The sequence below is a fragment of the Galleria mellonella genome, unplaced genomic scaffold (genome assembly GCF_026898425.1).
Source record: "Galleria mellonella isolate WM207_F2 unplaced genomic scaffold, CSIRO_AGI_GalMel_v1 utg746, whole genome shotgun sequence".
NCBI classification, from domain to species: domain Eukaryota; kingdom Metazoa; phylum Arthropoda; class Insecta; order Lepidoptera; family Pyralidae; genus Galleria; species Galleria mellonella.
The window spans coordinates 2,478,803-2,753,578 of NW_026442148.1; the positions used below are offsets into that span (position 1 = coordinate 2,478,803).

At 38.9% G+C, this 274,776-nt stretch overlaps 16 protein-coding genes, 1 long non-coding RNA gene and 1 other non-coding gene across 24 annotated transcripts in view; 8 read left to right on the plus strand and 10 right to left on the minus strand.

The window, feature by feature from the left end:
- LOC113510226 (talin-1) overlaps positions 1-20,632 on the minus strand; it is a 135,915-nt gene extending 115,283 nt beyond the window's left edge. Inside the window, 1 exon segment of the mRNA XM_052901070.1 lies at positions 20,356-20,632. The gene's annotated coding sequence lies outside the window, so the exon portion shown is untranslated.
- LOC128202081 (craniofacial development protein 2-like) lies at positions 14,133-31,014 on the plus strand. The gene is made up of 2 exons (XM_052901071.1): positions 14,133-15,009; positions 30,896-31,014. Exons 1-2 carry the CDS (start codon positions 14,133-14,135, stop codon positions 31,012-31,014), a joined length of 996 nt encoding a protein of 331 aa, XP_052757031.1.
- A 3,405-nt stretch (positions 31,015-34,419) lies between these two features.
- LOC113520950 (retinol dehydrogenase 11-like) lies at positions 34,420-35,295 on the minus strand. Its single transcript, XM_052901072.1, has one exon. It carries the CDS (start codon positions 35,293-35,295, stop codon positions 34,420-34,422), a length of 876 nt encoding a protein of 291 aa, XP_052757032.1.
- Positions 35,296-38,297: 3,002 nt separating this feature from the next.
- Positions 38,298-39,336, minus strand: LOC113511383 (trypsin epsilon-like). Its single transcript, XM_026895009.3, has one exon. The coding sequence runs from the start codon at positions 39,191-39,193 to the stop codon at positions 38,342-38,344; it is 852 nt and encodes a 283-aa protein (XP_026750810.2). The 5' UTR covers positions 39,194-39,336; the 3' UTR covers positions 38,298-38,341.
- Positions 39,337-56,271: 16,935 nt separating this feature from the next.
- LOC116413729 (uncharacterized) lies at positions 56,272-61,881 on the minus strand. The gene is made up of 6 exons (XM_052901162.1): positions 61,662-61,881; positions 60,631-60,747; positions 59,342-59,967; positions 59,027-59,178; positions 58,121-58,307; positions 56,272-56,735 (listed from the first exon to the last, which is right to left on the minus strand). Exons 1-6 carry the CDS (start codon positions 61,783-61,785, stop codon positions 56,544-56,546), a joined length of 1,398 nt encoding a protein of 465 aa, XP_052757122.1. The 5' UTR covers positions 61,786-61,881; the 3' UTR covers positions 56,272-56,543.
- Positions 61,882-65,220: 3,339 nt separating this feature from the next.
- On the minus strand, positions 65,221-76,281 carry LOC128202097 (aldo-keto reductase AKR2E4-like). The gene is made up of 8 exons (XM_052901166.1): positions 76,147-76,281; positions 74,657-74,752; positions 74,144-74,257; positions 71,444-71,515; positions 70,707-70,823; positions 69,053-69,220; positions 67,289-67,492; positions 65,221-65,887 (listed from the first exon to the last, which is right to left on the minus strand). Exons 1-8 carry the CDS (start codon positions 76,192-76,194, stop codon positions 65,699-65,701), a joined length of 1,008 nt encoding a protein of 335 aa, XP_052757126.1. The 5' UTR covers positions 76,195-76,281; the 3' UTR covers positions 65,221-65,698.
- A 2,997-nt stretch (positions 76,282-79,278) lies between these two features.
- LOC113514035 (aldo-keto reductase AKR2E4-like) lies at positions 79,279-95,716 on the minus strand. The gene is made up of 8 exons (XM_052901165.1): positions 95,565-95,716; positions 93,130-93,228; positions 91,449-91,559; positions 85,927-85,998; positions 84,894-85,010; positions 82,251-82,418; positions 80,121-80,324; positions 79,279-79,552 (listed from the first exon to the last, which is right to left on the minus strand). The coding sequence occupies exons 1-8, from the start codon at positions 95,613-95,615 to the stop codon at positions 79,358-79,360; spliced, it is 1,017 nt and encodes a 338-aa protein (XP_052757125.1). The 5' UTR covers positions 95,616-95,716; the 3' UTR covers positions 79,279-79,357.
- LOC128202095 (uncharacterized) lies at positions 87,610-90,685 on the plus strand. The gene is made up of 3 exons (XM_052901158.1): positions 87,610-87,903; positions 88,317-88,437; positions 88,525-90,685. The coding sequence occupies exons 2-3, from the start codon at positions 88,324-88,326 to the stop codon at positions 89,989-89,991; spliced, it is 1,581 nt and encodes a 526-aa protein (XP_052757118.1). The 5' UTR covers positions 87,610-87,903; positions 88,317-88,323; the 3' UTR covers positions 89,992-90,685.
- Positions 95,717-100,002: 4,286 nt separating the features above from the next.
- On the plus strand, positions 100,003-106,646 carry LOC113510498 (aldo-keto reductase AKR2E4-like). Its single transcript, XM_052901167.1, has 7 exons — positions 100,003-100,159; positions 101,792-101,881; positions 102,454-102,630; positions 103,138-103,254; positions 104,214-104,381; positions 104,922-105,125; positions 106,254-106,646. Exons 1-7 carry the CDS (start codon positions 100,112-100,114, stop codon positions 106,440-106,442), a joined length of 993 nt encoding a protein of 330 aa, XP_052757127.1. The 5' UTR covers positions 100,003-100,111; the 3' UTR covers positions 106,443-106,646.
- Positions 106,647-108,261: 1,615 nt separating this feature from the next.
- On the plus strand, positions 108,262-126,091 carry LOC116413093 (protein ERGIC-53). The gene is made up of 12 exons (XM_052901159.1): positions 108,262-108,475; positions 113,519-113,673; positions 116,776-116,948; positions 117,957-118,072; positions 118,529-118,690; positions 119,367-119,479; positions 120,222-120,350; positions 121,455-121,562; positions 122,216-122,301; positions 122,731-122,883; positions 123,752-123,883; positions 124,862-126,091. The coding sequence occupies exons 1-12, from the start codon at positions 108,313-108,315 to the stop codon at positions 124,896-124,898; spliced, it is 1,527 nt and encodes a 508-aa protein (XP_052757119.1). The 5' UTR covers positions 108,262-108,312; the 3' UTR covers positions 124,899-126,091.
- Positions 126,092-127,313: 1,222 nt separating this feature from the next.
- LOC128202096 (uncharacterized) lies at positions 127,314-139,928 on the plus strand. Its single transcript, XM_052901161.1, has 8 exons — positions 127,314-127,709; positions 129,431-129,519; positions 129,827-130,224; positions 131,068-131,131; positions 133,323-133,405; positions 134,320-134,413; positions 134,846-134,964; positions 136,496-139,928. The coding sequence occupies exons 1-8, from the start codon at positions 127,558-127,560 to the stop codon at positions 136,916-136,918; spliced, it is 1,422 nt and encodes a 473-aa protein (XP_052757121.1). The 5' UTR covers positions 127,314-127,557; the 3' UTR covers positions 136,919-139,928.
- Positions 139,929-142,494: 2,566 nt separating this feature from the next.
- Positions 142,495-177,154, minus strand: LOC113514612 (uncharacterized). Of its 3 annotated transcripts, XM_052901157.1 has the most exons (22): positions 176,748-177,154; positions 173,811-174,011; positions 173,166-173,325; positions 168,776-168,989; positions 159,433-159,524; positions 159,031-159,158; positions 156,864-156,959; positions 156,112-156,191; positions 155,501-155,637; positions 154,750-154,920; positions 154,299-154,368; positions 154,022-154,187; positions 153,609-153,663; positions 152,994-153,279; positions 152,720-152,800; positions 151,723-151,872; positions 151,351-151,404; positions 151,244-151,305; positions 149,915-150,096; positions 149,392-149,513; positions 148,561-148,715; positions 142,495-146,926 (listed from the first exon to the last, which is right to left on the minus strand). In XM_052901157.1, exons 1-22 carry the CDS (start codon positions 177,067-177,069, stop codon positions 146,554-146,556), a joined length of 3,357 nt encoding a protein of 1,118 aa, XP_052757117.1. In that variant the 5' UTR covers positions 177,070-177,154; the 3' UTR covers positions 142,495-146,553. The 3 variants fall into 3 exon arrangements, with proteins under 3 accessions (XP_052757117.1, XP_052757116.1, XP_052757115.1); XM_052901156.1 differs by lacking the exon at positions 168,776-168,989 and adding an exon at positions 165,134-165,341 and having other exon boundaries at positions 151,244-151,404; XM_052901155.1 differs by having other exon boundaries at positions 151,244-151,404.
- A 1,343-nt stretch (positions 177,155-178,497) lies between these two features.
- LOC113523134 (vacuolar protein sorting-associated protein 53 homolog) lies at positions 178,498-194,974 on the minus strand. Its single transcript, XM_052901170.1, has 14 exons — positions 194,761-194,974; positions 192,547-192,753; positions 191,374-191,592; positions 190,381-190,504; positions 188,569-188,687; positions 187,974-188,141; positions 186,321-186,444; positions 185,869-185,942; positions 184,715-184,858; positions 183,738-183,939; positions 183,030-183,171; positions 182,437-182,617; positions 180,317-180,647; positions 178,498-179,034 (listed from the first exon to the last, which is right to left on the minus strand). The coding sequence occupies exons 1-14, from the start codon at positions 194,884-194,886 to the stop codon at positions 178,757-178,759; spliced, it is 2,439 nt and encodes an 812-aa protein (XP_052757130.1). The 5' UTR covers positions 194,887-194,974; the 3' UTR covers positions 178,498-178,756.
- Positions 194,975-196,809: 1,835 nt separating this feature from the next.
- On the plus strand, positions 196,810-243,438 carry LOC113523133 (uncharacterized). 4 transcript variants are annotated; one of them, XM_031914421.2, is made up of 13 exons: positions 196,810-197,079; positions 220,626-220,691; positions 228,409-228,576; positions 229,643-229,715; positions 231,022-231,087; positions 231,923-232,033; positions 233,156-233,209; positions 234,480-234,578; positions 235,921-235,983; positions 238,403-238,548; positions 239,556-239,691; positions 240,601-240,683; positions 241,638-243,438. In XM_031914421.2, exons 1-13 carry the CDS (start codon positions 197,000-197,002, stop codon positions 241,669-241,671), a joined length of 1,179 nt encoding a protein of 392 aa, XP_031770281.2. In that variant the 5' UTR covers positions 196,810-196,999; the 3' UTR covers positions 241,672-243,438. The 4 variants fall into 4 exon arrangements, with proteins under 4 accessions (XP_031770281.2, XP_031770282.2, XP_052757123.1 ...); XM_031914422.2 differs by lacking the exon at positions 235,921-235,983; XM_052901163.1 differs by lacking the exon at positions 233,156-233,209.
- A 4,762-nt stretch (positions 243,439-248,200) lies between these two features.
- LOC128202082 (uncharacterized) lies at positions 248,201-255,943 on the plus strand. The gene is made up of 7 exons (XM_052901073.1): positions 248,201-248,364; positions 251,946-252,110; positions 252,550-252,847; positions 253,135-253,317; positions 254,091-254,287; positions 255,022-255,112; positions 255,740-255,943. Exons 1-7 carry the CDS (start codon positions 248,201-248,203, stop codon positions 255,929-255,931), a joined length of 1,290 nt encoding a protein of 429 aa, XP_052757033.1. The 3' UTR covers positions 255,932-255,943.
- On the minus strand, positions 249,798-249,869 carry Trnaa-cgc (transfer RNA alanine (anticodon CGC)). Its single transcript has one exon. It is a non-coding gene; the product is annotated as a tRNA-Ala (tRNA).
- Positions 255,944-257,530: 1,587 nt separating the features above from the next.
- LOC128202098 (uncharacterized) lies at positions 257,531-262,073 on the plus strand. The gene is made up of 4 exons (XR_008253609.1): positions 257,531-257,755; positions 259,212-259,387; positions 260,757-260,887; positions 261,951-262,073. It is a non-coding gene; the product is annotated as an uncharacterized LOC128202098 (long non-coding RNA).
- A 55-nt stretch (positions 262,074-262,128) lies between these two features.
- On the minus strand, positions 262,129-264,898 carry LOC113518007 (40S ribosomal protein S21). 2 transcript variants are annotated; one of them, XM_052901168.1, is made up of 4 exons: positions 264,805-264,898; positions 264,658-264,716; positions 262,868-263,059; positions 262,129-262,204 (listed from the first exon to the last, which is right to left on the minus strand). In XM_052901168.1, the coding sequence occupies exons 2-4, from the start codon at positions 264,705-264,707 to the stop codon at positions 262,195-262,197; spliced, it is 252 nt and encodes an 83-aa protein (XP_052757128.1). In that variant the 5' UTR covers positions 264,708-264,716; positions 264,805-264,898; the 3' UTR covers positions 262,129-262,194. The 2 variants fall into 2 exon arrangements, with proteins under 2 accessions (XP_052757128.1, XP_052757129.1); XM_052901169.1 differs by lacking the exon at positions 262,129-262,204 and having other exon boundaries at positions 262,864-263,059.
- Positions 264,899-274,776: the final 9,878 nt, after the last annotated feature.

Consider the following 274,776-nt stretch of genomic DNA (forward strand, 5'->3'; position numbering starts at 1 on the left):
TATATGCCTACTAAATACACAAATAAACTCCAATGTGTACGTATATATTTAAAAATATGCACTATATTGGTATAGCCACTTCATTGCAACTTATCTTCTGCGGCCGCCACGCACACGTGTACACATACTTGTATGCACATACATACATACAACACATTCAGTCCGTGCGTTCATTACTGTTGCCCAACACCATCTCGTAAGTGTGTAATGAGTTCACCTTTGTTGGTAACCTAATTCAGCGACTGTTTGGAAATTTTCAAAAGCAATTTTGCGTGTGTATATTTTCTTGTGCACGTTACGAGATAACAAGGCAAATTCTGAATCGATTTCGATGATTCTTTTCTCCATCGAGATAGGGTTTACTCCCGTGTCGATCCTGTTAAGCCTTCTTTGCATACTGATGGAAATTTCCATCACAACATTGAATGCCCAAAAATTATATAAAACAACAATTTTACTTTAAATAGATCGTGTCTGGATACTTTTTTAATGTCCATTGTAGAAAAAAACATAGCTATCAAATTTATTTTTTAACCATTCTTCCTTCAATTTAAACACGAATTTATTTCACTAATAAAAAAATCATGCAAAGAGTTTTTTTTGATGGGTGAAAATGGTATGGTAACCCCGCCAGCGCTAACGAGATACGCTGGCGGAGCACCAGTGAAGGGTGATAGATGAGAATCAAAACAGGCCAGTTAGCGCATCATGATGAATTCATCAGGAATTAACCATGATAGTTTCCAGGTTGAACCGCGAGGAGGTCGACCTGGCTGGGTATATTGCTAGCAATGGGATTCTCAGTCTCCATTACTAACAATCCCTTTACCCCCTGCAAGGAAGGGTTAAGATCTCAAAACGGTGAAAAAAGTTTGTATGATAGAAAACGTTTGAAAAATTATATGAAAAAGGAAAATAATTGGTTTAAAAAATTTCCATATAAAAAAAAAGTGAGTGAGAAGGAAGATCTGGTCAATTTCTTCCACAGTACACCCGAGCAGACCAGGGCGGGTAACTTGTTTATAACACGAATCTCGTTTTTTACCATTGAGTATATTATCGTTAAATAGCGGGGGGAGACTTTGCATGAAGGTCGCCTGTTTGGGTACATCTGTCCCATTCGTGTTTCTACGTGAATCAATTGTTTTTTTTAATGGATGATAGTGAAATAACCCCGCCTGCGCTATTGGTATATGCTGGCGGGGCACCAGTGACAGACGATTGGTGAGGATGGAAAAACAGGTCAATTAGCCCATCGGATTGTTAATAATAGGATCTAGCTGAGCCATTGCTAGTAATACACCCTATCAGGTCGACCTCTACGCGGCCCCTCTAGAAACCGTCGTGGTTAATTCTAGTGGAATTCGTCACGATGAGCTAACTGACCTGCTTTCATCGTCACCTATCATCCCTTACTGCCAGTAAGGGATGATAGTGACGCTGGCGGGGACCACTTTCAGTAAGTTACTGGTGCCCCGCCATATATACCGACACGCAGACGGGGTCACCATTCCATTATCACCCATTAAAAAAAACACCTTAGTTCTTAGGAATAGCAATGTATAAAAAGTAACATAGGCGACTAACTTATACTTTATTACGCCCACGGTACTGTTCATGTCTATAGGCGACGGCTACCACTCTCCATCAAGTGGGCCGTCAGCTTGTTTGCAATACTAAATTGCATAAAAAAATCGTAAAAAAGAACCTCAAAGTATACAAACGACGAGATAACCGTCTATCTATATCTTCACGCCGATCGCGGGGTAAACAGAGAACCATAAAGTGCACCAGGTGTCCCAATCACCAGCACGGGCGGCGATTAACTTTCACCGGCTGCTATCCGCGTGGGAGCCGGGCCGGGCCGTCCCACCGGCCGGATATGCTGCAATCCGCGACACTTAAAAATTCACCACGTCACATTTCGACTGATATTATACTATGATTGGAACAAATATTTATTTATATAGATAGATTTATTTACCAGAACTTTGTTTTTACAGATATTCATTTATTGTGAAGTACAAATGTTCGCCTTATAGTCTAAAGCGTGCTAATTCATTATTGGCTAGGTACAAGTTCTTGTACTTGACGTTACATCGATTATTCCATTCGATTAATAATAATAAAATCAAAAGGGTATGTTAGAAAATCAATCAATAACAATACATTATACATACCAGAGGGAGACTTTGTACAAAAGTTGATTTCTTAGGCACCTCTGTCCCATTCGCATTTCAACCGCGAAGCAATTGTGTTTGCATGGCTGTGTTTCGGTTTGAAGGGTGGGATATGGCGTGAATTTACTGGGTACAGAGGAATAACACCTGAGTCCTCAGGAATGGCAACGCATGGGGGGTATCATAGGCGAAACAGTATACTCTGTTATGTCCATAGTACTGCTCATGTCTATCCTGTCGGTTACCACTGTCCATCAGGTGGGCCGTCAGCTTGTTTGCCATTCTAAGTTGTATAAAAAATAAATTAGATTCCATTCAATGTCAGTGCTATTTAATAATAAAGTACAAATTATATATATATATATATATATATATATATATATATATATATATATATATATGTATATATATATATATATATATATATATATATATATATATATATATATATATATATATATATATATATATATATATGCCTGGAAGAGATCGCTCTTAGCGATAAGGCCGCCCATTGTTCTCTCACTGTGATTATTTCTTGTAATTGTTTATATCTATAATAAGTTTACTATTGTAATCTTATGGAGGGAACAATAAAGAGTATCTATCTATCCACATATACATACATTCACAATAGTCAATGATCCTGTATTATTTATAAAAAAAATTAAGAAGAGAAGAACGCCTGCTCACCAACAATCCAGGAAACTGTAGAACACCACGCCTCACCTTACGAAGATGTGCCCTAATGAGGATACTGTAGTTTCTTGGAAAACCCATTTAAATTAATTTTATTTATTTATTTATTCATTAGTATAAATATGTGTACATGGCGGACTTAATGCTGAAAGCATTCTCTCCCAGTCAACCATAGGCAAGTGTCAGAATACTCGAATGCGGTACTAGTAATTATTGATATACATACATACTAAAATTACATATATACACGAATAAATATATATGAATAACAAATATACTTACACATATATGATATATACTATATTATACACGAAATTGAGAATAATATAAAGCACTTACTGCTCCTTAAAATTGTTCAATTTCTTTCCATACTCCAATAATTATGTTAAAGTAAATGTTTGTTAAATTATTAAAGTAAATACATTTAATAGGCATGTTCATTAATATAGTATTACATTTTATGATTGACATACATGTCACAATACGACATGCTGTTAGTGTCTCTTTATTATTACTATTATACTTGTCTTTTAAATATCTCAGCTTCTAGCGCTGGTAGATATACTATACTACACTTACGGGCAAGTGACCAAGTGAGTGCAGTGTGTATGTTTGTATGGAAGGTTACGCTTGTGTATGACGGGTGGCTACTTCATCCTCATCTATATCTAAGAATTGTCTGACTATCCTTCCATATATATATATATATATATATATATATATATATATATATATATATATATATATATATATATATATATATATATATATATATCTAGAACCCATAAAAAGAAAACAAAGAAATATTTATTTAGTGCTTAATTTCACATTAAAAATATACACACATAATAATAAAAACATTTAACAATAAACAAAAAATAATAAAAGGAATAAGCAGTAAAATGGCGTCACTCAGGCCATACGCCATGTTCGTACCATGTTTTTCATACGGTATGTTTTACATAATTTTAAACTAGATGGCGGTGTATGATACTTTCAGAAGTATTCATTATTATATAGGCTTTCCGAATTCGGTTAATAAATGAGCCGACGGCAAGCTGGTCCCCGTCCAAATACGGACAACTTATGCAATTATTATAAATACAATATGACGCACATGTGAACGAATTGTGTCATTGTGTGTAATCACATTGAATGAGGCAAGCGAATGTATTATATTAGGGGGACCGGGCAGTTTCTTAAAGTGTTTAACGAGAATAAATTCAACATTGAATGACGAGATATTTTTTTTATACAACTTAGAATGGCAAACAAGCTGACGACCCACCTGATGGAAAGTGGTAACCGTCGCCTATAGACATGAGCAGTACCGTGAACATAACAGAGTATACTGTTTCGCCCATGATACCCCCCATGCGTTGCCATTCCTGAGAACTCAGGTGTTATTCCTCTGTACCCAGTAAATTCACGCCATATCCCACCCTTCAAACTGAAACACAGCCATGCAAACACAACTGCTTAACGGTAGAAACACGAATGGGACAGAGGTACCCAAGCAATCGACTTTTGTACAGATTCTCTCCCTATAAAAAAATAAATAAAAAACAAAGAAAAATCTAGCTGTGCGTAACTGGGGCAGGTCGCTAATTGAGAATATTAGGATTACGAACGCAAAATCACGAGTCTAGAATTTGCTCCGTGGCAAATTGTTTTTTGCTTTTTAACGAAAACAGATTCAATCGTATTAAAATTTACATGACACACACACGGAAGTAAATTTTGTATATTAAAAAATGGATTGCGAATATCGGTTCAGAATTGGCGAACATAATCGGGTCACAAAAAAATTACAACGAATTGAACACCTTTTAGCCAAGTTTTAAGTTCTTAAAAAATTGTTAAACTAAACGCTTTATCGTTTGTTCAAATGCAATCTATCTATACTTATAATAAATCTGTAGAGAGGTCATTTCTGTACGTGAAATATATTTCTACCCATGTCTATAGGCGACGGTTACCACTTTCCATCAGGTGGGCCGTCAGTTTGTTGGCCATTCTAAGTTGTATAAAAAAAAAAACATCTACTTATTCGCTCATAACATTACACTATTTACATTTTCTGTTATTCCTGCCCGCGGTGGACTGGTAGATAACACCATATTGTGGTTAAGGCCATATTTACACCGTCTACGTGTAAATTCAATAATATATTTGTTTTCCTTTTACACGCATTTCTCTTGAACGAATGAATGTTTGGATGACGCGCGCGGGCCGTGACGTCACTACACGTGAGTACGGTCTCGAACACCGTGAATCATGGGCTCCCATGAATCAGTGCCGTCACAAATACTCATAGTATGGGAGAATAATTATTAGAATAATAATTTGCGCAGATATTTTCCCTCTGACAAAGTCATTCTCATAATTTGTTACGCATCGATAGGATTTCCTTGCGTGTCGGTCCCATATTTTGACATTTTATATAAGTAATTATTTCTTACAAATATTAAATTACTAACGTTTACTCGTTACTTTGCCCGCGTGGCCGCCATATTTTTACTGACAGGGATAAAAAGCCTATATATATATCCTTCTTCATCCTAAATAGGCGTTTATATCAAATTTAATAGTGACTGGTTTTTTTTTTTAAATGGATGATAATGGAATGGTAACTCCACCCGCGCTATCGGTATACACCGGCGGGGCACCAGTGAAGAATGATAGGTGAAGATGAAGCAGGTCAGTTAGCCCATCGTGACGAATTCAACATGAATTGTTCACGATGGTTTCAGTGGGAACCACGTGGAAGTCGACCTAATAAGGTATATTGCTAGCAATGGGGCTGTCAAACTCCATTACTAACAATCCTTTTCCCCACTTAGTGACTGGTTTAGGCGTCAAGACGATAAGAAATACGTAAGAGGATTGTAAACAAATAAATTCACATTTATAATATTAGTAAGGATTTCATGATGTCCGACTGTTATTTATTGCTCTTCTATCGAGTTCAACATTCACCACGCTACACATACACACACACTGGTCAAAGTTAGTATACAACAGCCAAACTTTCACCGTCTATTGACGGAATTTGGGAAACAGGAGTAAAACTTGTTAAATATCACTTAAACAATTTTATCAGGTATTCTCGTTGAACGTAGTTCTGACTTGTGACTGAACGACAATCTCGGACACTATATGCATGGACTCTTATCTTACACTTATCATCCCGTTGTGAGGAATGGATGAACTTTATACACTTTGGCTCGAGACAATATTTTGTAGCTACTTCTTCTACCAATTTAGATTTTACTTATAAGCCTGACTGAGGCGATGTGCGGATATGGATGACGATGATGCACCAGTGAGAGATGATAGGTGAAGAAGAAAGCAGAACATTTTGGCTTAATGCGATGAATTCAGCAAGAATTAACCATGATGAGATTTCCTGAGGGACCGCGTGGAGGAAGGCTTTGTACAAAAGTCGATTGCTCGGGTACCTCTGTTCCATTCGTGTTTCAACCGTAAAGCAGTTGTGTTTGCATGGCTGTGTTTCGGTTTGAAGGGTGGGATATGGCGTGAATTTACTGGGTACGGAGGAATAACACCTGAGTTCTCATTAATGGCAACGCATGGGGGTATTATGGGCGAAACAGTATACTCTGTTATGTCCATGGTACTGCTCATGTGTATAGGCGACGGTTACCACTTTCCATCAGGTGGACCGTCAACTTGTTTACCACTCTAAGTTGTATAAAAAAAATCTGATATAATCTAAAAACCTAATACATATATCTATTTAGTAGCCATGGACCACTAGTACCTATTACTAACAAGACCCCCTCCCACTTCTCAACAGTAGCTCACCAGATAACAGGCAAGGTCACTGATGAGGTGTAAAAACCGCATCAAGTGCAAAAAGTCGAGATGTTATGACTCAGAATATTGGTAGAATTGAAATCGGTTTCTTAGAATTTATAACACTGGCCTGGTATTTTATAATAAAGACCTTGTCCTACACTCGGTGCGTAATAGTATGACGGGTCACTAAAACGTAATTTATGGAGGTTCACCGCATATGAGAAAAGCATCCAATGTGAAAAAATATAAGTTTGGATCATACATTATATTGGCCGTGTGGTCCCGGCATAAAATAGGCCACTCTTTCCTTTTCCGTGGGTGTCGTAAGAGGCGACTAAGGGAGGGCGAGGGATGGGCAGCAGCGCATCTTTTAAAACATTTCCAAAGACTAATTGCAGTTGTCAAGTGTATCAACTTCTCTAGCTACTATGGCGCTGTTCGTGTTTTTTTTTATACAACTTAGAATGGCAAACAAGCTGACGGCCCACTTGATGGAAAGTGGTAACCGTCGCCTATACACATAAGCGGTACCATGGACATAACAAAATATACTGTTTCGCCCATGATACTCGTTATTCCTCTGTACCCTGTAAATTCACGCCATATCGCACCCTTCAAACCGACACACAGCCATGCAAACACAACTGCTTCACGGTTGAAACACGAATGGGACAGAGGTGGACAAGCAATCGACTTTTGTACAAAGTCTCCCTCTGGTCTGTTTAAAGATAGATAGATAGATAAATAGTTTATCTGCATTACTTACAGCACACAAACAACAATAGACATAAATGTAAAGTGAAAAAAGATAAAGATACTTGTGCAAAAAAAAAAAAAACAAAATGCATAATATTAGTAACAATTTTTTCAATCAAATAAATATTTCTTTTTTTTATACCACTAAGGTGGCAAACAAGCATACGGCCCACCTGATGGTAAGTTTTAATTTTATTTCATAAACTTTATTGACCAATAAGACGTGGTACAAAAGGCAAACTCAATGCTATAGGCATTCTTTACCAGTCAACCTTTAGGACGGGGGGGAAAAGGGGTTGTTAACAATGGAGTTTGAAGCCCCATTGCTAACAATATGCCCTATCAGGTCGACCTCCACGTGGTTCCCCCTGGAAACCATCGTGAACAATTCTCGTTGAATTCGTTACGATGGGCCAACTGACTTGCATTCATCCTCACCTATCATCTTTCACTGGTACCTCGCCAGTGTATACCGATAGCGCGGGTGGGGTTACCATACCATTATCACCCATAAAAAAAAAACCTTTAGGACGTGCTGTGCAGTAGATTCCATTAAGTGAACTGTCAACTTGTTTGCCATTTTCAATCTATTCTTATGGGGAGCAATATAATGGTGACTATGGTAATGGGTCGTAATGGGTTGCTTTAATAAACATTAACATAAAATCTCAATTGTGACCAATAAACATGATTCATCGATGAACAAGCTAGGCAAGCTATTTTTATTAGAATAGATAATATAGGTATAGGAAGAGGAAATTAATGATTATAATGATTTATAATCATTTATTGTGAATCATTCAGTCAGGCCTAGAAATCAAGTCCATTTTATACTGTAAAAAATCATTGGCGTATTAAGGGAGAGGGGGGGAGTAGACGTATCCATACCAAAACCTTCTGATGTCCACGCCAAGATCAGAAATAGAACTTTCAGATGTAAGCACAGAAATTTCTAAGACATAAACCATATGCACTCTCTTTAAGGGTCAGATTTTTTCCTCGCTGAAAAATAATTTTAAATATGTCATTAAAAGAAAAATGACTGAAGAACTTAATGGGCAAGGGATGAGTAGCAACGTCTCTCTTAAAACATCACCAAAGCGTTACTGCGATTGCTAACCCGCCTGTATATCGTGGCAACTACTTGCAACCCCCCCGGGGGGAAAGTTACTGTTAGTAATGGAGACTGAGACTCCCATTGCTAGCAATATACCCAACCAGGTCGACCTCCACGCGGTTCCATCTGGAAACTATCATGGTTAATTCCTGATGAATTCATCATGATGGGCTAACTGGCCTGTTTTCATTCTCATCTATCACCCTTCACTGGTGCTCTGCCGGCGTATCCCGTTGGCGCGGGCGGGGCGGGTATTACCATACCATTTTCACCCATCAAAAAAAAAACTTGCAAACCCCCCCCACCCCCCCATGCGGGAGGGTTATGTTCAGCAGTGGACAGTTAATGGCCGATTCGATATTGAATAAGAATAAAAAAAAAAAACAACAATAATTAGGTATACACCAAGAAACAATGAGACGTTTTGAATTTAGAACTCCAATTGAAGAATTACAAATTGCATTCGAATTTTAAATATCAGGTCAAGGTATCTGACAGAACACACGGAATCTATTGTATGGTAACTAGAGCAATGATGCATAGAAGGAAAAACAAATGGCTGAATAAATCTGTATATAGACTTCCTACCTATTATTGTACTATACTATTTTTTTATACAACTTAGAATGGCAAACAAGCTGACGGCTCACCTGATGGAAAGTGATAACCGTCGCATATAGACATGTACAGTAGCATGGACATAACAGAGTATACTGTTTCTTCCATGATACCACCCATGCGTTGCCATTCCTGAGGACTCAGGTGTTATTCCTCTGTACCCTGTCCACACCATTCAAACCGAAACCTATTAGTTTAAATAATACAAACAATAAAACGAAAAAACGCTATGAGAATCGTCTCAATTTTCAAACGATCAAGACAAGAGCAACGCATGGAGAAGTATCACGGGTGAAACATTATACTCTGTTATGTCCATGGTACTGCTCATGTGTATAGGCGACGGTTACCACTTCCCATCAGGTGGGCCGCCAGCTTGTTTGCCATTCTAAGTTGCATAAAAAAAAACTATCAGTAGTAATTTTTGTATATTATGTATTTTTTTTAATGGGTGATAATGGAATGGTTACCCCACCCGCGCTATCGGTGTACACCGGCGGGGCACCAGTGAAGGATGATAGGTGAGGATGAAGCAGGTCAGTTAGCCCATCGTGACGAATTCAACTAGAATTGTTCACGATGGTTTCCAGGGGGAACCACGTGGAGGTCGACCTGATAGGGCATATTGCTAGCAATGTCGAACTCCATCGCTAACAATCCCTTTCCCCCCTGTATATTGTGTATTGTCTAATGTAGTAAGTAATTGGAAATTAAATAAATATACCTATATAAATTTAATAGTTAATATTTGCATGCCATTTGATGTGGCGACACATAACGGCCATCTTGTAAACTTGACAAATGCGACATCTTATCTACAATGTTTCTGGCAAAGAAATTTTAAATATCAAAAATGCAGTCGTACCCAGTAATTGGCCAAATCGACTGGCACAATATTTCAGCAATCAATTGGCGACCGGGCCGGCCGGGTCGACGACCTCGTGCCGCGCCGTGAAGCTGGGTTGCCTACATTGTAGACTGTAGTACTTGTCTTATGATTCATCTCCAGGCGGGGATTATGGTAAGACTAGATCCTACCCGCGACTTCGCCCGCGTGACCGGGATACAAAGTATTCAAGTCATATAAAAAGATCCGGGGAGGGGGGAAGTATTGTTAGTAATACGGACTACCAGCCCCCCGGAGGGAAAGAGATCGTTAGCAATGGAGTTTGACAGCTGCATTGCTAGCAATATGCCTTATAAGGTCGACCTCCACGTGGTTCCCCCTGGAAACCATTGTGAACAATTCTTGTTGAATTCGCCACAACGGGCTAACTGACCTGCTTCATCTACACCTATCATCCTTCACTGGTGCCCCGCCGGTGTATACCGATAGCGCGGGTGGGCTACCATTGGCGCCAGATAGCCAATTCATCAAGAATTAACTATGATAGTTTCCAGGTTGAACCGCGAGGAGGTCGACGTGGTTGGGTATATTGCTAGCAATGGGATTCTCACTCTCCATTACAAACAATCCCCTTAACTCTGTCAGTTATAAACCAATTACGAAAAATCATGTTTTTATCAGAAAAGATATAAGTATACACTTTTAAATTGGTTCCATTGAAATTTCATCAAAATCGGCTCAGCAAATTTTAGTTTTTAAACCAAAATAACTGGTTCTACTGTAATCGAAGTAAGTTTCTTTTTTATAACTCAGTCTTTAATTATTAATTAAAACAAAATGTATTTATTTGTAAATATTATCATTTTATTAAAGTCAAATACAGACATACAAAGCAAGGTCGAGTAGAAAAAAAAAACAGGTAAATGATGCAAACGTACTACGATTTGACCTTATAACGTATGACTACAGGGGCGCCGTACTTAAACTAGAAGCTTACAGCGAATTACATAAGCGGCAGCGTTACCGCGCTCAGGGAGCACTTTACCGTCTCATTCACTTAAGAAAATTCTGTCGCTCGTGTTTATACTGATATTTTAAAGAAGAAAGACTTGTTTGTTTCATTATCTCATCATTTGAGCTGTTAACTGTCCACTGCTGGGGGGAGAAGGGATTGTTAGTAATGGGGATTAGCAACCTCATTGCTAGCAATAAACCCTATTAGGTCGACCTTCACGCGGTTCGCCCTGGAAACCATCATGATTGATTCGTTGTTGAATTTGTCAGGATGGGCTAACTGACCTGCTTCATTCTCACCTGTCATCCCTCACTGGTGCCCCGCCAGTGTATACCGATAGCGCAGGCGGGGTTGCTATTCCATTATCATTCATTAAAAATAAAATAAAAAATAAAAAAAAAAACCGTCCACTGCTGAACATAGGCCTCGCCCTTGGCTGCTATGCTCTTATTTGCTACTCTTGGCAGGCCGATTGGCCGAATTATTCACTAAGTCAATATTTTTAGAAAACATGGAGAAACTGTTGCACTCCGGGAGGTCGGGAGGTTCACCATTATTACCGGAGTGTCTCGAGCAATCGGGGAGGGTTGGCAACCCTAACTATATAGTTTTCGAAAATTCTATTTACCCATCCTTTTTTTAATGGATGAAAATGAAATGATGGCCCCGCCGTATTATCGGTATACACTGGCGGGGCACCAGCGAGTCATGATTGGTGAATATAAAAAGACAGGTTAACTGACCCATCGTGACGAATTCAACGATAAATTAGTCACGACGGTCTCCAGGGACAACCGTGTGGAGGTCGACTTGTTAGGGTATATTGATAGCAATGGAGACTAATCTCCCCATTACTAACAATCTCTTCCCCCCCGTCTACTCATATTAGACCCGGCTGCATCGCTAGTTAAATAATAAGGACGGAAGATATGCCAGAAAGCCAGACTGTTCACTCGCTACCAGCCCCGCTTCAGCTTATGGTTTGGACGCCGTCATTACATCACCGTTGGATTTAAATCCAGTGTCCGTGCAGCAGTGCGGCTCATGAGGTCGACTTCACTGATACAGAGGTTAGCTATCACAATAATTGAATGTGTAAACACTAATATTTTTTTTTATGGGCGAAGATGGAATGGTAACCCTGTCTACGCTATCGGTATACGCTGGCGGGGTACCAATGAAAGGTGATAGGTGAGGGTGTAAAGGCAGGTCAGTTAGCCTAGCAATAACAGCTCTATCTCCACGCGGTTCCCCCTGGAAACTATCGTGACTAATTTATCGTTGAATTCGTCACGATGGACTAACTGCAGGTCAGTTAGTCTGCCTCTGGGGGGAAAGGGATTATTAGTAATGGGGTCTAATAGCCCCATTAATAGCAATATACCCCCTCAGGTCGACCTCCAAACGGATCCCCCTGGAAACCAACATGGTTAATTCTTGTCGAATCCATCATGGTGGGCTAACTGGCCTGCATTCATTCTCACCTATCATCTACCACTGGTGCCTCGTCGGTGTACACCAATAGCGCGGGCGAGGTTACCATTCCATTTACGCCCATTAAAAAAAAACAGACCTGCCTTTTCATTCTCACCTATCACCTCTCACTGGTACCTCGCCAGTGTACACAGATAGCGCAGATGGGGGGGGTTATTTTCATCCATAAAAAAGGGGGGAAAGGGATTGTTAGCAATGGAGTTTGACAGCCCGATTGCTAGCAATATGCCTTATTAGGTCGTCCTCCACGTGGTTCCCCCTGGAAACCATCGTGAACAATTCTTGTTGAATTCGTCACGATGGGCTAACTGGCCTGCTTCATCCTCATCTATCATCCATCACTGGTGCCCCGCCGGTGTATACCGATAGCGCGGGTGGGGTTACCATTCCATTATCACCCATAAAAAAAAATCCATAAAAAAAAAACTCCATCCGGCCCATCTACAGAATTGTTAATAATAAGGGATTCAGTCTCATTGCTAACGATACACCCTTACAGGTCGACCTCCAGAAGGTCTCTTTTGAGAATCATCATAGTTAATTCGTGGTGAATTTGTAACGATGGGTCAACTGACTTGACTTCATCATCACACCTCACCTATCATCGCTGGCATGCCGCCAGTATAAACCGATAGCGTAGGCGGAGTTACTATACCTCTTTCATTAAAAAATCTGAAGCGAAAACATCAATTACACACGATATATTTTTTTTTAATGAATGATATTGGAATGGTAACCTGCGCTAACGGTATACGCTGGCGGGGCACCAGTGAAGGGTGATAGGTGAGGATGAAAAGGCAGGTCAGTTAGCCCATCGTGATAAATACACTTTGAATACAGCACGATGGTTTCCACGGGGGACGATATATTTGCAATGTTGACGATGACAGTCGTTTCGCAGTCATCAAGGACGGCAGGAGAATCATTAGTTAAATATGACCTATATACTATCCCAAAGCTAACTTCCGTAACATTTATGTATAACGTGACGTATGGCTAAAAATAGCTGGACTGGATGTTGCTAGATGAAGTAGGACGCGGCGAACAGGAAGCGGCCTACGGGGTCAGTGAAACATGGCGCCTAACTATTAACCAGTCGATATTTATATATATTCTTTATTGCATTTGTAAATCACAGTGTTGATGCATTTATAAATATTGTGAGCGAGGGTGGACTTGTCTCTGACAGAGATCTCTTCCAGTCAACCCGATACAGTTGGGAAGCGTTTCGTCAGCGGGCAGCTGAAGTGCTACAACTATTAATATTTAGTGTACATAAACAAATATACAGTTAAATAAAACATTAAAATATATAATAAAATATTACCTATATATATATATATATATGGGATGTCCTCTCTATTAATCTGTCCGATTGTGGAGTAAGGGCATACGGGTACGCAACCCCGGCCTCCATAGCTACTACAGTTACAAAACCTATGTCCTCTCCGTAGCTGTAGTATCCCCCATTTTTCCTATAGTTCCTTTCCACTTATCACCTCCTTTCCTTATAACCTATTCCTTTCCCAATGTAACCTATTTCCTTTCCCTATCCGATGTTAAGAAGAGCAGTTCTTTTTCAAAATGATAAGAGAAATTAAAACGCAACTACCCCAGGAGGGTACCGGCACTGCCGGAGAATCCGTCCCTGAGTGCAACTCAGGCAGTCCCATCGTATCTGGGGGGGACAAATTTCTCATCGACGGCGATGCGTTATGCCACGGGTCACGTCATGTCTCCCCTGTTTCCCCAAATGGCAAAAAGAGGGCAAAGGAATGCCAAATTGCAACGATGAATGTTTGTGGAGGTATGGATAGTAAAATAGACGAAGTATGTGAGATGATGAGTGAAAGAAGAATTGATGTATTAGGAGTAAGTGAAACAAAAAAGAAAGGCTGCTCTATTACTACTTATGACCGATATACTGGGTACTGGTCTGGAGTTAATGACTCTGAAAGAAGCAGCCAAGGAGTGGGAGTTATTTTGTCAGAGAGAATGAATGCATCTGTTAAAGAATTTGAATTTGTAAGTCCTAGACTCCTCTGGATACGACTGAAAGTTGGTTTGACCCGTATTTTTCTCCTTTGCGCTTATGCCCCGGGTATGTCCAAGCCACCAAAGGTCAGAGAGGATTTCTGGGATAGTGTAAGAGAGATTATGACTAAATGTAAGGAGAATGAAAGAATTATTTTGATAGGTGATTTTAATGGCTGGGTGGGAATCCGTCGCGATGGATATGAAAGGAATTTAGGAATGTTTGGAGATAAAAGAGTGAATGAAAATGGTGAAAGTTTATTAGAAGTATGCCTGGAGAGAAATCTGGTGGTGACTAATACTTTGTTTAGTCACAAACTGATTCATATGTATACATGGCAAAGGCAAACTGAGAGAAGTATGATTGATTTTGTAATTGTGGATGAACGATTGAGAGCGAAAGTGAAGGATACAAGAGTCTATCGTGGTACGAATGTCGGAACCGATCACTTTTTGGTGATATCGAGAATAGGTGGCTTATTCAATAAATGGCGACATCGTCCACGTGTTCGTATGTCAGAAATAGAAAGAGTAAGAGTAGAGAGACTGACAGAAGAACAGGTTCGAAATCAGTATCAAGAAAGATTGAATGAAAGATTTAGAGAGCTACTGAAGAAAGATAACTATGAGATAGAAGAATTTTGGAAGGAATTTAAATGCGGAATCTTTGATATAGCTACTCAAGTTTGTGGTGTAAGTAAGAGGAAGGATGTTAAGATGAGAATGAATGTATGGTGGGATGGCGAAGTGAAAGAAATGGTGGCTCTAAAGAAAAAGGCATGGATGGATTTGTTAGCTACCAGAGCTAATAAGAGAATGCAAGGTAATGTAAGTGACATTGAAAAAATTGCAAAAGAGAAGTATGATGTAATGAAAAAGAAAGTTAAAGAATTAGTAAGCAAAAAGAAAGAGGAATGTAAGGATGAGTATGAAAGGAAATTCTCTAGAAATTTTCGAGCTAATCAAAAGCTTTTCTGGCATTTAGTTCGAACAGCTAGAGGTAAAAAGAGAGATCCGAAAATGGGCGTGATAAGGGATATGGATGGTAATGTTATCACGGAACAAAAGGAAGTCTTAGATCATTGGAAGAGATATTTTGAAAGTTTATTTGAACGTGGAAGTGAAAGAAATAATGTTGAAAATGAAATAATGGACGAAGAAGTTGACAGTGAAAGTGATATAAGTATGGATGAAGTAATGAATGCAATGAAGATTATGAAATTTGGTAAAGCAGCGGGATTCGATAGAATATCTGCCGAAATGCTTAAAGAAGGTGGAGAAATCATTGTAGACCTGCTGTGTCTGCTGTTCAATAAATGTTGGCGGTCCGGTTGTGTTCCAGGTGACTGGAGCAAAGCTGTTATTGTGCCACTATATAAAGGCAGCGGGTCACAGCAGGAGTGCAAAAATTTCCGCGGAATAAGCCTTCTTAGTGTTGTAGGCAAATTGTATGCTAGGATTTTGATTAAAAGAGTGATGAATGAGACGGAAAGTAAAATTTGGGATGTGCAAGCAGGGTTTCGAAAGGGTATGGGATGTACGGATCAAGTCTTTTCCTTAAGGTGCATAACAGAGAAAACCTTAGCTCAACATCAGAAGGTTTTCTGCGCCTTCATTGACCTTGAAAAGGCTTATGATAGAGTGGAGAGGAATGAACTGTGGTCAACACTGGCAATGTATGGGGTGAGCAGCCATTTGATACGGGCATTCAAATCTTTATATAAGGATTCAAATGCCTGTGTCAGAATAAATGGAGTCTATACAGACTGGTTTGGCATTGAACGCGGTGTTAGACAGGGCTGTGTAGCGTCTCCTTGGCTGTTCAACCTATTTATGGACAGTTGCTTGACCGATTTGAAAGGATCTAATTGTGGATTCAGGATGAATGAGTCTCTGTTTAAGACTCTTTTATACGCCGACGACCAAGTACTTTTTGCATCGTCGGAGTATGAATTACAACAAATGGTGACTATAATGAATGAAGCGTATGCAAGAAAAGGTATGAAAATAAATGCGAAGAAGACGAAGGTAATGGTTTTTGAGAGGAATGAAAGTTTAACGGCATGCCAGATTATGATAGGAGATGAAAAAGTAGAGCAAGTGAGTGAGTTTCTATATTTAGGTTCTTTGTTTACGAGGGATGGGAAGTGTGACAGAGATATTGAGAGGAGAGTAAAAGCGGGAAACAGTGTTAACGGTGCACTGCTCTCGATTATGTCAAGTAAAAATGTATCGAGCAAAGCTCGCCTTGCTATAATTCAAGGAGTACTGACACCAACACTCATGTATGGAAGCGAATCGTGGGTATGGCAGAAGAAGCATGAAAGTAAGATAAATGCTGTACAGATGAGAGCTTTGAGAAGTATGTGTGGTATTACTTTAAAAGATAGAGTAAGAAACAGTGTGGTTAGAGAGAAGTGTGGACTGAAAGACGATGTAGTGACAAAAATTGAAAAAGGAATGTTGCGTTGGTTTGGTCATTTGGAGAGGATGGATGAAAGAAGAATTACGAAAGAGATTTATCGAGCAAGAATGAATGGAGATGTCGGTAGGGGCCGCCCTAGACGGACGTATGTCGACCAAATAGGCGACGTGCTGAAGAAGGGCCAAATTAAAAGTACCCGTAACCGACGAGCGTGTATGACAAGATTGATGAATGTGGAAGAAGCGAAAGAGGTTTGTTTGAATCGAAGCATTTGGCGTTCCATTGTTTCTGCCTACCCTAATGGGAGACAGGCGTGACAGATATGTATGTATGTATATATATATCCAAAAACAGGTTTTCAATCCAATTCAATTAGACCCCAGATATTGCAATAGAAATACAGTGAACGTTCTATATAAGCAACTCATTTGAACCAGTTTTAATAAAAAAAAATCTTATTGGGAAAAGTTGTTTATAGGGGAAAAAAAGAAGTACAAAAATACTTACTGTCTGAAAAATATTAAGAGTAGAATAAATAAATTTGAGTAGAATAAATAAAATATAAAGAATGTTGTTTATAGAGAGCATTTACTGTAGTTGAAAAAATGTATTTTCTTTTACTAGGGGGTCCAAAATGGATAGACATTTCAAAATTGGGGGAAAGGTATTGTCATCAATATACCTAAGCAGGTTGACCTCCACACAGTTCCCTATAGAAACCATAATGATTCATTTTTAATAAATTCATCATGGCGGGTCAACTGACCTGCTTCATCCTCACCTATCACCTCTCACTGGTGCCCCGCCGGTGTATACCGATAGCGCGGGTCCTCCACCCCTTACCATTCCATTATCATCCATAAAAGGGCTTCATTTGTGTATTTTAAAACTGATTTTTATAATAATCTGAGCCATTGTTACATTACATTGTTTTGCTCTCTGCCATCACTGTGCTAATTATTTTCTTGTTTTTTTTTTTTTGATGGATGAAAATGATATGGTAACCCCGCCTGCGCTAATGGGATACACCGATTGAGCACCAATGAAGGGTGATAGATGAGAATGAAAACAGGCCAGTTAGCCCATCGTGATGAATTCATCAGGAATTAACCATGATAGTTTCCAGGGGGAACCGCGAGGAGGTCGACCTGGTTGGGTATATTGCTAGCAATGGGATTCTCAGTCTCTATTACTAACAATCCCTTTCCCCCTGTTCTTATTGTGTTAATAAGCCATTGTAGTAGGGGTGAGTAATATATAGTAATATCTATATACTGGTCCAATGATGAATAAGTCTATTATAAAAACAATTATATTAATAAATATGTATCCCACTGATATGGATGATTACCTTTTTCTGCCATCAATTAAATATACCTACAAAGAAACACATTGTTCTTGGACTAGTTTATTCAAGAATACTTCAATTGGTTGTACTATTTTTATCAATATGAAGTTTGTGGGGGGAAAGGGATTGTTAGTAATGAGATTCTCCCTGAAAACTATAGTGGTTAATTCTTGTTCAATTGGTCACTGTGGGCCAACTGACCTGCCTTCATCCTCACTTGTCACCCTTCATTGGTGCCCCGCTAGCATATACCGATATCGCAGGTAGGGTTACAATTCCATCATCACCCATTAAAAAAAAAAAATTAAATTTGTAAAGACAGTATATGAGGGTTATAGGCCTAACTAAAGGTCCAGCAGTGGACGGATAATGGCTGAAACGATGACAATGTACTTTGTGATAATTACTTAATTCATTCACATTTTTATGGCAAACTTTTATTTGAAAAACCCAACACTTGAATTTCTCACCCTTCCTTCTCGTCTGAAATTACATTCTGAGCTGAGTGGTAAATCATGAAAAAAAAAACTATTAAAAAAATACTCATAATTAAAATATACTTGAATAAAAAATACTTTTATTTTATTTATTTTAATAAAAATAAATATTATCTAATATATCAATCAGTTGCCTTCATTTTAAAGTTATCATTACATTTGAAGTTATCATAAAATTTGAGGGATCATAATTATAAAAAAAAAAACAAAACTTTGATTGATTGATCTTTAGAAAAAAACATAGAATAACAATCAAACAATAATACTTGCTTTTTTAAATTTTATTAAATAGTTGGTAAGGTAATGTACATATATAGGTAAGGAACCCTGGAAGAGCAGTTTCCTAACACAGGTACTTAATTATACTTAAAAGGAGACTATAGCTCATAATTTTAAAATACATAAAGGATAAAGATTGTTATTATTAGTTATTGCAGTAATAAAGTTTAACATTTTATTCATAAATATGTATTTTCATATATATTTTGGCAATTTCAAAAATCACTTGTATTTTATGAGTATAACAATATTGATCATTCTTTTTGCAAGATTTCAGTATATTTAATAGGTAGCTCCATGTTTATAATATAGGTATTACTTGATACATATATATAGTTTATTAAATGTTAGATAACCGTAAGTATAAACTTAAGTAGGTACTTATAATAAACTAGTAATTATTCAGATATGCCATTAGCGAGATATTAATAAATTATGCAATTAAAATATTATAAAACCACAAAGCAGGAAGTAAACATTTTATACAGTTTGTGCCTAATTAGATAACTTTATAATGTTCGAGTTTTAGGTTCATATTTAAAGATTTCACGACTTGAACGCTAACTGATATCGAAGAAGCTCGTACAAAAAAAAAATCAACAGTATCAAATCAACTGTTCTTTACTAAAAATCTATTTAAAATTTGTGATGTCACTTCGACTGATGTAGGCGCAGCACAACCAAGGCCGCAAAATTTAACACATTAACATTTTAATCTAATAAACCCATTAAATCTGTAGTTAACAGATAAAAGAAGACATTAAAGTAGAAAGCATTCAGTGCATAGGTATATCTACATACAGCTAAATTAAGGAATATTTTTTTTTCAAGACTAAATTCTGAGAAGTAGTGTCAACAATAACATACAGCCAAATATTTCTAATAAGAATTAATTCAAACTTGAATGATATAACTACTAAAAAGTAATACTTGGTGTAGAACACGTATATCGATGGAATTAGGTTACAGACGGACAGCGATCGATATATTTATATGAAATCCTGAAAAGCTCCAGCCACAAGATGGCGGGAATATAACCCGACCGGAATGAGGTGAACGGGAGCATTAGGAAATGCAACAATACTGACGCAACCTAAATTTGGCTGGGTTATACGTCTGATCGCACAGATGTAAGATTTCCCATTTCCTGGCAGTTTCTTGTAAAGTTCACAGGTTTGCGAATAATGTATATGATAGAATGTGTCGTTAAGATATTTAACTTACCGTTTTTTTTCTCCGTCAGTGGTTAAAACATCACAAAACACTTATTTTTTTACACAAGCACTCACACGCCCATACAGTATGTAACAACATCACGAGTACTACTGCGCCATCTGGTGCGTTACCAATTAAACTGCATTAATCACCTGAGACTACATTCACACCAGTTTAAGTAAATTTTAATTTAGTGATTTAGTTCAATAATTGGCTAAGATTGTTTAAATTTGCTTTGCTAAACAGGAAAACTGAATGAATTGCACAATTAAAGTCCAAATTTAGGAATAGACACTGTTAAAACAAGGTTACGTTGACAGAGTGAGAGAGTGGACAGTATTGATTTTTCGTCCAGCTGATTCACAGACGAGTTTCGATTCGCATAGCGCAATCGAGTTGAAAAACACAAGTTTGACTCATAGTTATTTCTGTTCTATTTCGGAGTACTATAAATTCATTGTTAAACGTTGACCGTAAGGTATGCTGTGTTGGTGCTACCATTTTAGGATAGTTGCTTAGGTGGCGAGTTGTTTTCTTCGGAACTGTCGTAAGTTGCGTTGGCTATAGACAAGGTTTTCGCGTAGGCTCAGACGCTCAAATATATTTATGTACATGCATAACTACAGAAAGCTAATCATTAGTTTCAAGCAGCGTCCGACCTACTTCTGATTGTGTCAAACATTTATATTATAGGTGCAATAATGATATGTTCTTAGCTATAATTGGTATCCACTAGTCGTTTACGAAGGATTTAGTCCAACCAAATAGGATCGATATCTATGTACTAAGTCCAGTATTCAATTCATTTTTTTTTTGTTACAAGAAAATATGTGTGCGGTTTAAAATTTGTATGGGAAGAGAGCAAAACAACAGGCAGCAACATTTTAAAACAATCATTAAATTCGGTGCAAAATTGGTGACGATACTGTGACACGCCTATCTATTTAGTATGAATTAGAACTAAAATCTGAACCTTACCTGTTTTGAGTCGAAACATTACTTTTGAATCCATATATAGACTCTAAAATGCATGCCCTTAATCTTATCAATTGCATAAAGAATTATGAAAATCGATACACAATTGACATAAATAATGCGTATTAAAAAAAAACACATACACTCACATTTGAATTAAGAACTATTTCTTTTTTAAAATTACTTAGAAATCAATAGATAATTTTAAAATGCTTACAAACTAAACCCGCCATAAACTAAAATTTCATCCCAACCATCTGGACGAGTGGCGGTCCTCCACCGTGCGTTTTTCAAGGCACTCTCTTCCACGCACAACCACTCTTTGGAATCAACTTCCAGCAGCAGTATTTCCGAACTGTGAAAATGGAATGGTACCCCCACCTGCGCTATCGGTATACGCTAGCGGGATACCAATGAGAAATAAAAGGTGAAGCTGAAAGCTATCGTTACGAATTAACAATAATTAACTACAATAATTTCTCAGCGGGAATCACGTGACGATCGACCTATTAATAATCCCTTTTCCCTCGGAGTGTGAAGATCTTTTTTTTATGGGTGATAATGGAATGGTTACCCCACCCGCGCTATCGGTATACACCGACGAGGCACCAGTGAAGGATGATAGGTGAGGATGAAGCAGGTCAGTTAGCCCATCGTCACGAATTCAACAAGAATTGTTCACGATGGTTTCCAGGGGGAACCACGTGGAGGTCGACCTGATAGAGCATATTGGTAGCAATGGGGCTGTCAAACTCCATTGCTAACAATCCCTTTCCCCCCAGAGTGTGGAGATCGACCTAATACAGTATATTTATTGGCGAAGCAGTTGGACAAACTTACTGACAATCCCCATTCCCTCTCTTTTCGACAAGGTTAGACATAATGGCATGCTGGCTAGTAGATACGAGTACCTAGTTTTTTTTTATACCACTGAGGTGGCAAACAAGCATACGGCCCACCTGATGGTAAGCGGTTACCGTAGCCTATGAACGCCTGCAATACCAGGTGCATTACGCGCGCGTTGCTGACCCTAAAGAAGTTAGTTAAGTTAATCTAGTTACATGGGATTGGACTATCAATGTACAAAAGGTGTCATTGAATTCAGACACGTCTCTTGCCATCCCTCTAAAGTCTACTTAAAGAACTTATTAAGTTATCCACTTAAAGTCCACAAAAGAACTAACCAGCTAGGAACTGGCTCTGACGCTCAAATTTTTTAATAACTTAATTGAACTAAAGTGCACATCAAGGTTACTTAGCCTCTAGGGAGGAAAGTAGGCAGTAACAAATGAAACGGGCCGATTTTTCAAACATTATTTCTTAAAAACGCCTACTAAAAAAATTATAGCAAAATAATTTGTAGAAACAACTACTTCTGTTACAGATACCTACGTATTTTTAATATTAATGTCTTAGACTAGGGGGAAAAGGATTGTTAACAATGGAGTTTGACAGCCCCATTGCTAGTAATATACCTTATTAGGTCGACCTCCACGTGGTTCCCCCTGGAAACCATCGTGAACAATTCTTGTTGAATTCGTCACGATGGGCTAACTAACCTGCTTCATCCTCATCTATCATCCTTCACTGGTGCCCCGCCGGTGTATACCGAAAGCGCGGGCGGGATTACCATTCCATTATCACCCATTAAAAAAAAATTAATGTCTTAGACTAATTATCATTTTCCTAACCTTATCCCAATTATTATTTGGGGTCGCGGTGATATGTTTTTCTCTTCCATTCTCCTCTATTTGCAGTCATTTCCTCATTTACTACCATTTTGACCAAATCAAATTTCATACAATCCATCCATATCTCTTTAAGTCTCCCTCTTTTTAATGGGTGATAAAGGAATGGTAACCCCACCCGCGCAATCGGTATACACCGGCGGGGCACCAGTAAAGGATGATAGGTGAGGATGAAGCAGGTCAGTTAGCTCATCATGACGAATTCAACAAGAATTGTTCAAGATGGTTTCCAGGGGGAACCACGTGGAGGTTGATCTAATAAGGGCATATTGCTAGCAATGGGGCTGTCAAACTCCATTGCTAACAATCTTTTTCTTTGCTTGCTTTTTCGCTAATGAATTTGTTCATTAACGTAAAAAATATTAAATCACCAGATATCGCCGCAACCGCAACTTCGTCTGTGTAAACGGGACACGTATATTGATTTACATGTTGCAATTTTTTTTTTATCAGAATTGAATAAGTGTATAAAATAGCATAGATGAAAATTAAATAAAAATCGTATATTATATGATAGATTTTGACGATAATCTACCGCAAATCAAAATTGAATCGGTAAGACTGAATCGCGACTCGACTAGTTGAAAAGAAATATAACAAGATATTTTACGATTAATATCGAATAAAAGGTTTCGAAACAATATTATAAAAATAATTAAATTACATTACCAGAGGGAAACTTTGTACAAAAGTCGATTGCTTGGGTACCTCTGTCCCATTTGTGTTTCAATCGTGAAGCAGCTGTGTTTGCATGGCTGTGTTTCGGTTTGAAGGGTGGGATATGGCGTGAATTTACTGGGTACAGAGGAATAACACCTGAGTCCTCAGGAATGGTTGAAAAGTATCATGGGCGAAACAGAATATTCTGTTATGTCCATGATTAATATCGAATAAACGGTTTCAAAACAATATTATAAAAATAATTAAAAAAAAAAACATTTACAAAATCGTAATAAATTCGGACTCGATTGTACCAATTTAGATAGTAGATTATAAGGACAAACTTCAGAGCAAATCTATGGGATTTTATTCACCTGCTTAGACACCATATTAGGAATCCTTACAATCCAGCAGAAGAGCATGCATTGACGGATATAGAAAGAAGGAAGTGAGACTCACCGACTGGGCTAATAATTCTATATTCTTTATTGTACACACAAAAGCTTATTGAAATGTAAAAACAAACATAATAGTGGCACAAAGGCGAGCTTATCTCTAATAGAGATTTCTTCCAGCGAACTCAATATGAGAAAACTGACAGTTAATTAGTAGTTACAGTCACACGTGTGTACCAAGCGACTTAAATGTTATAGTTAAAATAAATAAATAAAAATATATATAAGTAAATACATATAAATAGATAGATATATATTATATATAATACACAGATATAATAAGTACGTACATCAGCATTGTGAGAGGTGATAATTCTTCAGACGGGGTTTTAAAATCCCAATGCATGGGCTATTTTTTTTTGATGGGTGAAAATGGTATGGTAACCCCGCCTGCGTTAACGGGATACGCTGGCGGAGCACCAGTGAAGAGTGATAGATGAGAATGAAAACAGGCCAGTTAGCCCATCATGATGAATTCATCAGGAATTAACCATGATAGTTTCCAGGGGGAACCGCGTAGAGGTCGACCTGGTTTGGTATATTGCTAGCAATGGGATTCTCAGTCTCCATTACTAACAATGCCTTTCCCCTCCGCTTGTGCTATTTCTAATTTCATGAGGAAGTGTGGTCCATAATCTAATCTAATAATGCCTCTGTAACGCTTCAGAAATGTTCGCACAAGCGCGGATTAATTGTTTCCATGCCATCACTCGTAAGAAAGTTACGTCCACAGTGAAAATAATGTGGAAGAGTGATAACACCGTTCTTAAAATGATAGCTGAGGATGTGGATGCACCTGTGATAGGGCATTTGGTCAGGACGATGGCTGAAACACAAAACAACCACGCCCTGGATGCACCTGTGATAGGGCATTTCGTGAGCACGATGCTAAAACACAAAATAACCACGCCCTGTTTTGTCGCCGTCCTGACCGAATGCCTCTCATTATTAAATTTATTAAATTATAACCTTTTCCACTAACATAAATATTAAGTTTACTTCTAACAAAATAGATTTTGTTGTCTGGAACGGAATGAATTTAAAATTTGAAAAACCTTTTTGTAATTCGGTTGACTATTACCGAAATAACGCCATCTGTTGGGGAGTAGAGGAAATCGATATTTATATGTATAAATATAAAAATAAAGGTGAATCAAAGGTAATGAATTAGTATTATTGATTATCTCCAATTACACAACTGAAAGTATTTTTTATTAATGATATGGAACATATTTTAAGACCAACCAAGAGAAGTTTTTTTTTTTTTTTTTACAACACAGGGGGCAAACGAGCATGCGGCTCACCTGATGGTAAGTGACTACCGCCGCCCATGGTCACCCACAACACCTACGGCATTGCAGGTGTGCTGCCGGCCTTTTAAAAAGGAATATGCTCTTTTCTTGAAGGTTATGTTGTCGTATCGGTTCGGAAATACTGCTGCTGGAAGTTGATTCCAAAGAGTGGTTGTGCGTGGAAGAAAGTGCCTTGAAAAACGCACGGTGGAGGACCGCCACTCGTCCAGATGGTTGGGATGAAATTTTAGTTTATGGCGGGTTGTACGATGGTGAAAATCTGCAGCAGGTATCAATCCGAACAATTCTTCAGAGCACTCCCCATGATAAATTCGGTAGAAGATGCACAGAGATGCAACATCTCTACGCAGTTTCAGTGGGTCGAGCCGGACAGTAAGACGCCGATCGTCAACAATTCGAGCTGCCCGACTTTGAATGCGGTCTAACGGAAGGAGTTGGTACTGTGGCGCTCCTGCCCACAGGTGAGAACAGTATTCCATGTGTGGCCTCACTTGAGCTTTATACAGTTTCAGGCGGTTTTCTGGCGTGAAATACCGTCTCACCCTATTGAGCACCCCCAACTTTTTGGAAGCTATCTTAGCTTTTTCCTCCAGATGACCGCAAAACTGGACGTCGCTAGATATATCGACGCCAAGAATCCCCAGACTCGACTTATTATCAAGGGAAGTGCCCTGAAAGTGAGGTGATACGACAAACGGTGTCTTTTTTGCGGTGAACGCGCAGACTTGTGTCTTCTTAGGGTTAAAGTGAACAAGATTGCGTTCACCCCAGATCGAAACTTTATCGAGTGAAGTTTCGATTTCAGACACAAGTCTGTTCCGGAGCTCATCGGTATGTGCCCGCGAGATCTTTGCATGACCGGTGTATAATGCATCTCCTGTACTGTCGTCCGCATAACAATGAATATCACTGATCTGTAACATATCATTGATATGCAGAAGAAACAGTGTCGGAGATAGTACACAGCCTTGCGGGACACCAGCATTCACAGGTTTTAAGTCAGAGCATGCTCCGTCGACTACGACCTTAATGCTACGTTCCTTAAGAAAGCTGGCGACCCAACTGCACAATCTCGCAGGCAACCCAAACGAAGGTAGTTTTGAGATTAGTGCCCTATGCCACACCCGATCAAAGGCTTTCGCAATATCCAGACTAACAGCTAAGGCCTCTCCCTTATTCTCGATTGCCACTGCCCATCGGTGTGTTAAATAAACTAAAAGATCACCAGCCGAGCGTCCCCGTCGAAAGCCGTACTGGCGGTCTGAGATCAGCTGGCGATCCTCTAGGTACCGGAGCAGTTGATGGTTAATAACTGATTCCATGACTTTCGAGAATAAGGAAGTGATAGCTATGGGCCTATAGTTAGCTGGATCTGAGCGGTCTCCTTTTTTAGGGATCGGATGCACCAGAGCAGTCTTCCAAAACTTTGGGACTGCAAAGCAAACGAGTGTCATTAGGGGCAGCATAGTGTGTGTACTGTACTTTTTTTTGGTGTCAATTCTTGTTATGGAACGATATTTTAAATTATGATTGTCAGTATATTATACGAAAAAAAATTAAAAGTTGTTTGTTGATAACTTAAAATGGTCGGATAGACCGATTTGGCTAAATTCCTCTAGGTACATGCCCGTAATAATACGAATATGTAGTATTAAAAAAAATTGGGACAAGTCAGGATCTGTTCTATGCGTGGTAGCGTCAACTAGTTTTAAAAATAAAACATAATTCGAAATAAGAACTCCGTGTTGTGTTCTTATCTCGTAGTGTTGTTACAGAATTACTTACTGTCATATAACAGATAAATATCTAAATATCTCTCCCCCGCGAAACTATGATAAATTGCGTGAGCAGCTACGTCCGTCTCTCTTTCACATTCGACTTTCTCGGGATTAGACAAGGACGGAATTACAGTTATGAATAATTTTATTACACAAGCTAGGGGTGCGAATGTTTTGAGCAATCGCGTGGATTGTGCTATCACTTAGATTGGTATTTTTTTTTTACATAGCGAGGGGACAAAATGCTTCAAAGTTTAGATTAAAATGTATTTGTTCGTAAACTGAGATAATTTAATTTGTTTGTGTCGGTAGTTTTTAGAATTTATGGTTTAAAGATTTGTTTTAGTTTTCGTAGTAATTTCCAGATTGGTGGCGCGGCTGGCTCTTTTGTATAGATGATAATGGAAAGTTAACTCTACTGAGCAGTTCTTTTCAAATGAACCGCTGAGTCACCTCTTATGGCCACCATGCGTCATCAACAGGGAGTTCTCACCCTACAGCTAGAACCTATGTAATCATGTACAGTGTGATTTTGAGGAGTTTTCTTCCATGAAGTCTCAAGCTGTGAAACTAGGTTTTACTAATACTTCAATGGCGGAATTATTCAATTTTTTTTTATGTTTGTTACTCTATACTTCCGTCAGTTGTAAACCTTGATTTGGATTTTTTTTTTTTTTATTTGAAAAGATATACATATTGGTCCTATAGAAAAAAATTATCGAAATGAGGTGAGCAGTTCAGTTTTTAGATTAAAAAAACTGGTTTTGTCACAGATGGCGTGAATTTACAGGGTACAGAGGAATAACAGCCGAGTCCTCAGGAATGACAACGAAGGGGGGTATCATGGGCGAAACAGTATACTCTGTTTTGTCTATGGTACTGCTTATGTCTATAGGCGACGGTTACCACTTTCCATCAGGTGGACCGTCAGCAAAAAAAAAGGTTAAGTCGATTTTTTGTGGGATAAAATCTTTAATTGTGTGAAAGAGTGATAAACATTGATCCAACTTTATCATAGACTTGGTATAACGTACTTACGTTTCTCTAAGAGCCTTACAAACTTTCGCTTTAATAATAGTAGGATTTTACTAAGAATCCAAGTTTTTTTTAATGGATTAAAATAGCATTGTAACCCCGCCTGTGCTATCGATATACACTGGCGGGGTACTAATAAGGGATGATAGGTGAGGATGAAAAGGCAGGTCAGTTACCCCATCGTGGTGACCTTAACGATAAATTAGTCACGATAGTATTCAAGGGGAACCGCGTGGAGGTCGACCTGATGCTATCAATGTACCCTATATTGATAGCAATGGAAACTAAGCTCCCCATTACTAACAATCCCATCCTCTCTATGAATCCAGGTTAGGTAACCGCTTACCATCACACTTTAGTACTAAATATGAAAAACATATAAAGACTTTACAATACAATACAATACATATTCTAACATAAATTTAAACCAAGTTAGGCAGAAAATTATTACATTAAATATTCCATATTTTACAATCTAAATTTTCAACGTAACTTTTTTTATTGATCGATCAAATTTCCCGCCTAAAACTATAACATAGTGATTACTTACTCTGTGGCAAAAATTTAAAACCTTACAGATAGAGTAATTCATTTTTTAAAAAACATCGCTCTATCTGTGGCCATCGAATATACACGGAGATTACTCCCTAAAAGTCAGTAAATTATAATAAATATCCGAGATACGGTGCAGTTGGAGAATGCCGGAGTATGGGCCATTAATTTTATCACGTCGATGCTACGACGTATCGGCCGTGCTGAGGGGTTTGCTGCGCTCCCCCGCTGCTTGCAGTTTCCTGATCGAATACAGATATCCAAGATGTAGTATAGATACATATAAATCGTAATGTCTGACAGTTCATTGCTCTTATCATAGAATCTCTACATGTCCGCTTTATACAGTACCCATTCATCTTATTTTTCCCAATATTCTATACTTAAAAGTTATTTAAAAGAGAATTCTTAGGAATTTAGTGAGTGAGTTTCAATTTTTTATTCTGCATAGTTATATGTACTTATTATATTAAAATTTATTAATAATAATAATAATAAATTTATTTACTCAAATATGGGTATTACAGATGTTACATTAATAGGTTATTACGCCTCCATATTTTACCATAAATGGCGTGCAAATCTTCTATTTTATTTACAATAATTTTATTTACTAAGATTTTGGGTATAAAACATCTGATCTTATAAATTAAAAGTACCTTACAAAATCTACTTAGGTCAAGCGTACAAATATTGAAAATAAAAATTACAATGATTTAGTTTTAAAACTTTTTGTAGCATTTAAACATTACGAAATAATATAATAATAAAATAACATTAATTAAAATATTAAGGATAATACAATTAAATTTATTCAGTCGATTAGTTTAAATAGTAAAAATAAATAAAAATTGGATATCAGACGGTTAACAATAAAAATGAGATGTACTAATAAAATTTTAAATTTTAAATTATTGTTGATTTTCAACCGACTTCCGAAAAAGGAGGTGCTCAATTTGATTGTATTTTTGTTTGTTTGTTACCTCAGAATCCGTCATTTATAAACCGATTTGGAAGTTTTATTTTAAGTCGCTTAATAATACAGTATGTACGATGAGATGTTTCATGCGTTAATTTTAATTATAATTGTGAGTTTACATGTAAATTTTACCATTGGGGGGGGGGGGGGAGCGAGCCAGGAGTTGCTACGACGACGAGTAGTAGGACGACCAGACCACGACAACACCACGCCGGCATACACAGACCAACAGTGTATGCCGGCTGCAAATCCAGCGACCCGGAGGTCGTCGCCTCCGGAGTAGAAGCCGGAGTAAAAGGGTACGTCCCGAGGCCCCTACCTCGCCCGCCCACACATTATTTGGCGGGCAAGGAGAAGACCCTGTTGTTGTAGAACGACCCCCACTAGATAGAGCAATGCATTGCAGGGAGTCAGCGGATGCAGGTGGCGCAGGACCGTTCCTTATGGCAGTCTATGGGGGAGGCTTATGTCCAGCAGTGGACGCATAATGGCTGAAATGATGATGATGTAAGATTTGCTTAGACAGATTTTGTTTTGTTATTTGCTTCGTTTTGAAAAATGTCAGCTGTAATCTTCACAAAACCATATCGAATATAAAAATCGTCGATAATCGTGTAATATCGTCACCAAAAAAAAAAAAAATCCGGATGAATCGAGGACCTTCTTTTTTAAAGTCATTAAATACACATACAATTGTGCATCAACTTTTTTACAAACTCAATATTTATGTAAAGAAAATAACAGCTGAGTTTCTTGGCTGCTCTTCTCAACTGAAATTGCATTCCAAAACTGTAGAATCAATAACGCCGGATCAGAGATTAATGCTCTACAAATCGCAAATCCGGCCCCACATGGAGTATTGCTGTCACTTATGGGCCGGAACACCTAAATACCAGCTTGAACCTCTCGATTCGTTGCAACGACCATAATAAAAATATGATAATAACAAAATAACTATTTAAAAATGCTTATAACTAAGTTTACATTAATAAAAAATAAATTTATTTATTATTTTTATGTGGTAGATATGTTGTTATTGTCATTCCAACTTCAGTGCACGACCCTTTCCGATTTCCGATACGGTTTCGAGCAAAAGGTTGTACCGTCACGCGTCACCGGCGGTCGGTGATCGGCGGCCGTTCGGCGAGGTTCGGCGCGACGCACGACGCGTGACCGCGAAAATCTGTACAAATAGCTTCACTAAATCCCTTACTAGCAGGGGTTGTTGCAGATGTAGAGTTTTACTGGAATGTTCCAGCATTATCAGCAAACTGCGTGTGGTCCCCGCATAGAACGGGCCACCCCTTTCTTTCCTGTGGACGTCGTAAGAGGCGACTAAGGGATGACACAGGATGGGCAGCAGCGTCCCTCTTAAAACATTATCAAAACCTAACTGCGGTTGTCGACCCGCCTTCCAAGCGTGGCAACTAACAAAACTCCCCTTTTAATTTTTTTTTTATACCTCTGACGAGACATTTACATACAACATAGACAAACAGGGTTTTTTATGGGTGAAAATGGCATGGTAACCCCGCCTGTGCTATCAGCGTACGCTGGCGGGGCACCAGTGAGGGATGACAGGTGAAACTGAAAAAGCAGGTCAGTTTTTTTTTTATAATGGGTGATAATGGAATGGTAACCCCGCCTGCGCTATCGGTATACACCGACGGGGCACCAGTAAAAAATGATAAGGTGAGGATGAAGCAGGTCAGTTAGCCTATCATGAAGAATTCAACAAGAATTAGTCACGATAGTTTCCAGTGGAAAACACGTGGAGGTCGACCGGATAGGGTATATTACTAGCAATGTGACAGGTAGCCTACATTACTAACAATCCCTCCCCCCACCGCGTGGAGGTTGACCCGATAGGGTCTATTGATAGCAATGGGGACTAACCTCCCTATTACTGGGGGGAAAGGAATTGTTAGTAATGGGAACTGAGAATCCCATTGCTAGCAATATACCCAACCAGGTCGACCTCCTCGCGGTTCCATCTGGAAACTATCATGGCTAATTCCTGATGAATTAATTCATCATGATGGGCTAACTGGCCTGTTTTCATTCTCATCTATCACCCTTCATTGGTGCTCCGCCAGCGTATCCCGTTAGCACAGGCGGGGTTACCATACCATTTTCACCCATCAAAAAAAAAAACCTCCCTATTACTAACAATCCCGTCCCCCCAGAAATACAGGGTTAGGACAAGAACCAACAGCATTCTGAAAGTAATAGGCGAGAAATATAACTCGCCTATCGTTACGCATTTCATTCAGATGCTGTTCTAGTCGGTTGGCTCACAACAGAGTGAACTGCTTTAATTAAATGTTCACTTTAATTGCTTTTCTTTTTTTACTAACATAGTTTGTAAGGAAATTGTTACTAATAAAATGGTAGATAGATAGATAATTTATTTACATTACTTACAGCACACAAATTACAATAAAAACATACACATGATACACAGTAAAAGAGATAAAAGAATGAAAAACAAAAAAAGCAACAAAAAGAAAAAACAAAAAGCAAAATATATAAAATAACAATTTCCTTTTATTCCCTTCATGTGTGTGCCACAGTAATACAAAATGGTCACAACTCAGTTTATTGCTTTGCCCTCAAAAGAGCAAAACACTGATATTCTGTTGTGGCCAAGAGTCAGTCGCGAAATTCCTCATTTATGGACCAAATTGTAGTTTGAATAAATTTTTTTCATACAACTTAGAATGGCAAACAAGCTGACGGCCCACCTGATGAAAAGTGGTAGCCGTCGCCTATAGACATGAGCAGTACCATGGACATAACAGAGTATACTGTTTCGCCCATGATACCCCCCCATGCGTTGCCATTCCTGAGGACTCAGGTGTTTTTCCTGTGAACCCAGTAAATTCACGCCATATCCCTCCCTTCAAACCGAAACACAGCCATGCAAACACAACTGCTTCACGGTTGAAACACGAATAGGACAGAGGTACGCAAGCAATCGACTTTTGTACAAAGTCACCCTCTAGTATTTATATTAATATAATAAAGTATTTATATTATTATAGTGGCGGGGATTAGATAATATTATTTAATAAATATTTCACGTCTGTTTGTCCGTCCGTATGTTGTAGTAAACGGTCACTTCCAATTGTTATTTATATCTACGTGAACGCATCTCTCCCAAAATCACACTCATACACTTAAACGGATAAGACTGTTTGTCAATATTTGTCACCGGGTCGCGGTCAGAGTCAGAACGGACGAAATCTCTTACATACATCTAAGTGTATATACAGTGACATTCTTCTAATTGGATCATATTATACCAGAGGGTGACTTTGTACAAAAGTCGATTGCTTGAGTACTTCTGTCCCATTCGTGTTTCTATCGTGAAGCAGTTGTGTTTGCATGGCTGTGTTTCTATTTGAAGGGTGGGATATGGCGTGAATTTACTGGTTACGGAGGGATAACACCCGAGTCCTCAGGAATGGCAACGCTTGGGAGGTATCATGGGCGAAACAGTATACTCTGTTATGTCCACGGTACTGCTCATGCCTATAGGCGACGGTTACCACTGTCCATCAGGTGGTCTGTCAGCTTGTTTGCCATTCTAAGTTGTATAAAAAAAAAACTTTTGGTACTTCAGGTTATATTATATTTATATTATGTTTCACGGTTAAAACACGAGTAAGACAGAGGTACTTCTGTACAGTCTGCCTCTGTTGGAGAGAAGGGATTATTAGTAATGGGAACTACTAGCCCCATTGCTAACAACATACCCTGTCAAGTCCACCTCCACGTGGTCCCCCTTCGAAACAACCATGCTGAATTCTAGGTGTATTAATTACGATGGGCTAACTGGCCTGCGTTTTCATCCTCACCTATCATCCCTTACTGGTGCCCCGCCAGCGTATACCGTTACCGTACCAGAGATTCATCGTGGCATCGATTAAAAAATTTTATTGAACTCCCTTTAAACTTAACTTTGCTGGTTACTCTGTTTTAATCCTAGAATATTATATTTGCTCTTCTACAGTTAATTATTTGTTATAGTTTATTTTATGTATTTATTAATGTATATATATATATTTATTTATTTTACATACTTTGTGTGTGTTTATATTAGTCTTATTATACGTTTATAATATATGAATATATTATTACTTTATATTTCCTTAATTTATTAACGCATCGTCTACTTATTTCTCTGTTCGCCCAATACTTGACTGATATAGAACACCGTCCGGTGTTAAGTCCGCCAAATGTACGTAGAATTTCTTTGTGCACTAAACTTTTTTTTTTATACTACTGAGGTAGCAAACAAGCATACGGCCCACCTGATGGTAAGCGGTTACCGTAGCCTATGAACGCCTGCAATACCAGAGGTATTACGCGCGCGTTGCCGACCCTGAAGAAACCTTTTTACCCCCCTTTTGAAGAACCCCATGCTGTAGTCGTTTGGGAAAACCTCGGCACGGAGCTCATTCCATAACCTGAGTGTTCGTGGGAGAAAAAATTCCTGGAACCGCGTAAAACGCGGTTTTAGAGATGTTTATAAATAAATAACTTTAAATAAATAAATAACTCCCACTAATAATTTTACTTCTTACAATCTACATTGTCATCATATTTAACCATCTTAACGGATAGATCAAATAGCTGCCTCCCGAGTGCCCCTTTCACTCTCCAAGACATGGTACTTTGAGCGCAATCCACAAAATATTTACCAGTCACTTCCGCCCCTTCGTCAGTCACCGACAGATGTATAGTCGTCTGGGCACCTTCCACCGCACTCCTGTAGCAAAACCAGCACAAAAACCTGAAGCATATCCCATAAAGTGCGTTCACATTCCGGACTATACCGGTATCTACAATCCCAGGGTGAACAGCGTTGACCACAACTCCAGTTCCTTTCAAACGCCTCGCTAAATCCACAGTAAACAGTACGTTACAGAGCTTGCTGGTCATGTAACAATTTATATCAGTATTATACTTCTCATTTATAGTCCCCAAATTGATATTTGCCAGTAAATGCATTATAGAACTCGTGTTTATTATACGACTCGGCTGTTTCTTTAGTAAAGGTAGCAGAAGCAACGTGAGAAGAAATGGCCCGAAATGGTTGACTTGCAGGGCTTCAATTATCCCATCTTCCGTGTAATTATCTGAGTTACTGGTTACTCCAGCATTGTTTATCAGAACGTCTAACCTATCTTCTGTCTTTTTAACATCTTCGCAGAATTCTCTCACGGATTTCAATGACGCTAGATTTAGCAGCTTAAAGATGACTTTGTGGTTGGACGTTTCGGATATAATTCTGTCCCGGGCAAGATTGCCTTTCTCTTCACACCTGCAGGCGAGTATAACACGAGCTCCTTTCGCCGATAGTGCTTTTGCGACCTCGAATCCAATTCCTGTATTTCCTCCTGTAACTATTACAACCTTGCCTGCCATCGAAACATCTGTGACGCACATTTTTACATTAAGACGAAGGTATATCCGAAACAATAGAAGTATTGTTATGAAAATTATTATCAATACAAAACTCATGTTAATATAAACAATATAAAACCTAAAAATTGTTTCCTTGCAAGCAAATGTATGTAATCTTTTCGTTCACACCGATACTTTAAAACAAGTAAATGCAGTTATGTTCTTGTTTGGCTTATAATATGGAGAGAGGTCACCGGGTGGGGATATAGGCCGTGTATTTTATATTTTAAGGTCCATTAGTGAAATTAAAATATTAAAATGTCGAGTAAAACCTTGATTTAAAGTGCGGTTCAGCCGTCCGGTTTCGCAACAAGTAGTTTTTTGCTTCACAGAGAAATAAACGACAGCTTTATTTGTTGCAAATTTAAAATGAAATCAACACGAGAGTAAAGACTATCGTTTGAAAGTTGAATTTTGAAAATCCGTCCGGTATTGGCAATGTAATAGCGTAATATACCAGTACCTACGTGCACTATATACGATAATTGAAAATTATGTTCCACAAACAACAAAGCTAACTTCAACTGTAACAAACCAGTTATTATGATTTCAGAACTAAACTACTCAATGGATTTTGATAAAATTTCTACGGGACTAATCTGTAAGTATATCCTTTTAGATAAAAAAAGAATTTTCGAAATCGGTTTACAACTGACGGAGTTATGAGGTTTTTTTTTTAATGGGTGATAATGGAATGGTAACCCCGCCCGCGCTATTGGTATACGCTGGCGGGGCACCAGTGAGGGATGAAAGGTGAGTACAAAAGCAGGTCAGTTAGTCCATCGTGACGAATTGCACTAGAATTAACCACGATGGTTACCAGTGGGAACCGCGTGGAGATCGGCCTGTATTACTAGCAATGGGTCAGTTAGATCCCATTACTAACAATCTATTTCCTCCCAGAAATTATGAGGTAACAAACATAAAAGAAATACATCTAGACGAGTGGAGGTCCTCCACCGTGAGTTTTTCAAGACACTTTCTTCCATTCACAACCACTCTTTGGAATCAACTTCCAGCAGGAGTATTTCCGTACCGATACGACAACATAACCTTCAAGAAAAGAGCATATTCCTTTTTAAAAGGCCGGCAGCACACCTGCAACGCCTTTGGCGTTGTGGGCGATCATGGGCGGCGGTAGTCACTTACTATCAGGTGGGCCGCATGCTCGTTTGCCCCCTGTGTTGTAAAAAAAATACAGTCGACTTGAGAAGCTCCTATTATTATTGTATTATTAATAATATTAATATAAAAAAATGTTTAAGTTGAAAATAAAATTTTCTTTATCCAAAGAGGCTTGTTTACAAGCTCTTTTAAATCGTCATCCTTTATAATTTTACTGTTATGGAGGGTTACACCAGAGGGAGACTTTGTACAAAGTCGTTTGCTTAGATACCTCTGTCCCATTCGTGTTTCAACCGTGAAGCAGTTGTTTGCATGGGTGTTTCGGTTTGAAGGGTGGGATATGGCTGTGAATTTACAGGGTACAGAGGAATAACACCTGAGTCCTCAGGAATGGCAACGCATGGGGGGTATCATGGGCGAAACAGTATACTCTGTTATGTCCATGGTACTGCTCATGTCTATAGGCGACGGTGCTACTTTCCATCAGGTGGGCCGTCAGATTGTTTGCGATTCTATGTTGCATAAAAAAAAAGGTTCGGCGTATTATTATCAGCTAAGAAGACCTCCAATACAAAGTGAATGAGATTTGAGTGTACATTTTGAAGGTTATATCATAATAAGACCAGTCAACATGTAGTTGTCCGGATCCTACGCTGACCTAGGCCCATTTCTTATTGCAAAAGCTGTTTATTACGTTTTTGACATTACTCTACACTAATATATATAGATAATATAAAGAGGAAATATTTGTATTTTTGTGTGTATGTATGTTTGTAATGAATAAACTCAAAAACTACTTTGCCGATTTCAAAAATTCTTTCACCATTAGAAAGCTACATTCAATCTGAGTAACATAGGCTATATTTATTGCTAGAAAAGATTAGGGATCCCTACTAGAACTTTAGTAACGTAACTGAAGGTGTAAAAAATGCTATAAAATATGTTTGGTCGCGTGCGCTGCGGAAGCTATTGGTGATAAAACAAAAGTATGTTCTACAATATTGAAGAAAATATCAATGACTACAAAAAACGTCGCGATACTATATGTCCAACTATTATCGTTATGTTACAATAACCACTTTTTAAAATGTTGTAAAAATGTCATTCCGTGCGAAGCCGGATTTTTTTCGAATAAATATATATATATTCATATATATATATATATATATATATATATATATATATATAATAATTAATTAAAAAAAAATGCTTGACTAGGAAAAATAACTGGCAACTTACTACAATTTATTACGTACTAAAAATTTAGCAACTGTTTTTTCTTTTATGTGTGAAAACGGAATAGTAACTTCGCCTGCGCTATCGGTATACGCTGGCGAGGCACCAGTGTGAGACGATATCACCTATTATGAATGATGAAAACAGGTCAATCAGTACACCCCCCCCCCCCCCCTATGGAAGAAATCTATAATTATCACCGTCACAATCAGAATTTGAATTAACACAATCGGACGCTAGCAAATGATAAAAAAAAATATATTGTAAAATTGAGCGGAAAGATTTTCATAGTGAAGCAAGTGAAATAAAAGCTTGTAAATCTTATGATTCTAACTATATATATATATATATATATATATATATATATATATATATATATATATATATATATATATATACATATATATATATATACATATAGAGACAGGCGTGACAGATATGTATGTACTCGGTTAACCAATATAATATATAATATTTATATATATTATATTGGTTAACCGAGTTTTTGCAATGGATCGTTCATTTAGCAATGCATGTCTAAATTATTAACATCACAATGCGTTTATTGGCTGCATTTACTGTTGTTCGTTTTAGATTCTATTAATTTTTCAAGCTATGTTTTGCAGGATACAGTATATCATTCTAAATAGTAATATATATATATACATCATCCATAATTAGTGGTGTGTGTAGACCTCAAAATCCAGTTAGTGAAGTACGAGACGTTAGTAAATATAGCCAGTTTCACATCACAATCCCTCGGCTTCACCGCCAGCACCCCCACCACTTTGTCTCCAGTGAAAATCGGTCCAAACTCGTGGACGAAGCAATCCTCGTACTCCGTCATATCGACACATAGCAGCGACTCGTCTAGCTCCATTCCGTAACTCTCAAAACATCTGTCGTTCGTCGCTAGGGACACGTCGAATTGGCCAATGTCATTTGTCAGATACATTCTCTTATCCATTGTAGATACAGTCTTCCAAACGCTCGCTTCCACGTCAGTAACAAGTTTGTCGTTTATCACCGCTGATTTCATCGTGAAAGGATAGGAGTCTACATTCAATTTTGCAACGGCTATATCGTATTTTGGGGTCAGATTGCTACTGTTAAATTTCTCGTGTAATCGCCAGATTAAGATGGGATACGTATGGATATAATTCCTTGTGAAATCATGGTATAAGAGTACGCGGTGAGTCGCGCCCGGTTTCCTACAGTGGGCCGAGGTGACGATCCACTTCACTAGTATGACACTAGCGAAACAGGCAAAGGACCAAGTGGACGACGAGTTTCTGGTCACGGCAGCTACGTACGGAAACCTCTCGGCGATTGACAGAGAATAATTGTTTTCCAACGCAATAATACCCATTGATTTCGCCAAACTGTGAATCCTACCTCCGCGCAAGTAGTCCCTCTTTTTCTCTTCAACGTTGATCTCCGTCGCGAACTTGACCATCACACATACAGCCATGATTGCGATCACGATGATACCTGATAGAATAATGCAGGCTGGCTTCATTTAAAACGTTTAATATTCGATTGTATTCTTCGATTGACAACCACTTCGGAGATGTGGTATCTAACAGGGCGGAGTTTTTTTTTTTTCAATAGAAAAATGGCGGGAAAACTTCTGTTCTGTTTACTTTTATTTCAAAATCTCAATTAATTAATATAAATAAAAATATGTACTTCTATGTTTACAGTCCTCGTTCTAAGCTCGGAATAGTGACATTTGAAATGTCAATTTTGACATTTTATTTTTTAATTAATCTCATCTTTGATAAAGTTCTGTGTTCTAATTTCACAATGTAATATATATTGTCTCTGCATTATGTATTATATGAATTTATACATTTAATACTTTAAAAACCAGTAGCATAATGTGGTTATTTTTATTACTGATTAAAGATTATGTCCGACAGAAAAACCGATTTCAAATGTGACAAAACCAGTTTTTTTGGTCTAAAAATTAAACTGTTGAATCTATTTTGATAAAATTTCTATAGAAGCAATCTGTAAATATATCCTTTTAAGTAATATGCACGACGCACCTTTTTAGTTTCTTTTTTAATTTTATTAAAAAGATGTTTTGTTTATAATTTGAAGTCTGTGTGTCAGTTTTAATTTTGTTTCGTTCGCTTTTTTGCTCCGTTGGTTTGCTTTGTATATTTTTTATATAATTATATTATTTTTCTAGAACACCGTGTTTCCATACCAGCATACAGTCCTTTCGCCCACAGATAAAAAATAATTTCTCAATGCGGTTTAGAATGACAGAGTTATGTGGTAACAAACATAAAAAAAAATGTAACCGTATCAAGAACCTCCTTCTTTTTCATGTCGATTAAAAGAGAAATAACCACCAATTAATTAATCAATATATACATACATACATATCTGTCACGCCTGTCTCCCATTAGGGTAGGCAGAAACAATGGAACGCCAAATGCTTCGATTCAAACAAACCTCTTTCGCTTCTTCCGTATTCATCAATCTTTTCATACACGCTCGCCGGTTACGGGAACTTTTAATTCGGCCCTTCTTCAGCACGTCGCCTATTTGGTCAACATACGTCCGTCTAGGGCGGCCCCTACCGACATCTCCATTTATTCTTACTCGATAAATCTCTTGCGTAATTCTTCTTTCTTTAATTAATCAATTCCTCTTATTAAATAGAAACTCTTTTGTGTAGTCGCTACGATATAATAGTCACACCTACACAGGAATTAGAGATTTCATATTTATAAGATCGCCCTTTTTACGTCGCATATTAAAAACAGCTACATCCACCACGGCTCACAGATTAATGTACTGAACGTACCCACAAGACATAATAATAACGACCCTATGTTAATAGAGATCAGCATTGTGTAAGTACATTAAAAAGACACAATACAATCGGTCAATTTCGACACACTTCCGTTCCGGTTGCGTACAAAACGCGCGGATAGTAAAAACCTCAAATACAGCTTCTGATGGGGTGGTAAGCATACGGCACGCCTTTTAAATATTCTGTATTCGACTACTATACTATTCCTCGCCCTCCCTTAGTCTTACGACTATAAATAAATAAATAAATAAATAAAAAACTACCATACCATTATCATCTATTAAAGAGAAAAAAAAAATGTGTAATTGTATATATATATATATATATATATATATATATATATATATATATATATATATATATATATATATATATATATATATATATATATATATATATATATATATATATAATAAATGTAAATTATGTAGTTCCAAAAATAAACTGAATCCTAAAAATCATAGGTGTGTAAAGAACTAAAGATGCTCGTTACTTAAACGACTGAAATCACGCGAGCAAATCCGCGAAACAAAACTAGCAACAGAAACCAATACTTCGTCACAATAAACAAGTGTCCGATATCTTGGTAACTACATCTAAATCCCCAGAGCAAACTTTCTTTCGACATCCGATCTGATATCGTGTGTAGACACTAAATGGACTCGCGGCCAACTTTACCTAATTAATGGGTCCATAAATTGGCCAGCGAGGGTGGGAGTGGGGGCAGTGACCCGAGCTGCTCTCAGCGAGCGCAAGTGGCCGAGAAAATTAGAGATAACGCGATATAGGAAAGATATTTGCTCTGTACTGCTTGATAATTTTCTAACTATTAGACATTAGAAGGCGACTTTGTACAAAAATCGTTTGCTTGGCCACCTCTGTCCCACTCGTGTTTCTACCGTGACGCATTTGTGTTTGCATGGCTGTGTTTCAGTTTGAAGGATGGGATATGGTGTGAATTTACTGGGTACAGAGGAATAACACCTGAGTCCTCAGGAATGGCAACGCATGGGAGGTATCATGGGCGAAACAGTATACTCTGTTATGTCCATGGTACTACTCATGGTGTATAGGCGACGGTTACCACTTTCCATCAGGTGGGCCGTCAGCTTGTTTGCCATTCTAAGTTGTATAAAAAAAATGAAGTTTCTACCAACCGGCGTGATATATCTAAATATATTAAATACTTTTAGACATCGTTGATGCACTATTCATAGAAAGAACTCTTTAAGGTATTTTTTAAGACATATGCTGACCTACTATCACTCCTTTCTTTACAAAATAAAACAAAAATAAAAAAAAAACATTAAATATCACTTAATTCATGTTGACTTTTTAGCTTCGGAACAGTCCTAACTCGCCGACAGAAGCGAGGGACGCGGCGCGTTCACAAATTCGTATTTATGTTAGTTTTCATTCGATTACTGCTCACTCCGCGACTCGGCCGCCGTAATGATACGCAATCGGATAAGTGCTTTTTGTTAAATGACTCGAATAATTGAATTATAAAACTATAGTAGGCCATGTTGTTAACAGTCTGTAACCATAGTTTTCCATACAACATAAAATGGCAAATAAGTATAAATGAAAAACTTTAAAACCGGTAAGTTAAGATGTTAAATCCCTTTATTTATTCCCTTAATATCACTGCCATATCCCACTCTTCAACACAACCATGCAAGCTTCATTATAAAAACATAATAAAGTACCCAAGTACATGATTAAAAAAAAGTCTCTGCATAATGTCTACCCAAAGGATTAGGCGAATTAAGAGCTATTCTTTGTTTTTTTTTTTAAGTTGATTAAAAAGTTACACTACAAAAAAACAGATTCCTACAAAAACATAAAACGTAAATGCTGAGTCTCGCAACGTAGTCGCTTCGCTACAATAATTAAATTGTTTCACAAAAAAAGAAACAACTTCAACTGTGTCAAAATAAGTTATCCTGATTTAAAAACTAATCTACTGAACCGATTTTGATGAAATTTCTATAGGATCCATCTGTAAGTATATCCTTTTAGATAAAAAAAATAATTTCCCAAATCGGTTTACAACTGACGGAGTTAAGAGGTGACAAACTTAAAAAAAAAATACAATCCAATTGATAACCTTTTATATGAAGTTAAGTTAATTATTTTAGTGTCTATGGAGACACCAGCGGGTCTACCATGAAATGAAATTCCGAAATTTCGGACTCAATTTCGTGTTTTTTTTTATACCAAAATCGGACCAATAAATGGAGTTTAACATTTCGTTCGTCATACATCCTATCATAAAAGTCCAAAGGAACAATATTTTAACATTTTTAATATTTCCAAACGGCATGTATTATTGTAATTTTAATATCAAATTTCGGGGGGAAAGGGATTGTTAGTAATGGAGACTGAGAATCCCATTGCTAGCAATGTACCCAACCAGGTCGACCTCCTCGCGGTTCCCCCTGGAAACTATCATGATTAATTCCTGATGAATTCATCATGATGGGCTAACTGGCCTGTTTTCATTCTCATCTATCACCCTTCACTGGTGCTCCGCCGGCGTATCCCGTTAGCGCGGGCGGGGTTACCATTCCATTTTCACCCATCAAAAAAAAAAACATAAAATTTCTGTTTCGTTTGGCTCCGAAATTTCGGAAAACATTTCATGGTAGGCCCTCTGTTCAACAACTTTGTTCTAAATTGTAATGTAATCAATTAGATGGATAGGTAGATAATTTATTTGCATTACTTACTTACAGCACACAAATTACAACATATATATAAATGTACATAAAAAGCGAGATAAGAGAAATGATTAAAAAAATAAATCCAAGTACAATTTTTTCTTTTGTGCATGTGCCATAACAATACAAAATGGTCACAACTCAGTTTATTGCTTCACACTCAAAAGAGCAAAGCACTGATATTCTGTTGCGGCCAAAGGGAATAGGGTAACAATGAAATAATACTACCAGATTATCCATACAGTAAACAGACAGATATGACAGTCTATCTAGCAGACAAATGGAACGTAGAGGTAACTTGCTGGAATACGAGTATGTAACTTTTGCCTCTCAATTAAATTTCTTTTTTTAAATTAATTTTGAAACTGGACTTGGTGTTTAATTTATTTACCTATCAACATTTACAGTTACCGTAGCAATTAGACTTTCTTATTTCTATTATAATTATAATAAATTGGCAATTACCTGGCAACATATTCTATTATTACATTCCACAAGGATTGCTTAGTCTGTCATGGGAAAAGATTCTTGAATTACTAAGAGCTTGATTACACAGTGGTCAAACATCTTTACTAGAGGGAGACTGTACAAAAGTCGTTTGCTTGACCACCTCTGTCCCATTCGTGTTTCAACCGTGAAGTTATGTTTGCATGGCTATGTTTCGGTTTGATATGGCGTGAATTTACAGGGTACAGAGGAATAACACCTGAGTCCTCAGGAATGGCAACGAATGGGGGTATCATGGGCGAAACAGTATACTCTGTTATGTCCATGGTACTGCTCATGTCTATAGGCGACAGTTACCACTTTGCCGTTCTAAGTTGTACAAAAAAAAAAGCCATGGTTTATTTCTATGTTTATGATGCAATAAAGAGTCAAATAAATTAACAAATAAAATATGAAATGTGAAATTTCGACTTGGTTGCAATTTTATTACATGTAAATAGGTATAGTCCACAATAAATCAAAGCGCACTTGTCCACCCCTAGCATCAGGGTTGCCGGCTCATTGAACACCCCTTATTTTACATACCGAGTGAGTTTAGGAGATTTCTTCATGTCGGCAACGAGGTGAGCGTATCTATGTTTTATTTATTTATTCACTTTATATTGCGCCGATTAAAGAGTCATGCATGGTAAATAGCATAATATAAAAATCCCATGTTCAAATGTCCGTTCACGCTAATCTCGGAAACAGGTTAACCAATTTTGACGAAGTTTTGTAAAATTATGTATTGTTCTCTACAATTTGAGAGATAGGACAATTTTTAAATACACAATCGCTACTTGACGCGATGTGAAAGCCTTTACAGGTGAATAGTACGTTATTTTTTGGGATAAAATCTACTTTATATATATATATATATATATATATATATATATATATATATATATATATATATATATATATAACACGTCCTATTAAAAAAATATACAGACGAATTGAGAATTTCCTCCTTTTAGAAATCGCATAAAAATTGCAAGCGTGCAATATTTTCCGCGAGAGATACAGATCGTGCCGCTTCCTCGAACTTCCGCCGATGACGTCACTACCGGCGGCCGGAGAGGCTGCGGGGTGACCATAAATCTCTTCGGAGATATTCTAAGAAAACATAGCTGTGCTCGCTGCTTCGCCCGCGTCATCGGGACATATCGATTATTGGGATAGAAAGTGGCCTATTCTTTTTCATACTAAATACTGCGTCTATTTTTTTATGGTTGGAAAATAGAAAGGTAACCCCGCCTGCGCTATCGGTGTACGCTCATGGGGCACCAGTGAAGGATGAAGGACGAGGATGAAGTCAGTTCAGTTGGACAATCTTAACCAATGTACCTAGGGGGGAAAGGGATTGTTAGTAATGGAGACTGAGAATCCAATTGCTAGCAATATACCCAACCAGGTCGACCTCCTCGCGGTTCCCTCTGGAAACTATCATGGTTAATTCCTGATGAATTCATCATGATGGGCTAACTGGCCTGTTTTCATTCTCGTCTATCACCCTTCACTGGTGCTCCGCCAGCGTATCCCGTTAGCGCAAGCGGGGTTACCATACCATTTTCACCCAAAAAAATTAAAAAACAATGTACCTAAATGACTGACTAGACCACTGTCTACAAAATAGACTAAAAAATAAGGGGGATGGGATTGTTTAGTAATGGTCTGACGGCCCCATTGCTAGCAATATACCCTGTCAGGTCGATTTCTCCGCGGAGCACCCTGGAAACTATAAAGTTGAATTCCGGGTGTATTCATTACGATGGACTATTTGAACTGCCTTTTCAACTTTACCTGTCATCCCTCATTGATGCTACGCCAGCGTATAACAGTAGCGCGTGCGGAGTTACCATTCCATTATCACCCATTAAAAAAAAATTTAGTAAGATAAGATTAATACACGTAAAATAAACCGAAATACAAGATGGCCGCCACGCGCTGTCTTCAATCAATTTGTTACCGAAACGCGCCATTGTGCCGCGCTCGTAAACTTTTATTGTTGCGAGTCTGTGTTGCCAGTATTATTAATATTTATATAGAAAAATCTGCAGCCGCTGGCAACTCCGGCAAGTCATTGTAATGACAGATCGTTCTCCAACAAAAGGAAGTATATTGAGACGGAAATTTATGATGTTGTATTCTGTTATTGTTGCGGCCTCGATGAATTAGCGTTATTTATGTAAGTTATTAAAATGTTTGTCTGTTTATTTTTATATAACTAGGGTGGCAATCAAGAATACGCTCCGTCTTATATTAAGCAATCATTGCAGTGTAGATTGTCTACGATAACATGGCACGTCCCTCCAAAATCCAAAGAAATAAAAATGTTTGAGTAAAAACATTTACAAGGACCAAGGAATATAATACTCTTTGGCTGGGGGGAAAGGCATTGTTAGCAATGGAGTTTGACAGCCCCATTGCTAGCAACATACCCTATTAGGTCGACCTCCACGTGGTTCCCCCTGGAAACCATCGTGAACAGTTCTTGTTGAATTCGTCACGATGGGCTAACTGACCTGCTTCATCCTAATCTATCATCCTTCACTGGTGCCTCGTCGGTGTATACCGATAGCGCGGGTGGGGTTACCATTTCATTTGTCACCCATAAAAAAATACTCTCTGGCCAATTTGCTATTGAAGAAGTTCTATCACAGACAGAATCAGAACATTATGTATGTATATGATCACATACACTGAAGTAGAAAGTTGGAGGGGCGTGCCATGTTAACGTAGAAACATGACTCACTACTTCCTATGCCACTGAGTTAGGTTTTTTTAATGGATGATAATGGAATGGTAACCCCGCCTGCGCTATCGGTATACACTGGCGGGGCACCAGTGAAGGTTGATAGGTGAGGATAAAAAGGCAGGTCAGTTAGTCCATCGTGACGAATTCAACGATAAATTAGTCTTTTTTTTTTTTTTTTTACAACACAGGGGGCAAACGAGCATGCGGCTCACCTGATGGTAAGTGACTACCGCCGCCAGTCACGATAGTTTCTAGGGGGAACCACGTGGAGAACGACCTGATATAGAATATTGCTAGCAATGGGGCTACTAATACCCATTACTAACAATCCCTTTCCCCCCTACTGTATTAGGTTGACTGGAATACGTCTCTTTAAGAGATAAGTTCACCTTATTTATTTAATTTCATTTCCATTTATTTATTCGTGTTTCAACCGTGAAGCAGTTGTGTTTGCATGGCTGTGTTTCGGTTTGAAGGGTGCGATATGGCGTGAATTTACAGGGTACAGAGGAATAACACCCGAATCCTCAGGAATGGCAACGCATGGGGCGTATTACGGGCAAAACAGTATACTCTGTTATGTCCACGGTACTGCTCATGTCTATAGGCGACGGTTACCACTTTCCATCAGGTGGGCCGTCAGCTTGTTTGCCATTCTAAGTTGTATAAAAAAAAACTTTGCTTACATTGTTTCTAATTGTTATTATTAATGTATGTTTTAAAGCAATAAAGAATATAGAATTATAATGATTCTAAAGTATAATTGGTCGCGTACAGTGCAAACAACACTGTACGTGAGACTTTGGAATGAGCTCCCTGCTGAGGTTTTCCCAAGAGCCTACAGCATGGAGTTCTTCAAAAGGGGGTAAAGAGGTTTCTTCAGGGTCGGCAACGCGCGCGTAATACCTCTGGTATTGCGGGCGTTCATAGGCTACGGTAACCACTTACCATCAGGTGGGCCGTATGCTTGTTTGCCACCTCAGTGGTATAAAAAAAAAGATATGGGGCTCTTAAAAAGGGTTTATTAAGGTATCTTCAGGGTCTGCAACGCGGACGTGACACCCCCAGTGTTGCAGGCGTCCATAGGCTACAGTGACCGTTTACAATCAGACAAGCTGTATGCTTGTTTGCTACCTTCGTGGTGTCAAAAGAAACTGGGCATTTTCTGTTTACGATTTTAGGCTAACGGGTAGAAACCCCATCGATTGCAATAATAATTATTAGGATGTTGCCATAATCGCCACAAAAATATACTAAATTAAAAACCTCCTTTTGGAAATTGTTTAAAGAAGAAAAAAACGTACAAGTCACGCTCGGCACTTAGAGAAAACAACAGTATTGTCTATGGTTGGGGCGGCGTCGCCAGAATTGACGACAATTAAAATATTGTTAATGGTTAAAATAACAAATGTTATGTGTCCCCGAGGGGTGGTCGATTGCTGGGGTCTGGGCTGAGAGGGTCTGCCTCGGTGCTCTAATTATGGATGTTGCATTCGACACTGTACCGAGGAAAATAATTTCTACTTTTCAACCTACTTTAAAAACAAAGGAGTACTCGATTCAGTTGTATATTTTTGTATATGCTTGTTACCTCATAACCTCGTCTGTGTTTCGGTTTGAAGGGTGGGATATAGTGTGAATTCACTGGGTACAGAGTAATAACACCTGAGTCCTTAGGAATGGCAACGCATGGGGGGTATCATGGGCGTAACGATATACTCTGTTATGTTACCACTTTCCATCAGATGGATCGTCAGCTTGTTTGTATTCTAAGTTGTTTAAAAAAAAATTTCGGGGACGAACGAAATAGAAATTTGATTTATTTATTTATTTGATGTTAAAATTACATAATACATGCCGCTTAAAATTATTAAAAATATTAAAATATCGTTGTTCTGGACTATTAGGATAGGATTTATGATGAACGAAACGTTAAGCTCCAATTACTGGGTCGATTTAGGTACGAACAAAAATACGGAATTGAGCCCGAAAATTTGGAATTTCATTTCATGGTAGGCCCCCTGATTTGTTACAGTTGAAGTCTCTTTCTTTTGTGAGACACTCTTTTCTTAATTATATTATTCCTTAATTTAATGTTCTATAAAAAGTTTCAGAAAACAGTCTGTAAACATATTAACAGTTTTTTTTATACAACGTAGAATGGCAAACAAGCTGACGGCCCACCTGATGGAAAGTGGTAACCGTCGCCTATAGACATGAGCAGTACCGTGGACATAACAGAGTATACTGTTTCGTCCATGATACCCCCCCATACGTTGCCATTCCTGAGGACTCAGGTGTTATTCCTCTGTACCCAGTGAATTCACGCCATATCCCACCCTTCAAACCGAAACACAGCCATGCAAACACAACTGCTTCGCGGTTGAAACACGAATGGGACAGAGGTACTCAAGGAATCGACTTTTGTACAAAGTCTCCCTCTGGTAAATAATCTGGTATAAATGTACACAAACAGGGTTAAATCTATTGGCATTAAAGCGAAATCACAAAATTATGCGAGCGATCATATCTCCGACCCTTTTAATTTTTTACAAGTTTATTAAGACATTCAGCCATTACATTTTGTTTTATGTTCACAGATCGACGTTAACAAAGCCCGCTAATTGGTGACCGCCATTTTGTTTTGCAAATGCCATTTCACAGACTTGAGATGGCCGACAGCGGGGAGTAGTAAGATTGGGGCTGCAAATCTAACGACTTTGTAAGATATACAAAGTCGTTAGATTAAGTACGTTATACTGTATCTATGATTAATTGTTGTATTACTATTATATCAACCGTTAACTGACCACTGCTAAACATAGGTGGTTTGGGGCAAAGGGATTGTTAGTAATGGAGACTGAGAATCCCATTGCTAGCCATATACCCAACCAGGTCGACCTCCTCGCGATTCCCCCTGGAAACTATCAACTTCAAAAAGAAGATTTTTAATCCGATTGTATTGTATTGTAAAATCTTTATTGTACTTATTCATATTGAACACTGATAAACGATTTAATATACAATGGCGGACTTATCCCGTAAAGGGATCTCTTACAGTCAACCTTTGAGAAGCTGAAACAAAACTGTAGAATGTACAAGGGTAATAAATGTTTTTTTTTTATAACACAGGGGGCAAACGAGTATGCGGCTCACCTGATGGTAAGTGACTACCGCCGCCCATGATCACCCACAACACCTACGGCATTGCAGGTGTGCTGCCGGCCTTTTAAAAAGGAATATGCTCTTTTCTTGAAGGTTATGTTGTCGTATCGGTTCGGAAATACCGCTGCTGGAAGTTAATTCCAAAAAGTGGTTGTGCGTGGGAGAAAGTGCCTTGAAAAACGCACAGTGGAGGACCGCCACTCGTCCAGATGGTTGGGATGAAATTTTAGTTTATGCACAACTAAAAATAAATTAAATGCCATAGGCATATTATATCTATATGTTATATTTACCGAACTGTGACCATTTATGTCGAGCAAGTCGGAAGAAAAATTGTATAAAATTCGCTTATCTCGCGCGCACTGACTAAATAGTTGCTTATAATGAAAAACAATGTTCTACGTTTTTAAAGTACTCATTGAGATCTACAAATAAGTCCGCGATAGCATATGTCTAACTATTACGGTTAGGTCACAATAATCCTTTTTCTTTCTAAAATTACGAATAACACACGCTGGTCGCCGTCTGGGTGGTATTTTCACACTCCAGTATTAATCCTTATCCAAATAAATCTATCGAGTTATTTCCAAAAATTGCATATTGCGATAACCAAGATCCACGCGGGCGAAGCCGCGGGCGAGAGCTAGTTAACTAAATAATACCCAGTAAAAAAATTTAATATATCTTATATATAAAATTCTCGTGTCACGGTGTTTGTTACCAAACTCCTCCGAAACGACTTTACCGATTTTTATGAAATTTTGTGTGCATATTGGGTAGGTCTGAGAATCGGCCTAAATCTATTTTTCATATCCTTCAATGATAAGGGTGACCTACCCTCAAATATATATTTTTTAGTTTTTTTGTAAATTTTTTTATTTTTATTTTACTATGACTAAGCATTGAAAAATACATACAGCTCCAAATTTTTACCCTTTTACGATCAACCCCTGTTTTTTAATAGCGATTTTTATATTCCGAAAAAGGGTTGCAAGATGGTAATCGAAAATAATTATTGAAGTACGATATATTTTCATGTATAGTTCTAGAAATAATGTATATGGTAAAACAACGTTTGCCGAGTCAGCTAGTAATACAATAAAAACAGCTGTATATACCTACATATGTAAATAATAAAAGTAAATGAATAATAAATATAATATTAATACATAAATAAATAAAAACTTACACACGTAAATACATATTGTATTTTTTTTCTTTTTTTTATATATTTCTTCCCACATAACGTCGACAGTAATAAATTGATTTAGAAAAATTTCTTTTTATCAAAAAAGATATACTCACAGAATGGTCCTGTAAAAACTTCATCAACATCGGTCCAGTTTAGTTTTTAAAACAAAATAACTGATTTTGCCATATCTAAAGTCAGTGTTTTGTGTGAAACATAGTTTTAATTTCGCGGCAAAATATAGGTTTTTGATGGGTGAAAATGGTATGGTAACCCCTCCTGCGCTAACGGAATAAGCTGGCGGAGCACCAGTGAAGGGTGATAGATGAGAATGAAAACAGGCCAGTTAGCACATCACGATGAATTCATCAGCAATTAACCATGATAGTTTCCAGGGGGAACCGCGATTAGGTCGACCTGGTTGGGTATATTGCTGGCAATGGGATTCTCAGTCTCCATTACTAACAATCCCTTTTCCCCCCGGCAAAATATGGGTACATGTGAAAACAACAAGTCACCCGGCCCCGCTCGCCGCTCACCGCCTGTATAAATCATGCTCATCTGAACTACTATACGTTATCGTTCTCGTGTCTACCCCATATCCGTCCGTGGATACGTGGCTGCCGACAAATGTGGGGTTTGGATATTTTAAATTCATAGTTTCGTTTTCATAATGTCTGTATTTGTTTTTTCAAATTACCTGTAACAAAGATAATTTAGGATTGTGCTTCAGAAGGAAAAATTGACTTCAATCGTAGCAAAACTAGTTACGAGTTTCGTTTGAAAAAGAGCTAAACTACTGAGCCGTAGTTAATTAAATTTCTACGAGTTTAATTTGTTCAATTTAGTATTGTTTAATTTAGTATGGTTTAATTTGTTTAAATTAGTATTGTTTAATTTAGTATTGTTTAATTTGTTTAATTTAGTATTGTTTAATTTGTTTAGTATTGTTTAATTTGTTTAGATTAGTATTGTTTGATTTGTTTAAATTAGCATTGTTTAATTTGTTTAATTTAGTATTGTTTAATTTGTTTAGATTAGTATTGTTTAATTTGTTTAAATTAGTATTGTTTAATTTAGTATTGTTTAATTTGTTTAATTTAGTATTGTTTAATTTGTTTAAATTAGTATTGTTTAATTTAGTGTTGTTTAATTTGTTTAATTTAGTTTTAATCAATTTTGTCTTTCCTTCACTTGTATTATATTGTTATATTGCCAAGTTGGCCCGTTTTTGAGGCTCAATGCTCTATCTATACAATCTAAGTGTACAATATAGACTTAGTATAAGATACTATGTAAATCTAAAGTGTAGAATACAGTCTATCCGCTACGGGCGTACAATATCAAGCCATTTTATGGTCTTAGGGATAACTCTTGAAATAAATTCCAATAAATAAATAAATTTAGATAAATTGAGATATTCACCAGAGGGAGACTTTGTACAAAAGTCGATTGCTTGGGTACCTCTGTTCCATTCGTGCTTCTACCGTGAAGCAGTTGTGTTCGCATGGCTGTGTTTTGGTTTGAAGGGTGGGATATGGCGTGAATTTACTGGGTACAGAGGAATAACACCTGAGTCCTCAGGAATGGCAACGCATTGGGGGGTATCATGGGCGAAACAGTATACTCTGTTATGTCCACGGTACTGCTCATGTCTATAGGCGACGGTTACCACTTTCCATCAGGTGGGCCGTCAGCTTGTTTGCCATTCTAAATTATATAAAAACAAATTTTCAAAAAAATAAAAAGAAATATTTTGGGGTGGGTGACCCTTATCATTGAGGGGTATGAAAAATAGATGTTGGCCGATACTCAGACCTACCACACCTAATATGCACACAAAATTTCATAAAAATCGGTAAAGCCGTTTCGGAAAAGTTTGGTAACAAACACCGCGACACGAGAATTTTATATATTAGATATACATAAAAAGTGAGATAACATTTCAAATTGTACATCGTGAAGTGTTGAAGCAAAACCACGCAATTTCGAATTCTGCGTGGAGATTAAGTCGCGGTCGCTACGACGATAGGGGGCGCGCAGATATAAAGCGAGTGAGTATAATATTCGTCATGAACGAGCAGGGGCGGCCGGGCGGCGGCACTTAGTTGATTGTATGATTAATCCTGTGGGATAACTCGAATTGGGAGTGCAGTTGTTTGTTAAACAAGTAAAACAAGATCATATTCCTTTTTTTTATACAACTTAGTATGGCGAACAAGCTGACGGCCCACCTTATGGAAAGTGGTAACAGTCGCCTATAGACATGAGCAGTACCATGGATATAACAGAGTATTCTGTTTCGCCCATGATACCCCCATGCGCTGCCATTCCTGAGGATTTAGGTGTTATTCCTCTGTACCCTGTAAATTCACGCCATATCCCACTCTTCAAACCGAAACAAAACCATGCAAACACAACTGCTTCACGGTTGAAACACGAATGGGACAGAGGTTCTCAAGCAATCGACTTTTGTACAGTCTCCCTCTGGTGAATCGCTTATCTCTTTTACTGTGTATTATGTGTATGTTTTTATTATAATTTGTGTGCTGTAAGTAATGTAAATAAATTATCTATCTATCTACATATCGTACTATTAAAAAAAATACATACTAAGTGAGAATCTTCGTTTTTTTTTTAAATTCCGTTGAAACTAAGAAATCATCTTTATTCGGATATAGTTATTAACGAGGTCTTGTTAATCGACACTTTTATGATGCTATTGCTGGGTTCGAAATGTTGTTATTTGCTGAGAAGTAAGAATGGGTAATATATAGAAATATGTATATATTGTAGTTACAATATTAATACATATATTGGCCCGATAACAGATATACAAATCGGTTACTACCTCTGTCCCATTCGTGTTTCAACCGTGAAGCAGTTGTGTTTGCATGGCTGTGTTTCGGTTTGAAGGGTGGGATATGGCGTGAATTTACTGGGTACAGAGGAATAACACCTGAGTCCTCAGGAATGGCAACGCATGGGGGGTATCATGGGCGAAACAGTATACTCTGTTATGTCCATGGTACTGCTCATGTCTATAGGCGACGGTTACCACTTTCCATCAGGTGGGCCGTCAGCTTGTTTGCCTTTCTAAGCTGTATAAAAAAAAATATATAATATGGCAATAAAGAACCCGCTCGTAATGAATATATATATATATTTGTCTAGTATGGGCGATATCGAAATGGATGTTCGCGCGTTTCCTTAATTTTATATATTTTAAATAATATTATTATAAATTTATTCTTATTAATAATGATTTATATGCTAGTTCAATAATAATAATCGGTAACTAGTGCTAAATTCATTCCCCTTGATCCTATCCTATCCAACCACCGTCATCGTCTTTACCTCCGAGTTACAACAACCAATGAGGACGCCGGAAGATTATAAGAAACTTCAGAGCTGTCTTCAATCTTAACCGTCAATGTGACCTCCGCAATCAACGAGCAACTACGTATAAAAAATATTAATAACATTGTTGTGCTGTATATGTGGTTGCCGCTTTCATAATTTGAAGTGCTGTGTTTGTAGACAATATTGTGTGTGTACATTGGTGATAAAGTGACGGAAGGAATCAAGGCTCCCGCACAGGACATCATAATAATAGTCCACGACGAGATGGTGAGTCCTTATATCCTTTTCGTTATTCCTACCACACCTAGATATGTCTCCTGTAAAACCGACCAATGGATGGTCATCAATATCCATAGAAACCCAATATATAGATATCAGATATTAATGTTAATGTAAAAAGAAAAATTGACTTTATTCAATCTAATAATATTTTAAACAAATTCACGACCAACCCAATACCTAATATTACAATAGGCCTAATGACAAACGGTTTCATATATACACAAATATCGAAGTAGGTATACACTGCGGGGGCGGTGCCCGCCAATCACGGTGGCGGCAAACAGGTGGGCGCGAAAACCGCCATCTTGTTTCTTAAAATTTTCAGAGGGGACGCGTAGGGTGGAAATTTTGCTTGAAATACGTACCTTACATAGCTTTCTAACTAGACATATTTATTTAATTTACATATACAACGTTGTATATAAAAATAGCTTTCCGGCCGGTGCTTCGTACGCTTAGATTTCATAAGTAAATCAATGGAATTGACCACTTTTATATGGCGTGACTAGATCAAACATACAGTAAAGTTTTAGACCTTCAGGAACAATTCAGAACTTGCCATGCCCGAGTCCTCAGGAGTGGCAACGCATGGGGGGGTATCATGGGCGAAACAGTATACTATGTTATGTCCATGGTACTGCTCATGTCTATAGGCGACGGTTGCCACTTTCCATCAGGTGAGCCATCAGCTTGTTTACCATTCTAAGTCGAATAAAAAACTAATTAAGAACTGACAGAGTTATGAGGTAACAAACATAAAAGTATACAACTGAATTGAGACCCTATTTCTTATTTAAGATAGTTGAAAATGGATTCAAAATGGACGAACTCAAAGCCACTTTCGGAAGTCGTTTATACACAAAAAAAATGCAGATGAATTGAGAATATGGGAAAGAGAATTCTTAATATTTTTTATTGCAACATAGTACCTATCGCCGCGTGGTCCCAGCATAGAATAGGCCATTGCTTCCTTTCCCGTGGGCGTCGTAACAGACAACTAATGAAAGCGAGGGATGGGCAGCAGCGTCCCTCTTAAAACATTGAAACCTAATTGCGGTTGCCAATCCGCCTACCGAGTTTGGCAAATCCCACCAAAGAGGGGGGAAAGGGATTGTTAGTAATGGAGTTTGATAGCCCCATTGCTATCAATAATATTAGGTCGACCTTCACGTGGTTCCCCCTGGAAACCATCGTGACTAATTCTAATTGAATTCGTCACGATGGGCTAACTGACCTACCTTCTTCCTCACCTATCATCCCGCACTGGTGCCCCGCCAGTGTATACCGATAGCGCAGACGGGATTACCATACCATTATAATCCATTAAAAAAACCGCCTGCCGTGTTTGGCAACTACTGGCAAAACCCCCCAAGGGGAAGGCTTAGACTCAGCAGTGGACAGTTAAAGGCTGATATATTATAATAATGACGATGATAGTACCTATAGCAAACTGACGGCCTACCTGATGATGGCCCTTCCTGGAAAATAATTTTAAATACGCCAATTACAGAATATACTGATATCTACAGTATATCTACCACATATGTCGCTATTTATAAAGACTAAGTCTATTATGTAACGTTAACGCCATATCTCATCTCTTAAATTAATTTTAATGAAAGGTCGCGAGCTACCAGGGCATTTAATGGCAGGGCTGTTATGTCCATGGTACTGCTCATGTCTATAGGCGACGGTTACCACTTTCCATCAGGTGGGCCGTCAGCTTGTTTGCCATTCTAATTTGTATAAAAAAAAATTAAATTGAATAGAAATTTTGAGTATATAGACATACACACTTTATTTAAGATATACACTTCAACTTACGCAAAAACCAATCAATATAGCTTTTAAAAGAAACCCAAAACATAGATTTTACGGTGTTCATACAAGATCAAAATGTTTTTGTAGATATGCACAAAAAGTATTCATTAGCCAGAATTTATCGAGTCTAACAATATTTCCTAATTCCAAAATGATATTTAAAATTTCGAAATGAATCCATTTTGAAATCTGTAGAACCGAAAGCGAAAGCTTTTTAAAAACAAAAAAAAAATATGTCCCCCTTTCCGCTTGTCAGGTCAAAACTCCCGCCAAAACTGAATATGACATTACGAAAATGGCCGCCGCCCATGACCGCTTATACATCGCATTATTACACCAATTTCCAGTACAAACGCAAGCATGGAAACGTGCGTATAGAGATATGCCTCTTGAAAATGGTACCAGCGAAGCCATTGGACTAATTAGACATCCATTGTCTACGTCCTGAAATTGGAAAACAACGATCAAGAGCAAGCAAAACTTCATATTTAGTCCACACATACAACATTTCTATTAAAGTTAGTCAAAATATTTGTTTATATAAGTGATATTTAGACACTTCTTTCAGAATTGTGGCCTGATCAATATGAAAACATTCATATTTTTAAGTGTATTTACTGGAATTACTAAATTGATTTAAAAAATCTAATACAAGTTTCCTCAAACTACCCAAATACAGATCGCGTACTGCGCGGTTTCAGAGATGTTTCCTCCCATGAATACTCAGATTGTGGAATGAGCTCCCTGCTGAGGTTTTCACAAGAGACTACAGCCTTTCCCAAAGCCTTTCTTAAAAAGGGGGGTAGAGGTTTCTTCAGGGTCGGCAACACACGCGTAATATCTCTGGTATTGCAGGTGTTCATAGGCTACGGTAACTACTTAACATCAGGTGGCCCGTATGCTTGTTTACCACCTCAGTGGTATAAAAAAAATACAGATATTTATTGAAGCTTCTGTTAAAAGATTCAACAAATTCACTTCTGTTGAAAGTCTTAGGAATCCTAGACATTAGATTGAAAATGCCGTTCGCACATTGACTCGTTCCGAAAGGATTTAAAGACTAAGTGGTTTCCAAATACTTCACAGACTAACTTCATCATCATCATCTCAGTGGTTATCTGTCCGCTGCTGAACCTTCGCCATATAGATCGCCATAAGGAATGGTCCTAAGCCACTTGCATCCACTAACTACCTGCAATGTAATTGAGATCGTCACTCCATCTAGTGGGTGTCTTCCTAAACTGTGTTTGCGCATATGGGATCACCACTAAGAACCTTTCTTCCCATCGATTGCCGATTTTTCGAGCTATGTACTCTGTCTATTGCCACTTCAGCTTGCTTATGCTTCGGGCTATATCGGTGACTTTGATTCTTTTGCAGAGATTCTTAGATTCTGTCAGATAAAAAAAAAGATACCCTGTCCATATTTCGCCGAGTAATTTGAAGCTTTTGCATACAAGCAACTGTGTAGGATTATGTTTCGATTCTATAGGACATCACTAGCAACACGTATTGGTTTAAGACCTTCGTCTTACTTGTTCTAACCATTTATTGTATTCTAATAATTATTTCTAAATCTAAGTCTCTGATATCAAGAGTTATTAGGCCGCTTGCGTTATACACGAAAGCTTTTGACGCTGCTTACTGTATAACGGCTTTACGTACGCTCCGGAACACAGACCAAGTGACAATCATTTTTAAATGATTGAATTTTTTATTAATTAATGAAATTTAAAGTATAAAATGTAGAGATTTAGACTGAGAATCGATTTTGGCATCTCAGTTCACAGTCAAGTAATTTCCAACTGAGCTCATGGATGACGGCATACCTTTAAAGCCATTTCGAGCTTCGCCATCCGCTTGCTACCAAAGTGTTTGCCCATGACAGCATGTCTTCTGTTCCTGCAAGTGCGCTGAGTGTAAATCCCACTCAGGTCCACCCACCGGACCGAGCAGCCGCCCGTGAAGCGACCGAACACTGAACTCGGCTCCAAAGGGCTTGTAACATATTTGTCTCTAAAATTTGAGATGATTTTTTAAATAACAAGAATGGGAATCAAGAGTACAGTTCGCTTAATGCTAAACGGTATCAACTTGCCATACGTCACCGTTCAAACTGGAAGAAAGCAAGCGAATCAGCTCACGGCTGTAACTAGATTGATAGATTGCCAAAAGCAAGTTTGAGAATTTTTCAGATCACAACCTAATACGTGGGGTGAAAGAGTTTATTACAAATGTTCTAACAGTCCAATTGCTACCAATATCAGATTAGCCCTATCAGATCGAACTTCACGCCATTCCCCCTGGAAACTATTGTGGATAATTCTTGTTGAATTATTCACTATGGGCCAACTGACCTGCTTTCATCCTCACCTATCATCTGTTACTAGAGGGGTACCAGCCAGCGTATATCGATAGCGCAGACGGGGATACCATTCTATTTTTACCCATTAAAAAAAATGAGCTTACGTAAACTGACTGACTGTTAAATTTCTCCTATTAAGTTGCTTTGTGAAATTATATATATTAATTATAATAACTTAATCCTCAGAAATGGGAAACATCTTTCATGTTTCCCTAATATACTACGGGTATTACATAATACTCTGATATCCGGATATCCATGACGCTTTTAGTATTTAAATTCTTCCTCTATCTACATTATCTTCATATTATATTTATCCTTACGTATCCCCGTACCAAGATAGAATTAAACAAAGGGAGGAATAACTAACACATTCAAATAACGACAATATTTTCTGTATCGAGCGATATGACCTCTCGCTTTAGGATCCACTGGTACCAGTGGCAAGAAGTCACCAGCAAAAGCGTCAGCGCAATACGCATTTTGTGGAACCGCTGGCACTTCCAGACCACAAACAAAGCACTGCAAAAATAGAAAACATATTAAAGCTGGCAATACACTTGAGTGTTTCTATTTATTCTTTATTAACTATATTAAAAAAATCTATCGTTACTGTCTTCACGTTAAGTCCCTTGACCTTGACATCTGAAAACGAAGTGACCATTCCCAGAAAAAATACACAAACCTTTGCTACAATTGAAGCATTCTCGATGTCTTGATCCGAAGTCGGGGTTGTGATTTCTTCTGTTGTCGTAGGAACCTTGCACGTTGGTATATTATACTTTTGCAGTGTCTCGTTGAATAATCTCGTCAAATTAGACTCATAATCGTACGTCAAATTGGATACGATTTCTAAAAGGGCCGGTATATCAAAAGCCGGCCCGGCAATTGTTGTCGTTGTGGTCGTAATGTTTGTCAAAGACACCAGACGCCTTCTTTTTATAGTTGCCGTTTTATCGTTGTCATATCCTTCTCTTGCTTTTGCTAGAAATAATTCAGAAGTATCAAAAGATGTAACGGCACCAAGCAATGCACCAGTTCCAGAAGATTTTGATACTGAAACATTCTCTTCTCTAGTTATCGGCTTATATCTTACAATATTTCGTTCAACATTGTTACTTAGTTCGTCTAATAACTCGTCGTATATTTTCTTGTTGGACTCTTCAAATTTTGTTAATCCAGTATACGGAATATCCTTTGTAGCTACGTTTTCGTAAACTATATCTGTGTTTTGGATATCCGACAAAGTTTCAGCAAATGTTGTGATTTGGCTGTCAATTTTCCGATCAGCTAGAATCTGCTTTAGAGCTCCTGAAAATTAATGTTTCCTTTTATTATCCCTTCCTACATTCATTTAATCAGTGATCTAATAAAGATTAAATAAAATGACTAGTTTTTTTTACATTTAAAGATCTTTGTAAAGTAACGAAGAGTAAATAGGTTACATACAATGCTGGAGTATAATGCAAGTACATTTTATCTTTTTTATATAACTTCGAATGGCAAATAAGCAGCCGACCTACATCATAGATGATAACGATTTGATATCGTTTAGAAAGGTAGTAACTGTTGCATATAGACATGAACTGCTGTTCCTTGTGCTACATGCATATCACCTTAGATGGGGGCAGAGCGGTTGGATAATGCCCGGGTTCGCCAAGATTCCATAGTATAAAAAGAGAAAAAGGCGTGGAAGAGTTTTAAGAGAGAAATTAAAATTTGAAGTAAAGTTGTTCTTCAAAAAAGGGGTAAAGAGGTTTCTTCAGGGTTGGCACGTGTGCGAAATAACGCTGGTATTGCAGATATTCATAGGCTACGGTAGCCGTGAACCATGTATGCTTGTTTGCCACCTAAGTAGTATAAAACAAAAACCCAATGACTATTATTTCAACGTCAGAGGAGAGAGAGTAAGCAAAAAAAATTTAATTCTAGTGAATTTGTGATAAAGGTGAACTATTATCATTAAATCTTTACCCTTGACGTCCTTTATTTGACCTGAGCTCATAGTGCGAGTTGGATGATTGTCTCTATACCTTCTCATCCTTGTATGGAAGTCAGCAGCAACAGTTACTGCTGTCCCCGAGACGAAAGCTGGTATTATCAACATAATTTAAAAATACTCTTTACAAATTATCTTAACAACTGTAAGCCTGTATTCTTCTGGGATAATTAGGCATTTTTCTTTTCATTATGGCTAACAGTGAAATGATAACCCCATGCTTTTGTTCGAGTATATGCTGGCAATATATCAGTGGCAGTAAGCAAAGATAAATGAGAATAAATACAAGTCGATTGGCTTATCATGGACGGTCTCCAGATGAGCTCATGTGAAGATCAACCTAATAGTTGTGATTTTACGCTGTCTATATACTGTATCAATCCTTTCGCTTCCAGCAGAATCCTTAATTCGAATTTCCATAACTGAAATGATGTTACATCATCTAAAATAGTGACTCGGTGGATTTCTTCTGCTGTTGCGACGGCCATTTTCAAATTGAAATTTTTACTTTTACTTTTACTTTCTACCTAGGTATTTAATATATTTTTTATTTCTTACTATATTTTATTTATTTTACGCGCAGAAACGCAAAAACTAGCCCATAACATGTGATTTTACGAAATAATACAATAAAGAATTATTTCCGTATCAACGTATATTCGAATTTCTTTTTCAATAGAATGTTTTGGGAAATATAGCTGCTTATTTATGCTATTAACGATCCCTTCTCTCCCAAAACTAAGGTGGTATACATCCGTACGCTGTAATTTCATTGCTATATACCCATCATTAACTGAAGCATAGCCGTGCCAGTACAGCTGAGTAACAAGGTAACTTGTACGAAGTTTTCCACTAGGATTTTTTATCAAGTGGACTGAGGGCTTATTTTCTAAAGACAAGTGGAAGATATTTACGTGCATAGTGCGACGGTTGCCACTTTCCATTAGGTAAGACGTCAATTTGTCGTTCTAAATATTATAAAAGAGGAAGCAGTTAGTCAACGCACCTTCCTCTTCATAATGATCGTCGAAGTCGTCGTCGCTACCGCCACCGTCTTCACGGTATTGCTCGTACGGTACAGCATGTTCAATCGTAAAGGACGCAACCGCGAGTAGAATCAACAGGGACATTTGAACATGAAAAGGGAAGGGATTTGTAAACACTTTAAATTTTTAAAACATTACAACTTTGATTAAGAATATATCTCTTAACCCAAGTATTGTAATAAACAGCATATCAAAACTGACAGAATTATGACAGGACGTTAATAAGTGATTCGACGATAAAGAGTATGGTTAATTTATTTTTAACCAGAATGAACAAATAAATAAATATATTCTCGACTGTAATTGCCAATGGCAACACTCAAAAAGGGCCACAATTCGCCGAGCATGTTAAAATCCAAAGTGGCAGGGGACGAGCCTACCGCCGTTACTCGAATATATTGGGCTTTATATTAAGTACCTATCATTCTCATCAACATCATCATATCGGCCCTTAACTGCTCACTGCCGATCATAAGCATCCCCCATAAGGGATATTTTGCTAATAATTGCCATACTTAGCAAGCTGGTTGGCAAGTGGCAACTGCAGTTAAGATTTAGTGATGTTTTAAGAGGGACGCTGTAGCCAATCCCTCGAGCATTAAGTTCCCTTAGTCGTCTTATATTCTCGTTCTACAATTTCACTTGCATATGCATGACAATGACAAACAATGTCGTAACAAGAAATTGATCGAGGGGAAAGGGATTGTTCGTAATGGAGACTGAGAATCCTATTGCTAGCAATATACCCAACCAGGTCGACCTCCTCGCGATTTTCCCTGGAAACTATCATAGTTAATTCCTGATGAATTCATCATGATGGGCTAACTGGCCTGTTTTCATTCTCATCTATCAGCCTTCACTGGTGCTCCGCCAGCGTATCCCGTTAGCGCAGGTGGGGGTTACCATACCATTTTCATTCTTCAAAAAAAAACCCAGAAATTGATCCAGAATCTACCTACATACATGCACATAAAGATTTGAATAAATTTTGTATTTTATCGAATTATTTAAAAAAAAAGGGAATTTAAAATTATTTGAAAATATTTTTTTACGATAATTTTTATAATCTTGCTTAAAAATATGTTCCAATAAGTAATAACATTTTGATAAAACCCCAAAACAAATGAAATGCTAACATAATTTGCGAAGCACTTTCGCTGCCACATAAACGTAAGAGCCCCAATCCATTGCAAAAGTTAGTCTTAGCTATAACAGTAAATTAGCCGGTATAATAGGCCAAAGGCGGAAGCTGGCTGTACGAATTATGTTCCTTTGCCTCCAAATCTATGCGACAAAATGGCGCCGGCCTGTCTGGCGCCAAAATCTTCGTGACCGAGCGACTTGAGAAAATCCTATAAGCGTATTACTGTTCAGCCAAATATCGCCTTTACAACTTAAACTTTAAAGTGTTTTATCCTCTGCTACGATTATGCAATTTCAGTATTGACTTTTCAATATAAAGTCATGCGTTTTATTCCACCACTGGATGCTTCATCCAATGGGATTATGTACTTATATCTCAAAAGTTAAAGTTCTTTTTTGTTCGTTTTTCATGGAATTCGTTATCGACTGATACATTTTTCGTTGGCGAAGCGTTGTCTGGGTGGCGCCAAGCCGCTTAAACAACATTTGAAGGGATTTTGAACTTTATTCTTCCTTGATAATATGGTCGACATCTTTAGTTGTCTTAGAGGGCAACCCCTGAAGATTTGAAAAGTTACATTCAGTTTCTATATATACACAAATATCTATATTACAGTTGTTTTATTTCTCACTACGTTGCATTCTTATTTCTTAAGACATAGGGGTGTAAATTGAATATCACTATATTTATTAAACATGATATCCATCATATAACCTCATACAATTAATTGTCCTAACTATCTGCCCTCTCATTCATAAACATTAAAACCTAAAAATTAATTTAACTATTACAGTTTTGTCAATTTCATTCAAATTAAGAATTTAGCGTAAAAGAAAGAGACAAAACAGTTCAATAGCTAAAATAGGTTTAAGTAAGGCGACCAACTGTACTCATTTACTGAGTTTTGTACTCTTTTTTCGCAAGCCGTACTCTTTTCAAATGCTGTAAATTACATTACTCGACTCGTAATCTTTTTGTTTTTAAATTAACTGTCGAATTTTAAAATTATTAACTTATTTCATTTATTTTAATATTTATTATATAAGTAGATTGCTTAGATTATATACATAGAGCATCGAACCTCAAAAACGGCTCAACTGTTTGTCAGCCAACTGTCAAATTATCTGACTCGTTTGTTGTATCAGTGTTCTATATACTTACGCACACAATGTATCTTGACCTGTCTATATTTAATTATTTAATAAATAAAATGAGTGTGAACGCATTAAAAAGATGCAGAATTTATGAGACAAAATAAATATAGAAGTTATAAAGGAATCACTCGTAACTATTTATCACTGTAAAATTGTATGAAAAAATTGAGCCGCTTCTCTCGAAGCATTTGTATAGGATAAGCATAGGTATTATATTTATGTTTTTATATGTAATATTATAATATATATTAATACTTCATTTAACTGTTTATTTGTAGTTTTATATATTGATATTTTTCGAACAGCACTCGTGCTCTTCAGCTGCCGACTAACTGCATGCTTCCCAACTGTATCGGGTTGACTGGAAGAGATCTTTGTCAGAAATAAGTCCACCCTTGCTTAGAAATAATTTATAAATGTATTATCTAAATAATTTGCAAGTGCAGAATATATATATATATATATATATATAATAAAAATAGTAGCTAATCTTCGAATGTTGACAGTCGCATGCGTATTAATGATGGCGGAATTAAACAACCAACCAGTGATATCGACTACTGCAAAACAATACCTGTTTTAGTAAAACATTTTCTTTTTTTGTAACTAGTGGTCTGCCCCGCCTCGACTTCGGTGAAATGGTAGATTACCTACAATTTTTTACCAATTAATATTTTTATATTAGCTTTAATACTGCTAAAGTCTTTATTTTTTTATTCTTATATTCCTTTATTTCTGTATCTAGTGTCCATAATAATCTTGCCATGCCTTTCCTTACTAATGTATGTCCAGTTGTGACTAATTGTTATTTAAACATTTAAATATTATATATGTGTGTATACGTGTATGTGTACGTATTGTGTATGTATCTACCACGTCTAACAACTGTTGAGTTCTCCATTGTATGTATTACCATAAACTGTGTCATGCAAGGGACGAGTCCTGGCGACTTGTGATACGGGTTCTTCGATAATCCATTTGTTTATGGAACATTTTTCTTGATTGTCTTTAAAAAAATAGATTTATTAAAAGACTAGCGACCCGTCCCGGCGTCGCACGGGTGGACATTTTAAACATTACCCTTCACTGCTCTGCTCCTATTGATCGTAGCGTGATGAAAAGTATACTATCATCTGCCCAGGAGTATGAAGAATAATTGTACCAAGTTCCGCTCTCTACAGATTTATTATAAGTATAGATTAATAATAAAAAAATGCCTCGTTTATCTTCTATTGATTTATTATCATGTTCATTCACATCAATCAATTAGTCGATCAATCATAGGCCATGGTGTCCTACTGCACGAAGATCTCCTTGATCTGCTTCTACCATATCTCGCACGATCGCCGACTAAACCAGTTTACGTGGAACTGATCAAGATCTGATGATTACATACATAATAAAAAATATAACTGAATCTAATTGATGCAACTCTACAAGTAAAAAATGTTACTAACGTCATGAGTCATTTCCAGCAAGTACGACCCCTGACCAACTTCGGTGCAATTTCCAACTACACTTTCAACTTCTAGTTCCCAGAACTGACAACCCCGAAATATTGAAGGGAGCATTTTATTAAATACTTTGTGTTAACATCAGCATTTCTGAAACCAAAATTGAAGAACTAAAAGTGAAAAATTGTTCACCGAAATTAATAAGAAGTCTCCCTTGCTAAAAAACACCCTATTGATTTAAATTTTTAATTCTTCTCAAACGGATAATAAGGGTGCTGCTGCCACAACTTCAGCTCGACGCTCCTGTATCCTCTGTCGTAGCTCTTCAGGAGGTCCCTCTCGGCCTGGCTCAGCTCGAAGTCGAAGATGTCGATGTTCTGCCGGAGACGCGCCATGGTGGTCGACTTTGGTATCGGTATCACGCCCAATTCCACCTGAGAATCATTAATTATACCATTTTTTTTCTCTTTATTTAGGTCAACAAACAGTCGTCCTAATAACAATATATATATATATATATATATATATATATATATATATATATATATATATATATATAAATTATTTTTGTGTCACCAACGACATTGGCCACCTATTACCAGAAAACAAAATAAATAAAATGGCTGTGTGCAACTACTTGTACAAGATCAAACATATGAACATACATGAATGACAGAAACGTAATGAAGTGCACTTCTTTACGTTTCTTTCTTTTTCTTTCTTCCACTCACAATCAAAGAACTTTCAAATCGCTACTATCATTATTTACCAGCTAAAAATAAATAAATACGACACCAACAACAAATTATCATTCCTTAACCTCAAGTAGACCACAAGTCGTAAAACTAAAGGCCAAATCTTTTTGTAATATGGATAAAACCATATTGCGCCGACCCCGAATAATAATTGGGATAAGGAAGATGGTGAACCCAAGTAGACGCCTGATAAGTCTCCCGAACACACCAATAAGTTTCGATTTAATATCAACGGACCATGAAGGTTTCAAACACGTCTTTCAAAATCACGCTCGGGATTTAACGCGGTTGCAGGTAAACAGTACCTACTACATGTTTGATTTTTATTGGTGACGGTTTTCGAAATTGGTTGCTCTACGTAGTGGTCTCCGAGAGGATTGAAGTAAATGACGTTAATAGCTGTGATAGGTTTACATAGCTTGGCCGTTTAAAGAGGCGCTTATACCTTTTTTTAACGGCCATGCTTGGAAAATAATCATAATACACCAATGGAACACGTCATTTGTCATCACTTCAGCTATTACCAGTTCACTGCTAAACATAGGCCTCCCCATAGATTGTCATAAGGAACGGTTCTGACCCACCTGCATCCACTGACTACCTTTTTTTTTATACAACTTAGAATGGCAAACAAGCTGACATTCCACTTGATGGAAAGTGGTAACCGTCGTATACACATGAGCAGTACCATGGACATAACAGAGTGTACTGTTTCGCCCATGATACCCCCCATGCGTTGCCTTTCCTGAGGACTCAGGTGTTATTCCTCCGTACCCAGTAAATTGACGCCATATCCAACCCTTCAAACCGAAACACAGCTATGCAAACAACTGCTTTACGGTTGAAACACGAATGGGACCTGCAATACATTAGATTCCATCTAGTCGAGGGTAGTCCTAGACTGCGTTTGTCTGTACGGGGTTGTCATTCAAGGACCCTTCTTCTTCATCAGTTGTCGCTTCTCCAAGCTATGTGACGAGCCCATTGCCGCTTCAGCTTGCTTATCCTTCGGGCTGTGTCGATTACTTTGGTTCTTTTGCGAATAATGGTTATGGAAATAAGGCATGTTAATTCACTTACCAGATACCTTAAAGCGACCTGAGGAACGCTCTTGTTGTACTTTTTGGCGATTTCCACTAAAGCCGGGTCGTTGAACCGCGGCGGGGGCGCGTTGGGGCCGGCCCTGTTCGGGAACAAAGAGCCAAATGGTGTGTAGCCAGTGACTGAGATATTCTTTTCCTTGCAGTACTCGCGGAGCGCCGGTTGCTGGAGGTTCAGGTTGACCTACAGGCAAAGGTTTACTCTGCATTATGAATGTGACGTAAAGCAAGAGGATTCAGCAGCGAAAAACAAAATAAAATAATAATATAAAAGGGCATATAGTAGTGGTATTAATATATCTACAATGGGAAAGGCAAAGGAACTAAGCTATGCAGAGGAATAACACCTGAGTCCTCAGGAATGGCAACGCATGACGAGTATCATGGGTGAAACAGTATACTCCGTTATGTCCATAGTACTGCTCATGTCTATAGGCGAAGGTTACCACTTTCCATCAGGTGGGCCGTCAGCTTGTTTGCCATTCCAAGTTGTATAAAAAAAATACACCCTGATTTTCAGTATATAAAAGGACACCACTGCTTTGTTTTTTTTTTCCTATTTAAAAATAATGCGATCGATTATGACGCGTCATTCCTCTAGACTTATTTTTAAAATTAACATTTCAATTTGATAATACAGCGAAACCTTCATCATCATCATCACATCAGCCGTTCACTGTCCACTGCTGAACATAGGCTTTGTACTTTATACTTACCATGCTTGGCAGGCGGGTTGGCAACTGCAGTTAGGTTTTGGTAATGTTTTATAAGGGACGTTGCTGCCATGCTGCTGCTCGAGCATTAAATTCCCTTAGCCATCTCTTGAACACCCACGGGAGAGGAGGAAGTGGCGCATTCTAAGCCGGATCCACACGGCAGAAATCTTTATGCTTTCAACCAACATGTATTGGGGGAGAAGGGATTGTTAGTAATGCGGATTATCAGTTCATTGCTAATAATATACCCTAACAGGTCGACCTCCCCGTGGTCTCCCCTAGAAACCATCGTGCTGAATTCCAAGTGTATTCGTCACGATGGGCTAACTGACCTGCCTTTTCATCCTCACCTATCATCTATCACTGGTGCCCCGCCAGCGCATACCGTTAGCGCAGGCCGGGTTACCATTCCATTATCATTCATTAAAAAAATAACCAACATGTATCAATTTCTAATAGATTTACTTCGAAATTACTATAAATTTAGTTTGTTACGGTTCATAAAACAGTAATTCTACAAAATAAAAATATTAAATTTTAAAATTAATTTAGAGAAATCACCCTTCAGAATCGATCTCAATGTTTTCTAGGTTTTTTTTTGATGGGTGAAAATGGTATGGTAACCCCGCCTGCGCTAACGGGATACGCTGGCGGAGCACCAGTGAAGGGTGATAGGTGAGAATGAAAACAGGCCAGTTAGCACATCATGATGAATTCATCAGGAATTAACCATGATATTTTGCAGGGAGAACCGCGTGGAGGTCGACCTGGCTGGGTATATTGCTAGCAATGGGATTCTCAGTCTCCATTACTAACAATCCCTTTCCCCCCATGTTTTCTAGGTTAACAATTTTTTTTTTATAGCACGAAACTGGCAAAGATCATACAGCCCGTCTGCTGGTAAACGGTCACTGTAGCCCATAGACGCCTGCAGACACTAGGGGTGTCACGTGCGCGTTGCATACCCTGTAGAAACCTTATAATATCCTGTTTGAAGAACCCCATAATATTATAGGATTGAAACATACCTCGATTTGTAGTGAAGCGGGTACAACTTTGCTGCTCGTCACCAGCCGATCCAATTGCTCCTTATTGAAGTTGGACACCCCGATGGACTTCGCCAGTCCCAAGTCCCGGGCTTCGATCATGCCCTGCCAGGTGTCCAGGTAGTCTATGTTGTTGAAGGTCATGTTGGTCTGTACACATTTATTTATTTATTTAATGGAACACCAACATCATACTGCATTATAACACATACAACAAACATTAAATACAATACAATATTGATGCACATGCCTGTTATAGGTATTCACAGCATTTATTGTATACCATATGTTATATACCAGAGGGAAACTGTACAAAAATCGATTGCTTGGATACCTCTGTCCCATTCGTGTTTCTACCGTGAAACAGTTGTGTTTGCATGGCTGTGTTTCGGTTTGAAGAGTGGGATATGGCATGAATTTACTGGGTACAGAGCAATAATACCCGAGTCCTCAGGAATGGCAACGCATGGGGGGTATCATGGGCGAAACAGTATACTCTGTTGTATCCATGGTACTGCTCATGTCTATAGGCAACGGTTACCACTTTCCATCAGGTGGACCGTTAGCTTGTTTGCCATTCTAAGTTGGATAAAAAAAAAGTTCATATAATTTTTCTTAATAGTAGTCAATCCTTAGTACCAAATGTGCTAGCATTTGCACCTGAGGACTCAGGTGTTATTCCTCTGTACCCAATAAATTCTTCTAAGAAAGGCTATGGACTTCCCCAAAATAACACCTAACTCACTATTTAAGATTAAGTTCAGCAAAAAAAATAACACAACAAACGTTGATTTAAAATCTACTGGACCAATTTTCGAAAAAATATTCCTGGGACCCACACGGCAGAGAGGTCGCGGCATAGAATAGGCCACCCCTTCCTTTCCCGTGGGTGTCGTAAGAGGCCACTAAGGGAATTAACGGTCGAGGGAAGAGCAGCAGCGTTCCTCTTAAAACATCTCTAAAATCATAAATCCTTTCTCTAAAATACTAAACTCCCCTTGTGGGGAAGGCTTATGTTCAGCAGTGGACAGTATACTATTACTGTGACGGCGGTGTCATGATGCTGGTATTTTGTCTTTATATAAATACATTAATCTAAAAGTTTTTTCCACTATTGATGTTAGCCATAGGCTTTTATAGGTTCACCGCACGCATGCAAAGTAAATGCAAAGGACACTTTAAGCCCGCAGAGAGAAGCGACAGAAGATCACCTCGTGAAGGGTTACGGGGTATACCCAAAGGCATCTGAGTGGCTCAGACGTCAGATTTTTTATGCGTGAAAATAAAATGGTAAACCTACCTATGCTATTGATGTATGGTGGCGGGGAGCCAATTAGGGACAATAGGTGAGGATAAAAGCAAGCTGGTTAGCTAATTTGCGATAAATTCCACAAAAATTATCAATGGTCTCTAGGTGGAACCACGTGAAGTTATATACCCGATAAATTACTACTAGCAATGAAGTTGTTAGACCCCAATCTCTTTTCCCTCTATGGCTTAGGTTTAAGGGTGCCTAAGTAGTTCAAATCTCAGTTTCGACCGCACTTCGTCCGTATGTACTTACGTCGTCCCTCTTCAAGGGACTGGATGTGGTTCTAGTCGGGGTGAGGAGGTCTGGAAGTTTTTAATTACTCACAGAGTGTCCAAGAGGCCAATGTATGAGGAAGAGATCCACATAATCCAAACCCATCTTCCTCAACGACTCCCGCAGTGCGGGCACTACCTCGTTTCTGGCGTGGGCGTCATTCCATAACTGAAATAGGTAGAAATGAAACGGAATTACAGTGTCGAGTCGCGGATTGAAAATCTGTACATCACGCAATCACAAAAGGTATCTTTAATTTTTATGCAATTTAAAATAGCAAACAAGCTGATAGCCCGCTTGATGGATAGAGGTAACCGTCGCCTACAGACATGAACAACACCATGGACATAACAGAGTATACCGCCTGTACAATGAATTGTGCTCAGAGGAATTGTTCAATATGATGCCCACAGCCACTTTCTACCATCGTACGGCTCGCCATCAACAGGGAGTTCATCCTCATGTCCTACAGCCTCAATGGTCGCGTACTGCGCGGTTTTAGAGATGTTTCCTCCCACGAACACACAGGTTGTGGAATGAGCCTAGGTTTTCCCAACTTTTGACCGGGATTAACAATGGCCAACATTTTTCCCTTATAGGTATTAAACTTATTGTTGTTACTGTATGTTTTAGTGAAATAAAGAATATATATATTAAAGCGCCGGGAAATATCAAACAAACAAACTCACTATCACATTTATATTGTTGCCGAGCTGATGTATGGTTCTCTCTGCTCTCTACCTACTCTTGAAAGGAAGGACGTGGCCTGGACATAGATAAGTACTCACCTTAGTGGCAATAAATAAATCTTCCCTCTTCACCACACCGCTGTCGATTTTATTTTTGATAGCCCGACCGATCTGTAATGCAATAAACATTTGCTAACTTCTTCTTGCTTACTAAAATTGATATACATACATACATATCAGTCTCGCCTGTCTCCATTTAGGGTAGGCAGAAACAATGGAACGCCAAATGCTTCGATTCAAACAGACCTCTTTCGCTTCCTCCACATTCATCAATGTTTTCATACACGCTCGCCGGTTACGGGTACTTTTAGTTTGGCCCTGTTTTATTATGTATTCCATAATTATCATACTTAAAATTTTAAATTTTAACATTCAAGCTATGAAGGATAAATGAAAAAATTCGAAATTTCATTATTCAATTGCAATAAATGAAAAATAATAATTGTGTTAAAAAATATATACGTTTATTCACAATATTTGTAACAGACGGACAAAATATATCACCCGAGAAAAGAAAGGAGGATGACCTACAAAAAGAAATGAGATTCCATCAAAAACTGTCAAATGTAAAAAAGGCCAAGCCTCGCAACACCAGCCTCGCAACATCAGCTTGTTTGCCATTCTAAGTTGTATAAAAAACACAGATCTGCCACTACAAAAAGTTGTGAGATCTTGTATAAAACCAAGTCAGTTGTTCTAGTCAGTATCTATGGAGACACCTGTTCAACAACTTTGTTCTCAATTGTAATGTAATCAATTACTTGTTAACATTTACAGTGATCGTAACAATTAGACATCTTTGTTTCTACAATAATTATAATGACTTGGCAATTGCACGCAATCATAATTATAAATTAATAATTTAATACAAAATCTACTGCTTCGATTACAATGTAAATCTAAATCTTATGTAATTAAGAATAAAGTATTTTATTAATATAAAAGGACAGTAAAAACTAAGGTAAAGACGTCACTATGAATATGTATTAAAATTATATACATTAAAATACATATAAATTGTTTATTTATAAAAAAAAACAACAACAAATATTGGATAGTTTGTACATAACAGTTTGAGATGGGAATATCTTTCTGTTTTATATTTATTAAAGCGTGATTTTTTTCAGTAGTCGGGTTTTGGTTTGTGAACTTTTGTATAAAATAATTTTTTATACGCCATCTATTGTTGAGTAGAATCAACATTGTATATTGACAATAGATGGCTCTGAAAGAAATATTTTAATTCTTATATGTATAGTAATAAAATCGCCGTGTGTGCCCCGACATAAAATGAGTTATCCCTTCCTTTTCATGGGTGTCTTAAGAGGCGATTAAGGGAGGGGGAGGGATGGGCAGCGGCGTTCCTTTTAAAATATCTCAAAAATCCTAACTAACGGCGGTAACGCGCCTGCCAAGCGTGGCAACTACTGGCAAAACTCCCCTTATGGGGAAGGCTTATGTCCAGCAGTGGACAGTCAACGACCGGAATAATGATAGTAATATAATACGAAATCATATTATTAATATATTATAGCCGCGTGATCCATTTGGATACCCTACAAACCATCATGGTTAATTCCAGGTCAATTCATCACGACTTGACTTTATCTTCACTTATCATCCCTAACTGGTGCCCCGATAGCGTAGGCGGGATTACAATTCCGTTATCATCCCATTAAAAAAAAATATTTAAATATCCTTGCACGTAGGTCACACATCTGTTACATGTAGGTACTGTCCGTGACATTAAACCTAATTACAGATGACACAGCCGTTAATGTGTGCCGTAATTATGTCCGATTGATAATAAGTATATTTAATCATACGTCTTGTCAATCAATCATTATAATTGTATAAACAATATGATATAATTATTGATTTAATACATATGATAAAATCGTCTACGATCACTTTGTTTTTTTTTATACAACTTAGAATGGCAAACAAGCTGACGGTCCACCTGATGGAAAGTGGTAACCATCGCCTATAGACATGAGCAGTACCATAAACATAACAGAGTATACTCTTTCGCCCATGATAACCCTCCACGCGTTGCCATTCCTGAGGACTCAGGCGTTCAACTTCAACTTCAACGTGGCAAAATGTATTTTAATTTCAAAACTACTAGATCGATTTTGGTAAAAATTCTATGAAACCAATCTGTAAGCATATCCCTACAAATAAAAAAAAATTTTTCAAATCACCTTAGAACTTAGTTAAGGAGGTAAGAAACATAAAAAAGTAAAACCGATTTGAAAACTCCCATCTTTTTGAAGTCAGTTGAAAATGGAATAGTAACCCGCCTGCGATGTCGGTATACGCCGGCAGGACACCAAATGAGAGCTTTTTTTGATGGGTGATAATGGTACTGTAACCTCGTCTGCGCTATCGGTATACACTAGCGGGGCACCAGTGATAGATGACTGATGAGGATGAAAACAGGTCAGTTAGCCCATCCTGACGAATTCAACTAGAATTAGCCACGATGGTTTCCAGGGGGAACCACTTGGAGGTCGACCTAATAGGGCATATTGCTAGCAATGGGACTATTTGACCCCATTACTAACAATCCCTTTCCCCCCACCAAATGAGACTTGGTAAGTGAGGATGAAAACAGATCAGTTGGCGCACTGTGATGAATTCATCAAGATTTAACCACGACGCATAAAGATTACCACGATTGGAAACCCATAAATTAATAGGTGAGTAAATTAATATGGGATTAATTGACTGGCATACCTGCTCTTCGGTGTCGTAAATGCTGGCGGTGTCGATATGCCTGTAGCCCGCGTCGATGGCCCACTCCACCGCCTTCTGAACACTGTCATCTACGACCGGCTCCAGGGATTGTCCCTGAAACACATTTGATCTTACTAACTTCTATTTATTTACTAGCTGATCCATATTTTTTTTTATACAACTTAGAATGGCAAACAAGCTGACGGCCCACCTGATGGAAAGTGGTAACCGTCGCCTATAGACATGAGCAGTACCATGGACAAAACAGAGTGTACTGTTTCGCCCATGATACCCCCCACGCGTTGCCATTCCTGAGGATTCAGGTGTTATTCCTCTGTACCCTGTAAATTCACTGTCATATCCCACCCTTCAAACCGAAACACAGCTATGCAAACACAACTGCTTCACGTTTGAAACACGAATGGAACAGAGGTGCTCAAGCAAACGAGTAAGATACAGTTAGATTTAAATACGTTTGTTACAGACGTCGAGACAATTCTCTGTGATACTCACTCCCTTGGCGATACCGAGCCATGTTCCGAAACCAATGCTTGGTATTTCTCGGCCGTCATTGAGTTTTATTTTTGGTATACCACTGCACCAGGCGTTCTGCGAAATAAAATCTTTTTTAACGGATGTATAGAATGGTAGTTCCGCCTGCGTTATCGGTGTACGCTAGAAGGGCATCAGTGAGGGAGGATAGGTGAGGATAAAGCAAGTAATTCTGTCTAATGGAATAAATTCGAGACGTTTTCCATACATACATAAACAAATAAATAGCAATAATAATTACAGTCACAGTATCCATACAAATGTAGAATTATCTCTTACATAGTTATAATAATTTAATAAGAGTAACTGTTGAGTTTCTTGCGGGGTCTCCTCAACAGATAACAGCCTTCTGAACCCAGCAGCAGATTTATAAAAAACAAAAACACATTGTAAAAAGAGCTACGCTGTAAGCAAGTCTTTTTGAGTAAAGATCACTTCTGTCTTTCGGTCTGTTAGACCCAACATCAACAGTGTAAATAGAACATCATTTATACTATGAGCTTCATATATTTTTTATGCCCTTAGTGCCATCAGTTTATTTGCCATTTAAAAAAGAAGCCTTTAAAAGATCCGAGGATCTGCTTACTCCATGAAGGAGTTGATACAAAAATGGATTTACTCTAAATCACCTGACAATTTATTCTAAATCACCTGATGGAAAGTGGTAACCGTCGCCTGTTGCCATAAACAGCACTGAGGGAATCACAGAATACATTGGTATCCCAAAGAACTAAAGTGTTATGCATCCGTACTGTGTAATATCACTGGCATTCAAGCTCATCTGCTTCACAGCGGAAACAGAAAGTGTAGGTGTAATAAATGAAATAAACAAATATATATATTTATAAAGAATTTGATTTAGTATTATTCAATTCTAAGATAGAATCCGCAAGACGTGTGCTGAGTCAGTGGTTCTTTGGTGGTTCATCTTTGACCGTGTGAGTTCAACTTTTTATTTTGCATAACTGCCTACTTACAATGTTTGTATCTATATCTTCAAGTCTAATTTATTTATAAAAAATACACCAACAATTTGTTTACAATAATTAAACAGACTATGTATATGTGTATAGTGTATGTTATAAGTAAGTAATGAATAATGACTATTTAAAAATGCTTAAATCTAAGTTTACTTGGACAAAAACATTTCTTTCTTTCTTTCTTAGCTTAAGGCTAGATGGACATATCAATTACAGGCGTATACAGCTTTTAAAGTGAAGACTCAATTATTAATCTTTATTATTAATAAGCTTAGTAAACTGCACTAAAGAATTACCAAAGATATTGATTGTAAGTATTAGCGATGTCATGTCCATTGGTTAAATCTTGTTTTTATTTGTGAACACCTGTAATTTGCTTTTCGTCTTCACTTTTGTTTTTTCTAATTGAATTTTTCAGCTGTTGGTTTTTCTTTAACAAAAATATATATATATTCAAATCAAACAACTTACATGTATAAATGCCAAAGCGTAGAGAATTATAATATTAGCAATGGCCATATCGCTGTATGTGTGCCCTGGGTGAAGATCCCACGTCGACTGCGCCTTAGATCAGATGTTCTTACGTCAAGTTCATTGCAGATCATATCGCCAGATAGTGAAATAGGTATAATTATTGTTTGATAAAATCACCTACATAGAATAGGCCACCCCTTCCTTTCCTGTAGGTGTCGTAAGAGGCGACTAAGGAACGGCGAGAGAATCCGCCTGCCAAGCGTGGCAACTACTGGCAAAACCCTCCAAAGGGGAGGCATAATGATGATGATTCAAAATGATGCTAATCGAATTAGTAAATAATATAGTTGGACTTATCTATCTATCCTATTTAAGAGCTGCTCTCTCGTCGATAGAGCTCTTGCCACTCACTACGATTGTCAGCGAGTCTCTCCACCTCTTGATACGACACGACACCAACTCCTTCCTTGATCTGCCTGATGTAACTATGCCTCGGTCTCCCTCTCCCCCTCCTTCCTTCTATCTTACCTTCTATTATACTGTTCATAAGTTCGTCGTGTCGTATCAAGTGTCCCAACATTTTTCCTCTTCTGTTCTCAATAGTTCTAATAATTTGTCTTTTTTCCTTAACCCTAAACAGGACCTCCTCATTGCTAATTCAGTTGGATTTAATTAAAACCAAAATAGATATTTATCGCAAAATCGCATTTGTTGTAAAATCGCAGACGAGCTAACGGTTCACCTGATGGAAAGTGGTAACCGTCGCCAATAGATATAGCAGAGTATACTGTAATAATCTAAGAATGGTTTTTTATCATTCACCAAAAACGACTTGTATTATTTTGACGCGCCATCTAGTGATAGAATTTATTGAAGTAATTTGTTCTTCACACTTTATTTCGCAACTTGCTTAACACGCATTTCCATAAATTTTGGAAATGGCATGTGAGTCGAATTGAAATTGGAAGACGAAAGAAGTTCCCGAGGATGCTAGTCCTTAGTGAATGATAATGAAATAGTAACCCCACCTGTGTTAGCGGTATACACTAGCGGGGCACCAGTGAGAGGTGATAGATGGGAGAAAACCATGAAACCAGATTAGTTAGTCCGTTGTGTCAGATTCAACAAGAATTAAACACGATGGTTTCCACGTGGAACCGTATGGAGATCAACCTGACAGGGTATATTTCTGATAATAGAGATTAACCGCCCTATTACTAACAACCCCTCTCCCCCCTCCCAAGGATGGTAGCACTCTTACAAAGGTCGCTGCTCCGCCATCTTAAAAAAAATTGTACTATCATCGAATTTGCTTGTTCCCAGAATACTAAGTAATGAAAAAAAAATCACTCGTGAATTCAGCAGTGAAATTCGACTTTTGCTTTACAGAACAGCACTACATTGGAGGCGTCGTGCGTGTTGCGTCTGCGTGCGTGCGTGCGTGCGAACCTCTGCAAATAGGGGGTAAGAGATTATTAATAATTGAGTCTAGCTGCCCCGTTGCTTACAATACACCCTATCAGATCGACCTCCACGCGGTTCTTCTAGAAACTATCATGGTTAATTCTGATGGAATTCATCACGATGGACTAACTGGCCCGCTTTTATCATTACCTATGATTCCTCACTGCTACCTCGCCAGTGTATACCGATAGCGCGGGCGGGGTTACGATTCCATTATCCCCTATTACAAAAAAACCTCTGCAGATAGGGGAAAAGGGAATGTTAGTAATTGGGTCTAACAGCCCCAATATACCCTATCGTAACAATATATCACGTCAACTTGGTTAATTCTTTATGAATTTCGTCACTATGGGCCAACTGACCTGTTTCATCCTCATCTATCATCCCTCACTGGTGCTCCGCCAGCGCATACCGATAGCGCAGGCGGAGTTGACAATTTCATTACCACCCTTTTAAAAGTTAAACGCTCTGCAAATTGTCTATTCTTTGACAAAGATCTAAATCTAATTACATTGATTTATTCTAAACAGTCCTATACTAGTACTTACTTCCGACTTTATTCGCATATGGAGTTAGCTAAACCGTTGCAGCTTTCCAACTAACTTTTACCCGCAAATTTCGAGACCAAGATATGTTCATTGTTTGGAATTTGTTTTTATAATGGATGATAATGGAATGGTAACCCCGCCTGCGCTAACGGTATACGCTGGCGGAGCACCAGTGAGGGATGATAGATAAGGATGAAGGGGCAGGTCAGTTAGTCCATCGTGATGAATACACCTGGAATTCAACACGATGGTTTCCAGGAGGGACCACGTGGAGATAGACCTGATAGGGTATGCTGCTAGCATCGGAACTGTTAGAATAAAAATATAGGAGATAATATGGAAGAGAACAGCCCTATAGTTGGTAATACACCCAATTCACGAACTCAACGGTCCCCTTGGAAACAGGTTTAAGTATTTTTTGAGTTTATCCAGGGATAATCTCAAAAAATACTTAACCGATTCTAGAAACATATACCTATAGGCTACATTATCGGTGACAAATATGGGCTATATTTTATTTAAAAAAAAAACTAAACTCGCGCAAATCCGGGGAGGGTCACTAGTCTACGATAATTACTTACTATTTTATGTCAAGTTGTATATAAGAGATTGCTTTCAGCAATTGGACCGCGTCTTTAACCAACTTCAAAAAGAAGGAAGTTCTCTATTCGATTATATTTCTTTTTTATGTTTGTCACCTCATAACTCCGTCAGTTGTAAACCGATTTGGAAAATTCTTTTTTATCTGGAGAAAATATATACTTACACACAGATTTTATTTTCAAAATAAATTTAGTACTTTGTTTTTTTAATCAAAACAACTAGTTTTACCACAATTGAAAACGGTTTTTATATGTAATCAGTCAATCAGCAGCGATCTATTAATTTGCTTGTAGATGCCTCGTTTAGAGATGAAACACGCGTCGCGGCACTTGCGTAGACCGAATAACGGTCGGAGTCTACTAATAATAATAGTAGCATGTTAATCTTTAAATTCTGGACGTCGCCCGCATACTAAAGATAGCGGAATTGAACAAAATTAATTTACTAATCAACTAACTAGATTTACATTTAGGAATGGATGGATAATGGATGGGTGGAAATAATGCTCATGAAAGATTTTGTTATGTTATAATTTCATTAAAACTTGGTTAAATCATTGAGTTCTAAACATTGAAACACTGTTAACTGTCTGCTCAGTGTTGTCTCTTCTCAAACGGGTAGTACGGATGGTCGATCCAGTGCAGCACCGGGATGGTCCTGTAGCCACGGTCGTAACTCTTCAACAGGTCTCGCTCCTGCTGAGTCAGGGAGAAGTCGAACACCGCCACGTTCTGTTCTATGCGGGACCTGGTCGTCGATTTTGGTATCGGCACGACTCCTAACTCCACCTGGGGGGAAAGAGATTGTTAGTAATGGGGTCTGATAACCTTAATATACTCCGAAAAGTCAATCTCCATAAGGTTCTTCATGGAAACCATTGCGGGCTAATTCCTGTTGTATTCGTCACAATGGGCTGACTGACTTGCTTTAATCCTCACCTATCATCTCTCAGTGGTGCCCCGCCAGTTGTAGACGGAGTTACCTTGCCATTACCGTCGACGGATAAATTTCTGTCTGTCACTTACGTACAGGAACACCTAGATACCAGCTTAAATCCTTCGATTCGGTGGACGCTAACGAGATGACCGAAATGTGTGTGGGGACACATTTTGGTCATCTCGTGAGCCAGGTCGAGATATTTACTCTTTTTCTCGGTTTCGACTTTCACGAGGTTCTCGTTATGCGGTATGGTGACATCCACCAAAAACACCCTCGAGAGTGCCCGATTCATTATCTCGATATCAGGTTTGTTCACAAGAACTGTCCTGTCCATGATGATGGATCGGTCCTAGTAGAGTCTGACGCTGTCGCTTTCAAGGACCGGCAGGGGCTCGTACTTATTATTATTATACTCACCAGATATCTGAGGGCGATCTGGGGGACGGTCTTGTTGTATTTGTTGGCGATGTTAACGAGAGCAGGGTCGTCGACGCGCGGCGGGGGAGCGTCGTCCTGGGCCTTGCTCGGGAACAGAGATCCGAACGGCGTGTAGCCGGTCACCGTGATGTTCTGGCGACGGCAGTACTCAAGCAGCGATGGCTGCTGTAGGTTCAGGTTGATCTGGAATGCACATTATTTATTTATTTACTAACTTTTGCCAGCGACATCGCTCGCGTATTATACCCGATTTCATGTTCAATAAAGTTTCACGTGTCTAACTTCTAAACTGCCGAAATTCCATGCAAACTACCCCCGTTAAGTATCAAACCCTGTTTTGCCGCCTGCGCTAACGGGATACGCTGGCGGAGCACCAGTGAAGAGTGATAGATGAGAATGAAAACAGGCCAGTTAGCACATCATGATGAATTTATCAGAAATTAACCATGGTAGTTTTCAGGGGGAACCGCGAGGAGGTCGACCAGGTTGAGTATATTGCTAGCAATGGGATTTTTAGTCTCCATCACTAACAACCCCTTTCCCCCCGTCCCCCTTAGGTGTTGAATTTTCAAAATTACTTTCTTAATGTATTTTTCTTCAATATAATGAACTTACATGTAAAATTTCAAGATTCTACATCAAACGGCTTCTTCTGTACGTTGATATATGGGTCAATCAATCAGCATCCTCTTTTATGTAACATACATAAAAGAGGATGCTGACTGACTGACCAATACTCAATTTATTATATGACTCTCATGTCATTATGATGAAATCAATCATTTATTGCATTTTCATGTTGTAAAAATGTAAATCTTAAACATTAGAGGTACAGCATCAACATGAACCCTGGAAGGACTTGATGAGTCGCACCGTAATGTTGAATAGCCTATAAAATCCTTCACAAGAAAGAAGCTTATGGAGTACAAAAATATTTTTTCAAATCCGACCGCTTGTTGCAGTGATTGTCGCTTCCACACAAACAAAATCTTCCCCTTTATCATGTAAGTCATAGAAAATATTAACAACCTTTCAAGGGAACGAATATGAACATTTTTCCTAAATAAATATGAATTGAAAATAAGAAATTGGAATGAAAACCAGTCTAAAGGGGCATAATCTAATAAATGGCCATCTATTGTCTAGTAGAAACAACACTATTGCCGTTAGTTTGCGCCATCTATTGTTTAGTAGAGATAATAGTCTATTTGACAATAGATGGCACTGAAACGACAATTTGATCTTTTAACTACACTTTCACTACAGAAAAATATTAATTTATAATTAATTAAAAAACAAAATCCGTAGCCTATATACTGTAAAAATGTCATCTTATTCGGTTTAGTCTTATGAGAAAGATTAATACACAAATGGAGAAAAATTTAAAAAGAATCATTTTTTATCTACTATTGCATGTATTATGTACTTTTTGTGTGCGCTATCGGTATATGGTACATTGGCGATGTAAAAAATTATAAAACAAAAACTGTAAATCATATGGTTGCCTTCTTTCTTCTTATGCAAATATAATTAGTAAAAAGAGAACGAAAGACACACCATCAGTTGCTATTTTTCTCAATTCACAGCAGGCTACTGTATAGTCAATGTTTGATACGTCAATTATTAGTCAATGACAAATTTTACATTACTAGATTATATATTGGACACAGTTTATGTAGAAAGAATGCAAGCGGGTTGTATCTGAATTTGGTAGGGTTATACGGCCGTGTAACGTTTTCTGTTTGTTGTTGGTTTCCGCCACCCACGGTTTGGAGGAAAGGATTGAGGAAAAAAAGAAGGGAACGTTAGAAATGTGTAAAGGAAATTAGTAAATGAGAGAAACAAGGGATAAATCTATGATAGAAAGGAAAAAATATATATAAAGAATTATTAATAAATTAACTACAGAGAGTATCTGTCTGTCTATCTATCTTTTTTTTTTTTTTTTACAACACAGGGGGCAAACGAGCATGCGGCTCACCTGATGGTAAGTGACTACCGCCGCCCATGGTCACCCACAACACCAGCGGCATTGCAGGTGTGCTGCCGGCCTTTTAAAAAGGAATATACTCTTTTCTTGAAGGTTATGTTGCCTGTCTGCCTGCATACCTCGACCTGGAGCACGGCCGGCGTGACGTGCGTGCGCGCGGCCAGGCTGTCGAGCTGCTGCTCGTTGAAGTTGGACACGCCGATGGACCGCGCGAGCCCCTGGTCGCGCGCCTCCACCAGGCCCTGCCACGTCTGCGCGTTGTCCGTGGTGTCGAATGAACCGTTCGCCTGCAACACAGGGTCGTTTGACATTTCTTATAATTCTCAACTAAGACTCAACAGACTCGTCAGCGTCGTACCAGCCGCTAACTGTAAGCTGCTGAACATATCCCCCTGTTGGAGGTTTTCCAATACTTGCAACGCTTGACGGGCAGGTTGGTAACTGCAATTAGACTTATCGTGACGTTTAAAGAGCGACGCTGCTGCCCATCCCTCGACCATATGCCTGTGGATGTGTGCATGAGTGTGTGTATGTGTGTGCGTGCGTATGTATGCGTGTGTGTGTATGTGTGATTGTGGGTGTGTGTGCGTGTGTGTATGTTTGGTGTGTGTATGTGTGTGTGCGTGTGTGAGTGTATGCGTGTGTACGTTTGCATGTGTGTGTGTGTGTGTGCGTGTGCGTGTTTGTGTGTGTGTGTGTGTGTGTGTGTGTGAGTGTGCGTGTGCGTGTGTGTATGTATGTGTGGGTCTGTGTGTTCTACGGTGAATTTCACACTTTGTATTCATCACGATGAGCCAATTGACCTCGCCTTTCATCATCCTCATCAGTCATCTATCACTGGTGCCCCGCCAGTGTATACCGATAGAGCAGGCGAGGTCACCGTTTCATTTTCATCCATAATACGCAAGTCATGTTGTCAAATTGTGCCACAGTTACCTACCGGCCGCTATCTACAAGTATTGGTACCAATTAGTTTTTATTATTTGACACCCACACGTCCGTAATCAAAACTATAAATGAAATAAAATCGGTTAAGTGCGAACTGAACTCACACGCCGTGGGTTCCGTACAAAAATATATAGATAGATAGATATACAATTTATATCTATATATAAGATAGATAAATGAATACATATGCGAAAAAAAGCAAAATACAAAAAAAATAACATTTTTCTCCTTTCATACGTATGCCATAGTAATACATAATGGTCGAAACTCAGTTTATTGCTTTGCTTTAGGTAAAGAGGTCGCTTGAGAGTCGGCAATACGCACGTAACACCTCTAGTGTTGCAGGCGTACATAGGCTACAGTGAGCGTTCACCATCAGACAAGCTGTATGCTTGTTTGCGACCTCAGTGGTATAAATAATAGTTGCTGAGAGGGGGAAAGGGATTGTTAGTAATGGAGACTAAGAATCCCATTGCTAGCAATATACCCAACCAGGTCGACGTCCACGCGGTTCCCCCTGGAAACTATCATGGTTAATTCCTGATGAATTCATCACGATGGGCTAACTGGCCTGTTTTCATTCTCATCTATCACCCTTCACTGGTGCTCCGCCAGCGTATACCGTTAGCGCAGGCGGGGTTACCATTCCTTTTTCACTCATAAATATAGTTGCCGAGACATAACGCTGTGACGAACAAACGGTTTCAGTACGGAACCCTAATAACACTTGGCATATCATTCGGAGGTGTATGGGTGTTACATAACCGCGGTTGACCCGGCCAACGTTACAGCGCCCCCTACCGCCACCTACCGCGTCCACTTATCGGAATATGAACTACACTATCTCTCAAGTTGGAGTAAACAATACATAGTCACCGAATCCATTAAAATCGATTGAGCAGTTTCGGAGATCCGCATGAACGAACATCGCGACATGGGATTTTTATAGTATTTTTTATTATACAACATAGAATGGTAAACAAGCTGACGGCCCACCTGATGAAAAGTGGTAACCATCGCATATAGACATGAGCAGTACCATGGACTTAACAGAGTATACTGTTTCGCCCATGATACCCCCATGCGTTGCGATTCTTGAGAAATCAAGTGTTATTCCTCTGTACCCTGTAAATTCACGTCATATCCCACCCTTCAAACCGAAACACAGCCATGCAAACACAACTGCTTCACGGTTGAAACACGAATGGGACAGAGGTGCCCAAGCAAACGACTTTTGTACAAAGTCTCCCTCTACTATATTTTACCCGCGACTTCGTTCGCATGACCGGAATATGTTTACTGACCGGATTAAATACCTAAAAATACAACCAACTTTACAAAAAGAGGGTCTTACCTCGTCTTTTTAAAGTCAATTGAAAAGACAACTACCAGAGGGAGACTTTGTACAAAAGTCGATTGCTTGGGTACCTCTGTCCCATTCGTGTTTCAACCGCGAAGCAGCTGTGTTTGCATGGCTGTGTTTCGGTTTGAAGGGTGGGATATGGCGTGAATTTACAGGGTACAGAGGAATAACACCCGAGTCCTCAGGAATGACAACGCATGGGGGGTATTATGGGTGGAACAGTATACTCTATTATGTCCATGGTACTACTCATGTATATACGCGACGGTTACCACTTTCCATCAGGTGGGCCGTCAGCTTGTTTGCCATTTTAAGTTGTATAAAAAAAAAGACAGACTGTAAGTAAATAAATATAAAATGGAGGACTCTGTATAAAAAAAAAAAAAATTACAGTAACATGAAAAAAAGGCAAATTGTCAAAGAATATTGTGAAATAGTGATATCAACTTACCAACAGTCCGACAGGCCAGTGTATCAAGTACAGATCAATATAATCCAAGTTGAGCCGTTTCAATGATTCCCTGAGCGCGGGCACCACGTCTTCCTTCGCGTGGCGTGTGTTCCACAGCTGGAAATGAGTGGAGAGATTTTTAAGACGTACATCTTTAAAGGTTGCCTGGAAGAGATCGCTCTTAGCGATAAGGTCGCCCATTGTTTTCTCATTGTGATTATTTCTTGTAATTGTTTATATTTATAATAAGTTTACTATTGTAATCTTATGGAGGAAACAATAAAGAGTATCTATCTATCTACTTCCTCAGAGAACAGTGAGAAAAGTGTGATGAAAATTGAAAGATGAAATCAAATAAAAATTCTTTATTTTTTTGTTTTTAATTGTTTTCGAATATTAACTATTTTCTACCCACTCTACTGTTCCCGTCAGTTCCCGTCAGATGTCATCAGGCAATTGAAATATCTGCCAGGTTTGACTTTATCATCAGAAGACTTTGTACAAAAGATGTCTGCATGAGTACCTCTGTCCCACTCGTGTTTCTACATGAGTGAAATCACAGGGTGCGGAGATGTAACACCACAGTCTGGGGGGAAAGGATTGTTTAGTGATAGAGTCTAACAGCCCCATTGTAGGGGGAAAGGGATTGTTAGTAATGGAGACTGAGAATCCCATTGCTAGCAATATACCCAATCAGGTCGACCTCCTCGCGGTTCCCCCTAGAAACCATCGTGCTTAATTCTTGTGGAATTCATCATGTTGGACTGACCTGCTTCATCCTCACCTATCATCTATCACTGGTGCCCCGCCAGTGTATACCGATAGCGCGGGCGGAGTTACCATACCATTATCGTCCATAAAAAAAAATCACCACAATCCTCAGGAATGGTAACACATTGATATCATGGGTCGTACAATGTCGTATGTTATGTCCATGGTACTGCTCGTGTCTATAGGCGACGGTTACCACTCTCCATCAGGTGGGTCGTCAGCTTGTTTGCCATAACTAAGTATTATTAAAAAAATTAATTACCTTTGTCGTGACAAATATGTCTTCCCTCTTGATAACCCCTTCCTTTATCTTGTTGTTAATGGCTCGGCCAACCTTTGCGATAAAAAAACAACAATAATTGTGTATGTGCAACTAATGGATATATCTTATTATGTAATGCTATTACAATTGGGTCATTGTTTAAAATTATTTTATCTAAAACATGATTGTTGATTTCCATTTATTGTATACTGATGTACAGGGGTCAATTCTGTGGCAGCATTCTTTAAAATTAAAATTCAAATATAAGGTTGTGGGAGAAAAAGGGATTGTTAGCAATGGAGACTGAGAATCCCATTGCTAGCAATATACCCAACCAGGTCGACCTCCTCGCGGTTCAACCTGGAAACTATCATGGTTAATTCCTGATGAATTCACCATGATAGGCTAACTGGCCTGTTTTCATTCTCATCTATCACCCTTCACTGGTGCTTCGCCAGCGTATCCCGTTAGCGCAGGCGAGGTTACCATACCATTTTCACCCATAAAAAAAAATAAGGTTGTCAAATATCTCCCTTCCGGATTTTTGTCTTTTGAATTTCGCGGCTATGTACAAAGCGCTACAGAGCTCGTATCTGGCAATACTATCATTTGAAAGGTCTTGACATAACCTACAAAACTACGCTATACATGATTAGTTTGGATCTTGCGTTCAAGAGTTATAGACATGTAAACATGGAGTTCACTAACGCCGAAATTCGCGCTATTTTCAAGTTTTCCTTCGTTATAGGCAAATCTGCTGTTAGAAATGTAGTCCACATGGATACTATTAAATTCGACGTCGAAATATGTAAATATGTTCTTAATTCGCTTGTGTTTTTGTTCCATGTTTGTCACTACATAACTCCGTCACTTGTAAACCGATTTGATACATTTGTTTTTTCCCCGGAATAATGTTTACAGGCGAAGGTTACGTTACCACTTTCCATCCAGACCGGCCTCCGTTGGTTAGTTTTAGCCCGTTAGCCAATTGGCCTGTCGGGTAGGCACCTGGCGCTCCTAGGCCAATTTTTGACAGCCTAGGCCTTTAACTAAAGTTCCTCTGAGTAAAAAATTATGCCCAGTAGCACCTCCGACTAACGACCAAAACTAAGGTCTCCTTTTGCTGAGGTATCCCTGCTTAATATTATATATTGACGGGCGCCCAGCGCCTCCTTTGACGACGACGCCAAAAAGAAGTCGTTGAGCATCCACACTGCTTATTTTAAACTTGAATGAAACGAACGAATGTACTCTCTACTATTTGTACTACTTCTCTCTAATCTTTTTGAAACTCACGAACGTAACCTTCGTTCCCCTCTCACCGTACTGGTTATGCTTCAAACTCTTTTCTCCTACATTCTTCACGACTCTAGAACGCGCTTCCTGATGCCATTAAGAGACTACCGACTAAACCGTCTTTCAAAAAAGGCGTTCACGCTCACTTTTTATCTCTATCCAAGCAGTAAGTGCTTTATATTATTCTTAATTTCATGTATAATATAGTATATATCATATATGTGTAAGTATATTTGTTATTCATATATATTTATTCGTGTATATATGTAATTTTAGTATGTATGTATATCAATAATTACTAGTACCGCATTCGAGTATTCTGACACTTCCCTACGGTTGCCTGGTAGAGAATGCTTTTAGCATTAAGTCCGCCATGTACACATATATCGCATGCTTAATGTAATACTGACTCTTTAGTAGATAGGTCAGAATTGAGTTACTTACAGATGTAGGCTTCTGTTACCACTATCTACCGTCTACCTTTTGAATTATGTTGAAATTACGCATTGTTGCCACCCCTGCAATATATCCGTCTCTTTCACATTTGTGGGATCTCTCTTCGTATTTTCGTCAAACAGAGACTCACGCCAGTTTGTGTCCAGCACTTGTAGAGAGAGGTTATTATAGTTTTATTGAACGAAGACCCAATCATTATTGAGTGTGTTTACGACTAAATTTGAAGTAAGTTTTATCCAATTTTGTAATCTTATATTGACAGATTAAATTTGAGGTCAGTTTAATAGATATTTTACTAATATATTACGTGAAACATTCTGTTTTAAGACAATTTAATATTATACGTTATTATATCTTTTGGGAGCTATTAAGATTTAAGTCAGTTTACTATTAAAACAATCCATTACTTGAGGTAACACTTTATAGCATTCGAGTATAAGTCTGTTTACCACTGAAAGTTATTTTTACTTAGGGGCCATAATATTAGTTTAGTCTTTGTTTGAAAAAAAGAATGGAATATAATGCGTAACTTTTTGCTTTTCCTGTAAATATTTTATATTAAGTCATTGTTGATCTAAAAACTACTTACAAAAATTTTTTATTGTCCCAGAGGCATAATATGACTATTTATATTTTAGGTTGATAATGTCGCTGAATAGCTCGAAAAAGATAATAGAACTTATTCGGACTCGAAATCCGGCGCCACTATTGGCAACACAAGATAAAGGACACGAATCAGTGCCATCAACAGAAGTGACGGTAACAATTTTAAAGAACTTTAAAAATTAGGTTCGTATATTTCTTATTTATTTTAATATATTACTAAAATACGTTTTATTATTGTAGATGTTAACTGATATAACAAACAATCCCGAAAATCAGCATTACTCAAACGTACAGGAATATTTTGAAGTTTTGGAATCACCTTCAATTAACAATGAAAATGACTTTCATAACATCACAGACATCCACGATTGCACTGATGAAAAACATTCCAAATCTGAAAATAGCGATGTCGATTTGAGCGATCAAGATTCGACATACATTCCAACTAAAAAGAAAAAGCAAATACCAATATATCCAAGTCGATCAAGATCATCAGGGAGCTCCTCATCTTCTACATGTTCTTCATCCTCATCATCTTCAGGATCTTCGAGTGATAGTTCCGATACAGACTCCAGTAATGAACAAAACAAAATAAAAAATAACATTATTCAGCAATCAGCAAAACAATCGGAGCAAAGAAACATTAATGAACCTACAATAACCGAAGTTGCGAAAAATCAGGAAATCAGACAATATACTACATTACTAGAAGAAAATGAAGGCGAGAAGAAGGGAAGGAAACGTAAACGGAAAGAAGAAAGCTGGAAACAGAATAAAGCTAAAAGTCTGAGAAATGCAGGAAAATCATACATCAATATGAAAAATAAAACAATTAATCCTCGTTCTGTTCAACTACCCTGTGGTATTCAATGTAGACTCAAATGCTGTAAAAAGATAACTGCAGATCAAAGACAAACAATTTTTGATATGTATTGGAATCTCGGCCAGGTTGATGCTCAAAGATCATTCATTATGTCTTGTATGACTAATATAAACCCAAAATATAAATATACAAATGCTAGTAATCCAAGAAATTGCAATAAAGCTTTCCATTTCGTAGTAGAAGGGCAGTCTGTTCGAGTCTGTAAAACGTTTTTTATAAAAACCTTAGATATTTCTGATCGTGTTATACGAACTGTCAGAAGCAAAATAGATGAACATGGAATTCTAGCACAAGATCTGAGAGGACAGCACAACAACCATGCAAGAGTTGATAAACAACTACTAAACGATATTAATGAGTTTATAGATTCGATACCAAGAATTGAATCCCATTACATTAGGCAATATTCTACTCGTGAGTATATTGATGGCGGGAAAACAATTTCAGATCTTTTCAGAGACTTTAAAGTAGCTCAAAATGAAAATAACAAAGCAGCTGGTAGATATTGTACATTTTATAAAGTATTTACACAAGATTATAATATATCATTTTTTCGTCCCAAAAAAGATCAATGCGATTTATGTTTGCAATATAATAACACGACGCTTCAGCAAAAAGTATTACTTAATGATTTGTACAATGCCCATTTAGAAGAAAAAACATTGAGCCGCCAAGAAAAATATAATGATCGCTGCAAAATAGATGATGGAAATAAAGTTCTTGTGTTTGATCTACAAGCTGTTTTGCAATCTCCTAGAGGAAATAATTCAGCATTTTATTACAAATCAAAATTTGAAAAAACTTCAAGAAGATTGGGGTGTTAACTTTAATAAAAGTAAAAACGGGACTACTGTTTTATGGAATGACATAAAGGTGATAATGGTGAAAAAAGATACACCTTTTTCATTTTTCATTAAAACTTCGTACAAACATAACGTATACCAGGAAGTAAGCATCAGAAATACAAGGAAGAAAATGCTTCCTCTGCTTCTAATTAAACCAACTAATGCCTACATACAAAAGAAAGAGCTAAGTGAGAACAAAAAGAAAGATCTGAGAGAGCTTTTATCAAAAAAAATTATTCCAAATTTTTATTTAGATTTTTATAACTCTATTCTTTAATAGTGTACCCACCTTATAATTAATAAATTAACTTAAGATTAATAAAACAATGATTACATACCAAAGTTATTTAAAAAAATCTAAAAAGTTTAATTATGTTTTCTTTATAAGTTTTGATTTTGTTTTATAGTAATTTAACTAAACTTGATTAATACATTGATTTATTTTATAGGTTTAATAACCAAAGTGTGTATATTTTTTAAGTTTGTTAAAACTTTTATGTTCTAATATAGAAATTTTGTTTTATAATTTCAATTCAAACAAGCAATTCTATTGCTTTTTTTTGCATTATTTTTATGTTGATTTATAGAACCAATAAATAAAATTGAGACGTCAAATTTGTTATTTGTATGTGCTACTGATAAAGAATATTGCAATAAAAGTTTATTATTTATATTAATGTCTTTTAATAATTTGAAAATGGCTGGTATTAAGTTTATCGACAGTCTGCTAATTTGAATAAAATGACCCATTCTCTAAATATGTTTTCCCAATGTAATCATATATAGACTAAATCCTAAATTAGTTATTATAAATAATTAATAATTTAAAATGAAACAGGCTTAAAACCTAATAGAATACTTGCATTTAAAAATGTTTGCTTTACTTTTTATAAAAAACTGACTTAACTTAGAATGTACATTTTACATATTTTTTTTTAAATAGATAGAAATTATTTTCGGCATTTGTTTTTACTTGGTATTGATCAATAGTTAATCATATTTTTAAAATACAATCATTCATGGTTAATTAATAATCCGTTTTAATGTTATTCATCAACAAGTAGGCTAAGTCCTTATAGCAAAATCTTCTTTTGCGATTTCCCAACAATTGTATTTTTTGAGTTAGGTCAGTCTTTCATTAGGCATGCGATATGTACTAATGAATAAATAAATAAAATAAATGTGTCCAGTAGAACAGGCATCCCACCACCTGTATCAATATATGTACCTATATTAGTAGCGAGGACGGGATCCCTAAACAAATGTACCTCCAACTATAAATTCCCAAGTTGAACTTTATGTAAACCTTCGTTAACACTCTTTTGGACTGCAACGCTCCCAGGCGCTTCCGATCGACTGAAACTGGTACTGTTTCCATCTAAATAGCCCGTCAGCTTGTTTGTCATACCGTATAGCTTGAGAAAATGTGGGCGTACCTGATCTTCGGTGTTGTATATGCTCGCAGTGTCTATGTGCCGGTAGCCGGCGTCGATCGCGTACTCCACCGCTTTTTCTACGGAATCGTCTTGAACCTCCACGCGGGATCCCTGCAAGAGCACAAATTATTTACTACCCTTTTGTAGATCCCATTCGTGTTTCAACCATAAACCAGTCGTGTTTGCATGGCTGTGTTTCGATTTGAAGGGTGGGATATGGCGTGAATTTACAGGGTACAGAGGAATAACACCTGAGTCCCAGGAATGACAATGCATGAGGATATCATGGGCGAAACAGTATACTCTGTTACGTCCACGGTACTGCTCATGTCTATAGACGACGGTTTCCACTTTCCATAAGGTGGGCCGTCAGCTTGTTCGCCATACTAAGTTGTATAAAAAAAAGGAATGTGATCTTGTTTTACTTGTTTAACAAACAACTCCACTCCCAATTCGAGTTATCCCACAGGATTAATCATACAATCAACTAAGTGCCGCCGCCCGGGCGCCCCTGCTCGTTCATGACGAATTCCAGGTACATACATTACAATGGGCCAATTGACCTGTTTCATCATCACCTATCATCCCTCACTGGTGCTCCGCCAGTACATAGCAACAAAACAGACGGGATTACCATTCCATTATCATTCATTAAAACCATTCCATTATAATCACATTAAAAATGTATGTTTGATGAATAATGAAAGAAAATTATGTTTATTCGACAACACATGCTTGTATGATGTCATACATAGCTAATAGTTATAATTTTGTCAACAAAATTAGATGTATTTAGTGGATTTCCTCGTAATGCCGGATATGTGGCGCAATTACGGTCCCAATTTGATTAGGTAAAAGGTAAAAAATAAACACGGCGAATTTGTCGTTCATGATTCGTGAAAACTTTCCACTACAAATATAGTGAAACAAGCTTTTAGCTGCGACTTCGTCTGCGTGATCGGAAAATGATTAAGAAGTAGCCTGTGAAAGGTATATAGGCTACTACACAGAGCAAGTGATCAATGCATTATATACCATACCATACCATATCTCGGTCACGCGAACGAAGCTGCGTGAAAAAGTTAGCAGAATATAATGCCGTTATTTACAAAAAATATTTTTTTCCTTTACTCAATTTAGAATGTCAAACAAGCTGACGACCCACCTGATGGAAAGTGGTAACCGTCGCCTGTAGACATGAGAAGTACCATGAACTTAACAGAGTATACTTTATTGGCGTTAATGAAATAGTGACCCCACCAGCGCTATCGATATACACCGGCGGGGCACCAGTGAAGTATGATAGGTAAGGATGAAGCAGGCCAGTTAGCCCATCGTGACGAATTCAACGAGAATTGTTCACGATAGTTTCCAGGGGGAACCACGTGGAGGTTGACCTGATAGGGCATATTGCTAGCAATGGGGCTGTCAAACTCCATTGCTAACAATCCCTTCCCCCCAACTGAGTATACTGTTTCACCCCTTATACCCCCGAAATCTCAATCTACGAAAGCTCATTCCAAAACCTACTACTAGGTAGAAACGAACGGGAGATATCAAGAAATGAAGGTGAGGTTCAGCTCGACGGAGACAGGTAAAAGGGTGATGAAAGCTTCAGGTCATTATAATTCCTTGGAACAATGCCCAGTGAAGATATTTTTATGACAACAACACTACTCACATCTCTCTTCAAGCCAAGCCAAGTGCCGAGCCCCAGGCTGGGTATTTCCCTCCCGTCGTTCAACCTTATAGACGGAGCCACGCCGCCGCCTCTAGCTTCCTGTCAATAAAAAAAAAACATAAGTTCAGATTTATATTTTGTTATCAACTACCATAGAGGTAGTAAGGATTATTTTCCATTGAGGGTCTGACCGCTTAACAAAGGATTTATTCCCTAAAAAAACATCAAAACCAGTCATTTTGATTAAAAAACTAAACTGCCAAACCAATTTTGATAAAATTTCTATTGGACCAATCTGTAAGCATATCCTTTCAGATGAAAAAATAATTTTCCAAATCGGTTTTCAATTGACGGAGTTACGAGGTAACAAACATTAAAAAAAATACAATCGAATTGAGAACCGCCTTTTTTGAAGTCGGTTATAAATTAGGATATTTGTAGTTAGGACAGTTACCTGACACCTACAAGTTTTACGTTTGTTTTTCTTGTAAACCGAATAGGATTTCCATCGCAGTATCTCGGACGGTCCTACCACTACAGAATTCTCCAAGTCTTCCTCCCAATTTGGATTCGGTTTACGTATCTTTACTCGGTCCATGGACAAGTTCGTTATTATTCGAATATGATGAGCCAATACATAGTTTTTGCGATAGTTAATTAAATAATATGTTTAAAAATAAAAAAATATCGAAATCGCATTTCGTAATTTTCAATTAATTTCATTTTTAACAAAAAACGAACTAGATAAATATCAGTTATTTATATTTTTTTCTTTATTTAACTTTTTTACAGTCAAACTGTACATTGATAATGCCAAAGATAGTTTCATTTCAATTCAATTCAATAATTTATTGCTATTTCATGTTGTAACAATATAGGTCTTAATTTATTAAAAGTACAGAATCGACGCGAACCCTGGAAGGGCGCAGCGATCACATTAATAAATATTTCATAAAGTATATAACTAAATTTTTACATTATATATACATATGTATCGTCGATTAGCATAAAATAAATAAAACATTATTACGTAATAATGAAACAAATAGGTACAAATACAATTAAATTTTCTCATTGGAACAATTCCTGTAGTGTATAATAACTTTTTGTGATTAAATATTTTTTTAGAGCTATTTTAAACTTTTTAGAATCATCCTCACCCTTTAAGTTCTTAATCTATGGCTCAAATTGATCAGAAGTTTGTCAATATTGTAATGGTTTGTCAGAATAAATTTGCATAATTGGTTATTACCGAAATCTTTGGTTATTATCTAAGCAAGAAGTTTATATATTACAAAACTAAGTTTTTTTTTGACAAACCCAGTAATTTTGATTTAAAAACTAAATAAGATAAAACTTCTGTAAGACCTACCTATAAGTATATTCTTTTAGATAAAAAAAAGAGTTCTACAAATCGGTTCACACCTAAAGAAGTTATTAGGTAACAAATATAAAACTATTAGCTGAACCTAAACCAGAAATTTTTTAACATCTTTTGTAAATTATTGATGCCTATTAATTCTTCTCTTTCCGCGTCTAGGGGAAGTAGATAAAGTTTTGTTTGAGAAATCAGTTCAGGGTACGACAGGACTGATATAACTGAAGAAGGTAAAAGCCCTTAAAATAATTATAATAAAAAAAACCAGAGGGAGACTTTGTACAAAAGTCGATTGCTTGGGTACCTCTGTCCCATTCGTGTTTCTACCGTGAAGCAGTTGTGTTTGCGTGGCTGTGTTTCGGTTTGAAGAGTGGGATATGGCGTGAATTTACTGGGTACAGAGGAATAACACCTGAGTCCTCAGGAATGGCAACGCATTGGAGGTATCATGGGCGAAACAGTATACTCTGTTATGTCCATGGTACTGCTCATGTCTATAGGCGACGGTTACAACTTTCCATCAGGTAGGCCGCCAGCTTGTTTGCCATTCTAAGTTGGATAAAAAAAAAACAAACAAACAAACAAACGAACATAAAACAATCGAATTACCTCCTTCTTTTTGAAGTGTGTTAATTAATTCAAAAAATACTTAAACAAATAATTAAAAACTCTTCCACCTGTAGAATGCTATGTTGTCAACACGGTTTTTTTTTGATGGGTGAAAATGGTATGGTAACCCCGCCTGCGCTAACGGGATACGCTGGCGGAGCACCAGTGAAGGGTGATAGATGAGAATGAAAACAGGCCAGTTAGCCCATCATGATGAATTCATCAGGAATTAACCATGATAGTTTCCAGGGGGAACCGCGCGGAGGTCGACCTGGTCAGATATATTGCTAGCAATGGGATTCTCAGTCTCCATTACTAACAATCCCTTTCCCCCCTGTCAACACGGCTTGTATTTTATTATCCAAAAAAAAATAAAGGTCGCTACATTACCTACTCGTGACAAGCCGGGGTGAATCGCTAGTTAAATATTATAAAATGAAATACTTACATTAAGAAGCAGTAAGGATACAAACACGAAAATATAGGAATGAAGAGCCATCCCGACGTCCAAACACTGCGAACACTGGCTCACTACTGAGAGGCAGGTGTTGATCAAGAGTCGTAATAACGCTTAGCGTGTGTACACACACTGGTGATATTTTTACATCATCATCATCATCATTGTTCGGCCCATTTCACAGTATGTATGTCATAATATTTTTTCATTCATATTTGACCAGTTTTTAGACATTATTTTGATTTTTTTTATATGCAACTTAGAATGGCAAACAAGCTGACGGCCCACCTGATGGTAAGTGGTAACCGTCGCCTATACACATGAACAGTACCATGGACATAACAGAGTATACTGTTTCGCCCATGATACTCCTACATGCGTTGCCATTCTTGAGGACTCAGGTGTTATTCCTCTGTACCCTGTTAATTCACGCCATATCCCACCCTTCAAACAGAAACACAGCTATGCAAACACAACTGCTTTACGGTAGAAACACGAATAGGATAGAGGTACCCAAGCAAACGACTTCTGTAGTAAGTCTCTCTCTCTTTTTCTCTCAGCGTGGATTTATGCATTTTTAATTGATGATAATGAAATGGTAACCCCGCCCGCGTTATTAGTTTACGCTGGCGTGACATCAGTGACGGATGATAGGTGAGGATGAAAAGGCAGGTCAGTTAGCCCATTGTGATGAATACACCTGAAATTTAGCACGATGGTTTCCAGGGGAACCTTGTGCAGGTCGACCTGATAAGGTATATTGCTAGCCTTATATTCTTTCAAATAAAAAAAAAATCAAGTCGAGTTTAGAATCGAGTTTAGAATTTTCTCGTTTTTATTGATAAGTATCTATTGAAACAAATTTGTAGACATATTTATTTATTTTCTGAGTACCAAGAAGATTTATTTACATTTTGACATTTGAATATAGTTGATTAATTATTGATACATATATATAAAATTATATATATACAAATATGTAAAAAATATAATCTATTTATTATATATCTATTTATTAAATTTCGACCTGGCCATTTATAAATGTTTTGAATGTACATGAAAAAAAAAAGAAGTTGTCATTGGAAAATTCACAGTGCTATTATTTCTTTTTTATACCACTGAGGTGGCAAACAAGTATACGGCCCATTTGATATTAAACGGTTACCGTAGCCTATGAACGCCTGCAATACCAGGGGCATTACACGCGTTGAAGAAACCTCGTTATCCCTTTTTTAAAGAACCCCACGCTGTAGTTTCTTCGAAATAAAACTTGACAGGGAGCTCTGTCCATAACTTGAGCGTTCGTGAGTGGAAACATCTCTAAAACCGCGTTGTACGCGACCATCTAGGCGCTAAGGTATGGTGTTTTATTTTCAATATTATTTGTAATTATAAATAACATATGCTCCGCACGAACCCCTTAAATATCAATATCTTGTTTCGGATTGATATCCGCTGCTGACTTTCACCACCATACAACCCACCATAAAATAAAGTTTCATCCCAACTATCTAGATGTATGGCGGTCCTCCACATCGCGTTTTGTTCCACGCACAACCACTCTTTGGAATCCACTTCCAGCAGTAGTATTTCCGAACCGATACAACAACATGACCTTCAAGAAAAGAGCACATTCCTTTTTAAAAGGCTGGCAGCACACCTGCAATGCCGCTGGTGTTGTGGGTGATCATGGGCGGCGGTTGTCACTCACCATTAAGTGAGCCGCATGCTCGTTTGCCCCCCGTGTTGTAAAAATAAATGTTAAACTATTATTTACAGAATCAATGTGAACGCCTCTTTACCATATAAAGTTTATCCAGTAAGGTTGTATAATTAGAAGCAAGTTTTATCTAAGGGCATCCGCACACTGAGCGACCGGTGGCGACCAATAATGGCCGCGATAAGTCGTGAATTCCTTATATTTTTATTTATTTATACTTTATTGCACAATAAAACTTTGTACAAGTGGCGAGCTTAATACTATGTGGCATTCTCTACCAGATATACTACAATCATATCTTACTTATGACTTTACCGCTCTGCCGTCGCAAGAAAAAAGTAGAAAAATAAATTAGTAAATTTTATAATATATAATTTATATATAGGTCCCGGCATAGAATAGGCCACCCCTTCCTTTCTCGTGGGTGTCTTAAGAGGCGACTAAGGGAGGGCGAGGGATGGGCAGCAGCATCCCTCTTAAAAAATTTCTAAAGCCTAACTGCGTTTGCCAACACGCCTGCCAAGCCTGGTAACTATTAGCAAAACCCCTCAATAGAGGAAGGCCTATGTTCAACAGTGCCTATGGGCAGTTAATGGCTGATATGTATTAAAGAGAATAAAAAGAATCAGCAAATCGTAATATATTTTATGTAACAATCCACAGCCATATTAGAACATCTAGTTGCCATAGCGACCTAAACACAGATATATAACTACACTGATTATTTCTTGTAATTATTTATATCTATAATAAGTTTACTATTGTAATCTTTTGGAGGGAACAATAAAGAGTATCTATCTATCTATCTGATTTAAGTTCACTAGACGTGCCACATACTGGACGTGCTTTACCAGAGGGAGACTATACAAAAGTCGATAGCTTGAGTACCTCTATCCCATTCGTGTTTCTACCGTAAAGCAGTTGTTTGCATGGCTGTGTTTCGGTTTGAAGGGTGGGATATGGCGTGAATTTACTGGGTACAGAGGAGTAACACCTGAGTCCTCAGGAATGGCAACGCATGCGGGGTATCATGTGCGAAACAGTATACTCTGTTATGTCCATGGTACTGCTCATGTCTATAGGCGACGATTACCACTTTACATCAGGTGGGCCGTCAGCTCATCATAACAATATGATGGTGGCGATAATAATATATAATACAAAGAAAAAATAAAATATTTCCTATTTATAATATTAACGTATGCGTGGATTTTGGGATAAAACGGACATAAGAATGTATTGAGCCTTTTAAGGTCGGCCATTGACACTCAATGCCCCCCCGCCCCCCATCAACGGCCATGGACTAAGCGATGGCCGTGGATCGCAATAAATACAGAACTATAAGCTGTTTCAATAAATAAAACAATAAAGTTTCTTACCCATTAAAAAAAACTCAAGTTTCATTACAAAAGGTAATCGAGTTTTGTCGATTTTATCACAGGAACATTCTCAAATTTTAATTATTGACGAATTGAAATATTACATCGTCTGTTTAGTTGTGGCCAAGGCTTGTATGGTACTTTTCTCAAAAAATGCGCGGAAATCAAAAACACAATTTTACTTTTTAAGTTCAATGACGAATAACGAACAATAATAATTTTTCACGCGCCATAATGTTCCTTTGTTTTTTTTTCAATAAACAGCTTTCTATTTGCAAGCCAGTTCGAAATTTTAATAAAACCTTTTATTAGTTACCTCCTTGGTAGCCATGTTTCGAAGTAAAAGGTCATTCCATTTTTAAATTACAGGACAGATATGAGTTTACATAGTAATTTATCTGGCCGCAAAACACGACAGGTATGGATTTTCATACAACTTTTGCCGGCCGCTGCCCGCATGTATCTGGCCAGTACGGCAATTTTGATTTATCTCGAAGAAGATTGTCAAAATAATGGTCACATTTCCAAGCATTTTTGAGAAAAATTTATTATTTTAACCATTTTTCCTTTAATTTTGTACATGAATTATATCATCCTTGATATATTTCACCTATAAAAAAATCATGCAAAGAAGGGTTAAGGAGCTATAAGACAACAAAAAAAAAAACAATAACATTTACAATACCAGTAAGGTACCGTATGTCGTGAGTCATACTGCATTGTAATCCATGCACTATACTGTATTAGCAATACTGAATTTAAAACGTAAGCGAAGCCGACACGAATAGAATAGGAATAGTCTTAATTCAAATAGACTTATCTCTAAGGGGGGAAGGGATTGTTAGTAATGTGGACCACCAGTCCCATTGCTAGCAATATACTCTGTCAGGTCGACCTTTCACCAGAGAGAGACTTTGTACAAAAGTCGATTGCTTGCGTACCTCTGTCCCATTCGTGTTTCTACCGTGAAGCAGTTGTGTTTGCATGGCTGTGTTTCGGTTTGAAGGATGGGATATGGCGTGAATTTACAGGGTACAGAGGAATAACACCTGAGTCCTCAGGAATGGCAACGCAAGGGGGGTATCATGGGCGAAACAGTATACTCTGATAAGTCCATTGTACCGCTCATGTCTATAGGCGACGGTTACCATTTTCCATCATCAGTCAGCTTGTTTGCCATTCTAAGTTGTATCAAAAAAAAGCCCATCATAATGAATTCACAGGGAATTAACCATGATAGTTTCATGGGGTAACCGCGAGGAGGTCGACCATTACTAACAATCCCTTTCCCCCCACTCAAGCCCAGTTGTTAGTGTGCAGTTGTACTTACATATTCTGCTGGTATGTTCGTGTGTTCGTGACTATCGGACGCGAAGCCTGTTTTGTTCTCCCACAGCGGTGTCGCGGAGTGAAGGCGAACTAGTGTAGCGACTATTGTAATGTTTACTCTGGTTTTTTGTACATTTTTTATTACAATACACACAGGCGTGAGTGAGAAGTTTTTTTTTTTTTCTAATTTATAACCAGTTCTTTGTTTTTTTTTTGTCTTTATTATCTAAATATAGCAAAAGCACTAATGTCACGGTCGTCAAGTTAATGATTTCGGTGCTTATTGCTATATTTACCTACTGTGTGGTTCCATGCTTTTCTTTTACAAGCTTTTATTCAACTTGCAATAAAAGCTTGTTTAAAATACTTATGTAATAATAATAATTAATTTTTTTATGCATATTATAACAGCAAACAAGCAGACTAAATCGAATTAAATACATTTGGCTTCTACTTTTATTTATTTCTCTTTTTATAGAATTTACAATGGCAAACAAGCTGACGGCCCACCTGATGGAAAGTGGTAACCGTCGCCTATAGACATGAGCAGTACCATGGACATAATAGAGTATACTGTTTCACCCATGATACCTGAGGACTCAGGTGTTATTCCTCTGTACCTTGTAAATTCACTGTCATATCACACCCTTCAAACCGAAACACAGCCATGCAAACACAGCTGCTTCACGGTAGAAACACGAATGGGACAGAGGTGGCCAAGCAAACGACTTTTGTACAAAGTCTAACTCTGGTCTCTTTTTATTTTGTTTTGTAAATGTAATTGTTGTCCATGAAGCTTTTTCTTCTTTCTTTTCTATGTATGTTTGTTTGTTTACATCAAATCTTGCGAACTGAATTAGAACCACTTCTTGATATCTGATTTTTTTTTTATAGATACCTTTAGTTGTAATGAGAATTCATTCTTAATACATATATATGCTCTTTATAGTTCCCTCCATAAGATTACAATAGTAAACTTATTATAAATATAAACAATTACAAGAAATGATCACAGTGAGAAAACAATGGGCGGCCTTATCGCTAAGAGCGATCTCTTGCAGGCAACCTTTACAGTGACTCTATCAATACGAATACTTTTCCAGTGAAGTTGGTCAGATACAGGTCAAATGTTTTATTCCTAAATAGAGTTGCCATAATGTGCATTTACTACTCAGTACATGGGAGAAATTACATTGCAGGGTTAAGTCGAAAAATAAAAATGATATAAAATCCCTACGAATATAATTCGTAATGATGTTTATCTTTACTGAATACTTATTTATATCTAAATATAGACATAAAATATCTTTTCATTTTTAAATCATTGAAAATGGCCGCCATATTAATGAATACAGTAGGTACATTAATTTATAAGCAACATGTATATGCCTTTGCGTATTTACGTAACATATTTATATTATATCAGAATAAATAGTTCCAAATTCAAATTTAATAAATTGCCCTGATCTGGGGAATTCTTATAAATTATAATATTAGTATTTTGCTCTAAATCTGAACAGTTTTTTTTTTATTTTTGTAGATGATCTTAAAAAAATTCGAGTCAGATAAGGCATTTAAGTACCCATACAAGTACTGGCCCGTATCCTCAGACTCGAATCAGTAATCGTTCTTTTTTTGAATGAGTTCTGAAAAAATCGAATACCAATAGAGGTCAGCTTAATACGTCTTGTATGCAAAATAGTGACGTGCCGAGTTAGTCGATAAATTAAACAATTAAATAGTAATTTTTAAATCGTAAATCAAAGTTAAGTATCCATCTTTCATTACAGTACGGGGTGACGGTTCCTACATTGAAATTGCTAGATGGCCGAGATATACCAACCATCGCCTTGGGGACGTGGCTTGGTAACAATACACAGGTGAGAATACTGCTTCGCAAAAAATAAGTAGCTTCAATCGTGAATCCATCCAAACTCCATTGTAATATTACGTGTTCACATATAGATTTTACTTTGTAACAAGCAGTTTTTTGCTCAACAGATAGAAACGACGACTCCTATCGTCATTAAATTATTAAACCTTATTAATTACAAAGAGAATTGTAAATTGATAACTAGCAAAAAAATGCCTTCATCCTCCAACTTTAAACTCAAAATGTATGTTTATTAGTTTGTTTAGATCAAATCTTACAGGCTATTCCTTCTAATCAATTTTGCTGTAATTTTGAATACACATACAATTAATACTTAGAATTAATTATGATGATAATGCAACTAACGTAATAATTTTAAAATGGCCGCCGCCACAAGATGGCGGATGGTGTTATGTTTTGTCCAATCTGTTAATGGGATCAAATGATAGAGCTTTAAAAATTACGTAACAATAAAATAAATAACATCATTTTAAAATGGCCACAACCACAAGATGGCGGACTACATTATAACAGCTTGTTATAAAATGTTTTTAAAGAGACTTGTTTTGGAAATTACAGGGTCGCGTGGAGCCAGTTGGTACAGAGGTGGAACAAGCTGTGAAGTGGGCGATAGACGCTGGCTACCGCCACATTGACACCGCCTTCGCTTACAAGATAGAAGACCAAGTTGGAAGGGCAGTTAATGCCAAGATAGGCGGAGAACTGAAGAGGGAAGATTTATTTATAACAACCAAGGTATAGTCAATTACAATAGAACATTTTTTGTGCGAATTAAAATGGCATTCAAGCTGACGGCTCACCTGATAAAAAGTGGTAACCGTCGCTTATAGACATGTACCATGAATATAACAGAGTACTCTTCATGTATTGTCATTCCTGAAGATGCCTCTGTACTTTTTAATTTCATTGCTATATCTCAAGAAACGTATCATAGATCTTAATAGAAATATATATATAAACAAACAATTGAATGAATGAATGAATGAATGAAAACTCTTTATTGTTCTCTTCAAAGAATGATACAGATTATAAACTTTTCACTATTCTTTTTTCTAATTTTCCTAGGAAATAAAGAAGAATATTTATTGTGTAACATAAAAAAATACTTACAATTATAATTTTTAACAAAAAAATAGTAACAAAAAAATCTAACTAAACCAACTAACAAAACCTGGCTAAACCAACTAAGGAAAATTGCATTTTAAATAGAAGCTCGTATTAACAAAAATATATCTATCGCAGCTGTGGAACGATGCCCACGCACTAGACGCGGTAGTACCGGCACTTCGGGAATCTCTACGAAGACTAAACTTGGACTATGTGGACTTGTACCTCATACATTGGCCCGTCGGACAGTTTGTGAGTAGAAACCATTAGAGTATTTCTTGTTGTTATGGAATAAAAATGGAATGATATCTCCACCTGCACTATCAGTATACGCTAGCGAGACATCTGTGAGGGATTATAGGAGAGGATTTCTAAACAGTTTACCAGGAATTAACCTTGGTGATTCCAGATTCCAGTTTTCTATCCAAGAAAGACTATTTAGAAGTCGATCCGACATAACTCTCTCTAACGGTAGTATGTTTAATTTTAATTGTACATAAGAAGTTACATGTAAGATTTAGAGATAAATATTGAGTTTACGGAGTCTGGTTATCTATAATCTAGCTCGAAGATCTGACAACCGATGAGGGAGAAAGATTCTTGAGTGGCAGCCTCGTACGGGCAAATGCAATATAGGACGACTCCCCACTAGATGGAGTGCCAACCTCAAATGCTTTGCAGACAGTCAGCGGATGCAGGTGGCTCAAGATCGTTCCTTATGGCAGTCTACGAGGGAAGCCTATGTTTAGCAATGGACAGATAATGGCTGAAACGATGATGATAAGTCTTGTTGTGTCATGAAACGAAATACTAAAAGTTCATCGAGTCTCTAGTGATACAACGGATGAAGGATTATAAACGCTAAAATTTTGTCCAAATAATCTTACCGTCAAACCTGTTTGACATAAATTTTAACGTTTTATTTGTATAATACTAACTGTGTGAACACGGCAGAGAATGGACCAACTCTTCCATTTCCTGGCTGTCGTAACGTCGTACGGTCGACGGATAGGCAGTAGCGTCCCTCTTAAAACATCACCAAAGCCTGACTGCGTGACAAGTACTGGCAAAACTCCTCTTTTGGGGGAAGCCTATGTTCAGCAACAGATAATTAACGGCTGGTATGCTGATGAAATGACTATATGTATATTAATTATTGATCAATAAAATCCTACATCGCTAAGATTTCTCCTCGTACCTTTCAATTCTAGAGTAACCTTACATATGACTACACTGACTACGTAGACACATGGAAGGGCATGATCGAAGCGAAGAAGCAAGGATTGGCAAAGTCAATAGGTGTGTCGAATTTCAATAGGCAACAAATTGACAGACTCATTGAAAATGGGCTCGAGACACCGGCGGTCCTACAAGTAGAGGTAAGTAATTATTATACTACTGGAAGCTTTAAGAGCTTCCTAAAACGCCGGCTGCACACTTACAGTCCATGCAGGTGTTCATGAGCGTTTAAACCTATATAATTTGTAATAGAATATCTTGGTATGGACATATCATAACGAAAGCCACATTTCAAAGTAAATGTTAAGTATGAAAGTGGATGGATGTAAAGAAAGAAAATGACTGAAGAAAAAGTGAACGGACTATATGAAAGGTGATATGCATAAAAGAGGAGTAAGCCCGGAAATGACAGTTGACAGGAATTTGTGAAAGAAGAAGACATATCACGCCGACCACAAATCACTATGCATTTTGGTATAAACGTAATATAAACGTAGATTAGATACAGAAGGATATATCCCGGTCAATAAACATATCCCAATCATGCAGACGAAGTATATATAATCACCACACACCATATATACATATATGTATATATATGATTATCCATCCCATCAGGGATCAAATTCTGGGAAATTTTTCTTGTTCATTAATTTTTATTTTATTTTTCCTTCTTTAAGATCAACCTCAACCTTCAACAGCCCGAGTTGCTATCATACTGCAAGGAGAAAAACATTATTGTCATGGGATACACACCATTCGGATCCATATTCCCGAGTAAGGCGAAGAGTGACGCGCCCCCGCCCAGAGTAGACGAGCCGGCTCTCGTGGAGATTGCCAGGAAGTATGAGAAAACTGTGCCGCAAGTGGTGCTGAGATATCTGGTAAGAATATCAGAGTAAGCCATTAGTGAAAAAATTATATATAATATATCTAACAATATAAGAAGGTAAGAAATGATAAGTGAGGATTAAAGCCCCTGCTTCAAACCTCACCATGATGGGCCAACTGACCTTAGTTCTCTCATTATGACGAATTTGATTAGAATTAAACACGACGGTTTCCTCCAATCCGAGTTTGTTCTGGAAAAACCACTTCTTGATCGGGTTGAAATTTTACAAATAGCGAGCATGCAAGCACACCATCGCTGTTGTAATGATAATATATTTCTGTTAATTGTCCAGCTTTTATTTTATCTCTATTTCCGCCCAATTGAAAAAGAAATGATATTTCAAAATTGTGCAATTTTTTTATACTACTACGGTAGCAAACAAGCATACGGCCCGTTTGTTAGTAAACCGGGTTACCGTAGCCTATAGATGCTTGTAACATCAGGGATGTCACCCAAATGTTGATGACCCTTAAGAAACCTTAATGCGCCCTTTTTGAAGAATTTTATGCTGTAGTCTTTAGAGAAAACCTCGGCTGGAAGATCATTCCGCAACCTGAGTTTCCGCAACCGGAAGGAAGCTCCTCTGAAACTGCACTGCGCGTGTCCTGATTCTCGTTCTAATGTGTCAGCTTGCTTCTATTACAGAAGCTTGTTCTCTCTAGTTCTCTATAACCTAGATCGTGTTTCACACAAACTAGGGCAAAAGGCATTGAGGGGCAATGCCCTACTTTAGAATGAAAAACCCAAGGAGTAAAGTTCTTTTGTCTTATCTTAAACTTGGGTCCAGCCACGGTCCAGTTTCATAATAATATTTAAAAATTGTGTTCCATAAAAAACAGACTTCAGTTGAAATAAATCCTTCACTTGTGACAGACTTCAATTGTGTTAATTTGATTTAAAAACTAAACTACTAAACCAATACCGAATCAAATTTCTATGAAACCAAATTATAAATATATATTTTTTGATAGAAAAGAATTTTCCAAATCCACATAACTCCATCAGGGTTACAAACATGAAAAAAATACAGCCGAATTGAGAACTTCCTTTTAAAATCGGTTGATTGATGTTTCTAAACAAACCTTGTTTAGAAGACAATGTACTTATTTTTTTTTTCCAGGTCGATATTGGAGTGGTTCCAATCCCCAAATCCTTGACAAAGTCGCGCATCGAACAGAACGTGGATATTTTCGACTTCAGCCTCACGCAACAGGATCGCGACTTGCTGAAGACTTACGATAAGGGTTACAGAACGATTCCGCAGCTAAAATGGCAGAGCCATCCATGTTACCCATTTGAAAAGAATTAATCGCCGTGATCCTAGCGCGTGATGCAAATCAGCAACATTATGTTATTCTTAACTTTCTGTCTATCTCCATTTTCTACTAAAAGCAGTTAACGTTAAGTTTGTATAACTATAAAATGATACATTACGAACTGTACTTATCAGACATATTTGTCAAATAGCTACGACTGACATAATTAAATAAATAAGTCTACACAATCATTTTAACACTGTGTTTTTCAGGCAAAAAAAAAACTGATGCTGCGACTATCCATAACCTTTGGCGCTTGCTCTTTTTTTAAAATTTGCTGCTAATTCCAATCAGTGATGGGAATTTTAAGATGTTTTTTGTAGTGATGTTTTATATCTTCGGGCATATAAAGTGTAATTTACAAAGATATGTCGTTTATATATAAGTGGCTACATCCCTATCATACCTAAGACAAACTAAATACGCGCCTAGAGGCGCATGGTTACAAAGAGTAAGTCAGTAAGTGCACTCAATATAAAATATTTATACAATTTACTCATACGTTTACGTAGCCTTAAAATGTGCGTATCGACGGCAATCAATATTTTTAGTGGTGTGCAGAGTTTCTTTGTCTAAAGAGAGTGAAAATAAAAAAATATAGTTAGCAATACTTAATTTTTTTTTTTTTGATGGGTGATAATGGCATGGTAACCCCGCCTGCGCTAACGGGATACGCTGGCGGAGCACCAGTGAAGGGTGATAAATGAGAATGAAAACGGGCCAGTTAGCCCATCATGATGAATTCATTAGGAATTAACCATGAAAGTTTCCAGGGAGAACCGCGAGGAGGTCGACCTGGTTGGGTATATTGCTAGCAATGAGATTCTCAGTCTACATTACTAACAATCCCTTTCCCCCCAATACTTAATATTGAATTAAACTTATTGCTGTCTTTAAGTTTAAACTATAATAATGTTATTGACAATTTCACAAGACAAAAATGTAGATACAGCTAAGAACAAGGAATTACTAAAAAGAGTGATAAAATTATCAATTCATAATTTATAGAAATGTATAGAAAATGTTATACGACCGTATAATCCTAACAAATTTAGATACAACCTGCTTGCATACTTTCTATATAAACTGTGTCGAATATATAATCTAATAATGTAAAATTTATTATTGTCAAATATTTGACATAACAAACATTTTCTACACACTAGCCTAATACGAATCGAGAAAAAAAACTGGTAGTATATCTCACGTTCTCTTTTTGTTAATAATATTAGCATAAGAAAAAAGAGACAACTATATGATTTACATTTTTATTTTATCATTCGTTCTATGTAATTCCTTGTTCTTAGATTCATAGCAGGCTAGTGTATCGAAAATGCTATATAACATTTTTTATGCACTAACCTGCTATTAATTGACAATCTTATCACTTCTTCTATATAATTCTTTGTTCTTAGATGAATTGAGTAAAATGACAACAGATGGTCTTTTGATTGGTATCTTTCGTCATCTTTTTACAAATTCTATTTCATAAAAAGAAAGGAGGTAACCATATGGTATTCATCCATTCCATTCTATGTAATTCCTTGTTCTTAGGTTTACCCGTACGAAGTTGCCACTTAAGAACCTTTCTTATCCGTTCTCCGAGTTATGTGACCAACCCATTTTCACTTCAGCTTGCTTATCCTTACGTTATAGACTTCAATTATATATGATATTATTATATTTTAAATTAACAATTTAATTTAATTTCAATCAAATATAGTGTTTTTTTTTTAATTAAACCGAAAATCTAATCTTGAATTGCAACACTAGTATAGTTTTTTTTTATTTTTTTGACACTACTTCAAGTTTATCAACTGTCAATTGATTGAAAGTGAACAATTGTCGGCCACGGTAATCGCGATGGCTTCCCTTTATATTAATTTATTAATTTTCACAATATTAAGTATTTTAGTGCGTGGTAATACACAACAAGTGCATAGACGTTTTGAATACAAATATTCATTCAAACCGCCGTATTTAGCGCAAAAGGATGGATCTGTCCCATTCTGGGAATATGGTGGAAGTGAGTATAACCTTTTCCTCGTAATTACGACTGTTTTGTTAACAAGAGTCGTTGTAAGTCTACGTGTGACATCCTTACTTAACAATCCGCTTCGAGATACATTCAATTTATGTTATAAAAACAGAAAAAAAGGAAAAAAAAATATGGGTTGTTGTTGCTGTTTTATCTGCTGACAGCGACACGTCAGTGAAATCTGTCATGTTAGAAAGAGATGTATGTATACGAATTACTATAGTTAGAGCAAGACAAAAGAAAGTTGTCGAAAATTGTGTTTGTGGTTCCACGACGGCAGCCAGCGGTCTGAAACGCGTGAAATTACGAAATTGCCAATTTGAATTTATTTATCAAATTTTTAAACCACTTCAAGAGAAACATTCTAAATTAACGCGCTAATAAGATTATAATTTGAAATTAATTCTGTATAGTAATTATAAATTACCGTTTTCCGCGGATTTGCTCGCGCGAATCTGTATATGGAGTACCGTATATGTTATGTTAGGATATAACCTATCTGTGTACCAAATTTCGTTTAAATCTACCCAGTAGTTTTATTGTAAAAATAAAACGTACATCTGTCCATCCACACCAATTTTCTCGTTTAAAATAGTCATCATACCAGCTGTTAACTGTCCACTACTGAACATAAGCCTTCTCCGTACACTGCCCTTGCCATTCAGGGATATTGCCAGTAGTTGCCACACTTGCCGAGCCAGTCAACATCACAGTTTTTTTGAGGGGTGAAAATGGTATGGTAACCCTGCGCTAACGGGACACGCTGGCAGAGCACCAGTGAAGGGTGATCGATGAGAATGAAAACAGGCCAGTTAGCCCATCACAATGAATTCATCAGGAAATAACCATGATAGTTTCGAGGGAGAACCGCAAGGAGGTTGACCTGGTTGGGTATATTGCTAGCAATGGGATTCTCAGTCTCCATTACTAACAATCCCTTTCCCCCCACCTTTTATGTATTACCATTCCTGAGGACTAAGGTGTTATGCCTCTGTACCCTGTAATTCCATTACCATATTCTTTCAAAATGAAACATGGCTTTGCAAACACAACTGCTTCATGACACAAATGAGTATGAGGTATTGGGTATCTCAAACCTGCAATGACATATCCTTAGAATTCACTTCCTCATATTGTAATTCTGACTACAATCCACTGGAAAATGTAAAAGATCTTTTGTATTGTTATAGTATGTTTTTTTTTTTATACCACTGAGGTGGCAAACAAGCATACGGCCCAACTGATGGTAAGTGGTTGCCGTAGCCTATGAACATCTGCAATACCAGAGGACCTGCAACACCTGTATTACGTGTGCATTGCCGACCCTGAAGAAACCTCTTTACCCCTCTGTTGAAAAACCCCATGCTGTAGTCTCTTGGGAAAACCTCGGCAGGGAGCTCATTCCACAACCTGAGTGTTCGTGGGAGGAAACATCTCTGAAACTGCACAGTACGCGACCATTGAGGCTGTAGGACATGAGGATGAACTCCCTGCCGATGGCGAGCAGTACGATGGTAGAAAGTGGCTGTGGGCATCATATTGATTTACATACTGTAATAAAAGATCTACATTACACAATGTAAAAGTGAAGTTTATTTAATGGTGTACAATTAGAATGGAAACCCTGCCTGCACTGTTGGTATATGCTGGCTACCAATAACAGATGATGGTGAACAAGAAGTAGTTCAATTAGGCCATGTGATGAAATCACTAGATACACCTCACTCTCTAATAAAGGAATTGAATTTATGAATAATTATTTATTTATAGAAAACATGGTAAATGTAATAAAGTATATATCATATATGTGTAAGTATATTTGTTATTCATATATATTTATTCGTTTATATATGTAATTTTAGTATGTATATATATCAATAATTAGTAGTACCGCATTCGTGTATTCTGACACTTGCCTATGGTTAACTGGGAGAGAATGCTTTTAGCATTAAGTCCGCCATGTACACATATTTGTACTAATGAATAAATAAATGTATGGATGTTAACAATAGATAATGTCCACATATTTTTTTCACAATTAGACATGTGAAATTTAAAAACATAAAAACTATAAATGTTGATTAAAACTTTGGGTCCAACTGCCCCATTGCTAGCTGTATATCCTATCTAGTCAACCTTGATGTGATTTGCCTTGGAAATCATCATAGTTAATTATAATCATTTGTCATGATGGAGGTAGAAGGGATTGTTAGTAATGGAAATTAGCAATCCCATTGCTAGCAATATACCCTATCAGATCAACCTCCATGTGTTCCCCCTTGGAAACCATAGTGTTGAATTCCAGATGTATCATATTATATGTGATGAATATGATATAGATATATCATATTCATCACGATGGGCTAACAACCTGCCCTTTCATTCTCACCTATCATCCCTCACTGATGCCCCACCAGCTTATACCGTCAGCACAGACGGCGTAACCACGCTAGTATCATCCATTAAAAAAATTCATCACGATGGACCAACTGATCTGATTTCATCCTCGCCTAACATGTCTCACTGGGGCCCCGCCAGTGTATACTGTTAGCGCAGGCGGGGTTACTGTTCCATTTTTTGTTAAATAATTTACTAGGTGTGAATGTTTCACATTACTATGCACATTAGAACTAATAATAAAGTATTATGTAGAAATAGCCATCCTTTTTACACGTACGTGCTTGTTATTGTTAAATAGAGAGCATTTTAAACTATACTTTAATATCATAACAATACGATATGAAATTATGAATACATTTACAAGGAAACTGGATGTATATTTAAAAAAAAAACATCTCTAATGCAAAAGCTATAAGGTTGAATATTCTGCATAAACGTGTCGTTTCAATGTTTTATATACAATACTAAGAAAATGAACCTAATATCAAAGGAAGTAAAGTTTAATATTTCTTGTTACTACTTATGCCAACGCATGTCTGTTGCTAATTGCAGCAATCGATTGTTCCTGAATAAGCATAACAATCAGACTTGCGTACGCGCCGCTAAATGAGATTTTGCGAAACGTTAAATTGCAATCAAAATTGACTTTAAACCTTTTAATTATATGTCGCTGTGTGGTCCCAGCATAGAATTAGCCACCCCTTCCTTTCCCTTGGGTGTCGTAAGAGGCAATTAAGGGAGGGCGAGGGATGGGCGACAGCGTCCCTCTTAAAACATCTCCAAAGCCTGACTGCGGTTGTCAGGGGAATGAAAGGGATTCTTAGCAATGGAGTTAGACAGTCTCATTATTAGCAATATCCCTATTAGGTCGACCTCCACGTGGTTTTGTCTGAAAACTATCGTGAACAATTCTTGTTGAATTCGTCACGATGGGCTAACTGACCTACTTCATCCTCACCTATCATCCGTCACTGGTGCCCCGCCGGTGTATACCGATAGCGGTGGTGATGTTACTATTTAATTATCACCCATAAAAAAAAGACCCACAGGGGGAACCACATGGACGTTGACCTCATAGAGCATTTTTTTTATGGTTAAAAATGGTATGGTAACCCTGCCTACGCTGGCGGAGCACCAGTGAAGGGTGATAGATGAGAATGAAAACAGGCCAGTTAGCCCATCATGATGAATTCATCAGGAATTAATCATGATAGTTTCCAGGGAGAACCGCAAAGAGGTCAACCTGGTTGGGTATATTGCTAGCAATGGGATTCTCTGTCTCCATCACTAACAATCCCTTTCTCCCGCCTGTAGTGGGGGGTCGTCATACATTGCGAGAGTAGCTTAAAAAGTGTAAAATGTAGGAAGCTGAAACGGGCGCATACTGCTGTACGTAATCAGATATGTAAATATACTATACAATCCCTACTGGATTAGATAATGACGGTTTACGGCTCGTATGTCCGTTATCAAGTCGATTTTTATGGTAGCTCAATAAAATTCTGTTTCAGCGGCCATGTCGTTTATCTTTCATATCCATTTATTAGCAATGGTTTATATAATTTTTACTGTTTTCCTTTGCGTAGTCTCAATTTTTTTTTTATTTATAGGTGTATTTAAACGACTCTTGCTTGCTTGTTTGCTTAGACACCCCTGTTCCATTGGAAAGCAAGGGATTGTTACTAATGGAGACTGAGAATCCCATTGCTAGCAATATACCCAACCAGGTCGACGTCCTAGCGGTTCTCCCTGGAAACTTTCATGGTTAATTCCTGATGAATTCATCATGATAGACTAACTGGCCTGTTTTCATTCTCATCTATCACCCTTCACTGGGCTCCGCCAGCGTATCCCGTTAGCGCAGGCGGGGTTACCATACCATTTTCACCCATCAAAAAAAATCCCTATCCCATTTGAGTTTCCACTCGATATACATCTATGATACCTACTGTTCATGTCTATAGGTGACGGATACCACTTTCCATCAGGTGGGCCGTCAGCTTGTTTGCCATTCTAAATTGCATTTGAAAAAAATTGATATTTTGCTGAAAAGATGGCTGAAAACATGGTGAAATCAAATTCATTATCATTGCCAAGCTATATAATGTACTAGCTGACTCGACAAACGTTGTTTACCATATACATTATTTCTAGAACTATACATGAAAATTTATCGTACTACAATTATTATATTCGATTGTCATCTTGCAACCCTATTGCGGCATATAAAAATTGCGATTAAACAACAGGGGTTGATCGTAAAAGCGTTAAAATTTGAATTTGTATTTTTCAATGTTAAATCATAATAAATTAAAACTGAAAATAATTTAAAAAAAAAATATTTAGGGGTGGGTCACCCCTATCATTGAGGGGTATGAAAGATAGATGTTGGCCGATTCTCAGACCTACCCAATATGCACACAAAATTTCATAAAAATCGGTAAAGCCGTTTTGGAGGAGTTTGTTAACAAACACCGTGACACGAGAATTTTATATATTACAGAATTTTTTATGGGACAGAAGTTTCGTGACTTATTTTCTATGGAAATTTTTTATAACTTGATGTGCGAAATTGTATAAAATTGATCATTTTGTAAACTGCCATTAATGTCTCCAACTCGCCACCAACAGATGCGATAGCGTCCGGGGAGAGCGTCCGCCTGGCGCCCTCCCTCCGGAGCCAGAAGGGCGCCATCTGGACAAAGCAGCCCATAAACTTTGACTGGTGGGAGGTGGATATCATGTTCAAGGTCACGGGAAGGGGCAGGATTGGTGCCGACGGTCTGGTGAGTTTTTTTTTACTAAGATGTAAACATGATATTATCCCCGCCTGCGCTGTCAGTAGGCGCTGATGGGGTACTACCAGTGTATAATGATAGACAAGGAAGATCTCGGCTCATTTACCCCACGTGCCGCATCATAGCGAATTCACCAAGAATTAACCAAGGTGGTTTTCAGGGAAACCACGTGGAGGTATGTAATTTTTTTAATGGATGATAATGAAATGGTAACTCTGCCTACGCTAACGGTATACACTGGCGGGGCACCAGTGAGGGGTGATGGGTGAGGATGAAAAGGCAAGTCAGTTAGCCCATCGTGATAAATACAACTGGAATTCAGCATGATGATTTCCAGGGGGGGGGGGGCACGTGGAGGTCGACCTGACAGGGTATATTGCTAGCAATAGGACTGGTAGTCTGCATTACGAATAATCAACATCGATCTGACCCCAACCACCAACGAAGATATCCACAAAAGAACCAACGTAACCGACAGGATTAGCCTGAAGGATAAGCAAGCTGAAGTGACAATGGGTTGATCACATAGCTCGAAAAACCGACAACCTATGGGTAACAAAGGTTCTTGAGTGGCGATCCCGTACGGGCAAACGGAGTATAGGACGACGATTCGGGCGACGGCCATATTGAATTTAGTGTGACGTCACTGACGTTATTGTTTTCTACGCTCTTAAAGACATTTCATACTCATATTAAGGAGGTTAAATAAATACATGATGCGTCACCTTGTGGCGGCGGCCATTTTGAAAATATTGCAGTTTTGTAGTTGTACTCTTACCAGGCCATGTGGTCCCGGCATAGAATAGGCCACCCCTTCCTTTCCCGTGGGTGTAATAAGTGGCGACTAAAGGAGAGCAAAGGATGGGTAACATTCTTAAATATCTCTATAGCCTAACTGTGGGTGCCAATCCGCCTGACAAGCCTAGCAACTACTAGCAAAACCCCTTGGGGGGGGGGGGGGGCGGAGGATGACTGCTACCAGAACTAAAAGTATTTACAAAATATCAGCTCATTGAAGAAATTCTAGAATAAAAAGAATAGAAAAGTCTAGAAATTGTTCTTACTTAGCTTATAAAATTTCACTTAAACTAACATACATAGCAAATTAAATAAACACTTGTTTTAAATTACTCCTTTTTTTTTAATGAATGATAATGGAATGATAACCCCGTTATCGGTGGCGAGGCACCAGTGAGAAGTGATAGGTGAGGATGAGACCAGGTCAATTACCTCATCGTGAAGAATTCCACACACACACACACACAATTGTTTCCAAGAAGAATCGCTTCGAAGTCGACCTGATAGGAGAATATTGCTTCTTCTTTCCATTTAAGAGTTTCCTTTTATCAGTGCAACAAATTCATGCATCTTCTTCCAGCCAGCTCTATCCCAGGCCATATCCTTGACCTCCCTATACGACATGACACCTAGTGTTTCTTTTATCTGTCCCATGTAGTTATTCCTCGGTCTTTCTCTTCCTCTCTTGCCCTCTATTTTTCCCTCTACTATGCTATGTGAATATTGCTAGCAATAGGAAATTAAACCTTAACATCATTTTCCCATCCCCACACTGATGGGGGGGGGGGGTTTATATATGATAATAGAATGGTAACCTCGCCCATGCTATCGGTATACGCTGGAGGGCCACCAGTGAGAGATGATAGGCGAGGATGACAAGGCAGGTCGTTAGCCCATCGTGATGGGTACACCTGGGGTTCAGCACGATTGTTTACCAGGGGGGACCACGTGGAGCTCGACCTGATTACTAGCATTACTAGCATGGGATGGGATGCCGATGGGATGGATGGGATAGCAATGAGACGACAAGTCCGCATTACTAACAATCCTTTCCCCTTCCACGCTGATGGGGTAGCAGTGAGGGACTATTGATGAGGTTGAAGTCAAGTCAATTGCCCCATCGTGACGTATTTACTTGGTTTTCATGTCGAAGGGGAGCCACGCAATGATTGACCTATTAGGGTATATTCCTAACAACCCATTGGACCTTTATTATTATTATCCTGAGGTGATAAAAAACTTCTCCACAAAGAATATCTTAAAATACCTATCACTGATAGGAATTAGCAGCGAACTAGCAAGAACAGAATTAACTGTTCGCAGCTTCTTGCTAAATTCCATTCAATTTCGATTGCTTGTACACTATCCCCGTAGTAATATTAGTCCAATGTACGTGCTGTTACGTAGAATTGTTCTTGGTGCCAACTCCACTGTACCACGTCTCTGCAAGCTGTTGAATGGTTGCAAGCAACACTTGGATATTCACTTCGATACGGAAGGGGGTTTCTATAGGAAAGCATTGCAGTAAATTGAATAGCAAGTTAATTTACCAGAGGGAGACTTTGTACAAAAGTCGATTGCTTGGGTACCTCTGTCCCATTCGTGTTGAAACACGAAGAAGTGAAGCAATTGTGTTTGCATGGCTGTGTTTCGGTTTGAAGGGTGGAATATGGCGTGAATTTACAGGGTACAGAGGAATAACACCTGTCCTTAGGAATGGCAACGCATGGGGGGTATCATGGGCGAAACAGTATACTCTGTTATGTCCATGGTACTGCTCATGTCTATAGGCGACGGTTAGCACTTTCCATCAGGTGGGCCGTCAGCTTGTTTGCCATTCTAAGTAGTATAAAAAAAAGAAAGCTAAAATTTATGTGAAGCAATCATTTATTGTATCTAAAAAACTATACCTATGTTAAATACCTCAAGAGATTGTTATACCATATTATTGTTTATTTGTTAATTAGCACGCTGTTTCCTTTAAAATGATTGTACACTAAGTATAAATAGAAAGTAAGAAATTTTAATACTAAATCTTATCAGTGTAACCATTGCTGGGAGACCAAAGAAAGATAAAACTAATAAAAAAAGGGGCGAGCACAAAAGATCATGGAAAGGTCATGTTTTCAGTGTCACAGGTATTTCTGCCCGATAAAGCTCGAGTCTTTTAATAATAATAATAATAATAGACCTGTATACCAACAGTACAATGCCTTCCCTTGATCTTTCTCCCCGATTTCCCCCTTTTAAACTAGTTAACATATTGTGAACGTACGTACCGGCTGCGCGCAGGCGTTCTGGTACACGACGCAGCGCGGCGAGTACACGGGCGAGGTGTTCGGCTCGTCGGACCGGTGGAACGGGCTCGCCATCATATTCGACTCCTTCGACAACGACAACAAGCACAACAACCCGTACATCATGGCGGTCGTCAACGACGGCACCAAGGTCTTCGACCATAAGAGGTGAGATTGTCTTTTATTCGCGTATGCGGTCAGATACGACCCGTTGGGATCTCTTGTGCTTCCCCCTGCCTTACTCTATCATTTTAGTTCCTATGTGTTACCTTTACGATATCCCGCGGTTTAAGATATCTATAGTCCTCTGGCTCCGGATAAGTCGTTCCCAGTGGACTTATACGCGCATACTTGCTAACAAAACACTTTTTTTTTTTAATAATAATGGAATGGCAACCTTGCATGCGTTAATGGTATACACTGACGGGACACCAGTGAGGATGAAAAAGCAAGTCAGCCCATTGTGATGAATACACTTGGAATTCAGCACGATGATTTCTAGGGGACCACGTGAAGGTCGACCTGACAGGATATATTGCTAACAATGGGGCTGGTAGTCCGCATTACTGACAATTGTAAATCGATTTGGAAAATTCTTTCTTTATTTGATAGAAATTAGTCCCATATAAATAAATCTTATCGAAATCGGTTCAGTACGTTAGTTTTTAAATCAAAATAAAAAATTTTGCTACAATTGAAGTCGGTTTTTTTTCTTTTTCTAAGGATCTTCTTTTGGCATATCAGCACTATCGTAATTTAATGCTTATGGTCCATACTACCATAGTTGTCACCATTTAATTAGTTGCACAAACAAAATATATCTCCTAGAACTTTCTAAGGTTGTATTCCAACCATATTCCAGCAAACGTAAACGACTTACTTGGGCAGTCTGCAATATGACTACATCATTCATGCACATATAGCCAGCGCCCATGCGCCCACGCAGGCCCGCCGTGCCGAATTTCTGTCTACGCATCATTGTCTTCCTTAGCTTGTCCCATCTTGCATGGACTATATCATCCTCTACTTCTTGGATGGTCTTTGGGTTCTGTATACAATAATAATTAACTATTAATTAATTTCTGAAATAAAGTTTTATTATGGAACACAATCTCAATTATTATTATAGGATTGTGTCAAAGTTTTTTTTTTTTTTTTACTTACCTTTGTTTGCAGTGACGGCTCCACGCAGCTGCTGTCGGGCTGCCTGCGCGACTTCCGCAACAAGCCGTTCCCGACGCGCGCCCGCGTCGAGTACTTCCACAACACGCTCACTGTCTACTTCCACAATGGTGAGTGTTGAATTACGTTTACACGCGTGCTACTTCCACAATACACTGTCTACGTACACAGTGGTAAGTGTTGAATCACGTTTACACGCGTGCTACTTCCACAATACACTGTCTACGTACACAGTGGTGAGTGTTGAATCACGTTTACACGCGTGCTACTTCCACAATACACTGTCTACGTACACAGTGGTGAGTGTTGAATCACGTTTACACGCGTGCTACTTCCACTATACACTCTAGATTTCATGTGAGACTTCATCATCCAAGCTTTACGACTTCGGAATGCACTACCTGAAGGAATCTGAACTTAGATTAAAACATTTTGAAGTTTTTTTTTTTTTCATAATTTTACCGCCCATTCGAAACGCAATTTCAGCCAAAAAGTACTGGCAAGAAACTCAGATATTGTTTTTTTTTTTTTTAAGGTTTAATTATGTAAATAAATGTAATTTACAGGAATGACGAACAACGAAGCGGACTATGAGCTGTGTTTCCGAGCGGAGAACGTGGTGCTGCCGAGGGGCGGCTACTTCGGCATCTCGGCGGCGACGGGCGGGCTCGCCGACGACCACGACGTGCTGCACCTGCTCACCACCTCCCTGCACACGGCGCAGCAAGGTGACGGCTCCTTGAGACACGTTTAATGGATGATAATGGAATGGTAACCCCACCTGGCGGGGCACCAGTTAGGGATGATAGATGAGGATGAAAGCAAGTCCGTTAGCCCATCATGATGAATAAAATAAGAATTAATCGCCATGGGTTTCAGACATATTGCTAGCAATGAGGTTTAATGACTAACTACTAAAAATTCCTCTCCCTCCAATTTTATATATCTACACTTATATTATAAAGAGGAAAGGTTTGTATTTTTATGTGTATGTATGTTTGTAATGAATAAACACAAAAACTACTTTACCGATTTCGAAAATTCTTTTACCATTAGAAAGCTACATTCACCCTGAGTAACATAGGCTATATTTATTGCTAGAAAAGATTAGGGATCCTTACAAAAATTTTCATAACGTAACTTAAGGTGTAAAAAAATGCTATAAAATATCTTTGGTCGCGTGCTCTACGGAAACTATTGGTGATAGAACAAAAGTGTGTTCTACAATATTGAAGAAAATATCAATAACTACAAAGAACTTCGCGACACTATATGTCCAACTATTATCGTTATGTCACAATGACCACTTTTTAAAATGTTGTAAAACTGTCCACCCGTGCGAAGCCGGGAAGGGGCGCTAGTATTATATAAAAAAATATCTAATCTCCTAAACGAAACTTGCAGGCGGCCAGCAGATCAGCACCGATGAACAGCAGAAGCTGTCGCAGGAGTACCAGGAATACCAGAAGAAGCTTGAACAGCAGAAAGAGGAGTACAGGAAGGAGCATCCTGATGAGGTGAGCACTCAAATGTCTATGACGGAATGAAAATAGTCACTGTATTCGAATGCATTCGTGAGTCATCGGCTGTGCTCGGTTAGCAATGTAGTGAAACCACAGTATACCCACAGTTTATCCATGTGGTCCCGGCAAAGAATACGCCACCGCTACCTTCCCCGTCGGTGTCGTAAGAGGCGACTAAGGGAGGGCGAGGAATTGGCAGCTGCGTCTCTTAAAACATCTCCAAAGTCTAACTGCTCTTGTCAATCCGCCTGCCAAGCTTGGCGACTACTGGCAAATCCCCCCAAGATCGCTCGATAGTCGTACTTTCTATTAGAAAACGTATCGTAATCGATTGTCTTATATGCCATTTGTCTAGGCAATGTATGGCAGTTATCCAATCTCATCTTAGGTAATAAAGCGTTTCGTTCTACCGTATGGACAGTAGGAACATTGTTGACCAATTTTCACACACACACACACACACGTACACATACACACGCACACGTACACACACACACACGCGCGCACGCGCGCACACACACGCACACGCACATGCACGTACACACACACACGCACGTACACACACACACACACACACATACACACACACAAACGCGCGCGCGCGCGCGTACTCACACATACACACACACACACAATGTCAACCGTATACATTTCAACGAGGCTTATGTCCAGCGGTGGACATGTTAAAGTATCAGAAGTTATGATGCTTCCCTCACGTTGTGCATTGCTGCGGCAGGCGCGCGACAAGGACGGCGAGCTGGAGGACTGGTTCGAGTCGGACGGGCAGCGCGAGCTGCGGCAGATCTTCCAGGGACAGGCGCAGATGCACGACGTGCTGCGCGATATGAACAAGAAGATCGACGAGGTAACGCGCCGCCCGTATCCATATCTCCTATATATCCACTCACAACTCCTCCGTGGCGCAGCGGTCAACACGCCTGCCTGCGACGTGGAGGCCCCGGGTTCGATCCCCGGCCAGGTCATGATGGAAAACGATCTTTTCCTGATTGGCCTGGGTCTTGGATGTTTATCTATATATGTATCTATTATAAATATAGTGCCGTTGAGTTAGTATCCCATAACACAAGTCTCGAACTTACTATGGGGCTAGCTCAATCTGTGTGATTTGTCCGTATATATTTATTTGAAAAAAAAAAAAAAAAAACAGCAAATATGGATATTTCCATATCCAAAAACGTAACTTTTAAAATATTTGTAGTCTAGTGTTATTTAATTCCTTAAAATTGTTTATTTCATTTCATACACACTAATATTATAAAGAGGGAATATTTGTATTTTTGTGTGTATGTATGTTTGTAATGAATAAACACAAAAACTACTTTGCCGATTTCAAAATTTTTTATACCATTAGAAAGCTACATTCACCCTGAGTAACATAGGCTATATTTATTGCTAGAAAAAATTAGGGATCCTTACTTTAGTAACGTAACTCAAGGTGTGAAAAAATGCTATAAAATATCTAAAACTATTGGTGATAGAACAAAAGTATGTTCTACAATATTGAAGAAAATATCAATAACTACAAGAAACTTCGCGACACTATATGTCCGATTATTATCGTTATGTCACAGTAATCACTTTTTAAAATGTTGTAAAAATGTCCACTTGAAAATGGTCAGGGGAAAGGGATTGTTAGTAATGGGGTTAATGTCAGGTCGACCTCCACATGGTTCCCCCTGGAAACCATCGCGGCTAATTCAAGTTGAATTCATCACAATGGGCTCACTGACCTGCTTTCATCCTCATCAGTCATCTATCACTGGTGCCCCGCCATTGTATACCGTTAACGCAGGCGGGGCTACTATTTCATTATCACCCATTAAAAAAAAAAAAAAACTTGAAAATGATCGTAATCATTGAGCTATTCTTTTTTTTTTTTATATTTCTTAAAACCTGAGGAAAATTTTTATGTAGCGAAAAATACTATGTGTGCGTATGTCATGCGCAGGTGATCGGCAAGCAAATGAACTCTCTGTCAATGCTGACGGCCGTGTACAGCCAAGCGCAGTCCGGAGTGCAGGCGCAGCCACCGCAGGCGGGCCAGCCATTACCACCTGTAAGTATTGGTTTTTTATCTGAATATAATAGAAGAAGGGAGGACTGGGAGACTCTGAAATCACTGGATATAACTTTTGAGAAATCAGTTCAGGGTACGATAGGACTAGGTACATATACCTGAAGAAGGTAAAAGCCCTTAAAATAAAATAAAAAAAAAAACTTTTTTGTTATGCAGTAGGATTTCACGTGGTGAAATTTCTTTATGTAGCATAAAGTCAAATCATTCGTCACTCCTGCTACGTCACTCCTGCTACGTCATTCCTGCTACGTTACTCCTGCTACGTCACTCCTGCTACGTCACTCCAGCTCCGGCACTCCTGCTACGTCACTCCTGCTACGGCACTCCTGCTCCGGCACTCCTGCTACGGCACTCCACAAACAAACGTCTCTATATTAAATCACAAATAATCACTGCGTCCAGATTTATTCGTGATTCGTTTATTTGGCTTAGTTGAAATCGCAGCGACGGCCGGCTGAGTCATATCAATTTAAAAATGCACCGCCTACTTATTTCTCTGTTCGCCCAATGGTCGACTGGTAGAGAACACCGTCCGGTGTTAAGTCCGCCATGTGTACAGAGAATTACACTGTGCATTGAAGTTTAAATAAATAAATAAAAATATAGTGATAAATTCCATGCGTATTTTGCAGATGCCGGCGCTGCCGATCGGGCGGCACGACTGGGACGCGCTCGTCGCCAACAATCAGATCATGATTAACACCATCGCCGAACTCAAGTCAGTGCTCTCCATACATACATACTTTTTTTTTAAATGGATGATAAATGAATAGTAACCCCACCCGCGCTATTGGTACACGCTGGCGGGGCACCAGTAAGGGATGATAGGTGAGGATAAAAGGCAGGTCAGTTAGCCCATCATGATGAATTCATCAGGAATTAACCATGATAGTTTCCAGGGGGAACCGCGAAGAGTTTGACCTGGTCGGGTATATTGCTAGCAATGGGATTCTCAGTCTCCATTACTAACAATCCTTTTCCCCCCAGAGTTCTTAGGTTATAAATATAAAAAAATATAGCCACATTGAAAATCTCTTCCTTTTTTTAAGTCGGTTAAAAAGTAATCATAAAAAAAGACGAAAAACTTGGAAATATCATTTAACTTTATAAAATGTGTTAATCAAAATAAATTGTATACCATCGACAGAGGGTTCATTATCGAGGTGGCGCGTAAGTCAGACTCGCTGCTAACCGCCGGCACTGGCGGCGGCGGCGGCACCGCCATCAACCCACAGTTCCTCAACGAGATGCGAGACTCCATCAACCAGGTCAAGCAGACCGTCGCGGGAGTCGCACAAAGGTGGGTGTCGTTTGTACGCCTTAGATTGATCAGTCGAGTCGCCTATGGCGGTCCGTGGTGCCCCACATAATATACTGTGATGCTCGCGGTACCCCACATTTCATTGTGACTCTCCTGGTACCCCACGTAATACACTGTGAAGCTTGCGGTACCCCCCCCCCCCCTCCCCAATCCCCTAATATATTATTTAATGCAGGGCATTAAAATTAATTTAAGTAAATGGGGTGTCCATTGGCGTTGTTTATACACTCAGACATGTCTTTGCGACCAGCTCATATGATTTCTCCTATCTTGTGCTGCCCACCAGACAATTCAGCGGTGTCACGCTCTCCCTAATCTATCCCCCTCCCCTCAGATGCGAAAAAACAAAGAGGTCCCCATTCCGAGTAAGTGTGCCAACTATACTAATATTATAAATAGGAAAGATTTGTATGTGTGTTTATTTATTTATTTATAATATAACATTGTAGATAAATTCGAAAACTAATTAACCGATTTTAAAAAATCTCGCCTATAGATTACATTATCAGCCAGTAACAAACGGTTAAAAAAAAATTATCAATCATAGACATCTCAAAGTCCGGCTTATGTTGTGCAGGCGGGCGAGGTAGGGGCCTCGGGGTAAACCCCTCTACCCCGGCTTCAACTCCGGAGGCGACAGCCTCCGGGTCACTGGGTTCTTCAGCCGGCATACACTGATGGTCTGTGTATGCCGGCGTGGTGTCTTCTTGCTTCAGGGGCCTCTTCTTCGCTCTTCTATATTTATATATATATGTGTATATATATATATATTAAAGCTGTATCTACCCTTACGTAAACGGGGTGAATCAATAGTGAAATATACAATGTGTGTTCTCCCAAACGGCAGGGTGTCAGCGCCAAGCCCGGGTATGGCGGGCGCCCAGCTGTCGTGTCCGCAGGTGTCGTGCGTTGGCTTCACGGGCCTGCTGCTGGTGGTCGCCGCGCAACTCGTTGTTATGCTCCTATACAACCTGTACAAGTGAGTACTCTGTACCGCTAGGCTGTATGCCCGTAGTTCCTTTGCCGGTAACGGTAAAGGAACTAAGTGTACACAGCCGTGGCTGTTTAATTATTTTTTATACAACTTAGAATGGCAAACAAGCTGATAGCCCACCTGATGGAAAATGGTAACTGTCGCCTATAGACATGAGCAGTACCATGCACATAACAGAGTATACTGTTTCGCCCATGATACCCCCCATGCGTTGCCATTCCTGACGACTCAGGTGTTATTCCTCTGTACCCAGTAAATTCACGCTATATCCCACTCTTCAAACCGAAACACAGCCATGCAAACACAACTGCTTCACGGTAGAAACACGAATGGGACAGAGGTACGCAAGCAATCGACTTTTGTACAAAGTCTCCCTCTTGTAATTTTTATACAACATGCCTCTTTCATTATTGTCACTAGATCTAATACATCAACGTGTGTAGTTAAATGCCTTTTTATTTTAAGGCTAGGTTTCAAAACCCTAAACAAACTATTTTTTTATATAAGAATAAGAATAAGAATATCTTTATTTCCTTTAACAAAATTAGCCTATGGTACAATATAGCTATGACCCCACACTAGGCAAAGCCTGTCTCGTGGAAGTCAAAGCAACTCATTTTACAGTTATGGTGCGGTGAACAGGGTTAATCTAATTATATAATGTTGCATGTGAGTTTGGGTGCACGAGTGTGTATGAGTGTGTGTGTGTGTGTGTGTGAGTGTGTGCGTGTGTGTGTGTGTATGTTTACATACATTCTAAAAAAATATCGTACAAGTAATAGCACTTGGTTTTCTTTGCCTATCTCACAAGAGACTTAAAAAACATAGATATAAAAGATTATTAATTCATTTTATTAAATAAATAATATATTAATAATTGTTCTATATCCCTCCATGATAACAATATCATGTCTTATAATGAAATCCATAATTTATAAAATAAAAACAATTTTTTTTTTTCAGAGAAAGAAAAGAGGCGCAAGCAAAGAAATTCTTCTGAGATGTGATAAGAGATAGTTATATTGAAAAACGCACTTCTTACACATTGTCACGTGCTAGATAGAATAACAGATCTCTCATTAGGGCTCAATTAAAATATACAGGGTGATGTCGACATCGTAGGCGTCCCTTCAAGGGGTGTTCTATAAGCGAAACGGAACTTAAAATTATATTTTTAATCCTATTAATATAATAAATGCAAATTTTTAAGAATTCGATGTATGTTTATTACTCTTTCATGCAAAAACTACTGAATGGATTTGAATGAAATGTGGTACACGGGTAGTTTGTATCGCATATGTAATGTGATGTAAATTAGACTCTATTTCCTGTGCTTAATCTCTCATTTGGAGCGTTGTCCGTATGAGTTGTGGCTAGTACAGCCGACCCAGCTCCGCCCATTGTATCATATATAATAATTGATAATATTTTACTAGTTTTTACCCGTGACCTCGTCCGTGACTACTAAATTCAATAAGACATACTAATTTTATTTATTTATATTACCAAATATATATGTTACACTATATTTTATTGTAAAAGCCTTAACAGTGGTTATCCATAGATACCTCGTAACAAGGCGGGGGTAATGTATAGCAATATCTATATATTTCAGTTACAATATCTATATACTGATACTGGTCCAATAACAAATAGGTCTGTTATCAAGAAAGTATATTAGATAACAGACTTTTAACATATTCGAAAATAGATATCCGACCGATATGGGCGATATCGTAATGGGTGATGAGCTTTACTCCGCCATCAATGTCCAGAGGAGCCCAATATATAGATATTGGATCAGTATACATATTACCCATGTCTACATAAAATAATTATAATGAATGTTTCTAAGTTTCCTATTTCCTTTTTTATGTCACTTAGATAAATAATTTTTATATAAAAAATCGAGAATTTATGTAAAAAATAAATAATATACTTTTTTTTTAGTTTATTTGAATTTGGAATAAATTCGAAATTGGAATGCTTTTGTAATATTTTGTCCGTTAGTAATCGGCAGTTTGCCGTTGATTAGTGACTTGCATTGGATGGTGACAATGTGCATTAAGTGCATCAAAGAGGTTGAATTTTGTACCATTTTGAGTGTATGAGTGTAAGAAAATAATATAATTTCCTGTAAATAAATATTTATATGTATTTTTGTCTGTTTAGTAAATTTTTTTATTTATTCAATTTGTTTATTTTTATAACACCTGGTACCACCACCACCACATTCTGGTAGCCCCTACGAGCAGGGCTAATTCACGGCATATACACGGTTGGGACATAGTACCCATACAAAATATTATCTGGTAAAACTTATCAAAAGGTGTAATTTTATACATTCAAACTCATTAAAAATTTTAAATAATATAATTGGACAAATCACATCCACTATCTAGTCTCAAACTAAGTTAAGTTTGTATATAATATGCGTGCTAAATAACTGAAAGACAATGAAATGGGTATTTTTTAGGAAATACATAACATAAACGCCCAGATAAATAGTATGATCACTTTTGTCTCGTGAGAAATCATTGTAATGGTAGAAAAACATAAATAGAGAATTAAATTTTAGGAAACTTTAGACTGAAGTATCTGAAATCTTTAATACCTAGCCCAATTGGCAGTAAGTTAACCTTATAAATTGACCAATTTGCCAATATTACTGACGTCATTATGTGATTGATTGACAGAAAAATTGATTGACACATTAACAATATTCATTGACAATTAATTAGCTTATTTTGATAATTACCTACCATTTTAGCCATGACACATAGATCATAAACAAATCAAGATGGCTTGATTGGCTATTTTTCTCCAAATTTGGCCATAATGTAGCACCAAAATAAATCAATTCCTTAATTAAAATCTTCTGAAATAAATATATCTTTGATGCAAAAACTAATTTTAAAAGTTCTTAAGGGTAGTACCAACATTCTAAAAAGCTTAACCTGATTTTTAAATCTTTTTTACTTTTTGTATAACTATGAATCTATAGTTTTGAAATGACGGGTAGATAGTAATTTAATAGTTAATGGATTAATCTAGCCCGGTGTTTCCCAACGTAAAGTCCACGCCCCACAGGGGGGTAATTAAAAATAGACTCAAAACGATTTTAACCCTCTTACTCCGGACCATTTAAACGCAATGCTAAGAGTAGATATCGGTGCCAAATTTAATAGGTATGTATTTATTAGGTATAATTTCGTTTGACGTTAACAAAATATCAACTGGGCGATTAGAGTCGTCTAGTAAACTTTGTCAGGAAAAATTATGTATGGGGGCATAAAAATTTTAGAAATGTTCAAGTAGGGCATGGCACAAAAAAATTTGAGAAACACTGATCTGGCCCTTTTTAAATTTGATTTAGTTAAAAAATATGTTATCCAGTTGGCAACACCGTCTGCAACCGCGGTAAAACATATTTGTGAACTAAACAAAAAGCAAAAACATTTACTTTTTTTTATTAGAGTTTCTACCCGCCTAATATTCAAATAAGAAACACATTTTTGTATTTATTTTAGACAATAAAACTTCAACTTTACTGAGTTACCTAGAAACGCTTACTATTTATCTAAATAGGTACTAGAAGCGATTAATATTGAACTATTTAGATTAAAAATTAAAATAGGTACTATTCTCTTCAAACCAGAATGTCGTCATCAGCGCCTTCGTGCGCGAATAACTCTAAAGCTGAATTAATTGCTATATATCGGTTAGAATTCTACAAAAAGAAGAAAAACTGGAAGTTTTGTGCGGAAGACAAGGAGAAAAGTAATGAAGAGCGCCCAGTCGAGTCGACTAAGTAAGTTCTGTTTTTATTAGGTACTGCCTGTTTCCTGCGACTTGGTTCATGTGCATCCTTATTATATTTATACTTGGTTTTTTTTTTTAATTTGTAATAGAATGGTAACCCCGCCCGCGCTATTAGTATACGCCGAGACACCAGTGTTAGCTTATTGTGATGAATTAAAGAATTAATCATTATGGTTTCCAGGGGGAACCATGTGGAGGTACTAATATATTGCTGCAGAACCTGATAGGGTATATTGCTGACAATGGAGCTGTAAGACCCACTATTAACAATCCCTTTCCCCCCTTAACAACAGTTTAACCAATCACTATGAAATTTGTTATACACATACTATATGAGATGGAGAAAAATATGGACTTCTTTTTAACCCAGTTAGTAAATATATCAGTCATACAGAAGAAGTCGTAGGTAAAAGCTAGTCATATAGTCACTATATACATATGGTTTTTTTTAATGGAACTGTAATAGTAAAGCACCAGTGAGGAATGACAAGTGAAGATGAAAAGGCAGGTCAGTAGCCCATCATGATGAATTCCACTAGAATTATATATATATACTTTTTTTATACAACTTAGAATGGTAAACAAGCTGACGGCCCACCTGATGGAAAGTGGTAACCGTCACCTTTAGACATGAGCAGTACTATGGACATATATTATAGAGGTCAACATGATAGGGTGTATTGCTAGCAATGGGTCAAGGAGACCACATTACTGACAATCCCTTTCCTCTCTTTATACATATGTTAAGTTGGGTTATACCTACCTATGTACCAAGTTTCATTTAAATTAGTTGAGCCGTTTAAGCTTAACTGAGTAACATACAAATGCCTCTCACATGGGGAGGGGGGGGTTGTTGCCACCACGCTCAGCAGTTTAGTTAGCAGCTACAGTTAGCTGGGTGGAAAGGGATTGTTAGTAATGAAGACTGAGTATCTCATTGTTAGTAATATATCATGATGGGCTAACTGGCCTGTTTTCATTCTCATCTATCACCCTTCACTGGTGCTCCGCCAGCGTATCCCGTTAGCGCAGGCAGGGTTACCAAACCATTCTCACCCATAAAAAAAAAACTACAGTTAGCTGTAGTTGCTAACCAACCTGACAAGCTAACACTAATATCTAAATATTAGTTGTGTTTTAAGAGAGAGACACTGCTGCCTCTTCCTTGACCATTAAGTATGTTTAGTTGCTTCTTACGACACCAACAGAAAAGGAATGGGTGGCCTATTCTATGTCGGGACCACATGGCACCTGACTTCATCCGCACTTATCATCCCTGACTTGTGTACTGTCAGTGTAAATTCATTCAAACTGTCTCAATCTAAATTTTCTATTGTCTCTCCATAGACAATAAATATCAATAAGAAATCAATGAGTCCTAACAACGATGGTAGACTGCCATGTTGAATTCTAACATGCTTGGTGAAATGTGGATATGTCAAGTGTTAAGTCCATCACAGCAAAATAGCCAACAAGTCAACAACAGAGGGGAAGAGATTGTTAGTAATGGTCAGATTAGTCCCCATTGCTATCAATATGCCCTGTCAGGGCGACCTCCACGCAGTTCCTCCTGGAAACCATCATGACAAATTTATCATGGATATTGTCATGATGGGATGGTCATCCATTAAAAAAAAACAATCGTGGGCATATATATTTATTTATATTTGAATTTTATATTAACCCCATTATTTTCACTGCTGTTTAAAGAATTCTAAACAAGACATTCAATGTGGAAAATGGAGAAAATGTCGAGAAATCACCGCCAGTGGAACATACCGTTTTGGAGACAATTTCATGTAAGTACTCTTTAAGAAATTAGTGGCGAATTGTATTTATGACGAATCTCGTTTGTGACGGACTGTTTTATGACGAGCCTCTATTAGTGACTATTGATACTTATTAGGAGCCCTACTTGTGACGAACTGAATTTATGACGAACCTCGTTTGTGACGAATGACATTCGTAACAAATTTGGTTTATGACTAATTGTAGGTATATATGAAAAATCGAGTTCATCACAAAAATCTGAGGAATGATTTTTGTGATGAATTTATGTAAAATAAGTAAGGCACCATCTTAGTACTGAATATATTTAATTTTCAGCAAAGGAAACTCCGCCAGCCACGTCAAACAGTCACTTATCTGACACACGTCGCGATGATCTCTGGGTACCATTCAAAAATACAGATGACGAGGGAGCCGGTCAGGGCAAACGTGTTCGGGCAGAAATTGAGAAATATCGAGCAAAAGATATAAGGCTATGGTCGGAATTCGACAAATGGGCAGTATGGGAAAAAGTTCCGAGCAACCTTGTGGATCCAAATGAAGGTCAGGCAGAGGTGTCCCACGATTGTCCCACGGTGCACGTCAATTGGCCCGAAGATAGTAATATGGCAGCTGTTAAACGTTGGGCAGAAACTGAGAATGGATTTAATTCTATTATCGAGGAAAATATACGGTTGGAGAATGAAAATGGGCAGATGTGGAATGAATTTGCGCAGGTAACTTTCAGTTGTTGTTTTTATATGATTTTTAATAAGCTGACGGCCCGCCTGATGGAGAGTGGTGACCGTCGCCTATAGACATGAGCAGTACCATGTCCATGGTGCTGTTCATATTCATAACAGAGAGTACATTTAATTAATTAATTTTTTAATTACAAAAGAGAAAAGTCTGCATGTGTGTGTCTGTCCCACATGGGTTTCTGCCGCCATATAGCTGAGCTTTAGGGTTACTATTTCATTATCACCCATAAAAAAAAAACCATACATAATACTAACAATATGTCCTATCAGATTGACATCCACGCGGTTCCTCCTGGAAACTATCGCGCTTAATTCTTGTGGGATGCATCACAATGAGCCAACTGACCTGCCTTTTCATTCTCACCTACCATCCCTCACTGGTGCCCCGCCAGCGTATACCAATAGCGCAGACGAGTCGTCTAGCGGTCATAGGTCAAGATTGGGGGAAAGGGATTGTTAGTGATAGGGTTTAATGGCTCCATTGCTAGTAATATACCCTATCAGGTCGACCTCCACGTGGTTCCCCCTGGAAACCACTGTGATTAAATCTTGTTGAATTCGTCAGGATGGGCCAACTAACTTGCTTTCATCCTCACCTATAATCTCACTGGTGCCCCGCTAGTGTATACCGATAGCGCAGGCGTTATCATCCGTAAAAAAAAAAACCGTAGTCTAAGATCTTCTTATTTTGAACTAGATGGCGCTGATATGACCCATTAAATATATTAATATATGGGTGACAATGACCCATTAAAAAGCCATGTTTGCCGGGGGCAGTCAGCTTGTTTGCCATTCCCATAAAGTGTTGTTGCATGGCAGGAGTATCCCGAGGCTGGCCGGCGCCGCCCGCCTACGCCGCCACCCGACGACGCCTGGCCAGACGGTATGACTTATTCACTTTTAAACATTAACATTACATTGAATTTACTGGGTACAGAGGAATAACACCTGTGTCCTCAGGAATGGCAACGCATGGGGGGTATCATGAGCGAAATAGTATACTCTGTTATGTCCATGGTACTGCTCATGTCTATAGGCGACGGTTACCACTTTCTATCAGGTGGGCCGTCAGCTTGTTTGCCATTCTAAGTTGGATAAAAAAAAAACATCCATACTAATATTTTTTATTTACGTATTTATTTATTTATATATTTATTCAAAATTTGTATTTGTTGTATTTACATTATTTTCACCGGTACCCTTCCTGCATTGGATTACCCGAATTAAATTATTTTCTCTCTAACCACACTGGGTTGGCTGGAAGAGATCTCTCTCAGAGATAAGTCCTCCCTTGTTGACAAGTTGTTCAACTAATCGTCGCATGTATTGTTTAAGTGCAATAAAGAATATATAGATAGATAGATAGATAGATGCTCTTTATTGTTTCCTCCAAAAGATTACAATAGTAAACTTATTATAAATATAAACAATTACAAGAAATAATCACAATGAGAAAACAATGGACGACCTTATCGCTAAGAGCGATCTCTTGCAGGCAACCTTTGGATGGAGAGGAGTAATTATAAACAGTTTGGTGGGAGGCACGATGAAAAATTTTGTTAGTTCTAAATATGGGAGATGTGATACATATAATAATATAAATATTATCCCTACTCATTATTATATTTATATACATACGCCTACACACACATATACATATATATATATATATACACATATACATATATATATATTCATACACCATACATATACAAATACATATACATACATGGACATAAACGCCTACACAAATACATAAATATATATAAATACTGTTCACGTACATTTTATATTTCGTAAGGAAACTGGTAAAGCATTCCAAAGCCGTACAGCTTGCACCGTAAATGATTTGTCATAAAAATTAGAGAAATGTACCGGAATCTTCAGCTGAAGGCCCTCAGAAGACCTAAGATTAAAACAATGGACGGTATGCAGGAATTCAAACCGCTCCTTCAGATAGTGAGGGAAAGAAGAGTTGAAAAGGGTATTGTGGAGCAGTGAAAGAATATGAGTATTCCGTCGAAAACGAATAGGAAGCCACTTGAGCTTAGTGCGAAACTCGGAAATGTGATCATATTTTCTAAGACCGAAAACAAACCTGATAAAAAAATTTTGAAGACGCTCAAGTTTGTTAAGCTGGTCTTCCGTAAGATCCAGATAACAAGTATCGGCATAATCAAGAATTGGAAGTAAAAGAGATTGGGATAGCGCAATTTTGGTAGCAGTAGGAAGGAAATTACGCAGTCTACGAAGTGAGCATACTGATCCGAAAACTTTCCTGCTGACAGATTCTATTTGTGGCCGCCAAGTAAGGGAACTATCTATAATTATACCTAGATCTTTCACTGATGCACTGAAGGGGATAGCCACATATATATAATATTATAAATACGAAAGTGGGTTTGTTTGTTTGTCACTTTATAGCGCCTCAACGGTTTGACCAATCACTATGATATTTGGTATAAACGTAAGTAAATATGGCCATTTTCTCTATTTAAAAAAAAAAATAACTCCAATTGTAAATACGTTTGCTATTTATTTTGTTCACAGCTAGAACACTAGATAAATACACTTTACTAATAATGATTACCCTAACACCATATGGTAATGGGGGAAAGGGATTGTTAGTAATGGGATCTAATTGACCCATTGCTAGCAATACACTCTATCAGGTCGACCTCCACGCATTCGTCACGATGGACTAACTGACCTGCCTTTTCATCCTCACCTGTCATCCATCACTGGTGCCCCGCCAGCGTATCCCAATAGCGTAAGCAGGGTTACCATTCCATTATTACCCATTAAAAAAAACACCATATGGTATATGCAAAAAAATACGAAGCCTAAAGGTGGCCATATTCGACCCAGGTACCTTATATGTGATGGATATATGTATACATATATATATATATATATATATATATATATATATATATATATATAAAGTATAAAAAGTATCCTATACCCTTCGTATAGGATACTTTTTATACCGGTCGTGCAGACGAAGACGCGGCTAAAGCCTAGTATTTTATATAATTCAAATAATATGACCAACCGCAAATGTTTTTTTTTAGAAGAAATTCGCGAAGCGGCATCCGTCCTGCTCGCCGCAGAAGCCAGCGTGTCCCCGGCCGACCTCCCCAGCTCGTTGCAATATGTTAGTACTGTCCACATTTTTAGATATTTTTTTCAATAACTTACAATGGTAAACAAGCTAACATGGGCATAGTGCAAATCTTGTCCTGTTTTAAAAAGCAAAATTGTACAAAATATAAAAATATGTATACCGTAAAGTTCTCCATTGTATCATCATTATGACCCATAATTCCGGAGGGAAAGGGATTGTTAGTAATGGAGACTGAGAATCCCATTGCTAGCAATATACCCAACCAGGTCGACCTCCTCGCGATTCTCCTTGGAAACTATCATGGTTAATTCCTGATGAATTCATCAGGATGGGCTAACTGGCCTGTTTTCATTCTCATCTATCACCCTTCACTGGTGCTCCGCCGGCGTATCCCATTAGTGCAGGCGGGGTTACCATACCATTTCACCCATCAAAAAAACCCATAATTCTTGGGGGGAAAGGGGATTGTTAGTAATGAGGTCTAATATCCCCATTGCTAGCAATATACCCTCTAAGGTCGACCTCCACGCGGTTCCCCCTGGAAACCATCATGGTGGGCCAACTGACTTATTACTTATTTACTTTTGACCACAACAGAATATTAGTGTTTTGCTCTTTTGAGGGCAAAGCAATAAACTGAGTTGTGACCATTTTGTGTTACTATGGCACACGCATTTTATATCCACGCATACGTGGTGTTGGAGCGGTATTTTTTATTTATTTTTTTCAATGGATGACAATGAAATGGTAACCCCGCCTGCGCTAACGGTATACGCCGGCGGGGCACCAGTGAGGGATGATAGGTGAGGATGAAGCAGGTCAGTTGGCCCACCGTGACGAATTCATCAAGAACTGTTCACGATGGTTTCCAGGGGGAACCACGTGGAGGTCGAGCTAATAGGCTAATATTGCTAGCAATGCGGTTGTCAAATTGTGTGTTGTAGCGCCGCGAGCGCCCCCTGGCGGAGTACGCGGAGTTCGCCCGCGCCGCGCACCGGGCGCCGCACTCCTCGCAGCTGGAGCTGCGCTTCCACACAGGTACTAGTATACTATTCAAAAAAAATTACTCCGCAAATAAAAAAAAAACACTGAAGGTCAGGCCGTATGGTTTAGTTCCTTTGCCTTCCCCCATTGTGTATAAATTAATAATACTATTACTAAAAAAAACGACAACTAAAAAGTAAACTGTTTGTAAAAAAAATGTAGTCGATACAAACATACGTAAGGGTTTTTTTTTTTAAATAGGTGATAAGGGAATGGTAACCCCGCCTGCGCTATCGGTATACACTGGCGGGGCACCAGTGAGGGATGATAGGTTTCACCCTCACCACCCATCATCCCTCACTAGTGCCCTGCATATATATATATATATATATATATATATATATATATATATATATATATATACCCAACCTACACAAAACTTTCGTGTCCTATTTTACTTCTATTTACTTTAAATTGTATGCGCAGTACCGGACCCCTCGCAACCGACATGGCTGACTACTGCACAGCTCCGCCGCCGGGTGGCAGCACTGGCGGCCGTGCTCAGGGACCTGCTGCAGCAGCTCAGGGAGCGGGAGAGCGAAGCGGTGCGTAGTATTAATAACCTCAGCTATGCTGATGACATGGTGTTGCTGGCTCCCTCGGTCAGTGCATTAAGAAAACTGCTCGCTGTGTGCGAGTAGTATGCTATTTCACACGGTTTGATATACAATGTAAAGAAAACTGAGTACATGGTCTTTAGGGCGGGTACCAGGTGTCCAACATATATACCTCCTATTATGTTGGATAGTGTTCCAATTAGAAGAGTGCATCAATTTAAATACCTTGGTCACCTGGTGACCACCAGCCTTAGAGACGATGTAGATATGGAGAGGGAGCGTAGGGCTTTGTCGGTCCGAGCCAATATGTTGTCCCGCCGATTTGCGCGATGTACAGATGCAGTAAAAATAACACTATTTAAAGCGTATTGTACATCGTTGTATTCGGCGAGTCAGTGGTTCCAGTATACTCGGGGGGCCTGCGATGCCTTGCGTATCCAATTTAATAATAGTTTCAGGTTACTGTTGCGGCTTCCGCGCTTCTGTAGCGCCTCAGCGATGTTTGCCGACGCTCGCACAGATAGTTTTGACGCAGTCTGGCGAAAAAAGACAGCTTCGTTTTTACGTCGAATACGCGGGAGTAGCAACAGTATCCTGAACATGTTTGTTAATAAATTGGATAGTCCTCTCGTGAAAATGCTCTCCGAGAGGACTAGATCATTATTAGTAATTAAGTATTAACATAGTTTTTAAGTACACTTACTAACAAGAATGGATCCCAGTTATCTAAAAATAAATAAATAAAAAAATAAAATTAAAACTATTTTTTTTTATACAATTTAGAATGGCAAACAAGCTGAGGGCCCGCCTTATGGAATGTGTTAACCGTCGCCTGTAGACATGAGCAGTACCATGGACATAACAGAGTATACTGTTTCGCCCATGGTACGCCCCATGCGTTGCCATTCCTGAGGACTCAGGTGTTATTCCTCTGTACCCAGTAAATTCACGCCATATCCCACCCTTCAAACCGAAACACAACTGCTTTACGGTTGAAACACGAATGGGGCAGAGGTAGCCAAACAATCGACTTTTGTACAAAGTTTCCCTCTGGTGAGTAGAGGTATGTATTCAAATGGTAAAGGGATCAAGGGATCAAATGGTAGAGGGATGGGCGTCCCTCTTAAAACTAAAGCCTAACTGCAGTTGCCAGGAGGGGAAAGGGATTGTTAGCAATGGAGTTTGATAGCCCCATTGCTAGCAATATGCCTTATCAGGTCAACCTCCACGTGGTTCTCCCTGGAAACCATCGTGAACAATTCTTGTTGAATTCGTCACGATGGGCTAACTGACCTGCTTCATCCTCGCCTATCATCCTTCACTGGTGCCCCGCCGGTGTATACCGATAGCGCGGGTGGGGTTACCATTCCATTATCATCCATTAAAAAAAAACTGCAGTTGCCAACCCGCCTGCCAAGCGTGGCAACTACTGTCAACAAGCGAATACCCCTTATGGAGATGACCTATGATCAGCAGTTGGTTTCAATACGGGTTTTATCGTCTAGTAATAATTTTGCAGCCACCGGCCGCCGCCTGCGAGCAGCCGTGCGACTTGACGACCGAGGAGCGGCCCACACGCGACACTGGTCCTTCCGCGCCCGACCATACGGTCCATAGTCGGCTGAAACGCGAACTCATGTACCAGATGCAAGACGACTTCCTAGCCGGCTCGTTTATGCAAGCGCCCGAAGGGTTTCTAGAAGACTCATTTACAAGTTTACAAGAATATATGCAAGTTCCACAGGAAAATGGAGGATGTTTCGGTATAGACGCTATGGATTGTTTTATGGGAAGAGATCCCGTCGCGGAAACCGGTGCGGGTGAGGGTAGGTACTTACAGAGTCATGGGGTTTATGAGGTTAACGAGAGCCATGGTCGGGGCAGAGGCAGGGTTCGGAGTTCCATAATAGGGATCGGTAACGGACGACCGTACAGACTCTGAATTCTAGAATATTCTTTTGTTAATAATGTTGGTACTAGAGGTAGCCGATATCTAATATATATGTTTATAATTACTCCTCTCCATGCAAAGGTTGCCTGCAAGAGATCGCTCTTAGCGATAAGGTCGCCCATTGTTTCCTCACTGTGATTATTTCATGTAATTATTTATATTTATAATAAGTTTACTGTTGTAATCTTATGGAGGAAACGACAAAGAGTATCTATCTATCTATCTATGTTACCAAATATATATGTTACACTATGTTTTACTGTAAAAGCCTTAACAATGTTTTTTTTTAATAGATGATAATGGAATGGTAACCCCGCCTGCGCTAACGGTATACACTGGCGGAGAAACCCAATATATAGATACTGGATCGGTATCCGTATCACCCATCCTTGTTAGTACTGTATAGTGTAGACAGAGAGTTTACTGCGGTAAATATCCGTCATTTTTGTATACAAATTTCAACGGGAACTTTTAATTTTGAAAGTTTTTTTTTTTCGTGTTTATGTAGATACATAAAACACAGATGTGTTATCTAATTTTTTTTTTTATGTTACCGTCTAGTACATTAACTTTTCTAACGTAATAAAGTTGTCACTAGGCGATGTTTGTACGTGAGGGGGGGGATGGTTAAGGAAAATTTATATATTGGGTCTCAATATAGTCAATCAATAAGTCTGTCTGTATGTTTGTTCCGATATCATGTAAAAGCTATTGCATCAAATTGGATGCAGTTTCCACAGTTGTATTCCTGAAGGTGTAACTTAAAATCTAAAGTGATATTCATCTTGTGCCTAGACGATACTTAGAAATGATCTATTTCATAACATACAGAGTATACTGTGCCGCCCATGATGTCCCTCATGCGTTGTCTTTCCTATAAATACAGTATTAACAGTAAAGCCTTATTAAACTCTTCTCTTAATATTGGTGGTCCCAAGTTATCCCAATGCATACCGTTTTTTTTTCTATCTTCACACAAGTCTTGCCCGTCACAAAGTTTTTCTACATATCTTTTCCATCTGCCAACTATATCTTGGTTGTTAATTAATCATTTGTTATTTTCGTCCAATACAGTTGTGCCTTTTGTCTTTGGTTTTCTAATTCCCTAATACATATAGTACATTAGATAATAAAGTAATAACTTTAGAAAGAAAGTAATATTTGTTTAGTGCTTAGTTACCATATCTTGATTGGCATTTATTTACCGGTTCAGTGGTTTAGTTTTTTTTTTTTTTTTTTTAAATTAAAAATGATTATTTCGGCAAAACAATTTGGTTATGCCATAATAGAAGTCAGTTTTTTTGGAACCCTATTTAATTATATGGCTGGCGTCATGTTCCATACAAATTATGGTAAATAATAGTAATAATCTCAGTGCATGATCATATTATAAGAGCGATATGTTTATATTTTTTTTTTTTTATAATTGATGTTTACTAAACAATCTTGGTTTATCTTTTTATCAAAGTTAATTGTTATATGTTTATCTTGTTATTTTTATATTTACAACGCCATCTATCGTCATGAAACAGTACTAAAAACAAATAATGTTTCACCGCTAGATGGCGTTATATATACATATTATATATATATATATATATATATATATATATATATATATATAAAAATTTACTGACGATGATAGAAATATTATAGAAGAAGCAAAGTTCTAATTTTAATAAAAACATGAAAAGTAGGTTATAATATGTCGATTCAAATATTTTTTGCTATAACGTCATTATTGTTTTATGTTTTAAATATTATTAGTATTATATTCTTCTGCAGACTGATTTTTGGTGCATAATTATTGATTGAATGTGTGAAAGGAGTTCAGAGTGTTGAAAAACACCGCCATTACAGTAGTCTAGTGTTGCTGAAATGATTTTAGTTACGAAAGGGTTTAGTGGAAAAAAAAAAATACTTTGTAATGTTCCGGTAAATATCAGCAGTTATTGTTAGCAATGACTCGCTCAGTTCTCATATCGATTGCGCCGTCTATTGCCATGCATGTCTGTGGTCACATATTTACATATTATTTCAATGTAATGTAAATAGGACTCCATTTTCCGCACTTAGCCTCTCATTTGGGCCGTTGTGCGTATGTACATATTATTTTAAAGGTACATATAAATTTTTACATGTATATAATTTTCCCCTTTTAGTATGAAATACTAACTCAACAGCTGAACGCGCCGTTTTAAGACCGTTCCTAATAGGCGTGGTTAATATATAGCAATGTCTATATAGTTTAGTCACAATATCTATATACAGGTCCAATAACGAATATGTTAAAAGTCTGTTATCCAAAAATATTGGATAACAGACTTTGAACATGTTCGAAAATAGATATCCGACCGTTATGGGCGATATCGAAATGGGTGATGAGCTTTTCTCCGCCATCAATGTCCAGAGGAGCCCAATATATAGATACCGGATCGGTATCCGTATTACCAAATGCCTAGTTCATAAATAAGTGCAAATACGTCTCAATTGCCTGTCAATTTTCAAAAACAATTTCGTCTAACAAATTAAAACATCTCCAAAGCCTAGCTACAGTTGCTATATACTTTATATGCAGTATACTTTATTTGTATTATACAATATAGGATCCAATCCCATCCGCCTGCCAAGCGTGGCAACTACTGGCGAAACCCCCCCAAGGGGGAGGCTTATGTTGAGCAGTGGACGGTGAAGGTGACATGATGACGTCATAGTTCGCTAGCAGAACGCTTTTTAAATAATCAGACACATCGTACTCGCTGTTGTAAATTTCTTATATTTAATAAATAAATAAAAATAAATAAAATAAAATATTAAAAATTAGGAAATTATTCTTGATAAATTGACAGATAATTGCCACATTGCAATATCTTGTTAAGTTATAAACACATAAATGAGAGGCTCGAAATTGTTTTGTTACCCGCCTTTTCTTGTTCATAAGTCCTTGACACATTTGTTAAGACGACCTGTTTGTATTGCTGTATTTTGTAAGAAACTAAATAAATGATTTTTTATTTTCATTGTTTATTTATTTTTATTGTGCCCTTCCATTCCTTCTAATTCTAATCATGTTATGCTTCATCTGGCTGAAGGTGATCTGGAAATCACAGTGTGTAAGGTGTTACCAAATTATCTGCGTTCCCTGCCACAGGGCATAGTATTAAATATATACGAGGCTCATTTAAAAAGTTCTTAGCCTAACATGGTTAAAGTCATTGGTTTTTTTTTATAACTACCCTCATTTTGTAGTTACATTATTTAGCAACAAGTATGCACAGTTTAGTTTATTCACAGTAACTCATTGTTCGTTTACACGTGATACCGTTAGTCAAGTCAGAGCTATTTTTGAAAATGGATAAAGTTAAACATCGTGCAGTGATAAAGTAACTAAATTTGAAAGATTTAACTCCAAAAGCTATACATGAAGACATGTCTGCTACTTTGGGTGAGTCCGCTCCTTCGTATGCGACTGTTAAAAACTGTGTGGCAGAGTTTAAACGTGGTCGTGAGACCATTCAAGATGAGCCCCGTAGTGGCCGGCCTTCGACTGCTTCCACTGATCAATACAAAGTAAAAATCTGTGATTTAATTTTATTTGATCGAAGATTGACAAAGACAAAATTTTTACAGCTTTGGGAACAGCAAAGCTAAAAAATTTTTAGGTGGTAAACATTTTTTTTACAAATGAAGAGGTCATAGCCGCCGTGGACGCGTATTTTGAGGAGTTAGACGAAGATTTTTTTAAAACTGGTATCGAAGCCTTACCGGGTCGATGGAAAAAGTGTTTTGAGCTCGGAGGAGAGTATGTTGAAAAATGAAAATAAACTCAAAATCGTGTGGTTTCATTAAGTATGTTAGACTAAGAACTTTTCAAATGACCCTCGCACATTACGATAAAAATGGATTTCTTTTTATCTTTTTTATTTAGAGGCTTTTATCCTATAAGGATATGTCAGTCTCATCATACCCTAATTTTATAAAATACCTCACATACTTAAAACATTGATACATAAATAGATAATACATAATATCATAGTAGTCTATTTTAATAAAGGAAATTATTGATACAAAAATATAAGTAATTAAAGATTTTGCCATTCCGGAATGTCGGTCGGCGAGTATATTTGAAAATAAACCAATCTTCTGCCTATTGAGACTATATTTCTGTATCAATACTTCCCTTTGTGTTTTTTTTTTATACAACTTAGAATGGCAAACAAGTGTGGGGCTCTTCAAAAAGGGTATATTACGGTTCCTTCAGGGTCGGCAACGCGCACGTGACGGGGAGAAAGGGATTATAAAATAAATAAGTAGTAAAATGTAAATGGAGACTGAGAATCCCATTGTTAGCAATATACCCAACCAGGTTGACCATGGTACTGCTCATGTGTATAGGCGACGGTTACCACTTTACATCAGGTGGGCCGTCAGCTTGTTTGCCATTCTAAGTTGTATAAAAAAAACCCATTCCTCGCCCACCTTTTGTCGCATCTTACGACACCCACGGGAAAGAAAGGGTTGGCTTATTTTATGCCGGGACCTACACGGCAATTTACAACCAATGACAGTATTAGGGGGCGGTCGGCAACGCAATTTGCCATTTGGTGATGTTTTAAGAGGGACACTGCTGTCCATCTCTCGGTCATTACACGTTCATCACGGCCCATTCTATGCCGGAACCGCGCGGCGTTTTGAAAAATATCATAATATCAGCCTTTAACAGTCCACTGCTGAACGTAAGCCTCCCCCATAGGGGGTTTTGACTTTTTAAAAAGCCGGCAGCACACCTGCAATGGCGTTGATGTTGTGGGTGACCATGGGCGGCGGTGGTCACTTACCATCAGGTGAGCCGCAGGCTCGTTTGCCCCCTGTGTTGTAAAAAAGTTACCACGCTTGGCAGGCGGATTGACAACCGCAGTCAAGTGGGGGGAAAGGGATTGTTAGTAATGGGGTCTAATTGACCCATTGCTAGCAATATACCCTATCAAGTCGACCTCCATGTGATCTCCCCTGGAAATCATCGTGCTGAATTCTAGATTGATTCATCACGTTGGGTTAACTGACCTGCCTTTTCATTCTCACCTGTCACCTCACTGGTGCCCCGCCAGCGTGTATCATTAGCGCAGACGGGGTTACCATTCCATTTTCATCCATTGAATAAAAAAAAACCGCAATCAGGTTTTAGACGTTTTAAGAGGGACTGCTGCTGCCTATCCCTCGCCTTGCCTTAGTCGTTTTGTACGACTACCAACGAAGAAAGGGTGGCCTATTCTACACCGGAACCACGCGGCCAATTAAAAAATATAGATAGATAGATAAACTATTTATTTGAGCCATTTATGACACACGTAAATTTACAAATGAGTTTATACAATCAGATTATTTACACTTTTTAAAATATACAACAAAAGATAAAATATGAAAATATGTTTCCGCCATGTGTGTCGCAGTGACCCATATAGGCTACAGCTCAGTATTAGTTTTGCTTAAAAGCAAAGCACTGGTTTTCAATACACTACCTGTTAATCCTCTCTCGCTGTTCAGATCAATAAATAAAACACAATACATTCAGTCTTGAGGTTTATTGCCACTCGCCGTTACAATATATAGGTACAAGTCATCACGGAAAATACGCCGCGCGAGCGAAGTCGCAGCAACAGCTAGTATAGAGTATTTGACAAATTTTAGATAAATATAACAAACTGTTCATTATATAATAGCATGATACATTTGCAATACATTATATAGATAGAGTGTCTCCATACAAATGCAACGAGAAAAGCGTGTCAACTTTTTCATACAATTTTGCGTGATAAATAGTTACGAGTGATTCCTTTATAACTTCCATATTTATTGTTTTAAAATTTTTGCATCTTTTAAAAAAAAAAAAAAAAAAATATATATATATATATATATATATATATATATATATATATATATATATATATATATATATATATATAGAACATTATATACGTAAGTATATAGAACACTGATACAACAAACGAGTCAGATAATTTGACAATTAGCTGACAAAAAGTTGAGCCGTTTTTGAAGCTCGACGCTCTATCTATATAATCTATTATGCTATAATTAACAATTTGATATTTTTTTGTATAATATACAAAATTCCTGTCAAGAGCGTTTTTTACCAAAGTGTAGCAACTTCTGCAATACAGAATCATCACCGACTATTTTTAAAGACATAATTTTAAATTTCAAACCATAAAACGTTATAGTAAGACTGAAATTTGAATTTTAATGGGAAAAATATATTTGAAACCTTGAAGTAAAATAAAAATATGCAAATATTTTCGTTCTCAAGCTTTTTAGACAGCACTTTTTAAATAATTTATCAGAAATATTGAAAAACATTCAATACTTTTTGAACACTGACAAATAATGTAATGCAATGTTGCCACACTTCGGTATAAATTCGCCACCCATTTAGATCAGCGATTTTGCCAACGTAGTGGTTAGAGAGATACAGTTGTACTTTTATAATTTATCCAAATTGAACAAGAAAGGAGCATGGCCCTTATGACCTACACATATGTTTCAATTAGAGAGACATTTTTTATATACATATATAGATTCTAAATTTAAAATTCCCGCCTTTTTTCTGTAAAATAGGCAAAGACCGTACTGGGGAAAATGCTATCTTATTTAATAAAAAATATCTAACAACAATTAGGTATAGGCTTCATCCAGACCTATGTTCATGGGCCTAAATGTACATAGCTACCAATAGAATACTATTTAAGATATGGTATTACATCACATGAGCGTTATGCAAAAAAAATTTAAAAAATAACTCCAAACTCTACAAAGTGCCAATAGCCTACAACAGGGGTGGCCAACCAGTCGATCGCGACTATTAGTCGACTATTAGTGGATGGTGGCAAGGCAAACAATATAATATATTGCTAATCCAGCGGAAGATGCTCGGACGCAACGCTCGCACCAATATAAATAAGTAGTTGCTAAGAATCAGTTTCAGTTTTGTTTTTCCTCGTAATGAAATAACAAATACTACAATACTACACAGTTGTGTACTGAACTATGTTGTTTCATCTGTGATTTCAAGAAGTATGTATGTATGTTGGTAGTCAAGTAAGTCGAGCCACCCCTGGTCTACAACATCTATATGCAATAATTTCATTCCAATTAACGCGGGCGAACCCGTGAGTTAACACTAGTTTCTACAACTCGCACTGCACAATACTGTATTAAAAGAGAACATAAGTATAGTTCTGCTTAGTAGATCCTTTATAACTAAATACAAACAAAAACATATCTTATTTCTATATGCGTATAGTACATAGTTAAGTACACTTATTTATTGAGCACCAAGACACTGTAGGATGCGTATTGTACTAGTGATACACACGCACACACGCATACACACACACACGCACGCACGCACGCACACACACACACGCACACACACACACATATATATATATATATATATAATATTATTTATATATCTGACAAGAGAGATAACATAGTAAAATTTCTCGTTAAACATTTATATATAGACATAATAAAAGGGCTACGGTAACAGCTTACCATCAGGTGGGCCGTATGCTTGTTTGCCACTTCAGTGGTATAAAAAAAGGTGCTGGAATGGCAAAATATATTAAATATCACTTTGGCTGATATTGAGTTATATTCTAGTGTCTGAATTCAATGAATTATTCAAATTCAAATGGTTTTCCCAAGAGACTACAGCATGGGGTTCTTCAAAGGGGGCGGTAAAGAGGTTTCTTCAGGGTCGGCAACGCGCGCGTAATACCTCTGGTATTGCAGGTGTTCATAGGCTACAGTAACCGCTTACCATCAGGTAGGCCGTATGCTTGTTTGCCACCACAGTGGTATAAAAAAAAATTCCACGATACTGTATGAACAAACTATTTACTTAAAAATACACAGTGTATGTATTGTGTAGACTGAGGGCTGAACTAGGAAAACCTGCAGCTACAGCCACCAGGCCTTTTGTCGGAAGGGAAAGGGAATTATGATACGACTTTGTCCGTTCGTCCTTCTGTTGGGACAGATACCTCAGCAACTAACAATGTTAACGATTTGAAATTTGAAACAATTTTACATACTGTTGGCCCACACATACTGCATTATACAAAATTACAGTTTGTAAAACAATTTATGAATATTACAGGAGAAATAAAACGATGTTTGCAAACTAGCACACTTTTTGAGACATTATCAAAAAAACTTCCAAAAACAAACTTACATATGCGGTCTAGTTTTTATTGTATTAAGTCTCTATTTAGTATAATGCAAGAATCCATGTACAGAAACCTCGATGTGTGAGTGCAACTCGCACTTGACCATTTTTTTCTGCGTCGAATGATCAAATGATATGTTTAATAAATTGATCAAAACATTTGATTTTTTTATACAACATGAATGGCAAACAAGCTGATGGCCCACCTGATGGAAAGTGGTAATAGTCGCCTATAGACATGAGCAGTACCATGGACATAACAGAGTTCTGTTTCGCCCATGATACCCCCCATGCGTTGCCATTCTTGATGACTCAGGTGTTATTCCTCTGTACCCTGTAAATTCACGCCATATCCCACCCTTCAAACCGAAACACAGCCATGCAAACACAACTGCTTCACGGTTGAAACACGAAAGGCACAGAGGTACCCAAGCAATCGACTTTTGTACAAAGTCTCCCTCTATGATTTAACCAAGTCACAAAATGAATGGATAAAACATCAACAGGATAAAGCCGAAATAGCATCCTTTGAAGGGAGCCCTCTATCGGGGAAACTGAACATTTTCACCAAAGAAACGCGCCTCGATAAATGTCAAAAAAATTTGAGTCTCCCATACACGGTGAGTGAAACTATCAAGTTAGGAGGAAGGGATGTTTAGTCAACAGGAGTTTAGACCACTTTAGTAGTAACACAAACATCAATTGGGGAGGGGGGGGAGGTATTTTTTTTTGGTGGATGAAAATGGTATGGTAGCCCCGCCTGCGCTAACGGGATATTCTGGCGAAGCACCAGTGAAGGGTGATAGATGAGAATGAAAACAGGCCAGTTAGCCCATCATGATGAATTCATCAGGAATTCACCATGATAGTTTCCAGGGGGAACCGCGAGGAGGTCGACCTGGTTGGGTATATTGCTAGCAATGGGATTTTTAGTCTCCATTACTAACAATCCCTTTCCCCCCGGGGAGGTATTGTTAGTAATATGGACCACCAATCCCATTGCTAGCAATATACTCTGTCAGTTTGACTTCCACGTAGCCCCTGGAAACCATCGTGCTGAATTCCAGGTGTATTCACTACGATGGGCTAACTGACCTGCTTCATTCTCACCTATCATCCCTCATTGGTGCCCCGCCGGTGTATACCGATAGCGCAGGGGTTACACTGTTACCATTAAAAAAAACTATATAGTTAGTATGAAAAACACTAAATTATTTTTCGTTCTTCAATTAATTTTCCTTTGGTGAAAATGTACCGTTTCGCTCGTAGAACGCTGCCTTCAAACAATACTGGCGATTCTGATTTCTGCCGCCATAACGCGTCCGTCGCATTATCAACCTAATCGCACTGTCGTTACGACACTATTTCCCTCAGCTCACTAGTCACTCTCACTGTCGTCCGACGCACTGTAGGTCTCGTCACTGGACTGTAACACACCATCGCCGCTGCTGACCGCGTCATTTCGCTCGTCTTTTGTTTTATCCTGCTCTTGAAACGAGTTATCCTGTTCTTGGTGTAAGTTACCCCTCTCTTGGTGTGAGTTACCCCTCTCTAGATGTGAGTTACCCCTCTCTAGGTGTGAGTTACCCCTCTCTTGGTGTGAGTTGCCCCTCCCTTGGTGTGAGTTACCCCTCCCTTGGTGTGTGTTACCCCGGTCTTGTATCGTGTCATCGCGCGGTTCAAGTCTCGTCTGCACGAGTGGGGCGCCACGGGAGGCGTTGCTAGGTATTGCCAGTTCGCCGATGATGTCACTGAAACGTGATACAGTCACGTTGAGTAAAGGGAGAGGCGATTATAAGTAGTTAGGGATGCCAGTGCACATTAATACAATATACCGTGTCCTTATATTATATAGACAGTCTCCATACAAATGCTTCGAGAAAAACGGCTCAACTTTTTCATACAATTTTACAGTAATAAATTGTTACGAGTGATCCCTTTATAACTTCTATATTTATTTTGTCTCATAAATTCTGCATCTTTTTAATGCGTAAACACTTATTTTATTTATTAAATAATTAAATATAGACACGTCAAGATACATTGTGTACGTAAGTATATAGAACACTGATACAACAAAACGAGTCAGATAATGTGACAATTAGCTGACAAACAGTTGAGCCGTTTTTGAAGCTCGACTCTCTATCTATATATTCTAAGACCTTGTCATATCTATTATCAATTTTCAAGTGCGCGGTTTCTGAAATGTGTTCTCCTACGAACGCTCAGATTATGGAATAAGCTCCCTGTCGAGGTGTTACGAAGAGACTAAAGCAGGGGGTTCTTCAAAAGGGGGGGTAAAGATATTTCATCAGGGTTAACAACGCGCGTGTTAGATATTTATTTTAAATTATATTAATTTTCTTACACATCTTGTGTTAAAATGTGTACCTACATCTATTAATAAAAATCAGACTAACTACTTCAAATATAATATAACGTTAAAATTGTTATTATACCAAATTTTGTATATATATATATATATATATATATATATATATATATATATATATATATATATATTATTATGATACTTAAAAAGTAATGAAATTGTAAGAACACGTGGTCTCGCTGACTTGTTCACTCGAATTCGGCCCTGTAGATATAAAAGACTGTTACTTGGGTTGGGAGGCAACACTTCTTGTCCAACCGTTGAACAGAGCGGAGCTCCCTGACGTATCAAGAGTGAACAAGTATAGTGAACCAAGTGGTCATTATATAAAATATATCACAATTATTGTTGATGGAAGTCCTAAAGAAGCTATATTTAAATAAGTGTCAATGGACTAACAGAAGTTGGGTATTTACGTTATATTATTTGTTATATATCAAATATAAAGTGAAATAAGTAAATATATGATTTAATAGTATGATATCTAGACTAAATGAACTTGTGCTTTATTTACTAGATTTTTAGAGGCTTACAACCTTTATATTATTAAGAATATATTATATACATATATGTAAAGTTAGTATTACGTAGTACCCCACATATCATTTTATATATATATTATAAATAATAAATTGCCTTTTTCTAATACGCGCGTAATACCCTGCTAATGCAGGCGTTCATAGGCTACGGTAACCGCTTACAATCAGGTGAGCTGTATACTTGTTTGCCACCTCGGTGGTATAAAAAAAGGGGTAATTCCAGGCTAATATTGTAATATTTTCAAAATGGCCGCCATCACAAGATGGCGGACAGTGTGCATATTATTCAACACTGTATCAACAGGGTTACTGATATCAACTGAAAGAGCTTCAAGCGTAAGTAACGATAAACTAACATTTAATAAACTGATTTGAACATGGGCGCAGCCACAAAAATGGCGGATTACATTACAAAAGCTTGTTCTCAAACGGAGGCGTAAGCGTCGTGACTCACGCGACATCTTCGCGCGCCTGTCGACGCAACGCGAAGAACTCGTCGTCCAGGTTGAAGGTGAGGTTGCTTCGCATCACCACCTTGACCGGCGGCGGCCGCGCGTGCTCGCCAGCATGCTCGGCGAGCGAGTGCGTGCGAGTGTCGCCGTCATCCGACTGTATATATATATAATATATATTGCTTATTTTAGATAGATAGATACTCTTTATTGTTTCCTCCATAAGATTACAATAGTAAACTTATTATAGATACAAACAATTACAAGAAATAATCACAGTGAGGAAACAATGGGCGGCCTTAACGCTAAGAGCGATCTCTCGCAGGCAACCTTTGGATGGAGAGGAGTAATTATAAACAGTTTGACTGGAGGCACAAATTGAAAATTTTGATATTGATAAAATATGTGGCGTTAAGTCGCGATCGTGTATTTAAAATATGTGAAAACACGTGAAAGTTTCAAATATTTCACCAGAGGGAGACTTTGTACAAAAGTCGTTTGCTTGTCCACCTCTGTCCTATTCGTGTTTCTACCGTGAAGCAGTTGTGTTTGCATGGCTGTGTTTCGATTTAAAGGGTGGGATATGACAGTGAATTTACAAGGTTCAGAGGAATAACACCTGAGTCCTCAGGAATGGCAACGCATGGGGGGGGGGGGGTATCATGGACGAAACAGTATACTCTGTTATGTCCATCCTGCTCATGTGTATAGGCGACGGTTATCACTTTCCATCAGGTGGACCGTCGGTTCGTTTGCCATTCTAAGTTGCATACAAAGAAATATCTTTCCCTACGATGCGACATCTACACTTATATAACATTTGTGTAACTCGCCTCGTTTTCATTTCCCTCGCTGTCGGTGTGAACACGCGGCCGAGCATGCTCGCGAGCATGTCCGCGCTCAGAGCGCCGCGTGTAGGGGGCGCGGCTGTTGTTGCGAGGGAACCGAGACTCTCCTGTATTCAAATATGTATTTTTTTTTATAAGCCCCCCTTCGGAGTGTACAGCTTTTGTCCGGATATTAATTTCCCGGTTGTTTATCTGTTTTATTTATCAACACATTTTGCCTTTCAATCTTTCCTTCCATTTTCTTCCATTCCTTCATCCTCTCTATATTACCGTATTCCTTTATCGGACCAATTTTGTTATTATTTGTTTACGTGCTTGATATTCGTAGAAGGACCACAATCCTGGCGTGTAGGGGGAAAGGGATTGTTAGTAATGGGGTTTAATGAACCCATTGCTATCAATATACCTTATCTTGTTTGCCATTCTAAGTTGTATAAAAAAAAATAGTAAGGATTGTAAAATTAATAATGGTCTATGAGAGTTAAGTGGAGCAGCGTGGCCGCCTCACCGCGCGGCGCGTGCTGGCGGCCGCCGCCTCGCTCGCCGCCTCGCTCGCCGCCTCGCTCGCCGCCGCGCCGCGCGCTAGCTGCGTCTCTCTCACTCTCCCTGTCCGAGCCGCTCGCCATCGGCACGTCTTCCGTCGACCACGACCGTGGCTCCGCTTTCATGGACTCCACGTCCGAGGACACTCTACGGAGGGAGGGAATCGTCAGTATTGGGGACTATTAGCCCCATTGCTAGCAATATACAAAATACAATAGAAAATACAGAATTATAAATTATTTGTTGTACACACATTGGAGACATTTAAAAGATCTACTAAACAATGGCGGATTTATACTTTAAAACAATAATACCATAGTATATATATATATATATATACAGGGTGTGAGGGACAGGTTGGCAAAAACTGGAACGGTGAATTCAGACCATTATTGTGAACTGAACACCAGTGGGAATTCTTTCCGGAGAATTTCAATTTTTGTTGTTGTTTATTTCATTTAAAATCATATAATCTATGATATTATGTCATAATATAAAGAAATAATAGTATTTTACAGTGAAACACTATTAAATACCAAAAAGCAGCAATGTAATATACGTATTAAAATTCTACCGCGACGCGCGACATCAGCCGTGTACGATCAACGCCACAAGCGTACGGAAAACACCTTCGGAAAACACCTACGAAGAAACACCACGTACCTTATAATACATTCATAATAAATACTATGAAATATCAAAAAGTCCTATCGCGACGCGCGGAATCAGCTGTATATAAGGTCAACGCCACAAGCGTACGCAAACTACGTACGAAGAAGCAGCGTTGACTGCGCGCGCGCTGTAGGTATCGCGCGTCGTGTGGATCGTACAGTTGCAAATACATTGCGCGGCGTCAACACTGACAATCGTCAACTATACGGCTGCGGTGCATTTCCGGCGGGAAAATAATATGCCGTCTGATTCAGAACATTCATCTGAATCAGCTGTTTTCGTTTAGCCAACCTGCCCCTTCCACCCTGTATATAACATTTATTATTAAAGTTTAGTTCGCTAGCGGAGCATTTTTTTAAATAATCACTCAGGAAAATTTTAATATTTTATTGTTAAAAGTTTGTGTGCTATTTTATTATATTTTAATGTAATAAGTACCGGTTTAATTTACCTGTAATTAAATCGAGAAAGCTCGACTAGTTTCGGGATCAATTCGTGATCCTTAATCATGAGCGGCTAAGTCGGTAGTATTACATTAAAACATTGGAAAGGGTTCAATTGTTTTTGAAAATTGGCAGCTAATTGCGACGCTGTCATTCATTCCCGTGCACGCTGGCCTCACCCGCTGTGTGTGTGGTCGTTCCTGATGTCACCGAACACCGCCACCAGCTCGTGCCGCGCGCGTGGCGGGCGACGGCGGCGGGGGGAGGGGGAGGGGGAGGGGGCGGCCGTCGTGGGCGCGGACGATCGCAAGCGTTTGCGTTTGTGCTTCTTCGTCGGCCGCTGAAATATTATTTTTTAATTAAAAAAAATAATAATAATAAACGACGCCCACAGTCAGCCTGTATCATCACACGAGCTCGCCATCGACAGACAGATAGATAGATAGATAGATAATTTATTTGCATTACTTACTTACAGCACACAAATTACAACATACATACACAAAAAAAAAAGCGAGATAACATAAATGATAAAAAAAAATACATAAAGCTCCATGGTACTGCTCACGTCTATAGGCGACGGTTACCACTTTCCATCAGGTGGGCCGTCAGCTTGTTTGCCATTCTAAGTTGTATAAAAAAAAACTATAAAGTGTACCTTGGTGGCGGGCGCGGTGGCGGTGGTGAGCTCGACGAAATCCTCGATGATGATCCGCTTGTCGGCAGGGGGCGCCGCCGTCGCCGCGCTCGACGTCCGCAGCTCAGACCTTCCGCGCTTGCGCTTCTTTGGAGGCCATTCGGTCTCGCCCTGAACATATAAATATTATACTGTACTGTACTGTAGTGTGTACTGTAGGTGTTATCTCGCGATAGTCCATATCACTGGTTATTTGGTTAGAATTATTTCGTTTAATTCCGCTACCATCAGTATGTGTGCGACTGCCAACACTCGAACCACCAATATTACTATCAGAAGTTCCACAAACTTCCATATTAGCCATCAGTTTTCGACTGCCATTTCATCCACGCACGTTTTGCTATACACGTTTCCCTTCTAAACGAGGCATCTTCAGACAATAAGTCTCCGCTCGGAGACTCGCAGTTTAGAGTTTTGGTGTTACTGGTACTGGAACGAAATTTGTACAAAATAAATTCTGTTCAAATAACCATAGAATTATTAGAAATGGTTTAGCAATCTTATTGGTATCAATAAATACAGCCAAATCGACCACTACGCTCCCCCCCTCCCCCGAAAATATTGTATTGTAAAATCTTTATTGTACATAATTCACTTTGTAATCAAATACCGTTTTTAATTCCCGGTGTATTGGTCACGACGAGACGACTGACCCTCTTTAATCCTCCCCTATCATCCCTCATCAGGAAGGGACGGGGAAGATTAGTACTGTGGACTACTAGCAATATACCCTGGCAGGTCGATCTCCACGTGCTCCCCCCTGGAAACCATCGTGCTGAATTCCAGGTGTATTTATCACGATGGGCTAACTGGCCTGTTATTGCATCCTCACTTATCATCTCTCACTGGTGCCCCGCCAGCGTATACTGATGACGCAGACGAGTCATCTAGCGGCCATAGTCCAAGATCTACTTATTTTTGGACTAGATGACCCAATAGAAGTGGACTTGAACGCTACCTGAGTGTGCTGCAGCCGGCTGTGGCCGCGAGACAGTTCCATCACCTTGTTCCGCTCGAACACGCGCCCGTTGTTGATCACCTGCCGTGATAATACGAGTGGTCAGTTATTGACGACCCCGGCGCTGTGACTTCGGACGGTTACGGATTCAAGTAAGAAATCTTCATTGGTTGAATGTTTCGATTTGTAATTAATTTCAAATAGAGTAGGTAACTGTACTGTTTCAACGAATTCTAAGGTTATTCGTTATGTTCATCTCAAGACTGTACTGTACCTTGATGTTCCTCTCGTTAAGTATGCTGACCAGGTCCCTCACGAAGCTGTTATTGGGGTACAGCTTCTTGTGCTTGCAGTGTATGTCCAGCTCTAGATGCTCCTCCGTGCCGTTCATGAGGGTACGCAGCAACTTCACTATGAACTTGTTCTTGGTACGGCGGTGCTTGTGAGGCCGCTTGCGTACGCGGTACGAGTGGCGTCTGGGAGTCGGGTGCGAAGTATGCACAATGTCATTTTCGTCGGTATCGGTCTCGTCCGTCGACAGCAGTGAGCGAGAGATTCGGCTGCGGAGAAAGTATTCATCGCGGCGGTTTAAGACTTATTAGCTTAGTAGTTTATACTCGAGACTTAGTCTCGTGACCGGGGTATATGGCCGTAGCTATAGAGGGGGGAGTGGGCATTGAGGGGCAATACTTTTAAAATCAAAGGCCTCAATAAAATTAGAATTAGATTCGCTTTTTCGAAGTCACTTAATTATGGATTCTGCTCTACTAAAAAGTTCTTTTGCCCTACCTTAAACATGGATTTAGCTAAAGCCCTGCCGGAGTATATTGATTGCCCGAGCCCGAGTCCGAACCGAGTAATACAGTATATCTGTACGTATGTCACTTACCGTTGTCCGCGCAGCTTCCGCAGTCGTTGCTCCTGCTCGCTCGGCTCATCCTCACCTGCAAACATATAACGTATACCTAAAACAAATACCACGGAAGGAAGGATACTGGATAAAGTATGATGGTTAAGTTTCTTGACCATTCTTCTTGACTGAAACTGCTTTCCGAATTAGGCAGTAAACTAATAAAAAATGTCGATTAAGTCGAGCAAGAGGTGTACATAGGGATAGAGGACTTTAGATACTCGGTTTTCTGCTTATCTCTCAGGGAAATTTGGATAACATATTGGAATCTCACGTCGGTTAGTAACTAACTCACTGACCTAGTTAGTCGGTCGGTCAGTCGGTCAGTCGGTGAGTCATTGAGATGGTCAGTAGGTGAGTGAGTGAGTGAGTGGGCGTGCAGGGCCACTGACCCTCGGCGCGGAAGTCGTTGTCGCGGCTGTAGTCGATGCGCCAGCGCTGGTCGGGCGCGGGCCCGCACGGCCTCGCGCGGGCGTCGTCGCCCGCCTCGCGGCCCGCCGCCAGGCACAGCTGCGACTCCTCGTGCTGCAGCTGCCCGCTCGGCAGGTACTTCCATTTCTAATAACAGTACATCACGAGGCGATATTTGAATCGATTTGGATCATTCAAAAGCGATTTGAGTCGTGAACAAGTAAACGTGAAGGAATGACAAGTACTTCATACACGTACCTGCCCGCGCTGCTTGCCGTGGCAGTTGACCATTAGCACGCGCCGCCCGACCTCGTTCACATCTTCCTCTCTGTATAAAAATTAAGATTATTTTTATTAAAGAAAGATATCCATTTATAAAAATGTTATGTGATTGGGAGGGGTGGGGAGAATTGGATTATGTTATGTGGGTAATAAGGATATGGGGTAGCCGAGGGTGAGTGTTAAATAAGTGAAGTGGAATGGACAAGAGAGTTTTACCGTGTGCGGTGTGAGGTGGATCAAGGTGCGTTTTATATAGGTGTGAAATGTTGGTGAATGTGTGTTTTATAAAGACAGAGTGTAGGGGGCGCGGTGGGAGTCTGTTATTTGGGGTGGGGGCACGTGTTATACGAACGTGGGTGTTGTGAGGTATATGTGAATGTGTGTCACGTGAGTGGTGGTGGGCGGGTGTGCAGGTGTGCAGCCTCACCTGGCGTACTGCAGCTCGGCGCAGTCCTCCTCGGTGCGCAGCTGGCCGGCCAGCGACAGCGCGAGGTACTGCGTGGCGTGCAGGCGCGCGTGGCACGGGTACACGCCCAGCGGCGACCCGGCCTCGCGCTGCAGCGTGTCCAGGCACAGGCCGCTGCCCGGGTTCGAGAACCTGCAACCGCCGGCTCTCAATCATCGCCCATCAGCCACTCATCGTAACTGTTCACAACTGTCTGGTTACTTGAATAAAAACTTACTTCAATTCATTTATGTTATGCCCATGATACTGCTCATGTCTATAGGCGACGGTTACCACTTTCCATCAAGTTAGCCGTCAGTGTATTTGCCGTTGGTCCATAATATAAATACGTACCTTTCTAACTACTCTCTACCAGGTAGTTTGTAAGGAGGTCGCTACTAGAGACTTGACTGTCTTCAGTAAAGCACAACCTTCCAGTAATGTTTACCGTTGTACGTATTACGTTGTATGAACTGCGGGTCTACCATGAAATGAAATTCCGAAATTTCGGACTCAATTTCGTGTTTTTGTTTATACCAAAATCGGACCAATAAATGGAGTTTAACGTTTCGTCCGTCATACATCCTATCATAAAAGTCCAAAGGAACAATATTTTAACATTTTTAATATTTCCAAACGGCATGTATTATGTAATTTTAACATCAAATTTGTGTTTCGTTTGGCTCCGAAATTTCGGAAAACACGACATGGTAGGCCCTCTGATCATTAGTACCTGCCGTATCCGTGGACGTGTGCGACGGGCACGAACTTGTCCGGGTACACGTTGTCCAGGTACCACTGGAAGCTCTTGCAGTGCAGCTTCTCGCGCAGCACCCGCCGGTGCGTCACGTCGCCGATTTTAGGATTTTTCTACAATAATAAAATCGCTACTCACAACTATTTAAGACAACCTACTTAAAAAAAAAGGAGGTTGTCAATTCGGCATGTGTATTTATTTATACTTGTTTCCTCATAACTCCGTCAATTGTGATAGAAGTTTTATCAAAATCGATTCAGTAATTTAGTTTTTCAATCAAAATAACTTTTTTTTTAATGTATGATAATGGTATGGTAACCCCGCCTGCGCTAACGGGATACGCTGGCGGAGCACCAGTGAAGGGTGATAGATGAGAATGAAAACAGACCAGTTAGCCCGACATGATGAATTCATCAGGAATTAACCATGATAGTTTTCAGGGGGAACCGCGAGGAGGTCGACCTGGTTGGGTATATTGCTAGCAATGGGATTCTTAGTCACCATTACTAACAATCCCTTCCCTTGTAAGGTGGTGAAAATGTTCTAAAATCATGCATTGAAGTAAAAATCCAATAGGAAGTACTCACCCGGAGGTCGGGCCGATGCAAGTAGAACAACTCTGCGTACTCGTCCATCCACACCTCCGCCATGCGCGCCGTGTTTATGCCTGTACCAATTGTTATACTAAAGGTGATATTATACTATGACGCCTATATATATATGGATATTTAACAGATATTTAATAAACACATTAATTTCTCTACCGTGAAGCAGTTGTGTTTGCATGGCTGTGTTTCGGTTTGAAGGGCAGTGAATTTACTGGGTACACAGGAATAACACCTGAGTCCTCGGGAATGGCAACGCATGGGAGGTATCATGGGCGAAACAGTATACTCTGTTATGTCTATGATACTGCTCATGTCTATAGGCGACGGCGACAGGTGGGCCTTCAGCTTGTTTGCCATTCTAAGTTGTATAAAAAAAAACATTATTGGGTCAAAATATAGTTATTGTAACTATTAAAAAAATATATATTCTTTTTTGCATTTGTAAATTACATTGTTAATACATTTATAAATGTTGTGAGCGAGGGTGGACTTGTCTCTGACAGAGATCTCTTCCAGTCAACCCGATACAGTTGGGAAGCGTGTCGTCAGCGGGCAGCTGGAGTGATACAACTATTAATATTTAGAATACATAAACAAATATACAGTTAAATAAAATATTAAAATATATAATGACAATGATTTTTTGTTGATATTGTTACATTTAGCCAATGTTTCGGCCGACTACCTCACCTCGGCCCCCCCACTAAGAATGTATTTGTTGGCGGTGGTACCGTGCGTGTCGGAGTGCGCGGGCAGCCCGTACGGGTGGAAGCTGCGGAACACGTGGCCCACGCGCGAGCACGGCACCGTCTCCAGCGTGCCGCCGCCTGCGCAACGATCGACGACCTTCGTATGGAACTCGCACTATAGTCAGACTGATAAACGGCACGTTCTAGTATTACGTGACGCAATATTTGAAGATTTTTGTACCTCCCTCTCCCCATCTCTCTCCCTCTCTAGACAATACGTAACACCCAAGTGATCACCAAAAGTCACAACAATAAGGGGGTAGGGATTGATAATAATGGAGACTAAGAACCCCATTGCTAGCAATATATCCAACCAGGTCGACTTCCACGTGGTCCCCCCTGGAAACCATAGTGCTGAATTCCAAGTGCATTCATCACGATGGGCTAACTAACCTGCCTTTTCATCCTCACCTATCATCTCTCACTGGTGCTCCGCCAGCGTATACCGTTAGCGCAGGCGGGGTTACCATACCATAATCACCCATTAAAAATAAAAATATAAATGACATAAACTAAAAGTTTATGGGAAGTGGAGGAGGAGGAAGAGGAGTTTATGGGAGGGAGAGTTGCCAACTTGAGAGGTTTTAATTCCCTAGTTTTTTTTTTCCAATTTAAAACGCATTTTACGAACCTCCCTCCCACTCGTAGCATTTTACAAAATAAACCAAAATTTAATAACGTAACACTTGAACGCTGTTAAAAACAAAAGTTGCATTGCATGTATAACTACTAAACAGAGGGGGGGAGAAGGGATTGTTAGTAATGGGGATTAGTAACCCCATGCTAGCAATACACCCTGTCAGGTCGACATCCTCGTGGTTCCTTCTGGAAACCATCGTAATTGATGTATTGTTAGATTCGTCACGGTGGGCTAACTGACCTGCTTCATCCTCACCTATCATCCCTCACTGGTGCCCCGCCAGTGTATACCGACAGCGTAGGCAGAGTTAAAAACAACTAAACAGATTCGAATGAAATTTAATTATTTGGAAATGTACAATATACACAACAGACAGGCATGGGTTTAATAATGAATATTAATGGTAAAAAAGACTTTGTACAGTTGTGTTTGCATGGCTGTGTTTCGGTTTGAAGGGTGCAATATGGCGTGAATTTACAAGGTACAGAGGAATAACACCTGAGTCCTCAGGAATGGCAACGCATGGGGCGTATCATGGGCGAAACAGTATACTCTGTTATGTGCATGGTACTGCTCATGTCTATAGGCGACGGTTACTATGTTCCATCAGGTGGGCCGTCAGCTTGTTTGCAATTCTAAGTTGCATAAAAAAAAGGCTCATTTCGATTGAGTTCTTCGTGTCAATATATAGATACTGTAACTACAATATATATATATATTACTATATACTATCCATCCTTAATAACAGGTAGGTTATATACTAACTTAACACAGGTTAGTTGGTATACTAATTCACGTGGACAAAATCGCTGGATATAGCTAGTATTGCAAATGTTAAAAGTTTGTAAGGATATTTGTGTATTTGTTACTCGATTACACTTAAACAGCTTTAAATAAAATTTAAATATATACTGCACTAGCGGCCCGTCCCGGCGTCGCACGGGTGGCCATTTTTAACATTTCCCTTCACTGCTCTGCTCCTATTGATCGTAGCGTGATGAAAAGTATACTATAACCTGGCCAGGAGTATGAAGAATAATTGTACCAAGTTTCGTTAAAATCCATCGAGTAGTTTTTGTTTCTATAACGAACATACAGACAGACAAAAATTTTACTGATTGCATTTTTGGCATCAGTATCGATCACTAATCACCCGCTGATAGTTATTTTGGAAATATATTTCATGTACAGAATTGACCTCTCTACAGATTTATTATAAGTATAGATAATTTACTATATATACTGCTATATTCTATCTTTCTTTTTTTTATTGTTGACAAGTGTACGACATTTTTTAAGGTTTTTTTTTAATATAAAATTACGTATTTTAATGACTCATTTAAATAACATTTATTCTTTTTAAGCTTTAATATTAGCACGCCTAATTATGGCGAAATATGAGGACTTATACTTATTGTAACATCTATACACTTACCATGTTTCTTGTAAATAAATAAAGAAAGAAATAAATACTATATATATGTTAGCTATAAATGAATGTGGGCGTACACTGCCATATCCTGAAGGATATCTCCAGGTTCTCCCCGCCCCAGCCGGCCATCTGCTCGTCGTACGCGCCCAGCTCCCAGTAGTACGCGCGGTTGATAGCGAACAGCCCGCCGGCCATCGTCGGCGACCTACCGACGGAAACTTGTTGCTGTATCAGCCGTCATAACTGTGCACTGCTGAACATTGGCGTGAATTTACAGGGTACAGAGGAATAACACCTGAGTCCTCAGGAATGGCAACGAATGGGGGTATCATGGGCGAAACAGTATACTCTGTTATGTCCATGGTACTGCTCATGTCTATAGGCGACGGTTACCACTTTCCATCAGGTGGGCCGTCAGCTTGTTTGCCATTCTAAGTTGTAAAAAAAAAATTTAAAAAAACCAGTATAGCGGTACGTACCAAGTGGGCGATATGTCGGAGCCTCGCCTCTTCTTCTCGCGTTCGGGCACATCGATCCACGTGAAGTGGCCCATGAACGTAAACCCACCCACCTGGACACAAGGGAAACTAGTTTATTTCATAAGATATAAATCTTGATGATGAAAATCCAAGCCGACAGTAAGAAAGCCAACAGTAAGTAAAGGAGAAGCCTCGCCCAGCAACACTAAACGTTTCGTAATCAAAGATGGGAGTGAAAGATGAAAACCAGCGTCGTGGTATGCCAATCACTCTTAATGCTGAACTTATAAGGGATTGTTAGTAATGCGGACTGTCAATCCCGTAGCTAGCAGCATCGTGCTGAATTTCTGGTGTATTCATCACGATGGACTAACTGACCTGCTGTCATCCGTCACTGGAGCCCCGCCAGCGTATACCGTTAGCGAAGGGTTACCATTCGCTTGTCATTCATTAAAACAATGCTAAACTTGAGGGTTAAGATTGTCAGTAATGGAGAGTTTAGTACCCATTACTATATTGTTTATCATTTCCAAAAAGAATCATTACAATCGGTTCAGAACGGGTAAAAAAGACAAGTGAAGTGAAAATATTTTTTTTTTTTTGTAATCATTTAATAACTGGAAAATTTTTGAAGGACCATAAAAAACCGATAATTTACAGATTCCCGACATCTGAGGTACTTTTTTAATTTTCTTTAAAGAAAAAGCATTTAAAACTACAACTAAACTAATTCCCAAACCATTACTACATATGTTAGTACAATTTACAAATTACTATCTGTTAATGATTATTTATAAATTAAAATTACTGGCCGCGTGGTCCCGGCATAGGACGGCCTCCCCTTGCTTACTCGTGGGTGTCGTAAGAGGCGACTTTTTTTTTAATGGGTGATAATGGAATGGTAACCCCGCCCGCGCCATCGTTATACACCGGCGGGGCACCAGTGAGGGATGATAGGTGAGGATGAAGCAGGTCAGTTAGCCCACCGTGACGAATTCAACAAGAATTGTTCACGATGGTTTCCAGGGGGAACCACGTGGAGGTCGACCCGATAAGGTGTATTGCTAGCAATGGGTTCATTAGACCCCATTGCTAACAATCCCTTTCGTAAGAGGTGACTTAGGTAGCTTAATGATCGAAGAATGGACATAAAAAAGACCTAAATGCGGTTGCCAATCCGGCTTCCATACGTGGCAACTACTGTCAAAACATCTGTTATGGGGGAGGCCTATGTAGAGCAATTCTATGAACCTATAGTCAATTCCTATGCACTATTACTAACAAATTAAGGTACTATCAAGTCGACCACCACGCGGGTTGTCCCTGGAAACCACTGTGGTAAATTCCTGACGAATTCGTCACTATGGGCCAATATTATGCTTTCACCCTCACCTATCATCCCTCACTGGTGACCCGCTAGCGTATACCGATAGCGCAGGCGGGGATACCATTTCATTTTCCATAAATTCCAATTTCCATCACTTTGTAAAAAACAATTTAACTTATGACAATTAGAATGGAAAACAAGCTGACGGCCCACCTGATGGAAAGTGGTAACCGTCGCCTATAGACATGAACAGTACCGTGGACATAACAGAGTATACTGCGAAGCTCATGTGTTGCCACTCCGTCTTTCGTACAAAGCCTCAGTCTGGCCTAAGCCATCCTGTATGTAATATAATTTATTATTACTACTAGATTATATAGATACTGTGTCTCCATACAAATGCTTCGAGAAAAACGGCTCAACTTTTTCATGCAATTTTGCGTGATAAATAGTTACGAGTGATCCCTTTATAACTCCAATATTTATTTTGTCTTATAAATTCTGCATCTTTTTAATACGTAACAACACAATTTATTTATTAAATAATTAAATATAGATACGTCAAGATACATTGTGTGCGTAAGTATATAGAACATTTACCAGAGGGTGACTTTGTACAAAAGTCAATTGCTTGGGTACCTCTGTCCCATTCGTGTTTCAAACGTGAAGCAGTTGTGTTTGCATGGCTGTGTTTCGGTTTGAAGAATGGAGTGAATTTACAGGGCACAAAGGAATAACACTTGAGCCCTCAGGAATGGCAACTAATCAAAATACCACCTCAGTGATATAAAAAAAAGAATTATTTTTTTTTATATCACTGAGGTGGCAAACAAGCATACGGCCCACCTGATGGAAAGTGGTTACCGTAGCCTATGAACACCTGCAATGCCAAATAAAGCTATGCAAAATAGCTGTGTTTCGGTTTGAAGGGTGGGATATGGCGTGAATTTACTGGGTACAGAGGAATAACATCCGAGTCCTCAGGAATGGCAACGCATGGGGAGTATCATTGGCGAAACAGTATACTCTGTTATGTCCATGGTACTGGTCATGTCTATAGGCGACGGTTATCACTTTCCATCAGGTGGACCGTCAGCTTGTTTGTCATTCTAAGTTGTATAAAAAAAAAAACTTATAAAAAAAAACGAGTCAGCTAATTTGACAATTAGCTGAAAAGCAGGTGGCTCTTTTTTAAGACTCTATGCTCTATCTATATAATCAAAGAAAAGTTCGTTGGTAGAACGCGTGACTGGGTGCACACTAGGCGCGGTTGCATGCACAACGTGCACCGTACACGATGCTATGCGAACATGAACGGTAATTACACAGTTATACTCGTATTTTGCACTGCAAACAAACTGTAACCACAATTGTATTGTAGCAATACACAGGCGAACGACGAGATGTGTCGTATACACACATACATACACATTGAAAATATTTGAATCCAGAACGCGGAATCGAATGTTAGAAAATAGCAAAAAGAAAACCCATAATAATCCGATATCAAGCCACAAAATGTTAGTACAATATACCGCCCCCGTTAGATAGAAGCGCCACTAAGTTCGCCTTCAAAATTAATTAAAAAAAAAAATTGATTGAAAAGCAACAATGAGACATTACAACAAGTTACCTTTCTACTTATTATTCATGCCCATTTATTTATAAAAAAAACTTAATATCTCTGCAAACTGGATGGTCTTAAAAATGCGGAAGCTAAACATACACTCCTCGCAAAAATTAAGGGAACATAAAAATTTTTGAAATTTTTGGGTGATTTTCAACAGGCTGTATTTCAGTGAAAAATAATCGTACAGAAAATTTAAAAAAAGGGTTTTGAAGCTTGAAAACTCTAGTTTTCAGATTTTATGTTCCCTTAATTTTTGCGAGGAGTGTAGGATACAAGGATATTAACAATATCTTGATTACGATGCCACAGAATTGATATTAGATACCATTTATTGATATTCGTATATAGTAGTGTATGTCTTTTGTATATTTAATTGTATGTATTTATTTATGTAATATTGAAAGTACATAATTATTATTATTATTATAACTGATATAATTTTCCGTTTTATGCGCATGTCTTCACGAAGCACCTAATAACAGAGAACGATGTAATTTGTTTTCGTAAAACTGGCTTAGTATTTTAATTTAATTTATATTTGTAAATCACCGTGTCTTGGTAATCTTATGAACTCCCGCGTTACAGGTTCGCCTAGTGCGGGCTCCAATGTACTCGCTGTTGTAATTTTTTTTGTATTTAATAAATAAATAAATACTACTACACGTAATGGAGATAGGTGCTCAAGCAAACGACTTCTGTACAAAGTCTCCCTTTGGTAAATTGATGGAAGGGAATAAGCAAGACAATTAATAAATATAACGATACAATTGTATAAGTACAGCGAGGCGGTGGTCCTATTGCCGAGAGCAATAATAATAAATAAATTCTACAATAAAGGTACCTAGGACCCACAATTATTGTACAAAATTAATTTGTATTAAATTTAAACAATTAAAGTATTATAATTATAAAAAATCGCCGTGTGGTCCCGGCATAGAATAGACCAGCCCTTTCTTTCCCGTGGGTATCGTAAGAATCGACTAAGGGAGAGCGAGAGATGGGCAGCAGCGTCCCTCTTAAAAAATCTCTAAATCCTAAGCCAAGCGTGGCAACTTTAAGCAAAACCCCCCTTACGGGGAAGGCTTATGTCCAGCAATGGACGGTTAACGGCTGAAATAATAAAAAAAAAAAAAAATATAAAATTATAAAAAAAAAACAACGACCCAACCTACTTCTTTTTTATATATTAGCCAGCATATGAATCATATTATACCACAATGATTCAAAATCATACTACAATTGTTCAAATACTGACAGTGTGGACACTCCGCAAATGCCACTAGGATAATGGTAGAGCTGGCCCGAACCCAACGCATCAGACATGTGTCTGACAATGACGAACAACTTCAAAATATTGTAAACTTTCTTATATGTCTCATTTTATTCACAGTGTTAATGTAGCAGACGGTTGAATAAACGGAAAAACAAAAGTACACAGGTTCTAAATTCGACTGGGCCGGTCTAAAGGATAATTCACTCCTATTAGTTCTCACTTTACACCAACAAGCTGGGACCAAGTGGATACAAGTGGTATGGGATAAACAGGCATGGAAACACGGAGTTCTTAATTCAAAATCAAATTCTTATATGGTATTATCAAAGCATTAGGCTTAGGTAGTATGGATACCGATCCGATATCTATATATTGGGTTCCTCTGTACATTGATAGCGGGAAAAAGGTCACCACCCATTACGATATTGCCCATATCGGTCGGATATTTTTTTTTTATACAACTTAGAATGGCAAACAAGCTGACGATCCACCTGATGGAAAGTGGTAACCGTCGTCTATAGACATGAGCGGTACCATGGACATAACAGAGTATACTGTTTCGCCCACGATACTCCTCCATGCGTTGCCATTCCTGAGGACTCAGGTGTTATTCCTCCGTACCCAGTAAATTCACGCCGTATCCCACCCTTCAAACCGAAACACAGCCATGCAAACACAACTGCTTTACGGTTGAAACACGAATGGGACAAAGGTACCCAAACAATCGACCTTTGTACAAAGTCTCCCTCTGGTAATTATATTGGGTTCGTCTGGACACTGATGGCGAGAAAAAGCTCATTACCCACTTTGATATCGCACATATCGGTCAAATATCTATTTTCAAATATGTTAAAAATCTGTAATCCAAAGATGTTTTTTTAATAACAGACTAACATATTTATTATTAGACTAGTATATAAATATTATAGGTAAAATATATAGGTATTGCTATATATTATATTACCCACAACTACAAAACCTCATTCGATCCAATGTTATAATTAATTTAACCGTTAGATATTCTCTTCATGCAATTATTAGGTTTTCCTATTCAGTTAGTGGTTAGTCGCTTTATAATGCAATTATGTAACATTCAAATGTTATTCAAAACATTAAGTTAGTTTACAGGCTTCGAGCGTTGCACCGAATATACGGCCCGCCTTAGCAAGCAACAGTCCAGCCCGTGAACGCTGGCTACGTTAAAGACCACATGTTCCTATCACCCCGTAGCAAACGAATCTATTAAGAGAAACGTTATGGCTGGAGAGTTCATGAGATAGAATGAGACGGCAACATGCACTGTCTTGTTCTATCTCAGGAGTGCTAACCGAAGCGATTCTTTTAATAGATTCGTCTGTACCTTATTTCGAGTGGCTGGTATTTAAACTTGTTAATTTTGATGCGTTACATTCCATCTTCATGCATAACATGAGCCAATCTGATGCGTGCCTTCCATGCAATGGTACGACACCTGGAAGTACTCCGCCGCGTCCAGGTGGAAGGTGGTCTGGTCTATGACATCGATGAGAGGCGTGAGGACGGCGTCCCTCTTGTGCCTGATCCTCTGCAGCAGAGGTCGGAGCCAGTCTGTGTTGGCTTCGCAGTGAGCGTCCAGGAATATGAGTACGTCGCCTCTAGCCGCCCGGGCGCCTCGCATGCGGGCTTTTATAAGACCCTGCCTGGAATTAGGGTTGCCACAACAGATATAAAATATATCTTCTACTGTTCCGTTATTTTTTATTACTGCACTAGCTTTTGCCCTTTACTTTGGCCGCGTGGGTTTTATAAATAGGAAATTCAATGAATGAGACCACGTATAAATGGTGTATCAAGGTATAATATATACTATATTTTAAAATAGACTCTTAAGTACACACGTGTAAAAACCACATTCAATTTGATGCAGTAGATTTCGCGCGATACCGGAATAAACATACAGAAAGACAGGCAACAATACAAATCTTTTTTATCCAACTTAGAATGGCAAACAAGCTGACGGCCCACCTGATGGAAAGTGGTAACCGTCGCCTATAGACACGAGCAGTACCATGGACATAACAGAGTAAACTGTTTCGCCCATGATACCCCCCATGCGTTGCCATTCCTGAGGACTCGGGTGTTATTCCTCTGTACCCTGTAAATTCACGCCATATCCCATCCTTCAAACCGAAACACAGCCATGCAAACACAACTGCTTCACGGTATAAACACGAATGGGACAGAGCCAAGCAATCGACTTTTGTACAAAGTCTCCCTCTGGTTTGCCATCTATTGCTCTTACACGACCTCTCTCGATTAAGTTCACCTCATATTAATTTTTCTTAAATGTCTCCCGTGTCCAAATATTAGCTAGTTACAATTTTATTATATTAGTAAGATGAGAAATATAACAGAAATGTTACAGTGAAAGCTGTTATTTATACTTAAAATTAATACTAATGTCTGGAACTAACAGTCACTAATATGTCACAGTCAGAGGGGACCGCTAATAAAAAAAAAGGAAAAACTGTGTTCTCCGTAACGCTATATTAACATGTCAACGATGAACTAAACGTACCAATAGTTTAGATCACCGTAATTTTTTACATCCGACAAAATCTTACAGCTACTTCATATTTCCTTGTTGAATTTTTCAAATACACTTAATTTTAAATGTAACAATAATAGATAATAATATAATAAATTAATGATCTTCCTATCCTTATCCCGATAATAATCGGGATAAGGGTAATTGTTCCGACATCCTTTCCTAATTTCTTTATCCATTCGTACTAATATATTCCCATTAACTTATTAACAACTCCAATTCAAATTATCGCGCCGACCGGCGACCTCTGTGTTTGAATGTTAAACGAAAAATATCATTATGGCGGTCGCTAGTACCTGAGCTTGTGTCGCTCATACTCTAAGCGAAAAAAGACTAGAAAATCTGTGGAAATTCGCGTGCCTTTTACTTGCTAATTGTGAACCTAACCAGTGTTGGTGTGTGGAAAAGGAGTCAAAGCCATAGGGTGCACCCAAGGTCTTCAACTACTCAGCAAGTTATCCCGGTCGGTGAGTCATACTTTCTCCTTTCTATATCCGTCAATGCATACTCTTCTGCTGGATTCTAAGGATTCCTAATATGTCTTCTAGGCAGGTGAATAAAATCCCATAGCTTTGCTCTGAAGTTTGTCGTCATAATCTACCAGTAATAATATCCAAATAATAATTTGGGGTCGCGTAATATGGTTTTATCCATATTATAAAAAGATTTGTCTTATAATTTTACGACCGGCCGCCTGCCTGCCTTATAATAAATTAATAGTATTAGACAATAATAATGATAATGTGAGGGTGGCCGGAGAAATTGCGCGGGCTGCCAGAAAATGACGCCGCTCATTTCAGTCCTGTTGTGACCACGACGCGGTGCACATCACGTCTAAACGTCGGCGTAAAAATCAGGTATGTTCTGTACTATTTATCTGCAATTGCGTCGCGTTAAGTACCAAAAGTGTATTTAAAATACATTTTTTGTTTTTGAAACACAAAGTTTTAGTGATAGGTTAAAAAGAATCTTATTGCATGATTATCATTTTAGAGCACTTATAAAATAATTAATTCATAAATATTAAAAACAAAAATTGTTTTTTACAATAGACAGATAATTCTCACGTGGCTACATTCTGGCACACATACCTGTGCACGTTCTTAAACGCACAACTTATCTGAGACAGATGACACTTACGACTAATTCCTTGTGGACTAAGGTGCCATGGTTCCATAATTTTTAATTCCACTTAAAACACTTATTTACAACAATAATTGACGGACAGTAATAAATAATAATAAAAACAGAATTGGTGACATAAAATGGTGATCGTGCATTTCTAAAAAGGTGATGTAAAAGCGACAAACAGCTCACTCAAAGACCAGCCACAATCAACGTGCAGCTGCGCAGTTGGTATTCTACAATGCAACGACACTAGCAAAGTAAAGATAACAGTTATAGAAAAATAAACGGTAATAAATATTAACATACAGGAAACACATTGGTGATACGTGACGTGAAAGAAACTGAAAATACGACGGACGTAACACAAGAGTCAAAATACAAACACGCAGCACGGGAACGTGATAAAAAGAAAGCACGGATCATAGACATAATACATGGTGAACTCGAAATCGTTGGTATAATTTTTAAGGGAGTGTTTTATGTAATTAAACATTTTTATTTCACTGAACTAGGTGTTATCTTGCAAAAGTCCATATCACTGGTTAGTTGATTAAAATTATATCGAAATTGTTTTTAGAAAATTGACCAGTTTTGTTGAGAAAACAATCCATTAAGAACACTAATGATTTCGAATGATTCAATAGTGAAATATATGAAAAAGACGGTGATAAATAAATGACAAATCATGTGTTTAATAAAATAAGCGTGCAGTATATAGTAAAATTTTCTGTTTATAACAGACGGGATTTAATGGGATTATTTAGATAAACTATGATAAATTATCAACACTGATCGTGTATTTATTAATGCAGAAACCATCAATAAAGAGACACAATTTGTATATGACAATGAGTGGGTAGAAAATATATTTCTGCCTCAAAAGCGGAGGCGCGACATTGTTACATCTTTTCACTCGTGACTGTGGTAGGTGTAACCTGATCGAAACGTCGAGAGACCCCTGGTTCACCATGGGTAACAGGTATCGTGGTTTACCTAAATGATCGCGTTAATTCCCATCCCTTATAAACCATAAACAATGCAATACACTCGAAGTTAATAGTTGCATTTTCTTCGAAAGGTGACGACGTATGAATACGTGTCAAGCTTTTCTTTTCATCTTCAGCGGCAGCAAAAGGCAACTAAAAGGACAAGTACACCAGTGCACGAGAAAAAGAACTTTTAAATCTTGTATCTGGCCAATAAACTAGAATTCCTAGAAACAGACTACGATCAGAAGTGCAAACCAAGAATAAAAACAAACTGAATATTGGGTGCAATTCAAAAACTCTGCAGAAAAACGTGAATACAGACACCTTGCAAACAAGACGATCACAGCACACCACAGACAAAGAAAGCAAAACTCAAACGGACGGAACACAAGCAACACGTAATGTAGACCTGGAACACGGCCGGGTCCTGCACGCTGTAGTAGAAGTCAGAGGCGCCGACGACGTCTATAATGGGCACGACGACGGCGTGCGGCGCGTGCTTGATCCGGCCGAGCAGCGGCCGCAGCCAGTCGCGCTGCGCCTCGCAGTGCGCGTCCAGGAACACGAGCACGTCGCCCGCCGCGTAGCGGGCGCCGGCCAGCCGGGCGCGGGTCAGGCCCACGCTGTTGGATAAGCCCATACCACAATCTGGAGTTTACTCCTATAGGTGTATTTAGAGGAGGGAGAGGGGGCATACCTATCCCAGAATTATCTAGTTCCCACCCAAGATCCGAGAAGTACTTCTAGTTACACCTAAACGTATCTGAGAGAATATGTGCGGCTTTGTTGTGAGGTCAGGAAAATAATTTATACACTTTAATGATTGCTAACACTTGGTAGAATCTGGAATCATGTATAAAGTAAGAAGACTTCATATTTCAAATTGATTTTATACATTAATTTATGACACATTTGTAGGCATCCATTCTCGCTCGTTTGGCGCGTACTGCAATAGTTTACGACTGCTTAACGATCGTACAGCTGCGATAAGCCTCAGTTTTATATCTCCTAACATACATATACAAATGCTATTTTCTTCTCGCATGAATATTTCATTCGACCCAATACACTCTAAGCTTTTCATTCACGTGTAACATGTTACGTGCCCCCCGTTAGGATTTCTTTTGTGGGCAATGTTTTTATTTCAATACTTTAAACTTATTACATCGCATGCTGTATTTATCTACGAGGTCTGTCCGGAAAGTTCGTATAAAAGTGTTCTGGAATGCGAGAAAGAGGAGTGGGGAGGCCAGGTAAGCGCAGGACCCCTTCCTTATGTCCCTAACAATGCTTCAGTTCTGGTCTGACCGCCGTGCGGTGCGAACTGGCTTGTCACGCCATCTGTGAAGTTACCTCTTAACGAAACCCCGTCGGCATGGAGCCCGCTTCCGTTGAAGAGCAGCGCGTCGTAATCAAGTTTCTCTCGAAACTCGGCAAGAATGGCCGTGAAATTTTTGCCGATCTCAGAACAGTTTATGGGGATGATGCTGTGAAGGAACCAACCGTCCACAAGTGGCTAAAAAGATTCAGAGAGGGCCGAGAAAGCGTTCAAGATGACCCACGTTCAGGACGTCCTTCCACTTCACATTCCGACGAAAACGTGGAAAGAATTCGAACTTGTGTTAATGGGGACCGTCGTTTAACGGTCAGACAGGTGGCTGAAGAGCTTAATTTGGGCAAAACCGTGGTCCACGAAATTCTAAGAAACGAACTTCAAATGAAAAAAATTTGCGCCAAGATCGTTCCGTGAGTTTTTGAGTAAAAATTCCATTACGGTGACCGAACACCCCCCTATTCGCCGGATTTGGCCCCGTGTGACTTCTTCTTGTTCCCAAAAACCAAATTGGTACTTCGGGGGCGGCATTTGGGGGACATAAATGAGATAAAAAAAGCTACGACGGGGCAGCTGAGAAACCTACAACCAGAGGACTTTCAAGGAGCCTTCTCACAGTGGAAACGGCGTTGGCACAAGTGCATTATGTCACAGGGGGAGTACTTTGAAGGGGATAAAATTGATTTACCTGAATAATTGTAAAATAAAATTTTTAAAAACTTTTATACGTACTTTCCGGACAAACCTCGTATAAGTAATTGTACATTTAGACCGCAAACTCTTTATATTGTACACGTAAAGGTAGCAATTGTTGGCAATAAATACAATGGCGCAATCAATCAAAACAACTTAAGCCTTAAAACCATAAAATAAATGTGTAAATTTTAAAAATACCACCTCGAGAGATGAGATTTTTTAACGACGTTAACGTTTCATATAATTATGGATACGAGCAAATCATCTCCAAATGAATACAATTCTAAAACTTTTACGATTTCTATTAAGACATCCAAAGAATTATTGTAATTGTAACACCTATTATTTTTCTATTTTTTTTTTGTCACCACCAATTCACAATTTCCATCAGACATTTAAAGGTTGATTAGAAGAGATCTCTTTTACGTGACAAGTCCGCCATTGTACTCCTTATTTTTTTAAAAACCCTGTATCCTATAAATTTAAGACTTTATTTTACAATAATGTGTCATAAACAAAATCATAATGATTTAATAATTATTAGATGGTAAAAAAAATTAAAACCTTAAAAAACACAACCGTTTTTTTTTTATTATAATAAATAATGAAATACTCCTTTATTAACACTAGCAACACAGGTAATGTTTATTAATCTATGCTACTCGTATGTACGTCCTCATTCAGAGTCAAGTCCCAAAAAACAACTTCATGGCTACCATATCTACAATATATACTTTGAAACCCAAAACATAGCCTTGAGGTACTCCTTTGTTTTCAATATTATATACAACTAATATATTCTCGATTGATTACTTACTTACTTACAAAGGTCAAAAGATTATTAATCTAACCCTTAGTATCAAAGCCAATTTATACAATAAATACCGTTCCATTTTAATTATCATAGTAAATGCATTAATGTTAATTGCTTACCAGTATTCTACATATGTTTTGTTCAATTACAATATTTAATATGATCTGTCTAAGTGTTATTATAACACGAATAATACTAGGGAAAATGTTTACGATAAACAGAAGGTGATTACAGAGCGAGACTGTGAGAAGATCGATTGTAACAATTCTTGAAGCAAAAAACCGTTATAGCACCGAGCTAATTGAATTGACGACGCTAACGGAAGTGGAAAATCGTACGTTGTATTTTAGACGTAGACGTAGAGTTGTGATACTACAAATAAATTCTGTTAGATATTCTGATAGGTTTATTTTGTCGTAAAATACACAGTAAAATATACAGTACATTTTCAACCGACTTTAAAAGGAAGGTAGTTTTCAATTCGCTTGTATGTTTTTTTATGTCTGTTACCTCATAACTCCGTCAGTTGTAAACCGATTTAAAAATATATAAATTTTATCATAAACAGTTCAGTAGTTTAGTTTTAAAATAAAAAAAACAACTGGTTTTTCCACGACTGAAGTCAGTTTCTTTATGAAACAATCTTATACTTCCCGAGAAAGTGACTTTGTCATGAACGCACCCACCCGCGATAAACGCCGCAATGTTTCGTAGAAACATTTAAATTTCGAACGTGAAACAGCGTTTTAAAATATAGATTTTGCTTAGTAGTAACAAAAAAACTGTTGCTTAAAGAGTTACAAAATTAAAAATGGCATCAACACGGAAATAAATTTTATTCATTGAAAACTAATTGTCAAAATCAATTCAAAATTAACGACATAGTTAGATAAGGTAGCCACAAAAAAAATCAGACGAATTGGAAAGCTCCTTTTAGAAATCGCTCAAAAACTTCATAATATTTAAAAGATTTTCCCATTCTAGAATTCACAAACCAACTGTAACTAAATAAAGGGTTTTTGCTACAAAAAATATTTCATGGAGACAACATCTACTGTGATCACCTCGAAATCTATAACACTCGTCCCAGTCTGATACTCAAACGTGTCTTGCTCCACCATGTCTATGATGGGGGTGAGCACAGCCGTTCTCTTCTGTTTAATCCTCTGCAGGAGTGGTCTGACCCAGTCCGTGTCGGCCTCGCAGTGCGCGTCCAAGAATATTAGTACATCGCCAGTGGCCGATTCACTCCCAGCTAGTCTTGCACGGGTCAATCCAACCCTGAGGTCACATTCTACTATTCTCACTGCACTAACATTACCTGTCATCTAAATTCTGATGATTTGGTATAAATCTCTGATCACGCATAGTTCTAGATAAAAGGTCGAATGTCATAAAAATGGGCCAGCCAATTGTTGGTTTATACAAAGAATGACCAATGACACTATATTTTTTTTATAGGGGCTAGCCAAAGTGATCACACCCCACCTGATGGAAAACAGGTAATGTGGTCCAAACGTGAGTATCGCCATCACAACAATTTATGCTGTGTTGGCTATCGTCATCTTTACAGCCTACAAATATACATCTTCCACATTCCGCTTAAACACAGCAGGATTAAAGGCAGGAAAGAAACACGTGACCACCAGGAAGATCAGGAAGGGAATTCCAAAGTTTAATAACTAGACGTATGTATGAACCCATGAATCTTTTGGTGAATATCAACAAGACATGAGGAAAGGGAAAGGGATTGTCAGGTTGACCTTTAAGATCATCATAATCCTTGTGGATTTATCAAGACTCACAATAGTTTAACTGGCCTGATTTCATTTTCACCTATTATCTCTCACCGGTAAGTTTAACCACTAACGCGGACAGATTTACCTTTGCATTTCATGTAAATAAAATGATTAACCATACAATCACGATGATAATTATTAGTCAGAAACAACTTACCGATCCGGTAGCCGCAGTATCCTGATCAAGTCAGGTGGAAGCCTCGTCCGGATGTAGTGGCTCAATTTACCCTTGAGCTCGGGTAATGTAGAGTTGTCATCCACTAGGATGATCTCTTTCAGGTATACTAACGGGGAGTTCGGGTCTTGGCCGGGGTAACCTAAGTTAGAAGAATTGTTTTGAATTATACATGGAGTAGACAAAAAAATGCTATAAAGCAACCTACAAATTACGATAAAGAATAAGTAAACTGAAATGGTAATGGACTGGTCGCACAGCTTGATGAACAGACAACCTAACCAAAAAATGAAGAAGAAAGGTTCTTGAGTGGCGAAGGCAGGCGGGGTTAAAATTCCATTTTTATTTCTTGCTTTGAAACATGGCCCCTAACGCCGTCAGTATTCACAAAACCATACCATAAAGCCTATATAGGCTGAAACCGCGGTTTCAGGGACATTTTCTCTTACGAATGGGGTTTTCTAAAAAGGGTTAAAGAGATTTCTTTAGGATCAGCAACGCGCGCATAATGCCCCAGGTATTTTAGGCGTTCATAGACTACGGCAATTGCTTACCATCATTTGGGCCATATACTTGTTTGCCACCTCAGTGGAAAAAGAAAAAAATACCAATACAAGTCGAACTCACCCAGTGTCATGGTGCGGCCGGTGTCCCTGTCGACGAAGTTGGCGTGCTGGTACCAGGGCTGGTCGCGGCGCGCGCTATTCACCACGCTCCATATGGTGCGCACCACCACCGAGTACGGCTCGTTGTGGAAGATTATCACCACCGACGCGGACGGTAGCTCCGCGTCGTAAACCACGCGCTTGCACGCCGGGTTGCGGTGATCTGCATTGGTTTATAAATGTTTTTTTTTTTTTTTATAATACAACTTGCGGCTTGTAATCTTGCCGCAAACGAGCTTGCGGCTCATTTGATTTTTTTTATACCACCGCGGTGTCAATAAAGCATACGGCCCACCTGATGGTAAGTGGTTACCGTAGTCTATGAACGCCTGCACTACGTAAGTGACTACCGCCATTCATAAACACTCACTACACTGGAGGTATTGCAGGTGTGCTGTCGACATTTTCAAAAGGAATATGCTCTTCTTTTAAAGATTACGATATCGTATCCATTTGGAATGTACGAATGTAGATATTCTAAAATTTTGTCTTGTACACTACTTACTTATACATATTAAAATTTAAGACCGAGACTTAAAGGGACGTGGTTACAGGTAAATAGTACCAACGTACTTCATATTTATCACCGATATTTCTTTTCCTTTACCTGTAATAGCGTCGCGGTCAAATCCAATCGTGAATTTAAAAAAATATGTATTGTACCGCATGTATAACGGTTTGTTCTTAGGAATTGTTTGAAAAGGTGGCTAGCTTTTATCATCGCACCGCTCGCCATCAACAGGGAGTTCATCCTCGCACGCTTGACCCTAAATGGTCTCGTACAGTGCGGTTTTAAAGGAATTTTCTCCCGCGAACGCTCAGACTGTGGAATGAGCTCCCTGCCGAGGTTTTCCTTAGAAACTACAGTATGGGGTTTTTCAAAAAGAGTATATTAAGGTTTCTTCAGGGTTGGCAAAGCGCACGTGACACCCCTAGTGTTGCAGGCGTCCATAAACTACAGTAACTGTTTACCATCAGACAGGCTGTACGCTTATTTCACACCTTCATGGTATAAAAAAATTATTAGTGTGTTTGAATAGGTACAAATTAATATATTAGGTATATACCATGTTGCAAATAAATTTTATTTGTTCATTTCAGTTGTGATGAACATTCAGTAGGTGCCTGCCTAATACAAATTTGTACAAGTGTACAATTGTCAATATTAATTAATCATTTTGGTAATAAAAGTGTAGCAAGGTCTTGCTGTATCTACACATATACACACACAATATATGCTGGACTTTATTATATTAAATATTCTATAATACATGCATGTTTGATTAAAATGAGTGAATTTATAATTTACAGAAAAACAAACGTTCTGTAAAAAATTCATCATCAGTTTGGTATAAGCAATTTTTCTAAATGACAAGGGAGAGGTTCACTCACATATATTAATGGTATATGTTGGCGAGCACCAGTAAAAGATGCAAGTGAATAATGTTGGGTTAGTTGGCCTATCATTGCAAATTCACTATAAATAAACCACAAAACATGGACCATGTGGACGTCAATCTAACAGGGTATATTGTTCACAGTTTTCACTCAATAATACAACTGGATTTATTATTTATTTATTGATTGGATTTATTATTTTGTTTCTAACTTTCACCCACAACTTTGTCCACCTGATATATAGGATTTGTTTACCAACTGTGATAAAAAGTAGCTTAAGGATATACTGTCACCATCCCATATATTACATGTATAGCAAACTTCACAATGGTTGGTCAAGTTGTTAAGGCACTATAAAAAACAAAGCTTGTATTACTACTTGTTTGTAAAATCTTATATTTATAGTTAGATTGGATGCCTTAGAGAATATTTTCTACTTTTTAGTTCATCTGATAAAAGTTATAACTGGATAGTGGGGGCTCAAGACCATTCAAAACTTTTGCTTACCAAAGTGTGGCAATGTCATAATTACCAGTTAATTTTAAAAAAGAAATATGTACTGTAGCTGTACAGTTTTTACCCTCAAACCTTCTACAGTTTTCATTAAGCTTCTCAAAGGTTGACTGTAAAAGATCCTTCTATGTAGGCTCATCATTATATTTAAAACATTTTTGGTGTTTAATGTACTTAAATTATTTATATATATATACAGTACATAATATGTATATATAAATAAAAAATAATAAGTAAACAATTTTCAATGTTTCTTATTGATTATTAAAAAGTGATCTACTAGGGCACTAAAACATAATTCATAAAATATGTTACACATAAATTTACCAGTAAAAAGTTTACACCTACTTCATACTTTTGCTACAGAAAGACCTTTGTAAATAATTAAACAGAATAAGTGATTGTGTGACTTTGGTAAGCAAGAGTTATTAATGGGTGATTTTTTACATTTATTACATATTTTTAATACATATTTTTAGCAGTTGCCAATTAATGCCTGAAGTAATAATGGTGATAACAGATATAGATCACTTTAACAGTACCTGGGAAATATTGGTAACACTGTTATCAAGGTAAGATAATTATTGTTAATAAGTTTTGCAAAAGGTAAATTTATAGTTTGATTTCCCATTCACATTTGTAGTTTCCAATTTGCATTACCAAGCTCAATCAATCAACCATGGATACATTTTATATTTTTTAGAATATAAACAAAAAATTTAATAGTCATATTCAAACCTTCTGGAGAAAGACAACTACTCAAACCTCGCCCTTTTTAAATTTTGAACACACCAATTTAAAAGTCGCCGGCAATCAAAATACTGCTATGTGGACCCGACATTAGGAGTGATGTAGGGAATTATGTTCACAACTTAATACATTAAAAGGTCTTAATAAAATTTCTAATAACTATTCAGACTCCGAACACTACTTTTAACATTTATGGTTACTGCGGTCTGGATTTAAAGTAATTAAAACGGGCGTTTACCTTTTAAAGTCCTGTTATATGCGATCCTTTCGCTTAAATGGACGTTGATGGCCAGTTTCTTTTCCGATTCCTCGCCCAACCGCTTGTCTTCCCCCAGCAAGTGTGCGGCAACTCCACCTTCTCCAAGTCCTGGTATAATTCGAGCCTCATCTTCTAATATTTGCCTTTCGTATTCAGCTTCTATTGGATCTGAAAGTTCCGCTTTCGTCGCTCGCTTCCCACCGCGATAATGTTCAAATAAAGCTAATAAAGACACTACTAGTAGCAATAGAAGACATATTTTAGCTACATGATAACACTTTCGTACTGGAAAATATACCATATTAATATCAAGTCCACAACAAAACAATAAATCGCGGCACGAACACCCAATGTTGTTGTTGCCCGACAACTGACGTTTTTGACGTTTATAATCGCCATGTTTGTTTACAGTTTAACTTTTTAAAACAGGACGCCGATGTATAAACAAGAAACATGCTAATCAGTCGTATCACATTATTTTAGAAATATTTCATATTTTTTAGATTTTTTCAGCACACATTTAAAATCATCAAGTCAATATCGTGACTTTTGTTGGCTACCGTTTTTTTTTTTAATTACATGTATTTTTTTTGTTCTACAGTATGTATTTATTTTCTTCAAACGTTTAGTTTTATATGGTTCTGTTATAAAAAAAAGTAAAATAAGTTTGTTTAAATATAACTTTAACCCGTCCCATGTTTTACACTAAATCCTATTCAGCCATAAATCCTCCTTCAACTCTTTATCCACTTTAATTAGAAGAACGGAGTTACCTATCAATACTTACGGAAATTATAACTCTTAACTAGTATAAATATATAACCATTATTAAAAATCCTTTAATAGATACATTTTTAATAATAGAGACCAGTAGCCCCGTTGCTAACAATATTCCTTGTCAGATCGACCTTCTTACGTTCTCTTCAGATGAATTTATTACGATGAGCTAACTGACTTATCTTTCATCCTCACCTATCGTCCTTCAGTGGTGGCCCCAAAAATGTTTTTTTTTTTTTTATAATGGCTAAGAATGTGGAGTGATAAACCCACTTACATTAACTATTACTTAAAATACCCATTAGTCGTCACTGTCCTGGTGAATTCATCACGACAAGGCAACAAATTTCACTTAATTCTCTCCTGTTACCTCTCACTGATGCCGGGTTATACATGGGGTTGTTATTCAGGGTTGTTTAAGGAAAAAATAAATCACGTAATCATTAAATATAATTTATTTATTTATTAAAAAAAACTATTGTATAAATAGATAATACTTATTATGTTACATACAATCATCAGCATCATCATGTCAGCCTTTAACTGTCCACTGCTGAACATAAACCACCCTCTTGGGGGGTTTTGCCAGTAGTTGCCACACTTGGCAGACGGATTGGCAAGCGAAGTTAGGCTTTGAAGGTGTTTTAAGTGGGACGCTGCTGCCTAACCCTTCGATACATTAAATTCCTTTAGTGGTGTAGCATATATGAAAGTGAAATTATGAAGAGTTCTTTAAAGATCTGGATTTTTTTGTCTAAAAGGATATATATACATATTGGTCTCACATAAAATCACACATATATGTATGTATATATATATATATGTATATATATATGTATATATATATATATGTATATATATATGTATATGTATATGTATATATATGTATGTATATGTATATATATATACATGTATATATATATGTATATATATATATATATATATATATATATATATATATATATATATATATATATATATATAGTTTTTAGATTAATATAATTGGTTTTGTCACAACTGAAGTATAGGCAGAAACAGCCTACCTTAATAGGGATACAGACGTGACAGAAAATAAAAAATAACAAAAAAAAAACACTTCATACATACATACATACATACATGTATGAAGTCTTTTTCTTTCCTGGACTACAATATTATTTATATAAATGTCCATTAGCATATATTTCTGGTTAACCGTCGATATTTACTTTTTACTTTACATTGCTGTTGACAGATTTAGCGGTTTGTTTGAAAAGCGCGTCCAAAGAGCTCAACTGCGCTTTGGACAACTTGGCCCCTTTCATGTCCAGCACCTTGTGGAACTCGGCCACAGTGGACTCCGGCAGCAGCTGCACGAACTGGCCCACGAACCCCTCCAGGTTGCCGTCCAGTGGCGCCATCACCAGCTTCAATATCATTTCCGCTTTCGTCATCAGTTTTATGACGACTTTCGTGTACATGGCCGGCGCGGGGCGCTTCACCTCTGAACCTGGAATATAATAACGTATTACTGTTTATAGTTATTATTATTATTGGGGGCATCCATTAATTACGTGACCTCTTTTTCGATCAGTTTAGACTCCTACCCCCCCCCCCCTTACGTGAGATTTTGTGAGATTTGCCTTGACCCCCCCCCCCACCCCTTACGTGAGATTGACGCAAAAAATATTTTAACCTTAATTTCTATTTATTATTGAAAATAATAAATCGTTTAACTATAATTAATTTATTTAAATTAAATAAAATTCAAAGTAAAAACATAAAAACAACACTTTTTTTATTTTTACTCAATCCATGGAGACGTTACGTGTATTTTTTCAATCGAAATAATTGGACACATATCATCTGGGATTTCTAAAATAGGAAGACTGGAATAACTGGAGTTTCTTACGTTTATCTTTAATATTTTAGTAATATTTTTAATATTTTATATTTTTTGAAGTTGACGTGAGATTTTTGATTATCCCCCTCCCCTCGGTTTAAATGAGATTTGGTGAGAATTCATTAGACCCCTCCCCCCCCCCCTATTCTGTGCTCACGTAATTAATGGATGCCCCCATTTCAGCCGTTAACTGTCCACTGCTGGACATGAGCCTTCCCCATAAAGAGGCATAATTTTAATTTATACCGAGACAATAACATCGAATAATGTTCTTTTGTTTATGTTTAACTTAAGTGAAGCTCACTTGGGAAATTGTAAAGCTCACGTAGTTGATTAAATAAATACATACATTTTCTACCTATGTTTAATTTTTTTTTATATTTTATATGTTATACGATTATGCTTTAAACGTAAGCGCAAATGTCCCTGTAATATAACTGTACCTCTATGGGTTAAGTACCTGACAATGTAATAAATATTAGCAACTAGGCGTCGCACGGGTGGACACTTTTACATTTTAAAAAGTGGCCATTAAGGCTGCACACGCGACGGAAGCTTAAAAATGGACGTAACTTCTCCCGTTTTCCCAACATTTCCTTCACTGCTCTGCTCCTATTGATCGTAGCGTGATAAAAAGTATACTATAACCTGCCCGGGAGTATGAAGAATAATTGTACCAAGATTCTTTAAAATCCGTCGAGTAGTTTTTGTTTCTATAACGAACATACAAACAGACAGACACAAAAATTTTACTGATTGCATTTTTGGCATCAGTATCGATCACTAATCACCTGCTGATAGTTATTTTGGAAATATATTTCATGTACAGAATTGACCTCTCTACAGATTTATTATAAGTATAGATATAGTTTATAATTGTGTTAATTACCTATAGAGGGCAGCTCGAGTAGTGCAGTCTTGAGCATGTGCGTGTCGAGTAACAACTGCTCGGAGCCGACCGTCGATATCGGCTTGCACTTATATATGTTCTGTATGAACTTAGGTATGAACGAGTTGGCGAATCGTATGCAGAATTGGGTGAAGTATTTCCTGGAGGAGGACAGGTTGTCTCGCAGGTGGGGCACGGTGTTCTTCAGGTGCATGATGATCTGCGTGACGTATGAGCTCTGATCGCCCACGGTGTCGAAGTGCAGCCACGATATCTTGGTCATGGCCTGCAGCGCCGGCTCGCACGCCACCTCCAGGTCTTGCACCAGCATCTGTAATTGTAACGGGCGTTTTATATCATCATCCGTTAACTGTACATTGCTGAAAATGGACCTCTCTTATAAGAGGGAGTTTTTCCAATAGTTGGCATGCTTGGCAAATGGGTTGGCTATAGCACTTAGGTCTTGCTGATGTTTTAAAAGGGACGCTGCTGCCCATCCCTGGCAACATTAAATTCCTTTAGCCATGTAGTGATTATAAAAGTGAAATTATAAAGAGTTCTTTAAAGAACTACATTCCTTCTTATAACTGTTGTAGAACAGGAGGGGAATTAACCATGAAAGTTTCTGCGAGGATACTGCGAGGAGGTCGACCTGGTTGGGTATATTGCTAGCAATGGGATTCTCAGTCTCCATTACTAACAATCCCTCCTCCCTCCCCTTATAACTGTACTTTTTTTTTAATGGGTGAAAATGGTATGGTAACCCCGCCTGCGCTAACGGGATACGCTGGCGGAGCACCAGTGAAGGGTGATAGATGAGAATGAAAACAGGCCAGTTAGCCCATCATGATGAATTCATCAGGAATTAACCATGATAGTTTCCAGAAAGAACCGCGAGGAGGTCGACCGGGTATATTGCTAGTAATAGGATTCTCGATCTCCATTACTAACAATCCCCCCCCCCCCCCCCCCTTATAACTGTACTGGCCTTAGTTATATTTTAGTATCTATGACCATGTTGTCTAAATGTCAAAAAAGTCGAATCAAACTTCATAGCAGGTTTGTCCTTGATTTCCCTCTATGTGTTGATGTTATATATATATTTATATATATATATATGTTATAATTTAAGAGACGAACTTGAAGTGATTTGGTTATTTTATCGATTTTTGTATATATATATATATATATATATATATATATATCATTAAACTACCATTATTAATATTTACCAGAGGGAGACTTTGTACAAAAGTCAATTGCTTGGGTATCTCTGTCCCATTCGTGTTTCTACCGTGAAGCAGTTGTGTTTGCATGGCTGTGTTTCAGTTTGAAGGGTGGGATATGGCGTGAATTTACAGGGTACAGAGGAATAACACCTGAGTCCTCAGGAATGGCAACGAATGGGGGGTATCATGGGCGAAACAGTATACTCTGTTATGTCCATGGTACTGCTCATGTCTATAGGCGACGGTTACCACTTTCCATCAGGTGGGCCGTCAGCTTGTTTGCCATTCTAAGTTGTATAAAAAAAAAAACTTCTTAGATTTTCTTGGGGAATTTAAACATATGTTAGACAAACAATTTAAACATATGTTTAAACAGAAGTTGGATTTGTTGATATTGGAGCAGTCCCATTGCCACTTTGAAATTTATAATTAAGTTTTTTTTTATTATTATAAAATCTGCCGCCACACTTATTTCACACGTACTAATAAGCTGGACAGAAAAGCTAACGAACGAGGAAGTCCTAAAAAGAGTGAACGAAAAGAGAACATTGGTTGAAATAATAAAGAATAGAAGAGGCAAAATGCTGGGCCACCTTATACGACATGACGATTTTTTAAGAGCATAGTAGAAGGAAAGATAGAGGGCAAAAGAGGAAGAGGAAGACCGAGGATTAACTACATGGGACAGATAAAGGAAACACTAGGCGTCATGTCGTATAGAGATAGAGCTGGCTGGAGGAAGATGCATGAATTAGTTGCACCGACAAGAGGAAACTGTTAAATGGAAAGAAGAATGGTAGTGGAATTAAACAAAACAATTCTAATTGAAATAACCAGTGATATGGATTTCTGGAAGGTAACACCACGTTCAGTATAGTAGTAGCGCGATACCTGTATGCAGTTGGTGATCATCTTGTGGAAGAGGTCCTGCTCGGACACGAAGTCTATCTTGTCGGCGAGCCCTGGCGCCACCTTCTCCTTCAGCTTCTGCTCCAGGTGGACCGTCGTCTCCAGGCAGTACTCCGACGTGGTGATCACACTCGTGATTTTTGCTATCTCCTGCTTCGTGTACCTGCTCGTACAATTATAACATCTTCATGATTGTAATCATATCAAGCTAATTGGTTAAATTTTTGTCGTGTATACTTATTAGATTCCGTAATCAGGATCGCGCGCGCGTGCGTGCGTGTGTGTGTGTGTGCGTGTGCGTGTGTGTGCGTGTGTGTGCGCGCGCGCGCGCGCGTGTGTGTGTGTGTGTGTGTGTGTGCGCGTGTGTGTGCGCGTGTGCGCACGCGCGCGTGTGTTTGTGTGTGTGTGTGTGTGTGTGTGCGTGCGTGTGTGTGTGCGCGCGCGCGCGCGCGTGTGTGTGTGCGCGTGTGTGCGTGCGTGTGTGTGTGCGCGCGCGCGCGTGTGTGTGTGTGCGCGTGTGTGTGTGTGTGCGCGTGTGTGTGCGCGTGTGTGCGTGTGCGCGTGCGCGTGCGTACCTGGCGGGCGCGGCGTCGTCCCGCAGCAGCGTGTGCATGGTGGCGACGAGCGGCGGCGCGGGCGGCGGCCGGCCCGGCAGCGCCGCCGCCAGCACGCCGCCCGCGTACTCGCGCAGGTACTTCTGGAACACGCCCGCCAGCTCTGCGCCGGCCAGTCGCGACGTTCACAAACCATCCAAACCATCGCGGCTAACTCCACTCGAATTTGCCACGATAGGTATTTGTTGGTATTTATTTATTTATTTATTAAATTAAATTTATTTATTTATTTATTAAATACAAAAAAAAATTACAACAGCGAGTACATTGGACCCCGCACTAGGAGAACCTGTATCGCGGGAGTCCATATGAGATTACCAAGACACGGTGGTTTACAAATATAAATTAAATATACCGATAGCGCTCGCGGGGTTACCATTCCATTATCACCCATTACGAGGCCTCGCTTCTTTTTTTCTTTACCACACAGAGAGCAAACGAGCATACGGCTCATCTAATTTTTCTTTACGGTAGAGACATGAAAGTGACAGAGGTACTCAAGCAAATGATTTTTGTACAAAGTCTCCCTCTATACATAATTGTACAGGTTGTAGAGAGGTACGAAAGGTAAGGAGGTCATTTAAATTTGATATAATTGCGCATGTGCGTGTGTGCGTGTGTGCGTGTGTGCGTGTGTGTGTGCGTGTGTGCGTGTGTGCGCGTGCGCACCGAGCATGGGCTGTCCGGTGGTGAGGCGCGCGCACTGCACGAGGCAGCGCTTGTAGAACACGAACAGGTCCGCGCAGCTCGCGATCACCGCGCCGCCGCCGCCGCCGCCGCCGCCGCCGCCGGCCACGCCCACCGCCGCCCCCGCCCCGCCCACCGCCGCCCCGCCCGGCGCGACCTCGCCGCCCTCCGGCGCGCGCGCCTCCTGGCAGATAATTTCAATCTCACTTTACAAATATTACCTCTACTATAATTATAAATGTAAAAGTTACACTTGTTTATTTTTCCCCTATGTAAATAAAATTCATCGACCTTCATTGATTTCAATGTGGTGCGCGTACGCAGCTGAATCGGATGTCGAAATAACATAATGTCATTCATTATCAGAGCGAGCTCCCAGATTAGAGAGACATAAAGATGTATTTTAAAATGATTTTAATTTGTGAAATAATAGCGTAAATTATTGCTTCATTTTTCAAGTTTTCTAAAAAATTATACCTAGTAAGTGCAATACTTATTTGTTAAGATTAATTGTGTTTAAAACTTAATCTCTTTTCAGAGCGACACAAATAAGTTTTTTATTTCACGTGAAAAAATATTTACACAAAAGGGTTTGATACAAAACACAAACTTAATGCTATGCAGCATTCTCTCCCAGTAAATGTTTGGAAAAACTAAAATATAACTAAGCGGTGAAAATTATTTGAAGTTTTTTTTTTATACAACTTAGAATGGCAAACAAGTTGACGGCCCACCTGATGGAAAGTGGCAACCGTCGCCTATAGACATGAGCAGTACCATGAACATAACAGTGTATACTGTTTCGCCCATGATACCCCCCATGCGTTGCCATTCCTGAGGACTCAGGTGTTATTCCTCTGTACCCAGTAAATTCACGTATGAATGAGTAACAAAACAAAACAAAACAGAAATTGAAACAAAATAGAAATCCCAAGTAAAATCCAGCGGTAAATCAATACCTGCAGGAACCTGTCCATGAAGGAGCGCAGGTTGGAGTCCAGCGACTGTATGTAGAGCGAGAGGTACGGCTCGAAGCAGCTGCCGATCAGCCCGACCCACGCCGAGCCCGGCCGGCTCATGTCCGGCAAGTCGTCGTCCAGCGCCTGTAACGACACTCCTCACTTTACATGACGATGCACTGCCTCCGTACCTTGCAACTTCACTGCCATATCCCATCCTTCAACTTACACCTTGTACCCACAGGATAAGATTAGGACAGTAGGAGCTTACTTCTATGTTCTCTATGTGGGATATGATTTCAAAAATAGATTTCTAATTCGACAGTTTTATTTGTCTTACGTTACACAACCTTTCAATCAAGTGGGTCGTAAGCTTGGGAGACATTCCTCCCACGAACACTCAGGTTATGGAATGAGCTCCCTGCCGAGGTATTCGCAAGAGTCTACAGCTGGGGTTCTTCAAAAGGGCGGTAAAGAGGTTTCTTCAGGGTCGGCAACGCAAGCATACCTCTGGTATTGCAGGTGTTCATAGGCTACGGTAACCATACATCATCAGTTGGGCCGTATGCTTGTTTGCCACCTCAGTGGTATAAAAAAAAACATTCAAATATTACGTAATGCAATTTTTTCATATTTTTAACTATTTCTTCCCCCCCCCCCATGTCCCTTAAAAGATTTTTGTACTCCTCCCCCGCCCTCTTCAAAACGTCACGTAACACACAACTATTTTCACCTAAAAGTCACAACATTGACGAATATTATAAACGACAAATAAAATAAAATTAAATAATGAAATACAGTCGAGGAATTCCCTGTAAATTATCAAACGAAAATGGTTACCAACTTGGGAGATTTTACTTCCTTAGCTTATTTAATAAAAAAAAAAAAAAAACAATATTACGTTCGAATCGACTCGTTGTTCGAATCCCCCTCCCACCTTGTAACGTATCGTAACGTTTAACGTGTTAACTCCTATTTTTGTCGCTTTGTGTACAGCGCCTTGTATCTATATTGTTGCTACTTGTGGAAACCTATTAGTGGCTTGTTTTGTGATCCTAAACTGTATCTTTTTGCTCTAGTTATACCTGGATTTCCTATGAATAAATAAATAAATAAACATACCCGTGAGTGATAAACAAATAAAACGGTCCCACCTCTTTGGAGTCTGCATCTGCGTTGGCCTGTCTATCCGTGGCGCTCTCCAGGTTGCTGGCCTCCAAGTCTGTGCCTGCGGACAGGAGGTGTATTACATTTCATTGCCTTAATACATATTTCTACAAGTTTTAATTTAACTTGCTTTAATATGTCAATTTTTCCATTCAAAATTTGCTTGTCATGTCCTTTTATGGGTCCTTTAAAAGGTTATGATGGAATGGTAACCCCGCCTGCGCTATCGGTATACACTGGCGGGGCACCAGTGTGTGATAAAAAACGAGGATGAAAAGACAGGTCAGTTAGCCCATCGTGATGAATACTTTAAATTCAGCACGATGGTTTCCAGGTGGGACCACGTGGAGGTCGACCTGGTTGGGTATAGTCTCCATTATTAACAATCCCTCTCCCCTCTGACGTGTCGTGTTGTGTCGTGTCGTGCCGTACGACTCACCGGTGAACCGCTTGTGCAGCAGCAACTCGAAGTTGTACGTCTTCTGTATGGCGTACAGCAGCAGCTTGACGTCCACCTCGTTCCGCCGCGACGACATCAGCTCGCTCAGGTCGTCGCGCGTGATCTGTACAGTGGGTGGTAATGAGCAGGCGCTGCTAGAGCTAGGCGGTGAGAGTCGTGTGTGTAGTATTTACATTATTACACGTATCACATCTCTATGTTTTAGAAATAATAGAATTTCATCGTGCCTCTGATCAAACTGTTTATAATGACTCCTCTCCATCCAAAGGTTGCCTGCAAGAGATCATTGTTAGCGATAAGGCCGCCCATTGTTTTCTCATTGTGATCATTTCTTGTAATTGTTTTACAGCGCGAGGTGTTTTACTATCGTAATCTTTTGGAGGAAACAAATAGTATCTATTTATCTGTAGTGTGTTTTAGTGTAGTTCTTTTTAATTTTTTTTAATGGGTGATAAGTAATGTAGTGCGGTGTAGTGCAGTGCTGTGCAGTGCGGTGCGGTGCACTACAGACCTTGCCGAAGCGGCGCGCGATGCGCTCGCTGAGCCGCCAGCCGCGCGGGAAGAGGCCGGCGGCGGAGTCCTCGAGCGCCAGCAGGTTGTCTGGAGTGCTGCACGGTAGCGCCGCTCCACGTGTAGTGCGGTGTAGTGCGGTGTAGTGCGGTGTAGTGCGGTGTAGTGCAGTGCTGTGCAGTGCGGTGCGGTGCACTACAGACCTTGCCGAAGCGGCGCGCGATGCGCTCGCTGAGCCGCCAGCCGCGCGGGAAGAGGCCGGCGGCGGCGTCCTCGAGCGCCAGCAGGTGGCGCTTGAGCCACGCGTAGCGCCGCTCCACGTGTAGTGCGGTGTAGTGCGGTGTAGTGCGGTGTAGTGCGGTGTAGTGCAGTGCTGTGCAGTGCGGTGCGGTGCACTACAGACCTTGCCGAAGCGGCGCGCGATGCGCTCGCTGAGCCGCCAGCCGCGCGGGAAGAGGCCGGCGGCGGCGTCCTCGAGCGCCAGCAGGTGGCGCTTGAGCCACGCGTAGCGCCGCTCCACGTGTAGTGCGGTGTAGTGCGGTGTAGTGCGGTGTAGTGCGGTGTAGTGCAGTGCTGTGCAGTGCGGTGCGGTGCACTACAGACCTTGCCGAAGCGGCGCGCGATGCGCTCGCTGAGCCGCCAGCAGCGCGCGCGGGAAGAGGCCGGCGGCGGCGTCCTCGAGCGCCAGCAGGTGAGCGCCAGCTTGAGCCAGTGCGGTGTAGTGCGGTGTAGTGCGGTGTAGTGCGGTGTAGTGCAGTGCGGTGCGGTGCACTACAGACCTTGCCGAAGCGGCGCGCCGCTGAGCCGCCAGCCGCGCAGGCCGGCGGCGGTGTAGTGCGGTGTAGTGCGGTGTAGTGCGGTGTAGTGCGGTGTAGTGCAGTGCTGTGCAGTGCGGTGCGGTGCACTACAGACCTTGCCGAAGCGGCGCGCGATGCGCTCGCTGAGCCGCCAGCCGCGCGGGAAGAGGCCGGCGGCGGCGTCCTCGAGCGCCAGCAGGTGGCGCTTGAGCCACGCGTAGCGCCGCTCCACGTGTAGTGCGGTGTAGTGCGGTGTAGTGCGGTGTAGTGCGGTGTAGTGCGGTGTAGTGCAGTGCTGTGCAGTGCGGTGCGGTGCACTACAGACCTTGCCGAAGCGGCGCGCGATGCGCTCGCTGAGCCGCCAGCCGCGCGGGAAGAGGCCGGCGGCGGCGTCCTCGAGCGCCAGCAGGTGGCGCTTGAGCCACGCGTAGCGCCGCTCCACGTGCGCCAGCCACGCGCCCTCCTGCTCCGCCGAGAACAGGTGCCGGTACTCCTGCACAACATCACGCACGCTTCATGTAATATATCGCCAACAACGAGCCTAGGAAAACTTCTAAAACTGCTTGATACACTACAGTACAGTAGTATATTTCAATAGAATGTAATGAAGCGGCAGATAATCAACATAACCCACAATTAATCAACGGCGTCTTCGCGAATTCTGCAAAATACATGTGCAAGGTGAAACACTGTGATATAGAGCACGTCGGCTCTTGAATAAGACTTCCGAAAAAAGACGAAATAATTGCCGAAAACGACAGGCATAGAGAGTTTATAAAATCCCCATTATACATATATAACTGTTATTGTATTATCTCGGAATATATGCACTAAATTAAATTCATAAACAAATCAGAAACGTTCTAGAGATAGATCGATGTTTGATTGATGCTAATGTTGTAACGAAACGGCCGGTGTACCTGCAGCTGCATGTCTATGAACCACTTGAGCAGATCCTGCTTCACCTTGGGCTCGAGGATGTCCACCACCGCGCACGCCTCCGACAGTGTCTTGTGCGACACCGCGCTCTTGCTGCCCGCTGGGACAAACTTTTTATTATTTACTAGCTGCATCCCGCGGCTCCACCCGCGTGTATCAGTACACAGAGTATTCTATGCGCTAAGTTAGGATATAACCTACCCGTGCACCAAATGTTATTCAAATCTGTTCAGTAGTTTTTGCGTGAAATAAAAATAAACATACATCCTTACAAACTTTTACATTTATTATTTTTTTTTTATACAACTTATAATGGCAAACAAGTTGACGGCCCACCTGATGGAAAGTGGTAACTGTCGCCTATAGACATGAGCAGTACCGTGGACATAACAAAGTATACTGTTTCGCCCATGATACCCCCCATGCGTTGCCATTCCTGAGGACTCAGGTGTTATTCCTCTATATCCAGTAATTTCACGCCATATCCCACCCTTCAAACCGAAACACAGCCATGCAAACACAACTGCTTCACGGTTCAAAAACGAATGGGACAGAGGTACCCAAGCAATCGACATTTGTACAAAGTCTCCCTCTGGTACTGGTCTTATAATAATAGAATATCTTCTTTACTTCATCATCATCATACCAGCCTTTAACCATCCACTGGTGAACAAAAGCTTCCCTCTTAGGGGGTTTTGCTAGTAGTTGCCACGCTTGGCAGCTGTATTGGCAACCGCAGTCAGGTTTTAGAGATGTTCTAAAAGAGACGCTGCTGTCCATCCCTCGCCCTCCCTTAGTCGTCTCTTACAACACCCACGGGAAAAGAAGGAGGGAGGGTTATTCTATGCCATTGCTATTGGGACCACACGGCCAATTTTCTACCACTATAACTAGTGTCAGACTTTATTTCCATAAACAAGAGGAAATTGAAAGGTCAAAGATTATTTTTTTCGAAAAACATCGAGTTCTATTATGACTAAATTTATATAGTAGACTAAGTCTATCGGATAGAGAGGAAAGGGATTGTTAGTGATGGGGTCTAACAGCACCATTACCAGGAATATACTCTATCAGGTTGACCTCTACGCGGTTCCTCATGGAAACCATCGTGCTTAATTCTTTATCGATTTATCCCGATATGCCAACTAACTTGTTATTACCCTCAATCATCCTCCTTCACTGGTGCCTCGCTAGCGTATACCAACAGAGCAGGTAGGGATTTTTTTAATGGGTGAAAATAGTATGGTAACCCCGCGCTAACGCCTGCGCTAACGGTATACGCCGGCGGGGCACCAGTGAAGGATGATAGATGAGAATGAAAACAGGCCAGTTAGACCATCATGATGAATTCATCAGGTTCCAGGGGGAACCGCGAGAAGGTCGACCTGGTTGGGTATATTGCTAGCAATGGGATTCTCAGTCTCCATTACTAACAATCCCTTTCCCCCCAGCGCGCAGGTGGGGTTACCATTCCATTAATATCCATATTCCGTTTTTTAAGACACTGACAGAGAATATAATATTCTCTGTCAGTGTCTTAAAAACAGCACTGATTCCACCTCTCGTACCAATCATTCTTCTATTTTTATGTACTTATTTTTACCCGTACCTTTCCTGCACTAGATTACCCGCTAATTAATTATTTTCTCTCTAACTATACTGGGTTGGCTGGAAGAGATCTCTTTCAGAGATAAGCCCTCCCTTGCTAACAAGTTGTTAAACTAACCGCTGTATCTAGTGTTAAAGTGCGATAGAGAATATATATATAAATAAGCAAGTGAGCGTGCGGTCACCGGTGAAGGCGTGCTGGAAGTCGGCGAGGATCTGCGCGGCGAGGCGGCGGCGGATGGCCAGCACGCGCTCGCGCAGCGCGCCCAGCTCGCGGATGCCGCCGTAGCACGCCACGTGCTGCAGCACCTGCACCGCACGCGATTGCCAATTTTTATTTTTCCCCAATTGGTACAATTTTATTTACTTTTGTCCAATCGCTAATAGATCAGGCCCTCTAGACAAGTGACAAGCGAATTTGTCGATGGAATCGATATCGCTAGCGAGTCCGTGAGTTGAAATGAGTCACCCGGCGTTGCTATCTCATTCTATCTCACGGACTCACTAGCGATGTCGATTCCATCGACGAATACGTTTGCCACTTGTCTAGAGGGCCAGTTTCACTACCTTTTGCAAATTGTCACGTAACCACACGTAGATGACGGAAATATACACTCATTATACGATCTACAAATACAGTAAATTGCCAACAAAATTACCACGCTTATTTCATTAATCCTTAAACATTTCGCGTACATAAAAATGTACATCCAAAACTGCAATAACAATGTCCAATCTAACAACACTGACCATTTAACATGTAGAATTGTACACACACACATACACATGTACAAAGAGAGAGTGAGAGAGATATATATATCATATACATAAGTGATGTATTTATGAGATTGTATAATTGGGGGAATATCATGGGCGAAACAGTATACTCTGTTATGTCCATGGTACTGCTCATGTCTATAGGCGACGGTAACCACTTTCCATCAGGTGGGCCGTCAGCTTGTTTGCCATTCTATGTTGTATGAAAAAAAAATATTAAGTAATTTTTATTAAAATGAGCTTTTTAAACATTTTGTAAAAATAGTTTTTTTATGAATCTTTGAAATTCAATATCAGCTTTATAATGTAAAAAAATTCAAATACGATAATAAGTGCATTCAAACATACAAACTAACCCGCTTTACATATTAGTAGTAGTAGATGTGTACAAACGGCCTCACCTCCATGATGGCCTGCATAGGCAGCACGATCTCCTTGTACTGGCGGCCGTCGGTCATCGTCTTCAGCGCGTCCACGCCGCCCGCCAGCATGTGCAGGTGGTTGAGCGCCGTGATGGCCGCCGTCAGGTTCGACTTGGCGCAGTCCAGCTGCTTGATCTCCGACGTTATCTCGCGGACCATGCTCTCGCTGCGCTCCGCCTTCTTGTTTATGTCTGCCACCTGGCGAGCAATACTTAGACACTACTCGCATACGGAACAGTTATGGGCCCAGTGCAAACAGAGGTGAATGTATTCACTAACATTATAAATGTGATAGTGACTTTGCTTATTACCATCTGGTGTCCTAACGACTTAGACAATCATAAAATAGTAGGTAATTATAAAATTTTGTATACACATTCTAAAGAGGATGGGATGGAACATACACTACTTTTTATACAGGATAATGAAAATAACCTAGTAACGGAAAAGAAGTTATAGATTCAAACTAGTAATTAATTATATCTTTTTCTATTATAAAGAATAAAATTTATCGAAATCGGTTCAGTAGTTTAGGAGTACTTTTTAAATCAAACTAACTGATTTTGTCACAATTGAAGTTTGCTTTATTTGTGGAATAGAATATTTAATTATGTATTGAAAAATATTTTAATTTAATATGTGGTCTTCAGTTCTTATAAAACCATATTTATTTTTTACAACAAGTTAGATTTTGCTAAATATATGTTTATAATATTACCAAATTGTATTCAGAATCTACCAGAGACTTTGTACAAAAGTCGTTAGCTTGGACACCTCTGTCCTATTCGTGTTTCAACCGTAAATCAGTTGTGTTTGCATGGCTGTGTTTCGGTTTGAAGAGTGGGATATGGCGTGAATTTACAGGATACAGAGGAATAACATCTGAGTTTTCAGGAATGGCAATGTATGGGGGGTATCATGGGCGAAACAGTATACTCTGTTATGTCCATGGTGCTGCTCATGTCTATAGGTGACAGATACCACTTTCCATCAGGTGGATTGTCACCTTGTTTGCCATTCTAAGTTGTATAAGAAAAAAGAATCATAGACAAGACTATGTTAAGCATGTAACAGAGTTTACAAAAATATCAGACAAATCACGAACTTTCTTATGAAAATAGTTTTAAAATGCGGTTCTAAGATGAGTAATACCTGCAATGCCAACTCAGCGATGCACTTCTGTGCCTCAAGCAAGGCCTTCTGTCCAGCCTCGCGCTGCTCAGCCTGTGCCCGCACCAGCCTGCGGATGTCCTGCTCCACGCCAGACAGCCGGAACTCGCACCGAGCCGCCGCACTCTCCACCCCGGACAGGGACTGCTCCGTCGGGAACACCCGGTTGATGTACGCCACTGGATCAAACTGTGACAAATTAAAATAATCCCATCAAAAACATAAAATGTTAAAAATTCCAAATCTAGCAAGATTTTTTTGCTGCAAAATGTTGTAAGAAAATTTACTTAATGTCTTTGGCAATTGTACAGCTCCATAATCATAAAAGAACAATCCTATTTTGTATAATTCCAAATCTACTATTGAAATCTAAAGATGCACTGTTTAGAATAAAGTTTTTCAATGTATTTTAAATTTTGCATGCCAAATTGTGGCAAAATTGTATGAAAATGTTGACCCACTTTTCTCAATACATTTATATGGAGACACTCTGTCTATATAATCTAAAACTAGACCAATTAAATTATAAAATCGACTTTTTACATTAATTACTAAATTTAATTTCAAACTGTTTACAACTACTCCTCTCCATTCAAAGGTTGCCTGGAAGAGAAAGTTTTTAGCGATAAGATCACCCATTGTTTTCATTTGTAATTATTTGTATCTGTAATAAATTTGCTATTGTAATCTTTTGGGGGAAACAATAAAGAGTATCTATCTATCAAGTATTTTATTAGTAGAACATATTGCCGGGCAATTGCCAAGTCTTTATAGTAGACTTGAGATCTCACAACTTTTTGTAGTGAAAGAAATATACTGCAAGACTGGACATTTTTTACATTTTATTTTTTGATGAAATCTCATTTCTTTTCATAGGTCAGAATAGCCTATATTTTTCTCAGGTAATAAGTCTGTGTGATGCATTATTTGAATAAATCAACATAATTTTTAATAAAATTATTTTTTATTTTATTTAAATTACATACTACATACTATGAATAATAAACTTTTAGGATTTTGAATTTTGTTCTCCTGATATAGGCGAAATGCTAAAATAAGTGTATACTGTTTAGAAAAAAAATTACTTTAATAGTGAGCCATGAATACACCGCTGCTGTGACTATCAATTATACAATTTAAAAAAATAGACAAAATAAAATTCAATAAACTGAACAAGTCTTTTGAGAATTAAGACTTAAATAATCAAATAAACAGAGGACTTGGATATATACACAGATACTCTGCAACTTGGTTACACCATCTGTACATCCTTGGTTACAGCATGGGTAAAGTTGCATCTTTACTATAAATTAACTCAATAAAAAAATAACATTATAAATATTATTAAATGTTATTTCATTATTTTCCCAAATAAATATATACAGACTTTTTACAAGATAAAAAACACTCTGAGCTTAACACTTAAGATACTTTAGGAATTGTGCATACAATATGTGAGGCCAGTTATGAAACATAGATAAAGCAAGGGATATATGGAGGCACATAATGATAGAGCTGCTTTAGCAGACCATTCTCACTATATTCTGGTTACACCATAAGGCGCCACATGTGAAAACATCCAATTATATAAAACCAGCTGCATCCCACTGGACATAATTGATCTTATAATTAATTAATGATGTTTTCTCCCACGAACACTCAGGTTATGGAATGAGCTCCTTGCCGAGGTTTTCCCAAGAGACTGCAGCATGGGGTTCTTCAAAAAGGGGGTAAAAAGGTTTCTTCAGGGTCGGCAACGCACGCGTAATACCTCTGGTATTGCAGGCGTTCATAGGCTACGGTAACCGCTTACCATCAGGTGGGAAGTATGCTTGTTTGCCACCTCAGTGGTATAAAAATAAACAAATCAGCAGGTTTGTCCGCATAAATCAAAATATGTAATGTAATCCTATGTGCTAAGTTAGGACATAATCCACTCGTGTACCAAATTACATTCAAATCTGCTCAGTAGTTTTTAAGTAAGAGAGTAATAAACATCCATCCATGCTTACAAACTTCCGCATCTTTGTAATATTAATAAGATCCAAAAAAGGATTAAATTAAATAACTAGTAAATTCCAATTAAAGCAACTGGGACCGACATCTAAGTAAAGGTAACAGTTTCTATTAAATAACCGAAAAAGATGTGAATATTGACTTTTTATAGACAATCTTAGCTTACAAAGCAAGTCATACCTCAGTGCTATCGAACTGTTCAGTTCCTCCCATCAATTCTTCTATTCTACTCATCACAGAACTTGGGAAGTTCATCTGGACCTCCGGCCCGCTGTCTTTATCGTCAATTATATCAGAAGAATCCATTTTTATGAATAAAACTTTAAAAACTTTGAAAGAATACAAATAAGTAGAAAAACATTGTTGATATCTGTGACAGCGGACAGTCAGTGACGTCGGCATTACAATTAGTGTAATGACATTGACGTGCAGTGTACAGATATATCACTGACATTGACAGATAAATCTGCCACTAACCTGCAGTTTGCATTGTATTCATTTTATTTATATTAAAACACAATAATTGTTATTATTGAGTAGTGACCACCTCCGGGTAAACGCAGTGTAGAGCGCCCCCCAGACTAGATGGAGTGACGACATGAATGTTGCAGGGAGTCAGTGGATGCAGGTGGCTCAAGACCGTTCTTTATGGTAGTCTATGGGGGAGACATGTGTCCAACAATGGACAGATAATGGCTGAAATGATGATGATAGTTATTATTATAAAATGTGTTTATTTTAAAACCAAATACATCAAGGAGTTGCAATGTAATAAAATTAACAAGGAGTTTAAATATAACTTTATGCAGTTAGTTCCTTTGACTGAGATATTGAAGATTACTAAAAAATTTAACTGACAGTTTGTTGACTTTCAGTAACTGGCAATTAAGTATGTTTCCATTATCCTAAATAAAATAAAATAATATTTTCGAGTTTCATAGTGTGTCATAGAATATTCTGTAACATCAATAATCCAGTCTAGATTTATAAATGATGCTTGCAATTATTCATCAACTGATTGTCCAAAATAGTAGATAACCCAACTGATGGTATTGTATAAGAAACTTATATAGACTACATATAACCCTCGCCTTAGAGAGGAAAGGCATTGTTAGTAATGGAGCCTAACAGCCCTATTGCTAACAGTATATGCATAGGGCTGCCATCCGTCCGGAATTCCCCGGATTTGTCCTAGTTTGAATAGCGTCCGGGGGCTGTTCGGCATGGATTTTTGAAAATTGTTCAGTTGTCTGGACACTTGTTGTCAGGGGAAATCCAATTTTTTTAAAGGTAAGCAATTAATTGAAATAAATATTAGTTACAAATTCATCCACAATAACCCTATTTTTATATAACAATGTTTTTATTATTTTATTATTTATTACAATTTTTTTTTTTCAGAAGTGTCCGAGAATATTTCGCCCAAATGTCCGGGATTTTGGTCGTGTTTATCCGGTGTCGGCAATTTAGGTAATGGCAGTCTTATATATACAGGGCATCTTCCACGCAATTTTCTCTGGAAACTATAATTTAATTAACTATAAGTTAATTCTTGTCGAATTCGTCACAAAGGGCTAATTGACCCGATTTCATCCTCATCCTTTTCATCTTGCACTGGAGTCCTGGCTACTTCAATACATAGCGCAGATAGTATAACCATTCCATGTTAACCCATTAAAAATACTTTGTACATTCTTCCGTCGTCGTATCTATTGTGATTTTGAATACATGAATATATTTTCTGAGTTCAGGTCCGATTCGGTAGTTCGAGAGATAAGTGCGTTCAAATAAATAAACAAATTCTTTCACTTTTTATGTTAGTAATGTATGTATACTTAAGTATTTAGTCTCTTTTTGTGTATAATTTATACCATATTTCTAATTACAGTGTTCACTTTTTTCATCGTCAATATAGAGAGATAGATAATTTATTTGCATTACTTCCAGCACAAATTATAACATATACAGATATACATAAAAAGTAAGATAACATAAATAATTAAAAAAAATACATAAAGCCAAGGACAATTTTTTGTCAAAAATTGTCCAAAACAACAATACAAAATGGTCATAACTCAGTTTATTGCTTTTAATTATATTATATATTAATAAATATATATTTAGTAAAAATTTTTGAAATGCGGTATTATAATTGCTAAGAAAAAGACACTTTTTTACAAAAGCTCCAGTAGCGACACGATTTTCACAAATGATATAATGGACACTTGCATTCCTTTTTGTGTGAACGTGTGACGAATCAAGTCTCGTTCATGCATTGTTTTCGTCAGTTTTTCTGAGTGTTCGCTTCGTCAGTGCCGTGTGTCGGCTGCACGATGAGCGGCCTCACCACAGTTCCGATATAAACCGATAGTGTTCATTTTATAATATTTTCTCTAGAAACAAGTGTAGTGCAGTGACAATGGCTCGCCTCACAGAGGAGATGGTGATCGCTCGCTCTAAACAGTCGGATTTGTCAGCGATAAAGAAGCTGAACTGCTGGTGAGTGGATTTTTTAATATTTACCATTTAAGGCAAATGCAGTCAATGTAAAATGCTTATCATTTGAATGTGTGAAAACGGTAGAGTCGTGATCCGTATTGCCCTAGAATTAGGGTTGTAGCGTAAATAATAGAGCTTGGATGAAGTACCGAGTTCAAGTAGTGGTTCGTTACCCTTTCTCGCGGCGCTGCGTGCTTCGAATGCTTTAGTTTTTGCTCAGTTCCCGTGTGAAAATCGAATGTAAGTCGAAGAGTATGATGTTATTTAAATTGGGCATATTTTTCCGTAATAACCCCTTTAAAGTAGATTAAGTCACAAAAATATGTCAAGGTAGGCAAAGAACCTTGCACGTCATTATTATAATAAGTTGTATGCATCAGTTTTATGGTCTTTTTATACTTACTGCATAATATTGTGTAGTCAGTTTTGATCAGTCAGTTTGTAGCTTGTAATGTCCCAAAAAGCACCATTAATTTAATAATATCCACTAGCTGTTCATACCTATATAATCACCCTTTGTCCAAATGTTATGATTCATTTATGTACCAAATTTCATTGGAATTGAATCTTTGTTCTGCCATTTGTGTTGTTAAAGCACACTTAAGCAATAATATATACTTAAAGTAATTTATATTAATAAAATAGCTATTTATGTCTTCAACAGGAAAAAAAATATCAATTGTATAGTGATGAATTTGACTTAAATATTTATATTATGTACTTACTTTCACTATCCACTTCTTAACAATTAATGTGAAAAATTCTAAGCAGATTCTAATAGGAATTTATTTAATATTTGGAATTGACTTCTGTCTAGCCAAATACTTGAGGGTGAAGGGGTTGTTAGTTATGGAAACTAGTGGACCCTTTTACTAGAAACATACTTTGTCAAGTTTTATTTATTGGGTGAACATGGAATAGCAACCCTGGCTGTGCTATTGGTATACGCTGGCAGGGCACCAGTGAGAAATTATATGTATGAGGTTGAAAGCAGGTCAGTTAACCCATTGTGATGAATTTGATAAGAATCAATTACAATGGTTTCTAGGGGAAGCTGCGTGGAGGTCGTCCTGATAGGGTACATTGCTAGTAATGAAGCCATTATATTCCCATGACTAACAATCCCTTCCGCCCTACCTTGTCAAGTTGACCTTTATGTGATTTCTTAGTGATTTCGTTGTATAGGTTGCCCTCACTTATCATCCTTCACTAGTGCCCACCAGCATATACTGATAGCTCAAATAGCTTTGGTGGAGTTTCCATCCCATTTTCATCCATTTGAAAAATCCAAATACTACTGTAGTAACTGTAATAAATGTTATGTAATTGTATTGTATGCCCAATGTATGGGCAGGCTGTTTAAATGTCCTTCAAGACGTTATGAACATCTTACGAAATATTATAATGTACAGCTCACAATAAATATTTATTCTATTCTATGAGCTTACGGTGGAGAGATGGACCATAGCGTCCCTCTTAAGACATCTGTAAAAGCCTAACTGCAATTGCTAATCTGCTTGCCAAACGTGGCAACTGGCAAAACTCCCCTTATGGGTAAGGTTTATGTTCAACAGTGGACAGTTAAGGGTTGAAATATAAAAAAATATATATCTTAAACAATTTTTTTTATTTAATTAATACCTAATAATTCAGTAGGTCTCCTTGATGTTACCTTTACTTATAGACATGGGCTCAGCTTGTATATGTATACCTATAAGTAGTTCATATTGTCTAAATGTTACGAATCAATTTTGTATGTCCTCATTCAACCGTGAATAAAGAACTAATCAAACATGAATGAAGTAACAATACAACATTGTCGTTTTGAAGGCAATAAATATTACATACTTGGTCTCTACGTAAGCATTAGTTCAAATAGTATGAAGGATATGTCTACTTGAAATACATTTTGTAAAAGAATTTTCAATGTTGAATTTGAAAAATGATAGTATTAAGTAAATGTAAATCCATGTAATCTTTACTATAACTTGAAATGTGATAGTGAGTTTGTTTCTTACTGTATATGCACTTTAACGGCTTAACTAATCACTATGAAATTTCAATATACGCTATCATGTCGACCTCCACGCGGTTCCCCCTGGAAACTAGCGTGACTAATTTATCGTTGAATTCGGGGGGTTGGGGCTTATCAGTAGTTGCCACGCTTGACAGGCGGATTGGCAATCGCAGTTAGGCTTTAGAGATATTTTAAGAGGGATACTGTTGCTCATTTCTCGCCCTCCCTTAGTCGTCTCTAACGACACCCACGAGAAAGAAGGGGTGGCCTATTCTATGCCCGGACCACACGGTCATCCAAATATAATTTCCATCAATTTAAGGAAAATGAGAATAGGCTATTCATGGGAAGTAAAAGTCAGTAAAAAAAATTTTAATACATACAAACGATAAAATTTTCTCTTTTTATAGTATTAGTATGAATAGTATACTATTGTATAAAAGATGACATTACTCTCTTTTGTTCGACGGTCGGGTAAAAGCAGTCTCAATCACCGATCCCGTTGCCCTTGAGTAAACTTGCGTGTGCGTCCACGCACCCACGCGGCGCACTAGTACAACAGCCACGTAGGCTCCATCAAGCTATGGCCACCATATACGGTGGCCGACAAGCGTGTAGGCGTGCGTTATGGACACTGTAATGTGTGTATTGTTTACCATAACATCCCATTAACGTACCATTAGGTACTGAGAAGCGATCTGCGTCTAAAACAAAGCGCAATAAAAACCAGTGTCAGAAGGTGTAATTTCAAGTTTATCAGATGGTGAATTCGAAATGAAAGTTTGTACCGTGCCGCTGTACGCGCATAGCAATGGGCGAATATCTAACTTATGGCCAGAGATTCAAGCCCAGCAGTGGGATGTTATGATATACTATGCTGCGATAACGGACGTGGCGTATAATGAAGAAGATATACTTACAAAACAGAGCATTACAAGAAGCAAAGAGGCAACAATGGGTAGTCTTTTTTTAATAGATGGCAATAGAACCCCGTAAATCCCGTGTAATCCCGCAAGCGCTGACGGTACACTCTGGCGGGACACCAGTGAGTGCTAATAAGTGAGAATGAAAAGGCAGATCAGTTTTTTTTAATGGATGATAATGGAATGGTAACCCCACCCGCGCTATCGGTATACACTGGCGGGGCACCAGTGAAGGATGATAGATGAGGATGAAGCAGGTCAGTTAGCCCATCGTGACGAATTCAACAAGAATTGTTCACGATGGCTTTCAGGGGGAACCACGTGGAGGTCGACCTAATAAGGTATATTGCTATCAATGGGGCTGTCAAACTCCATTGCTAACAATCCTTTTCCCCCCAGGCAGATCAGTTAGCTCGTTGTGCTGAATACACCTGGAATTCAGCACGATGGCTTCCAGGTCAGCCCCCGTGGGCTGTCCACGGGGGCTGACCTGACTTACCGATAGATTGTATATTGCCACAACTGCAATGGAAGAGGTGGTCTGCATTACTAACAATCCTATCCCCTCTCCCCCTCTTTAGGTAGCCTTATTCAACTTTAGTTCGATGGGAATCACAGCTTGTATACAGTAAATGTCTGGAATGGTTACTCGCTCGTTACCAAAACACCTTACTGTTGAGGAATGCTGGTATAGCAACACATGAGGGGGTATCATGACAAATATAAACATATTATAGTATACTGTGTAGTATACTATAATATGTTTATATTTGTAAGCAATGGTGACCATGCTCATCAGATGGATGGTCAGCTTGTTTACTATTCCAAGTTACATAAAAAAAACCATCCTTTGTTACTTGAGAAGTTTGAGTCACAATCTCACAGTGCCTCTTCCCAGTATTTTGAAAGCGGAACAATGTGCAAGCAATCTATTGGTAACGACAATAAGTGAGACAGATGTACTCTGGTTTTATGTTACGCACTAAGCTTGGATGAGGATGGAATGTTGCAGCCACCACCTGAGCTATGACAAAATGTGCTGAAATCACATTCGTATTTCGCATTTGTACCAATTACAATAAATTGTTCTCCAACGTTGCCATAGTAACTCAACTGCAATGTTTCAAAAGCTGATTAGGTATAATATGAAGAAATCAATTTTTTTTTTATACAACTTAGAATTGCAAACAAGCTGACGGTCCTCCTGATGGAAAGTGGTAACCGTCGCCTATAAACATGAGCAGTCGGTGTTATTCCTCTGTACCCAGTAAATTTACGCCATATCGCACCCTTCAAACCGAAACACAGCCATGCAAACACAACTGCTTCACGGTTGAAACACGAATGGAACAGAGGTACACTGTAATAATATTTGCGGCTTAGTATAGTCTTTTATTTTTTTTTTGTACTTATTGCTCTATTTTGAACCTCTTCTGCTCTGTATGTAATAGTTAATAGTGGAAACTTTATCCGTTAGTAATTATTTACTATGTAACTAACTAAATTACAATAGCGGGCCAGTGGGTGTCGAAATAGTAAAGATGAAGTCAGTACAGCTGACTAGTGGTCAATTCAAGAGGAATTAATCACGACCGTTTCTGGGAGGTCGACCTGACGGGACACGTCCTTATCGTCGTTACCGCTGAGTTGGGATATTTTGCTTGTTGTGTGACTGTACTAGTGAATCAGCCGGGCGTTGCCCACGTCCGGTGTACTTGCATCAGCCATATTCAGCTACTGCGTTGTTACAGTCAGATAAGTTTTATCAAGGACCTGAGTGCATCGGTGACAATGCTTTGCGCAATCGATGGTAAAATTTTACATTGCAACATGCCTTGATGCATGATATCTTGTACTCTTTATTTTGGCTTTTGGCCACAACAGTATATCAGGGTTTTGCTCTTTTGAGGGCAAAGCAATAAACTGACTTGTGACCATTTTGTGTTACTGTGGCACACTCACGAGAAATTATATTATCTCTTTTATGTACTATCCTTTTGATTTTTTTTTTTGTATATTCATTTATTTATTTTTTAAATATGTACCAATATCTAAAGTTATTTGTGTGCAGTTATCCATGTATCTATCTCACTAGATTTTATCGCTACTTCGCCGACGTGATCGGGATATGTTTACTGACCGGAATAAGAAGTAGCCTAAATTCTTCTCCATCTCATATAGAACGTATAAACCAAATTTTATAGTGATTATTTAAGCCGTTAAGACGCTATAAGGTAACAAACCAACTCACTTTCACATTTATAATATATGAGTAAGTATTACTAATGTTTGGTACATTTTTTTCATTCTATTAACCTACATCTATGTAAAAACTTCAAAAGGTTTTATGCATATTGGATAAGTTGCTATATTTAGCTTGCCGTTTTGAACAAAAACAACAAAAATATAATGACTTAGAATGACAAACGAGCTGACGGCGCACTTGATGGATAATGTTAAAATAATTGACAATATCAACTCGGATTTGGCGACGTATTCGCGAACACTATCGTTTCCTTGTTGTTGCCACTTTTATTTGCGATCGTCGCAGTACGTCTTCCTCTTCCATCTCTATGAGTCGTCATACCTGTGTTCGTTTCTCTTCTATGCATATCTTTCACTCGGTCTCTCTACCATACAAGCAAAAATTAACCTTGTATAAAGACCTTTCTTCGACTACTTTTTAACTTTTCAATCGACTTCAAAAAAAGAAGGTTTTAAATTCGGTAATATTTCTTTTATATTTGTTACCTCATAACTTCGTCAGTTCTAAACCGATTTGGAAAATTCTTTTTTTTTTTATCTGAAAGGATACACTTACAAATTGATCCTATAGAAATTTTATCAAAGTCGCTTGAGTACTTTAGTTTTTAAATCCAAAAGGTTTTGTCACAATTGATTTTTGTTTTTTTTATGGGGCACAATCTTTAAATATTTACAATAACAAACGAATGGCCTACCAGATGAAAGGTAGCAACCAGTGCTTATAGACAAGAAGAGCACTATGCATATCACAGAATACCCTGTAATATCCATGGTATCACTCATACGTTGCCTTTTCTAAGGACTTTGGTGTTAAATACAGTAGAAACACGATTAGGTCAAAGGCTTTGTCCTTGTCCAAACGACTTTAACCCAACAAAATTTCCCTCTGCTATCGAACATTAAGGGACTACTTACTCACACTTATTCAGCTCCATTCACGTTTCGCTGAACGATTTTGGTCACACTTATACAGCTCTGCTTCTATCACCCGCGTACGGCGCCGTAAGAATGAGAAAAGCCGTCAGAGCGTGCTATCTCCGCTGAAATGCTTGTCTACTGCGTACGACGTTGAATATGCTGCATTTCGTAAAAATAAAATAATTATAAATACTATAAAATACGTCTGCACTCTTTAATCCTTGCGTACTTAATGATTACGCAATAATAAATCAAAACAATGCAAAAACAATACAGGTCGCAACTTGTCGACAAGGAGTCGCGAAACATCCCTGTAAAGAGCTGTTTCGCTGCGTTCGATGGTGAATGCGGCGGAACAGCGCTGAACGCTCTCTATAGCATTTGCATGATAAATACACATTTATCCTCATTTTATACTGGGTTGCCGCGAAAGGAGAATAGACGCGGAAAACTAAATGGATGCGTATACGTCTCCATACAAAATCGTTGTTTACTATGGACAAAAGCTGAATAGAGTTAAATAAGTATGAATAGTTCCTAAATCGAATTATTGTCATTGGTAATGATTCAGATGATAAATAGCACAGCTAGTGCCTCGACCTTGGTCCACGGCTGGTTGCATACGTAAACGGTACATTAATAAGACGAATGGTCGACCACCGCCCGGCGGGCCCTTCCCACACCATAAGCGAGTACAATCTGCGATTCAAATTGCGTTCTTGAACTTCCGTCGCCAAATTGAAGATGCCGGAACACTTATACGATGTTTTTGATATGGTAATGGGACAGTAGTCCCGCCTGTGCTATCGGTAATACATACGTCAGCGAGGAATCAGAGAGAGGTGATGGGTGAGGATGAAGTCAGGTCAGTTGGCTTGTTGGGATTTGCCATGATGGTTTAAAGGATGACAATGAGATGGTAACTCCGTCTACTCTAATGGTAAATGCTGGCGGGGCACCAGTGAAGAATTGATGAGAAGAAGTGGTGCGATGAAAGGGCAAGTCAGTCAGCCCAGTGTGATGAATACACCTGGAATTCAGCATGATGATTTCCAGGACGGACCATGTAGAGGTCGATTTGATTTGTTTTAAGAGGGACGCTGCTGCCCATCCCTCGCCCTCACTTAGTCGCCTCTTACGACACCCACGGGGAAGGTATAAAATAGGCTACCCCTGGCCTATTTTAAGCCGAGACCACACGGCCATTATTTTTTGTTTGCATTATATTATTTTTTTCTGTAGCAATAAATATAAGGAATTGGGGGGGGGGGGGGAAGGATTGTTAGCAATAGAGATTGAGAATCCTATTGCTAGCAATATACCCAACCAGGTCGACCTCCTCGCGGTTCTCCCTGGAAACTATCATGGTTAATTCCTGATGAATTCATCATGATGGGCTAACTGGCCTGTTTTCATTCTAATCTATCACACTTCACTGGTGCTCCGCCAGCGTATCTCGTAAGCGCAGGCGGGGTTACCATACCATTTTCACCCATCAAAAAAAATTTATGGAATTATTTGTAATCGCACTTTTTATTTGTCCAAGTCAATTCTACTACTCTTAATTAAATGAAATCAAAATATGGAACCAGCTAAAAAATTACACGCAATTAACTCTTCATCGACGGCACATCGCTTGGCAGTCAGGTGTCACCCATGTGACATTTTCCGTGGCTGCACCGTGGGACCGCTCAATCAATGGTCTAACGGTAGGTAACCGCATTGCAGTATGAACTGTGTTGGTTGGAGGCTCCACACTGTAGGTACACTGGAGACAATAACGGGGCACACGAGTAGGTACATACTGATTGGGATAGTGGCGTTTCTTTGACATTTGACTTCGTGATATACTAGTTTTATCCCTCGTCTTTGTTCTTTGTAAAATTTCTTAAATGTTAAGTTGGTTTATAATCGTGTCTGTATATCAAATTGCACTCAAAATTGTTCAGTGATTTTTGCGTGAAGAATTAACAAATATGTATCCGTACATTCTTACAAACTGTCGCATTTATTGTATGGATTGTCCATATAACATGGCAGACTCCTCCAAAATCAAAAGAATTAAAAATCTTTGAGTAAAAATATTTACATGGTTTTCATCAAAGAATATAATAGCCCTCCGGCCGGACCGCTACTGAAGACGTTCTCGGACGTTTCTTCGCGAATACAAACAGAGCATCACGTCTGTATATGGTCATACGCGTTGAAGGAAAAAGTTGGAGCGGCGTGCCATGGTAACGTAGACTATCTATTACAAAGATACTATGTAGAGAACTCGGTTATAACTGATACTTTAAAAAAAAAAGTAACTTATTCGATCACAACTAGCAGCAGGCCCACTCTTGAATCTAATATCGATGTGGATCCAATCTACTGTCAATGTCAATTTTGCACTGCACTCATGAAACAACAGTTAGGAATTAGGTTATAATTGGGATCAGTTTACAATAGTTTGTATTGGGAACTTGAACTAATATGCATCCATTAGAACAATATGAAGCTATTTAGTAGCTAGTGTTTCAATCCGAGAGTGCGATGGTTCAATTCCAATATCAAAGTATTGGAATTTGATTCCAAAGTAACTCCATAGGTCTTAACTTTTTATCCACTATGGTTTTTTTTAATGAATGATAATTGAATGGTAACCCCGTCCGCGCTAACGGTATACGCTGGCGGGGCACCAGTGAGAGATGAAAAGGCAGGTTAGTTAGCCTATCGCGCTGAATACACTTAGAATTCAGCGCGATGATTTCCAAGGGGGACCACAGGGAAGTCGACCTGTTAGGGTATATTGTTAGCAATGGGACTAATAATCCGCATTACTAACAATACCTTCCCACCAGCACAGATTCTTTACCCACTATAGTAAATTGTCAACTTTGAAGATTATTTTATTTCTGAACTGAATATCTTTTAAATATGCACATCTTGGGGGGAAAGGGATTGTTAGTGATGGAGACAGAATCCCATTGCTAGCAATATACCCAACCAGGTCGACGTCCTCGCGGTTCCTCCTGGAAACTATCATGGTTAATTCCAGATGAATTCATCATGATGGGCTAACTGGCCTGTTTTCATTCTCACCTATCACCCTTCACTGGTGCTCCGCCAGCGTATCCCGTTAGCGCAGGCGGGGTTACCATACCATTTTCGCCCATCAAAAAAAAAATGCACATATTAATATAGGTAATACACGTGGGGTCACTTTGCCAACTTTTCCATGGTGTCAACTTTATACACGATATTAATCGTTATGATTCATTATTGATTGCCCTAATAATAGCCCGGACAGTTATAATATAAGGCCCCGCAGACACTGTGCAAACAATATGTTCTATTCCTATAGCAGCCACAAACATTTGTCACGATGTCGCCATGTCACGCCATTAGAGCGGACGTTAATAGTTATTGTGAATATCAAACTGCTTCAGTATTCTTTTTTTGTGTGTGTTTATTACATTATACTCGTGTATCTTCGACAGCGATTTTTAAGTGGCTTCCTAATGAAGGAAGTTCTCGATTCGTCTCTATTTTGTTTTTGTGTGAAACGCGACAGACGAACATGTTGTTTTTAATTTTAAACTGTTGCATTGTTGACAAATATTTTATTTATTTATTTTAATACTTTATTGTACACACTGGTAATACATAAAAAGTATGACAGAAGTTATATGTTATGTTATGTGCAAAGGCGAGCTTAATTCTAAAAGAGTTCTCTTCCAGCAACACCCAAAGTGGAAAGGAGCATCAATGTCAGCGGTGTACAATGATGTGATAATTTTCAAACAAAAGAACTAAACTAGAGTTTTAAATATACTATCGGAACTTAACGTGACGTAATTGCAGGTAAATAGTACCTACATACCTGATTATTATTGCCGACCCTCTCGACGTAGTTTGCACCGCGTCGTGGTCTCAACAGGACTGAAGCGAGCGGCGTCTTCTAGCAGCCCGCGCACTTTCTTTGTCCACCCTCACATTGTCATTGCCATTTCTCTGAATTTAACTCAGAACCCAATGTTTTAATTTGACAATTTAGAGAAATTACTCTTTTATAGAACATCATAGACAAAAATTATAATAATTTGGACTTAAATCTATTAAAAAATGAATTCATATTAGTTCTTACAATAAAAATTTCACTGTGTCATCAAATATAAATTATAATTTTGGAGATTTGAAACGACCCCAATGAGTATATGTATTTAAAGTATGAGTATGCGCTTCACCTGATGGTGAGCGTTTACCGCAGCCCATTGACGCTAAAGACCACGGATTGTATATATAGTACTTACCATGTAAGATGTGCATATAATTATTTGCATACGTTTTATTAACATTACGTTATTATTATTATTTTTCAAATTTTTACAAAATTCACATCTCCTCTCTTAAGGAGAGGAGATGGCAACTAACTCCCGGTAGAAGCACAGTCGGCCGGGGTTCAGGGCCCCAGGGAGAGAAACCGGCGCACAATGCGGGCAGAATCTAAAAGCACCGCTTTCTGCATCTTTCCCGGGAGTGAGCCGCCTCGGAATCTCAATCGTTTGAGATGTTGTTCCAGACTTATTATTATTATTTTTTTTTTATTAGCTACACTTCTTGCGCCTTGTTCTTTTTTTTCTTAAGATTGTAGTTGGTGTTTTGTGTAAAACAAACTTCGATCCGGTTTTTTAGTAAAAATGTTCAATTGTGGCATGCTAATGATTTCGATTTTAGTACTTATATATATTTTATTATAGGAACAGTTAAACTTGACATCATCTGTTTGTACGTCCAATGTTGCACAGCGACGTGAAATCAAGGTCCACTCGGGTCGACTCGTGAGGTCACCGCGTTAATTGGGCCGATGACAGCCGAGCCCCCCGGCAATACAGTACAGTTATGCTGTAACGAATTCAACCTTTTAACCTGATTCTACACAACAACAGAAGTTTGCTTTAAATCATTTTTTAAAACAACTTTTTATTGCTTTTAGTTCTTGTCAAACTCTGGACACCACACAGGATTATAGTTTTTATCAAGACAAATCAAACGAGCTCATCAAGCACAACGGATTTATCATACGTAGTTCACGAGTTTCTATGGCCACCTTCCGTCTTCATCATTTGACCAGCTCCATGGTACCATGATATTGTATTGTCACTGATCTTACACACACATATAATATTATAACATATAATATATAATATTATAGAGAACTCTTACAGAATTAAGCTCGCCTATTCTACATCTTCATTTAATATATGGTATATTATAACAATTTAATTTTTGTGTACAATAAAATATAAATAAATAAATAAAGCAAGTAGCAGCTTGTAGGATCATGGTTCGGAATTTAACAAGTTGTGTTATACAATTGCAAAATATGTAATATAGGTACAGTCCCATCGACTGGCACGTCTATTAAAGGCAAAAATCCCATGACTATTAATAAAAAGAAAAAAGTAATCTTCAATCTAATCACATTCAGTGTAATAGTATGTTTGTAAGTAGACAGCTGGGACAGCTGAGGGTTCAAGGCAGCCGCAGCTCGAGTTTATGTTGAATCAATATCGCGTAACTGGCAGTAGCTAATCGAATGTTCTCCATGTCTTATTGCTATGTTTACACTGTACGCGGCTAATATTATTACCTCTTTCAAGTAAAGGTTGCAATTGCATTTTCTTTACCTTGAGTCATAATCTTAATTTTTTATTTTTCTAATTGAACTGTCAAATCTTAAAATCATTCAACTAAATTTCTATTGTAGATAGTATATTCATTTATTTTAACGTCTATTGTATAAGTAGGTAGGTATTATATATATTTATAGTATATATATTTATAGTATATGTATTTATGTAATATTTTATTATGTATCTTAATATTTTATTTGACTGTATATTTGTTTATGTACACTAAATATTAATAGTTGTAGCACTTCAGCTAACAACGTGTTTTCTAGCTGCATTGGGTTGACTGGAAGAGATCTCTGTCAGAGACAAGTCCACCCTCGCTCACAATATTTATAAATGCATTAACAATATAATTTACAAGTGCAATAAAGAATATTTTAGCGAGGAATTGTACAGAACACACATCCTTCAGGCTGGCGTCTGATGGATATGACAAATAGTAGGCTTGTACAAATCTGCAAAAGAATCTAACGTGATAATATTAACTAGGTAGCCGTCTTCCTATTCTTATTTTAAAACGAAGAAAATACATTAGATATTGAGATGTTTCATAGACACATTAGATTTAAAATATTGTATTTAGAACGCGATGTCGGGTGTCTGCGAAAAATTACTTTGTAATGAAAAAATAAATGAAAAATGAATCGATTCCAAAAAGAATTATTAAAATAGATTAAGATTTATTAATTATTATGAGTTTTTTTTTAATGGATGATAATGGAATGGTAACCCCACCCGCGCTATCGGTATACACTGCTGGGGCACCAGTGATAGATGACTAATGAAAGAGAACGAAAGCAGGTCAGTTATCCCATCGTGACGAATTCAACAATAATTGCTCACGATGGTTTCCAGGGGAAACCATGTGGAGGTCGACATAATAGGGCATGTTGCCAGCAATGGGGCTGTCAAACTTCACTGCTAACAACCCCTTTCCCCCCTTAACCACTTATTTGCCCATCATAGCCCCAAATAAAATAAGATTATATTTCACAAAAAAACCTACTTAAAACCAGTTATTTTTATTTAAAAACTAAACGACTGAACCAATTTTGATAAAATTTCCATGGGACTAAACATTTATAAGTGTATCTTGAAATAACAAAAATATTTTTTCTAATTTGTTTACAACTGATGGAGTTATGAGGTAACAAACTCAAAATACGACCGTATTAAGAACCTGCTTCTTTTTGAAGTCGGTTGTAAATACAGAAGAATCGAGAAACTTCACATTCTGGTATTCGCTTATGGATATATTTAATACTTTATTGTACATACCAATAATATATAAAAATATGACAGAGGTAAGTAAATGTGCAAAGGCGAGCTTAACTCTAAATGAGTTCTCTTCCAGCAACACCCAAAGTAATTAATTAGTTTTTTGTACATTTTGTATTAATGCTATTAGGAATACCACTTGTACTCTTCCATTATTAACGTACTGCGTACTTTGTCTCTGTCTCTACAGTGTGATATTCTATGAGTGCGAGTGAGTCGGTGGACTCGCGACAACTCCGTGACCTCATCCCATTAACGGTAATGCGCCTGATATGGTTCGTCACACCTTATTTAGTCATTTGTTGGATCATGGTTACAGTTGATAAACTGCATGTTTCACCATTGTTGTTACCCGATTGCGGGAAAAGGTAGGGTTACGGTTTTTTTATGCAACTTAGAATGGCAAACAAACTGATAGCCCTCCTGATGGAAAGTGGTAACCGTCGCCTATAGACATGAGCAGTATCATGGACATAACAGAGTATACTGTTTCGCCCATGATACCCCCCATGCGTTGCCATTCCTGAGGACTCGGGTGATATTCCTCTGCACCCTATAAATTCATTGCTATATTACACCCTTGAGCTATTATATCATGTGCGAAACAGTATACTCTGTTATGTCCACGGTACTGCTCATGTTTATAGGCGACGGTTACCACTTTCCATCAGGTGGGCCGTCAGCTTGTTTGCCATTCTCGGTAGCATAAAAAAATTAGTGTTCAGCGAGTTGGCGCGTTCCCAGTGCTCTGTGACGTGACCTACATCTGGGATGATTCAACTGAGAAATACTATTATTATATTACAGTTCATTGGCCCATATATTAAAAGATAATGATTGTTTTACTTGAATTGTAACATGAGATGCGTGGTGATTACCAGAGGGAGACTTTGTACAAAAGTCGTTTGCTTGGCCACCTCTGTCCCATTCGTGTTTCTACCGTGAAGCAGTTGTGTTTGCATGGCTGTGTTTCGGTTTGAAGGGTGGGATATGGCATGAATTTACTGGGTGCAGAGGAATAACACCTGAGTCCTCAGGAATGGCATGGGGGGTATCATGGGCGAAACAGTATACTCTGTTATGTCTACGGTACTGCCCATGTGTATAGGCGACAGTTTTTTTTTTTGATGGGTGAAAATGGTATTGTAACCCCGCCTGCGCTAAAGGGATACGCTGGCGGAGCACCAGTGAAGGGTGATAGATGAGAATGAAAACAGGCCAGTTAGCCCATCATGATGAATTCATCAGGAATTAACCATGATAGTTTTTAGGGAGAACCGTGAGGAGGCCGACCTGGTTGGGTATATTGCTAACAATGGGATTCTCAATCTCCATTACTAACAATACCCCCCCCCCCCCGTTCATTGGTATTATGTTACGATTAAAGTAGCTGTTTTTTATATGGAAAAAAAAGTATTTGTTCTATCAACACGCCAAGACCGTTGCGGGGTAAGCAAGCAAAGAAATCCTAGAATCAAAGGCTTCTATCCTTATATGCATCTTATACTCGTCTCGTGCATGCATACCAGTTCCAGGAACTTGATTCATCCCTCAGGATCAACACTATCTAGGTACCTATATCTATCTATTCGTACTTTCATATTTGTTCTAAAAAATAATTAATTTCCATCAAAGCGAATCTTAACCGCAGCGCTAGGTGTCGCTGCCGTGGTAATGATAGATGGTGTGACGTCAGCGCCGATGACATTGATAGATTTGTATGGGACACGCCAAATATACGAGTACAGGCCATTCAGTAATAATGCGTATAGCCGCCTGATAATAGAGCTAAGAACAACGAATTACATATAAGGAATGATAAAATAAAAACTGTAAATCACATGGTTGTCTCCTTTCTTCTTATGCAAATATAATTAGTAAAAAGAGGACGAAAGATACACCATCAGTTGTTATTTTTTTTAATTCATAGCAGGCTAGTGAAAAGAAAATTTTTGATAATGCAATTTTTTTTTTATACAACTTAGAATGGCAAACAAGCTGACGGTCCACCTTATAGAAAGTGGTAACCGTCGCCTATAGACATGAGCAGTACCATGGACATAACAGAGTATACTGTTTCACCCATGATACCCCCATGCGTTGCCATTCCTGAGGACTCGGGTGTTATTCCTCTGTACTCTGTAAATTCACGCTAATTATTAGTCAATAACAAATTTTACATAACTAGATTATATATTGGACATAGTTTATGTAGACAGTATGCAAGCAGGTTGTATCTAAATTTGGTGGAGTTATACGGCCGTAAAACATTTTCTATACACTAGCCTGCTGTGAATTGACAATTTTATCACTCTTTCTATGTAATTACTTGGTCTTAATAATAGAGTTCCTAATCGATGGAACACGGGGGGAAAAGGATTGTTAGTAATGGGATCAAATAGCTCCATTACTAGCAATATATCCTGTCAAGTCGACCTTCACGTGGTTCCCCCTGGAAACCATCGTGGCTAATTCTAGTTGAATTCTTCAGGATGACCTAACTGACCTGCTTTCATCCTCATCAGTCATCTATCACTGGTGCCCCGCTAGTGTATACCGATAGCGCAGACGGGGTTATCGTACCATTATCACACATTAAAAAAATCGATGGATCACGGCCGCCGTCTGTCGCCGGCCCATAAATGTTTCAGTTAGCCCAACCTAATGGCTGCCCTCGTTGCCTTCACAAAGGTGCAGATTTTGTTGATTGCATTTTAGATTGGATTGTTAGTTATTTTTTTTTAACATTGAATTTTTAGGAGCTCTGTTACGTCCTACCATCTCTCCCTTTATCATGTGTTCTCTCTGCATCTTCCGTTTTAATTTCTCCTGTTATAGGTGTGTGCTATTTAGTATGTGTCATATATGTGTGTGTGTGTATATACATCATATATGCGTTGTATTATAAAGTTAGTGTCATAATAGTGTTCTGCTTTTTTTTTGGTGATTGAAAATGGTATGATAACCCCGCCTGCGCTAACGGGATACGCTGGCGGAGCACCAGTGAAGGGTGATAGATGAGAATAAAAACGGGCCAGTTAGTACATCATGATGAATTCATCAGGAATTAACCATGATAGTTTCCAGGAAGAACCGCGCGGAGATCGACCTGAATGGGTATATTGCTAGCAATAGGATTCTCAGTCTCCATTACTAACAATCCTTTCCCCCCCAAGCTGTTCTAAGTGTTATATATATTAGTATCTATATAATAGTGCGTCACCTGCCCTTTGTCTTTTTCTCAATGTCCTCTACTCAAAGATCTTGTGGAACAGATTTCTTAGCGATAAACCCGCCTTTTGTATCACTTTTCCTTGAAATTAACTGTATTAATTATTTTTATAACTGGTACAATTCAAAATTTCAAAATATTTATTCATTCTCCATAATACTCTATGTACAAAATATTTACTTAAGAATACACAGTGTATGTGTGTGTGTTTGTGCATGCGTGCGTGCGTGCGTGAGTGCGTGCGTGCTTGCGTACGTGCGTGCGTGCGTGTGTGTGTATGTATGTATGTATGTGTACAGTAAAGTGTAAATATAGTAAATATTTGGAGGTTACATAGAAACCTATCATTTTATATAGACTATTATACTCCGAATTTACAACATACAAACCACAACAAAACATTACGTCCTTTAGGCAGTCGGTTGTATAAACAAACCTCTGTGGGTACAAGCCACACTCGCAGCGGAGGATCCGTCGTGCGGAACAGTCCGCTACGTGGGTCACCACACCGTCATTACCATAATCAAGTTGAAAGCGGAAAGTCGTTCTTACGAGTCAAGTAATAGGCGAGTTGGGTATTCACCGATGTATTAGGTAATAAGTTTGTCAATACAGACGTAATATGGCGTGAAGTAACCTCGGTAATGCCGTGAAAAAATTGATGGTTTACAAGAAATATAAGTATTGTTACATATCATAGTAAGGGGCGAAGAGAATGTTTTAAGCATATAATTTGGATTTGTAAGAGACGGAAATAGAAGCGATCATTTAGTTAAAATATGACGTTTCCGGATTGTCTTGACGTTTCGACCGCGTAACACCCTCCGTGGTCACGAGTAGACTGATGCAGTGCTGTTTTTTTTTTTTATGGGTAAAAATGGTTTGGTAATCCCGCCTGCGCTAATGGGATACGCTGGCGGAGCACCAGTGAAGCGTGATAGATGAGAATGAAAACAGGCCAGTTAGCCCATCATGATGAATTCATCTGGAATTAACCATAATAGTTTCCAGGGGGAACCGCGAGGAGGTCGACCTGGTTGGGTATATTGCTAGCAATGGAATTCTCAGTCTCCACTACTAACAATCCCTTTCCTCCCGATGCAGTGCTGTAGTTCCTCCACACCCGAGACCGAAGTATTTTCTTCTACCCACTCTTTGTTACACATCGCACAAATTGTGTGTTTAAGAGAGGCTTTCTGCATAGGATACTATTAGCATTAAGTCCGCCTTTTCTACCACATTTTCATTGGGTCAATCATCATGATATCAGCCTTTAGCTGCCCACTGCTGAACATAAGGCTCTTCCTTGGTGACTTTTGCCAGCACTTACCATGCTTGGCAGGCAGATTTGTAACTGTAGTCAGGCTTTAGAGATGTTTTAAGAGGGAAGCCGCTTTCCTTCCTGTGAACATTGAATTCCCTTGGTTACCTCTTACGACACCCACGGGAAAGGAAAGGATAGTCTATTTTATGCCGAGACTATACGGCATTTGGTCAATAAAATTTGTTAAATAAATAAACCACTATATATTTTTTTGCTCTCTAAAAAATGACTTAACTCATGATCGATAAACGACGAGGTATTTCTTAAGGTTCTTGATCGTGAATCACCCTTAGAATACAAACATAAAAAGAAACATAGATCGAAAAACGCCATAACATTTAGCGCTTCCCATACTAACTCGATGACAACTGAGTGTGTTGAACAAGTGTGATGGAATGAAAATTTTTTGGCGTTTTTCGAACTAGTCGAAAAGCTTAAACTTGTTTCTTTTTTTTTCTATTATTTGTTCTATTAATTACTTTTGACTAAAATAGACAAATGGAACGAAGCTCTTTTTTATATTTTTGGTGCCAGGTTACTTTGAGAAAATGGTTTAACTAAATGAATATAAATGGTTTCTGTTTCGCCCCGTACATTCGTTCATACGACTATTTAATCTTGTTTGCCTCAGAGATTAATGTCTTGGAGACTTGTCATGTATACAATAGTCCTTAATCTTAATAAATCCCATTACTTTAAACTACAAATAAGTATTAAATCACCAATAGACGTGACTTGGGTCATCGTAAATCGTGAAGTACCAACACTATGCTGTAAATCAATGGTCGCAACGTAATTTACAACTGCCAGGGTGGCCGTCGAAATTTCTAATAGAATATTAGTAAGGCGAAGGATTGTGACCAGACAATCCATTAATAAATTAGAACTACGAGCAAGCTCTATATTCGATCTCTTCAGGTTAGTTCTTTAACGAGGCGCTATGAATTAGTACGTTGCGTGCCGCACGCGAGCACTTCTGGTTTTGAACTATCACAAGTGCGACTAAATTTGGAATGATCAGCTGATGTCATGGTTTAACATTCTTTACAAAAACAAATAAATATAAGTATTTTGTGATTTGATTTCTATTTATGTCCTTAAAATGTCGTAAGTGGCGGCTAAGGAAACAGAGCACGCTGCACAGGTGTAAGAGATAGAAAATTCGTCCTCTTATAGTAAGCCGTGTGACCAGCGTGAGAGTAGTACGCTAATATTTAATGATAATATTTTCTCATGTTTTGAAATTGGAATGGTAATCCCTCTAACGCAATTGGTTTATGCTTAATCGGAACCTATACGCTTTACGTATTAGAAACCTATATTACATCTATCTCGTTTTTTGTCGCTCTTGTGTCTATACTTGTACTGCTTGGGCTTCTTTTGATTTTCCTGCCACTTGTCATTACACCAGTTATACGACGGCTTTTATCTTCTCGACAATATGTCTGTAGTATTAATATCAGAATATAATACTTGGAAAGCCTTTAGGAACGATTTGTTTGCGTGTTTTCATCATTGCTTTTTTATATATACATTACCGAGCAGCACAGGTCGCTGCCCTATTATCACGCCATTACCCAAATTGTACAAAACCCATCGAATAGAGGCCCCTGCTTTTTGTGAAGACACCGATAAATCTTTTGCATTGTTAACTTCCAAATTAGATCGTATTCAAATGGTATTATAACTGAAAATGCTTTCCCTCAAAATTCTGATTAATTACAATTTACATGAAAAAGGTTGTAAGTATTAAATCTTCTGTTTTTGGATTTTCCTCTGTAATTTAATGAGTAAAAGGTTTACATTGTTTTGTATGGACCAAGTAAACAAGGGTACAAGTGGCGATGTTACAAGCCGACACGCCCCAGGGCTCGCCCTGTTTATCAATATGTTGGCTTTCAAACCCCCGGATAATAGACGGAATGGTTTTATGTGTATGTGACCTAAATTATAGAGCTCATAATTGGTTTTACGAGTTTTAACTTGGCTTGTTTCGTTCTCATCTCCTTCCAGTCGTCTTTCCCGTTCAAACTTGTACAAATACATTTGGCTCAATAAAAAAATCGACTTCAATCATGAAATGAAATGAAATTTATCTGCCATCACAAGACACACCAACGAACTACAAGACGTTTCATACATATTGATTGAACACATTTGGATTTGGAAAGCGGAATCATGTGTTCCTATAGATTTTACTTTGCAACAAACACAATTTGGTCCGCAAAGAAATTGGCAGCTTCAAGTGTCATAAAATTAATATGGAAGTAACACGAGAATAAATGCTTTGGATTGCGAAAATAATTTAAAAAAATGGTTCAGAATTGGAGGTTATCGTATAACATAACTCTCAGTCACCGCTTTTTGGAAATCGCTTCATGTATATTATGCCGCGTTGAACACTAACGCATCTCAAACGTTGGAAAGTAAAAGTTATAATTCGGACGGACTATATGATTTGATTGCTTACCGGTTGGGCCCGTCCCCCACCTCCGCCTCCTCCTCCTTCTCCTGTCCCCCAACGACGGCGGTGCCAAAAACGAAAGTTATTACGAAGCACTTCAACAAAATATGATAATGAGATCGTAGATCAATCTTTTATAGTAGTTGTTTTATTAGAGAAAATGTCAACGCTCGCTGCGTTGCCAATTCGGCGTAGTGAAGTATCAAAATAGTTATTTCCTTATTCGTATTATGCTAAAATGCCATATCTGGATAGCAAGTATTTATTACCTCTGTAATGAGCCGATTGAGAGATTAAAAACGACTTCCAAAAAGAGATGTTTAATTAATTAATTTGTTAGGATTTTTTGTGACTATATTACGTGAATACATCGTCAATCTCTTAAACTGATCTTCAGTTCTTTTTGTAGTCGATAGGGTTCATTCCCGTGATGGTCCCGTTTTAATTTTGTGACCACTGAAGGTACTGTTTTTCATAACGTGTTCTAACAAAAAAATATTTATGACGGACCAAAATCTACTTTCAGGCGCAAGATTCCGCGTTCTACATTCAAATATTTTTATTTTAATATCTCTAAGGAACATCCTGCTTATCAATGTGTTTAATCACAATTGAAATGGCTGTGTTTGCAGAGTTTCAGACTGACTACATTTTACTACTACGAATGGAACTCAATTATACAATATCTCCTAACAAGAGTTTCAATGCCAAAACACTTGTGAGTCACCGTCATCCTTGGCGGGTCGTCGACTGTAGATTGCGCGAAAGTGAAAACAATTTATATGCGGACTCACAAGCAGTTGCGTGGCTCTAGTCGGCAGGATATTACTTGTATTATATGATCCGCTTGTAAGATTTGACCCGTACTTTTTGACTTCGTCGATGTGTTGAGGATACATGATTAAAATTAGCCTGTGTCATTCTCCATTCAAAATAGCATGTGTTTACCAAGTTTCGTAACCATTCATTAAGCCATTAATTATGTCGCATAGAAACGATGTAAAGTTCAGGTTTATGATCCCGTCCTCCCTCCCTATTACTTGCAGTATTGTCAGATCAAACTCCACGCGGCGCCACTGGAAATTGTCTCCTGTTAGTCTTTAATGATAATGGGATCTGGCTGCGTTGATTTTTACTTCCACGTCCACGGTACAATGGTACTATTTTACCAATTATGGTACAATTATATTGTACCATTCGCTTTTGGAATATAGGAAACGATGTCTTTTCTAATTATATTTTCTTTTCTGTCTTCTTCTTGAAAAGTATCGGTTAATTTCTATTAAATTTGTCCAATGTGCGAACTGATTAGACTTCATTCTCAGGGGGAAAGGAGTTGTTAATAATAGGATCCAAAAGCCATATCACTAACAATATGTCTTATTGGGTCGACCTCCACGCAGTTCTCCCTAGAAACCATCGTGTTTAATTTTTATGGAATTACTCATTATGGATTAACTGATCTGCTTTTATTTCCACCTATCATCTCTCGCTGGTACCCCGCCAATGTATACTGATAGCACAGGCGGGGTTACCATTCCATGTTTACCTATTTTTTTTTTTAATTGATGATAGTGGAATGGTAACCCCGCCTGCGCTATCGGTATACACTGGCGGGGCAACAGTGAGGGATGATAGGTGACGATGAAAAGGCAGGTTAGTTAGCCAATCGTGACCAATTCAACGATAAATTAGTCACGATGGTTTCCAGGGGGAACCACGTGGAGGTCGACCTGATAGGGCATATTGATAGCAATGGGGACTAATCTCCCCATTACTAACAATCCCTTCCCCCCATGTTTACCTATTAAAAAAATACTTCATTCTTATTGTTTCTTCTTCCACTTTGTCATTAATAGTACACCATTAATACAGGTATATATATAAATATATAAGTATATTTCTCTCTATCCATCCATAAAAAATTGGGTATATATAAGAGAGATATTTTAGCAGCTACATCCATCGTTGTTCCGCCTCAATCGCTCGTGTGATCAGATACGTGTAGCAGCGCACGCGCATCGAATGTCAATTGTTTTAATAAACAACCAAGACGACCTTGTGGCGTATGTGGAACATCTTAATGTTGTTAGCATATTGTAATTCCGACCAGGGAACAATAAATTTGCGGAAGTCTCGACTTGGATTAGTTTATGGATAATGTAATAGTAACACGGCCTGCGCTATCGGTATACGTTCGCAGGATACCAATAGCGCAGATAATAAAGTCATAGCGATGGTTTTCAGAGAGACCGCGGGAAGCACATTATATATTGCTAGCAATAGGGCCACTAATCCCCATTAGAAAGAATTTCTCTCCCCGTGAAAATGAAGTCAGGTTAATGAACATATCGAAGCGAATTCACTGAGTATGAACCACTATGGTTCCAGGGACAGGCTGTAAGTTGATCAGACAGAACATATTGAAAGCATTACTAAATAGGAAGAAGTTATCAATTCGACTATATTTTTATGTTTATGTTACATTATTATATCACCAATTGTACTTAGTCATGCAGAAATCGTCCGCATTACCTCGGACGGTCCATATAAACGTTTTATGCACAATTAACTTCCGATTCTGAGCTGATTTTGATATTTTAAGTTTTTACCATTAAAAGTGTAAAACTCTCGTGTTGCCTTATACTGATTTTAAAGATAAAGATAATTTTTTTTATACGACTTAGAATAGCAAACAAGCTGACGACCCACCTGATGGAAAGTGGTAACCGTCGCCTATAGACATGAGCAGTACCGTGAACATAACAGAGTATACTGTTTCGCACATGATACCCGCCATGCCAGCCATATCCCACCCTTCAAACCGAAACACAGCCATGCAAACAACTGATTTACGGTTGAAACACGAATGGGACAGAGGTACCCAAGCAAACGACTTTTGTACAAAGTCTCCCTCTGGTAAACATTTATTATTAAACATTTTTTAACAAAGTATGTTTGTATAAGCACAGAATTTATCATTGATTCCTACACTAGGCTGAGCCTGTCCTGTAGGAAACAGGAATCGTATTACCATGTATATGCTTACAGAAATTAACATAGGCTTTCTAGTAGCTCTACTGATAATTGTTTGCCTACTAATATATAAAAAGCAGTTATTTTTATTTAGATCTCACTACTTATAAATTTATAAAGATTTGTACATGCTGTAGGACGTACATATATGGGTAAGTATTACGTAATGCGAGGGTGCATACGTTTCTATGTGTGCAATTGCATTAGCTTTTATTGGAATAAAATTTAAAATTATGCTGTCATGACAATTATAATGTTATTTCTTGTCACCAAGGCCACAATTACCACCTGTTTGCTTTCCAACAGTTGGGCCGTCAGTTTGTTTGCTGTTTTCTGCATTCCAAGTATCATAAAAGAAATCTGACTTTTGTTGACGCTAATCATTAATTAAACTTAATATTTTTGTTGCAGGGGTGCCGAACTTGGAGACGTCAGCCTACTGAGACGGATGCCCAATGTAGAAGTGCTGGCTTTCAGGCAAGTGATCTGTTCCGTACTGATCAATGATTTTAACATGATTGTAATTTTTTAAAAGAGCTAGTAAAGTCATTTCAGAAGTCGTCGTGTATAACAAAGGTGGCTTAGAAACTCTTGACATTAGAGGGAGACACACGAGTAGTATTTTCTACATCGAACATGATTCTGCGTTCTAAATTTTAATATTTTAAATGTAATGTGCTAATATATAGTGCAAATAATAATAAATGTAACGAAAAATATTATCGTCCATTTATTATTTTTAAAATAAGAACAATGAGATTACTACTCGCAGTAAAAAAAAAAAAAAAAAACATATTAGATAGAATTTGTTAAAGTAGTATACTGAAGTTATGGATCGATATCGTATACAGGACGAGGTGGCTACAATGTCTCTAAAGCTGTACACGTTGTTTATCGCAAGATTCTCCTGGCTAGATGAGAGCAGATCCGATATAAGGTCGTGACCTGTCTGCCGTACTGCGACACTGCGGCACGCGCCTTCTAAACACATTATAAACCTTATGTGATGACTGGGCGTAATCTCAAATTATGTTGACACCTTGCTGAATTAAAGCGAAGCAACATCCACCACAGAGGTCACTGAATATAGTATACCTACTTATATTAATGCCACTGGACAATGTCTACATCTATTGGTGAGGGACCTTCCTTTTGAAAATCAAAGATTTTAGGGAAGAGGAATATTTTCGAAAATGCACTGGATAGCGTTAGACCCTCTGGACTGTCAAATGTTCTCCATCTGAATTGTTACATCTGTCTTCAATGATTTAAAAAAAAATTACTACAGAGTTTTTTTGCTACAAAGATGGCAAAGAATTACAAAACCTGTCAGGTACACGGTCACTGATTTGATAAGTGTCCCTAGGCTACTAGGGACACTTATCAAATCAGGTGTGTTCGTATGCATTGATGACTCTGAAAAAAACTGTAATGCATCCTTTTTGGAAAAGCCCCTATAGGGAGGCCATTCCACAACCTAAGCAGGCAAGGATTTAAACTCCTTTAAAAAGGCACTGTACTGTACGCAACTATTTAAGTTCTAACATGTGAGGATGAATTCTATCGAAAGGAAATATTTCAATATAAGTTAAAAGGTTTCCAACAATCAGACAATGATCTAGAGTTGATCAGTCGAGGTCACGACCCGTCTCCTACTGCATTGCGCCCATAAACACATTATACACTTGTAGAGTACATAGGGTGTGAACGGTTGATATATTGTCACTAGACAGTATACGTAGCTTTTGTCGCGAACGTGTATCAGTAATTATATCGAACTTGATACTCGCCTGTAAGAATAACTAACAAAGGCAATGGAAAATGTGTTCTCTCATTTTTCTTCCGAATCATTAGTGTTACTTGAAAGGAATAGAGGTTACTCTCACTTATAACTTTGTTGCACTCAAAACTGAGTTGTTCTTTAGCATAAATTACAGAAAAAGTCCTTGTAATTATCATATTTGATTGATCAGGATGTAAGTAATCTATCTTTCTTCATGACAAACTTAAGATATATTATGGTATAATAAGTTGAAATACTTTTGTCCCACTCATGTTTCGGTCGCCAAGCAGCCGTGCTCGCGCGGCTGTTTCGGTTTAAAGAGTTTGTATATGTAGTTATGACCATTGCAGTCAATGTTAGTGTATTCCGTGATGCCCGGGATTTTGTTTCTGTTCATGTCCGTATTTACATTTACCACTTCCCACCAGATGAGCCAGGCTATTTGCTATTTCAAGCCGTATAAAAAATACAAAAGGAAACGTATACATGACATATAGACAGACAGCCACCGAGTTGATACTATAATTGTTCCGCAACACGAATGCGCCAGAGACACGTTAGATACCGTGCCGAGTGTGACCGCCGTGGTGGGTGCGGCGCGCCGTGTGCTGACCGCACCAATCAATTTCCACGCTACCGGCAATATGAGATTTACTGTGGACTTTGATGTACTTCTCGGCATTCTCTCCAAATTTAGATTCTCATCATTGGCTCTGGCATGGTTCCGATCATATCTTTCTGGCCGGCGCCAATTGGTACGTGTGGATGACTGTTGTTCTGACTGGTGCGCGATTAATGCAGGTGTCCCTCAGGGTGGAGTTCTTTCGCCTGTACTTTTCTCAATTTTCATCAACGGAATTACGTCTGCTCTCCTCTCTTCATTTCATTTGTATGCAGACGACATGCAATTATATACTGCTGCTCCCATCTACAACCTTACTAATGCTGTAGATGTAATTAATAATGATTTGAACGTAATTGCTAAGTGGACGAAGGATTTTGGGCTTTTAGTTAACGCAGATAAATCTCAAGCGGTCATTATGGGTAGTTCTCATTTTATTGCTAAACTTCGGTATTTAACAGTTCCCAACGTTATTTATGACGGAAAAATAATCCCATATTCCACTACTGTTAAAAATTTGGGAATTGTTATAGACCAGACACTGTCATGGGGTCCTCATATAGGTGAAGTAAGTCGAAAAATCCACGCATCACTACATTCCTTAAAGCGCCTGCAGAACTTCCTCCCTTTAGGAACTAGACTTTTACTGGCTCAATCTCTTCTTCTTCCTCTTCTAGACTATGCTGATGTTGCCTACCTAGATCCCACACAGGAGCTTGTTGATAAACTTGAGCGACTGCAAAATCAATGTATTAGATACATCTATAACCTTCGAAAGTATGACCACATATCTAGTTATCGCAGTCAACTCAAATGGCTTCCTATCAGGCTACGGAGAAATGTCCACATTCTTACTCTTCTTTTCAATATCCTTTTTAATCCAACATGTCCACATTACCTTCAGGAAAGATTCAAATTTCGCGAAATTGATGTTCGCCTGAGATGCAGTAATGACTTCATTATAGATTTGCCTTGTTTTAATACTCAAAGCTATGCCATGTCATTTACTGTACATGCTGCACGTCTCTGGAATTCACTTCCTAATAACTTAAAGATGGCACAGTCGCTGAAATCTTTTAAAGCAGGTATCATAAAATTTTATTTTGAAAATCCCTCTTCATTGAGCCAATTGTGAATATATGTATTTATTATGTATACATGTATGTGTATGTAGGAGTGTATATATGTATGTGTATGTATGTATATATGTGTATGTATGTATATATATGTATATATATATATGTATATGTATGTGTGTATATGTGTATATATGTATGTGTATGTGTATAAGTTTTTATTTATTAATGTTATATTATTATTAATTTACTTTTATTATTTACATATGTAGGTATATAGAGCTGTTTTTATTGTGTTATATATTCAAATTTTTTTTTTACTGGGTATTATTTAGTTTATCTTTAATTGTACGGTTATTACCCTTATACATTCTACAGTTTTCTTTCAGCTTCTCAAAGGTTGACTGTAAGAGATCCCTTTATGGGATAAGTCCGCCATTGTATACTAAATCATTTACTAGTATTTAATCTGACTTATGTACAATAAAGATTTTTACAATACAATATGATGGCTTCATTGCGGGAGCACAACTGATTTCTGATAGTTATTATTCTTTTCTGTAAATAAATAAAAACATTTTGTATTAAAATCGTCTATTTGAGTGTGATGTTTGTCTCACTCGTGTCTCTGCAGCTAAGCAACTGTTTGCATGACTGTGTTTCAGTTTGAAGAGTACGATATGTCTATGTATGGATTCAGTCAGTTTTTTTTAATGGGTGATAATGGAAAGGCAACTCCACCCATACCATCGGCATACACCGGCGGGGCACCAGTAAAGGATGATAGGTGTTAGGTTAGAATTCAACAAGAATTGTTCACGATGGTTTCCAGGGGGAACCACGTGGAGGTCGACTTCATAGGGCATATTGCTGGCAATGGAGCTGTCAAACTTCATTGCTAATAATCCTTTTCCCCCCGGAATCAGTCGGTTAGAGTGGCAATGCGTGAAGATGTGCTGTTCATGTCTGTAAACGACGGTTATAACTTGCTATTGTGTGGGCCGTCAGCTTGTTTGCCATTCTAAGTCAAAAACTGCCATCAGGACAAAATGTATATCTATATTGCTTACATAAACTAATATTATAAAGAAGAAACATTTGATTTTTTGTTTGTAAAGTTTACTTTTTGGTCGCTAGTCCAAATTATAAAGTTAGAATGTTGAGGTCTTCAGCAACGTTTAACTTATTGCGGGCGTCCATAGTCTGTGTGTTGTACATTAATGACGATACTAATGTAGTTATTGTTTTTCCGCAAATAAATAAATAATTCTTAAAGAGGACAGATGACAGACTAATTCCTCGCAGAAGCACAACCCGGAGTCATTATTATAGTAAATGTTTACCATTCAGTCAGGCTGTATGCGTGTTTAGCACACGGTACTCAATTTTTACCATACGTTCTCAATAATGCAATTGTTTTTACGGTGTTCTATGTATGTTTCTTATTGTAATGCGAAGTTTCTGCTTAAAAGATTACGCAATAAATATGCGATTTATTACCGCAAAGCATAGTTGGGTAATAAACAAATAGATTTATACCCGTCCTCGGCCGCCTCCGCTGCATTCGGAATCTAACCTGCGTACGTTACGAAAAATACGAGCATGTCCCACCCACACGAAGATAATGAGTGTATGTGTATGATTTTTTAAGCGACTTCCTTAAGAAGCAGGTCTTGAATCTACTAAATTATGTAATTACGCCACCAATTCTGAACAGATTTATCGGTATCGGTACCGGTATCGAACTCTTAAGTCTTAGGCTAGATTTTGCCTCACTCTGCGTGTTCTACCACTTGTACAACGGTGTGCTCAGAGGAATTGTTCAGTATGATGCCCACTGCCACTTTCTGCTATCGTACACCTCGCCATCGACAGGCAGTTCGCCCTCATACCCTACAGCCTAAATGGTTGCGTACAACGCGGTTTCAGAGATGTTTTCTCCCACGAACACTCAGGTTATGGAACGAGCTCCCTGCCGAAGTGACTACAGTATGGGGTTCTTCAAAAGGGAGTAAAGAGGTTTCTTCAGGGTCGGCAACGCGCGTATATTACCCTGGTATTGCAGGTGTTCATAGGCAACGGTAACCGCTTACCACCAGGTGGGCCATATGCTTGTTTGCCACCTCAGTGATATAAAAAAAAAGAAAGTAGTTATTGAATAAATAAACTGACATACATGAACCCTGAAAACATTAGACTCCTTATTTTGGACAGTCGTGTCATTCATTCGTAAATTCGTCGCTATAAAGAATCTTTTTACATTTAAAAAAAGAGATTAAGCCTACATACGACGGCTGATAGGTATCAGTGGAAGACATACTGCGGCGACCGCAAATAAATGGGATAAAGGCAAAGCTATTAGTACAAGTAAAGGTAAGGGGTCTCGACTGACGTAATCGGATATGCAAATACGATTGATATGCGAACGAAGTGTTTAGAGCCGACCGTGTAATACTTACGAGTAATTATTAACATACGGATGCAAGCGAAATGTTATTCGAATATTTGTTACATGTTTTGATGTACATTTATATTTTTAGTATAAGCAAGCCCATAAAAGACACTGTCATTTACCACTTTTCAAACTTTTGGGAGGTCAAATTGTTCGGAATAAGGTTCCAAATTGTTTACAATTTATATTTGGAATAGTAACCCCGCCTGCGCTATCGGTAGGTATACGCTGGCAATTAAAATTGAATTCCACAAAAATTAACCACGATAGTTTCCACAGGTAGCCACGTACGTGGAGGTCGACCTGATAAGGTGTATTGCTTGCAATGGGGTTGTTAGACACCCATTACCAGCAGTCTCCTAACCTCGAGTTGAAATATTTGTGTTGAGTGTTGTAGAAGACCATAGTTATTATAGAGAACCTGTAGCCTGTGTATGTAGTAGGAACAGAAAGTAATTGCATTTAATTTTAAACATTTGCACGTACAAGATTTTGTATGAAACTCGTCTGCATAGGTTTCCCTGTATTCACTTATATTTCTACCGCCGGGTACATACTTTGTTTTGGCGTGGAAGTTTTGGAAGGATAGAATATGGTAAAGAAATCGTTCAAATCATTAGCCTTTACGAATAGCTTGCATGTGTGGTACTATGGTAGCAACTGTGTCAGCTCTGCACATATAAGCATAGGCTACAGAGGCTATAGCATAGAAGCCGCCACCATAAAGGTGCCACTACCACAAGCCATTGGGCAGATTTGGTTAGAAAATTAGGTAAATGGAAAAAGTGGAAACTTAATTTTGTACCAAAGTCTATAGACAACGGTTACCACTAAAGCTCTATAACTTTCTATCAAGTCAAGCTGTTGGCTTCTTTTCGTCGTATACAATAACATGTAGGTTACCTACTGCACCATTTGACGCGAAATCGGGTCAGTAATAACATTCTTTTACAATTCTACGTGAGGAAGTTGGGAAATAGAATAAAACAAATATAATTTTACAACAGTATTTACTGACCAACTTTACCTACGAAAACCTATTCAGAAATATTTAATTGTTCTTGTTAAATGCCGGTTTCCAAAATTACGCTACGCGAATGACAAGGACGCGGCCAATTAGAGCGTAGCGCGCCAAAATTGCCCAATGAGCGGCGAGCAGTGCGCGTCCGTTGCCCAATCGCGTTCGTTTGACCGTTACGCATCGGCCCAATACCAGTTATTAATATGAACTTTATTTTTATAAGATAAAGTTGTTTTTTGCACTAATTGTGAAAAGGTGTATTTATTTATTTAATCTAAGAGGATAGCGGATGTTTGTTTCTACTAAACTGAATGAAGACAATTTAAATCGGTTGGATTATAGGATTCTAATTTGAAAGCGTGAACAATAAGCAACATCCTGCAGGAAGTGAACTTTATTGCTAAATACCTTGGTTGTATATACACAATTGTTTGAATTGCCAAGTACTTTTTGTTCCGGGAAAATATAGCGACTTAAATCATTCGAAGAAAAACAACGATCAAAAACAGCCCGTGTTAGTTGGTGTCGCAAAACTCTGCATCGATTCAACCGAGGAGAGTTAAAGTATGTTTATGATATGTTTAGTGATGACGAGTCTTGGATATATGTTTATGATCCAGATTATAAGCAGCAGTGAACTGTCTGGGTCTTCCAGGATGAGCTAAAACCGACCAAAGTCATACTCTCACGGAGCACTTCGAAAAAAATGGTTGCTTCGTTTGTGGCAAAGGGTGATCACGTCACCACTATTGTACTAAAAGATCGCAAAACGGTTACCGCTGATTGGTATACCACTGTTTGTTTGCCACAACTCATCACCGAATTTCGAAAAAACAATTCAAGACATCGAATGATACTGCACTATGACAATGTAAGTTCGCGCACTGCACGCCAAACAAAGATGTTTTTGAGCACCCAAAATGACGAAATTAAAGCCCTGACTTAAGCTCTAACGATTTTTTTGCGTTCCCCAAAATTAAGCAGTCTTCGTGGTCAACATTTCAGCTCACCCAAAAAAGCTGTTGACGCATACTAATCAGGCATTTTGACTACCCCCACAAAATGTTTTAAAAACTGGTTTTAACGCATGTAAAAGTATTACGAAGAATTTTTTGAAAATTCTTTGTCTATACTTATTTCAAACGATACAACTTAAAAGACAGCCCTCATAGTTACAAAAATAAAAAGTAAAATAAAATAAATATATATTTGTTTCAACCTCGTTCTCTGGCACTTGCAGTATAAACAAGATCCGCACGCTGGGCGACTTCGCGGCGTGTCGGCGGCTGCGCGAGCTGTACGTGCGCAAGAACGAGATCCGCGACCTGAGCGAGATCCGCCACCTGCGCCGCCTGCCGAACCTCACCAGCCTCTGGCTCGACGAGAACCCCTGCACGCAGCACCCGGAGTGAGTAGCACACTAGTGGCGCTTGCTAGTAGTCCACTACAACCACACACCAGACGGAGACTTTGGTTACAAAAGTCGTTTGCATGGGCACTTTTGTCTCATTCGTGTTTCAACCGTAAAGCAGTTGTGTTCGCATGACTGTGTTTCGGTTTGAAGGGTGGGATATGGCAGTAAATTTACAGAGTACAGAGGAATAATATCTAAGTCCTCAGGAATGGCAACATTGGGGGGTATCATGGGCGAAACAATATTCTCTATTATGTCCATAGCACTGCTCATATCTATAGGCGACAGTTACCACTTTCCATCACGTGCGCCCTCTGCTTGTTTGCCATTCTAAGTTGTATAACAAAAAGCACCGTCCCGTCACACTTGGTACTGAGCCACTTGAAAATACTTACTAAGAATAATAAGCTCATCTTCTATGGTATGGTATGGCCTGCGCTATCGGTATACACTAGTGGGCTGGCAGTGAGGGATGATAAGTGAAGACGAAAACAGGTCACTTAGCCCATCGTAACGAATTCAACGATAAATTAGTCACGAGAGTTTCCAGGGGGAACCACGTGGAGGTCGACCTGATAGGGTAAAGCGAAATGATATTAAGAGAGAATGATATTTGTAGAATGTAAACGTTTATTAATACAGTAATAATAGTAATATAATTGTAAAGAAGGAGAACAATAGAAAATATAAAAATATTAAGACGATAAGTGTGTGCCGTGGCGCCAACAACAAAATTCTTTTGATATACGCATGCGCGGCCTGCGCGCGCAACCCGTAGTCGCCGAGCGCCTGCGCGTCCTGCGCGCGCATAGGTACATCAAAAAAGTTGCGTGCGCGACCGACCGTATTACATATATATATAAAATATTTACGCTTGTCTGCGTGTTTTTACAAAATAAATAAAATATATAATTTTATAAGTATGCTACAAGGGTATATTGATAGCAATGAGGACTAACCTCCCCATTACTAATAATCCCTCTCCCCTCTCTATTACCGTTGTGTGCTGTAAGCTGAATTGTTATGCCATATATATAAAGTGCATTTTATTTGTTTTCAGTTACAGAATGACAGTACTTAGGAATCTACCGAATCTCGAGAAGCTAGACAATGTTCCCGTCCACGCAGAAGAGGTAATTATTACTGTCATCATCATCATCTTCATATCAGCCGTTAACTGTCCACCGCTGAACATAGGCCTCTTTCATAAGGGGCTTTTGCCAGTAGTTGCCACGCTTGGCCGGCGGGCTGGTAATCGCAGTTAGGCTTTGGTGACATTTTACGAGGGACTGTACTACCCTCGACTATTAAATTTCCTTAGTCGCCTCTTACGACACCTACGGGAAAAGAAGGAGTGGCCTATTTTATGGCGGGAACACATGGGAATTATAATTGTGCTATAATAGCTGTATCTCTGACCCACTTGTGTTTTTCTCACCAAGCAGTTGTACTTTTTTTAATGGAGTATAATGGAATGGTACCCCGCCCGCGCTATAGGTATACACCGGCGGGGCCCCAGTGAGAGATGATAGGTGAGGATGAAAACAGGTCAGATAGTCGATCGTGACGAATTGCACTAGAATTAACCACGATGGTTTTCTGGGGGAACCGCGTGGAGGTTGACCTGATAGGGTGTAGCAGTGAGTCAGTTTATTACTAACAATCCCTTTCCCCCCTATCAGCTGTACTACTGTCTCTATGAAACTACAAGGTACGGAAATGGTAATCTCCCTTGCGCTAGCTGTAAAACGGCATCAATGAGGAGTAATAGGTGAAGACAGGCCAGTTGGCCCATCGTCATAATTTTAATAGGAATTAATAAATAATCACAGGGGGTTTTCAGGGCAGAACACGTGTATTAGTTTGTAATAGATATTCGAGTAATAACAATACATTAGCCGTGTACCTATTAGAATTATATATATATATATATATATATATATATATATATATATATATATATATATATATATATATATTATTGCACTAAAACATACAGTAACAACAATAAGTTAACAACAATGTTGCAAAGGGGAACTTATCTCTAAAAGAGATTTCTTCCAATCAACCTAACACAGTGATATAGGAAGTAGTGAGTGGGCAATAGTAGATCGAATAGTAGATTTAGTACCTAATATTAATAATAGATGGCGCTGTCAAACATTTAGACGGTGCTATGGTGCATTTGTTACGCATGTCAAGTGAAATGTATCATATTTGAAATAAAACTCTTTCGTATATTCAACAAACCAACATCACTGGTTGTTTCATTTTGACACCAGAGGGCGCTTGTCCATAGTTTAGTGATGGATTGTGTGTATGCCACGCGAAATCCGACTTTATAGGTTAAAATGTTAGCTGTTAGACGTATTATAAATAATCCCTTGCCGCTGAATATAGTCAGATGGGCGTTTAACTTGTAACTGTGGCTGGTTGCAGGTGCAGGAGGCGATGCGTCGCGGCGCGCACATACCGGACTCGGACGACGAGGGCTACCCGCAGCAGGTGACGCGCACCTCATATTATTCACTGTCCATTATAGCGTGGCGCGGATGACACCTAATATGTTAGGAGTTTTGATCACGAAAAACTGTATTAATTAAGCGAGAGCGAGAGATAGAGAGGGAGAGAGGCAAACTGTATGTGAGTGTTTGCAAGTGTACTTCTGTTCCATTCGTGTTTCTACCGTGAAGTAGCTGAACTTGCATGGCTGAGTTGAAGAGTGGAATATGGCAGCGAAATTACAGGTTACGGAGATAAAAAACTGTAGTTATAGAGAATGGCGACGTGTGAGGAGTACAAAAGACATTATAGCATATTCTTTGCTGTTCAATCAGGCGGGCCGTCAGTTTGTTGCATAAAAAAAAAGAGTAAAAATAATTTTATTTCCTTAAACAAAATTAATCTATGGTACAATATAGCTATGATCTCACACAAAGCAAGAAATTTAACAGTTATGGCGCGGCGAACATATAGTAATAACATAATACATAGTAATAAGGTTTTTTTTAATTACATAGCATTTAAAGTAAGTTTGGATATATGTAGGTGCATGTTTTGTGTAGACGTTTGCATGTGCGTGTGCGTGTGTGTGTGTGCGTGTGTGTGTGTGTGTGTGTGTGTGTGCGCGTGCGTGCGTGCGTGTGTGTGTGTGTGTGTGTGTGTGTGTGTGTGCGTGCGTGCGTGCATGTGTGTGTTTATTGTTCTTAAAACGGCTTAAGAGTCAATATATGTAAATAATTGACTGTAATATTTAACTGAATTAAGACAGTAGTAGCGAGTGTCGCTCCAGCCTTGATGTTATTATTACATTACGCCTGTGGTGGGTGCGTGTGCGCAGGAGGCGTACGGCTGCCGGCGCCGCTCGTGCTCGTCGAGTCCCGAGCGCGAGCCCGAGCCGCGCCGCCTCGACCGCCTCGACCGCCACGACCGCCACGACCGCCACGACCAGGTCGCACCTACACTACCGACAGTCATAGGGTTGTCGTCTGACACCACATAACCTTAGCGAATGCAAACAGAGGCAACCCTAAACATTATTCAGTACAAATATATTTGAATTTTGGATTAAACAAGCATGTGTCGAGATTAATTGAGATCGTGAATTCATATGCATTATTAATATATTGTTGTTGTGTTTATTATTAGTTTTAATCAATTCATGATTTATCAATAACATAATAATTACTGTTAATACATTCATATCTGATATTATTACATAGCGATCCGAAGAATCTGTACATCAATCCAATATGCAGCTATGGAGTTCGTGAAACTGAGCACCTGCTCCTAAAGATTATGGTCGAAATCCTCCTAATATCACGAATGTTAAAGGAGACTTAATTTACCAGAGGGAGACATTGTACGAAAGTCGTTTGCTTGGCCACCTCTGTCCCATTCGTGTTTCTACCGTGAAGCAGTTGTGTTTGCGTGGCTGTGTTTCGGTTTGAAGGGTGGGATATGGCGTGAATTTACTGGGTACAGAGGAATAACACCTGAGTCCTCAGGAATGGCAACGTATGGGGGGTATCATGGACGAAACATATATTCTGTTATGTCCATGGTATTGCTCGTGTCTATAGGCGACGGTTACTACTTTCCATCATGTGGACCATCAGCTTTTTTGCCATTCTAAGTAGCATAAAAAAAAATTTGTTTGCCACCTCAGAGGTATAAAAAAATCAGTATTTTGGATTATCATACCGTGGCACAAGATATAGCTAATGTAAATATATCTATAGTATTTCTAATTTTATGTAAATCATACAGTAAACAGTTTTTATATTGTGACTATGTGTGCAGCAAGTTGTTCAGTTTCATGAATAATGTACTTATAGCGGGCTGATGCCGCCCCCCCCCCCCCCCGCTATAATAATCATATTGCATCGTAATAAATAATCATGGATTTATTTAACGATACCCTCAAATGTGTTGCTCAATAAACAATGTAGTGACGCGCGTGTGTTGGTGTGCGTACGCGCCTGTGTGTGCGTGTCTGTGTGTGTGTGTATATATACTGACGTATAAGCGTGTGCCGCGTGTAGTACACCGACTGACGAGTGCATGTGTGCAGGCGAGCGACAGCTCGGAGGGCGGCGCCGGCGAAGCGGCCGCCGACGCGCTGCAGGTGAGCACCGCCCGCTGCATTCATACCTCGACACCACACCGCCATCCAAATCAGACTAGGATAGGCCATTCACCTCCAGCTGCCACTTGAAATTTATAGCATAAATAAATAAATAAATGAATGAATGACAGCTAAGATGTCAAATGTGGCGAGTAGTCAGTCCTGTTCTGGTTTCGATCGCGCTGTGCAAGCCTTACATTTCTTACATTTTCTAACATGCCTCGTTTCTTTATGCGTGTTGTCGTTTCATATCGACTTGCACTAACTGCTATTTTCTCTCGATCAGGTTGTTTTTGGAAAAAAAAATTGTAACATGGGGAAAAAAGGAAAATATGAAAAATCATTTTATTAAAATAGTTTATTTTATTTTATTATAGAATTGGATTATTTCTGTAAAAGAAAAAACTGAATGGAAATAACATGGGAGTCGTGACATTTCCACTAAATTAAAAGTTTATCAAAATTAATTCAGAATTGGCGAAAATGTCATGTAATATATCGTCATATAGTCCCGGTGTAGAATACACCACCCCATTCCCGTGGGTGTCGTAAGAGGGGACTAAAGGAGGGCGAGGGATGGGCAGCAGCGTCCCTCTTAAAACATCTCTAAGGTCTAACTGCAGTAGCCAGCCCGCCTGCCAAGCGTGGCAACTACTAGCAGAACTCCTCAAGAGGCAGGCTTACGTTCAGCAGTATGTTTATATTGTTGTATTAACGATTGATACAACAATATAAACATAAATATATGGTACTTCAAGATTTTGTTCCACAAGTACAGTAGCGACTTCAGTTGCGTTCATGTCCCACGCGATCGTGTGGTATACAGGTAGAATCTATACTGTTTGCAAAAAGAAATAGGCAGATAGATAGATAGATGCTCTTTATTGTTTCCTCCAAAAGATTACAATAGTAAACTTATTATAAATATAAACAGTTACAAGAAATAATCACAGTTTATAGTTGTTGACACGACGATTTTTTAAAGAATATGGTAGAAGGAAAAATAGAAGGCAAAAGGGGAAGGGGAAGACCGAGGAATAACTACATGGGACAGATAAAAGGAATACTAGGTGTCATGTCGTATAGGGAGGTCAAAGATATGGCCTGGGATAAAACTGGCTGGAAGAAAATGCATTAATTAGTTGCACCGACAGGAGGAAACTCTTAAATAAAAAAAAAATTGTTGTCGTTGATATCTCGTAAATGTTGTGAAGTGGATTAAAAGTTATTAAGCTAAGTTATACTAATGTGGTGGTGGTGGGGACCGCAGTGCCCGCTGTCGCCGACGCGCCGCGCGGCCGCCGCGGCGGGCCCGGCGCCCGACGACGACCGCTACGACCACCCCGCCATGACGCGCTCGCACTACGACGTGAGTACTGCACACTCCACCCATAGCCCAGGGGGAACGGATTGCTACCAATATACCCAGGGTGGGTTTACTTCTACGCGATTCCCTCTGGAAACCGTCGTGGTTAATTCTTGAATTCATCAAGATGGACTAACTGACCTGCTTTTTCATCGTCACCTATCATCCCTCACTGGTGCCCCGCCAGTGTTTACCGATAGCGCAGACGGGGTTACCATTCCTTTGTCATCCATTAATAAATCCATCCATCACCTGGAATTCAGCACGATGGTTTCCAAAGGTAACTACGTGGAGGTCGGTCCGACAGGGTATATTGCTAGCAATAAGACTGCTAATCAGCATTACTAATAAAACCTTCCCCCCCCCCCTATTTTTTATTATTTATATAAAATTTCTTAAGCCTATTTAGTCATTTACAAAATAGCTAAGTAAGTTTATGGAATCGCGCTTCAGGATCAGCATCGTTCTTTAATTCATGTTTCACTTTTGTTGTTTTACGTATCACTTATTGAACATTAAGCATTTGTCATTAAGTACAAAGTATTTTGATTTAAAAACAGTAGTCACAGTTGCCGTTCACCGTATAATGCATTTTGGATCATAATCATCGATCAGCATGTAGTTCAGTAATAGTTGAACGGAACGCGGGGAACTAACTGCAGCGGCTAACTCTGGCAATAACTGCTTTGTTATACTGTTTACTTACTATAATGTGACTAACTTAATTTATATGTATTTAATTATAATCGAGTTTAATCTCTGTCCTGACTCACTGATCTTTTAACGTCGATCGTCGATGATCTTTGAGTTGTCGAACTGATGGAATTAGGAACGCAAAATTTTAACTTCGTGCCTTTTTATAAAGTAGGTATTGATTAAGAAAGGATTTCTTGAAATAACACTTTCTACCGCGCTTTAGAATCTGCAGGAAAAGTATTTTAAGCTTTCATTGTACAAACAGCACCAAATATCGATTACGTGATATATCCAGATAGGCAAACCGCTAAACATCGTTTGTATATGCAAATCATACGAGACTAGTGTCCGAATTGAATAGACGTACAATATTGGAATAACTTGAATGCTATGACTCTGGTAATACAGCTGGCAGCTGTGTAGTGGTTTTGGCCATTCAATTTTACGCTCTTTCAAAGTGCCAAGTAGTTTTTGTAATCGACGTGTTAATAGATTTTTGGTGTTGACTGTACCATTGCTATATACATGTATGAGTGTACTAGTTAGGTGTAGTGAGTAGAGAGTACTGAGTACTGTATGCCGTGTGCCGTGTGCCGTGTGAGTGCGGAGTACTGGGCCTGCGGAGTAGTGCAGCGAGTGTATGTTGCAGCCCGCGGCGGCCCGCTCGCCGCCCGCCGCGCTGCCGCACTCGCTCTCCGCGCACAGCGTCAAGGTGACCGACAACGACCGGCGACACGCCGCACACACTCGCGCACACTCGCACACACTCGCACACACTCGCACACACTCGCACATACTCGCACACACTCGCACATACTCGCACCGACTCGCACACACTCGCGCTCACTCGCACCGTCTCGCACTACCACCCACATTTGCACTTAAACTCACAGCACAGAACACACCTAGAAAGAAAGCTCCTTCAATGTACCGGCAAATGTGTAAGGGTTGCCACAACAGAGTTAAATACATTAAAATGTCCATATATGTGATTAAATTTATTAAAAATAAATAATTTAGTATGTAAACTAAGTAGATATCAACTGTATAGGTACACATAAACGTAGGTAGGTAGATACATCCACGTAGTAAATTTATTATAAGTTTTACGCGATCTAAACATGTCTACGTACATACTAATATTAACTTGTAATAAATATATTGTAATATTATAAACAAATAATATTGACCCGTTGTTTTCACACGCTACAGTGCATTTCAATGTTCATTATTATTAACAGACATGCGCTTTGTAGCTCTCGATTTGTCGCTCTAAACCAGCGCGAGCCGGTATAAACTGGATTTCAAAAACACACACAAACTTCGCTTGCTATGTAGTGGTATTCTTGTTGCAACGTACCCCCTAGTAGTATTCTTTCTGGGTGCTCTGTACCTACACTGCACAATTGCAACACTTATTTGATATATACGCTTTTCCTTCACAATTGTTTGAACATTTACAAACTGTTCAACGATTAGTATAAGCTAACTAGTTTTACATTTAAGTAATTAAGGACTTACATGATTCCTTTTGTATACTCATAAACGTTTATGAAAATGACATTAAATTTTTTGGGAGATGCGAAATGAATGCAAATATTTTTTTACATACATAATTAATATATAATTCACGAAAATTTGAAGTTATTTCGAGGATAATTAAAACGGTCTAGTGAGTGTCAGAAATATCAATATTTACATCCTGTCTCGGATATATAGGATGTCTTTTGTTTAATTAACCAAAACAGTTATATTATTAATTATATAAATATTAAATTTATAAAAAGGCATAACCCAGGGGTGGCCAACCAGTCGACCAACTATTAGTCCAGGGGATGGTGGCGAGGCAAACAATATAATATTTTGCTAATCCAGCGGAAGATGTTCGGACGCAATGCTCGCGCTAATATAAATAAGTAGTTGCTAAGAATCAGTTCCAGTTTTGTTTTTTTTCGTAATTAAATAACAAATACTACAATACTACTAATAGTTGTGCACTGAACTATGTTGTTTCATCTGTGATTTCAAGAAGTATGCAATTGGTAGATCGTACAGGGTTTCGTCAGTAAACAGTTCAAGTAGGCCACCCCTGGTGTGAGCTGTTCCATGATTGTAGTTACTAATAATGGGATTAACAAAAACTCGTATTTAATATTCATTTGTCGATTTAATAACATTTTCGTAATTAACAAACTGTGTGGCGCATATCGTGCGTACAAAGTGAACATGCTCACGACTGTAATTCCTGTTGGGGTGATCAGAGATATTTGTTTACTTTGTTGTCGTTAACATTCTGACAGTTCGCAATCACTGTACATGCTTTACTGATCTCACCCAGCAGTGTATTGGCTATTTGTAACGCTTGATAATAACAAGTAATAAGTAATCGATTTTCTGTTTAATAACAGAGTAAGAATACAATGCCACCATTACTTTTCATTCTACGACTAAGGTACTAATGTAAGGGAAAGAAATATGGAAATAAAACTTATAGATCGTGCCGTGCACATCTCATTGTAAGTGAAAAATGTTTGTTTTGCAAAAAACCTGATTTATGTTATCAAATTCTATCTTAGTTTTAGATGCATTTAAAAAATGTCTTTCCATTCAATAGTACAGCTTCAAAATTATCCCGGTGACGCGTAACAAGAGTAACTTAAGATAACTGGTATTCTTGTTACACGGTAGCAAGAGATTGTTTGATATGTCAATTATTTGTCAAGGACAAATTTTACATTACTAGATTATATATTGGACACAGTTTATGTAGAAAGTATGCAAGCGGGTTGTATCTGAATTTGGTAGGGTTATACGGCCGTAGAACATTGTTTATACACTAGCCTGTTATGAATAGAGAAAAATAGCAACTGATGGTGTATCTTTCGTCCTCTTTTTACTAATTATATTTGCATAATAAGAAAGGAGGTAACCATATGATTTACAGTTTTTATTTTATCATTCCTTCTATGTAATTCTTTGTTCTTAGCCTGTATTCGATTCTTGTGACAGCCTGAGTATAAATTTGTGATATGTTGTATTATTACTCTGTTACCACATTGAATGTTTATGAATGTGTTGTTTACTATAAAGACATATGTTTACGCGTGGACAGTATAGTGGTATTTGTATAGGAGTACTCGTATTCGAACGGCGAGTGTCGGTACGGCGGCGGTGGCGGCGGGGGCGGCGGCGGGGGCGGGGGCGGGGCGGCGAGCGAGCGGGGCGTGCAGTCCCCGCCGCACCACTACCAGGACTCCTACTACGAGCGCGTTGACAGGTAAACACGGCACACATATACTCATACGTTGTTCTTACGATCCACATCCTTTTTTTTTATTTGTAAGAAAAAAGAAATATTTTTATTCAAGTAAACTTACATTTAAACATTTGTGAATAGTCATTTTTTCATTATTTTACCGCCCATTCGGAATGCAATTTCAGCCAAGAAGAACGGGCAAGAAACTCGGCTGTTGCTTTTTTTAAAAAGTCAAATTTTATATAACAAATTAAAGACAAAAATTATGCTTTATTTGCCCCACATATACTATGTCACACGTTATATGGTCCCGGCATAGAATGGCCACTCCTTCCTTTCCCGTGGGTGTCGTAAGAGGCAACTAAGGAGGGCGAGAGATGGGCAGCAGCGCCATTTTTAAAACGTCACCAAAGCCATACTACGGTTGCCAATCCGCCTGCCAAGCGTGGCAGCTACTAGCAATACCCCTCTTATAGGGGAGGTCTGTGTTTAATAGTGGACAAATAATAGCTGATTTGGTGATGATGAAGAGGTTTTATATAAATGCTACACGACTGTTATTTAGTGACAAATCCCGCTGCTTACAACGAAAATGTACGGTAATTCTGCTCAGCAGGTCTTTTTTTTTAATGGATGATAATGGAACGGTATCCCCGCCTGCGCTATCGGTATACACTGACACCAGTGAGAAATGATTGGTGAGGATGAAAAGGCAGGTCAGTTAGGCCATCGTGACGAATTTAACGATAAATTAATCATGATGTTTTCTAGAGGCAACCGCGTGGAGGTTTTTTAATGCGTGTTAATGGAATGATCCCACTTGCTCGATCGGTATATATCGGCGGGACACCAGTGAAGGATGATAGGTGAGGATGAAGCAGATCAGTTGGTTCACCGTGACGAATTCAACAAGAATTGTTGAATTGTTTCCTGGGGTAATCACGTGGAGGTAGACCTGATAAGGTATATAGATAGCAGTGGGGACCGACCTCCCCGTTACTAACAATCCGTTCCCGCGTGTTGGGCAGGTCGGAGCCGTACCAGCAGGTGCCGCGGTGCGAGTGGGAGGGCGGCGGCGGCAGTGCGAGCGCGGGCGGCGGCCGCGAGTACCCGTCCGCCGTCATGGCCGAGCACCGCGGCTTCACGCGCCGCCCCGTCGCCAGGGTTAGTACACGATCATTGCTCATATTAAGAAGCAAAGAGAGGGACAGAGACTTTGTACAAAAGTCATTAGCTTGGACACCTCTGTCCCATTCGTGTTTCTACCGTGAAGCAGTTGTGTTTGCATGCCTGTGTTTCGGTTTGAAGGGTGGGATATGGCGTGAATTTACAGGGTACAGAGGAATAACACCTGAGTCCTCAGGAATGGCAACGCATGGGGGGTATCGTGGGCGAAACAGTATACTCTGTTATGTCCACGGTACTGTTTATGCCTATAGGCGACGGTTACCACTTTCCATCAGGTGGGCCGTCAGCTTGAACAATGTCAACATGAATAAGACGTGCTTTGACCACTTGTACATTGCCACACCTGAACAGTAAAATAACATGTTCATAAATAGATTCCTAGTTCGATTTTTTTTTTAATTCATTTAAAAAAAGGAGGAATTCCTCAATCCGGTTGTGTTTGTTTTATTACTTCAAGGGATCTACCATGAAATAAAATTACGAACTCAATTTCGTGTTTTTGCTCATACATAAATCTGCCCAGTAAATAAAGCTTAATATCTTTTTCATAATATCTTACCGTAAAAGTCCTATAAAACAATATTTTAAACAGTTTGTATTATGTAGTTTTATCATCAAACTTAAGTTTTGTTTGACTCCGAATTTTCGTTAAATATGCCATAATAGGCCGTCAGAACACTGAAAGGATATACTTTTATATTGGTTAAAATTAGTAGTTTTGGGCTTAAAATCGAAATAATAGAAGTCAGTGGTTTTTTTTTGTGGAAAAAATCTACTTCTATGAAGCAAATTGTGGACCAATTTTCATGATTCTTTTTTAATGGAAACAACTTTCGTGTTAATTTGTTACCTAAATATTGAATGCCTGTTCCGTGTCGTCGCCAGAACTCGAACCTGCTGTCGGCGGTGCTGTGCCTGGTGAAGGAGCTGGACTACCCGAGCCTGGAAGTCGCCGAGATGGCTGTCAGGTGAGAACCCTACACACTATACTCTCGCCCGTCTACGTTCCTGGCCAAGAGAAAAGAAATGGAGACAGTTTATTATTATTTTTTAATTTTTACAAAAATTCACATCTCCCCTCTTAAAGTGAGGAGATGGCAAACTAACCCCCGGCAGAAGCACAGTCGGCCGGAGTTCAGGGCCCCAGGGAGAGAAACCGGCGTACAATGCGGGCAGAATCTATGAGCACCGCTTTCTGCATTATTATTATTATTATCTTGACTCTTCATCAGTCTTACAATTAACATTAATTACATTGTGGCTAATTCCTGGTGCTTTCTCCACAATATGTCGACAGAGCTGCTTTTATTTCATCTATCATCCCTCACTGGTGCCCCGCCACCAGTGTGGGTATGGTAACACCTTTAGTGCAGGAGTGGTTACCATATAATTTTTACCCATTAAAAAAAAAACATCTAGCCGACTTTTTGAAGCTAACATTCTAGCCTTAATCCGAATAAAAAATAGAGTAGTGTTTATAATGTCTCTGCTCCATCCACAGGTTGTGTGAATGAGATCGCTTCTAGCGATAAGGCCGCCCATTGTTTTCACTATATCATCTATTTCTTGTAATTTTTGTTTATATCACGTATTATACTATGATTTGTTGTCATGTGGTGGCATAGGATCGACCACTTCTTCTTTCCTCCTGGATGTCGTAGGAGGCGACTAAGGGAACTTAATCGTCGAGGTCTTCAAACATCACCAAAATGTAACTGCGGTCTCCAACACGCCTGTTAAACGTGACAACTGGTCCCAATAAGGAGAGCTCTATGTTCAGCAGTGGACAGGTAACAGCTGATGTGATGGTGAAGATGATGATGATGATGATGGTTACGTGTTTTTAAAGATTACCCGTCTAAAGACTTCACAAATAACATTTGTTACATAAAGTGAAATTGTTGTACCACTGTTGTTTGCAGATGTCGTATGGACGAGCTCGCGAATAGCCAGTGACACACCGCCGACGGCGACAACTGAGCGCGACACGCGACATGTCACGACATGTAACGCGCGACACGCCGCGAGCGACACCACACGGTGTATGTAACACGCGACAACGCGTCGTGACGCCGCCGTGAGACACGCCGCACGCACGTAGTCGCAACACGTGACACGCGACATGCGACACGTGACACGCGCCGCGGTCGTAGCCCGCCGCCAGTTGGGAGAGGCGACGCTGCAAATTAATTCTTGTGTGTTCGTGCTATAAGATTGAAATTCCTACTGTATATTCGCTGAGCCATATTTAATAATTGTACGCTAAGGTTTGTATAGAGATGAAGCTGGAACACTCGAGTATTATTAATAAAATGAAATGAATTTATAAACGTAACTCGAAAGTATATTTGGATGATTTTATCGGTGTAAGTGGAATTTTACCGCCATTTTTTTCATTCTTATAGCATCGAATCGTTTTTAATTGTAGAAAGAGACAGTGTACTGTGATATGAAGGTGTCAGAGCGGGACAGCGCCTCTCCCGCCGCTAGTATCGCCGGAGATAGTCGACTGAGATTAAATGCAAATTATAGTGTACATACATACAAACGTGTAACATAATATTTCAGACGCGACCCGATGTGTGAACAGCCGTATTGTATATATATATTTTTTTTTCTAATTGTTTTGTCATTTTAATATGAAATTATACTAATATGTATAAAATAATTATACAAGTATAATATTATTAAATATTAATTAATATTGTAAACTAAAAAAAAAATAGTATATAAAATTACGAGACCTTTATGATTCTTTTTAACCGACTTCAAAAAAGGTGGTTCTCAATTCGATCGTATTATGTTTGTTACGTCATAACTCCGTCAGTTGTAAACCGATTGGGAAAATTATGTTTTTTATTTGAAAGGATATACTTACATGTTGGTTGTATAGAAGTTTTATCAAAGTCGGTGTAGTAGTTTAGTTTTCAAATCGCAATATCTTGTCTTGCCACAATTGGAGTCTGGTTTTTTGTGAAACAATCGTCAATTACGAGTCGACGACTGGACGGTAAATACTCGTGAAGTGAACTGAGGGCCTACCATGAAATGTTTTCCGAAATTTCGGAGCCGAACGAAACACAAATTTGATGTTAAAATTACATAATATATACCGTTTAAAGACATTAAAAATATATAATAAAATATATAAATATTATTCCTTTTGATTTTTATAGTCGGATTTATGACGAACGAAATGTTAAGCTCCATTAACTGGGCCGATTTAGGTATGAACGAAAACACGAAATAGAGTCCGAAACTTCGGAATTTTATTTCATGGTAGACCCCCTGATGGATATTTCGAGTAACTGGAAATAAATAAAATTCTGAATCTCGACAACGAATCTCGCTTGACGGTTTTTTTTTCTTTCATTCGATATTATTGTAGCTCCTCGCTGAGCCGCCCGCGGCGTAGACAGAGACTTGTCAATAATATAAAAGTATTACGCGCATAGAATTACAACTGTATACACGTCGATTCGGTTTGCTTTGGAAAAATAATTTCGCGCGCATTTTAACTTCAAATTGTAACCCGGCTATGTTGAATGGTAGCCTGCCGGCTCGGTTGGCTATGTAAATTATTATCCCATTCGTGTTTCAACCGTGAAGCAGTTGTGTTTGCATGGCTGTGTTTCGGTTTGAAGGGTGGGATATGGCGTGAATTTACTGGGTGCAGAGGAATAACACCTGAGTCCTCAGGAATGGCAACGCATGGGGGTATCATGTGCGGTATACTCTGTTATGTCCATGGTACTGCTCATGTCTATGTAAATTTTTGTGTTATAATATTTTGTTGATTAATATTGTATGAGATTCATATTAATTTTGTTATCTGGCAATGAAATTGTGTAGATTTGTTGTTATTTATTGTTTGTTTATACCGGGAGTATGTTATGACAGCCCCAGCGGCGTTCCACCGCTGGGGTAACGGCTTACAATTACCTGGCCAGGCAGGTATGAGGTTTATTTTCAGGCTAGCTTGTATCGCGCGACTTTACCCGCGTGAATCACAATACAAAGTGTTCTTTATCCTAAGGTTATATGCCCTAATAAGCTATTCATGTACCAAATTCCATCCACTTTGTTCAATAGTTTTTGCGTAAAAGAATAACAAACATTTATCTATATTATTTGTGTTTGTGTACATAGATGGGAAACTTTTTTTTTTATAAATTTTTGTTTTTCAATCACGCATACACGAGTGAACAAATTTTAATGAATTTTGCTACATAGATAGGTTATATCCCAGAGAGGTCGCTCTTAGCGATAAGGCCGCCCATTGTTTCCTCATTGTGATTATTTCTTGTAATTGTTTATATTTATAATAAGTTTACTGTTGTAATCTTATGGAGGAAACGATAAAGAGTATCTATCTGTCCTCACTCAGCACACAGGATACTTTATAGTATATTGATTGACGCGGGCAAAGCCGCGGGGCACGGCTAGCTATCTATAAACACGTGATGTGTAGTCTACCGTCCTATAGTTGGCACAACTGGTACCCGGTCTGTCTATTGGCCAGTCGTTGTTTATTTTTGGGCCGTATGCTTTTTTTACCGAGTGGTATAAAAAAAAAATCGAATTTAGTTATTTATTTAAAAATGAAAATTTGTTTATTTTTATGCACTATTATTCAAATAAAATAAAACGAAACCTGTCAATATTATTTACAAATTGTTATTAATGTTACTTATATGGCGGATGCTGAAAATTGGGAAGTGTTCATAATGCCCTTATATGCTCACGACTGTAATCCCATATAGGGTGGTCAGCGTCAGTGTGCTCTCAAGTGGGTTGCTCAAAGTCCCTTGTTCGATTTCGAGAAATATATGGCCATACAATGAAGGGTAGCCATGGGCGTCACAGTGTATTACGTCCATGGTTACCACTTTCCATCAGGTGGGCCGTCAATTTCGTTTAGCATAAAAATGTATGTACTTATCACAGGGCAAGTCATAAGTCGAACACATACAATTATATATTATACATAATTTTAGAATTCTGTATGGATGTTACAATATATAATAAAAAAAAATACATTAGGTATGAAGAAAGTGGAAACGCGCGCGGCACCCGACCGAATATAGGCTTTAATCTCTACGCAATAAGGTTCCCAATGGTCGGGACTAGCAGCTAACGATAATTCCTGCACGTAGTGTAAGGTACTGAATAATGAAATACAATTAACTTGCCGTAACATGACCGTTGTTTTATTTCAAATTTAGAACACGCTCCGTTTAAAACATTTCGTATAACCCGACCGATTAAATGTGCTACGTTGTTAATTTTACGCCCTCCAGTGCGAGACGACTATTAAACTTGGGAGGGTTATACGAATTGGTTGCATTACTAACAATCCCCTCCTCTGTACCATATTTTAAGGAGTTGCTACTACCACGCCGCCGCTAGTCTCAATTAGAGACTGCTGCTGAGACATGCTCAGGCATTTTTATTTTAATATTACATCTGGAATCAATAGCTTATATCTAGAACGATTAAAAATATATTTCCACCATACATTAGCCAAATACAGATTCCCAATTTGTATACCAGACAATATTATGCTTATTTTTGGAGGGTAGGTTAAATTAAATAGAAAAAAATAGTATTTTTGCATGTGTTTTGTTTTCTTCTGCAACTAGTTTCATGTAGATATTATTTATGTATGGAACTGTTGTGATGTAAACGCAACAAGCATGTCGCTTCACATAAATAAGGTCCCAGGTTCAATTCTCGGTCGGGCCAATTCAAGAAACAAACTTTTCGAAATTGGCCCAGCTCTGGGTTGCACCACGCTACATGTGTGCTTGCTTCCTCATAAGGCAGGATTTTTTTTAAACGAATGATAATGGAATGGTAACCCCACCCGCGCTATCGGTATACACTGGCGGGGCACCAGTAAGGGATGATAGGTGTGAATGAAAAGGCAGCTCAGTTAGCCCATCGTGATAAATACAACTGGAATTCAACACGATGGTTTCCAGAGGAGACCGCGTGGAGGTCGGCCTGACAGGGTATATTGCAAGCAATGAGATTCATAGTTCGCTTTACTAATAATCCCTTTCCACCCCCGATAGGATATATTGCTAGAAGTGGGACGGTTAGACTGCATTACTAATAATCCCTTTCCCCCCTCATGAGGCAGGATATCCCTGTTGAGACTCTGGCTATTAATGTAACCATGTGGCACTTTATTACTATTTCTACCTATCTATCTATTTGCCCGCTACTTCGTACACGTGGATTTCAGAAGTAGCATAACCAATTAAAATGACCACTTCAAGATGGCATATTTCAAGAATCATCATCTTCCTACCCTGATCCCAATTATTGTTTGTGGCCGGCGTAATATGTTTTTTATCCATATTACAAAAATATTTGGCTTATAGTTTCACGACCGGCCGCCTGCCCGACGTCAACCCTCCTTGGGAATATTTCAAGAATAACACCCCCGTTCGTCACGTGTGTTGTAAAAAAAAAAAATTTTTACAGAAAATCGTAGTCTTTCATTGTCAGGTCGAGAACTTTTTGTGTTACCCTCGCTAGTATTATATTATCTGTGCCCTCGGTATGTAATATTTTCGTATTTTGTTGTAATTGTTTTTTTAATATTTTCTATTCAATTCTAATTAAAATTTCACTTTATTAGTACATTGACAAATAATACTTTTTATTTGTGAGTCGTATAGTTTTTATTATAGACTTAGTATAAGTTATAACGGTGTTTTAGTCCAGCTTGGTGAGTCGCCTGGTCGTTTCACACTCGTGACTTATATTACAAAACCTCTTTACGGGTATTTTTGAAATAAATAAATATCTATAGACATACGCGTAACGTGTAACTGACATATTGCCCGGTCATGTCGCGTGACAGTGACAGAGAAGGTGGCGCTGCGAAGACGAGAGGATGCGGCCGAGCGGACGCAACGGCCTCGACTGCGGAGCGACACTACTGGGTCGGTACCATACTACCTTATTAACGACGCGTCCCGCCCTCCTACGGGTACATAGTGTAGACATCTCTAATTGTTTCCAAACAGCATACTACCTGTGTTACCTGCGGATAATGTAGCGGTCTATAGATGAAAAAGTTTTTAAAATCGGTTAAGTAATTTTTTTTTTAATTTACCATTACAAACAAAAGTGTTTCCTGTTTACAATATTAGTTTAGATATCTCTTCACTACCCTATTTTTTTTTAATGGGTGATAATGGAATGGTAACCCCTCCCGTGCTATTGGTATACACCGGCGGGACACCAGTGAAGGATGATAGATGAGGATGAAGTAGGTCAGTTAGCCCATCGTGACGAATTCAACAAGAATTGTACACGATGGTTACCAGGGGGAACCACGTGGAGGTCGACCTAATAAGGCATATTGCTAGCAATGGGGCTGTCAAACTCCATTACTTACAATCCCTTTCCCCCCCTTCACTACCCTATTAAGAGGTCTTGAAATCGTGTGGTAGTACGTTGATACTAGGAGCGCTGAAGACATGAACTGACCTATTGTGATTAGATAAATCTTGTGGTGTCTGAAGAAATACAAGCTGACGGTTCATCTCCTCCAGAGGGAGACTTTGTACAAAAGTCGATTGCTTGAGTACCTCTGTCCCATTCGTGTTTCAACCGTGAAGCAGTTGTGTTTGCATGGCTGTGTTTCGGTTTGAAGGGTGGGATATGGCGTGAATTTACTGGGTACAGAGGAATAACACCTGAGTCCTCAGGAATGGCAACGCATGGGGGTATCATGGGCGAAACAGTATTCTCTGTTATGTCCATGTTACTGCTCATGTGTATAGGCGACGGTTGCCACTTTACATCAGGTGGGCCGTCAGCTTGTTTGCCATTCTAAGTTGTATAAAAAAAAATCTGATGGAAAATAGTAACTGGTTTAGATATGAACAGCACCATGGATTTCATAGAATACTCATGCGTTGTTGTTATTCCTGATAGGAACGGGGCTCTTAGACCTCACTACTAATAATCCAGCCAACTACCCAAGGACTATGGTGTTTTTTTTTTAATAAATGATAATGGAATGGCAACCCCACCCGCGCTAACGGTTTACACAGGCGGGGTACTAGTGAGGTACACCTTACACCGTACACCACCAGGTGCCTTTTCATTCTCACCTATCATAGGTGAGAATGAAAAGGCAGATCAATTAGCCCAACGTAATGAATACACCTAAGATTCAGCACGATGGTTTTTAAACACAGCCATGTATGCAAGTACAACTGCTTTGGTAACCTCGCCTATACTATTGATTTACGGCGGCAGAACTCCAATGAAGGATGACAGATGAGGATGAAGTCAGTCCGGGTTGCGCATCGTGACGAATTCATTTAGATTTAACCACGATATTTTCAAGGCTCGTGATGGTCGACTTGAAAGAGTATACTCGTGTTTCTAGAAATGTCTGTTCCCCCCTGCCCCCCTTCTCCACTTTTGTGTTTTTTCCTGCAGCTAACAGCTAGTGGTCATGTCTCCACACTCCTCGTCGTGCTCGTGGTCCACTGACGGCGCGGGCGGTGGTCGCGGCGGGCGCGGCGCTGGGGCAGGGGGCGCTGCTGACGTCATCGACCTGGACCGCTTCATGCGCGGCGTCAGGCCCTCGTTGCCGAGGCGCTCTGACGACCACATACGGTAACTGCCACCTTGAGGCATTAAGCTTGCCTGCACACGTTTTATAGTACAGCTTGCCGACCCGGCAAACATTGATTTACTCTTTACTGCCACCATACATTCTCAGCACTCTAAATAGGGAGAACGGGGATTGTTAGTAATGGGATCTAACCGATCCATTATAGGGGGGAGGGATTGTTAGTAATGGAGTGTGACAGCCCCATTGCTAGCAATATGCCCTAATAGGTCGACCTCCACGTAGTTCCCCTTGGAAACCATCGTGAACAATTCTTGTTGAATTCGTCACGACGGGCTCACTGACCTGCTTCATCCTCACCTATCATCCTTCACTGGTGCCCGCCGGTGTATACCGATAGCACGGGTGGGGTTACCATTCCATTATCACCCATTAAAAAAAAATCGATCCATTACTACCAATATACTCTATCAGGTCGACCTCCACGCGGCTTACCCTGCAAACCGTCGTGGTTAATTTTTGATAAATTCATCACGATGGGCCAACTGACCTCTTCATCCTCACCTATCATCCCTCACTGATGCTCCGTCAGCGTATACCAATAGCAGGCGAAGTTACCATACCAAAAACCCTCTAAATACGCCTATAGATTTACCATCGGTAAAATAACATTATTTGGGAAGCAAACATAACTAGTACATGTTGACAGTGCATGAGTCTTCTTGCAGTGACGAATTATGTAGTAATCTAGTTCTTAAAAAATAACAAGTTTATAACTGTTGTCAAACAGTGGGCTCGATTCTAAGGCGACGTTCTCGAAAGCAATCACTAAAATGTAATTTTCAATTTGTTGTTACAATTACAGATATTACACGAGTATAGCTATAGCTACTAGTATCGCAACGAAAAAGATTATTCTAAGAACTATAATGAATCAAATTTCTAATACATTTAAGTCGAAATTAGTATATACGGTCTATAAACCAGAGGGAGACTGTACAAAACTCAATTGCTTGGCTACCTCTGTCACATTCGTGTTTCTATCGTGAAGTAGGTGTGTTTACATGGCTGTGTTTCGGTTTGAAGGGTGGGATATGGCGTGAATTTACTGGGTACAGAGGAATAACACCTGAGTCCTCAGAAATGGCAACGCATGGGGGGTATCATGGGCGAAACAGTATATTCTGTTTGTTATGTCCATAGTACTGCTCATGTCTATAGGCGACGGTTACCACTTTCCATCAGGTGGGCCGTCAGCTTGTCTGCCATTCTAAGTTGTATAAAAAAAAAATAGAACTTTCACTAATCAAAATAAAATGTTAATGTTTGAATAAAAATTGAAATAAACTTCCAGACTCGACCCCATCATCAATTGTGTAAATTTAAAAATTACCTATTAAAAATAAATCTTTCTATATATAAATGACAATAATAACAGATAAAATGCACAAATATTTAAAAAAAAAGATATAAATTGTGGAGGTGCTGGGATTTGAACCCAGGACTTTCAGCATGCGAAGCAGACACTCTACCACTGAGTTACACCCCCGGATACTTTACATTCTAAAATAATAAACTACTTTTAATCTTGCTGACGTATTTAAGTTGAATAACCTCAATAAAATTATATTGTGAAATTAATCCCTAATTCAAAATTATAAAGAGAAAGAGAGACCGATTATAAATTCATTATACATTAGATGTCGAATTGACAGAGTATATTGTGAGCTATGTGAACTAACATTTTCATTATCAATCCCTTTCCTCTCAGATGGGTGTGTTAGTAATGAAATTAAAATAATAAAAATTTGTTATTAAATGTATAAATAAATAATAAAATATATTATAAACTATTATTATAATTTTATAGTGACAGGGTCGCAAAGACTTTTTACGTAATTTTTTGGCTCTTTCTTAGGTCGCGACATAAAAATGGTTGTAAAACAACAGTCTACTCTACACAGTTTTATTCGAACATAGATTGAAAGTTAAGCAACTTGACTTCAACAGACTCATCGCGCGCTCACAGAATAAAAAGTATATACATGCGTGATTTGAGGCGTGAAATGCTCACCTAAAATGCTAAAAAAGTTCTAAAAATAAATATATATATATATATATATATATATATATATATATATATATATATATATATATATATATATATATATATATATATATATATATATATATATATATATATATATATATATATATATATAACAATTTCAATATACCTACCGTTAGCGCAGTCGTGATCTCACCCACCAAAAAAATATTTTTTTTATGTTTCGTAATCTTTAAACTTTTATTTTGTAAGGAGAATCTAACTTGCCGTGTGGTCCCGGTATAAAATGGCTCAATCCTTCCTATCCCGTGGGTGCCGCAAGACGCGACTACGGGAACTTAACCCTCTGAGCAAGGGGGAAAAGGATCGTTAGCAATGGAGTTTGACAGCCCCATTGCTAGCAATATACCTTATTAGGTCGACCTCCACGTGGTTCCCCCTGGAAACCATCGTGAACAATTCTTGTTGAATTCGTCACGATGGGCTAACTGACCTGCTTCATCCTCACCTATCATCCTTCACTGGTACCCCGCCGGTGTATACCGATAGCGCGGGTGGGGTTACCTATCCATTTTCATCCATTAAAAAAAAAACCCTCTGAGTGGGTATCCCTCTATTTCCGCGTGCAGTATATACTAGTTTAATTTTCCGCATCCCGCAATGTCGACGTGCTCGCATTTTATATGTTTATTGACGTTGTGGTCCCGCAATTTTTGTTTTGCTAGATTGATATTGTTTCTCTGAATCTCGCTAGATGGCTATATACTCGTACTGCTATTTGTCGTCAAAACGATGTGTCTTATTGTTGTGAAAAAAAAAATTACGCGGTCAAAGGGTTATTGGTCGTTTAAAATATCACCAAAAGCTAACTGCCGTTGCTAACCCGCCTGTCAAGCGTGGCAACTACTGGCAAAAACCCCCCCAAGGGAGAGGCCTATGTTCAGCAGTGGACTGTTAAAGGCTGGTAGGATGATCTACATATTAAGAAATTTACAATCCTGTTAATTTTATAATTGTGTCAGTTTATACACATGTCTGTTACTCGACAGCGAAACAGATTTGATCGTTTGGCAGAGAGATGGGCCGCCATATTGGGTCAACGATATTAATCCATTCTTTGTCGTAGCCTACTTCATATGCATAGACCAACTAAATACAGTTAGTAGATTCATGGAGATTGTTCAGTCAAATCAATAAGTTTATTGAGTAGGGAGTTGAGAAGGAACATTTACTTTAGTACAAACTCACTTCATTGGAGGGAAAGGGATTGTTAGTAATCGAATTTAACTGCCCCATTGCTAGCAATATTCCCTAATAAGTCGACCTCCACGTGGTTCCCTTTGGAAACCATCGCAATTATTTTTCATCCTCACCAATCATCATCACTGGTATCCTATCAATGTATACTGATAGCGCGGGCAGGGTTACCATTTCATTATCATCCATTAAAAAAAAAAAAAAACTCACTTCTTTTCACCTGAAAATAATATGCATCTTAGCTAGATTCAAAATCGTTGACCGTTTACGGACTGTGAAGATTGTGAGCTCTGATGACAGTGGTCAGTTGGTGGTGGACAGCGGCGGCGCGGGCCGCAAGTCGGCGCGGGTGAGCTCGGGCGACAGCACGCCGCCGCGCCGCGCCGGCCGCCGCCACAAGCGGCCCTCGCACGATTCCGGCCTCTCGGACGGCAGCTACGTGGCGACGAGGCATCGCCTGCACAGGTACCATCCTTATCTTTTTATCTCGTCAATTAGGCGTAACACAAGTTTTGTTCAAACCTAAATTAGGCACTAGTCTTGAGCTCTTGCACTTTTCTTTGCATGCCATTTTAAGCTCTTTCTGCTTTTTGTGAAGAAATCATATTGTCATTGTTTTACACGAACTAACACGAGAGATCACAGTCTACCAGAGGAAAGGCTTGCATCCACTGACTCTTCGCAATATATTTGAGGTTATCACTTCAACTAATGATTATATTACACTGCGTTTGTACGGAGTCATAACTCAAGAATTTTTTTATCTCCTTTGGTTGTTGGTTCTTCTAGTTATACGGCCCGTTATTTGCAATTTCAATTTGCTGATCCTTCGGGCTATACAAACTGAAATCATGTGAGCAAATCTGAACATTTGTCTGAGAAGTAAATTGAACTGTCTTTACAGACATGCGACCACGTTAGATGGCAATACTGTGAGTCCGCGCGTGGCCAGCTGCTCCACTAGCTCGATGCACGCGTTCCGAGCGGCGTGCGAACACGCGCTCCGCGACCAGCAGAGGCAGCTCGCGCGCGTCGCCCTCATATGCGAGCAGCTCGGCGCCAGCCGCGACCGAGAGCGCGAACGCGAACGCGAGCACAGCGTTACCCCCAATTCTACTGACATATCGTCATCCAGTCGAAGTACCAGGGACCTCAGGCGGAAAGAGAAACGCAGAGTATGTTCGCAGTGTTGTGCAATGTCAGTGAGTGTAATCACAAGTATAAAGAAAGGGTGAACAATCCAACGCTAGAAGACTAACGACAGTCAGTCGACACTCGACAGTAGCGTCAAAATGTGTTAATCGCCACATTGTCTTATGTAATTAATACTACGAATTTGTGTAGGACCTGCATCTCTGTGGCTTATGTTTAGTTAAGTTTTAGTTCTGGATCAGGTAACTACACAATAGGAATGATTCCTTGGCAGTCCGATGTCTTTTCAGTTAACGGATTGTTAAAGTAAGTGTACCAATGCCTTCCATCCGTGCAGGCAGAAGAATGCAAGACATATAAAATAATCATGAGGAAACTGGACGAGCTGAACCGCCTGTTCGTGGCTCGCGGCAGCGCACGGCCGCACCCCGCGTACCGCCCCACCGCGCCCTCTGTTTCCGTGTCGGACAAAGTCGTCGCCACCGAGCCCGAGAACAAAAAGGAGGTTTCCATTTCTCAGGTTTATTTTCTATCCGGTTCCAAGGATTAAATGACATATTTTTTTTATGCAACTTAGAATGACAAACAAGCTGACGGCCCACCTGATGGAAAGTGGTAACCGTCGCCTATAGACATGAGCAGTACCGTGGACATAACAGAGTATACTGTTTTCACTGCATAGTATGCATAGTTTCGCTCATGATAAAATGCGTTGACTTTCTTGTAGATAGTCGTAGTCTACCAGCAGTTCAAGATAAAGTTTATATGGATCATTTATAATTAATAACTATACCGCTCGAAGAAGCGATAAGTGAAAATCGTCATGACACGTGACATCATCTTCCTGCGGATAAAAATAAAAGTTCATTTATTAGCATAAACATATTACACTCTCTGCGTGCTCTACCGCTTGTACAACGGACTGTGCTCAGAGGAATTGTTCAACACGATGCCCACGGCCACTTTCCACGGTCGTACAGCTCGCCATCGACAGGGATACACCCTCATAACTCAGAACTTAGATGGTCGCGACAGCGCGGTTTCAGATGTTTTCTCCCACGAACACTCAGATTATGGAATGAACTCCCTATCGAGGTTTTTCAAGAGACTTCAACATGAGGTTCTTAAAAAAAGGGGCAAAAAAGTTTTTTCTGAATCGGTAATGCCCCTGGTATTGCACGCGTTCACAGGCTACGGCTACGTTAACCGCTTACTATTAGGTGGGCTGTACTCGTACGCTTGTTTGCCACCTCAGTGGTATAAAAAAATCGAAATGATAAGTTTATGTTCCAGAAGCAAATGTTGGAATGTTGCGGTGACACGAACCCGCCTCGATTAGTGGAACGCGCGGTCGGCAGCGAGCAGTGGAGCACGGACGGGCGCCGCTCGCCGCGGCTGCCGGGCCTGCGCACCGTCACACGTGCGCACGCGCTGGACATCGTCCCGCGGGACGCGGTTGCTCTGAACCATTCTAATATAGTTGCGGACAGGTAATTATGATAAATATATATATATATATCGAGACAGTTTTAAAGTGAACGGATGTAAGTAGCAGGGGGCCTGATTTGATCCTACATTGATTTGTCATGATCAAATAAATCGTGTATTATATCGGAATGTATGGTTCTGCCGCCTCGCCGTGTGGTCCCGGGCCACCCCTTCCTTTCGTGTGGGTGTCGTAAGAGGTGACAAAGGGAGGACGTGGGATGGGCAGCAGCGTCCCTCTTAAAACATCTCTAAAAGCCTAACTGCGGTTACCAACCCGCCCGCCAAGCGTGGCAACTACTGGCAAAACTCTTCTTATGGAGAAGGCTTATGTCCAGCAGTGGACAGTTAACGGCTGAAATACTAAAAGTTTCCCGAACTGTCGTGTATATTATTAGATGAGTTATGATGTCACTGGATTTCTTTCTATCTACTCTTGAAGTGTTCTACCGTGAAAGGGAGTTGTTTAGAATAAATAGGCTCTTTGATATTTCATCCCTAGATGATGTCGTAAGTGGTAACATGAGGTCAGCATCAGTGCAAGAGAAAAAAAAAACTCGAAATAATAAACTATAACAAGCCACTTGGCTAGCAACAAGGTAACTGTAATCCGGGGTACGATGATGACCACGAAACATATTGACGACTGTAACACGAGACGGTATAATCGTTTACACTTAGCAGAAGGTACTTTCTACTCCTACCTACCTTCGCGTATTTCGCTTACTAATTGTACCAGCAGTGTGGTGGGGTATGAAACGAGCGGTGATGGCTCAGACGGGAGTGGCAGTGACCCGCGCTGCACGTTCAATGTCGACGATCCTGTTCATGTAAGTATTACACAAACACAGGACACAGGAAACCAGATACTAGGGAGTACGTTGTGACAAGAACATTACTACAAGCAATCGAAGCTTGTGTGCGTACGGTTCCCCACGCTTGTCACATAGACGCCGCGTTGGAATAATCCGGTTTACGCCAGATCATTTTTTTAATGGATGATAATGGTATGGTAACCCCGCCTGCGTTATTGGTATACGCTGGCGGGGCACCAGTGAGGGATGATAGGTGAGGATGAAAACAGGTCACTTAGCCCATCGCGATGCATACACCTAGAATTTAGCACGATTTCCAAGGAGGACCACGTGGAGGTCGACCTGATAGGGTATATTGTTAGCAATGGGACTGGTAGTCCGCATTAATAACAATCCCTTTTTCCCCGAACTCAGGTGTTATTCCTCTGTACCCTGTAAATTAACTACCATATCCCACCCTTCAAACCGAAACACAGTCATGCGAACACAACTGCTTTACGGTAGAAACACGAATGGGACAGAGGTGGCCAAGCAAACGACTTTTGTACAAAGTCTCCCTCTGGTGGTAAACTAACACGTGTTCGTTAAAGTCTATGCTATAGTGGTTCAATGTTAAATAAAACTAAGGACAACAATCAACAGTTGTACACACGAGCGAAGCGGCTGCAGGCGATGCAGGCGAGCCCGCGGCGTGCGCCCCCTGCCGGCGGCGAGCGCGGCCGCGGTCCGTCGCTGTGCGCGCTCTGCCGCCGCTCCTGGCGCCAGCTGCGGCGCTACCTCGCCGCGCAGATATTCAGCTGCCCGCCCACAGATGGCGCTTGTACATATACTTAATTGTCATTAATAACATACGCTTTCGATTATGAGTGTTTTGTTTCATTGATGCACGTCCGAGTCGTCATTATATTTCTTTAAGTGACTACTAAAAGTAAAACATACTTGAACGGAGTGGCGGTCGGAGATTGATGGTTAACATGGAAGGTGGTGGGTCTTCTGGTAGTAATAGTGGTGGTCGGTCTTCTAGTGTTGGCTCTCACACACATACTAATGGTAGCGGAATTAAAAATAATTCTGAACGGAGCAGTTTCTGAACTAGTATAATTTTTTTGGTACATTATGAGATAGCATGCAAAGAGTACCATATTTAAACCTTAGCCCTCTGCGGCGCAGTAGCAGGCATATTACTTGACGATTCCCGGTTCGATCATTTAACAAACTTTTTTAAACAAACTTTTTTAAAGTAGCTACTATTTTTTTTTTACTACGCGGGTTCATAGGACACACGCTGTATACCAATATATGGTAGACATACTTATGGTCCACATGACATACAGTGGTGAAAGTATAAAGTGGCATCGCCTATTACCTAAACACATATCCAACGGGGGGGGGGGGGATTAATAATAATGAAGACTAAGGGTCACATGCTAGTAATATACCCAACCAGGTCGACCTCCACGTGGCCCCCTCTGGAAACTATCGAGCTGCATTCCAACTGTATTCATCACGTAGGGCTAACTGACCTGCCTTTTCATCCTCACCTATCATCCCTCACTAGTGCCCCGCCAGTGTTTAGCGATAGCGCAGGCGGGTTTACTATTCCATCGTCATCCATTAAAAAAAAACACATATCTAACACCATAGTTATCATACACTATGACACCCTTATTTACGTAATACCAAGTCTATGGTGACACCCATGTTATGGTACTCCGCTTGCGTTGCCATTCCTGAAAACTAAAGTACCTCAGTACTCGTAGTTGTACCTACTGCTACTACAATTGTTGGGCACCAGAAACACGAGTGATGTTAACGTTTAAGCAGATGTCATAAAGGACTAGATTTTTTTTTATCATTTCATTCAATCAATATTTTCAATTTTCCTTTTTTTTTGTATATTTTTTTTTTATATATTCTTTTATTGTTTTAACGTATGTATCTATATCTGTTGTTATTTGTATGCTGTAAGTAATGCAAATAAATTATATATCTATCTATATATCAATAGAAATAGGTAATTTATGTTGTAAATAGCAGGATGCAGTAATAACACATATATATATATATGATAATATACAGTATTTATGATATAAAAAATAAGTTTATAATATATATATATATATATATATATATATATATATATATATATATATATATATATATATATATATATATATATATATATATATATATATATATATATATATATATATGTCATATAAAAATCTGACGTAGAACAAACATAAAAATGATACATTGTTTTAAAAAAACTTCAGTGTCAACAGCCAGTATTGAAACTCCAACACGCCCTCTTAATCCTGGATGTTGACCAGGAGCTGTTTGACCGCTGACTGATTGCCGCAATATTATACGATAGCGTTAATAATTAATTTTAAAATTAAATTAAAACCTTTTCTTTCAAGTTACCGAACCGTCAAGATATCAACAATATCTGGCTAGTAGACGAATAAAACTCTGCCACGTGACAATTCAGTCAGAGATAGAACAAAAGAAGTTTCGGCCGTGACACAGGCAAAATTACTAGTGATGGAATTCTAACAATATGCAGCTGGCGCCCGGCGTGCTACACCGCGGGAAACTTACAATATGAAGCATTCGAAGGCACGTATGTGGTGGCTATTCTGTATCTTGGTGCAGGTGAGTGTCCTGACATGTTTTTCTAATGCATGATAATGGAATGGTAACCCCGCCTGCGCTAACAGTATACGCTGGCGGGGCACCAGTGAGGGATGATAGGTCAGTTAGCCCATCGTGATGAATACACCTGAAATTCAGCACGGTGGTTCCAGGAGAGACCACGTAGTGGTCGACCTGATAGGGTATATTGCTAGCAATGGGACTAATAGTCCGCATTACTAACAATTCCTTTCCCCCCTGGTGTCCTGACTTTAGTGCGGGTTCGACTGACCTAACTTCATTTTCACCTGTCACTCCTAAGTTGTGCCCAGACAGCGTATATCGATAGCGCTGGTATAGTGATTCAAAACCGTTTTTATGACTCGAAAAAAAGATTAGTATAGATGTAGGATTTGAAGGGGAAAAATGTTGGGACACTTGAAACGACACGACGAACTTATGAACATTATAATAGAAGGTAAGATAGAAGGAAGGAGGGGGAGAGGGAGACCGAGACATAGTTACATCAGGCAGATCAAGGAAGGAGTGTCGTGTCGTATCAAGAGGTGAAGAGACTCGCTGCAAATCGTGTGTGTGTGTGTGTGTGAGTGGCAAGAGCTTCATCGACAAGAGTGCAGCTCTTAAATAGGATAGATAGTAGGATTTGAAGCTGTGTGGATTTGAATAGGAGAACTTACGCAATCTTTGATGCAGACATAACATTTTAGCCCTTAACAATAACGACAATTGTATATTACTGTGGTCTATGTATCAGATTGTTTGCCAATTTTAATAAAACTAGAAAAGAAACTGTAACTGAAATCTCAGAAAATATGATGGCAAACAAACATGCAGCCGATCTAATGGTAAGCGGTTACTATAGCTTATGAGGGCCTGAAATACCAGGAGCATTACGCGCTCGTTGCCGACCCTAAAGAAACCTCTTTACCCCTTTTTAGAAGAACCTGATGCTGTAGTCTCTTGAAAAAAGTTCGACAGGGAGTTCATTCTATAACCTAAGCGTTCGTGGAAGGAAGCATCTCTGAAACCGCGCTGTACGCAACCATGCAGGCTCTAAAGTATGAGGGTGGACTCCTAGTCGATGGCGAGCTGTACGATAGTAGAAAGTGGCCGTGGGCATCATTATAAACAATTCCTTTGACCATGACTATGTTCCGGTATAAAAATACATTCTATTATTGTTTACTGGTTCAATTTCGAATGCTGGGAGTGGAAGCAGTGAATTTACTAGGTACAGAAGGATAATTTTCCGCTCTTGTGAAACGTTAGACATATCTGGGAAATTTAACAAAGTCGCGGGACAGATTATTTTTTTCTGCGGACGAAGATGGAATAGTACATGCGCCTACTCTAATGGCATTGCGCCAGTAGAGGTTGTAATAATGAGGGAGAAGTCATTTGACTCGTCATCGCGTCGAACTGAGCGAGACACAGCCAGCATTATTGATCATTTCAGATAGTCGGTGCTATAGCCTGCAAGAATAGGAAGGGTGCGTGCCGACCGCCGCGGTGTCCGGGCGGCTGCAAACCCAAGTACTGGTGACGGCCGCTCGACGCTGCTCGCGTACACACGTGCTCCACCCAATATCACAGCTTGACGTAATCGACGGTTCGCGGTTTGAAATGATAACGGTATGTAGCGTATAAAGGAAATATTGGAAAAAGAACAAAAAATTAGGATATTTAATACTATTTTTCGTCATTAGCCGCAGGATGGCCTAAGATGAGACCGTGAAAACTACTGTACTACTGTATGATAGAGCAGTGCAAGAGAAAAGAAACTTGATAGCAATCTCCTCATGAGCATGCTTCTTTTTAATGGATGAGAATGGGATGGTAACCCCGCCTCTGCTATCGAGACACTAGTGACGAAGGCCATCGTGACGAATTTCACAAGAATTAACCATGATGGTTTCCAGCTGGAACTGTGTGGAGGTCGACTCGATGTTAGATCCCATTGCTAACAAACTCTTCTCCCACTCGTCAGGGTGTTACTAGAGCCTAAGATTGGAGGGGGAAAGGGATTGTTAATAATGGGGGTCAAATAGCCCCATTACTAGCAATATACGCTGTCAGGTCGACCTCCACGTGGTTCCTCCTGGAAATCATTGCGGTTAATTCTAGTTGAATTCGTCAGGATGGGCTAACTGACCTGCTTTCATCCTCATCTATCATCTCCCACTGATACTTCGCCAGTGTATAGCGATAGCGCAGGCGGGGTTATCATTTCATTATCAACCATTAAAAAAAAAAGGAGCTTAAGACTGTACTGACTATTCATTTTTGTCTCCTTTAATTATAATTATTGTTGGTAGTAAAAAGACTTATCTAAGTACAGGAAGTTATTTACTACCTAGTACTTAGACCTATGTCAATTGTCTTTAAATACAATTTGTTTCGACATAAGCAACTTTCGGCGCAAAAAACAGCGTTTTCAGTCGCAACCTGCGGCGATATACCTACACAGTACACACCGCTGAACGACATAACTTTGACACTCGCATTAGGTAAAAAATATTACAAATAACACGATTCAGAATTGACAGAAATAAAATGCATACAACAAGAAATTTTGGATCTCGTTGACAATAATTCAAAAAGATACTCCTTAATTATAGTATCCGAGAACTTTATATAAAAATATAGAATTATGTGCATATATGTACCAGAGGATGACTTTGTACAAAAGTCGATTGCTTGGGCACGTGTTTATACCGTGAAGCAGTTGTATTTGCATGGCTGTGTATCGGTTTGAAGGGTGGGATATGGCGTGAATTTACAGGGTACAGAGGAATAACACCCGAGTCCTCGGGAATGGCAACGCATGGGGGGTATCATGTGCGAAACAGTATACTCTGTTATGTCCATGCTACTGCTCATGTCTATATGCGACGGTTACCAATTTCCATCAGTTGGGCCGTCAGATTGTTTGCCATTCTAAGTTGTATAAAAAAAATTTATTTGCATAATCATTCCAACTACTACGCGTTCGTGGGTCCAGCTGGCGCAGGCGGCGTGGTGGGTGTGGTGGTGCGTGGTGTGCCTGGCGGCGGCGGCGCGCGGCTGCAAGAAGAAAACTATCTGCCGTCCGCCGCCCGGCGGCCGGCCCGGCTGCGGCGGTCGCGGCATGTGGTAATTACACCTTTATCGAGATTGTCCACGTGGCACACTCTCTACACCAACGAAACCTGCCTTTTTGCAACTTGTATTGATAAACAAGCTGACGGTCCACCTGATGGAAAGCGGTAACACGTTGGCTGCAGACATGAACATTGAATAAAATGTGACGCATATGGTATCTCGAACAGATCAAATTTTGGCCTAGGTATTACAAAATAATAAACACATACTACTAAACAATTATATACACCGCCATCTGTTTCAATTAACTGCAATTGAAACAGATGGCGCTGTGTATTTTGATTTGAATTGATTGTGAAAATTCTTTCACTTATAGAAACCTACGTCATCAGTGAGTAACATACTAATCTTTTCCATTATCCGTCCACTGCTGGACATAAGCCCAGTGCTACTGCATTAATGAATGGTCCCGAATTTCCTGAAATGCATTTTAGGTCATGATTCCATCAAGTGGGGGTAGTCCGACACTGCGTTTGCTCGTACGGGGTCGGGGGTTACTTACCAGAGGGAGTCTTTGTGCAAAAGTCATTTGCTTAGGTACCTCTGTCCCATTCTGTTCCCAACCGTGAAGCAGTTGTTTGCATAGCACTGTCGGTTTAAAGGATATTTCAATGGATGGCAATGGAATGGCAATCTCGCCTGCGCTAACGGTATACGCTGACGGGGCACCAGTGAGGAGTGACAGGTGAGAATGAAAGGGCAGGTCAATTAGCCCATCGTGAATACACCTGGAATTCAGCACGATAGTTTCCAGGGGGGACTACGTGGAGGTCGACCTGATAGTGTATATTACTACTGTGTACTATAATAATATGGGATAGAAAAGGACATAGGATACTTTATTTTCCTAGTCACGCGAACGAACTCGCTGTAAAAGTATAGGCTATATTTTCGAAAATACTATTTACCTGTGCGAAGCCGGGTAGGATCGTTTTTAATATATGACACTGGATATGGGGAATTTCATGAACTTCCTGGAGAACTAAGTTTAGTGAGTTTGGGTTCGGTAAGGGATTTGTAAAGATATTCAATTATAATGAAATATTGTTTCCAGATGCGTCCGTTGAATACCACTGGGTGGTAATCAAATTGTAGCCGTACCCGCTGGGTGCACTGCGACCGATGTGAACGGACGACAGCAGCCACACATACAGACGTTATTTACGTTTACAAATCCATTATATTTTCGAATTTTATTTACGTAATTATTTACAAATAAAACAAGTTGTAAATTTTGTGATTTTTTTTTTTTTTTTATTATTTTCTCTTATAAAATAATGCTTACATGACTAAGAATATCAGTAGTTCCTGAAACAAAAAATGTAACAGGTTACTTTGTAGCATACTTATAAAATTATATATTTTATTTATTTTGTAAAAACACGCAGACAAGCTAATACGGTCGGTCGCGCACGCAGCTTGTTTGATGTACCTATATTTGCGCGCGCAGGCCGCGCACGTATATGAAAGGAAAGCACACATATCGTCTTAATATTATACCTTTTTTATAATGACAATTTATGCTATTATTACTGTATTAATACAGTTAACTTCATGTAACAAAATGAAATGTTTAGATATTCAATTTATGAGGACCAGGTTTAGATATTCAGAGGACCAATTTTGGCCTCTCAAAATATTTATTTTATTAAAAGCTTTACAGCACTTAGTGCAGGAGAGCTTTTTAGTAATGGGGTCTAATAGCGCCATTGCTAACATTACGTATCTTATCAGATTAATTATCATGGGGTTCATCCCAGAAATCATTATGGTAAATTCTAGATGAATTTACTTCTATGGATCAACTATGTGATTCCATCCTCCCCTGCCCTGTTACCGTATCAATATTCACCATTAGTATTGACAGGTTGCAACATTTCATGTTATTTTATGTAAATTGAAATAGTAAACAATGGTTATGTGCTAGCTGCTGATGTGGTGACCACCTCCATTGATATATTGAACACTCACTTAGTCAATATGCCATCCTTCTTGGTGAGCCTCACTATACAGTCGTCGGACTCGCCCATGCGTCGGATGGCGCCGCACACCACGTAGATCTTGGAGGTGTCGGCCGCGCGGCCCGTCGCCGGGTCCACGTCCGCGATCACCAGCTGCACCGACGCGTGGTCCTTAGCGTGGATGAGACGGTTGCTCGCTGAGCTGCAATACAATGTGATTACATATATATCAATAAATAAATAAATAAATAATGGAACATGCAGATCACTATGGAGTTCCAAAGTAAATTATTTATAATGGAAGACAGACTGGTAGCAGTATATTGTTACTAATGGCGAAAGGGTAGGAAGAACAAGGGGTCTAACTAGGGTTGCCAACCCTCCCGGATCGCCTAGAAGATTTCGGTAATTATGGTTAAACTCTAGACCAACTGGAGTGCAATAATATCTCAGGCTTTTCTAAAAATTAAATGCATTCATCATTTACTCTTCACTACTCACTCGTGTTACGCTCCATCAGCATGATGGAGCAAGAAAAGGAAACAAATGCATATGTCTTTAGTAAAAGCAGAGTTACAAGTACTACAAACAAGTAAACATTAGATGCTGCTTGAAAACAAAATAAATTTAAAAATTAATTAACAATTTTCTTTCAATACAATTCTTAAACATAAAATTCTCCCGGGTTGTCTTTGGGAGTTGAAAACTAGGTCTAACAGTCCCATTTCTAAGACATATATTTTAAAAAAAAATTAATCTCATTATTAAATTCTTGATATTACTTATAAAGCTATTTTACATTTATTGTATAGTAACTCAATAGTTTGGTAAATCATAAACTAACATTAAATAAATTACATAATAATGAAGTTCTATGATTATCATTATATTTTTTTTTTTTCAATATGTCATCCTCCAATGGCAGGCATTGTATACTGTTACAATAGATGGGTGCATCATTCCTTCATCATCCATAGTAAACTAAAAATTATACTGAAAAAAACTGAGAAATTTTTGTCCTGTCCAAAATACTGTATTGTAAAATACTGTAAGACTGTACTGTGAGACCAGACAACTGATAGGCATTATTATGACAGTACATATTTTTTTTTTTTTTTTATTGAAAATATATATATTAGCTCTGTACACACAGCTTTACTTGTGTGAATTAGGATAAAGTCAATTTATAAATATAGTCTATAATGAATAACTTCTATTTTTTTTTATTTTTACGATATTAATAAGATAATATAGAAAGGAAGTATCTCGATAAAGATATTCATGAATACAAATTATGAAATAGTTTTATTTACAGATGGCAAGGTAGTGCATTAAATCCTTATGTTAACCGTTAAACCACAAAGTTACAAACAAAGATGAAGGGTCAGTGGCCTTTATTTATATCCTGGTTTCTCTAGTTTGTAATTCTTCGATAGGAATTGAGTGTGTTATGTATGTAAGACATGCAAATATAGTGCACTGGTCACTTTTATTCTCATTAAATATGGGAATATTTAGACTAAGCGGTTGACAAATGTGTACATATATTTTTTTTTTTTGTTTAACCATAACCAAAAAAATATATATTAAATAGTAGTTATATATATTTGTGATACAGCTAGGTTATAAACAATTATGTGCAGATAAAACTGTACATAATGACAATGACTACTATTAACTAGTGAGATAATGATCAGTACAACTAAATACATGTAGAATTTAATTAGACAATATTATTAACAACATGTTGTGATATATTACTTGAAAAACGTGTAAGCCACATAACCTAAAAAAACTCACCATTTTCTTGGGCAGTACAGATCAACGAATTCACCGGCGTCGTTCTGCATTTTGTTTACCTGTAATTAATAACCACTTTATAATACGCACTTTACACATTATTTTGGATTAATATTAATATTAAAAACAAATAATTAAAAAATTCACCTAATTTGTCACACGAACCAAAAATGACAGAAGCAGCAAAGGAAGGAAAGATGGCGTTAGCGTATTAAGTTTTTTCGCAGTGGTAGCTCTTATGCCAGCTCTGGATTCCAACACTTTCGCCACTGATTAATAAATCTAATAATTGGAAAATTGGTGGTTGATTACTTTGGCTAGTGTTACATATACAATATAATGATTTTTTTTTCTTTAATACGAGTTTGTATTATTACTGAAGATTTACGCTACAATGCATCACATTTACAAAATAAAATATATAAATCTGAGTTTCCGAAATTATCCGCTAGAGGCGCCGTCAGATATTTTCAGTACTTTTATTAGCTATAAATATAAATGCGTTTGTAACATTTGTTAATGATAATGATGGGAGAATGAGGAATTAAAAATGACTAATAAAAAATTCGGATTCTTGATAAAATTGATTTTCATTTTTTTTTTTAAACAATTTGATATGGTAAATATGAATATTACTGCGGTTTTATTTTATTTTTATTTAATTTTTTAACAAAAGTTTGCCTCATTATTAACCCAGAATATAATCAACAGTGAGAAAAATAAATATTTTCATTAAATAATAAGCATTTAAAAAGTAATCTAAATGCATGTATTTCTGCGGATCTTGAAGTAGCTTGCTTCTATTATGGCGAGTCCATTACTGCGACTACTATTTTAGGATTTACTGAAAAATTAACAAAAACTTATTAAAAAGAAAATTTATTAATTTAATGTACCTACCTAGGTAATAACAAAAATTCTTCATAATCTATATAACGAAGCAGGTAGTGTTTTGCCTAATTTTTGGCATAATGATGTCAGAATCACTGACGTTATTTGGTTTTGTCTTGGTTCATCCTTTATTCATTTGTAACAAATTATAGTTTTCTTCTTTGAGCAATTCATTTCGTTTTCGTTACTTTCCAATTACACTTATATTCATAGCTCTCAGACATCAGTACTGTACAATGTCTCGGTCACTATTGGACCCAATGTTGTTGATTTCTTTTTTTTTTTTTTTTTTTTTTTTTATACTCTTATAACTATGTTTGAGTGCACGTATGCTTTTTCCGTTAAATCAAATGCGCGCTCGTGGACTCGCTCATAGTTTCACAACTTTATTTATTGATTCTATTTATTTTATTACAACTTTCTAGTAATAACTAAGTATTATAAATTAACTTACTTATAATCATGTTGAACCTTAACATTGTGCAATAGTTAATTTAATAATGTGTTCTAGTAAAAATACTGAAGTCATATATTCTTTTACACCTTATTATTCTTATACAATTTAAACATTTAAGTGAATACAATTTCTTACAATTGTTTAGTATATTGTAAACCATTGATATTGATTAATTTGTTAGTGTGATACATTCAAATACTAAATATTTCTGTTTGTAGCTGTAATGTCCAAGCAATACAGGAGCACTCAATTAAAACAACCTGAGATAATGATACTCAGGTTTATTAATACATTTCAAATCTTTTATTACAATATTATTAACAACATCTTCCACAATTATATAACAATTGAAAAAGTAAGCACATAGAACTACTTAAAAACTGAAAATTTATATACAGCGTGAAATTTAACTGGTTGATTATCCGCAGCGAAAAGATTTGATCTCGATGGTACAATCGATTAATAAACCACTTTTTTTTTTTTTTTTTACTAAAAGTTAAATAATTGCAGATTTATAATTTTAAAAATGAAACTAATTAAAGAAATTCATTAATTTCTCTATGAATAAAATCGTCAGCTGAGCAGTCGCGCGGGAAAGATGGCGTTAGCGTAGCAGAGGACGGAGTGGTAGCTCTTATGCCAGCTCTGGATTCCAACACCTTTCGTGACTAGAAACACACAAAAAGTTATTCTTATTTTGGTTGATTACTTTTTACGTGTTACATATACAATATAATGATTTTTTTTTGTAAAAAAGTCTTTATTAATGAGGTTTTTTTTTTTCTGAAGATTTACGCTACAATGCATCACATTTACAAAATAAAATATATAAATCTTAGATTTACAATTTCCTATATCGGGTAGATATTTTCAGTGCTTTTATTAGCTATAAATATAAATGCGTTTGTAACATTTGTTAATGATAATGATGGGAGAATGAGGAATTAAAAATGACTAATAAAAAATCCTCTATCGCACTCATTAATGCGGTGCGAGTTTCGTGTTCCTCAAGATACTCCAGGCGTTTGAACTCTGACCACAAGAAAAAGTCTAGTGGAATGAGACCCGGGCTTCTTGCATGCCAAAGCACTGGGCCGCCGCGTCCGATCCAGCGCTCAGGAAAGACAGTACTCAGGTGCGCTTGCACAGCACTCTGGTAATGAGTCGAGCAACCGTCGTGTTGGTAGAACAGATTATCTACCGGCACCGCTAACGGAACGTCGTCTAGAAAGTCTGGGATAACGTTACGCAGCACGTCCAAATAAGTTGCACCCATTAAGTGGCCTGTCACAAAATGTGGTCCGTTGAAATAGCCATTAATTATGTCAGCCCACACGTTTACATGTGGATAATTTAATTTATCTATAGAATTATCATAAGAATATTATTGTGCAACAATGTAAGTATTATACAGCAAAAAGTGATCGTGAACTTGAGCAGTTCTCTCTTGCGCTTATCACACAAGTGAGGTAGTGATGTAACTTGACGGCGAGACGTCGAGTGTTTAATTTTTGTGGCCACCTCGAGCGCGCGTTGAATGCGCTCTTGTATAGTGAAAGCGGTGGTTTGTATTCACACAATTAAACTTAAAAATGTAAAGTAATAATAAAATTATTTAAAAGAGCAACACGCAAGTTTCTTGCTCGTTCTTCTTGTGATGAGACAGCTTTCCGAACGAGCGGTAGATTAAAAAAAATGTAATGACTTTTCAAAAGTGCTTCAATGTAAGTTTATTTGAATAAATGATTTCTATTCTATTCTATTCTATTCTAAAAGAGGCGGCCTCTATATCCTTCGGCGATGAAATGGGATCTGTCGAGGGGAATGCACTGGAGGCTTGTGTGATAAGCCATACAGCCTACACTCCGTCGCTCCGACCATATACAATACATAAATTAAGTCACTGACAGAGCGACATTAGTGAAATAGTTAACACAATTCTCTGTATTAGTGATGCCACTAGGTAGCAACTAGCTGTCGGCTCAAGAACACAGTGACCCGGAGGTCGTCGCCTCCGGAGTTGAAGCCGGGATAGAGGGGTTTACCCCGAGGCCCCTACTTCACCCGCCTACACAACAAGCGGACTAATGAGAAGACTATTGATGATGATGACGATGCAAATTAGCGTGACGGTATGAATTAACAATAATTCCTGTCAAAGCTACTAGCGACATCTAGTTGTTAGAGGCGTCGCTAAGTAGTGATGCCATAAAACTAGATGTCGCTACAGCAAATTAACACGGCGCTATATTTCTTCCCTAGTGAAGCAATAATAGTTCACCGTGTGCATAAGGAAACCTCCGGTTTAGGTTTAGGTTTAGGTTTAGGTTTAGGTTTAGGTTTAGGTTTAGGTTTAGGTTTAGGTTTAGGTTTAGCGCGCGTTGTTTGCGCTTTGTTTAGGTTTAGGTTTAGACATTAGGTTTATTAGAGATTAGGTTTAGGTTTAGGTTTAGGTTTAGGTTTAGGTTTAGGTTTAGGTTTACATTTAGTTTAGGTTTAGGTTTATATTTTGTGTGATAGGTTTATTTAGTCTAGGTTTAGGTTTAGGTTTAGAACAGGTTTAGGTTTAGGTTTAGGTTTAGGTTTAAATTAAGTCAGGTTTAGGTTTAGGTTTAGGTTTAGGTTTACAATAGTTTGAAATAGTTAAAACAATTCTCTGTTTAGGTTTAGTTTAGGTTTAGGTTTAGGTTTAGGTTTAGGTTTAGGTTTAGGTTTAGGTTTAGGTTTAGGTTTGAATCAATAATTTAGGTTTAGGCTACTAGGACATTAGGTTGTTAGGCGTCAGGTTTAGGTTTAGGTTTAGGTTTAGGTTTAGGTTTAGGATGTCGTTTAGGTTTAGGTTTAGGTTTAGGCGATATATTTAGGTTTAGTTTAGGTTTAGTTTAGGTTTAGGTTTAGGTTTAGGTTTAGGTTTAGGTTTAGGTTTAGGTTTAGGTTAGGTTTAGGTTTAGGTTAGGTTAGGTTTAGGTTAGGTTTAGGTTAGGTTTAGGTTAGGTTTAGGTTAGGTTTAGGTTAGGTTTAGGTTAGGTTTAGGTTAGGTTTAGGTTAGGTTTAGGTTAGGTTTAGGTTAGGTTTAGGTTAGGTTTAGGTTTAGGTTTAGGTTTAGGTTTAGGTTTAGGTTTAGGTTTAGGTTTAGGTTTAGGTTTAGGTTTAGGTTTAGGTTTAGGTTTAGGTTTAGGTTTAGGTTTAGGTTAGGTTAGGTTTAGGTTTAGGTTTAGGTTTAGGTTTAGGTTTAGGTTGAGGTGTAGGTTTAGGTTTAGGTTTTTGTTTAGGTTTAGGTTTAGGTTTAGGTTTAGGTTTAGGTTTAGGTTTAGGTTTAGGTTTAGGTTTAGGTTTAGGTTTAGGTTTAGGTTTAGGTTTAGGTTTAGGTTTAGGTTTAGGTTTAGGTTTAGGTTTAGGTTTAGGTTTAGGTTTAGGTTTAGGTTTAGGTTTAGGTTTAGGTTTAGGTTTAGGTTTAGGTTTAGGTTTAGGTTTAGGTTTTAGGTTTAGGTTTTAGGTTTAGGTTTAGGTTTAGGTTAATCAAGGATTAGGTTTAGGTTTAGGTTCTCTCTTAGGTTTAGGTTTAGGTTTAAGATTAGGTTTAAATTTAGGTATTTATAGGTTTAGGTTTAGGTTTAGGTTTAGGTTTAGGTTTAGGTTTAGGTTTAGGTTTAGGTTTAGGTTTAGGTTTAGGTTTAGGTTTAGGTTTAGGTTTAGGTTTAGGTTTAGGTTTAGGTTTAGGTTTAGTTTTAGGTTTAGGTTTAGGTTTAGGTTTAGGTTTAGGTTTAGGTTTAGGTTTAGGTTTAGGTTTAGGTTTAGGTTTAGGTTTAGGTTTAGGTTTAGGTTTAGGTTTAGGTTTAGGTTTAGGTTTGGTTTAGGTTTAAGTTTAAGGTTGAGTTAGGTTTAGGTTTCTATATCTATTTCCTTGACTATCTTATATGTTTAGGAATATCTTAGGTTTAGGTTTAGGTTTAGGTTTATGTTTAGGTTTTAGGTTTAGGTTTAGGTTTAGGTTTAGGTTTTGGTTTAGGTTTAGGTTTAGGTTTAGGTTTAGGTTTAGGTTTAGGTTTAGGTTTAGGTTTAGGTTTAGGTTTAGGTTTAGGTTTAGGTTTAGGTTTAGGTTTAGGTTTAGGTTTAGGTTTAGGTATAGGTTTAGGTTTAGGTTTAGGTTTAGGTTTAGGTTTAGGTTTAGGTTTAGGTTTAGGTTTAGGTTTAGGTTTAGGTTTAGGTTTAGGTTTAGGTTTAGGTTTAGGTTTAGGTTTAGGTTTAGGTTTAGGTTTAGGTTTAGGTTTAGGTTTAGGTTTAGGTTTAGGTTTAGGTTTAGGTTTAGGTTTAGGTTTAGGTTTAGGTTTAGGTTTAGGTTTAGGTTTTTTAGGTTCATTTTCTTAGGTTTAGGCTGCCAGTTTTGCTTAGGTTTAGGTTTAGGTTTAGGTTTAGGTTTAGGTAAACGGTTTGGTGAAGTAGACTTCTTTATTTTAGGTTTAGGTTTAGCATTAGAGTTTAGGTTTAGGCCTAGGTTTAGGTTTAGGTTTCCCATCAGTTTGAAGAACCGTTTAGGCCAGTTATTAGGTTTAGGTTTATTTAGGTTTAGGTTTAGGTTTAGGTTTAGGTTTATAGTTTTAGGTTTAGGAGATAGGTTTAGGTTTATTTGTTAGGATTAGGTTTAGTAAAGTTTAGGTTTAGGTTTAGGTTTAGGTTTTTAAATTCTCTAGGTTTAGGTTTAGGTTTAGGTTTAGGTTTAGGTTTAGGTTCCCCTCTTAGGTTAGGTTAAGTACAACTCGGCCTGTTCAATCGTTTGAGTTTGGGGAAGGTTAGGTTAGCACCAGGTTAGGCAGGAATTAGGTTAGGTTCTGTAGGTTAGGCAGATTTTAAGGCAGGTTAGGCCAGGTTAGATTCTGTCGAGAGTTAGGTTAGGTTAGGTTAGGTTAGGTTAGGTTAGGTTAGGTTAGGTTAGGTTAGGTTAGGTTAGGTTAGGTTAGGTTAGGTTAGGTTAGGTTAGGTTAGGTTAGGTTAGGTTAGGTTAGGTTAGGTTAGGTTAGGTTAGGTTAGGTTAGGTTAGGTTAGGTTAGGTTAGGTTAGGTTAGGTTAGGTTAGGTTAGGTTAGGTTAGGTTAGGTTAGGTTAGGTTAGGTTAGGTTAGGTTAGGTTAGGTTAGGTTAGGTTAGGTTAGGTTAGGTTAGGTTAGGTTAGGTTAGGTTAGGTTAGGTTAGGTTAGGTTAGGTTAGGTTAGTTAGGTTAGGTTAGGTTAGGTTAGGTTAGGTTAGGTTAGGTTAGGTTAGGTTAGGTTAGGTTAGGTTAGGTTAGGTTAGGTTAGGTTAGGTTGGGGTGCTGGGTCGGAAAACCTCCAAGAGTGCCCTGGCTCATTGTACGGTCACTTGTCCTGGTGCGGATACGTCCGGCGGGAACGGTGGCTGACAATGGCTGGGGCCTGGTGCATCCTGGGCAACGGCGGTAAGTGACTTCTCGCTATGTAGAGATCTCACTTACCGACGGCTAATATTCCGACAGAGGTGGTGAGCGGCGAGCCCAAGTTATGGGGTTTGTCGTGTTTTCGTTGGGGGCGGGTTTTGTTCCGCGACTTCTCGTAGTGGGAGTTGTCGGCGGGCCCGGTGAGTGCTTCGTTGCGCAATCGGGCTGGTTTCAGTGCCACCGCCGAAAAACCGTAATCCCTCGCGAAGGTGTGGTCATGTTTCGCACCCGAGTGAGGGGACGGGGGCCTTGGCTTAATCGCCTGGGCCGCGAGGAGTAAACCTCTATAAAAATCCTCTTGTGTAAGCTTCGGTGCCTGGCGATGCATAGTTCGTTGTGCGGTGCACGCTACCGGACATCATAAGTTCGGTTAGCGTGTTCTGTGCCGCGGGCGGGTCGGTGGAGTATCATCGGCCGCAAGGGCACCAACCTCGGGGTATCTGCCGCACCCCGTTGTATGTAGGCCGCACGCAGAAGCAGGGGGCTCCCCTGCGTGTGAAACCTTTCCCCCATACTCGTGGGAACAAGTATGGAAATATCAAAAACAAAAACAAAACCCAAAATTGATGTCGTGTCTGAGAAGGACGGTGAGAAAGTAGTGCCTGAGAAGGGCGGAGAGAAGTTGGTGCCTGAGAAGGGCGTAGAAAGTAAGAAGTCGGGGCTAGAACTCCTGAAAGAGTGTTCGGTAGTACTGGGCGAAGATGTTGGTCTCTTAGGTCGTCGTCGTACTCGCCATAGTCTGTTGAGAGCGGTTGCGGGCGAGATCGACTGCGGGTCTACGCGGTCGAGCTCGTGTGCAACCCCAACTGAGGAGATGGAAATGGAACCGTTGCCGTCCACGTCTGGTCTCCGCTCCTGGCGTAAAAGACACATTGCTGAGTCTGACACAGACTCTATAGTTGAGGATGAGGGCGATGTCCAGTCCGCCCGCAAAAGGTCCGGCAGCCCTAGAGTGGGGTCGAGAGCAAGTTCTCGCACAAGGAAGAAGGAGGAATGTCGGCGGCAGTTCAGCTACCGATTCTTTGAGGACGATGTAACCGGAGCGGTCCCTGGGGCGGGTGCTAAATCTGGATTACCTCCAGCGACGGCCCTGGATTATCATGAGAGTGACTTCTTCTCCTCAGGGGATGAAGCGTCGGATATACTGTCGGAGTCGGATAGGCCGACGGCGTCTGGCGCCACTGCCACTGCCGCCGCCGAGAATAAGAATAAAGTGGCCGAGGAGGTAATCCGCAGGGCGAAGTGTCTCGTCCACCGGCAAGCGGATGCTCTCACCGATGTTGTGAAGAAGGCAGGGACCCTCAAAGGGACCACCATAAGGACCCTGAAAGAGGGTTTGGCCGGGATCACACAGGTTGTGGACACCTTGGAGGGGGATCTATTTCCGACGTCGGTCTCTCCACTGGTCTCAAAGAACCTGAGACTTGAGCAGGAAGTCGAGTACCTGCGTCGGCAGTTGGCCGAGGCTCGTGCTGCCAAGCCAGCTGCCAAGCCAGCGGCCAATGCCGGTATCTCGGCGGATGTTGTCCCTGTCGTAGGGAGTGAGGCGAGCGCGTTCCGCGCTCAAATAATGAGGGACGTCGGCGGAATCGTCCGCCAAATGGTAGGGACGCGTATTAAGGAGGTGAAAGAGATTATCTCTGCTCTCCCCTCCACTGAGAAGGTGTCGTCTGCGTCTGCGGTCTCCACGCAAACCTTGCCAGAGGCTGGAACAATGGCGTCAGATGTGCCCGACACCCCTAGAGTCGGCGACCGGGGTTCTCTTCCCCAGTCAGAAACGGGTCGGGCCAAGAAAAAGAAGGCGAAGAAGACGCCCGTCACACCGGCGCCTTCTGGACAGCCCGAGACGGTAGCAACATCCGCTCAGCCGCCTGTGCAGGCGACCGCGTCCTCCTGGGCGACGGTCGTAAAAGGAAAACGGGGCAAGACCGTCAGTGTTCCCGAAGGGCAGCCTGTGGCTGTCAACCCTCCGGTGACGAAAGCCGGTTCGGCCCCCTCGAAGAAGGCAAAGAAGACGAGCGCACCCTCGCCTTCTAAACTAAAACCGCCTCGCTCCGCGGCGGTTATTATTACGTTGGACCCGGAGGCGGAAAGGGAGGGTGTCGCGTATGCGAATGTCCTTGCGGAGGCCAAGAGAAGGATCGATCTCCGCGCATTGGGGATCGAAGATATGCGGTTTCGCACCGCGATCACCGGCGGTAAGGTTCTAGAGGTTCCAGGTGCTGATGGCGCGGAGAAGGCCGACGTTCTGGCGTCGAAGCTCCGGGAGTTCATCCCGGAGAATATGGCCAAAATCTCCAGGCCCGTAAAGTCCGCGGAGATGCGGATATCGGGCCTGGACGACAGTGTTACGTCGGAGGAAGTGGTCGCTGCGGTTGCCCGGGAGGGCGGCTGTCAGGTGGACCAAGTGCGAGTCGGAGAGGTTCGACGTACTAGATCTGGGGTGGGCACTTGCTGGGTTAAAGCTCCATTGCAAGCAGTTAAGAAGATGACGGTCGCCGGCCGAGTTCGTATAGGCTGGGTTTCGGCGAAAGCAGAGCTCCTGCGGCAGAGGCCGCTTCGGTGCTTCCGCTGCTTGGAGGAAGGACATGTGCGGGCATCCTGCAGTCATGAGCAGGACCGCAGCGGTCTATGTTACCGTTGCGGAAACGAAGGCCATAAGGCGGCGATGTGCGCGGCCGACCCAAAGTGCGCTGTGTGTTCAGCGCAGGGCCGGCCGTCGGACCATTGGGTGGGGTCCAAGGCCTGCACTCCTCCTAAGAAGCGTAAGAAGCAACCGGTGAAATTGCCGAACCCAGCAGGCCGGGTGAGTGTGGAGGGAGAGGAGATGGAAACGGGCAGGTAGTCCCGCCCTCCTCTCCGGCGATAATTACATCGCCACAGGGCCGGGGTGACGACTGCGGGGGCAGTCCCACCCCATACCAACATGGCCCTGGGAAGTCGCGCGCGCATCCCCGCGCGCTTCCCCTAGACGGGGGTGGGTATTCAACATCTCGTACCCGCCCCAAACTGAGTCGGGGCCCGCGAGCCGGGGCGGGCCAACGCCGTTGGGATCCCGGTGGACTACGCAAGGGAACCCGGGTCCCCAACACAAAGGCGCGGCGAGGGAATGCCATGTGGTTTTTAGCCGGTAGGAGTCCGGCAGTATTCACACCCTCCCCCGGGGGTGTGTCTCTGCATGACGCATTTTCCACATGTAAAAAAAAAAAAAAAAAAAAAAAAAAAAAAAAAAAAAAAGGTTAGGTTAGGTTAGGTTAGGTTAGGTTAGGTTAGGTTAGGTTAGGTTGGGGTTAGGTTAGGTTAGGTTAGGTTAGGTTTAGGTTA

What these genes read in the sequence shown, in the direction of transcription:
- LOC113523134 (XM_052901170.1), bottom strand. Translation starts at nt 194,886, where the DNA reads ATGGATTCTTCTGATATAATTGACGATAAAGACAGCGGGCCGGAGGTC. An exon ending in TCGCGCGCCGCTTCGGCAAG is followed by an intron (nt 186,445 to 187,973) that starts GTCTGTAGTGCA and finishes CCCACTGTACAG; the next exon opens with ATCACGCGCGACGACCTGAG. An exon ending in GACGACGCCGCGCCCGCCAG is followed by an intron (nt 182,618 to 183,029) that starts GTACGCACGCGC and finishes TTGTACGAGCAG; the next exon opens with GTACACGAAGCAGGAGATAG.
- LOC113518007 (XM_052901168.1), bottom strand. Translation starts at nt 264,707, where the DNA reads ATGCAGAACGACGCCGGTGAATTCGTTGATCTGTACTGCCCAAGAAAA. An exon ending in CTGTACTGCCCAAGAAAATG is followed by an intron (nt 263,060 to 264,657) that starts GTGAGTTTTTTT and finishes ATTGTATTGCAG; the next exon opens with CTCAGCGAGCAACCGTCTCA.
- LOC116413093 (XM_052901159.1), top strand. Translation starts at nt 108,313, where the DNA reads ATGGCTTCCCTTTATATTAATTTATTAATTTTCACAATATTAAGTATT. An exon ending in CCTGCACACGGCGCAGCAAG is followed by an intron (nt 118,691 to 119,366) that starts GTGACGGCTCCT and finishes CGAAACTTGCAG; the next exon opens with GCGGCCAGCAGATCAGCACC. An exon ending in GGAAGGAGCATCCTGATGAG is followed by an intron (nt 119,480 to 120,221) that starts GTGAGCACTCAA and finishes TTGCTGCGGCAG; the next exon opens with GCGCGCGACAAGGACGGCGA.
- LOC116413729 (XM_052901162.1), bottom strand. Translation starts at nt 61,785, where the DNA reads ATGTCCCTGTTGATTCTACTCGCGGTTGCGTCCTTTACGATTGAACAT. An exon ending in CGATCATTATGAAGAGGAAG is followed by an intron (nt 60,748 to 61,661) that starts GTGCGTTGACTA and finishes TGATAATACCAG; the next exon opens with CTTTCGTCTCGGGGACAGCA. An exon ending in AGCTCGAAATGGCTTTAAAG is followed by an intron (nt 56,736 to 58,120) that starts GTATGCCGTCAT and finishes TTCCAATTTCAG; the next exon opens with GACGTAGACAATGGATGTCT.
- LOC128202095 (XM_052901158.1), top strand. Translation starts at nt 88,324, where the DNA reads ATGTCGCTGAATAGCTCGAAAAAGATAATAGAACTTATTCGGACTCGA. An exon ending in TGCCATCAACAGAAGTGACG is followed by an intron (nt 88,438 to 88,524) that starts GTAACAATTTTA and finishes TTATTATTGTAG; the next exon opens with ATGTTAACTGATATAACAAA.
- LOC113520950 (XM_052901072.1), bottom strand. Translation starts at nt 35,295, where the DNA reads ATGTGCGTCACAGATGTTTCGATGGCAGGCAAGGTTGTAATAGTTACA.
- LOC128202081 (XM_052901071.1), top strand. Translation starts at nt 14,133, where the DNA reads ATGATAAGAGAAATTAAAACGCAACTACCCCAGGAGGGTACCGGCACT. An exon ending in GGATACAAGAGTCTATCGTG is followed by an intron (nt 15,010 to 30,895) that starts GTACGAATGTCG and finishes TTCCAACTTCAG; the next exon opens with TGCACGACCCTTTCCGATTT.
- LOC128202097 (XM_052901166.1), bottom strand. Translation starts at nt 76,194, where the DNA reads ATGGCCATTGCTAATATTATAATTCTCTACGCTTTGGCATTTATACAT. An exon ending in ATTTATTTATTGCCACTAAG is followed by an intron (nt 70,824 to 71,443) that starts GTGAGTACTTAT and finishes TACCTATTTCAG; the next exon opens with TTATGGAATGACGCCCACGC. An exon ending in CCGCTTCACTACAAATCGAG is followed by an intron (nt 67,493 to 69,052) that starts GTATGTTTCAAT and finishes CTTTGCCTGTAG; the next exon opens with GTCAACCTGAACCTCCAGCA.
- LOC113510498 (XM_052901167.1), top strand. Translation starts at nt 100,112, where the DNA reads ATGTTTACTCTGGTTTTTTGTACATTTTTTATTACAATACACACAGGC. An exon ending in ATTTATTTATAACAACCAAG is followed by an intron (nt 102,631 to 103,137) that starts GTATAGTCAATT and finishes TATCTATCGCAG; the next exon opens with CTGTGGAACGATGCCCACGC. An exon ending in ATTGGCCCGTCGGACAGTTT is followed by an intron (nt 103,255 to 104,213) that starts GTGAGTAGAAAC and finishes TTTCAATTCTAG; the next exon opens with AGTAACCTTACATATGACTA.
- LOC113514612 (XM_052901155.1), bottom strand. Translation starts at nt 177,069, where the DNA reads ATGGTATATTTTCCAGTACGAAAGTGTTATCATGTAGCTAAAATATGT. An exon ending in ATACTGCGGCTACCGGATCG is followed by an intron (nt 168,990 to 173,165) that starts GTAAGTTGTTTC and finishes CTTATCCAACAG; the next exon opens with CGTGGGCCTGACCCGCGCCC. An exon ending in CGCGCACTCCGACACGCACG is followed by an intron (nt 156,192 to 156,863) that starts GTACCACCGCCA and finishes CAATTGGTACAG; the next exon opens with GCATAAACACGGCGCGCATG.
- LOC113523133 (XM_031914421.2), top strand. Translation starts at nt 197,000, where the DNA reads ATGGCTCGCCTCACAGAGGAGATGGTGATCGCTCGCTCTAAACAGTCG. An exon ending in ATAAAGAAGCTGAACTGCTG is followed by an intron (nt 197,080 to 220,625) that starts GTGAGTGGATTT and finishes TTTTTGTTGCAG; the next exon opens with GGGTGCCGAACTTGGAGACG. An exon ending in ACGAGGGCTACCCGCAGCAG is followed by an intron (nt 231,088 to 231,922) that starts GTGACGCGCACC and finishes GCGTGTGCGCAG; the next exon opens with GAGGCGTACGGCTGCCGGCG.
- LOC113511383 (XM_026895009.3), bottom strand. Translation starts at nt 39,193, where the DNA reads ATGAAGCCAGCCTGCATTATTCTATCAGGTATCATCGTGATCGCAATC.
- LOC128202082 (XM_052901073.1), top strand. Translation starts at nt 248,201, where the DNA reads ATGTCTCCACACTCCTCGTCGTGCTCGTGGTCCACTGACGGCGCGGGC. An exon ending in TCTAATATAGTTGCGGACAG is followed by an intron (nt 254,288 to 255,021) that starts GTAATTATGATA and finishes TAATTGTACCAG; the next exon opens with CAGTGTGGTGGGGTATGAAA. An exon ending in ATGTCGACGATCCTGTTCAT is followed by an intron (nt 255,113 to 255,739) that starts GTAAGTATTACA and finishes AACAATCAACAG; the next exon opens with TTGTACACACGAGCGAAGCG.
- LOC113514035 (XM_052901165.1), bottom strand. Translation starts at nt 95,615, where the DNA reads ATGGCTCTTCATTCCTATATTTTCGTGTTTGTATCCTTACTGCTTCTT. An exon ending in TATCCTTACTGCTTCTTAAT is followed by an intron (nt 93,229 to 95,564) that starts GTAAGTATTTCA and finishes TTTTATTGACAG; the next exon opens with GAAGCTAGAGGCGGCGGCGT. An exon ending in TATACAACACCGAAGATCAG is followed by an intron (nt 85,999 to 91,448) that starts GTACGCCCACAT and finishes TTTATCGCAAAG; the next exon opens with GTTGGCCGAGCCATTAACAA.
- LOC128202096 (XM_052901161.1), top strand. Translation starts at nt 127,558, where the DNA reads ATGTCGTCATCAGCGCCTTCGTGCGCGAATAACTCTAAAGCTGAATTA. An exon ending in CGACGACGCCTGGCCAGACG is followed by an intron (nt 131,132 to 133,322) that starts GTATGACTTATT and finishes GTTTTTTTTTAG; the next exon opens with AAGAAATTCGCGAAGCGGCA. An exon ending in GGAGCTGCGCTTCCACACAG is followed by an intron (nt 134,414 to 134,845) that starts GTACTAGTATAC and finishes TTGTATGCGCAG; the next exon opens with TACCGGACCCCTCGCAACCG.